The 243793-nt window shown below is 42.8% G+C and overlaps 6 protein-coding genes and 1 long non-coding RNA gene across 9 annotated transcripts; 4 read left to right on the top strand and 3 right to left on the bottom strand.

The window, feature by feature from the left end:
• Positions 1–931: 931 nt before the first annotated feature.
• Positions 932–12075, bottom strand: zgc:171775 (STKc_p38 domain-containing protein). Its single transcript, XM_061058586.1, has 12 exons — positions 11836–12075; positions 9631–9760; positions 7118–7176; positions 6692–6803; positions 4616–4645; positions 4014–4061; positions 3692–3806; positions 3494–3565; positions 2327–2406; positions 2048–2126; positions 1356–1529; positions 932–1272 (listed from the first exon to the last, which is right to left on the bottom strand). Exons 1-12 carry the CDS (start codon positions 11967–11969, stop codon positions 1211–1213), a joined length of 1095 nt encoding a protein of 364 aa, XP_060914569.1. The 5' UTR covers positions 11970–12075; the 3' UTR covers positions 932–1210.
• A 2492-nt stretch (positions 12076–14567) lies between these two features.
• On the top strand, positions 14568–81201 carry plxnb1a (plexin b1a). Of its 3 annotated transcripts, none has more exons than XM_061058569.1 (38): positions 14568–14881; positions 45179–46052; positions 46473–46715; positions 48530–48712; positions 53104–53235; positions 55378–55478; positions 55579–55711; positions 55851–56007; positions 56659–56767; positions 57421–57529; positions 59065–59907; positions 61195–61293; positions 62024–62146; positions 63313–63406; positions 63556–63725; positions 65648–65799; positions 65901–66006; positions 67468–67604; positions 67705–67878; positions 68093–68327; positions 68417–68659; positions 68755–68928; positions 69784–69932; positions 70073–70173; positions 70258–70475; positions 70686–70864; positions 70949–71015; positions 71261–71407; positions 72026–72200; positions 72295–72398; positions 72482–72566; positions 73022–73194; positions 73794–73954; positions 74909–75056; positions 75226–75290; positions 76487–76562; positions 76772–76846; positions 78222–81201. In XM_061058569.1, exons 2-38 carry the CDS (start codon positions 45189–45191, stop codon positions 78324–78326), a joined length of 6609 nt encoding a protein of 2202 aa, XP_060914552.1. In that variant the 5' UTR covers positions 14568–14881; positions 45179–45188; the 3' UTR covers positions 78327–81201. The 3 variants fall into 3 exon arrangements, with proteins under 3 accessions (XP_060914552.1, XP_060914554.1, XP_060914553.1); XM_061058570.1 differs by lacking the exon at positions 14568–14881 and adding an exon at positions 43513–43702; XM_061058571.1 differs by lacking the exon at positions 59065–59907.
• LOC132990359 (uncharacterized) lies at positions 23698–89146 on the bottom strand. Its single transcript, XR_009676053.1, has 3 exons — positions 89010–89146; positions 87981–88943; positions 23698–23841 (listed from the first exon to the last, which is right to left on the bottom strand). It is a non-coding gene; the product is annotated as an uncharacterized LOC132990359 (long non-coding RNA).
• si:ch211-220i18.4 (SRSF protein kinase 3) lies at positions 86350–93458 on the top strand. The gene is made up of 12 exons (XM_061058585.1): positions 86350–86572; positions 87355–87458; positions 89112–89220; positions 89316–89403; positions 89607–89694; positions 89881–89987; positions 90100–90276; positions 90421–90492; positions 90779–90886; positions 91941–92010; positions 92130–92222; positions 92836–93458. The coding sequence occupies exons 1-12, from the start codon at positions 86523–86525 to the stop codon at positions 93018–93020; spliced, it is 1251 nt and encodes a 416-aa protein (XP_060914568.1). The 5' UTR covers positions 86350–86522; the 3' UTR covers positions 93021–93458.
• A 10753-nt stretch (positions 93459–104211) lies between these two features.
• Positions 104212–127325, bottom strand: LOC132990357 (LHFPL tetraspan subfamily member 4 protein-like). The gene is made up of 4 exons (XM_061058587.1): positions 126031–127325; positions 108484–108720; positions 106133–106149; positions 104212–105647 (listed from the first exon to the last, which is right to left on the bottom strand). The coding sequence occupies exons 1-4, from the start codon at positions 126437–126439 to the stop codon at positions 105594–105596; spliced, it is 717 nt and encodes a 238-aa protein (XP_060914570.1). The 5' UTR covers positions 126440–127325; the 3' UTR covers positions 104212–105593.
• Positions 127326–141160: 13835 nt separating this feature from the next.
• LOC132990302 (copine-9-like) lies at positions 141161–207756 on the top strand. The gene is made up of 20 exons (XM_061058475.1): positions 141161–141533; positions 144228–144268; positions 160451–160497; positions 162922–163025; positions 166191–166230; positions 169429–169508; positions 184359–184422; positions 185677–185780; positions 187541–187645; positions 190137–190178; positions 190484–190559; positions 193019–193072; positions 193305–193366; positions 193916–193962; positions 195117–195298; positions 196486–196613; positions 199753–199855; positions 201953–202010; positions 204091–204164; positions 207512–207756. The coding sequence occupies exons 1-20, from the start codon at positions 141454–141456 to the stop codon at positions 207692–207694; spliced, it is 1674 nt and encodes a 557-aa protein (XP_060914458.1). The 5' UTR covers positions 141161–141453; the 3' UTR covers positions 207695–207756.
• A 14007-nt stretch (positions 207757–221763) lies between these two features.
• Positions 221764–234686, top strand: LOC132989575 (Krueppel-like factor 15). Its single transcript, XM_061057271.1, has 3 exons — positions 221764–222004; positions 223647–225219; positions 232583–234686. The coding sequence occupies exons 2-3, from the start codon at positions 223736–223738 to the stop codon at positions 232749–232751; spliced, it is 1653 nt and encodes a 550-aa protein (XP_060913254.1). The 5' UTR covers positions 221764–222004; positions 223647–223735; the 3' UTR covers positions 232752–234686.
• Positions 234687–243793: the final 9107 nt, after the last annotated feature.

Raw genomic sequence — 243793 nt, 5'->3', positions numbered from 1 at the left:
AAAAGTAGATATATTCATGCTTTGACAAGACTGTTGGCAAGAATACATGACAAGTACAAAACTAGTTTTCAGAATAAAGGTTGGTTGGAATATTTAAAATGCATCTTCAGGACTTCAAAAGAATGTCAACTCTTTAATGTTAAGACTTTAATGCAATCGCATCACCTGAATCACACCTCCAGACTCTGTATTCTCCACTCTTTTTTTTTGACGTCATGCATCAAATCTGTGTCTTCTTGCATATAGATTTATACTTTAATAGAATCACACCAAATCAAAACGCACCTTTAAACTCAGTTCTTGTCCTGTACAGGCCACCATACAAAGTGAAGCTGCACTAGAGTAAAATGCATTTTAACAGCAGTATATCAGAAAACATAAACTTTGGGAGGTCATCTACACCTGCAGGGATGGACCGCATGCCATAAAGACTGTGCTGGGGTGGGATGTACGGGGTCCACTGAATAGAAACAGTGCTGCATTGAATGCAAAGTTTCCTTCTGTCATGGTAAAAAAGATTTGCTGTGGACAAAATGGAAGAAATGCAACAGGACCAGTACGACCACAAGCTCACAGACAGGACTTTTGGGAAACGATCTTATGGAGTACAGAATGGTCTGTTTAATTTGGGTTTAATTTGATGTATTGTAACATTTGCCTGTTTTAATTTGTTGTTTGAATTGTTGCATCATCCTGACAGGAAGAATAAGGGGCTGGTGTGTAAGCGCCAAATTAAATGTTTCTTTGAATGCAGTTAATTGTAATGTTTCAGTACATACTGTTGGTGCAGCTGTGCACCAGTAACCAGTGTGGGCTAAACATGAGAGGAAAATCCCTGTCAAGGTCAGGTGTGTGATCCTGAAAGGGCATAATGGTTTTCGACCACAACAGCATGAAGGCTGGTTTCATCACAGGATGTTCGAAGAGAGTATGATTGCCTCTGCTGTGGACTTTTCTCTATTTTATTGCAGTGAAGATTTAATAAAGGAAGTGGTTTAATCGCAGTCCGGTCTGGCTGCAGATCATTTTGCTGATGATGACAGCAACTATGTGGAGAGTGTCAGCCAGGTCACTCCTGGACGTTACACCTCAGTAGCTCAGTTCAGGACTGATCTCCTTTAAACAGAACCCGTGAGCTCTACAGTGTCATTGACCTTTAGCGTATGTGTAAGCATTGTAACAGCGGGTGGTAGCAGCACATCATGGCGCCCTACATGGCTGTCTGACTGGGGTTGTCAGGATCGAAGGTCATGATCTCCATGTGGATGAGACCTGAATGGATAGAAAAATGTTCCATTAACACAATTGGTTTTGGTGCATTGTAAAACTCACTCACCTCCAGCCTCCATACTTACTCTTCCACTCTCCAACGTCAAGCTCCAGGCTCTCGAAGGAGTCATCGTATGGCGTTGAGTCTGGCTCGCTCTCTGGGTCGTAAAACTCAGCAAGGAAAGGGTGCGACAGTCCCTGCTTAGCTGTCAGCCTGGTCTCTGGATCCAACTGTAACATCCCCTCCAGAATGTCTACAGCTGGAAGCAAAAAGACAAGGAGAAACAAATTAAATATATCTGATTATTAGCCATGGAATAAAATAGAAGAGAACATTTCATTAATGTGCTTTACATTTAGGATAAACACTAACGGTTTCTTTCTGATGGAATGACTGTCAAATGATCAGAAAAATGTTGCGCTTGTCACACCTACACATTCACACACTGAAGGTAGAGGCTTCTATGTACAGTAAGGTGTCAATCAGTATTAAGTAATCCCATTCATACACATTCATATATGGCCGAAGAAGCAGCGGGAGCAACTTGGGGTTAAGTGTCTTGACCCCTGCAGGAGCTGGACCCCCGAAACCCCTGACCTTCCTGTTGAGAAATGGCCGACTCTACCACAAGCCACAGCCGCCCCAGGTCACGCTAAAATGGTTAAGGCTTGAAGACAAAATGTTGTAGAAACATGCAAAGAGGAAAAACTGAAAAATCAAAAGAAAATGCTATTGTTTTATCAAATTAAGATTAAACAAAGGAGAAGCAAAGAGCACCATTTTTCTCCATGGACGGGAACACCTCCCTGAAGTTTTTCTTCTTTTGTTGAGGAAGACTTTGCACGTATGACTGTGCCTGAAACAAACCACACCATGTGCTTAAAATACAGAAAATAGAACATGATGTAAGCATAGACAAAATATGATGTGTGCCGTTTCAACCGAAATTTTGATACACACTGCCTCGGCTTAAAAACCTTTATTATTAAAATATGAAGAATTAAAACTGCTAATGTTAGCTTGAATATGAACTTGCACCCATTAGACAAAACTTACATCTTTACTCTGCATCTTCTGAACCAGGGAGGAGTCGGGGGTTCCTGTCAGACGGAGGATCTTCTTCAGCTGATCAATACCTGAACACTCGGGTTAAGGAGGCCTCACAAATTGCAGCATATATAAACCGTCATCAAATACTGAAAAGGCATACGATGGCTTTCATTTTTTTCTTTCACTGTGCACATGACACGGTTATTATTTCTGTAGTGTCTATCATGAGGTCATGAGATCATAAGGTAAACGTGTGTTGGCGTAGTCCCAGGGTAAGTCTGCAGAGGGCGCGAAACGGCTTGTTCTAAAAATCTTGTGATAGTTCCTCGATATGAGACGAAGAATTTAGCGAGACAGCTTCAAGCCTGTAAGTAAGCCGGTGAAATCTCTTACATAGACTCTCTTCTCCCAACACTGTAGAGCAGCCCTCCCCTGGCAGCCCTGCAGCGTTCTGCAACCCGGATTCAGAAGAAAGTGGGCACTAGGGCTGTCATTCTTTATTCGAAGTTCGAACATTCATTTGAACCTGTGTGAGAAAGTTCAAATTCAAAATGTAATGAGCCGTTCCAATTAAAAATGTTCAATCTATCAGTACAGTAGCCCGTCTGAAGTAGTTTACAGTTTGATCCAGCAGAGGGCGCTGTGAGTGCAACCTGACCATTGCAGGCACTCTTGACTTCAGTTAGTGAAAACTGTAATGTGGCAAAAGCAACGGGCCGGGGCGCAATTCAGGAGATGGAAACGTGCAAGAGGTAGACTCTCTGCAGACAGCAGCCCACTGCTTTAGTGGAGAGGCACAGGGTCGCTATAAACCCGCAAATATTTGTGTGTACCTCTAACCTCTGCACGCTCTAAACGGGTGTCAGCAGGTAATATTGTAAATAAAAAGAGAGCTGCCCTCCGTCCCAATAAAGTTTATAGACTTGTGTTTCTGGGGAATCATTTGAAAAAATAAATCATTTTGTTCATTATGAACAGGCTGTTGGTTTTAGGCTCATTATTGCAATGGTAAAGTTAAGTAAAATGTTTTGTGTCCCCTGTGCAGTGTGCACCAGGGGGCATCTTGAAACTTTTCCATCTTGCACCATTTCTTTTAAATTTTGGATCACTCGGGAGCCTGGCTTAGATGGGATGAGCTTCTGACAGCTATAATAACACAGTTTTATTGGATACTGTCATGTCCTGGGAAAAGCACCTGTCCAGTGATCATCTCAGCCAGGATACAGGCGGCTGACCACACGTCCACTGTGAGGGGGGGCGTAAAGAAAGAATATTAATAATAGAAATTTAAATAACTTCAACTTCCTAGTTTGATTTGTTTTCAACAGTCTAAAACGGACTGTTGGTATGAAAGGAAGGAGCTCTTCTTACCTGTCTGACTGTAGTGCATCCAGTTGAAAATGATCTCAGGTGCTCTGTACCAGCGTGTCACTACATAACCCGTCATTTCACTCTCTGTTTGTCTGGCCAGGCCAAAATCCAGGATCTGAGAACAGATACAAATAAAGGTTTACTACACAGAAGCTGCCCGTGGTGTCCAGTTTGACCTTTTTTGCAGTTTCTATGTGTTGACTGTTCTGCACAATGAGAGGCGATGAACAGGGTTGGATGTTTGAATATTGACTTCCAAGTTAGAACACATTTTCATTAAGATGTAACGAATAAGAACCCCATGAATCTGGTGTGGTCTTACCTTTAATTCACAGTTCTCATTGACAGCGAGGTTACCAGGCTTCAGATCCTGAATTGAAACACAATACATCTTATTACTAATAGATGCAAAAGGAAATATCTACAGTAACAGTTTGGAACTTCTCTTAGTCGCTTCTCTCGCTCAAGGTTCAATGAAAAGATGGACTCTTACATCTCTACTCTTTTTCTGTGGCTTTTTTTTCAGTGGCATGTATTATTACTAAATCTCAGAGATTACCTCAATTGGAGAGCATTGTCAGCGGTCAAATCCTTTCCACACTTTGAGTCCCACTAATGAATATAACCCACAGTGTTATAGTGTCGTGTACGGTGGCCCACAATTCCAATACCCTAACCTAATTGTTTTGGACTTTTGCACGTTTCTAAATTTGCAGCCTGTTTCTCATAATAAGAATCAATCTGGCTATTGCAGCTCATAATATTAGTGAGCTTCAATTAGCAACCCGTTAGCTTTGCTTGGTATGACAAGTGAGCCCTAAAGGAGACGACATACAGTTTATATAAGGAAGCAAGAAAATGGAGATTGCTAATAAGTAGAGCATGTTCAGTACGTAGGGTATAAAAAAAGTTTAAGATTCTTACCCGATGGATGATCCCTGCAGAATGAATGTACTGTAAATAAGAAAACAAATCAAGCATATTAAAATAACATTAAAGGAGTAATATGTAACTCTTAAAACTCCTACTGCAGTCTAAATTCAAAACATTGTAGAGAGCTGTCTCCCCCCCCTCCTCTCTAGAGTCGATGCACACGCAGGTTGCCATGTGGTGGACACTGAAGCTTCAGTGTTTATCCAGCTCTGCATGGGTCTGTAAACCTTTCTGCGTTCTAACCTCTCTCTATTTTTCAAAAGCATCTCCAATATTGATCCTAGTTTGAGCACGTTTCTGCTCGTGGAGCTTATTAGAAACATGCAGAGGCTTTTTAGGTCGGGTACAATCACTTCTATCTGAACCAGTTCTTTTGCCCGCTTCCATCGCTGCAACACCTGTTGACCTGATAACTGCTCTCATATCTGGCAACCGAGGGGCGTCCAAAACGGCTGTGTGGGGGGTGCCTTAAAACCGCCTACCTTCTCTGGTCCAAACAAATCCAGAGCATTCAGGAGCAGAATCTAAAGTTAGAAGGAGGACATACTGGCTGCTGCATTGTTGTCAGAGAATCCAGCACTTCAACATATCATGTTTCCTTAATGTCTGATCATATAGTAAGATCACTTTATCATTTCACTCACTACACATCTCACTGACTGGTCCTTTAGTAGAGAGACTTCTGTTATGCCGCTACACAAACCCACCACTAAATTCTATCCTTGCCCCTGAGTGTGCACCACATACCCCTCAGGTGTGACATCAGCACTGACCCTGCTTCTCCTCCTACCGCTAAAGACACTGAAGTGAATCCTCCTAACGCATTATCATAACACTTCATTTACAGAAAGTTGAGCAAAGCTCTAAAGCTATTGAAGTGGCCTGACGGGAACGTTTGATTAATTAAAACACATCGCAGTCTCTCCACCCACACAGGTAATCGTCCGGCCATAAACTCTGTATTTTCCAGCCATAGAGTGAAATCCAGGCTATTCTTACAGCACAGAAACGTGCTCAGAGCAAACACAAACACAGATAAGAAAGGGGGAAACAGCTCTGGGTCAAAAGGTTTACAACTTAATTCAAAGACAAAAGGACACTTAAGAGAAGCTAGACTGCTTTTCCAGTTCAAAACGTGCTTCATTTGACTTTTCTGTTGAACACTCCTGGTTACACATTGACTAACAATAAGTGGAGCAGCAAATATTCTTTCTGTGAATGGCATTTAAAGGTACTGGTGTGATTCACAGACCTTGACTATATAAAGAGGGAGAGTGCAGAGTAAGGTCATAGGTCAACACATCGCTCTGCTGAGCTGTTTCCTTGTATTTCCATTGATACTGATTGAAAGAAATGTGAAGAAATCCATTTTGATGTTCATCACCTGAGTAATTAAATGTTAATTCAGTGTTTTAAATAAATATAAACATGTTTTTTGTCTTTGAATCATTTCAATAAAGAGTTTATTTTTTTATGTATTTCACAGATAGGGCGTATTGAGCTAATCAGCGATCAGCTCTAAATGTTTTTGTCTACATTGTATGGCGACCCTGAATGAGACACGATGGGAACATTTTTCTGGTTTGATCCCAAGAAACATTTGGGAGATCCTGACTGAAACTTTTGCAAGAACTCGCAAAGGTTTTTTATTCAGCAGAATTCTCTAAGTCACAGGGACAGATGAAGAGCACACACACTTGTAGGAGAAATAAAAAAAAATGTTCCAGAGGTATGGAAGCCCTAAGTGGCCATGCCCCCACTTCTAAACGTTTGTCTCGGTTTGGCAAAAGTTTCTCAAGTTCTTGCAAAGGTTTTTTTTTTTTCCTGTCCTTTTCTCTTCCGGGGCACAGACTGAGAAAAGTCTCTCAGGTTCTCTCAGAGGTTTACTAAGATCTCACACATGTTCTCGTTGAGATCTCGAGTTCTTGGAGAAGTTTGTCGAGATCTTGCAAACATTTTGTTTCCCTCGTTGTCTCTTCCGGGGCACAGCCTGTCTACTGACTGTTTGTCCTATTGTTTACAGAGATTGTAAGTGTACACATTAAAGAAAAAAATAAATAAACCCACCATGAGCCCCCTCAGCAGCTGGTAGAACAGGTATGTGATGATGCGATCTGTTAATCTCTTCTTCTTCATGATGTGGCTTAGATCCTGGGCTACCAACGGCATCACCATATAACTACAGGGAGAGAGAGATAGAGAGAGAGAGAGAGAGAGAGAGAGAGAGTAGAACGCTGAGTGACCAAAACATTACAGAAAGACCATCATCATCAAATATCATCAAAATTGTAAAGGGGTTGTGGAGGGGGTCTTTATGCCAAAGATGACAAGAGCTGGTTGCTATGGTGAGAAAATATAACATGCCCAAACCAACGGCCGTGAAAAAAACAGCCTGCTCTCACATCCTTGCTTGAACTTTCCGTACATGCACACACACGCACACAGGGTCTCGACAAGCTGCAACAACCAGCAGAAGAATGTGTCCTCACTCACAAGGTTTGGAATTTTTCCAGAGTGGAGTCGGGTGTGAAGACGTTGAGGAGGCAGATGACCTTTAAGGGAAAAACAGAGGGAACACATGAATTTATTTGTATGTATGTACGTTGAAACGGAAAGGTCTGGACTGCCGGTGTTCTGACGAGATGTGCTGCCTTGTCAAAAAAATGCAACCATAGCGCTAAACGATAGCAGAGGCTATCTGTATCCTCTACCAAGTAATGTTGTTGTTTTTAATTCATGACTCACTCCATGAGCATTGTCAGAGTGTGGGGAGCAAGTTCTGGTACGCCATTATTGAAGATTTCAGGGGAAGCTTGGCTCGATGGACAATAATCTGCTATCAAATAACGCACCCAGTACTTGCTGCATTTGCACTTTAAGGAAACAGGAAGCATGTTTTGACTCTGTGATAAAACCTTAATTGAAGATTTTAGAGGAAGCATCTCTCGATAGAAGAAAAACGCCCCGATCAAATAATGCTCCCTGTACTGCACAGAGCTGCATGGTAGCACATCTCGATTGGTAGTGTTATTCGAAATAACACAGGTATTGTGCATTTTTTACTGCGTATTGTATTATTCAACATTTTTCACTGCATGGCTCAGACAGTCACCTCATCTTTTATGCTTTTATTCCTGTATGTTATGTCATGATCTTAGAAAGCAATCTGTGACTTATGTCCCATGTGTTGGGACTATTTATGTAACGCCACTGTCAGATGCGAGGGCCCTTAGGGAGGTTTCCTACAGCCATTGCAAAATTTGCACATTTTGGGCCACTGCTTTGGTTTAAAGTCTGTTAGCCCTCGGGGTCCCCATACTGGTCTGGGGCCCCAAGCAGTTGCCTGCCTTGCCTGTTGACAAGCAATCATCACAATGTGACGCTGATGTGCCAAAAGCATGTGTAGTTTCATATCTGCAGACGTAAATCCCCCAACACAACTAGTCGGATATTTAGAGACTTGTCAAACTAATGCTTTAAAGAGGACATATTATCCCCCTTCTCCACCTTTTCAAACAGTCCCCCTGTGGTCTAAATGAAACATCTGTGCTGTGCTTTGGTCAAAATATGAACATGAATCAAGCACCAGAGGAGGTTTGTGACCCTGTATAAACCAGCTCTCTCAGAACGCTCCGTTTTGGTGTGTGTGTCTCTTTAAATGCAATGAACCCCCCCTGAGTTTTCCCAGTAGACATCACTCCTCTGTAGCAGGAATAAAAATGGCGGACCTGCACAAACGTTTTGCTCTAGGCTGGGGGTGGAATCAATGGGTGGAGATACCAGGGGAGGGGAGGGTATTTATTTTACCAGAATCCCACTGTGACATCACAAGGAGCAGTGCCTCTGACAGGAACGAAGCACCGAGCTAACCAACAACAGGCTTCTTCTAAACCAGCTGTCAGAGAGCGCCGTGCTGCAGACACAGGAGACCCAGGTGCAGCTCATGTTAGCTCAGCAGACCAAGGGGGAGACGCTACATCCAAACAGCCGGCATGATTTAAAACACGGCCTGCTCCACGATCTGTAAGCCGGACTGTAGAATGATGGACAGGTATGCTGTCAGCGACATGCATCATATCATCCAATCCCTGCTGCCCTGAACGGGAAAAGCATTTTAGATAATGGACGGAGGATTTAATTTCAAGACACTAGACAAATGAAATGTTCCTTCCCCATTGGCAGATTTCATTTTCTACTTAATACTCATAACACAGGCCTTCCTTTTTTTGCTAAATGTGAGTATTTGCAGAGTGTTTTTTTTGGGAATCTTGAGACTTTGAAAGACCATGGCTCGGTGTATTTGTTATGGGACAGTAGTGATAGAGTTCCCGGGGGACCTTTTTCTCCAAGCAAACAATAAATCACACTTTCATGAATGTCAGACCAGCTGTTTATACGTTCTAAATAGACCTGTAGTACAAATGTTGGTTTAGACACAATAAGGGAACTGCAGGTCGGGGACTGAGAATATGAACGGTATGTGAGGGTTAAGCTTCAGGGTCATACATGTAATGTTTCTGTACTTGGATTTAAATTGGATGTTTGTGTTTTTTTGAAGTCTGAGCCTATGATAGAACTTTAGTTCCATAATTTCTTCATAAGAACAGAAACTGATGACACACGATTTCCCCCCTCAGAGGTCTCCATAGAACGGAGACACACGGTATAAATACGTTAATTTCATGGGATTATCTCAGGAGATCGGCAGAGATAAACGCAGCCCTGTAAGTGTTTGTAGTCCCCTCACAAGTTTTCAGTGACAATACTGAACCATGAGGGCTCTGGCTGCACACAACAACACGCCCAGGCTGTCAGGAAGCACTGACAACATTTCTGCTCTTGTTGAATGATCAGTTGATTTTGCATCACTAATCGATCCTTTGTTGAGTGAGAACAAACAAACACATAACGGCGACATCAGCAGGTCATGGCACTACTATACTAGATAATATATCTTTTCAAAGTGCGTCATGTGATTGCCTCCCCCATCCATTAAGTTCTCTTACATTGTCGTGCTGTATGTGTCGCAGCAGCCTGAGCTCCCTGTAGGCTCGCTTGGCATGGATGAGCGACTGGAACGGACGGTACAGCTTCTTGATGGCCACCTTCTCCTTTGTTTTCTGGTCCATGGCAGAACTAAGAGGGAAGGAAAGGAGAACCCTCAAAGTCATTTCTCTACCAAAAAAGAGACAATTTCCTACAGGTCGGTCTGATTCTCTCTTCGGATAAGACCCAGTTTTTTACAGTTTCTTTTCAGGGTCCTGATAATCATCACAATGTGAAGCTGATGTGCTAAAGCATGTGAAGTTTCATATCTGCAGACGTAAAGCCCCAACACGACTAGTTGGATATTTAGAGACTTGTCAAACTAATGCTTTAAAGAAGACATATTACCCCCCTTCTCCACCTTTTCAAACAGTCCCCCTGTGGTCTAAATGAAACATCTGTGCTGTGCTTTGGTCAAAATATAACATGAATCAAGCACCAGAGGAGGTTTGTGAACCTGTATAAACCAGCTCTCTCAGAACGCTCCGTTTTGGTGTGTGTGTCTCTTTAAATGCAATGACCCCCCCCCGAGTTTTCCAGGTAGACATCACTCCTTTGCTAGCGAGAATAAAAATGGCGGACCTGCGCAAAAGTTTTGTTCTAGTCTGGGGGTGGAGTCCATGGGTGGAGATACTAGGGGAGGGGAGGGGATTTTTTTTTTTTTACCAGAATCCCACTGTGACATCACAAGGAGAGCACATTTGAAACAGAGCATTTTTCTCTGTGTTGTAAGACTTATGCAGACCACAAACAAAGGACTGGGTGGTTTTACTTCAAATTTTGTGGGTCAGTAGACACTCAGGTTACCAGATATATGTTTAAAAAACACTAAACAAGTGGATTTTTCATAATATGTCCCCTTTAAAGCAGGTAATACTCAGTCTGTGTTACAGACTACACAAGGAAGTATGTATTTATGTTTGAAACCTTTACTAAAGTTTAACTGCACAACATATAAATATAGACTAAAACAAACAACTGTATTCTCATACAAATGTTTGCTTATAAATGGGAGAGTTTATTCTTTTAAATGTATGACTTTAATCACAAAATTGAAAATAAAATCCCCTTAATGTGGCCCTGATACTCCTTCTCAAACCACTCCCACTTCATATGTTACTATTTGTGTTTTCGTCTCTGTACCGACTTCCACACCTCTGCTTCATTTGCACATATTAAAACATGTAAAGGTCACATCGGAGCTGTGTTGTGTTGCTGTCATCGTGGATCTGTGCCTCCGTGTTGACATTACCTGTCTGAATAAAGGTTAAAAAAAAAAAAAAGTTGCTTCATTGACAGAACATCCACCTCCACTGAAGTTTCTGTCTCCTAGATTTGCTCTGCATCAACATGAGAATCATGTATTTCTGCTGGAGTGTTTTTGGAGAAAAGTGTATCTTAGAGGTGATCTGTTGCTCATAATGAGATCTCTTTACGAACGTGAAAGATTAGAAACCCATTCTAAATATAGATCTGAAATAAAAACACTGATATCAACGATCTAATCTCTTCTTCTGCCCCCTCTCTTTTGTTCTCTTGCTGAGCTGATAAGTCATTATCAGTTAATAAGATCCTGCCTGTCAGCGTCTTATCATTCAACCGCACTATGCCTGAGATATCCTGGATTCCTGTATGCTGCTTTGGAGATTCTTGTCGTATCAGAGGACCTGCATTGACTTGCTGACTCGCCTCAGGCGGACAATAGTGCTTCTGTTGGCAGAATGTCAGAGTTATCTAGGCCTCTTGGACTGCAAGCAGCACAGTGCACAGGGAGAGGAATGCAGACTGAATGCCTACATACGTTTCGACTGCCTATAGAAAACAATTTAAGATGCAAAACACGTTGGCTATAATGTTTTTTTTATAGAGAGGAACAAGATCCATTCCTAAAACTAGAATAATGAAGCAGGTCTATGCATGCTGGATGTGTCTTAAAACATTTTAATGTCCTTATGGATTGGTGTTCAACACTAGAGTATCATTTATTTGTGGTAAAAACCTAAAAGAAAAAAAATATATATTTTAAGTCCAGAATTTCTGATTTTAGACTTCCTTAAATAAACTTAAGGATAATAGACTATCGCCAAAAGGTTTGACAGGTACCCTGCCGCGCCTCCCTCGTCACTATGCCTGTTCCTAGGTGCCCCCTCCCCGGGTCAACTCACCAAACAGTCCCGTAAGCTCCGGAGCCGATCGACCGCAGCGTCGTGTATCTCTCCGGGACGTCCCACGTCGTTTTCTGCACCTCCAACCGGTGAAATCCCGGTCTGACGGGGGAATCCTTCACCGGAGACTCCATGTTGCTGTTTCTAATTTCAGTTACCTGTTGCTCCTGTGCACATGAACCGTTTGTACAGCCGTGGAGTTTCAACCTGACAGGTGAGATCTGAGGTGTAGAGGACAGAGCGACGCAGGGAAACGCCCCCCCCCCCCCCCCCCCACACACACACACACACACACACACGCCCTCCTCCCCCTCCTCCTCCTTTACCGCCGCCTCCTCTCCCGAGCAGAGTTGTTAATAAAAGCTGTCAATCTCATGTGGACAACTTTTTGGTCTTTTGATTGTTTCATCAGTCGACCTCGGAAATCTCGGTCCTAATTTTGTTCAATATTCGCAGACACAACACACAATAACACACTCAGATAGCCTATAATCAACATTATAATTAAAGGAGACATATTATGAGAAATCCAATTCTACAGTGTTTTTGAACATATATTTGGGTAACCTGAGTGACTACTGACCCACAAAATGTCAAACAAACCCATCCAGTCCTTTGTTTGTGGTCTGCATAAGTCTTACAACACAGAGGAAAAATGCTCCGTTTCAAATTTGCTCTCCTTGTGATGTCACAGTGGGATTCTGCTAAAAAAAAAAAAAAAAAAAAAATCCCCTCCCCTCCCCTGGTATCTCCACCCATCGACTCCACCCCCAGCCTAGAACAAAACTTTTGCGCAGGTCTGCCATTTTTATTCTCGTTACAGAGAAGTGATGTCTACTGGGAAAAGTCAGGGGGGCTCATTACATTTAAAGAGACACACACACCAAAACGGAGCGTTCTGAGAGAGCTGGTTTATACAGGGTCACAAACCTCCTCTGGTGCTTGATTCATGTTATATTTTGACCAAAGCACAGCACAGATGTTTCATTTAGACCACAGGGGGACTGTTTGAAAAGGTGGAGAAGGGGGATAACATGTCCTCTTTAATAGCAGAGCAGATCAGTGTCCAACTCTGCACACCACTGTTAAGCTTTTATTGTTGTGATTTTTATTGTTCTTCCTATTTATATATTGAAAATAATACTGATGTGAACTGTGAATATAAATACATAGTTTCAGTTCACAATTTATTTTGTTGATGTCAGATTATTCATATCTTAATGGTGATGAACGCTGGTTGGAGGGGCCCCCAGGGACTTTTTACCCAGGGCCACGACAGGCTCTAGATTGCTTCTGGCTATAAAACCGCTTTTTGCTTGACTTGTTCTTTGAATCTTTAATAAGGCATGCTCAGCAAGTTAAGGCCTTGCAGCTAAAATAAGTCCCCCCTTTGGACCAGCAGAGGGCAGTCACACGTCAGTCTGGCAGGTCCAGACAAGGAGGAGACTCCTGAAGGCATTGTTCATTTTCATCTCGAAGGATTTCAAGGCTGGAGTTCAAATAAGAAATGTTTTTATCACGGTTTGCATCAACAAAATATAAAACAAAGATGTTCAAAGTAGACAGACTATAAAACATGGACCATGAAGCCACAGCAAGCGGTGAAAACCTGAAGATCAGAGATTCTGTAAAAACCGTCAGAATAAGTCTACAAACATGTTTCACTGTGTTGACTGATTTGAAAAGCACCTCACAATGTGAACTGGACCACTTTTAACCGCGTTCAGGTGCCTCTGTTATCTATATGGTCCTGTCTAAACCGGTCACACTGAAGAGCGTCAGCCCGGTGTGAAGCCAGCGCAGGTAAGAGCAATGTTTCCGGGTAGTATTTTCAAAAATAAAACCACTTATGTCCCAATTTAAGTAAGTAAGGAAATACAAGAATTAAATAGTAAGTAGGTCAGATAAACATAATTAAGAAAATAATTAAGTAAGAAAACCCTAGTTAAGATGAAAAAGACATCTTTTTTTCTTTGTGTTCAAATCGTGAGAGTATAGAGTAGATGTTCAGTAGTAAACCTACATAATCCTATTAGAAGAATTTGTTATTTTGGTATCAGCTATTTATTTTTGAATGTGTATGCATTTTTCCCCAAGTTACCACCGTTAAGAATTTGAAATAATGTAATGTAGTTTAATGTGAGCTTAAAGTGTTTATTTTTCTACTAATTGGATAAATGTTTGTTGTTGTTGTTGTTGTGTAAACAATTTAAATAACTAGATTCAAAGAAATAAATAAATGTTGACTGTACAGAGGTGCTGGTCTAACTTTTATTTTGGCATAATATATTAATCTACTCCGTCAGTGGCCTTCTTAAGCCTTTTTTAAAGATTAATTTTTGGGCTTTTTGAGCCTTTATGTATAGACAGGACAGTGGATAGAATCAGAAATCAGGGAGAGAGTCATGCTGGAAATGAACCATAGGTAGGATTCGAACCTAGGCCGTCCGCTTAGAGGATAACAGCCTCCATACATGGGGCGTGCACAGTAAAGACTAGGCTACCAGTGCCCCCGAGTGGACACATTTTAATCACAGCACACGTGGGTCTGCTATGAGAGTCACATCTTTTTCAAAACACTTTGGTGCCACTCATAATTTCCAACAGCCTTTTTCAGGTGTGACAGTTGTAGGGACTTTATTTTGAAGACTATAACATCCCACTTCCCGTCCCGCTCTGCGTCATTGTGCGTAACTTGTCTCGTCTGTTGTGTCCGCTGCTCCTACTGTTGTTGAATCCTGTCAGATGTGCAGCGCTGACCGTCCTGACTCACACCTCCGACTGTCTGTGGATCCGAGGGGAACACCTTTACGCGCTCTGTCCCGATCCGGTGTTTGTTTTTTTCCCCCTCCCTCTTAAAACAGAAACTTTACCGAAAGTCTCGAGCGGTTTTTTTAGGAGGAAAACTTAACAGTGACGTGAAGTGGAGCTGCTGGACCTCATCACAGTTAGGCTACTTGTTCTGCTTGTTCGCGTGGATGTGACTGAGGCTCTGTTCCACGCGACACCATGCTCGGCTGATTCACACACCTCACCGGACAAACAGGTGAGTTCGAGGCTATACCGCTTATAAGACATATGGACAAACAGCTGGATGTGTGCATGTGGGGCTTCTCCATTTAAACATGAGAACAGTACAGTTAAACAAACACACACTCAGAACACTGGACTGTAGGCCACACACACACAACACACACACACACACACACACACACACACACACACACACACACACACACACACACACACACACATACACCAAGCATTCACTCTTTTGTCAGCTGATGCAGGAATGTGTGTGAGCCAAATGTCAAATGCCTTGTTCACCTGCTAGCTCTCTCTCTTCTGCACACATCTACTGCCTCATTTAGACAACTGAAATGATCCGCTTTGACAAAGTTCCCTGAACCTGTCAAAAAGTTAAATGGCTTTTTAGATGTGTGATTTGTTTTCAGCAGTTTGTGAGGGAGGGATGGAGAATGTTTGTTTACTCAAAAATAAGGAGAATGACATCCTCACTTTAAAACACTACGATGACGGTCTGTTTTTATTTATTTTCTAGACATGTCATGTCAAGACAAGGCATCAATGCCAGTGTAGCCTCTCCCTAGTCTCCCCCAGAGTTTGCAGACAACAGAGAGGGTCCAGCTTATAACAATATCCATTACTTTGGGTTTTTCTTTTTAAACCGTTGTGCTTATGAAATGTCCAAATTTGTAAAAGAAATGCCTCCAGCTCAAAGAGACGCTTTCTTCCCCCATTCCTTTGTCCAACCAACAGTCCAAACCCTCACAGATCTGAAAATGTATGTCATAACAGACAAAGAAAGTAGCAAAAATCCTCTCAAATGATAGGCCGGAACCAGCAAGAAGAAGAAATGTCTGTAACAATTACTCAAGTAACAATATAGCGGTGTATTGGTTTGATTTGTCAAATAGACGGGCGGTGTTTAGGGTGAGTCATGTGCTGGGATTTCAGTCGTTCTCAGACCAGGAGAGGTCCTCAGTCTGTGTGCTGCACCTGATGGGCTCGCTGAAAGCTCCTCAGTGTGGTGTGTGTGTTCCCAAGTTTTTAGTGACAATTGGTAGTTCACCTCAACAGTAGTTGGGTTTTATATTTCAAAATGAGAGACAGCTTCATATCAAAATCGAATTGTCTATGCAAACATAATTTTCCCTCCGAAAACATTCAAGAATTCTTTGTTTCCTATTGTTCAGCAGTTTCTGAAGAAAGCCTCTTTTCGAGTATATATGAGAAAGCTCAAGTATAATGAGACAAGAACATTTTTGTAAGGATTCTCGAGGTTAAAGCCCAGCTCTGAACCTTCTTTCTTTCTTTCTTGGAGTCCCAGCATCCGCACATTTTTTGAATAGCCTGCCATCTGCTTGCTGAGGGTCTGCGCTCCAGAAGCCCGATATCACGTTACCCACACTTGACTGTGTGGGGGGTGAATGAAAGTGTGTGTGTGGTTATGGCATTATCAGAGACTGGAGTGTGTAGGGGAGTTTGATTGTTCACTAACTTCAGGCTGTAGTTTGATACTTCGGCCTCGTGGGCTGAGATAACTAAGAGGAAGACGCTCTCCACTCACAAAAATATGCCAATTAAAAATCATGAACCATGTCAAAAAGGATATTCCATCACATCCTGCAGCTTCCCTAAAACTTCAGAGTGAGAACACAGACCTCCTCCTACAAGGCCAATAGTTCAGTCCTCTATGATCTGCAAGTTTGTTAAATCCATCAGAACGCTGCAGGGCTGCCGGGGGAAGGCCTGATCTCCAGTGCTCAGTCATTACATTTTGAATGTTTGAACTTCGATTACAAAATGGCAGCCCTAGTGCCAACTTTCTTCTGATTGGCCGGCTCTCTGGAAGTTTTCTGGGTTGCAGAATGCAGCAGGGCTACCAGGGGAGGGCTGATCTCCAGTGAAGAGAGAAGAGAATCTATGTAAGAGGTTTCACCAGCTTACGGAGAGGCTTGAAGCCGTCTCTTGATGTTCTTGGTTTCACATCATGAGATTTGCAGAACAAGCCGTTTAGCGCCCTCTGGAAACAGATTTGAACACTATTTCAAAAATGCTTTTATTTTGAAAATAAATGTGCAGAACACACAGAATTCCTCATGATAGGAGGCGAGGTGGAAGTAGAATACGCACACTCAAACGCACAGGACTGAACATTTACTGCTGTAGAAGAAGCTGGGGAATAAATGAGCTAATGGAAGCTACATGCGATGCAATCCCATCTTTTATTTTTCTGAAAACATCGTAGAGCATTTATTCTGTTTCAGGCCGACACATAACGAGAATTTGTCCGCACTCAAAGTCCTGCTGAATATTGCAGGACTGGTGCCATTTCTCTTCTTCTGGGGAGCTTTTTGAAAATGAGTCTGTGGGCTGATTATTCTCATTAGGTGGCAGACAGGAAGTGGTTGGGTTACCATCCGGACCTCAAACCTCTCAGACACACAGAGGGACGGGTCGAAGGCCACTTCAGCTGCAGCTGGCCATTGAAAAGCGATGCTCCGCAGCTGAAGCCACCATTTTCCAGCACGTCCTTCTATAAACCATAAAAGTAAGACTGCTGGGCTTGTACGCGGCGAGGACGGGGTGGTTATGATTTATGGGTGTCAAGTGTCGGGCACACTGTAGGTTAAGTAGTTTGCCTTTCAACAGCGTGAGAACTGGAAATAAGAGAGAAGAATAAAGACAGAGGAGCGCTAATGCTTTAGAAATGAGACGCTCCTCAGCAGCATCTGTTCACCTCAGGTGTCACATACTGTGGCAGAGTGTTACAGATATTTTAAGACCTTACAAGCATTCAGTCATCTGGGCGGTGTACATCAAAATAAGAGGAAATAAATAAGGGATGGGAAAGGATGACCTAGGGCTGGGCGATATGGAAATCAAGAAGAAATCATATTAAACATTATGAAGTTTAAATAGCATCATGATAGCGACTTCGGTTTAAAGGAGATCTATTCTGCTGACCCATAGGTCTATTTAAATAGATAAGGTTACTGTTACCATGCTGGATGTCCATACTAAACCTTGGAGGAGTTTCTTTTCAACACAAGATACACAGTCGTTGGAGTAATCCCAGGACGTGGTTTCCTGCTGCTCTGAACGAGACGTTACATGAACTTGGTGAGACTTGGCCAGAAACTGACGTCGTAAGCATTGAGCAAAGCTGTAGGACACGCCCACCCGGCAGCTCACTCAAATTCCCCTGCGACTCCAAACGAGAGCAGGTCAATCGGTGGAAATTTGGCAAATTTGGGCCTTAAAGAGACGGCAGCTGAAATGAACCGTTTCAGGCAGAGGCTGAAATGAGGGATTGAATTGCCAGCTGAGATTTAAACAGAGACCTTCTTTTCATCTAAACAAACCTATGTAGTAATCCCAGCATTGCATCGTGCTGGCTTCACATACAAACAGGAAGCAGCAACATCTGTCAGGCTTTTCAAATTAAAAGAAAACAAATTGTACTTTTGATCACACAGAAGGAGCTGTTCTCGTCTGAACGTCGTCATGGAGACGATTTGTGGACACTTCTCACAGTTCAGTCTGAACGTCTTCAAAGTGAGACTGTGCGAGCTGAGAGTCTTTAAAATGCCAAACGATCTTTCTTGATCTGTGATGTGGACCAGCGCCTTCAGTCCAATATACAATACGTAAATTATGCCAATATCGGACCCCGATACCCATGTAAGATCGGATCGGTCCCATCTCCAAATCCAACCACAAGCTACTGTCTCTTTAAGACCGAGTCAGGTTTGAGATCGTGATATTTAGCAGCTGAATCTCTTCTAAGGACTGAAGAGTCTGACCACGTTCATAGGTGTGTGTGTGAGAGAGGCAGACTATGCAGGGTCAGATTGTGATGATAGAAGTATTTAGGGCGTTCCCCATATCACTCACTGCAACAGCTGGTGGTCCCTCATGCTGCATTCTTCAGAGAGTGTGTGCGTGTGTTTGTGTGTGTGTGTGTGTGTGTGTGTGTGTGTGTGTGTGTGTGTGTGTGTGTGTGTGTGTGTGTGTGTGTGTGTGTGTGTGTGTGTGTGTGTGTGTGTGTGTGTGTGTGTGTGTGTGTATGTGTGTGTGTGATTGAACACTTGGTGGGGCTCCACTGTGGCCACAGGCGTCCGTAAGAAGATCAGGAGAATGAGCAGCATTGTGTGCATCACATATCACCCTCCTCTGTGTACCTCTCTGTCTAATGTCAAACCTTATTTATAATTTTTGTTTTACATGCACAGTTAAAAAGCTTCACACATGTTGACCCCGGTTCAGATATCCTGCCTCTCGATTGGATTCGAGTCCTTTACAATCCCAGTGGGGAGTTTGGCTGACGGGCAGCCTAATAAAAACTTCTTTTGATTAGCAGTGAGCGTCCATCCTCTGCACTTAAACGTAAATCCTCTCCATCCTATCATCCTGTTAAGTATATACTCTGTTGAAGGGGTAGAGGATGAGGAGACTGTTGTCATGGAAACAAACAGATGGATTTTATTGCCGTTATTTGATAGGACCGTGGATAGAGTAGGAAGCCACGGACAGCGAGTGGGGAATGAACGCCGCATGTTGGTTTTTTAACCCGGGCCGCCCGCTTGGAGGATGATAGCCTCCACACATGGGGCGTGACCTAACCGCTATAGGCCATCGGTGCACCCTACGCATTAATTTAAAAGTCCTGAGGATTGCTTGCAGGTAGAAGAGGAGTTTGAACCTAGAACAGAAAGGTTGTCATTTAAACAATAAATGACAGAGGAATCATTTAATTACATCAGAAAGATTAGTCCCCGCTCTGATGTCAAAAGTAAGAATCTCGTTCATGGAAATGGTCAAGATTAACCCTCGCTGGTGTAATCCCTTTTTAAAATCTAATCTGCTTATATTGGCCCAGAGGAAGGCCTGCAGCATTAAACCCAGAGAGGGTGTGTTTTTTTTTTTTTTTTTGTGTGATTGTTCTGAAGCAGCCCCCTCAGCCACGCGGGACACTTGTGTTTGTGCCATGCCACCAGCACTTGGCCTCAGTCACAGATCCGGTCGTCTTACCCAGCTCCCTGGAGACCCTGAGCCCAGCCTCCAGACAAAAACCTTAACCCCCCCCCCCCCAGCTGCCCTTTCCCATATCGCTGCCACAGGCACTGTCCACATGAGGTTCAGAAGATGGTCAGATTTTGCTTCAGTGAAACAGGGTAATTCACTGCAACATAGAACTGGAGTATCAAGTTGATCTTGTTCATTTTGAGGCTGCGATGTTTCATTAGATATGTTTGGCTCTGGTTTCTGCTTGTGGCTTGAGCAGCATTATTGCATCACATCGAGGATGCTTCAGTTGTTGCATGCTCAAAGCGATGGCTGAACGCAGTCGGCCAGAAGGCAACCCATGAAATCATCAGCCAGACTTAAAATGTAGCTTTCCATTAATCCCTGTAAACATAATCTGCATGTGAGTACAGATATACATCCGGTCGTCCCTAAACTCCGACTCCACTCTGCTGTCTCTAGTTGTTATTTGGATTGTTGGATGTGGACGGAAGAGGAAGAACATTGAATCGCACATCATGTCTTTTTCTCATATTTTGCAGCTCAACGTCAGACTTGCACATGATACACTGGTGACCTTGACCTGAGTGATTGTGATGATTTGTTGGGTGATAACAAAATGACCAACACTTCTGTCTATGTTGAAGCCCTTCATGCCGCGACTGCTGAACAGTTACATATGTTGGCCCAGTTGCCAGAAACATAAACCCCGTCCCCTCCTCACTGTTGCCCTGACACCCAGACGCAGCCCCCCTGGACAGTTGCCTTTGGACCCTGAAGAGTTATGCGAGCGATCTGCCCGACTCACAGGTGGAGCATTCCCCTTCTTGAAGAAATGCATCCACATGTGTCTGCGGTTCTCTCTGCTGTGGGCCGTGGACTGGGACGTTCTGACAACTGTCTTAAATGCCCTGAAACATAATCCTGAAGTGACTTTCCCACTGACTATATTTATTGACATTTCTTTCCCTGTTGGCTTTCAAGTATCAGACTTGAATTAATTACTTCTGCAACACAGACTGGGAATCAGCCGTGGTCAATAAGACATCAATATCATTTGCACAATTGTCAAGATAACAGTCTGGGAATTGATTGATTAAACAAACGCAACTCAAATGCTCTATTTGTCTGCCAATCGGGTTTAGAATTTACTTGTTTGTGCTCAGAGGAAACTGCTAAGTCAGCTTTTCTCTTCTTCTTGTCTGCAGGCGCTCACTTGTAGTACAGAGGGTTAATCTGATCCTCAGGTTTATCAGCATCGAGTGAAGGGGATTGTCAGGGTGTCAGTTTAGATCCCCATAGATTGGACGGGTTAAATCCCCTCAGGCTACTCAAGAGATGAGATGGACTGAAAGGAATCCTTCTTTGCAGGGCCACATCTGTCCAGGACTGTTAATTAGCCCATCGATTATTTCCAAACCATGGTGTCTGCGTTTACTTTTGTTTGATTTAAAGGAAGAATGTCCCACATTTTACACATAAATAAACCATAAATCAAGTCTATCCTGTGTAAATGTGTCTCTGAGTCATGACTGTCTACAATGAGTGAGAAGCTCGAGTCCCGCTGGCTGTGTTGTTGTCAGAGATGTGTTTACATGGACGGGACGGCCGGCTCCTCCCCTTGTGTATAAAAGCTGTTTTAGTCAAGAACTAGAGAAGAAGAAGAACATACTCACTGATTATTTGGATGTTAGTAAGAGTTTTTAGATCACGTTCATTCTGTGTCAATTTACATGCAATATGAAGCTACGAGCTAACTAGGTAGCGCTACTATTAGCCTGCTAACACAACAATGCAGCTCGAGGCAAGGACAATTTTGTCCCCTGCTTGTGCTTAATGTTGTTTAATTATGTTGCGTTCTCATTGGTAACTCCTTCATATGAAGGCGAGTGGAGAGGGGTTGGAGGTGTGTCTCTGGAGGAGAGCGGAGGCTTCAGTATGGAGGAGGCGTGGCCGAACAGAAGTTTGTTTTGGTTTCATGCTGGTGCTCAAGGGGCGACATCTACTGGATCAAAAAGTCGCACATTCTTTCTTTAAGCACAAATTGTGATCAACTTAGAAAAAGCCGTATTTTTGCTGTTGGCTTTGTGAACGATATGCAGTGATTTATTTTAATTTCTTCTTGTGCTGAAAAAACCTTTAACGAATGTAACTCCAGCTCTATGACATTCACTACAAGACTCAGTGACTTCTATAACACGATGTCATTGATTGAATCTACTTTTGCTCATTTCTAATCAGAGGTTTTCTTCATTAAGAAAACTCTCTTCATGTTTACACTTCTGGAAAAAGCTCACTTCAATGTTTTGATGTTGGGATGTCGGTGGAAGTCAAATCCTCTCAAGCCCTCCCCCGCCGATTAATGAAAAGCTGAGTGAAAGTAATAAGGTTGAAGATTAAACCGTAATACCTCCCAGGCATGTTTGCCAGCCTCCCAGTATGAAGTCCGCTCGCTGTCCGCAGCAGATAAAGCCACTGGCTGGTTTAAAAGCATTACAAGTGAACCAACATCTGGGTTCTTTTTGTTAGGTCATTGGATGCCTATGAACTGCATTGGGCCTATCAAACTACTGGATGAAAGAACCAACATAAATCATTAACATATCTCATGGACAAACATCTTTAGAGTACCTAGAAATAAAACACTGATATTGCTCATGGGCACAAACAAATCTCCTGTTTTCAATCTATCGTTAAACAACTTCAACAACCTTCTGCTGGTCTGTTTGAGGTCGTTATAAGCTTGGTGACAAAGTGACTACCCACAGGACGAGCTGATGAAATACTGAAGCACCTGAGCAAAACATTGACAGGTCAGTCAGTAACGCTACCTCCAGAGGCGCTGCATGGGAACAGGCAAGGCCCCCGAATGGTCTGGAGCCCCAAAGCAGCGCCAAAAAATGTGAATCTTTTGCAATGATGGTTGGAAACCTCCCTAAGGGGACCCCATTTGACAGCATTCACTCTTGCTGCCCTGCTGAATGCTGGAAAAGAGAGTCTAGGGCCCCAACAGACTCTAGAATCCCCACTGCCTACATCACTGTGAGCACCGTGCATCGGTGTGTCTGCGTACAGCTCTTCAAAACTCTGCCTACAAACTCTAGTTGGCAGTCTTTTTATAAAGCGTGCTGTGTAAGATGCTTTATTTCCAAGTGAAGCTGCTAACGCTGGTCCTCCACTGACTGTTAAACAGCAGCTCGACAGGAAACGCTGATCTCACCCTGTGTGAGATTCATCCGGAAGGTCGGTATCGAACCTGAAAAGTGGCTTTAAATTACTCCGTTCTCCGGCTGGCAGGAACTGACAGATATATGCCTTTTGTGACAGACTATACCGAGCCTTCGAGAGTGGCTGCTCGCTCACTGTTTTATAGGACGAGGAGAGGAGCAGAGATGCAAACTGCTCCGTGCTCAACGGTATAATTTATTAACCTTGGCTCGTGGGCAGAGTTGAACAGAAACCTCTGATTTCTGTGTGTTTGCTCCGAATGCAGCAGCTGCAGCAGAAAGAAGAGGAAATCATTTAGATTGTTTGACCGGTTTGACCACGACGTCCAACAGTCTGCCTCCTTTCTGTAATCCAGACTGAAAACAAGGCTGCTTATTATAATGAAGCCATGATTATTGACATCAGTAACCCAGAAGCCCAGTGGAAATGCTTTTCAAGCTGGATTTCTTCATCTCTCCACTGAAGGAAAGGGCGGTAGTTAAAGACTGGCCATTTACAGTACAAGCCTTTCTAAATGGTTTTCTCAAAATAATAAGTAAAGATGTTTTTATGCAGCTTCTTGAGACTAATGGACGTTCTACAAACCCCCCAATGATGAGAAAAGTCCATCCTCTGCATCTTTTTCCTGCTCCACTTTTCAGAAAATGTGTGCTCAAACAGGCTGTTTGGAGATTTTTCCTTCATGACATCACAAAGGGCAGTAGCCCCTCCCCCAGGTGGGTGACACTCCCACAGCTAGGTGTTTGTTCTGCCCTCTGAGTCTGCCTTCTCACCGTAAACAATAGGACATGGAGCGAGAAAGCACAGAGACACCCAAGCCCTTCCAGAGAGGGGGCGTGGTCAGACACAGCTCATTTACATATTTAAAGGTACAGACACAGAAACAGCCTGTTCTGAGCAGGGCTGAAATAGAGGGGTTTATAGACATGATCAAATACAGGGTTGATCATGAGACTTATAGAAACTTGTTAGAGGAGGAGAATATGTGACCTTTTAATTATGCCTGACCCAATGGCAGATTTTGTTTTTGGACTAATTATTAGGGATGCACAGATGCATCGGTTTAACATCGGTATCGGCCGATATCGATACTGATTTCAAGAAATGCATGCCTTGTTTTTTGCCTTTTTGGACTTGTCAGCTGAAGAAGAAGAAATTGGACCAATAAACTTGGTGTATGAGTTGTATGGGTCTTTATCTCTGGAGCTACAGACTTCATTCGCTTGAAGACAGCAGACATCTTGTTTCCTGTTTCAAGAAAGTGAGCCATTAATGCACATAGAGTTAGATTGTATTGCCCCAGAGGGAGGTTTATTTCCCTTCTCTGAGGTTTTCTTCATTTTCTCCTCATCAAGGTGTTTATGAGCGAGTTTTTCCATTGTCACATCGATGGTTTAGGAGAGAGGGCGTTGCCTTTTACAGCTTCTGATTGATATTAACAAAGACTTTGTGTGACATGAAATCTTATGCATACATTCTTACATCAATCAAAACAGTGTTAGCTGGCGGTCGGGATGGAGCAGGAGGAGGGGTCGAGCAGTCTGGGGGGGGGGGGGGGGGGGGGCTAACCAAACAGAGTACAGTGTGTGTGTGGATGTAGACGGGGAAGATCGAGTTTCAGTGGTTACAGCACAGCTGACCACACAGTGAGAGAACAGGAGGAACAGACACAAACACATTAACCACATCATTACGGTCCTGAGTGTGCGACAGCCTCGTGTTGTGTGTCCTGGTGTCACTCACATCGGGTCGTTCCCTTTCACAGTCACCGTTCAACATCACCTGAAGGCATCACCTGAAGGCTGCTGGGAAAAATAACAGATTTCTCTGCTCTCTGAAGGAAATGAAACAGAATTCAGGAAGCCCTCAGGAATGCAAGCGAAACCTTTTTTTTTTGTCAGATTATTTTCACAACTTAAAAATATGATTCATATCAACACCTGCTTCAATCATAGTTCTGTGAGGACGGGTATCACAGATTCATAAAATCTCTCTAAAACTGTTCTTCTTCATCTTGCGGCTCTCGTACCTTTTAAGATAATAGGCTGCATACGAGATCAGCTTTTTAAACTCAAGTCAGAAGTCATATAAATTGATGTGTTTGCTTGTTTTAGTGTTGGAGCAAGTTCTGCTGAACAAACTTCAAAAGGTCTATACCACTTGAAAAAAACATTTTCATTGCAACACACAAACACACTTTCAAAAAATCCCTATTCAGTAGCGCTCATGTCTTTTCAAAGCTACAGGCAGCAGCCAGTTAGCTTAGCTTAGTCGGACTGCAGAAACATTCAAATACAAAACAAATCAGAGACTAAAAAAAGGGCTGAGAGTAAAATAAGGATGAAAAGAGAAAGCACAGTCAATCACAGATTTGCTTCAGTTTCAGGCATTAATTTAACGTGTCTCTGTCCACTTTTACATTTCAGATAATGTGTTTTCCACAGTTTAGTTTCTCTTGGGTCGGCTACACATTGAACAGTTTCAGGCCCAATTTGCTCCTTTACGATGTGCTTACACCGTCTTCTCAGTCAGGATTTCACCTGTGCTCTTTTTGTGTTTTGTATCGCTGCAAAACAGAATGAAAGCCAGGACAGCCAGCTGACGACGTTGATCGTCCTCCATATTTGTGTTTCTTCTGACGTCATATTTGATCACAGGAGTTTCTGTGAGCCCTCGTGTCTGCGGAGTCGCCATGTTTGTGGTCTTACAGTCTGGCTGAATGGTCCAGTGTGTGCGTTTGGAGGACGATAATGTTAAAAATCGGTTGAAGCTGTCCTTATGTCGGTGGTCTCCCACATTTTAAAAATCAGTTGAGAATGAAAATCGTCTGTTGTGTGTGTTCAGCTTTACTGCGATTGATGACTGACCAAATGTAGTATATACAAACAGCAGCTACCAGCACCTCTGAAGCTAAATGATTGACACACCCAAACAAAATGTTAGCGAGTAAGCTGCTAAGTTTTGTGACCCTTGGACAGAGCCAAGCTAGCGAAGCTGTTTCTTCCAAGTTCATTGTCATACAGACTTTCGGTTACAGACAGATGGTAGCTGCTTAAGATCTCCAGGTGTCCCCCCCTTCACACCCCCCCCCCTCCCCCGTGTTGTTCTGGGTCAACACAAATGATACCTCCCACCAGGTTCAGCCCTAAAGCTACCCGCCAGGCTTATTATTACAACTTCACATCATGAAAGTGGCCGAGAGCAATATGAGAAACAGACCAGAAGTCGTGTTGTTACTGTTTGTGAGTGTGTGTGTGTGTGTGTGTGTGTGTGTGTGTGTGTGTGTGTGTGAGCCCCAGATTTTCAGAGGACTCCATTAGCTGAACAGTAGTGGGATCAAGTCTGTTTGTCCAGCTGCCGAATCACCCCTACCAGGCTCTCACACACACACACACACATGCACACACACAAACCCTTGACTTTCCCGGCCATATTTTAGAGTTTATTTTAAAGCTTTTACTCTGCACAGAAATGATCCTTCTTTACATTTCCGACTTCTTTTCACAGAGTAGGTTATCCTCCTCCACACAGACCACGTCTTTGTGTCCCATCTAAATGGATCTTGCTCTCCCCCTCGTCTTCCAGAGGCATGTCTCGATAGCCCATGTCAGTCTGCCTCACCTCCCCTCCCCTCCCCTCCCTACGTCCCTCCCTCCTGTCATTCTCTGCATCTTTTCTTTTTCTGGGGGTCCACAGTTTGACCCCAGTTGCCCTTGACACATTCATTTCTATAGCTTCAGCCAATCAATACAGGCTCCTGTGGCCCCCGTGTCAGATGTTTGGTCCACTAATTGAAACCAACAACAACCCGGGGGTGAGTGAAAATGAGCATTTTGTGTGTGTTGGATTGATGAATGAGGAGGATGGAGGATCTGCCACATTCACATGGTGATCGCCCCGGTCGTCGGCCATTGTTGAGTGCGTTGGTTTCTGCAAGATTAGCGAGAAAAATTGCACCTCTGTCATGTCAGCTGTATGACAACAAGATGAATGTGGGTTTAGAAATTTGCATGCATGGATGCAAAAAAAAAAGTAGCAGCGTGCTACTTCAAGGTCGAGGCTGTTGTTCTGGTTTGACCAAAACCAACAATTCCTTAGTCCGTCTCAAAACGTCCTGACTGCCCTCAATCAATTAAACTCCTACTGAAAATGTAAATCTTAAAAATCAATCCAAAATATACAGTTTAATATCTATAGTGGACTTTCCCTAAAGCAGCATGTCGCTGTAGTTTTGAGCGTACAATATTCGATAGAGAACGGTCAAATATCTCTTTTTAATCCCTTCCTAAAATGTACTTTTTATTTTCTAAAATGTACTTTTCCTGATTTTGTCTCATTTTACCTGAATTTCAATTTTCACATGATGTGAGATATTAAGCATTCAGAGCACTACACACTCAGATAGTTTTGGAGGAAGCGTGCACCTTCTATAAAAGTGGCATTAACATAAATATAACTTGTTTTACATGCAGGTTCTGTTTGTTTATTTTGTCTCTGTGTTGTAGAGGACATTTCTTTAAAAGAAGGCATGAAAACTGGTCATGTCCCTCGGTCATGTTTAAAAACTGGAGTTTGAAATGAATGGCATATTAGAGGTGAAAATGTAACCTAGTGAATCCCTGGATATAACCAGTAGTTCACATTCTGTGTGTATTCATAGGCAGTCATTGTTAAGGTGGGAGGCCTAATTAAGGGTGAGTGGTTTGTGATTGCACAACGGTCCTGATTGCAGATTATTTCACTTGATTGGCTCTTTGTTGCACAGAAAGTTAAAGTCCCCGTTTCAGGTGTGACATTGATTTTAGGATATAAAAGTAATTACACATGAAGCTTCTATAACAATAAAGCTGAACAATGTGTGAAGGGGAACTGAGACTTTCATGAGCACATGATTTAGAGCATTGTGCAGTTTGACTGGTGTCCTCAAATGTCATGATATTGCTTTATAGATACAAGGGATGCAACAATTCGCAATATAATTGTATTTATCTCTAAATTGGCTCTGTTTGTGTCAGGCTGTGAGTCCATATGCTGGGGTCAGGAAACTCAAAACTTTGTGTCAGATTACACACATTACTTTAACATGGCGAGCATTGAGGAGAGGCTGCAGTGTGAGGAAACACCACCATCTTTCAAATCAGTGGTATTGGGATGTTTGAGTTTCAGCTTTGAGCTAAATGAACTGAGGTTGTGACGGGGCGATTTAGTGGGTTCTAAATCTTATTATAAATAATTGGGTTCATGTCATGATATACTGAAAAAAAGGGAACCAGTATGGTGAATACCACCATCTCTTGAATTATTAAGCTCCTCGTACGTGAACACCACTAATATCATCTTGGTTTGTCATTTTTGCCATGAGAGTAGTTCTTCTTCTTCTTCTTCGTTGGGAAGAAAGTGGTGAAGTAGTAAGGCCCGCCTTGATTTGATTGGCTGCCTGTGCCAAGTGTGACATTGACGAGCTGTGCGACTCTACTCACTCTACTAATACTTACCGAGTTTGGCAAGTAAAATTTGCCTAAAACTCCAATATGAATGGAATACCAAAAAAAAAACACTTCAAAGTCCAGACCTTCAGAATTGAACTGACCAAAAAGCGTGACCAAATAACCAAGATATATTTGGAAACGTAGGCTGACTGTGTTTGTTGCATCCCTAATAGATCCATGAAGCTCTAAACAGGAACTCATGGTCTTTTGCCCATGCTGTTCTTCTGCATTAGCCAGCTGCACTTGTAAGCGAATCCATTGACAAAAGAGGATGCAAATAGGCGAGAAAGAAGCCTTTTAGCTTTTCTCTGTGTGACCGAGCAGGTGATGACACCACAGTGCAACTGTTGCTCTGCTAAATGTGGAAAAACAGCTCAGGGCTCACTTTATAGAGTGAAGGGGTGTAAATAATTCAACCAGGCATTAATGTTTGTTTCAGTATCAGAGCTCCTGCAATCCACTCACACGGTTTAATTTGAGGCTTAAATGAAAGAAAAATAATGTCGCCTTGGGTTTGTTGGGCAAAAAGAAGAAAAAAAAATGGAGGAGGGGGGTTTGCGGGTCGGGACTGCTTTCAAAGCTACTGTAATTAATCCCAGCATCAGTCAGACTATTCTCATTAATAATGCATTTCTAAGCAGCAGTCCTGACAGAGGGAGTGGATTCAAGTCTTTATTCAAAGATTCAGCCACAATGCCAGGCAACCCTCGGAGCCAATCTGCTTCACCCAAAAGCCGGAAAACCCAAAACATGTTTCACTTTGAGCAAGGCTCAAGCGTAGAAACAAAGCAGCGAACAGGCTGGTCGGCAATAAGACGACAATTAGGTCCAAATCAATGCCAGTCAATATTCCCTCTCTTCTTTAAAAAAACGTAAACACAAGAATCAAACAAGAGTCAACTTCTTCACCAAATTTACTTTCTACATCTTTTTTTTTCTACATCCACACCCTCTCAGTTTTGTTTTTCCAATAATTTAAGGAGCAATATGTAAGATATCTACTGACTGAAATGATAAAGTGAGCTTACTATATGATCAGACATTAAGGAAACATGCTATGTTGAAGTGCTGGCTTCTCTGACAACAATGCAGCAGCCAGTATGTCCTCCTTCTAACTTTAGATTCTGCTCCTGAATGCTCTGTTAGTCTGTTTATAGCCACCCCCACATGGCCATTTTGGACACCCCTTGGATTGTACCCGACCTAAAAAGCCTCTACATGTTTCTAATAAGCTCCACGAGCAGAAACGTGCTCAAACTAACTAATAAGAATGGATGGTGGTCTAAGGTGAAGTATGGGGTCATAAAATTGCAGAAGTTTCACCCAGGAGAATCGGGTTCACAGAGCTTTTAAGCCCCCTTGTTATAGTTACAATGACCAGACCTAAATGTGATGCACACTGGCCCAATGTTTCAATCAGTGAGTCCTTAAGTGCAATACAGAGACATGCAGCATTTGAAGGTCCATAAACATGCAATTCTAATGTACTTCCTTTGGGTTGGTTGAAGGAAGGTTAATGGGGTCTTTAATTCCAAACAGTGTCTTTCTTGTCAGAAAGGAATATAAATGACACCATTGGGAACTACAGTAAGTTACAGCAAATATCTGATTTGCTGTACGAGACGCTAAAGGGGAGCATGACAAAGCATCAGTATTTGACAAACTGGGATGACAACACATCAGACATTTTGTTCGATTCTGCACCAAAAAAATGTGGTGAACTTTTTGCAAGATGTCATAGATTGGAATATGCTGTGCTGTGAGTATAATGGTGTGTGTTTATAGGAAGAATGTTCCAGCCAGTGGAGACCAGTTTAGGATTCTGTTTGTCTTTCGCTGGTGTGAGCACAGCCACGACCATGTGGGCAGGCAGCAGCAGGGTCTCCACACAGATTCAGCTTTGATCGCTCTGTTTGCTTCCACAGCTGCCTTTTGTCCAGAGATTTCATTTTGGTACATTTTGATGTTTTTCTCTGCAGTTCTCTCCCATCGGTTTTAAGAATTTGCTTTCCCCCTTTTCTACCTTTTTCTTTTTCTTACTCATTATCACACCCACCCAGACACACACACACACACATTTACACATTCACACACACTTGCACACTCCTTTGTACTTCATGCCCCCTCAGCCCCAGCCTTTTTTTTACCAGCTTTTTTTTTTTTTACCCGTCTCTCCCTCGCTTAAACCCTCGAGTTTGATCAATCATTGATGATCCCAGGTGTCCTGAGAGCTCAGGGGAAATCCCGATTGGCTACACCCCCCACCTCCCACCCTCCCAACCACACACACACACCTTCTGCAGCCCCCCTCACAGCCCCTCCTTTCTTTTTAAGATCAGAGTCCCTCGTTACCCTCTCTCCAGTCTCTCCCTCTCCTTTGCTGTTTCTTATCTCGCTCTCTTCTCTACCTCTCCGCTGGACGTTGGAGAGCCAGCTTCAATTAAAGAAACGGTGGGGTTCCCTAAGCCATTAGCCATATTAGTGTTGGGTCCGTGCCCGTGCCCCTCCTCGAACAAAGACCTCTCAAAGAGTCCTGGTGCAGTTTGGTTGGCATTTGTCTAGATGTGCTGATTTGTAGCCTCACACCCTCTTGGACACGCAGTCGGCGGTGCAGCTAGGCCAGCTTATAATAATACAGCATATTGTGTATGGAGCTCCATCGTATTTAATTGCGCTTTAACCCTTTCAACTCTGACATAAAATTGGACAACTGCCAACATGGGTACATTTACTTATTGCGATGTCCGTTCTCTGAGTATTTTCAAATGCTTCATATTCCCGGAATCTGCAAAAACCTAAATTAAACGTTAATGGATGTCAATAAAATATGATAATAAAGTATGCCACAAGAGAAAGAAAGAAATTCACACAAGGGTCGGTTCAGTTATCTGTGAATGATAACTGAGACAGTGTATTTTCAAATGAATCTTAACCCCACTTTTGGGGAAAACTTAAGACACTGTCTAAATTGCCAAAAACGTTTGGAAACATATGCGTGCAATCTTCAGTTATTAGAAAGAAGAAATCACCCAAAATATAAGATATCTATCATTGCTGACATTGAATAGAAACGGGTATCGTTAATGTTTGTTTGTTACTAGTTTTAGTTTGAAATCCTGGTATCATCACAACCACAATGCCTCTTGTACTGTTAAGCAGAATTCAAAGGTTTTCGATGGTGTCATCTGCATATGAATACAGTTGGATATATGCTTATTAACAGGCAACATGCTTTGCCTGTTGTGATGTCATTTCTTGGAGAAGTAACCCGCCTGCCCATTCATTTTCACCATGTTTACCTGGCACATAACGCAGGGTAACGACTTCAACACAATGATGCAAAAAACAGAAGCAAGAGGTATTTGTTGCAAAAAAGATTGAATGTTCTGGCATTTATGATTATAATCATAATTGAAAATGTTTATGCAAATGGTGGCCAGTTGGTGTTTTTTTTCTTCATGTTTGCCTTTATTGGATAGGACAGCTGAAGAGAGACAGGAAACATTGGGAGTAGAGAGTGGGGGGACGACATGCAGCAAAGGGCTAAGGTCGGATCCGAACCCACTGCGACAAGGACTATAGCATCCGTACATGGGATGCACGACACAACTACTAGGCTACCGGCGCCTCGTTACTCGTCAAAGTTAACAAGAAGTAACAACGTCATCAGCAACAACATGATAACAGGAACACAAGCCTGTGAAAAGAAAGTTTTAGATTTGGATATTTAAAACAGGGTAATTCAAACAATGATCTCCATTGGGCAACTTTACGGTGTTAGCGGGACCTCACTGTGGGTTTTACCACAGTTAATATTATGACAGCACGTTTCCTCTTCTGCATTGTCGGTTATTAATAGAAAGACATGACAGGGGACTGAAAAGAGCAATCTGGTGATTAATGGCATCTGGAATCCTCTCCCTGCTTTCCTGAGGGTTTTATCATATGCTTAACCTTCAGCAATGATTCCTTTGTCCCAGATCACAATCACACACCTCAGACCGTCAACACACCCAGCCTCCAATCATCAATCATCTTTGATTTTCTGCCAGACATTCAGATAACGTCTGAGAGGAGGGGATCCTGTGCGAGTGTGTGCGTGTGCTCATTGTACCAACGTCCGACTCTCACATACGTGTAGCAAGATGGAGAGAGCACAGTCTATTAAGGTTTTGACAACTGAAGACCTCCCACTCTAAAAGACCTGCTCAGATTGTCCACTCTCCCAATCCCAGGAAGCCAGAGAGTGCGTGTGTGTGTGTGTTTGTGTGGGGGGGGGGGGTTAAGGCGTGTCTCCAAGGGGCGTCCATTTTCTCTGTAATGAAGCTGTCCGTCACACAGCTTGTTGACAGAAGGCCAGGATATCCCGCCCACCTGCCCGCCCTCCACCAGTTTGGCAGCTAAATGAGCTGAAGTTTAAATGCAAGAAAAAGGAAATCAGAGCCTATCAACAGATCATGACTGGAGGATATGGTAGTGTTCAACACCTCTTTTCACTGGTTAATCACCAGTTGATCCCAGCAGTGCAGCAAACCCTGCTACAAGCTCCATGCTGATTCATCAAAGCTTGATTTACTCATCATTTCTCAGAAATGAACATGACATCAGACAGTGATTTCTTCATGAGGTTTTCCACTCCACTTGTGAACTTATATCCCCAAACGACACGTCCCCTGTTGGATGCAGTTCAAGGTGTTTAACCAGCCAGTTCTACCGTGTGTAAGGACCACACTGGGGCCAGGAAGTGCCCACCACTAGCTACCCAATGAGCTGAAACCCTGTAGAACAGTGGAGTGCAATCCAGAGTGAAATGTGAATTAGGAACGCTTGTCACAGGTCCCTTTTTGGGGATTCAGTTGGATTATGTCTGCATGGGTGCCCTGGCTGCAGATGAAACACGTCTTTGCATGCATGCACACTGAGGTGTTCAGCCGTGCTGGTAAAATAACGAAGGCCTGTGATGTTTCTGCTGTTGTTAACAGGCAGGTAGCCCCTAATAACAATGCCCACAGATGCTGACAAAAACAGCAAGAGTCATTTTGTTTCATAGTCGTCGTGGTTGATAATGAAAATGTTCCTTTATTTAAGAGCTGACACATAATCAGACACAACTTAAAAAGGTTTTACACAAGTACATTGTCATTTCAAAGCAGTTCTTGTCTTAGTAGGACTGACCCACCTAAGGCTCAGGTCATCTCTGTACTCTGTGGATTGCAAGAAGAAGTAAGCATGGCTTCAAATACATAAAACTAATTTCCTTTGCAGTATGTTACAACAGCTAAAGTTATTTCTCTACAGACTGCAGGTTCCTGACTCGATGTTCTGTATTAAGTTATGAACATGATTTCATATAATGGCAGCAGGAGTGCTGTGTTGATCCATCCGATGGGGGGTGAAATGCTGAAGTTTCCTGACTTTTAATTGGCTGGTAATAATCTTGATGTCTGTAATAGGGTAACATGTTGTGGACATTTTATTCCAGAAAACAATAGTGATGGTATTTACAAGCAATGCTGCCAGATGTATGCACTGGCTAACATTTTCTCAAGCAGGTTAAGTATGTGTTCAGAAGTAGTGAGGTGTCTTTAAAAACATCATTTTTTGATATAGAGATATTGAGTTGAATTGTATCAGGCTAGCTTGCTAGCTTAACAGCACTATGGCTCCTCCTGAGTTTTTGTTGTTGTAAACGGTCAGAAACAAGTCTGGGACCAATCTGCTGGTTCAGGTTTTCTTCGTGTGAGCTGTCCACACGGACTCAAAGTTGTTCATTTGTCAAACATTTTCAAGATACTCTGAAGTCTTAAATGATCAACCACACATCTTTTAGACCTAACAGTTCAAAGTTCATAGTTTAAAAAACTTTATAAGAACCGATATCTGAGAGTTTTTCTCCAGCAGGATGTCAACGCTCAAATGTCAGTCAACTGCTGCGTAAGGAAGTACACCTTCAAATTAAGAGGCTTGAGTATGGTTGTGTTTGTACTTTTTATATTATTTTAAGAAATGGACCGTAGCAAATGCAGTGGAGAGAGATCGTATTTCAACATAGCTCTAAAGAGATACACGATCTGCGCTAACCTCCACAGTTTATTTTCCCTGCTAAGGAAAGACGTAATGATACAAGGCTGCAGGGTTTATCACCAGCAGTCTTGCAGGGACAACAGCCGCAGAGAATCCCTGACTAAACATTTAGAATATGCGTGGCATCCACATAGGCGCCTGAGATACCAGGCGCGAGGGCCAGAGACGGAGAGACAGGCGAGAGGATTTGTTGAGAAGGGTGAGACGGAGGGAGGTCGCAGGACTGGCTCCACTTAGCATGTTATGAGTCAAAGGTTTGCAGGGGGGGGGGGGGGGGGGGTCACGAGCTGCAAACTCATTCATGAATAAAACAAATCATGTTGTCGGATCCTTGCTCCAAAGTTCCAGCAATAAGCTCCTCTGGGAATAGATGGAGGGTTTCTTGAGGCTTATTCTTGGCTTTGCAGAAGACACACTGCATTATTTCATAACCACAAAACGTATTAAAGTAGAGGATGGGCAGATACAGGCCAGATTTTCTAACCCTCAGACCAGGCATATTAGCAATAAAACCGTTTCTGGCTCATGGGTTTTGTGGCTGGATATGGCATTTTTTTCCCCTTGCATTGTCTACTCTGTAATTCAATAAAAGAGCAGAAAATCATACTTGATGTTTCCCAGGGCTCCCTGAATCATGAAATGATTTTGAAGAGAAAGAAAGAAAAAAAAAAGAAGTGAAGCAGCATCTCTGGGCGTATAAAGGACGGGACAGAGGAGAGCACAAGTTTTGTGAGACCACAGACAGTGTGACAAGCTGATTAAAATGCCCACAGTCTGCTAGAGCTAGACCTCCACTCTCTATTCACTCGACCCGGGCACGTCGTCACGACAACGGGGGACGACAAAGGGCTTTCTCAGGCTATTGAGTGCTGTGAAAGAGGAGGTGGCCGTGTGTGTGTGTGTGTGTGTGTGTGTGTGTGTGTGTGTGTGTGTGTGTGTGTGTGTGTGTGTGTGTGTGTGTGTGTGTGTGTGTGTGTGTGTGTGTGTGTGTGTGTGTGTGTGTGTGTGTGTGTGTGACTCGGAGTGGACATGTGGCTGTACAAGCAGTAGGTGGTAATGTATGCAGAACCATTCGCAAACAAATGAATACGCATGCACGTCCCACTGCCACCTCCTTAGCATTCTGCCACACAATGACCATACCAGCGCGTCCTCGATGACGTGATGCCTCGCTCTGGCATATGGCCGGGCTAAACTCAAGACCGCAAACTCGCCACAGACAAGCTTTGGGAGCTTTCTTTGTCTTTTAGACTAAATGCCAATGACTGTCAATCCTTTTTTCCTTACAACAGAAAGATTTCTTAAAATCAAAAGGATAGATTCCTTGAATTTGATGCAGCTTGAAGCCTCCACACAGTCTGCCATTAAGATTTATTTTTAGGCTTTTTCCTTTATTTCGACAGGACAATGGATAGAGTAGAAAATAAAGGATAGATGGGGAATGACATCTGCAGGGAAAGGATCTGCAGGTCGGACTTTAACCCGGGCTGCCCGCTTGTAGGACTACAGCCTCTGCACACGGGGTGCTTCTTAACTGCTGGGCCCCATTTAACATGATTTTTAACCTGCACTTCATTATCTTTACTGGTTATAATCACCAGGCCATAGATAATGTTAAAGTGTGTGTTATGCCCCACACATAGATAATGTTAAAGTGTGTGTTATGCCCCACAATGAATGTTGTTAATATTGATGCTGCCTGGTTAAGTCATTGAGTTTGATTTATTGACAGTTTATTTCTGGTGCAGAGTTTAGTTGTGCTGCCGCTCTGCCTCAGGCTGTCCGGCCTCGTGATGCATGCACTGCTTCTGTCGTCTTTTTTTCGCTCATCTTGCAGTTTGTCTTCATTTTGAGGCTCTGTTTGGAAAGTTGTACAGTCCGTCATGCTCTTCCTCCTGCATGACTGCAGTGTGTACAATGACAAGGCCAGAAAACAAAAGTGCACCACTTTCCCCGATCCACACTCCACAACAACGATAACACTGTCCATCCCAGTCCGTCCAGTTCACATCATTTTGGTACACATCGCCCAACCTTTAGTGCAAGTTATACTTTTTTTGCTTGCTCATCCATGTCTCTCGGTTTTTTCTCACGCTTTTATTCCGTGTGGCCGACCGGCTGGCTCTCATACGGGAGCCCAGAGGACTGAGGTCTGTAATTGTGGCGGGAGTTTTTTGGCTGCTTTCTGCACTGTTGTGTTCAAACTCTGTCAGCAGAGGCTCTGTCTAAAGATCTGACCACCAGCCACTTAGCATGCTTCTTTCTTACAAGCACACACTCACAGATACTAAAATAAAAGCACACAAACCACCATCCACTCACTTATTTCTCCTTGTTCTTATTTTAGTTTTGGTTCACAGTGTACTATTTGAGGTGTCTTGGGCTGTGAGGACCATATATGCCCATCAAACTATATTCAAACGTGCATTTTAGGTTTTTACAACAAACATACTTTGGCCATATTTTACTGCACTGCAGGGCCACTTGGGTCCCACAGCCGTGGAGCGAGGCGGGTTAAGAAGTTAAATTAGGCCTCAGCTGCTATTGTCAATCATTTCCATTCTCTCGCAGTCTGATTAAGCCCCGCCCCCCCCTGCTTCCTCTTGGACTGCTCTTTGATCCTCGTGCCTGTTGAATGTTAAACTGAAGAGTTACAGCTCCATCAGTTCCAGTCTGTCATATTTCAATGACAGCACCGGCCTCTCCTTTCTGTCAGCTAGTCGAGGTCAAAAGGTCAACGGCTCAGAGGAACAAGTTGAACAAGTTGTGACTGATTATTCAAATCTCTCCTCCAAATAAAACGTCCATCAAGTGTTTTACTAATCTATGGAATACCAAATGAAAGTTGAAGGAGCAGTATGGAACTCTGACACCTAGTGTTTAAAATGGGTACTGCAGTCCAAATTCAAAACATTGTAGAGAGCTGTCTCCCCCCCCCCCCCCCCCTCTCTAGAGTCGATGTTCACTCAGGTTGCCATGTGGTGGACACTGAAACTTCAGTGTTTATCCAGCTCTGCATGGGTCTGTAAACCTTTCTGTGTTCTAACCTCTCTCCATTTTTCAAAAGCATCTCCAATATTGATCCTAGTTTGAGCACGTTTCTGCTCGTGGAGCTTATTAGAAACATGCAGAGGCTTTTTAGGTCGAGTACAATCACTTCTATCTGAACCACTTCTCTTGCCTGCTTCCATCGCTGCAACACCTGTTGGTTTGACCTGATAACTGCTCTCATATCTGGCAAACCGAGGGGCGTCCAAAACGGCCGTGTGGGGGGTGCCTTTAATCCGCCTACCAAACAAATGTGATTTTTTTCTATAATGGAGCAGCCCTTCTGTTTGGTGTCTAATTGTTGAATGTTGAAGAGTTTGGGATGCCATAAAAAAAGGAATTAGCATGTTGATAAAGTTACAGTTGTATCATGTGTAGTCTTTGGCTCTTAGAGTTAATCTTTTTTGTAAAAATGAAATGGTTTGTTGAACGATGGATCATATTTGAAAAAGAGATTATGAAATATCTATAATACATTCTTATAAAGGATCAAAGTCCATCAGTCTTACAGTGGATCTCTGGTTGCGCGTGCCATGTTGTACCAATCAGCTAAGCTAACACCTGCTTTTCCCAGGGAGAGCGTTACTGTCTGCAGGCTGAAAAGATCCTGTCATAAACCAGGCTAAAGGAGTGTGTGTGTGTGTGTGTGTGTGTGTGTGTGTGTGTGTGTGTGTGGTAAAAGTGTGTTGTGTCTCCGCACTTCTGTAGATGTGTGTGTTGACTCTCTCTCTCCAAGGGAAGTGTCTTTTATCCTGTGTCCGTTCAGAGCAGCCACTCGGTCAGAGATCCGTGAAAGGGACACTATTCCCTCCATCAGCACACAGAGAGCCCCTTCAGCCCACCCGAGGGGCCCACAGAGAGACCCTCTGTGTCTGCATGTGAACTGAGGGGGGGGGGGAGATGGCTATTGACCCCAACCAAGGCGACGGAAATGGAGCCAAGCCAAGCATGTGTACATCTGCCTCTCATAATATTAGTGCTTTTACTGATCTAACCACCTAAGAAGGGACAAGCAACCAGTCACAACACTGTATGTGGATGAACTGACTGGATGTTCATGTAGATTTGAAGTGACCCCGAGGTTTCTGACCGCCTGTTTGTTGGATTTGGTCTCAACAAAAGCGGACCTTTGGTTACACATAGATCTCTTTGTGTCCAAAGTGACAGTTGGGTTTTGTAAACGTCATGATTCGACGTTCATAAAAAAAGTTTTCCCATGAGCGCCTGCCCTCTGCTGGGCCTGAAAACATTCTCGCTGACTACCTTGTTTGTGTTTCCAGTCCTATCGACATCGTTTCAACCACATCATTCAAACTGGTCAAAAGGTCAGTTTAAGGTCAGATGAGGAACTGGTTGAATTGGAGGAGCATCATTGAGTGTTTTCTTCGATATGCTGGTAGTTGAACTGTTAAAATCTAAAAGGAATATCACACGAGAGCGAGGGATGGATTGAAAGGTCACAAGGCCGCAGGTCGAGTGCCGAAGGTAATCGTAACCCGAGCAACCCAACCAACCTACTACTCTCTTGCTACTCTTGCAAGTCCAAGAAAAATGTCCCTTTGGGGACCATAAAGTATATCTTATCTTACCTTACTTTGTTGGTTTCCACAGAACAGCCACTAGTTTTGTGTATATTTATTTCCATGTTTTAATGTATCTTGCAGGGAGTTAAATGTGAGTCTGTTTGGTGTTTCAGAGGTAACAGCTACATTAATCAGGACAAACATAGGGGTACACATTGGGGAAATGTCCTTCTATATCATCACTTATGAGATGCCTCTCGATATGGACCAAAACTCATATCTTGATATTGATTAGCTGAATGGCGATACTCGATATATATCGATATGTATTTTATTAACAGTGAAAACACATGGAAAATAAACTACTTGTTTGTGAATCTAAAAAGTAATATTATAAAATAAAAATGTTCCTTAAATACAATAAAAGAGAGAGAGAGGAGGAGCAGGGTTTAGAGGGACAGACAGTCAGTCATCATCATTGAGATGAGAAAAAGGTGACCTGGCACCTCTGTAACGTTATTTTAATGCAACATAAACTATATCCATATTAACGATATTGTCTTACCCTATATCTTGTTTGAAAATATATCGATATATCTTAAAAACTCCATATGTGGTCCAGCCCTAATAGCCTCTCCACATGGGTTTGCGTCTTGACTTCTAGGCCATCAGCGCCCCATTTAACATGTTTTTTAACCCGGACTTCAACATCTAGCATCTGTCCTGGTTGTAATCACCAGGTCCTTTGGGGTTTGTTCATCTTCTGAAACCTGATGGAGAAGAAACACCAGATCAAAACGCATTCTCTTAACGCCATTGGTCTTACGAGCTTTAGTCAAACACATTTATCTGTTTCCAGCCCTGACTTTTAAATCAACCCTGAGGGTGTACTGGAAAACGCTGGTGCCTGTTCTGTGTCTCCTCGCTGGCTGCCTGACACTCGTCCTCTCTCTCTCTCTACTGTACTCTCTGGATGTGATCCACTGATGCTACTGTTGCACAGTCTGGGGGCCCACGGCGGGGGGGGGGGGGGGAGCGAGACGCCAGCCAACTCACCAGAACATAACAATACAAGGCAGTGCTCCATGGCTCCGGGCCCAAAGTCCCCCACTGTCCCTGTTGCTGCTGACCCCACATATTTTATGGGGTCTTAGGCGTTCAGTGGGCTGTCACGGCTCGTTAGGAGCTTTATAAATGAACTCGCACAGCAGACTCTGTGAGTGATTAATACACACAGACAAAGAGAGAAAGGGAGACGGATAGGAATGGTTGGGGCAAAAGTTCACTGATGAGACCACATTCTGAGAGGTTTATTGGAGTCCATAAATACACGTTAGCACGCACACACACACACATGCAGTACGGCATCCCCTGAAATGATCATTCTCACCATCAGTTGAGAAAAACCCAAGTTGGCTGGCATTGTGCTTGACATGTGTACTTATCTGTACTTTATCTATTTTCCTTTTTAACTTGATAAACTGGGTCGTTCTGAAGTCTGAAATGCAGACTTCTCCTCCTTTTTCAAAACTAACAGTCCCCATATATTAACAGCTGTTGTAAAAACACAGACTGTAAATAAACATTGACCACGCCTGAGTGACATCAACCATTGGTTACTGAAGGGGGCTTTGGAAGCCGAGCCATGGCGGGCTGCAGGTTTTTGCACTTCCGCATTGGCTTCATATTCCAACATGTGAGGTTGCCGCTTGGATAGAACTGATCAGGGAGTTTAATGTTGAAGGTAGAATATGCAATTTAATTATGGTGCACACATTTGTTTAAATATTTGCTAATATTTCTATAACATCCCTTCCTTCTTTGGGCACTGCTAGCTGAAGTGTTGCTAACTTCATTTTACTAGCTGAGTAAAATCCTTCAAATGGCAAAATTCTGAAGTTTGAAACAACATTAATGTGACTTGAAACTGGAGATGGGACCGATCCGATCTTATATCGGTATCGGGTACGATATTGATGTGATTTACACATCAGATATCGTACAGACGGCGCGTTTCCACGTCACAGATCAAGAAAAAACGTTGGGCATTTGAATCACTCTCAGCTCGCTCGGTCTCACTTTGAAGACTTTCAGACTGAGCTGTAAGAAGTGTCCACAAATCGTCTCCATGACGACGTTCAGACGAGATTGAGCAGCTCCTTCCATGAGATCAAAGTAAAACTTTTACACTTCAGTTTAAAACACTTTACTGACCGTTGTTGCTGCTTCCTGTTTGTATGTGAAGCCAGCACAATGCAATGCAACGCTGGGTTTCAGCTTCTTTGCATGTGAACATTGACTTCATAATTGCTTCTTGACCCCCCCTGCCTGTTTCGGCTGACAGTCTAATGGTCTAGCAGAGGTTATTTATAGGTTGCTGGACTGTGCCCCATGCCTGACCACGCTGCATTCCAGACGCACATCTGATGAACTCTGGAGATTGTTGCTGCAGAGCATGAGAGACACCGCCCCTCTGCTCCTCTGAAGGCCGGCGTTGCTGTTTGTTTTCACTACCAAACACTCCCACAGTAGTTCATCTTGATGTTTCACTTTCACAAGACTTGTTGGACAGACGTACTTGAAGAAGAAGAAGAATGTCTTGGATTGGTCAATGCGTAAAAGTCTTATAATCATATAAAGAGCTCTCAGTGTTTCTTTTAGTTGGTGAGAAAGGTGTAAGGTTGCATTGCCTTAATCGTTCTCACATGTCAAAATTCTGAATCTTAAACTGGACTTCCCCTCTCTCTGTGTTTCTCATGGTCTTCCCATCATTCTCCTCTCTCCGTCCCACACCGCAGTCATCCAGTCTGATCTCATGCTAGCTCTTAGGAAGACATAATTTCTGGTTGGAAAGAGGAAGTTCCCATGGCGATGGGGTCGCAGTGAGCTATAAATATATGGACTGAGTCATGTTAGCCGGTCAGAGAGCAGGCGAGGACGTCGTCTTTGAGAGTATCTGACTAGCGGGTCGTGATGCATTTCCAACTTAAACAAGATACAACCAATCACAAGACAGAAGATATGTACGTTTGTAAACACCTGGTAGTATTTAATAAATCTTTTACTTCAATTTGATGACTCAGCTAAATCAAAACTCAGTTTGGGGAAACGGTAAGGAATCATCCGTCCTACTGTAAACATAGTTTTCTGCTCAATTATTTAAATGCAAAACAAGAAATATTTAAAACCGGACATGTCGTCATACCAACGTCACCATTTCAAAAGAAGTCGCAGCTTCAGACGACTTGTGTTTGAGAGCGCTTTCAGATTGAATTCAATAAAACATGAGGCACAAAGAATTGGTTTGTTTTAGATTTATATTTCATAAAGAATATTCCTCTCCCAAAGGGGCGGGGTGGATTTTCAGCCCCGTTGAACAGACTCTAATGGCCGCTCCTGTTGACATTCACCCACATGCACAATCCTCTGACGGTGGGCGTGGGGGGGGGTTATTACTTATCATACTTCTGATTCTGCTCATGAATAAGTAAAGAGGGGGTCCGAGACTCACCCACTTACCAGACACGTTCTAAGACGCATGCACCTGCTCCTGGATGGCCCCTGGTCAAACGCAGAGACACACACACACACACACACACACACACACACACACACACACACACACACACACACACACACACACACACACTCCCGTCCTCCCTCCCTCTCATCCTCTCTTGTCTTTGTCCCGTTTGCAGCCTCAGGGCGTCTACAGTTAGGTGTGATGGCACTGCATGTCTAATGTCTTAGCAATCTATTGTCACTGCAAGGTAATGGTGCAAAATATTGGCATTTCTTAATATCACACTCCTAGAGACGAAGCTTCTCTCTACATGTTTTGTGTCTTATTACCCGGAGCATTGGTGCATGAATAATCCTTTCAAGAGCTACATTAAGCTCATATTCTCTTCTTTTCTGCAGAGAGCTCCCCTCCTAAGTTTAAAGCTTGTTCTACACACCACTGTGTTTTTATTCCTTTGTGACCTTCCTCACTGGGGTCAGGGAAAGGTCTGAGGAACCTGTTAAATAATTAAGGGGTTTTATATCTCTAATGCAAAGGCTCTCAGTGTCCACAGACCACTCTGTTGGAGGTGTTGAGTGACAGCTGTGGAAATGAGAGTTGTTTTTGCAGATCACTCCGGCTGTAAGAGATACCGGTGGAGCTGCTGGTGTTGTTTTTGGAGTAATAAAAAATTGTGGGAGTGATCGTATGAGAGAATGTTGTGAGATTTTTTGATGAATAAGTCAAGACAGGAGAGTCATCTAGAGATTTCCTTCTGTCAATCTGAGTCATGTCTCTCTTCTTGTCTCTCGCTCCTTCTGCGTTTACAGATGAATAATCCTCTTTGTCGCCAACAATCCCAGACACACATGAAAAGGAATGGGCTATGATTCCATGTGATCAGACGGAGGAAAACTTCAGCTTAACAAAGAACATAGATGGTGAGAATAAAATCCTTTAAGAGTGTTTGGAAAATACATCTCATGAACTCCAAAACCAAGCCTTAATCTATTTTTTACTTCACACAGAGACGCATAGAAATGCTTCCCCAGCAAAACCATTGTTTTCCTAAAGTAAAGCGCGCTTGCCAGTTGCTCTTCTCTCTGCTGCAGCTAGTGGTTTTTGGGCACCCATAAAAGTGCAAATATTTTCATCTTTTCAGCTCAAGACAAAGAGTCGCAGCGCTTGTTAATATCACTTTTGGCCTAAATTAAATAGGAGGACTTTCCTCGTCTTTGTATGATTCCCCCTCGTCATCTTGGAGCTAAGCAATGAGGAGAGCTATATGTTTGCACAAATCCATTTTTTCTCACTTATTTTATTATGCACACGCAGCCCCGCTCCATAGGCCGTCCCAGCTGCTCCACCAGATGTGCTCAGGCGTCCTTGTAGCGCTCTCACTGTGATTACGCCCTTAAAAGGAAAATCTTGAACTTTTTTTTAGTGTACCTTTCGATCTGCTACAAGGAGTTGATTATTGTCTAACACAGCTGTGCACTGAAGCCTTGCACATGTTGTTGGGGATGGGTTATATGGGATCTGTGAGGGATATGTGTTGATTTGATCAAAGTTAAGATTCATTTTTGGGCTTTTTGTGCCTTTAATGGAGAGATAGGACAGTGGATAGAGTCGGAAACCGGGGTGAGAGAATGGGGAACGACATGTCCGACAGGCCGGACCCGAGCCCAGGCCGCCCGCTTGGAAGACCACAGCCTCTGTACATAGGGCGCACGCACCAACCACTGCCCCACCAGCGCCCCAGATTTGATCAAAGTTAGATGATGGAGCTGTAATGGATTGTGCCACCGCCCATAGGAATTGCCAGAGAGGGACCCAGCAAAACTTCCATCAGTTTGAATGTCTGCACCCTACAGAGTTAGCCCAGTTTGGTTGATAAAAGGTGATTGGTGGGCCATTTTACAGGTCATATATGGGTTGAGTGTAGTTCACTGGGGACCCACTCAGTATCGATGTTCACTTGTTAATTATTTTTTTCCGATTACCAGCACATGCATATTTTTCCTGCGTTGCACATTCAAACCCAACAACCACCCAGGACTAATCAGAGCCCACGCATAGTTGAAGCCAGGCTAACTAACGTAAGCTGATGTTAACCGCACTTTGATGTCTTGGTACTGATTCAAGATTGATCTTTACAGCAATTTGGCTGAGTTAAGTGCAATATCCAAATCCAAGCATTATGCCAAATGATGATTATGTTATGAATAATAAGAGCCAGCGAGAGAAAATAGCATTTATTTGGTGGATATCTCAGTGGGTTTTCTCCACATTTTAACTCTTACACCTGCATAATGCTCTCGACTGTACTGAAGGAGCTTTTGTCCTAACTGAATGTTGCTGTTTAACCTTCAACATCTGCTGGTTCATCCCGCTAACTCTGCTGTTTCTTTCCTCAGAATATTTGCCATGCTACATGGGAAGACTCTGAAATCCACCCTGCTCTTACTCCTCATCCACATCGTCTATGTCACAGCCCATGGTCGCTCCTATCCTCGCTTCACCCGTAATGACACTGAATTCCAGCACCTGGTGCTCCACCCGGACCCCTCTTTGGGGACAGTGTATTTGGGCGCCAGGGACCACCTCTTCCAGCTGGACGGATCAGATGGACTCCGCCTGGTGCAGGAGCAACCGACCGGTCCTGTGAGTGACAGCAAAGAGTGCCTCCCACCAGTCACGGAGTTTAACTGTCCCCAGGCCAGGAGAACCAGTAACCACAACAAGTTACTGCTGGTGGATCCAAAGGCGCTGGAGCTGATCACCTGTGGAAGCATCCACCAGGGCACCTGTCAGAAACGCAGCCTGGCATCGATCAAGAAGGTCCTCTTCTCTACCGAAAGGCCCGTAGACACGCAGTATGTCGCTGCCAACGATCCTACTGTGTCAACTGTGGGGTTGGTGGTGGGACTGCGTGGAGGGGAGAAGACGGTGATGTACGTTGGGAGGGGCTATACCGCCAGCCATCCGCCCATCTCCACCCGCCATCTTTCATCAGAACCCGTCTTTTCCTATGAGGAGACAGCCAAGCTCGCCGTGGCCGGGCGTTTGTCGGAATACGACCACCACTTTGTGAAAGCTTTCACTCGACGCTCATATGTGTACTTCCTGTTTTACCGACGTGACATCAAGTCAGTATCCAGGGAGTACCGGACCTACGCTGCCAGAGTGTGCCTGGATGACACATCGTACTATTCCTATGTGGAAGTTCCTCTCGTCTGCAGATCCGCTTCCTCTCCCTCCAGGACTTACAATCTGCTGCAGGCTGCCCAGGTACCTTTAATATTTGGTTTCTAGAGTGGTTTTGATACCTTATATTTACAACAAGCTCTGATAAAGCCGAGAAATACGGTACTGGACATCGAGTACAACCTTAGATATGGTATTGGATATTGGCAAGTACTCCATCCAATGCACAGATTTGATAAACTGGTTCTAGATATATTAAGTATGTGACGATTACAATAACAGAAGTGTGCAGCAAATACTCAAGTCTCACATCAGAAGATCTAGTTTACCCAATCATAATCCGGATATGATTTGTAACTGCTTGACTGGTTGGGGAAAACAAAGGCTAAAGCTTCCTGGTCATCAGACTGTTTGAAATCTCTTATCGCTTTCAGAAATGGGTTAAACTGGTGCTGAATGTTGTTTGATTTTCTTTGAGATTTTCCCATGTCTTTGTTGTTACAGGTGGGCCAAGGTGTGGGCCAAGAAGGCGAGGACCTCCTGGGAGTCTTCTCCACCCGCGTGGGCTCGGCAAACAACAACCTCCCGGACGCCTCCGCTCTGTGCGTCTACCCGCTGGACGAGCTCGACAGACACATCGACTCCACCCGCGACCTCTGCTACACCCAGGATGGCCGGGTGGAGGGAAGAGGGGAGGTTGCCTACATAGAATACGAGGTCAAATCCAGCTGTGCCAACCTGCCCATGGTACGTACACACCTGATTCTGTTTTTTTGTCTTCAAACATCCGCATCAGCCTGGATCGATGCTGACCTTTTCATGATGAAAGAAAAATAAGTATTTTAGAGTTAAAGGCTTTGAAAACAATTATTTGTCTTTAACATACTCTTAGAGACTCAGATTCCTTTCTTGTGGTTGGAGAAGTATATCGTCTTGGTAAATTCACTCGGTCAGTTTCACAGAAAGACAAAACAAAGCAGAGAACAGGGGATAAGTGGATGGCTGGCATGAAGATTGAATAACAGGAAGAAGTAAAGGCAGCCTTATAATGAGGCTCACATTGAAGAGCTCCCAGATGCCCCAGGAGAAGCTTCACCCAGCTGCAGCCCTCCAGTGACCCCCTCTGCAGCCGCTCCGGTCCTGCCAGCCCTCAGAACCATTTAGTGGGATCGTTAGGGATCAATAAACCAAACTAACTCAGGATCAGCTGGACTGCTGCTTAATGAGCACTGACAAGGAGTCCTTTTGAAAACCCACTGACATAAGAGGAGAGAGAGAGAGAGAGAGGCTGGGTTGGATACATGGGAACAGAAAGACAAGCATACAAAGTGACAGGCACAAAGAATCAAATAATAATCGAGAGGAAGAAAAGGAGATGCTGATTGCCGTCGCTACTTCCCCCTTTAGTGCCAATTATCTGGAGCCATTTGGAGTGGTTGTTTGCCAAACCGAAAGAACGTCTTGGCTGTGTTCTTATGAGTCTACTTTAATCTATTGAGCAATCCTCTTATGCTGAATTAAGAGGAATTTAAAGGATTCAAAGGCTCTGAGGCAATAGTGGGAAAGAATGGAAGACTAATTGAAAGAGACGTGTAGAAGCATTTTCTTAAGTTTTGGACATTTTAAGATCCATTTTAATATCTGAGTCTTATTAGTATTCCTGCTAGCAAAGTTATCCGGATGCATTTCGTTTAGCTATAACTCAAAGTATTTACTACTAGACAGATATTTCATTCACCAGGTATCATCACTAATAAATGCCAATCACAGATATAGAAGTATCGGTGTATGTGTTTCCTGATATCTTCTAATTTGAAATATTTTTGTCCCTAAAGATTTCTGTTTGGGCGCTTGCCTTTATTGGATAGGACCGTGGATAGAGTAGGAGACCAGGGACAGAGAGTGAGGAACGACATGCGAGAAAGCAGCCACATGCTAAACTCGAACCTGGGCCGCCCGCTTGTAGCTTCTCTACATGGAGGGCGATCCCACCACTAGGCCATCTGCGCCCCTAAATTCTTGTTATTGGTGAAATGGTGTTATCTTCAAGCAGACCACGTTCCATGTTCCTAGTTAAAAATACTCCCAGCACCGTCTGCAGCACATGAAGCAGATCGTCAATGCTGGGCAAGAGGGGATCAATACTGGAAATGGTAGATGTATTGTCATATTGGTGCACAGTCATCCCAAAACTTCCGGCCATATCAGTAATGTGTATAAAATGTACCCTCTAAAATTGGTATTGGATTGCATATTAGTCCAGCTCTAAAAGTGTCGGCCATAAAATAGTTCCTTGCATTGTTCTAGTGATTGATAATCAGCACAGATGCCACATAGACAACATCTGTTTTCAATCCAGCTCAAAACTGTCATACATGAACTGCTCTATCAGTAATCAGTGAAGGTCTCCCCTCTAAAAATCAGTACTGGAATGAGCCTCAGAAACACATTTCTGTCTTTTTCTCAAAGTGAGAGCAGTAAAAATGTCTGTTTCTTATTTATATTAAGGACAAACTAACTGAACGATCTCTCTGTTGTTTTTTGTTTTTTGTTCCTCATAGAATACCCTTAAGGCATATCCCTGTGGCTCCGACCACACTCCCAGTCCAATGGCAAGCCGAGCGCCGCTGGAAGCTAAAGCGGTGTGGCAAACCTCAGCTGCCCGTCTCACTGCTGTGGCTGTCAGTGTCGGAGATGGACACAGCATAGCCTTCCTGGGAGACTCCAAAGGGACTCTGCATAAGGTAGCTGAAGTCTTCAATGCTTTCATTTTTGTAACAGATTATTCAGGCCTTCGAGCCTGCCCCAGCATGCACCAGGTGGGAAGCAGGAAGACGCCCAAAACACATCACCACTGCATCCCAGAGAACTGTGATTCATGGAAATTTTTGATTATTAAGCAATATCCTATTAGGGCAGTTTCCATAGAAGCAGGACTTTCTTAACACCATGATCCCTGCAGCCCTGCCCCTGTATCTGTTACTGCTTGCTCCTTCTAAGGATGTGTGTGAATCATTTCCCACCAAAGCAAACACACCTTACAGTACAAAAAAAAGACATCGACCTTTGAGTCTTTGCCCATTCCCATAATACTTTATTATGATTGCTTTGCGACTACATCCAGACATGCAGATTCCAGTCATTCCTGCACTCAGTTTTCCAACATACACAGACCAGCATACCAAAATGACCCCATGCCTCAAACATTAGCTTTTCGTTCTGTGGGCTTACGGTATGTGATTGTTGGAAACCGATCGCACTTTTCAGGCTAATGTTTAAAAAAATGAAATGTTTGAAAGACTCGTCAATCACAGTCCCAACAATGGACCTTTAATTTGGGCCCCATATTTTTATTTTGCAGTATTGTCCAAACCCTGCTGGGTATCGTTCCATTACAAAAACATCTACATAGATCTGATAGCTACATTTTGGGATTTAGATAAAGGAGATGTAGACATAACTCTGCTGCAAGGTCTTCATCGTCTAGCACAGGGGTGGGCAAACTTTTTGACTCGCGGGCCACAATGGGTTCTAAAATTTGACAGAGGGGCCGGGCCAGGAACAGATGGATGGAGTGTTTGTGTGAACTAATATAAATGACATGTAAAAACCATTACATGAAAGGATTTGGCCTTTAACAGGTAGCAAAGCATGAATATGCAAGGCGCATTGTACAAATTGATTTCCAAATGCATTCATTTAATTAATTTAAATTTTAATAAACACAGTAGAGAAACTCACGTTCAGTTTCAGTGGGAACAGTGTTGTTGATCTCCCTTTTTTGCCAGTGCATTAAAGTCTGGAGTTAGTTTTGTAGTGGTAATTCTCAGGATAGATCCGAGGTGTTGGTCAGTTACCTTGGATCTGTGAGGGGCTTTGTTGATGTTCATGACGCTGAATGTCTGTCACATACGTAGGTATATCGCTTAGCTCAGGAAATTTGTCGGATTTCCCCATTAACTCCAAAAATGCGCTGATCTCCTCTTTCAGCTCCCACACTCGTTGAAACACTTTGCCCAAACTTAACCAGCAGACACGAGAGTGGTACAGTAAGTCCTGATGATCCGCATCAGTTTTCTCCAGGAACGTAATAAACTGACGATGCTGAAGTCCCCTTGCTTGTATCAAGTTAACAAGTTTTACAACTGGATTCACGACATGATTAAGCTGCAATACAGACTTACACAGAGATTCCTGATGGATGATGCAGTGAAGGAAAATAACATTCTGGTCAGGGTTTTCCTCTTTCACTTTATCCTGGATTCTTTTCAGCAGCCCAACATGTTTTCCAGTTAAATTTGGCGATCCATCCGTTGTGACATTGGCAAGTTTACTCCAAGGCAGCTTCATTCTCTCGATGACAGCAGACACCTGGTTATTCAAGTCCTCTCCTCGCGTTTTTCCTTTCAGGGACTCCATGGTCAAAAACTCCTCCGTTATCTCAAAACTGTCATTAATCCCTCGGATAAAAATGAGGAGCTGAGCAGTGTCTTTTATGTCATTACTTTCATCCAGCGCTAGTGAATATAACTTAAAGGACTCAGCCTTTTTGTTTAATTCGCTGGCTATATCTTCGTCAATCAGTTCCACACGGTGAGTCACAGTCCTGTGTGATAAATAGATTTTTTCAAACTGGCCTTGGCTCTCCAGACACAAGAGACCTGCTGTCTCTACCATGCATTATTTTAAAAACTTGCCTTCGGAGAAAGGCTTGCTAGCCTTTGCTAATTTGAATGCCAGCAAAAAACTTGCCTTGGTAGTTAACTCTTGAATCGCAGTTTGTTGGTGAAAATAATGTTGCTGAATCTGTAAATTATCCTTCAATCTCTGAGCCTCAGCTGCCCGTTCTTGCGTGGACTGCTTGCTAGCGTAGTTAGCATGCTTCGTAGCAAAGTGACGGCTGATACTGTACTCTTTGAAAACTGTGACAGTTTCTTGGCATATCAGGCATACAGCCTTTGATCGGACTTCAGTGAAAAAATATTTAGTTGTCCACTCCGTATTAAACACTCGGCATTCACTGTCCACTTTTCTTTTCTTTGATCCGCTCATTTTTACAGAAGGGCTCATACGGGTTCATAGGGCAAAGCGAAACAGTGAAGAAGGCAATAATACACCACACTCTGAAGTGCACCATCTATTGGGGAAACGCGGGCATTACAGGGGAAAACGAACAAGGTTTAATTATAATAAAATTTAATTTAATAATAATATAATTTGGACAAGTTCGGCGGGCCGGATTAAAAAGCCCAATGCCCGTAGTTTGCCTGTGCCTGGTCTAGCAGGTCATTTCCACAGTGTACACACACGTGTGTGTTTTTTTTGTGTGTATGTAAAATAGAGAGAGCGCGACATGCGAGAGTCAGACATGGTGCTGTTAGGTAGCAGATCAAAGCAGCGCTCCATGTAGCCATCTGAAGTAAGCTATTGTAACAGGATTATCGTATCACAGCAGGACAAATTCCACAGAATCCAGATACACGACTATGTAAGAGTATGTGTGTGTGTGTTTGTGTGCAAGGCTTGTAAGCCCTCAATTGATGGCTCATTCTAGACCTCATACCAGTGTGTCTGGGATGGACTGTGTATGGGGTCAAAGTGTCACATACTACTGACTCCAACCTTTGTTTAATACACTTTCTTTCTGGAAGTTTCATTGCAACTCTGATACGATAATATTATCAATCTGTTAAATATGAAGGTGCAGCTTAACTTAGCATAGCTTAGTTCAAACACAAGACCTCCACAGAGTTTGATTCCGCAGCAGCGCAGTCATACTACTTTGTGCTTACACATTACATCCGCAGGAGCGTAATACTGGTGTGTGGTTGTGGCACACACAGGCATGCACACACACAGCGCTGTTCTGCCTTGTCAGCTCCAACACACGTCACTCATTGCCAACGCATTCCTGAATCTGAAGTGCCAAAAAGAGAGGATGGGGTGGAGCTGTGGGTCAGGTGCATGACTGTTTCTCAGCACCTCCTGGAGTACTGTTAACACTGCTACATGAAGGCAGAAAGTGACACTCTGGTCTTCATATTGATCATGACTGAATATGTTCATTCGTTAGCTTGATGATACACATCAGATATTTGGTATAAACTCTGTCCCTAATTTACCGGGTAAGTGATGAGCTACACCAATGGCATGTCCAGCCAGTTGGTAGTTGAATCATTGGCCATTGCCCATGCAGAAAATAAAAAATCACTCAGCTATTTTATCTCCAAATTCTCTGGGTATAGGCGCAGCCGACAAAGCTATCATCAGTTGCTTAATCCCAATAAGCTAGCCAGGGGGTTGCACATTAGCAAAGGCTAGAAACCTGTTTGCATGGCATCTACTTTGTTTTGCACATACTGTATGTGTCCCTGTTAAATAAAACAAAAGAAGAACTACACCCCTTGTGCAACCCATTAATAAGGTTAGCCCAACCTCAGTCCTCTTTCAGCTAAACATATGAAGATGAGACTGAGTTTAATGTTGCAGTAAAAAGCGAATACACTTTTTTTTAAGGTCAGTGTAAGTCTTTTAGAAGTAACAAGTCCTGCAGGTCGAGCTTAACTTCCTATACACCTGTAGAGCATATTACGCATCCTAAATACAGCATCACATCATCTGCATATTGTCAACTGCAAAAGGACAAAGAGGCGTCAGTGTGTGTAAGTCACCGAGCGTTACTGAGCTTCTTTCCATGCCATAATGTTTTGAGTGCAGCTTCTTAATAGCACAACAGATTGTCCATTCTGCTCCCAGTGATCAAGTGAGAGGCTCATGGAGAGAGACATAAAAACCTCTGCTAATCTCATTAACGGGAGGTAACATGAGAGTTTGAAGGCCTGGGAATCACTCGAGCCAGAGGTGTCTTCCTGCGCTTCGTATTGGATTTGACTGTTCCATAATCACATTCATGACCACTTCTGCTGCGATCCTGCACAGGCATGATTAGATTAGTGATGGAGTCGTAGGCTGATGATATTCTTTCTGCTTCTTTCCTTTTTTTTTTTCCTATTCTTCATTTTCATCCTGCAGTGTTGGGGATGTACCAGTTTTTCTAACTGAATACTCTAAGTATCACAAATACTCTGATGATTGATTTGTGAAGTGTTTGTTGTTTTTCTGCCGTGCTCTTCAGGTCTACTTGGGCCAGCAGGACGGCCGTGTGGAGGTCTACGCAAACATGACAATTCAGCCAAACTCACCCATCAACAGCGACCTTTTACTGGACAAGAACGGAGCAAACATCTACATCATGACCAAGACCACTGTAAGTCCAGAGAAGTGGCCACACTGTGTTTGTCATGGTACGTGTTGAAAAACCAAGAGGAGGACCCAAGTGCAATATTGAAAACTATTTACTTGGCAAAAAACAAGGCTAACTTTAAAAGTCCAACTGAAAATAAACACAAAATTTAACCACATGGAAAATCACTGCGAGGAATCACGAGGAAGACGACGTACAAAACTGACTGAAAAACTACAAAATAAATCCTGAAACACTGAAGACACACAGAATGTCACAAAACACACTAGAACATAGAGAGACACAAGAACAACAAATTACAAAATAAAACAGGAAAGACTAAAGACTAAACTAGGAAACATTTCAAGAAACACAAGGGAAACAAGCAACACTAGGGAAGAATAAGGAAAACTAAAACAAGAAAATCTAAACTCTGAAAAACAAACCCAAACCAGACCAAATCGTGACAGTGTTGATACATTGAAGGAAGCTGGTTAGATTTTTCTGCAGGCTGCTGTGAGAGAATTTAGATCACAATCAAATTGGCCTCACACTTGACTGTTTTAGGGCCAGAAGGTGGTCCTGACATTTGGGTAAATGTATGTAAAGCGTTCGGTTTTGCATTTTTTTTCAAATTTGAGGCAGAACTTTTACTCATTGTTGTGTTTTTTTGTTGTCTTGCATAATCTTTTAGCTTAATTAATTTAAAATAATTCAAGAAAAAATATCTCAAGTTGCAAAAATACCAATGAAGGACTATTCCAGCTGCAGAATTGAAATATTATCTTTAAAAAAATGATATTATTCACAGGTACGTTTTCACAGCTTTGTAATATGTTTAATCCTCAAACCAATCAGAAGTTGCACAATCAGCCGTAGCGGTTTTATCGAGTCCGACCATTCAGCCACTCACCCAGATGTCTCCAAACACGAGAGCAAACATGTCTCGTCATTCACTGTCAGGCAATTCATCGTCTGTCAGAGTGTTTCAGGCTTTCATACTTCCTCAAGCTGTGTCTCTCTCACGGATAAAGAGTGCAAGAGAAAACAGAGAGGCCAGCTGGCTGCTGAGGTCAAAGGTCACAAAGCCCACTGTGATGAGTACAACAGTCGGCAGGAGGTGTGAGGTCAGACACAACAATGGTATTGATCAGAGAAAGTGGGCTTCATTGTGTTGGCACACTCCCTACAGAGAGTGTGTGTGGGCAGCCGGAGGTGTTGATGAATGAACGTGGAAGCTGCCGGTCGCAGTCTGAATGTAGAGCTGCAGCCTGCAGGTATGTTTAACATATCAAGAATAGAGATTACACAATAACGCTTTTATCAATCAATCATTGTTTGTATAGCGCAGATTCATAACGTGAAGTGTTGTCTCGAGACGCTTTACAAAAGAGCATAATGGGAAAATTCTGCAGGTAGGATTTCTCCTTTTTATTCCTCGACTTCCTTGCAGCTGAGGTGGAGGTCGGAGCAGGCCGTGCTTTAAAGAAAGACATGTAGTTACGTCGGCTTTGCTTTAATCCATAAAACGAGAGTTACGTATGTATGACTGCCAGAGTTCTCCGTCACTCTGAATCTCGGTGAGAATATTCTGCGGGGACGTCTCACGTGATGACTTGGGCTATTTAAGCTACATCATGCGTCATCCCAGGTCACAGGTGACTTTGTCGATATTAGATACTAAATACTCGACCTGCGCGTGCACATATTGCAGACAGATATTATCCAGGGTTAGGAAAGACTTCTGGCGGTCAGGAAGTATGAAATAGAACAAACAACACCTGCACAGACTCCCCAGTGTGTGGACACACACAGCATGCCGACACATCTCAGTCAGTGTTACTTTTTGTAACAACAATAATAAGTCATTATCAGCCTTTGCATGGAGATTTATTTTTTATGGAGAGTGGAAAGCTCCTGGACCTCGTCGCCCCACTTCACAGACATTTTCAGTTGATGTAGATCATATTCTTTTTTGTTGAGTGTGCTTGTAAATGTGCTTAAAATGTTGGTTACTAAGTTTCTCAAATGAAGAAGTTCATATTTTAGAAGCCTTCTTTATAAGTCTGTTACAACTGAGGGGAACAAGTCGAGTTCTCCTCGTTTTCACTGTATTAACTTTAACACTGTGTCTCCTTACAAACCTTCTTTATCTGTAATCTTCAGGTGGAGAAGCGTCCCGTGGCAGAATGTGGAGACCACCTGGACTGTCAGTCCTGTCTGTCTGCCAGAGACCCCTACTGTGGCTGGTGTGTGCTGGAGGGACGGTGAGTTTTTAAAGCGAGAAGAAAGAAAGAACAGAAAAGAAAAGGTGTGGCTGCTGTGAATGCGTTTCTAAAATCACTCCTCTCCTCTGGGACATTCAAGGTGTGGTCAACGCTGGGAGTGCCAGCGAGGATCTGAGCAGGGTCAGTGGCTGTGGAGCTTCAACCAGACGCAGCAGTGCCTCGGCATCCAGCACCTCAGCCTCTACAACATCAGCCGCGGGGAGGAAACTGATGTAATGCAGTGGAGAGAGAGGGGAATGCACAATAATAAGAAACTGTTTTTTAGGCAAATCTCAAAAAATATGGTTGTAATTGTTAAGATGTCTACATCATTTTCTCAATGGCCCTGTGATATTCTCTCCATCTCCTCAGATCACAGTGTCTGTCGAAGGCCTCCCCAGTCTGGGTAAAGGAGAGGCCTACTCGTGCGTTTTCCACAACACAGAAACGCCCGCCTCGCTCACAAACACAGGCGTGATTTGCCCCACCCCCGATGCCGGCAGTCTGCCCCGGATTGGTCAAGGAGATGGTGAGTGTCTCTGCAATCAGTGGCTGAAGTTTTTCACATGATCAAAGATAGCATTCAACATGTCTGTCTTCATTTTGTTGCCCATACTATAAGAAAACTATGGTATATGGTGATTGCTTGTGATACTTTTTCACTAAAGGCTTGACCCAAGTGCAACACAACAAACACAGGAGCTGGTTTTAAGGAAGTTTATTGTCCAAAAAAGAGCAGTACGCCTTGAGAGGTTGTGGCAGGCAAGCGGGCGGGCAGGCATAAATACTCAGGCACTGGGGAAAACACACCAAACTTTTCAATCCAAAAGGGCTGACTGTAACTAACACTGTTAGTGAGCAGACAATCTGGTGAGGAGTGGATGAAAAGCTCAGGGTTTTAAACACTAGAGGCTCAATTGTGGATGGGAAACAGGTGTGCAGTAAAGAAGAGGAGGTGGAAAAGCTTGACCAGGTAACGAGGAGGCAGGACGGGAAAGTGATGAGCGACGCTCGTCACACAGACAGACAGCAACAGACGGGGAGGAACAGACGGGCCCAAGAAGGGATGGGAAACAGGGAAAGCTGAGGTCACGGCCTTGACTTCTTGTTTGAAATGGTCGAGATTATTTAGAGTTGATCTCTTGTGGTTTCTGTTTTTTTTTTTTTTTTTCTGATGCAGAGTTTGTGATGGTGACCCTGTCGCTGCGGTTTACAAACGTGACTGTGGCAGAAACAGAGTTCACCTTCTACAACTGCAGCCTGGTCCAGCAGCTGTCAGGACGCAGGCCGTGAGTACACACATCTACTTCTTATCAACACCCATGTTAATGTACATAAAATAAGTAATGTGTAAGCAGGTCTACTTATGTGCCTTTCACTTGTAACCCCTGAAAAATACTCATTTGCACGTTAGAAACACAATAAATAGGAGCATGATAAAATGTCAAGCTTGTGTAGGACTGTCTTTAGCAGAGATTTCAAGTTTTTAATTGATCGAGCATCTGACTGAAGAAGTCGGCTTTGCTGAATCTTGATCAAATAGTTTTTGCTCTTTTGATCCGAAGGTGTTCTGTGCGTAGTCCGCCTCATTAAGGGCTCATTGCATGGGAAGAGTCCCACAGTGGGCCTTGGAAAACTTGCATTTTAAATGTACAAGTGAGATCGCATTCAACACATCCAACAAGCTCTTTTCAAGATCCAATGTGTCAGAGAAAGCCAGCTGAAGCGATCTCCTTTTCATCTGCAGTTTAGCATCCAAAGTCCAAACCAGTGAGCAGGAGATGTGTGCAGAGACAACAATAGATAACTCAGAGTTAGATCATCTGTGAGTGCAGGGTCTGTTGTTGGAGATTTTGCAACTGCTTTTAAAAATTTAACGCGTTCCTTTTTTGTGTTTTGTTTTGTTGTTGCTCTCGTTCTCCCCGTGTGTGTGCTCTGCCAGATGCCAAGGGTGTGTGAGCAGTCGCTGGGGGTGTAACTGGTGCATCCATCAGCACGTCTGCACACACAAACAAACCTGCAGCCAAGGAGTCACAATCTACAACCAAAATGTGAGTCATCTTTAAATCTGAATAGGTTGGATTTTTATTTAGGTAGTTATTTAAAGGAGCAGTATGTAGGATATGTACTGAGTGAAATGATAAAGTGAGCTTACTATATGATCAGACATTAAGGAAACATGCTATGTTGAAGTGCTGGCTTCTCTGACAACAATGCAGCAGCCAGTATGTCCTCCTTCTAACTTTAGATTCTGCTCCTGAATGATCTGGATTTGTTTGGACCAGAGAAGGTAGGCGGTTTTAAGGCGTCCCCCCACACGGCCGTTTTAGACGCCCCTCGGTTTGCCAGATATGAAAGCAGTTATCAGGTCAAACCAACAGGTGTTGCAGCGATGGAAGCGGGCAAGAGAAGTGGTTCAGATAGAAGTGATTGTACCCGACCTAAAAAGCCTCTGCATGTTTCTAATAAGCTCCACGAGCAGAAACGTGCTCAAACTAGGATCAATATTGGAGATGCTTTTGAAAAATGGAGAGAGGTTAGAACACAGAAAGGTTTACAGACCCATGCAGAGCTGGATAAACACTGAAGCTTCAGTGTCCACCACATGGTGACCTGAGTGAGCATCGACTCTAGGGGGGGTGGGGGGGAGACAGCTCTCTACAATGTTTAGAATTTGGACTGCAGTACCCATTTTAAACACTAGGTGTCAGAGATACATACCGGTACTGCTCATTTAAATGCAAATATATATCAGGGGAAGGTGAACTCATTAAAAAGTCATTAGCAGCCCTGCTGGACATCGTGCCTGCATGAAGGTTATAATGTCCATAAAAGATGATTTAGGAGGATGTCGTTAATTCTTCTGCTAAACTCGAGTGCGTTTTATTACGAGGCCTTGTCCATTTACATTCAATAGTGCTGGTATTTTTAAATTTTGTGCATCTTGCACATCAATTGTCTGATCCTCTTTGAAACTTTTACAGTTGTCAAACAGTCCGTCATGTTTACATTCATAAGGTCTTTGTCTACAACGAGCTTCACAAATGAAATCTTCTTGACCAAAGATTCTCATGCTGAATCAAAAATTGAGTTTTTGTCAATCAGCCAAAAAGGGATGTTTCCTATATCGGTATCTACGTAAAAGCTATTCACGTCTCTTTTAAAAGCATAAACAGCAGCTTCCACTCCGACCATAATGGAGAATCAGAGACATTTATTACATTACAGCCTTCATGGAGGGAGAGTTTGATGCAGAGCTGTTTGTATCAGACTGCATTAGCTTTAGTCTTTACATTGAACTGAAGCTAAAAACTGAACTGAGTTTGTTCTGCAGAGCTTTTTCCATGCAGCAATTTGCATCGAGCTTTTCATGTTGGTCTGTGCATGCACTGCATATTCAATTTAAGTTTTGTTTGTCTTTTTTCAGTCCAGTTCTGTTTTTTTTGTTTAATCACTCATATGTTGCCGTTTAATGTTTCTGCACGCCCTTTTTATTTGATTTTAAAAATGTCCTCCCTTTCCTCCCCCTGCCTTTTTTTTCTCGTCTTCCCCATCCCTCCATGTTTGTGCCTTTTTCATTGTCAAGTTCAAACCGCCAACACCCACCATCCCTCCACCCACCAGAAAACCGACCCCCTTACCTCCCACTGTCCAAGCTGCTACAGCAACATCAACAACATCAACATCAACAGCAGCAGCAGCAGCAGCAGCAGCAGCAGCAGCAACAACAACAACAACAACAACAACAACAACAACAACACAGCCCCCTCCCACAGAGAGGGGGCTCCCCACCACAACAGCTGTCCCTCCAACAACCACCATCACCACAGCGACTACACCCACCTCCCCTAATGCTGAACCCACCTCACTCCTTACGCTCGCCACCACCTCCCCCCTTGTCCAGCTCCTCGGCCAGTCCACCACCATCCACCCTGACGTCACCACCAATGGCGGATCCCCCTTCTATGTGGAGGAGACGACAGAGGGAAACAATGGCACTACGAGGGGTCTTTTGAAGGAGAACTTGACTGAGACCTGGGATATCTCTGACAAAGTTCCCCACACTACATTACCCAGCAGCACTAGAGGCCAGGTAGACCCTGAGCTGAGATTCATAGAGCCCTCCGGAGAAGCAGCGGGCTCCTCCTCTGATGTCAGCTCCACCACCTCCAGCAGAGTCTCCCTCCTGATGGACCTGTCCGTCAGCGATGGGGAGGAGGGGGACCAAGCTGAAGAGAAGGACTCGCCTCTGTGGCTGAATGAGGGCGACAACCCGGAGGAGGAGACACGTGTGGACTCTGCTACAGGTTCAGCTAGTGTCAGTGAAAAGTCAATCACCTACACACCATCCCCTGAAACAGTTATCGAGCCCATCTCTGAATCCGCAGCAGACTACCAATCAGATCCTTCGACTGACTCGTATGTCCGGGTGAGTGCAGAAGCAGCGTGCGCAGTCGAGTTCTGCTGACCATGAAAAAAAGACTTAAGGGTTAAACCATCTTGTGTATTTAAAAAAAAAAAAAATCCTAAAGCAAAGCAGAGTATTTCCAAAAAGGTTTGTCTTGAATTGTAAAGCTTTAACCTCTTAATGGCAGGGTCGGTCATTTTCAAAAACTAGCCTGATTTTGAAAGCCGCATTCCCTCAGTGCGCCGTCTGCACCCCCTCCCCTCTGTGCTCCCTCTAAAGCCACGCCCCCTCACTTACATGCACGAGCGCCGTTCCTCCAGAAGCAGACCTCAGCTCATCGCTTTGAGTGTGGGCTCGTGCATGCAAGAGGTAGAGAACGAGCAGGGAGACAGGGAGGCGTCTGATTGGTTCATCAGATTGGTACCTCGTGGCAGACATTGGTTAAAGTTTTTACAGACTTACAAACTGCTACAGATGATGGATTTTCTCCGTTCCCTTTTCAGAGAACATGAGTTATTAATTTCAAACTTCAAATTACCAAACCCTGTCTTTAAATCAGACATCCATGCAGAGCTACATGGTCCTCTATCCACAGCAGTCAGAAATACTGAACACTTATTTTCTTTATTGGCTCTCCTGTCAACAACAACAACAAATGACCGACATCAAATCAATGTAGTCAAAGATGCGAGGATGAAACTGAGAAATCCAATGCACCGACCTGACAGCTCTTATTGACCCAGCTCTTCATACCATTACCGTCCGCCTCGTTCAGATAATAATGTTTCACTCATGCAGAACACACACTCTCTATTACAAGCTCAGGAGAGTTAATGCCCCTCATCATGGCATGGTTTCTTTTTTCTAGTCTGCTCCCTCAATGTCTTTTTTTTGTTTTTACATCCTATGCCTCATTCTGTTGTGTGTTTTTGATTTAGTGGGCACAATTTCATACTTTTTGCAGTTCTTTATGTCCTCAGTTTCTGGCAGTTTTGCTGGACTATGTACAGGATTGGATAGCTTCTTTCATCTTGATGTTTATTTATTGATGCATTTGGACTAGTTTAATACAAAAATCACTTTCTTTAGTTTGTGTAAAATACGACCTTCAGTCTACAGACCACCTAAGTGTACTCCCTGTACAACATGTGAACGTCTGAAACTGTGAAATAAGTTCTTCACAGAGCAGATTTTCACATTGTGTCGTCCGTAGGCACTTAAGGGTTAATTTGATCTCTTGCTCCATCCTCTTTCCCCCTTTGTGTGTAGTTATCTGTCTTTAAATAATGGTTCATGATGTGCCATCAGGAATGTCCGTGTGTGGAGAACATCCAGGATTCTTCTCTGCTCCCTGTGAATGTGGAGAGAAAGATCACTCTGGTGGGACAACACCTGCACCTGTTTCAGGTAACAAAACCGTCCAATAGCCTCATGTTTGAAGGAAGAATGGGCGACATGTTACACATAAATTTAGCAGTAGAAGTCTCTCCTGTCTAAATGTGTCTCTGAGTCATGACTCTCTACAATGAGAGAGAAGCTCGAGTCCCGCTGGCTGTGTTGTTGTCAGAGCCGTGTTTACATGGACGGGACGGCCGGCTCCTCCCCTTGTGTATAAAAGCTGTTTTAGTCAAGAACTAGAGAGAAGAAGAAGAACATACTCACTGATTATTTGAATGTTAGTAAGAGTTTTTAGATCACGCTCATTCTGTGTCATTTCATGTGCAATGTGAAGCTACAAGCTAACTATAGAGCGCTAACATTAGCATGCTAACACAACAATGCAGGACACAGGCAGCTGCAGCTTGAGCCGAGGACAAATTTATCTGCTGCGCTAAACTTCTATGAGTGAATTTGATTGAAGGGGGGGGTTGGAGGTCTGACGCTGGCGGAGGCTTCAGTATGGCGGAGGTGTCTTCTTCTTCTTCTTCTTCTTCTTCTTCTTCTTCTTCTTTTATGCTAATGATGTTCCAGCAGGATGTACACTGTATAGGGTAATGCTGCCCTCCACAGTCCAGGAGTTTGTTGTTGTAATGTTTGTAGAGACACTGATGACTAAAGACTCGTCTCGTACCATCTTCTGTTTCCCTTCTCGAGTCCGAATGAGTTGATGTACCGTGTGTTTCTGTGTCTGCTTCAGGATGAGAGTTTGGACTATGAGTGTGTGTTGGACGTGGAGAACGAGTCGGTGGTGGTGGACGCCTCCGTGGAGCTGGATGCTACACAACCATCAGTCTACTTGATCACCTGCCAGCCGCACCAGGTCAGAAACAAATCACCCTGCGACCATTTTTATCATATCTGTTGAACCACCTGGCTCAGGCATGGTATCAAAAGGAGGAGGCCACACAAAGTTACTTATTCAAAGTTATATTAAATTAACTGAAATAATCATACATACATGAACTTCATTAAGAAAACATCAAACCACACAGGAATGAACTGAGGTTGTTGCAGCAGGCCCAGCTGAGAGAGAGAGAGAGAGAGAGAGAGAGAGAATTTCTCTCAGACCAAAATGCCTTTTCTGAAGGCCGTACTCAGCTGAGCAGGCACCAGCTGACGACCCTCCAAGCTCCACCCACATGCCACCTCCAAACAGCCATACAGAGCACAACAAGACTGAGAGGCGTGCAGTAGAAAACAGGCAGGAAGAGGGAGGGGGCGTCACATCTGGAAACAAACATATCTGTTTCTTTTAAACGCTCTTCAAGTTTGAGTTTTTTTTGTCTACAACAGTAATAAATAATTAAAGTTTGTGGAGGGTCTTGCTTGGTGTCAACTCCGCCTACTGTAACTTCAGTAAAACTTTAAAAATAACTCTGTTTCTATCGCACTTTTCTTAAATAATAAAAAACAGACACGGCAACAGGATAGGATAGGATAATACTTTATTGATCCCCAGAGGGGAAATCCGGGCATTGCAGCAGCAAGACAGAGAAGGAAGCAATACAAAATTCACAGGATAGATAAGATAAATACAGATAGAAACAACAATACGATGTACATACAAAAGAATATAAATAGTTAAACAATACAGGACAATTACGAATTATGTGTAGTGGATGGCTTCCTGAGAAATAGAAAGTGTAAGACAAGAGCAGAGAGGAAGTAAAGTGTATAAAAAAGGATCTGATAATGTGAGTAAAAGCATCAAAATCCATCTGGCTTCATTCATAATGACACTAAGTCAGAGTAAATCAATAAACAGAAAGCCATAACCAACAGCAATAAAGCCGAGGCATGCTGTATTTACAGAAATCTATCATCTGCCTCTTCTCATGATGTGCTGCGTGTTTCCTTGCTGTATCTTGTATGAGCTTAGTTTGACACTATTTGCACCAGCTGGGCATGTGAGTGTGCATATCATCAGCTCATAACGTCTGTCACTATCAGTGCTTTAACTGTTTATCTGACCGTGCTGTTTTTCAGTACGCTTATTCTGTTTTCATGGAGGAATATCCAGCCAAGATCAACGTGAGGAGGAAGAACTTCTTCCTCATCGACAGCCCCGAGGATCTCTATGGTGAGACCTTTTTATACTTATTGGGGATCGAACCCTTGACCTTCCGTTAGGGAGACGGCCGACTCTAGCAACTGAGCCACAGCCGTCCCCATGAACTTATTTTATGTTAAACTGATGTCACTGACTCTCCTCTCTCTCTTCTGTCTCAGTGACTCTGTTTAACTGCTCAGTGGGTCGCTCAGACTGCAGCCGGTGTCGCACTGCCGACCCGAAGTACGGCTGTGTTTGGTGCGGGGGTTCTGCCAGCTCCCACTGTGTGTACCAGGACTCCTGCAGCGATAAGATCCAGCACACCTGCCCTGCACCTGTCATCCACTTTGTAAGAATCCTTTAACCTTTATTTAAACTCTTTCCAGGAGGAGGAGGAGAGGAGGGGAGAAAAGAAAAGAGTAGGAGGAGAGGAGAGGAGAAGGAGGGAGAGGAGAGGAGAGGAGAGGAGAAAGAGGAAGACTTTAACTCCTCATGATTTAAATTGTGTATCTGGTCTTTTGTTCTGGAAAACATCCCTGTCAGAAAACAAGACATAATATGAACTGTCATCTTCGTTTTATTAGTTTAAAGTCAGGGGAAGTTTGTATCGCACGATCAGATACAAGACAAAGTGCTTTAGAAGAATAAAGATGAATGTATGGATGTCTTGAATGTGCTGTAGTCACGCATGTTGGCGCTTCTTTGTGTGTCTGGAAGAAATGGTGAAATTGTTGCGTTACAGTGGCAGGTTATCTGAGCAGATAAAACACAGACATGACATGTGCTGTGGGTAGAGACCGAGAGAATAAGATCGCGGATACAAGCGACTGAAATTAGTTTCCTCCAGAGGGTGTCTGGGCTCATCCTTAGAGAGAAAGGGGGAGGAGCTTGCTGCTCCTTCCACATCAAAAGGAGCCAGCTGAGGTGGTTCGGGCATCTGATTAGGATTCCTCCTGGTCGCCTCCCTCGGGCACGTCCAACTGGGAGGAGACCCAGGGGTAGACCAAGTGCTCGTGTTAGGGATTATATAAACCTTTTGGCCCCTCAGAATCCCCCAGGAGGAGCTGGAAAATGTTACTTGGGAGAGGGACCTTGTTTACTTTTTGTCCTTGAAACTCTTATTAAACCTGACAAAGATAATCTGAGGTTGCTGGAGGCTTCATATCTCAAAAGTAATTCCTATATGTGCATAGACCTGAAACCATTTAGTGTTTTATAGACAAGTAATAAGATTTAACCGTCAGTCGAGCAGACAGGAAGCCAGTGCAGAGATTTACAGACTGCTTGTTAATGTGCTTCACTTTCTTAGTGTAGTGAGAACATGAGCTGCAGCTGTCTGATTGATTTTTCCTTAAGACGTATAAAGACACCCTTATGATCGTCTCATCTGCTGAAAATAACCACACTGACACGTTTTCTGTACGTATTTTGGACTTCAATTATGACATATATTTACGTCTTATGTTGGTATTAGGGTGTTTTTTTCTGTAAATATTTAGATCAGACACCAGGGTTTCCACAAAACTCCCGAAAAAAAAATAAACTCCTGAAGTTTTCAGGGCGGGCTGCAGGTGTGAACGCAAACAGAAGTTTTCACTCTGACTTTCTCTGGAGTTTCTCTTCCTGCCTCCTCGACATATTTTATCTGCAGACAGTCTTTGTGAGCTGATGTGAGAATACAGCAGGATGTAATCAGGTGAATTCACCACCAGTGAGTGATAGAGGGGGGTGACATTTAGTCCCTGCAAAACGTGCGCGACCATAGACTGTCTGCACGCCACCTGTATGATCGTGCACAACATGAACCTGCTGCATCAAGTTTCCTGTTCTCCAGTATATTTAGTTCATATTATGATTCTGCAAAACTACACGTAGCATTGATAGAAATGCAAATTTTCTCATTATAGCGTCTTTTAGCGGGCTCTGTTGCTTCGTACATCACTTGTGTTTTTTTCTTTTTACATCATTTCTAGCTTTAGGAGACCGCCTGCTTCCCACAGGAAGTGTCTCCTGCTGTGAGGCGCTTATATGAACGACCAGATCAGCAGGATTTCTGGGGCAGTCCTCCAGAAATTCTCTAAACATTTCCAGGAGTGCATATGCAAAAATGGCTACAGATTGATAAATTCACTTTTAGTTTGAAAAACGTGTCAGATTTGAATTCCTCCATCTGACAAACATGACGCTTTCATCAACAGCAGCTCTGCACAGCCGCATTTTGGCCGATATTCAAACTTAAGTATGTTAAATTTATGTTCTCTTGTGGTACAGTTGGACCCTGTTTCAGGTCCTGTGGAGGGCGGGACAGTGGTGACCATTTCCGGCTCTAACCTGGGTCAGAGAGCTGAAGACATCCAGAACTCGGTGACAGTGGCGGGAGTCCCCTGCAGCGTCATCCACAGCAGATATGAAGTCTCCTCAAGGCAAGTCATCGTTCCAACGGGTCATGAACTGCTTTTAAAAAATAACTGTTTTTTTTACCAACATTTTCTTATTTTGACAACCTCATGTCTTCGTCTTGCAGGATCGTTTGTGAGACTACGAGCAGTGGCGGCGAGAAGAACGGTCAGGCCTCGGTCAAAGTGAGGGGAGGAGGGCTCGGACTGTCAGCTCAGGTCTTCAGCTTCCAGGTAAATTAATTTGACCTTTTTTTAGGCTGCACTCAAGAAACCAGTATACTGAGAGAATTAAGCAAACACATGAACGATTAAAATAAAAACAGCCCTCCTGCTCGTACATCTGTAGTAGTGACCATTTTCTCAGACTCTTACTTCCTGCTCGTACAATATTTGCATTAAGCTGTTAAAATGGATAAAAAAAACACAAACACTTAATTCTTTTTGTAACAGGCGTTCTCTTTCTTGCTGTGAGTTTGTTGATGTCATCGCAGCGCGATACCAGAGCAGATTTTAACAGCTGAAATCTGTCTCCTATAGATCATCGTTCAGAAAACCTTCTTCAAATTACTGTTAAAAACACAACAGCTAGAGAGTAACTACACTGCAGCAGCCTGAGGGTTGATGTTGGTTTGTGTGTACCTGCTGAAGATCAGTCATCAGAGTTCTCCTCTCCCCTCGAGCTTTATTTCAGGAGCTTTATTTCTGCAGTGAGAACGCGGCTCGTCTGAATTTTACATGACGGTTTTAAAAATTTAAAGACCGTACTCTGAGACTCTTTTGCAGACCAAACCCTTCACTAAATCAATTCGGCGACTGAACTCAAAGTTAATCAGATAACATTGGGGGGAGTTTTTATTTTTTTTAAAAACTGCAGAAAGCCGAGTGTAACCTGCTGTTTTTGTAAAAACCCCCGCTGCTACATCTGCTACACCCTTGAAGCAAGTCCTCTCATGCTCAAGTGAGTAAACAAGCATTTAGAAAACAAAGATATCTCCTGGGCATTTTCACACCCGGATCACAAGCAGCACTTACTTTGAATTTGTGCATGTTTCCTTCTCTGAGTTTGGTTCAGCTGCAGATATGAGAGCGCGGTAATGGCTGCTGGGTGTGGACCAAAACGGACCGCACAGAGACCTCGCTGGAGGGGGGGGGGTCCCTCTGGAATCATTCTCAAACTAATCCTGTAATGCCTCATTAGGAGAAAGTGATACACATGTGACCTGTCAGCAATCTCATACAACATCAGGAACACCGACTGGCATTGTGTGTAACCATGCAGTGGCTGTGTGAGGTCTGAGTAATCAAGGTGACGTCAGCTCCCAGCGTCCAGCGTCGATTAATCAGGCTTCACTTGAGATTGTTCCTCGTTAAATATAAGTGAAGCAGCGCAATGCAATGAAGTAACATGCCTCCTTATTTACGCTGCAGTAAAAGGATTGTAGGTTTTGACGACGGCCTTTAATTAATTGGCCCGAGTGACACGTTAATGAATTGCTTTACGACAGGCTGGCTGTGAGGCAGCCCCTCCAGCCTTTCCCAGAATGCCCTGCCGTCTCTTTTATCTTCCCAATAAATCACACGCTCTGTATCGGATTATTGATTTCACTTTCAGTCATTCATCTTTCACCCCTCTCCTTCTTCTTCTTCTTCTTCTTCTTCTTCTCCTTCTTTTCCTCGTCTCTCCACCACCAGGATCCTGTACTGAGCAGCATCTTCCCCCAGAGAGGGCCCAAGGCGGGGGGCTCGGCCCTCACCATCAGAGGCCGCAGGCTGAGGACGGGGCACCCGAGTGAGGTCAGCGTCCTCATCGGGGGAGTGCTCTGTATGGTGTAAGTGACGACTGATTTTTAACAGTAGAAGTTGTAATGGTATCAGTTTGTTGAAATATCTTTAAACCAAATGGTTTTAAAAAAAACGTCTTCTGCTCAGGCTGAACATCCAGGAGGATCAGATCCGCTGTCTGACCAGAGGCAGCAACAGGACGGGAGAGCACGGCATCACTGTGCGGTTTGGAGGGGCAGAGCGCCATCTACATGGTTTGGTGTATCATTACACCCCAAACCCCAACATCACAATGGCTGCTCCCTCCAAAAGCTTTCTCAGGTAGTTATCTCATCTAGTTTCAGTCTGTCAGTGAGCCGATCTTTTTTTAATATTTAGAGCTAATTCAGCCTGAAATCTACTTGAGAATTTTTTTGTTAAGTTTCTCTGTTCAGATCTTTCTCCAGAGAAAATGTGAAAAGAGGAGACAGGTTGTCTTTCATTATTTTTATATGAACCATAAACATGAAAACAATGACTCTGATTTCTTCTTCAGTGGGGGCCGGATCATCAGAGTCTCTGGTAAGAACCTGGATGTGGTCCAAGAGCCCAAAATGAGAGTGACCCTCAGTCCCCCTGATACCCTCCCTCCAAGGAGGAGGAGGAGCATCTTAAGGAGGAGAGAGGGGAGCCTGAACAGAGGACAGAGTCTTCTGGGTTCAGTGAAGAGGTGGAGGAGGATCGTACCCGAGGCGGACTGCCCCGAGGGAACCCTCTGTCATGTCAAACAGGTGAGTGTGTATGGTCTTACAAGAAAACCTTTTATCTATGCGAGTCTATAAATATCTTTGATAAACCTGATGTGCCCGTGCTCCTCCAGTACGAGTCTCTCTGCACGGTGAACAGCTCCTCCCTCATCTCATGTCCGACCCCGGCTGTGGGCCAAGAGGCCAGGAGGGCCAGGGTCAAAGTCCACTTCCTGTTGGACAGCCTCCATTTTGACTTCGGCAGCGTGGGGAACGAGGCCTTCAGCTACGAGCCCAACCCTGAGCTTTACTCGCTGAACCGGAACGACCCCAACACGGCGTACCACCACAAACCTGGAAGCATCATCTCTGTGGAGGTGGGACGAAAACACATGAAACACCATCCAAGAAGAGTGTTTCACTACCCAGGCTTTCACACATTCCTTTTTTTTTTTTTTTTTTTTAAACGTAGGGCGAGAACCTGGATCTAGCCATCTACAAACATGAGGTGGAGGCTCGGATAGGGGAGGGGGTGTGTTCGGTGAAGACCCTGACCCACAACCACTTGTACTGTGAACCTCCGGCTCAGCAGCCATCGGTGACCGGCAAGAAGCAGGACGGCATGGACAGTCTGCCTGAGTTCACGGTGAGACATGAGAGCAGCCTCGACAGTGCTCAGGAAGTGATTTAGTCCCCACAGGGATTTGAACTGGTGGCCTCCTAGTTTCTAACCCGTGTCTCAACAGACTGAGCTGCTAAGTGTTTTCAGAATCAGAATCAGAATCAGAATCGGGTTTTATTGCCAAGTACATTTACACATACAAGGAATTTGGCTTGGTGTATTGGTGCTAAACAATTAACAAGGAAATAAAGCAGAACTAGCAACAACTTAAATAATACAGTATAAGCATCTATTATAATATATAAAATAGAATTTAAAAAATGTAAAATATAAGATATAGAAAATAAAGATAAACACAAAATGTACAAAATGTGCAACGTAGAAGCTGTGCAGTGGACTATAAGTAAAACTCTTAATGTGTGTAACTACTCACAGAGTACATTATGAGTTATTTTTTAAATTTGGCCTGACTTAAAAATTAGTCTTACAACTCAAAAGTCTCAGTATAAATCAGGCTGAATTGGACAGTAGTTACCCTGTGGCAGCTGTAGGACGGCTGTGGCTCGGTTGGTAGAGTCGGTCGTCTCTCTCTGGAAGGTTTGGCTTGTTCCCTAGCTTCTGTGGCAACATGTCCGATGTGTCCTTGGGCAAGACTCCTAACCTTGAATTGCTCCGGCTGACTTATGAATGTGTATTAATGGATTAGTTACTTCTGATGGTCACAGCTGCCTCTACCATCAGTGTGTGAATGTGTAGGTGTGACCTGCGGTGTAAAAGCACTTTGAGTAGTCAGAAGACTAGAAAAGAAATATACAAGCTCAAGTCCGTTTACCATTCAGCCTCCTTCTCTGTGTAAAACTCTACATTTGTGTTTCCCAGGTGAAAATGGGGAATCTGAACTTCTCCCTGGGCAGAGTCCAGTACGACACTCAGGCTCAGTCCACGTTCCCGCTGGAGGCTCAGGTCGGAGTCGGCGTGGGAGCCTCCATAGTGGCTCTGATCGTGCTCATCATAGTGCTCATATACAGGTAAACAAACATGTGCTGCAATGTTGAGAGAAATGAGCTTCAATGATACATACTTCTTGTTTTTTTTGTTATCAGATGAAAGCCTTTTCTTCTTTCTTGACCTAAATGTTTTTTTTTACAAATCAAATTGAAATGATCAGGAGGAAGAGCAAACAGGCCATGAGGGACTATAAGAAGGTTCAGATCCAGCTGGAGAATCTGGAGACCAGTGTGAGGGATCGCTGTAAGAAGGAGTTCACAGGTACAAAGCTTAAAAACAAAAAACTACATTAATTTAAAAAAATAAAAATAGGGCACTCAAATCTCTAAACCCCTCCTCCTTCAGATCTGATGACCGAGATGATGGACATGTCCAGTGATCTGGTGGGTTCAGGGATTCCCTTCCTGGATTACCGGGCCTACGCCGAGCGCATTTTCTTCCCGGGCCACCAGGAGTCGCCACTGAGACGAGATCTGGATGTCCCAGAGAGCAGAAGGCAGACTGTGGAGCAAGGCCTGGTTCAGCTGTCCAACCTGCTCAACAGCAAACTCTTTCTCACAAAGGTCAGACAACGGGCAGGAAGTCTAAAATCACATGTTTAATTAAGGATGAAATTAAATATTTTTATAACCACACTTCACCCCAGCAACAGATCGTTAACGATGACCTTCAAACCCGTATTCTCGTCTTTTTATCTGACTCAGTTTTTACAGTAACTTGCTCTTAAAATTTGTCAAATGAGTCAAACTTTCTTATCCCCGTTGTCTCTGTAGTTTATTCACACTCTGGAGGTGCAGCGGACGTTCTCGCCCCGGGACCGGGCCTACGTGGCGTCCCTGCTGACTGTGGCGCTGCACGGCAAACTGGAGTACTTCACAGACATCCTGAAGACTCTGCTCAACGATCTGGTGGAGCAGTACGTGGCCAAGAACCCCAAACTGATGCTCAGGAGGTGAGAGGCGGAGTCAGTCAGCGGTTTATACCCACAAATGTTCCTCATGTTGTTTGCTTACATGTGCACGTTTCTCTTCTCCAGAACGGAGTCGGTGGTCGAGAAGCTCCTGACCAACTGGATGTCCATCTGTCTCTTTACCTTCCTGAGGGTATGTTTAGTGGTCTCTCTCTCTCTATCCACTGTCCTATCTCTCCAAGAAAGGCACAAAAAGCCCCAAAATAAATCTTAAAAAGAAAAAAAAAAAGAATACCTCATCCTCCCCCACAAGCGGTCATTCTGCTCAGAAGTCAAGGTGACCGCTCGTTTCAAATCGATCAGGGAAACACTCTTAAATTGAATTCTGTTGTTAATGACACTTTGATGAGCGTCCCCCGTCTTCATGTCCTCGTCCAGGAATCAGCGGGGGAGTCGTTCTACATGCTGTTCAGAGCCATTAAGCACCAGGTGGATAAAGGACCCGTGGACGCTGTGACCGGGAAAGCAAAGTACACGCTGAACGACAACCGGCTGCTGCGCGAGGACGTGGAGTACCGCACGCTGGTGAGAACACACACAGTCACACACACACACACACACACACACACACACACACACACACACAGAATACAGGATGTTAGCCAAGGAAAGGTTTCATATATCACCTGTTTTAGAGGTGTGACAAAACAGTCAAGAAAACTCAATGTGTACACAAGAGTAACTTTTTTCTTGGCTTTATCCTCCTTTTGTTGTGTGGAGGGAACCTCAAAGTTCATTTTTTGGGGGGTTATCTTTTGTTTGCATTGTCACTGCCCATAAGAGCTCTGACATGAGGTCAGCCAGCCCGGTTGTTTTGGGTTTCATGCTGATTGCACGGTTGAAAAGAAGACGCTGTTTTGCTCCTGTCGACTCCACTGTCGCTCCATTCGTTTGTGTTTTGGTCCATTTTGTTGCGTTTTGTAAAGCTGCATCGGCTTATGTGTTCAACCACTTGGTGTATGGTCACATCACTAAAGATTCATCTTGTGCCTGCAGAGGATTTATTTTTAGTTTGGTGCTTTAAAAAGAGGCGGGACCTCGTGATGACATCATAACTGACACACTCCCCCACCTCTAAAAAACTCTGCAACGTAGCATCATAACATTTCCACACATAGTGAGCGCTCCTTCTCATCTGTCCAGACCCTGAATGTCGTGATGCCAGCTGCAGCCGCCACTGGAGGCGCTATAAACCAGACCGTACCCGCCAAAGTCCTGGACTGTGACACCATCACCCAGGTGAAGGAGAAACTTCTGGAACAAGCGTGGAAGGGAACCTCCTTTTCCCAGAGGCCGCACATCGACTCCTTGCACCTCGGTGAGATCGGTTTATTTGCACGATTTCAGTTTCACTATTTCCACAAACGTCTGCAGCAGCTTACATGAGGTTGCCCAATCATTTCTCCCTGCAGAGTGGCGTGCAGGTGTAGCCGGTCACCTGATCCTATCAGACGAGGACCTGACGTCGGTGGTACAAGGCTCATGGAAGCGCCTGAATACACTGCAACACTACAAGGTCTGCACAAGTCCTACAAAGAACCATTAGTGCACACACAAAGTGAAGCTGTTTTGAAACGGTCTTGTTTAACCTCGCTGCAGGTCCCCGACGGAGCGACGGTCGCCCTCGTCCCCAGGAACACCAAACATCTCCTCCATGACAGCCACGACTACATGCCGGGAGAGAGTGAGTCTTGTTGTGCTCAACCAATAAAATGTTTCCTAAATAGATTTTCTGTTCAGTATTTTGACATCAAACTTTCCACCAGTACAACAGGTCATATATATATATATATATATATATATATATATATATATTTTTTGCATGTGTTATAACAGAATTGGAAAAGTGCAGTTGTAGTTGTAAAGGTGCGCAGAGTCTGAATGACCAGCGGGGGGCGCTGTTGGGCTGTGTACGTGTTCAGGATGATCTGTGCTTCTGGATGGCAGGAAGTGGAAAAATTTAAATAAAAGTCAGATTGTTTGTAAAAAGCGGAGAGAGATAATCCAAACTGCTGAATGACGAGTGTTTCTGTCATAGATTCAAAACTTAGAGTTTCTATTGCAGTCAGATCATTAACCACGGTCATGACGAGTGTCCATCAGAACCAAACTAATAAATCCATACTTTTTTCCTTTCAGAGACCCCCATGCTGGACGACGGGGAGGATGGGGGAGTGAGACTTTGGCACCTCGTCAAAGCCAACGAGGAGTCGGAGTTGCCCAAGCACAGGAGGGGCAGCGTGAGGGAGAGGGGGGGCGAGAGGGCCAAGGCCATCCCCGAGATCTACCTCACTCGCCTGCTCTCCATGAAGGTAAGAAGAAAGGCCTGCCAATCTGTCATGCTTACATTGTCTTAATGATTTTTTACTAAGAGTCGAGTCTGCAGTGTTAAAGTTGATGTTTCCATCAGTGTCAACATGTGAAGCTGCTCCATTAGAAATGTTTCTAAAGGCCACGCCCAGCGTATATCTTGACCTAATTCTTAGAACATTTTGCTGATATTTTTACTTCAGGCCAACCTCCGGATCAAACAGCTGTTAACATGGCTGCTGGTGCATTTTCATAAAGAATCCATAATATCAGACTTATTCCATCATGAACCTACATAATTCAAAACATATCAAATATTCATCTTTAATATTTCTGTTGACCTAACACACCGCATCGCCTCATTTTTCTCTCAGCTTAAAGTGGTTAAGTGTAAATGTACCAAAATGTTTGAGTGTTAAGATGCAGGATGCAGAATGTGAGCTGGATTAAGATTTGATAATCAATCATGTGTATTTGTCTCTCTCCCTCTCTCTCTCTCTCTCGCCCTCCCTCTCTTCTCTCTCCCTCTTTCTCTCTCTCTCTCTCACCCTCTCTCCCTCCCTCTCTTCTCTCTCTCTCCTCCTTCTCTCCTCGCTCTCAGGGAACGCTGCAGAAGTTTGTGGACGATTTATTCACCGCCATCCTCAGCACCAGTCGTCCCGTTCCTCTGGCCGTCAAATACTTCTTTGACTTGTTGGACGAGCAGGCTCTGCAGCACGGCATCGCAGACCCTGAGACCATCCACATCTGGAAAACCAACAGGTACACTGACCAGCAGCAGCAGCAGCTTAAGAACACAGAGCTGAAAGCTTAGTGACGGGTAGCAGGCCAACATCCAGTGGGTCGCCATGTGAGAGAGGTTATAAACATGATTCATGGGGACTAACAAGGTTTCCCCGTGCACAGCCAACCCACATCCTCAGGTGCCGGTCGGTTGCAGGAACATACAATGAAAAAAATCAATGAAACCTTGGCACGCTGAAAATGACTTTACTGTCACATTATTGAGAGCGAACAACCTGATTGTTGAGCATGACTCATGGGGAGTTTAATCTGAAGGTTCCTCCTGCAGAGACACCACACACACAACATCTGGACAACAGGTGACTTGATCTGAAGACATGTACTACAGGGTTTTCTTTTAGTATCTGATGCCATGTCTGCATGAGCACAGGTACCAGGGCTACTTATAGATCTATGTATGTGTGGAGAAGGTTTGGAAGATTAAAGAAAAAATCCTACTCAGGACTTCTTCAGCTTTTTTAGATTTTAAAGCACTCTCTTTTAAGAATGTCCAAATGTTAGCTACATTGACTCTTTTCCATACCGTGTTTTAAAACAATACAATCTCAGTTATTTGGAAGCTTGATAGTATCAAAGAGATCCAAAGGTTTTAAAAACTCTAAGGTCTCCAGGAATATTTTCACCCAAAGCTGCCAAGAACTAAAGACTGTCTTAGACCCCGTGTCCAGCTAGTGTTTTTTTCTGGGCAGAGAAGCCCGGGTCATTTGGGAAGATGTTTTGACTCTGCACCAGATTTCAAATCTAAACTAAACTGAACTCAACAAAACGCTGCACCAAAAGTGATTTGACTGAAACCAGGATGTTTGACGCAGACTCAAACATCTGTTGTTAGCTCATGGCTGCCCTGTGAATTGCATCAGTGGGTGATTTCTAACAAGTTTCCATCCTCCGTCTCGTCTTTTGTAAAAACAGTCTGCCTCTGCGATTCTGGATCAACATCCTGAAGAACCCTCAGTTCATCTTCGATGTGCAGACCTCAGACCACGTGGACGCCGTGCTGTCCGTCATCGCTCAGACCTTCATGGATTCCTGCACCATCGCTGACCACAAACTGGGACGGGTGAGCTCAGCACTCTGAGGCACTGACAGATTGTCCTGGCTGCTAACAACAACACATATATCTTATTCTGTCCTCTAGCTGGGTTTTGCACTTCATGCATGGGTAAAATGGGGTCCTATGACCTTTGTGTTATTCAGGACATGTTTCTCCATTTGTCTTCCATGCACAGGACTCTCCCATCAACAAGTTGCTGTATGCCAGAGACATCCCGCGCTACAAACAGATGGTGGAGAGGTAAGAATATGGCAGCCAGTTGCTCCACTGACCCCGGGCATGAAAAACATTGGGGGGGGGGGGGGAGTGAGGCCTAGGACAATCTGTCAGTGCCAGACAGGGTAGACTGAGCCCGCGGGGTTTCCATGCATGGATGGTCGGTGAGCAGACGCTACACTTACTGCTGTCTGCTGCACGCTGGAGCCTGCAGATTACACCGGTGATGTATTAAAACGTTAAACACAACGTCTTGTCTGTTTTAAAGAGGATAATGGCTGCAGAAAACTGGGATCTAAATCTTTCTCTGCACACATTCTCCCTCACTGATATGAGAATAGACCACAATTTAAGGTTCAGGGCCACAGAAGGAAAGTTTACATGTAGTCAAAATTTTAAACACAAAAGCTAAAGCATGTTTTTTCCTTTTGCATAATCATGTTGCATGTTAGGCGAAGACGCCATTCTGTTAAGTTACCTTCGGTGTTAAATGCAACAACATTGTGCGTTCAGACTTTAGGGAAACAGCTTTTTACTTCCAGCAGGGGGCAGCAGACTTCAACTGACAGCTAATGTTTCTAATGTGATTCAAATAAGTTACTGTATAACCACATGTACACCTAACACACACCTAACACATACACACACCTAACACACTTTATCTGATAATGATTTTATACTTCTGTATTTACATCTTGTTCTAAACACTGGGTAGGAAACTGAACACAGTTTTTATTTGGGCATTTAAAGTGGAAATCTGATATGAATAAAGCAGCTTTAAGCGCAAGTCTTTGCATACACATTTCATAAGAAACTTTTCATCAGCTTTCAAACATACCAGGATTTTGACTCAGGTTATTTTTGCTCTCTTTATAAAAAGGTGAATCCCCAAAATTAAACTCATGTGTATGATCCTAAGTAGGACGACAGTGCAGCGATGAGGAACGCAAAAGGGAAGTTTGAGAGAGAGCGTAGCACCGAGGCAGCCATCAGCAGCTCGTGTATGTCCAGGATGAATGTGATTCAGTTTGCGTTACTGCAGTGTCACAATCAAGTTTAAGGAAACGCTGCTGCTGCTTTCGATGCACGATGTTCAAAAGACAAGTGTCAGTGATTTGTATTGCTCCAGATTCAAGTTGTGGAATACCTTCAGTAAAGTTTAAATAACAATAGAGTGTTTTTATATTTGTGTTTTTCTGCCCTGGCTCGTCTCCCTGCAGGTACTACGCAGACATCCGTCAGACCATCTCAGCCAGTGACCAGGAGATGAACTCGGCTCTTGCAGAACTCTCTCGCGTACGTTACCCGCTCTTGTATTCCAATTTTGCAAAAACTAACTTTTTTTTTTTTTTGGAGGCGCAGGGTTGAAAGCATAAATCATTTCAGGCCCTTCTGGGTGCGTGCTTTAACAAGCTACATGTGGAGTCTGAAATGAAATATGTATGGAAAACCAATGCAGTTTTGAACACCCCCCCTGACGCTCTATTTTTACTCTCTTAAAACAGAATTATACCGCCGAGGTCAACTGCCTTGTGGCTTTACACGAGCTGTACAAGTACATCAACAAATACTACGATCAAGTGAGTATAGCCCAAGAACATGAGTGGTGGGTTTGACGGCGTGCCCGTCTGTGGTACGGCTGCATTTCAACATCATTTACCATCTCTGTGTCTCTTCAAGTGTTCACAGTGAGACAGGAGTTAAATATTCAAACCTCCTTGCACAGCACTTATCACTTTATTATGACTGTGTATCTTTAGCCTTCTGTGTTCTGAAGCCAGGTTTACACTGTACCGTTCTAGCTAACACTGTGCTCACCCTGTACGACCCGATTTTGGAGTCCGACCCGAGAGCTCACTCTATGACGAGTTAAATCGAGACAAGCTTCCTTTGAAGTCTCCCACGGATGGAGTCTGAAGTCAGCTGCCTGATATGTATCGTTTAAGTACAAACACTGGCAAGAACAATCCCTCATTTACACACACGCGTCACCAATAAAAACAAGCTAACTAGGGGCGCTGGTGGCGCAGTCCATGTATGGAGGCTGTAGTCCTCCAAGCAGGCGGCCCAGGTTCAAATCCGACCTGTGGCTCCTTTCCCACATGTCATTCCCCTCTCTCTCTCTCTCTCTCTCTCTCCCTGATTTCTGACTCTATCCGCCGTCCTATCTCTCCAATAAAGGCCCAAAAAGCCCCCAAAAAATCCTTAAAAAACATGCTAACTAGCAGCAAAATCATAACAAATAAGACTTTCAAATGCCGTCTGCAAGTTTTATGAAGGTGCAATCAGGAAAGAAGCCCTGGAGTCGGGGAATCGGCTCGTGGCTCTGCTCCTACTGTATGAGTGTGTGAAGTCGTACGACACACAGAGAACCATCTGACCGGTCTCGAACAGCTGACCTGGCCGTGGTTGACACGAGATCGGGCTTCAAAATGAGTCGTATGATTTAAAAATCGGGCCTAAAGCATGTTGAAGTCGTACAGGGCTTCACTTTGGGGGAGCAGTCATGTCCATATGTTTATACAGTCTGAGTCTGTTTAGAGCAGGGATGGGAAACTTTGGTCACAGCAAGGGCCACGTTCATTTAATTCTCACTGCCAGGGGGCCAAATTATAGAATACAAAAACGATTACAGTGAATTATTTCTCAAATTTAAGTCAACATATACCAGTGATCAAATATTATTATGGACATATTTCTGGTTTTCATGATTTCATGGCAGATTTTGTCATGTTTTCTTCATGTTTCAAATTAATTGATGTGTAAAAATTGACCTGAGGGCCACGTTGAGGGTTAATGGGGGCAGCATGTGGCCCACCCCTGGTTTAGAGTGTAATCTATTGCAAAAATGTCTCCCTCATTCCCTCAGCTTTTCCCTTCCACAAAGAATGACACCGTTTGAAATGTCTGTTAAAAACGTCATGATAATCTCATTGATTTTTCCGTCTGTCTCAGATCATCACCGCGCTGGAAGAGGACCCCACAGCGCAGAAGATGCAGCTCGGTTATCGGCTCCAACAGATCGCTGCTGCCGTAGAAAACAAAGTCACAGACCTATGACCCGGACGGGGTCAGGATAGATTCTTTCCTTAAACCCTTGGAGCAGAGGACAAAGACAGGAGGAGCTCCTGTCTCCAGGAGAAAAAAAGACAACTCTTCTTTTTAAGACAGGCCGAGGACGAAGGGACTTCTCGGTACACACTGTGCTTGTGCTGTAATTTTTGGCAGACGGATTTTAAGTGAAGCGAGAATAACCCCGAGAGGTTCACTGGCCGTGTTTCCTGTCCTGAAGTCTCCCTTGAAGTTTCCTCAGCTCCTAAAACTGGAAGTAAAAGGAGCTCTGAGGGCGACAAAGAGAGAGAAAATGTGAAGTGAAGCACATCAAACTAAAGACCTGACATCTCTCTTCAGGGTTTCCCAGGTTTGATTCAAACTAAAGGGAGACGTCAAATGAAAAGACACTTTGTTGTTTCCTCTTGTCTCTATATGCTCGATTTCCAAACTGCACCGATCATTCCTGCAAGTTTCCGCTTCCGCTTACCGCAGGCTGTACGTCTTCTTCAAAAGGGAAGGATGCTGTGGGGGAAATAAGGAGGCAAAGGGAAAGAGATCGGACCGCTTTGGACTTTTTCCACCGGGTGTGTCAAAGTCTTACATGAGGAGGAATAAAAAAAGAAACTGTGGAGGGAGGCTCTTTCATTCTGCTTTTAGCTTCCTCAAACTATTCTCCCAAGTCTTACTTTATGATCTTTCCTCAGCCGGTGTTGGACATTTTCTTGCTCATTGTAAACATGATTTATTTTTTATTTTTTTAAAGCTTCAAATTATCGCTGATTTTCTGCGGTTTATAGATGCTGTCTTGTGTAGATTGAGCAGTGTTCTGTAAAGGTGTTGTTGTGTTGAACATGCAGCACACAGAAGCCCCGTTTCCACCAAGCGGTCCGGTTTGGTTTAGTACAGTTTGGTACGGTAAACCCTTGAGTTTCCACAGGCCACAGCGGCAGGCCAAAAGTGCAGACAGCCAATAAATCCAACAAAGAAGAAGAAGGTGATGCAATAATCAAAGATCAATGATTCCTAGGAAGGTCTTTGCAAAAGAAGCAAAAACAGCCTTTAATTTACTCTCTCCAAATCCACAAGATATTTACACATGGTGTGTTTTCTCCTTTATTACGGCTGTCTCACAAAAAGTGATGATTCTTTCGACCAATCAAAGGACTGCAGTGTGTCTAGCTCCAACCTTTAGGGTCAGATCGGTACGCTTGGTACCCCAACAGAAGGGTACCAAAAAAATAGGAGGGTGCGGATCAGATATTTTGGTATCCTTCCCTCAGTACTGTACTGAACAGAACTGAACCGGACCACGTGGTGGAGGCGGGGCTTAATACTCTCAGCTTGCTCTCTTCACACTTTCACTTTCTGCTGCCGTGAATGTTCCTCTTTTTTTTTTTTTATGCAACGTTTTGCAAATATAATTTTTTTTCTAAGATACGCCCCGGACACTGAGATAAAAGGTTCTCTAAGCTCACTCCTGAACTGATCCGTCCTTAACAAAAGCATCAAAGTTAAACTTTCTGCACAACTTAAACTACATTGTTTATCGGACATTTTAGTTCCCCCTGTAGGAGCGTTTTCTACCGTTGGCCATGTTTTATTCCACAGGATGTTTTTTATATCTATGATTGCAGCATTTTTCTTCTTCTGTAGAAACAACCCCCACATCTCAATCCTCAGGATTCCGTAAATTAAATAAATTAAATTGTATTTTTCACGTTTCATTCGGACGGTTCTGCGTGTTGAAAATAGTCATTGCATCAGCTGATCATAGTTTGAGTTTTCCGTCTAGACTCTGACCTCGTCACTCCTCGTAGATTTATTTACCATGCAGAAATTGAGGAGTGATGACATCAAATCTTAAACCCCCTCTGCTCTGAGCCTGCAGGAGGGTGCTGGGGTGGAGGTGGGGCCTTAAGTGCAGCACCTGGGGACTCCACATACGGAGTCCTCCAAGCAGGATGCCCGGGTTCAAATCCGACCTGTGGCTCCTTTCCTGCACGTCTGTCCCCTCTCTCTCTCTCTCTCTCTCTCTCTCTCTCTCTCTCTCTCCCCCCCCCCCAATTTACAACTCTATCCATTGTCCTGTCTCTAAAGGCATAAATAGACCGCTCAGTCAGGAGGATGTGTGTGATTGGAGGTTGTGAGAATGGCGCCTGTGCAGCCTCAGTTGTCTGCCTGAACGAGCTCATCACATGGACAGGTTTCATTTGCCTTCAGGTTTATCATCAATCCTTTTTAACATTTTTCATCTTCTACATTTGTAAGATGTTTTGGTAGCAGTCATTATTACCTTCTCTCTTTCTTCCCCTCCTCCTGTAAATGTTTCTGAAAGGAGTTTTTCCTTTAGATGGTCGTTACAGCTGATTTGATGTGACTTAAAAAAAGTGACCAGAGAGCTGCTGGGAAAGTCTTTATCTAGTTTTATCCAATTTAATTTATTTTTTTATTTATTTTATTGCATATTTGTTTCATGTTATTTTTCAAACATGTAAAAACTAATTGTTGCTGAACTCGTTTTCCTGTCAGATCTCCATCACCTGGTGACGTCAGGAAAAAGGCTTGAAGCCGTGCCACATTTCCCCTCTCTTCTTTTTACACGTTTCTTCTACTTTCAGAAGCCGTTGAGAACCATGATTTTGACTGAGGTTTTATTCTGTACATGAACAAGTTGTTTTTCATCAGTTTGTTTTATCCACGCTCGTGTTTTGCCTGTGGATTTCTTTGGGAATACAAAAATCCCTCTCTGATGTTCGGCCCTGATTCTGTAGATAATTACTGTTCTGAAGTAACTCTGACTTTAGTGTTCTCCAACTAATCAATAGGACAAACCTAACAGCAGCTTAATGTGATGCAATAAAGTGGTCCCAGTGTTCAACAATGTCTCGTTTGTGGATTTCTGTTTTGCAGTTCAAGGCGAGAAAAAAACTGTGTGTAAACAAACCTTTGTGCTGTTTGTGAGTTCACTTTGAATTTCTTTTCACAAATCTGACGCTGCTGATCCACACTCACTATCAATCTTCCCAAGCTGCTTTTGGTTTTTATTTTGATCATGTTAAACCAAGCGGCAAATGAAGCCAATGCTGAAGTGCAAAAATCCTGCAGTTCCTCAAGTGTCCACTAGAGGCTGGCTCCAGGAACACTGGAAGTCACATATACACAACAGGCAAAAGAAATCAGTTTTTACAGCATGAATAAACATGTTTACAGCCTGGTACAAACATCAGCTTACTCAGGCTTGCTGCAGAATAAATACTAGGAGGCTGGCAGGAGACACTCTGGATCAAATCTGAGTGAACGTTCAGCTGTTTGCGTTCATCCAATGAAAACTTCAGGATGTTTTCAGGAGTTTTGTGCAAGTGTGACAGCACTGTAACTTGGTGTTTTAATACAAGATGTTGCAGTTTGGAGTTTGCACCCTCACTTAAGAGTGAACTTTGTTGCAGTTTGAACTTCCAAACTCCATTGGATCTGCAGAGTCCCTCTGCACCTTTAAGAAAAAGCTAAAGACCCAGCTCTGTCATGAATACCTACTAACTTAATGATGATGGTCTCCATATTATTGATGATGATGATGGTAGTGACGATGGTTTTTGTTTGATAACGACGACTTATAAGATGTTTTCTATACTGATTAGAGCTCTCAAGAACTGCAGTCAGTGTTGTGCTTTGCCTCTGGTCACTTCCTGTCAGCACCTGTTTGTCCAATCGGACTCAAAGCTGATCGTTTGCTATTACTGAAATTGTTCCCTTTTTTCTAGATCCTTGCTTGTGTTGTACTTACTCTCTGATGTACGTCGCTGTTTGGATAAAAGCGTCTGCTAAGTGAATTGTAGAACTTAAATACAGCTGATGCAACAGGCTGAAGATTTGTGTCTAACATTGTTGAATGCTCAGGACATCGTTGATGTTAAAGGGGCCATATTATGCTTTTTCTGGTTTTATATGCTCTTTAGTGTGTTTTCCAAGTGTCCTGTGCATGTTTAGGCACATCTATGTGCAAAAATTCCACGGAAACGCAGCTTCTCCTACCTCCTCCTGTTAGCTGCAGCATTAGCCGCATGTAACGCTCGGTTCTAGCCCCCCTCAAAAAAAAATTGCCAGTGTGACGTCTTGTCAGTGTGATATCACTGATCTAAGTCCATTGGCTCGTTGTGGCAAGCCCAGCAGCTCATGTTGCACGCCCGTTAACTTCTGTAGCACGCCCACGATATGCCGTAGCCTGCGGTAGCACAGTAGTGCTAAGGTGCTAATGTTTATGCTCCCCTCGGACGGAGCCAGTGGCTGCATTCCCAATATGGTAAAAGGGGCGGGACATTTCCGAGAACCGTGCTGAGCGACTGACCAATTACGGTAGAGCCGACAAGCCGACCAATCAGATCAGACTTGGCACACGTGGGGACTCTGAACGTGGGCACTTCAGAGCCTTAGAGAGAGAGTCAGAAGCGAGCCGGTGCATGGAGCAGCAGTACATGAAAACAGACACTTTTTTCGGACTTTAGCTATTGTGAACATACTTTAGTAGGTACATAGATTAAATATACGAACCCCAAAAATGGCATAATATGGGCTCTTTAAATCAGCAATGACTGTGAGCAAGCATGCACAACACGACGACACCTTTCCCTCTCCGACCTGAAAAAGCCCCCATCAAACAGAGGCCAGCCTACGACGCCTTTTAGAGCAAAACTTTCAGTGTTTTCATGAGTAAGTAACATATTCAGTCTGATGAGTGCACTTAGCATAGCCACTTTAGCACGCAGACTACATCCTGTCATCGGTGCACGAGGCTGGGAACTATATTTGGACGTCCTCTCTCTCTCTCTCTCAGCGTCCTATAAATGAGAAAGTATGAACACCTGTCACACACAGCTGGGGATGCTAAAGCATGCATGAGCCTCAAGCTGGACTCGAATAGTTTAATCTGCAAGTCCTGTTGAGTCCACAGACAAACTTTGGGATTTGCCCGAGTGACGTCCTTTTGTTGAGTCTTTATTTGGATACTTCCCTCTAAGTCTACTCGGTGTAGTTCACTCTGTTCTCTGTTGTGTTGTAAACGAGTGGCCGCTCTCACTGTAAGGCGGTTGTGCACAGGAAAATGGCGATCACAACGTTTGACTGTTTTTCTTTTTAATGCCAATTTGCAACCAGATGCATCAATATCCCAAATGTTTGTCAGAGATGTGAATCCAAAAAAACGAAATCTGTTTAAATTATGAATGTGCTTCTGCTTTAACTTGCTCTTTATGTGTCCAGCATGTGTGGAAAAGCTCACATGAATGCAGGTTGCAAGATTACAACTTAAACCAAAATACAAAATACTTAGTTTACTGTTTTCTTCAAACATTTCTTGCTACAAATTACAAATCCACTTACTTTCCCATGATCCTGTATAATATGTCCTCAGTTTCTCAATCTAGCTCCTAATATAGAAAAGTGTTCTTTGACTTTCTGTGTTACTATGATGTCATTAGATGCATTTCTTCTGAACTTTTGCACAAACCTGAACGGCCCTGACATCTACTTCCCTATCATTCCAAAAAACTAAGGCGGAAATTGATCGTTAGAGGTGTCCAGCGCTCTTCACTCAAATGTTCTGATCACAGTCCAGCTACTCCACAGTGGATTACATTTTGACATGCAGTAATTATCAGTGCAATGATTCACTCAAAGAAACAAGTGCAAGTAAGGGAGAATGTGAATTGGAAAAAATGAAGGTTGCAAATATTAATCAGCCGTCCAGCGTGAGAAACAGGTGACAACCATGTGTGATTTTGTTTTTTCTTACAGCTGGAGGGTGATGACATCTCTGTGAGCTACGCTGAACTGTCTCGTGTATGTGTGTGTGTTAGACAGTTAAACTATAGACCAGCTGGATCTGTGTGTGTGTGTGTGTGTGTGTGTGTCTTAAATTAGAAGCATGATAGCAACTGAATGCAGGTCACGTTTCACTGTATGGTACTGTAGAGAGCGGAGGGGGTCAGTGAGGCCAAACTGAAGGTCATGTAGAGCGAGAGAGAGAGAGAGAGAGTTTGTGTGTGTGTGTGTGTGTGTGTACTCCTGGTTGGTTTGAGGCTCCTCTGTAACACAAACAACAGGATTTTCCTCCCCAGATAATATAAATGATGTAAATACAGTAACAACAACATGAATTTGTCTGGTTATTTAAGAAATCTAAATTATATTTTAAGGATTAAAGTGGAACAAATGTGCGTTGTGATATAATCCACTCACCACCTGATATTTATTCCCTACTAACCCAGTGATCTAGATCTGTGCAGGTGCAGTTATAATGTCTCTCAACACACACACACACACACACACACACACACACACACACACACACACACACACACACACATGCTTCCTTCCCCCTGAGGGAGGTCTCTTATTACAGCTCTTTGAAATTGAAAACAGTAACAGCCTGCACAAGCTTTTCAGCTTATGACTGGACCAACATTAGACGGTAATAGCCAAACACAGGAGGATAGACCACCTGCACGCACTAAAGCCAAATACTGCTTTGTTAATTCTTAACACATCGCTCTTTTTTTAAAGATTTTATCACAGAGAATCACCAACAACAGTTCAAACGCCCTGTGATCTCACAATTTAGAATAAAACTGGAGTTAAACTCAAAACTCTTTCACACAGTGCAAACAAAGTCTGAACAATAAGACGCTCACATCTTTGCTGCAAGGCTGCGTTCTTTCAAATGTTTGTGTCATCACGTCCCACGAGTGTGTGCTCAAACATTCCAGCACATCGCTGATACATATTTTACAAAGATTTTAATTGTTCAAAATGCTGCTTCTGGTATTCTCCTGTGCTCAAAATAAGAGGTTTGTCTTTTAGGCGGCCGTTGTGGCATGGAAGAGATTTGAAGTCTCACTAATTGTACTTAAAGGATTGGTCTCATTGTTTTTAAAATAAAGCATTTCCAATTACCTTCCAAGAGTTGAATTCTAAAAAGTAATGCCATTGTTATGTCAGAATCAAGCAGCAACCTCTGGTGTTGAAAAATGAAGCCAATGCAGAAGTGCAAAATCCTGCAGTTCGTGAAGTGTCCACTAGGGGGCTTGTTGGAAACACGGGAAGTCACATACACACCCATTCAAAAAAGCCTGTTTTTACAGCAGAGATGTAATGGCTGTAATCTGTCTGTTGGGGGCGCCCTCTGAAGGATGCAGCCCCTGAAATGAGGCGTAGTTATTGTGTAACACTATTTAATTAGTAGTGTTAAGAAAAAGTTTAATTCAAATGTGATTCTTCAAATAGATAGATGGTTATCAAACCATTGTTTGAACTGCTGTCCCGCCCAGATTTCTACTACCAATTGACTTTTCAGTGGCCGACTTGGATGAATACGATTATAATTTAGAAGATTCTGTATGCTTATAGAGCAACATGCAACCTGAAACACATCAGTACACCGTAAACAAGCCTTTAAGTTTCCCACTGTGAGAGTTACAATGAAGGGACATGTCTGCTATATGATTGTGATTAACAGTTGCCCAATATAAAGACAAAAATCCTCTCCTCAGGTAACCTTTATTGTGACACTTAATATCATGTTGGAGGTTGTAGATCCCGTTCTCGAGCCTGGTTTAGCTCTCGGTGATCCCTTCAGCTCAAAGGTCAAACACCTCCAGAGCAAAAAACATCAGCAGCTGTCACTCTCCCCTCCCTGAGTGTGTTTGGACTCAAGCGACACTCCTCTTATCTTCAGCCGCTCTGCTCTCTGTTGTGGCAGACGTATAGATATCGAGGAATAGAGATCGTGCTCCAGGTTGACTCAGAGTTGGAGTGAGTGGAGGATATCAATCTGACAGTGAAGCAGGTAAATTCCTGTCAAGTAGAGAGTTGGAGGCTGCTGAGGATTTCCATGTTTGGACCCTGCTGACCTGACTGCTGCTGGCTCTCCCAGTCCCCTGAGAGATCTACAAGACCCCAGCACCCCCCCCCCCCCCCCCCCCCCCCCCCCCCCCTCCTCCTCCTCCTCTGCCTCTCAGCTGCTCAACAGTTTGTAACATTAAAGGAGCTGCAGTGTCACTTGCCTTTGCTACTGTATCTGAATCTGTCCTTACATTATGCAAAGGATTTGACCTCTGCAGACTGAAGGTATTTGCCATTTTTTTTATTCCAACACACCTTGCTCCACTGGCTGCTGTGTCTGCAGGCTGCAACTGCTGAAACACAAACATGCAGAGGAGTCCCTACACAGCATGTAAAGCTACGCAGCAAGATCATATGTAAGTATATTTATTCTTCCTTTTACTCATGGCAAGTGAAACACTTGAAGCAACGTAGTCCTTTAACTTTTTATGAAACATGAAACACACCATGCCGTTACATTTTTTATTCATGTTTTTGATGCAACCTTGAAGAAATGCTTGTTTTTATTTGCAGCTGGTCTTGTTAGATTTTTTTCCATGGCCTCAGCAACTCTAGTCTAGAGCAGTTAAGTTTAGCTGAGTGATGGTGCCAATTAAACATGCCAGGCATCGGGGAGAGGAGTTGAAGGGCAGTTCAGAGTTCAGAAAGCACGTCAAAGTCTGATGTGACAAATACGGCAGGAGTCAAAGATTAACCATCGGACTATCAGAGAAACTAGAATTCCTCCACATGTTTCCTTGATTCTAAAAACAAAGGTGGCATATCTCCCATCACACTCTACTGTAAGTCATTCCAGCTCAACAGAAATGAAATCAATATTTTCAGACATGACGACACTAAAACTTCTCCAACAACCGCAACAGTAGATGTCCAAAGCAGCTGGGATTCACACTTATATCAGGTTGCGTGAGCATGCCCGCAAAATGATTTACAGCTGAGTCAGAAATAGTGCAACTTCCGATGCCGCTCGCTCTATCTTTGCATGGCAGCGTGACAAGTTTCCACGGCGGGACGAGTCTGTGGGAAACTCCAAAAGTAGTTCCAGTATCCCAGCTGCCCCAAATGACACACATGCATGAACATGATGTATGCCAAGGATGCATCCACAGTAATCACTTTTGTGTATGTGTGTCTGCAGGAATGGAAATGTGTCGTCTTGCAGTATCAAGGCCCTGGAGAGCCACGAGCAGCTAAATCCGAAGGACAGCCAGGACTCTGAAGACCCCAGAGAATACTGTTATGGTACGGCAGAGACTCTTTACTCACTCCTTCATCTGCACACGTTCTCATTAACTGACTGCTAATGTTACCACACTTTAGGGATAACAACAGCAATTAAAATTATATATAAAAAAATGAACTCCCCATGTCTTTGACTTGTAATTACATGGAGACTCACATGTAATCAAATGTTGCAACATTTGGAGCCCAAAGGGATAATTGGAATCTAAAGGGCTTAACACATCACAAAACAAAATAATGCTCCAAAACAGCAACTTTCCCATGTTTTCACACATTTTAAAGAGGTTAAAGGTCACATATTATGCAAAATCCACTTCACCATGTTCCTTTGACTCTAATATGTGTCTCTAGTCTGTCTGCAAACCCCCCAATGATGAGAAAAGTCCATCCTTTCCCTGTTCCACTTTTCAGAAAATGTGTGCTCAAACAGGCCGTTTGGAGATTTTCCCTTCATGACATCACAAAGGGCAGTAACCCCTCCCCCAGGTGGGTGACACTCCCACAGCTAGGTGTTTGTTCTACCCTCTGAGTCTGCCTTCTCACCGTAAACAATAGAACATGGAGCGAGAAAGCACCGAGTACACCCAAGCCCTTCCAGAGAGGGGGCGTGGTCAGACACAGCTCATTTACATATTTAAAGGTACAGACACAGAAACAGCCTGTTCTGAGCAGGGCTGAAATAGAGGGGTTTATAGACATGATCAAATACAGGATCAGAGTGGTTTTAGAACAAGAAACTTCACACACATGTTTTGGGGACCTCTGAGACTTATTTACACTGGTTGAAAAGGAGAATAATATGTGACCTTTAAACTATTCAAAAAAAATTCCTTTCCATTTTGATCACCTACATACTTGAATATTACCTCTTAGATGATACAGTGTAAATCCTTTGATAAACTCCCTTTTGAGGCAACATTCAAACATTCAGATCTTGAACTTTCCGCTCCATAAATCACATTTTCAATTTGTTGTGATCTTAAAGTACTTCTCATGGCTGTCTTCGCCTCACCCAGCCTTGTTCCCCTCTTCGTATAAATCTCTTGAACCTGCAGTATCTTGTCGCCCACTCTGACCTTGGTCCCCTCTGTTCCTCCTTTCTCTCCCTGCCAGCTGTGCGGGACTCTGCGAGTACCTCTCTGAGGCAGATAAGCTGCTGAGTATGTGATACCACAGATACCTGACACAGTAATAAATCATAAACCAGCTCATATCATGTTCATTTTTAATAGAAAAAGAGATTCAATTTCCAGATCTCTGACAATGTCCAAGAAGTGTGTGTCACGCGGGCTGTAAGAGAGCTGATACAGGCTTATGCATCATCATTTTTCAGTGTCCCGCTGGCAGATTTGAATGTATTACTCACTACAGACATGTTACGGCTCAGAGGAAGTCGTAATACCAGAAATAGCTTTAGTGTCACATTTTAGCCCTCCATCTCTAAAGCTCTCAGAACAGCAGATGAAAATTATAATGTGTCACAAACTGTACACACACACACACACACACACACACACACACACACACACACACACACACACACACACACACACACACACACACACACACATATCAAACCCAAGAAAGATAGCAAATAAAAAAAGATAATGATTACTTTGTGTATTCTGACTTTCCCCCTTTTTTCTCCTATAGGTGGGTACCACCCTGTGCAGATAGGTGACATCCTGAACAGAAGGTACCAGGTGGTTTCCAAGCTTGGTTGGGGCTATTTCTCCACTGTCTGGCTGTGTCTGGATCACACGTAGGTTTAATAGAAGCTGTATAAAAATGATCAGTATGAGGAAGGGGGTAGAGTCTCTTGTCAATGATCATCTGATGTGGTGTCTGTGTTTGCAGACTCGGTCTGCGCGTTGCTGTGAAGGTGCTGAAGAGCGGAGCTGACTTCACTCAGGCCGGACAGGATGAACTCGCGCTCCTACGATGTGTTGGTGACCTTTTGCTTGTCCTTCTCTCTTTTGACCTCTCTCTACCTTATTATCCACTCGGACCTCCCTACCCGCTTTAAGTACAGTCTATCGCTATTGACATACAAAATGTTTCCCCTGAAGATTTTTCTCTGGAGGCATTTTTTTTATTGCCTTCCTTCTCCACTTCTTACTCGTCCACCTCTTCTCTCTCCTCAAACAGGCCAGTGGTCCCGCTAGCCGTCACCCCTCAAGTCGAAGAATTGTCCAACTGCTGGACGAGTTCAAGCTGGCCGGAGTCAACGGGATCCGTATCCTTCAGCGGACTGTCGCTATCTTTATCTGACACCAAAATCAAAAGGATACAATTCACTGATCATAATCCTTTTTGCAAACTCAGAAAATGTTTCCAGGGATAACAATATTGCATTGCATCAAACGGTAAGAACTGCTCAGCCAATAGTTTGTCAAAACTGACCTTGATACCTGGTGATCAGATATATGCCTGGTGCTGGAGCTGCTGGGGCCTGACCTGAGGAGCTGGCAGCTTTGTTTTGGGAACCCAGGACTGTCGCAACCTTCGGTCAAACAAATACTCACTCAGGTAGAGAGCTGCTAAAAAACTTAAGAAATGAAGAACACTTGTTCCACATGTTTGAGTTGATGGTCAGGAAAAAGTTAACAACATCAGCCTTCCTGTTCTGTGGTCTCTCTAGGTCCTGCAGGGTCTGGACTACCTCCACACTCAGTGTAAAATCATCCACACGGATATCAAGCCTGAGAACATCCTGCTGTTTCATCAAGAACTGTCCCACATAGAACCATCAGGGGGCAGCAGCTCCTCCTCTTCCTCCTCTGTACTGACCGGGAAAGATGCCAACTCAGCAGGCACAGTGTTTTTAGACATACAGGGGTTTATCTTGTTGGCTCCAGTATTGCAAATGTCAGGGGTCAAGACATTTGCTGGGCTGACATTTTTTCTCTGAATGAGTAAAATGTTTTAATGAATGATTTTATTGTTGTCTCTTTCAGTGAAGGAGCAGTTGAGCCCGTACAGTTTAAAGAACGTTATGGTGAAGATCGCTGACCTGGGCAGCTCCTGCTGGGTGGTCAGTACTCGCTCTATACTTTACATACAAAGCGCTTATACACTCATCCATTGGTCTATCTCTATAAGAGACTATGTCCCATCAAAGTATGTCCCTAGAAACTTAACTTAAAGGCATCAATTCAAGACTTAAGTTTCATTTCAGGAGTATAAAGAGGCTGCAATAAATCTCTGGCTGTGTAGTAATAATGAAGCTTAATTTTGGGTGGTGCACATCTTTTTTTTCTCACCTGACAAAAACTAAGTACTTTCTGCCATGTTTTTCTCTTTCTTTCCGTCTGAACCAGTACAAACATTTCTGTGAGGAGATTCAGACTCGTCAGTATCGCTCACTGGAGGTCTTACTGGGATCTGAGTACGGCCCGCCTGCGGACATCTGGAGCGTCGCCTGCATGGTGAGGGGTGATCGTCTTACTGTGTGGAATATTGAGATCCTTGTTATTAATGTAAATCACAGTTGGACCTGACTATGTCAAGAACCAGATTTTGTTTCATATGTGACTAACCAGAAAAGAGTCCAAAGCCACATATACACAATAAGCGTGTCAAAGTAAGAGGTGTGTTATTGAAGAGGATCTTAATTGAAATGTACTCTTTGGTGAGGACAAATGATGCACCAGCTTGTTTCTAAAAGCCTAAAATGAACAAACCAAACACTTTCTCTAAAGTCCATCTTTCACAAGTTTTGCAGCCAGCGTGGGTTCTCCTACACTAAAGGAAGGGAAGGGGTTGGATGCTTTTGATGAGAGCAAATGTTACATCACAACATTTCAACAGAAGCATAAAACAGACAAACTAAAAACACAAGCTCTACAGTTGGTCTTTTATGAAGTTTGCAGCCTGCGTAGGCTCTCCTACACGCTTGGAAGAGGTGTGTAATGATACGGGCCGAGTGCAATCTGCTCTCAGTTAGTTGCCACAAAAATGAACAAACCGGTCAGTGAGGAATTTTGTTTTACAATTTATATTTGTGTCAAAGGTGTAGGGATTACAAAACCAATAAAGGGTTATTTTAGAAGTATAAAGTGTAAAGTAAAGCTTGATTTATGAAGATCAATATCAAAGATGATTCCCTTTAGGTTTAAGACACTCTCTGTTTGATGCTGGATCTTGTTAAAAACATCCACTCGCTTTGTCTCAACATTTTAATTGAACAATTCTATATTGAATCATTTTGTAATTATATGAATTTGACTTTGTGTTGACAGTAGATTGTTTTGCGCAAAATAAACTTTCATGGGCCCAAAACTGAGCTTTGAGGAACCCCACATTTATTCTTAAAACTATCAAACACCCTACCTGTATATTGCATTTGCTTTTGAGTTATTTTTGTAAGACCTACTGGAGTGGGAGATATCTTTTCCGCTTGTTGGGATTGTTGTACTCTATGCGCACTCGGCCACTCATCTCATCTTTATTCATGCGTTTGTTTATTTTGCGTTCCCTCAGGCCTTCGAGTTGGTCACCGGAGACTCCCTGTTTGAACCCAAAGCAAACGAGTCCGTTTCCCTGGAGGAAGGTACGTTAAGTACAGTGTGCTGACACTGGCAAAGATAAAGGAGATTACACTGTGGTTGCATTGTAATTGCTGTAAGTGCTGTATGCTAATGTGTACTATCTGTGTGTAATCTATCACAGACCATATAGCCCAGATCATGAAGCTGCTGGGTAAAATCCCACCAGCTCTCGCCTTTTCGGGCAGATATTCTGCAGACTACTTCAGCCGCAGAGGTAAGTCCATAGCGTCCCTTACATTGTGGATGCTGTATGGTTGCATAACTTTACTTTTAATTGATATCTGCCTAGAAATGCTGGTGATACTAAACAGTGGTAAGGAGAAAGTTGGAGGTCAAATTTAGATTTTCCACTTGTGTACCCAGTTTAATTTTTGGTCATGAGCTTTAGTTAGTGACAGAAAGAACAAGCTTGAGGAAGCGCCTGAAGTTAGTTTCCATCACAGGGTGGTTTGGCTCTACCAGATTGACAAGGAGCTCAGATATCTGATGGGTGCTGGCAGAAAAAGAGCTGCTTCTTCACATTCTCTCTTAGTTAATGTGGTTCAAGCATCTGATTAGGATGCATCCTCAGGTTCTTCTTTTTGAAGATTTCCAGGCAGGACTAACTGGTGGGAGACCGCAGAGTAGATCCAGAAAATGCCAGATGCATGATATAGCTCATTCAAAATGAGAACATGTCAGGATCTCTCAGGAGGGAATGGATATGTTGCTGGAGAGAAGAAGGTCTGGATTGACTCGCTTTGCCTGCTGCAACCTCAAAGTGGATGTATGAATGTGTGGATGAATGCATGGAAACCATTGTTGTAACCCTGTTGTTTGTCCCCCAGGTGACCTACGTCGTGTTGGTCCACTGAGGCTCTGGAGCCTCTACGATGTTCTGGTGGAGAAATACCACTTCCTGTTGGAGGAGGCCTCTGAATTCTCAGACTTTCTACTCCACATGTTGGATTTTTATCCAGAGAGGAGAGCCACTGCTGCGCAGTGCCTCCGCCATCCTTGGCTGACCTCATGATGGTTTCCTAAATGCCTCGCAGGCCTCATCTTCATCCCCATGTGCCTGTCATCACAGCTGGGTGCTTTTAGCAAAAAATGTATCAGCTCAGATTGTCCAGCCACAAACTCTCTCTGTAAGATGTTAGAAATGCACAGAGCTGACAGAAGTATTTGGAGGATTGTTTGTTTTTCACTCACATTGATTTGTGAATTACTGTAAAAAGTTGTCCCTCAACAGAGAATATTAATATTGCACTTTATGCTGATTAGGCATCTTTCCACATAGATCCCTGCTTGTGAAGCTTATGAGACCTTTGAGTCCAATAAGTAGGAGCTCATTTGATGATTCTTTATTATTTGTTGCTACACTACCAAGTATTACAGGTCTTGCCAGTTTAAAGTTGTTAATTTGAAGCTAAAATAAAGTGCAGCTTTTCAAATTGAATGTTAAAGGTCACATATTCTGCAAAATACACTTCACCATGTTCCTCTAACACTAATATGTGTCTCTAGTCTGTCTACAAACCCCCCAATGATTAGAAAAGTCCATCCTTTTCGTCTTTTACCTGCTCCACTTTTCAGAAAATGTGTGCTCAAACAGGCTGTTTGGAGATTTTCCCTTCATGACATCACAAAGGGCAGTAGCCCCTCCCCCAGGTGTGTGATACTCCCACAACTAGGCGTTTGTTCTGCCCTCTGAGTCTGCCTTCTCACCATCGACAATAGGACATGGAGCGAGAAAGCCCGAGTACACCCAAGACCTTCCAGAGAGGGGGCATGGTCAGACACAGCTCATTTACATATTTAAAGGTACAGACACAGAAACAGCCTGTTCTGAGCAGGGCTGAAATAGAGGGGTTTATAGACATGATCAAATACAGGATCAGAGTGTTTAGAACAAGAAACTTCACACACATGTTTTGTGGAGCTCTGAGACTTATTTACACTGGTTGAAGAGGAGGAGAATATGTGACCTTTAAAGGTGAAATTGGTGAGTGAATACTGCATGGCCATGTAGGCACTTAGATAAATGTATTTTCTTTTTATTAACTGTTGGTTCATTTTAATGAACAGCTTATTCAAATCAACAAGACCAGTTAAACTGCAGTGCAATGACTTTAATATGCACAAAGAACAACACACACAGTGATACTACCAAGACTAAGCTTTACAAAAACAAAAAGTGACATTGATATAAACAGAGCCACATTCACATGCATTTCATCTCCACATTTTAAAACAGCTTTGTACGGTGTAGTGTGTCATCCGATCCAGCTGTAGGCTTTGCACTGCTTCAGTGGGTCTTCTTTATAAACAACTGTGTAGCCACACTCTGTTCGGACCCGACGACACTTCCTGGGCCAGGAGGTGGGCTTCATTGGTCTGGAAAGTGACATAAATGAGTTAAAGAGCATGAAATGATTCCAATGATTCCAAAAAGAAATTAAATGATATGACCCAAAAGAAGACATCTACTCACGGAAAGCAATAGGCTCCAAAGTCATGACAGAAACATTTGTCACAGCCTCTCCGGAAAGACTCTCCGGGTTTGTAGGACTTGTCTTTGTATGAACAAATACCTGCGAGAAAAAGACAATAAATATATATAAATGTATTGTGTTTAAGAAGCAGAGAGCTTTCATTTAAACTTGACTGATGTGATTACTGTTTGAGAATCTTAAGAACACCAGTCCAAGAAGAAAAAATGCCTGATAGGCCGAATCAAGTGTTTTTCTGAGCCTGGATGAAAACAAACATTAGTGGATCGTGCACATATTTATGCACCGATATAAAAGCAAATGCACTTCTAGTGTGGTCAGATGTTGTGCTCTCTTCTATGACATGTTGGTGCAGACCATTTTAAACTGTCCAGGTATCCTCTGCTGGGCTAAAGACATTAACACCATTTGAAAGGCAGTCACAGCATTGTCTCTGCTTCTTATGATATGTATGAAAAGCTTTCAAAATTAACTAATCTGTAAATAAGTATGCCTATGCCTATGTAGTTGAAGAAGCTCTATGCCAAAGAAAAAATGTCAGATAACTGATTTCTTAGTGGGACTCTTTCCTGTCTTTCTATTCCCAGTTATGGGAAAGACAAGGCTGGTTGAAAAAAAAATTTTTTTTGCAAGAGGCAGATTTCTACGAGTGTACGTCTTTATGAGACGACACATAAAGCCGAGCTGCAAGAGGTCAGGCTAAATCTAGCGTCCACAATGATTTATCCTCCCCTTCCTGCAGGCTATCCTCATGGGGGTTTGTCAGTCACCTTGCAGAGGGGATCAATAGGAACACACTGATCTGCAGTGAGGAGCCCTGTGAGGCTGAATACAAGGTCAGGGTATAGAGGACAAAGTCCATGGTCTGCCAGTTGGAGTTTGGCTAGAGGTCCCAAAAGTCACAAAGCAAGCGCTCAGTTATGCTTCCCCAGGCAGGAAGTGAGCACCCCAGGGGGCCCAGCTGGTGCAAAGAAATACAGACGTTCTTACCTTTTATGTGGTATACAGACGCTTCTGAGTATCCAGTGCTCAAAATAAGGATGAGGGACATGCAGACGGCGAACACCATCGAGAGAGAGCATCCATGAACGCTACTCAATGAGGCAGACATTGTAAAAAATACATAAAAGAATAACTCCTTCAACCTGTTTTCTTAGCTGTTAAACTAAAAGTCCAACTCTAGGTTTAAAACTTGGTCGGTTCCACTGGTTTGAATCTGGTGCATCTGTCCGGTAAAGTCTTGTGATGCCCCAGGACGCACTGGCTAACATTTATAGTCTCACATCTTTACTTGGTAAAGCAAAAGAAAGAAAGAAAAAAGTCCAGTTTCCTGGTTTCTCCCCTTATTCCCACATTGTTTCAGAGCCAGTTTGGCTGTGTACCCATGCATCCCTAAGTATTACCTTTGGGCCTCGCTGGCTACACAAGCTGCGTGGGTGAAAGGATCGCTGGGATGGTCGATTAGCCCTTGTGGCTTTTAACCAGCTAGCCTCTTTCAGGTTGTCTTTTGTCTCCCATCTCATCTCTTCAACATACACCCCCCCCCCCCCCCCCCCCCTTCTTGTTATCGCCAACAAAACCTCCCAGATGCTGACTATAAAGCCATTTTCATGACTGCTGACGGAGTCAAAAAAAGCCATCCTTTATGCTGACATTGTCCCTTGTGTGACAGAAATTGAATCAAGCCAAATGATCATAAAACTGCATTAAAAACAATGACGATGTGGCAGCATTTTCTCCTGTGTGAGCACCTCAAAATGTAGAGATACAAAGAGGAAGAACAGGGTGCCAATGTTTTCACAGCACAATGTGTGCTTTGAACTGTGTGCATATATGCTGCACTTCATATAGCATAAAGTAAAGACCACAGTATGTCAGGAAAGAATTTAGGATATTTTTAGCAACGTACTTTTTGGATGACGTCCGACATTTTGTGGAATGACTCAAGCAATTTAGGCCAAGGTCAGGAGGTCACTTGTGTGTTAGAAATATAAAGAAAGGGGGAGATTGTTTTATCTCTACAGGCAAGATTTTTAACAGGATGTATGATGGACCGCAGGACACTCTGTGGTCAGCAGCTTCCTTCCTCCCAGCCCGCCTCTGGCCAGAGACCCGTCCGCACACCATGCTCTGACTAAAGAGAAAAACAAACAGGACTCAGAGGGACTGGATTGGAAGGAAGCTGTGGTGGCCGAGGGGCTCCAGCCTGAGAACACCACTGTCTTCACATCAACACTGTAGTCACACGGGAACGCTTTCAAGATCTTCAGTGGCTCGGTGGTTGGTGGAGGCTTCGGTTTTTATACACAAGCATAATGCTGGAGAAAACTGCTGGAAGGCCTTCGTCTGTCTCTGGTTCTCACCAACAAATGCTCATTTATGGCAAATGTAGATTCTATAACCTTCTGCAGCCTAAGCATGACTGGTGTAAAATTTGTGAGTTAAAGGCTTTATATGCAATTTTTACACTTAAATATAATAGAAATCAAGTATATCCTCTGAAAATAACTCTGTGAGTCATGACTGTCTACAATGGGTGTAACACCCGAGTCCCACTGTCTGTGATGCTTTCAGAGTTTTCAGAGTCCTATCTTCAGTTTGTTTACATCGCCCGGACAACCGGCCAGCTCATCCCCTCACGAATAAAAAAATAAATACAATTGTTTAATTGAGGGACTAGAGAAAAGAAGAATAACATACTGTACTCACTGCTTAACTGTGTTTCTAGATCACGCTCATTTCAGGTAAATTTACATGCAGTGTGAAGATACGAGCATAATAAAGATCGCTAGCATTAGCATGCTAACACAACAATGCAGCGTTGTTTTGGTTTCATGCTGGTGCTCAAGGGCGACATCTGCTGGATCAAAAAATTGCATATAAAGCCTTTAACATGGACTTGAGTATCCCAGTTATGAGCCTTATCTCAGTTTTAATCAACTTTAGGATGTGTGTTTACATGCAGAGAAACCTGGTTATTGATATCCCTGTAAACATGATAAATACTAGTATAATGGTTTTGTTCAGATGTTTTTCCCCTGTAGTAATGTTCCAACATGACCTGACTTGCTCCAACGTGCATATTGGGAAACCGGCGTCCTGTAGCCGGTTCACCACAGACTTGAACAGGTCAGCAATTCGATGCTTTCTTCTATCTAAACTTCCAATTATATTTCATTCATTCAATACAGAAAGATAACACTAATTTCTTTGTCGCTCTTTGTTGTCGTCGCCATGTTTGTTTTGCCGATACGTCAGCTGGCTGAGACCCCGCCTGCGTAGTCAGCTGCTTTTAGAAACCAGGGGTAGGAAGAACACATGCAACAGTATCCCGTTCTCAGGGTAGCAAAATTGGGTTGCTGGCTTATCTGGGTTTCTGAAATCTGGATATGGTGTTCTCATGCAAAACACAAAAACACGATACTGAAAAATGAAAGCTCTGAACCCCCGGTTTCTTTAAATCACATCCTGCACAAAACACCTGCAGAGAGTGTGTTGGAATTATAAGTCAAATATCTTGACTACTGAATGGCATACAGTGCGGTGGGTCTGAGGCAGAGTGTCTGACTGTGGTAGGTTGGCAGCAAACAGGTGAAAGGAGGTTTGCCTGTTCAGTGCACCAGTGTGGTAGGTAGAGCGTCGACTCTGCTTCAGGCAGCAGAAGAAAGGACCACACATGCATACACACAAAGCACTTAAAATCACAATGTTGAAACAAAATGTGGATCCATCAATCAAAGATTTATGTAGGCAGCATCTCCTACAACCACCAGGAACCTGGGACTAGATCACTTCAACACCCGCTTTCCTTCTGTATCTCCATTAGGAATGAGTCAATTGCCACTAAATTTACAATGGTAATATTTTGAGGGATCGTGCCAGCAGCTAAGCTCTTTAGTCAGTGCCAAATGGTACACCCACTTGATCCAGACTGATATTTTTCGACTTCTAGAAAGATGTTGTTATATCCATTTCCCCTAAATGATGAATGAAGTGTTCCCCTGACTTCTCCTCTCAAACCACAGTGAGCGACCTGAGATTACCAAGTAGTTTGAGTAAAATACCTTGAGACTTTGAGACTCTGCTGGCACAGGTAAACACACAACTGTCGTACTATTACTGCATTATATGGCAATACATTGGAGATCATTGGTTCAAACCAGTGTTGTGGTCAAGAGCTGGAAGAGATTTCCTTCTGTTGGCCACTTTCCATTCCCATTTATTCTGTTGTCTCGCCTTTCAAGTGACTTCCACTTCATCAGTGGGTGGCCGTGAGGAGCTAAACCCTGTGGGCCCACTTTGTCTTTGACCCCTTTTTTAACATGCAGAGTTTTGTTAATTTCCCCCAACTTGCGCCCCCTGTCACCCAGGTTTAATTTCAGGGGAAACGTAACACAAAAACCTGAACTGTGTTGACAACTTGAAGGGTTTATAATAGCTTTGAACTGAAGAAGAGACACACTTGTGGTATCCTGTTTCAGAGCCCTTAACAGCCTCAGGATTCAATAAATAAATAACCCTACTGGGAGACCAGTAGTTTCAAAAAGAGGACCACACAGAGGATGAACCCACGGATGAGTTACAGGGTACTTCCTGTTACTTTGTGGGATTCTCAGGACACAGGCGGTCTCCGGCTATGCCGCCCTCTCAGTGTGTGTATGTGTGCAGTGGCCCCGTGGGATATTTTTGGTTTTTGTGACTAACCCTCAACACTAGCAGCAGAACTGGACGCTCTGGCTCGGTTGTTAATTACATAAATACTCCTCGTTTCTACCACAAATGATATGCTGCGTGTAAAAGCTTTATGTAACGGAACAAATCTGCACACTTTATTGATTCATGGACTCAGGCAGGGATGCACAGTGGTGCAGTGGTTAGCGCTGTTTCGAGGAGGTTCCTGGTTTGAATCCCCGTCTGACAGGAGCCTCTCTGTGTGGAGTTTGCATGTTCTCCCTGTGCATGTGTGGGTTCTCTCCAGCTTCCTCCCACAGTCCAAAGACATGCTCGTTAGGTTAACTGGAGACTCTGAATTGCCTGTAAGTTGGTTGTCTGTCTTGATATGTCAACGCTGTGATTGACAGGCGAACAGCCCAGTGTGTTACCCCACCTCTCAACCAGTGAAAGTTGGGATCGGCACCAGCCCCCCCACGACCCCGAATGGGAGATAATTGATGGATAGGCTAGATCACATTTTGAATGTAAAATATCTTTATTCGACCTTCTCAAAATGTGTGTCAATAACAGAAACGTTCATCATGGTGAGTTGGAATACTATTCACAAAAAAGGAATTAATCAGACAGAATTTTTCAAATAAAAAAAAAAACTCAGCATGTCGTCATAATTCATGAAAAGCAACAAGCCTCTCGGCCCCCACTTGTCCACAAATCAAGCAACTTTATAAATAAGACGTTTTTTTTTTTATACATTGTTGGGCTGTTTGAGGTTTTTTAACAAGCAGTCATCCATTGGTGAGTCAAGGTTTGAATCTGCGATGTAAAAGTCTGATGTGACAGAACAACAATCATCATACATCATCATCGTACCAAAAGATACAGAGAAAGTAAAGCAGAACAGAAAGGAAAGATTCTGTATTCAACACAAAAACAAAGAGCTCATCAGAAGTACTTGACAATATCAGTATATCATTCTTTTCTTATACAAAACCAAACTGAATATTTCTTTTTTTTTTTCATGGTTATACATGATAGTTGATGATAATTTGGCAACATCTGCATTTCAGGAGATAACAGAAAATCAAATATTAACATAACATAATTCACTGGACGTTATTCCTCTTTGCCCCGACCTGTCCTCCCCCCCTCCACCCCCCAAACATGATGCCTTTATACATGATATTGCATGATAAAAACTATGATAAAATCATTGACAGATCAATGACAGTTTACACTGTCAGCAAACACTTTGTTTGCTGCAGGAGATGACCTCCCGTCATCTCTGTGTCCTTTTTTATTCATTTTCAGTCTTTTCTTTTTATGATTCTTTAAGTTAAGACTGAGGTGAATTCAGCTCCGGAGTCCAATCACAAACTGGAAATTAAGGGAAAACCAATTCTACTCCCACATATCAAAATGTTTTTTTAGGAATCAAGCGTAGTATTTGGGAACAAAAAAAAAAAAGTCCTTCTGATTGGATTTGAAACTGAATTGACCTCAAATCTGCAGAAAAAAAAACACCTTGCTTCAGAGCTCAGTCAGAGTATGTAGTCTTCGGTAGAAAAAACTACTGTGTCACTACTTGTTTTGCTGGTTCTGCACCACATCTGAAATAAATCAAGAGTTCTTAGAGGCACCTGGAGTGGTACAAATATGTGCTCATCAGGGTTTTAAGGTATATCGTCAGTTCCTTTGTTAAGGTATTTTTCAGTTCATCGTCAAGTCCTCAGGAAACCCGGAGACGGAGACCAGACCGGTGGTCAGGTTATGATCCTCGATGGCCTGGTGGGACCACTTATGTGGGTGTCAGGGCTGTTTTTATTCTTTTTCTAGATTTGACATGAAACACGTCCTGGGCCCGTGATAGTATCCCAAAATGAGAGATGCAAGCTATAGATGTCTAAATCACAATATATGAGAGACATAACCGCCATCTTTACCATTTCATACTTAAAAAAATCTCTGTGCCCATGTCCCAGCCAGTGCGCTTATTTTCTCGAATGATCATGTACATATCAAAGCAAGACTTGCTTTACCAAATGGATGTGGACTGTAGATTGTGTTTCAATCGTTTTGTGACATATTCTTCATATGCTTGCACAGTTAGTTCAAGGTTAAAGTAAAATAAGCGTTTCCTAATGAGGGCCCAGCACTCCTGCTCTAAGATGGTTGATAGATGTAGGCCAAGGTTTGTGCACAGCCTGCATGGACAGCATCGTTTGATTCAGCATAAGGGCTGTTTTTTCATATTGTCTTAAAGGCCCAGCTTGGAAAACCAGAGTCGTTCTACTCAACCCAAAGGTGTCAAACTGATTCTTCACTTGCAGGCGATGCTGTGGACTCGTGAGCCATGACCACGTCACAGGAGCATCGGCTTTTAAGTTCACTTGCAGGTTCCGACTCTTTTGTGTTTGTTGATCGTCATTTCCAACGTGAGCCTTTAATACAGTACTGTGTACACAGCTTCCTGAGAGTTAGCTAGCTACCAATCTGAAAAAAAAACCACACAGCACATCTAGCTATCTGCTCATTAGATGTATATTATGTCATAGGGATGCACTGCTACCCAATACACAATCCCAACTGAGCCGATATCAGGCTAAAAACCAGGGATCCGTATAAAGTCATCATAGACTGTTTATTGGAAGTGGACAGCACTGCTTGGTTTTTAAATATAAAGAAGTTGCAGCGTTGCCTCCAACCACTACTTTTAATCAAAATCTTCCCAATGCATTGATGGTCTCAATCACCAGTTTTAAGATCCTCATCCGCACCAATTTAGAGTATAATAGATGACAAAGCTTAAGGCTAGCCTTCCATGTGCCTGACATGTCGTAACCATAGCAACCTGAAAGGGTCTTGTTCGAGGTTTGGGTTGTTCTAAAAACACACTCAGGAGGAGTTGCCTGTCCGATTGGCCAAATTAAGCAAACAAGTTCATCTCAGTTACAATGAATCACCATTGCTAGCTCGCTTACGAAGCTTGGACTGAAACCAAGCAACATGGCAATAGCCAAAATGGTGATCAAACTAATGGATGCTGTAGTGGTGGTTGAGTCCACTTTTCATATACAGTCTATAATACTTTACACATGTGAGCCATTCTCTTATTTTAAAAATTTTGTAAACAGCTGTTTGTTTTGTACAAAAGACGCCGCTGTCTGATATTTTTCAGGTGAAATCTTGAATACGTCCTACATAGAATGCATCTAACAAAGTATGTCATGGATTGTAGGTACATTTAAGAGCGTACACTCGCTTCCTCACAGGATTGTAGTTTTGTAATGTTTCCTGTTGGGTAAACTGCCGTCTCACAAAGGGGCAGATCCCCCTGCCTGGTTTCATTGCTCAGGTAAATGGCTCCAGTCACTTCTCAATTAGCTGTGTGCATCTTTAAAACACAAGATTATTCTCTTGTGACAAATCAACACAACTTTGGTTTATTTTTGGGAGGATCTGTTAGAGTGTGTCAGCCCTGATGTGCTGCTCTGAGAGGGATAAGAGCCCCATGGTGCAAACACAGGTTGTCACATGTTCGATTCCGACTTGGAGCCAACGGCACATCATACTCATGATACCATTGATGCCAACATGTCATGTAACTTTATAGAGGCCATAGCTGTGTTCATGGGGTACAATGGTGAGTCACAGTCACTTAGTGGAAAAGGTAATCCAGGTGATTATGGATCAGGTACCAACGTTTTGCTTAAAGTCGCAAACAATCGTGTGACTGAAAGTAAGGAAACCTGCAGTGTCTCCCTTTAAGTTTTCAAAGCAACCTATTCTGTGAGTTGACCTAATGACCTCTAAGTTTGAAATTACCTCTAGGTTTGAAAGGTAAAAGTAACGTATACATTGCCAGTGAAGAATCGGTCAAAAAGTGTCAGCTTTGATTAATGCCAAAGGTGACACAACGGGTTATTGCCTCAATTGTTAAAGGAGATCTATTATACTCACGTTCACATTTAATGATGTCAGTCTGGGAGGAGTCTATTGAGGAGTGTTGCAAGATGTTTCGCTCAAAAACCTCCTTATTTATCTGATACTGGTGTCAGTAAAATCCCTCATTTCAGCCTCTGCCTGAAGCGGTTAATTTTAGCTACTGTCTCTTTAAGACCCGCCTCCCCATGTGCCCACTCCCCTCTGATTGGCCAGCTCAGTTTGCATTCACAGGGAATTTTAAGAGAGCTTCTGGATGGGCATTTCCTTGCAAGAGCTGCAGGATGGCCGTGTCCTTCAACTTCCTATCCGTAGAACATGACGTCAGGTTATGGCCAAGTCTTGCAGAGTTCTCGTTAAGTCTCGTTCAGATCAGCAGGAAACCACGTCCGGGGATTACGCTGACAACTTTTTATTGTGTGTTTGAAAAAATGGTCACAGAGGTTTAGTATGAACGTCCAACATCATACCATTATATGTATGGATTCAAATATGGATCAGCAGAATAGATCTCCTTTAAGTCAAGCAACATTGTTGGAGCTACAGTGGATTCCCAGACACACAGAGAAAGTTAGTAAGAACCAGTTTCAGGGACAAATTAACGCTAAGTCTGGTGGTCGCTTGTTCGCATGAGTTCAGATTTGGAGTCGGTGTCAGACTTTAGTTTGACTTAATAGATTTCACAAATATTCCTAATGCGGAAATTTAATAATAATTTCAAAATAATGGCGAGCCAGTTTTTAAAGAGGATAGATACGTTTGGTATTTTTCATGATTTATGATTCTATTGAGATATTTTTTGCATGTGATGTCAAATTTCCGTCATGTGCCAGTTTGCTATCGCTGTCTCTTCAATATGATTATTTTCCTGTGCGGCACTTTGAGGACGCAGCGGATTCTCAGGATCCAAATCCTCATTCACCACCCGCCTCATCTTGGACAGGTGGTAGGAACAAGCAGTCTACATCGAGAATCTTTTTTGACGAGCCTCACAAAGACGTATGATTTCATTTTGTTGACTGGTGGCCAAGTCGCAGTTTATCACGCTGACTAAGACTTGTGTGAGGCAAAATCTGAAGGTGTGTCAGTATTCTTAAAAGGACTTTTGTCTTCCTTTTTTTGGGTTTGGGGGGGATTATCTGTTCCTAATGTCCCATGTATGATTCTACTCTTACGAGCAGCATTGCTAATTTAAGGAGGCGTTTAAGTGACATCACCTGAAGACAATGCAGCACTTGGGGCTTCCCTCTGAGAGAAGGCTGACGCGTGCAGCCATATTCACACGGTCTTAAGACATCTGTAGAGTAAACTGATCTCTGCATGCTGGAACCATAACCTGGAGTAAACAGCACACTTAAAAAAAAAGAAAAAAAAAGGCATGGACTCTGAGAAAAATAAAAACATGGTTTCTAAGTCTGACCTGGACAGCTGAACTTAAAATCAGCAGCTTAAAGTTTGACTAATCTACTGTTTGGGGTGAAATACTATGGTAAGGACCTCGTTTTGAAGCCACATGGAGGCAGGGGAAGCATCTCGTTTTCATCTTGCCTTTTGCTTTTGTGTGGAATATTCCACCTAAGATATCCTTTATATTCCCATATATTTCCTATCACTCCAAATGAGCAGTGAGGATTTAGTAGAAACGCGATGCATTCTGCTCGTACTCTGACGCTCTTGTGGCACAAGGAACCATGGGTAGAAAATACTCGAATGCATTTTAAGAGTCAGATGAGGTTTTGTTGTCGGCTGTTTTCTGTCAGCTATTTCTGTTATGCTATTTACACGGTTAAGTATGTACAGTAGAGAATCTCCCAGAGATGTTAGGTTCTGTAAAGCTGCAGTGGGATGCTCCTTTAAGTTCCTCGCATTAGAAAGTCCTCAGATGAAGAGCCATACAAGTCCCCATTGAAGTGTGTTAAATGTTTAATCATGTACTTGCTGCTGTATTGCCAGTCTCGACTCTTAACACGGTATAAGGAGTATCTCTCTCTCTCTCTCTCTCTCTCTCTCTCTCTCTCTCTGAGGCTATGAATGTACGCATCACACAAATTCAAAGTCATTAAAATAGCGTTGGTTTTCAAATAAAGCATCCTAAAATCATGGATGGACATTATGGTTCTTCATCTTGAGGATTACATTTCTCACACAAATCAAGACTTTAAAATACACTACATCTTTTTTTCTCCCTCCATCATAAAGGTATTCTTTGAGAAAGTCGAGTGGTAAATGCACTGTACAACCTTTGTATAACTTCTTTTTTTCCAAAATATAGTTTACCCCAGTGTGTTCTGTTGTTTTTTTTTTTTATCTTACAGAATCCTGTACACTTGGTGTCTGCATTAAGTTTGGGTGATATCCTGATCATTGGAGAGAAAAGAAGAGAAGACGAAGAAGATAGGACAGGGAGGAAAAGATATGCATGAGAGAGAAAGAAGAGAAAAGAAAAAAAGGAGGAGAGTTGTCCGGGGTCGTCGGTGCCCTCAGTGAAGACGCTGAACGCCGTACCTCGGCTCTCGTCTGTCCCGCACCTCGATCTGAAGAAGAAAAAAAAACACAACGTCTTACAAAAAATCTATCATTTCACAAAAGGAAGAACCAGACACTTGTCTCTCAGCAACATTCTGGTCATAGCCATTTAATATATATGGCTCTGCATCTTTCTGCTTAAGGAAATAACCAGAGTAATTTCATAACGATGTCATCATGTTGAACTCAGCCTGCAAACTACTTTCTTTTTGTCCATGAAAACCTGAGAAATGCTGACACATTTACCCCTGAACAGAATGTTAGAAATGTTTTAAATCAGTTAGTGTAACTGGGCTTTCATCCATGTTTAGTTTAAAGGACAGATGGAAAAAAAAAATCACTTCTTCATTGGCATGAAGAAGCATGAAAGAGTTAACTAAAGAAGCCGGGGACTTTACTGTGCTGGGAAATTAATGAGGCTTCAACAAACGTGCACATGTTGCTTGGATACAGAATGCACATCAAACATTAGAAATGAAAAAGGTCGACTCACCCTTGACACAGCAAAATCTGCAAGGACAAAAAAAAAAGAACAAGCGTTGGCATTAAAAACTGAGGCAACAGCAAGAAAAGTGCATCCATGTGCAGAAACATGATTTTGCTTATCTTAACGTGAGTTTTCAACTTAAGAAGATTCACTTGGTTACATATTTTATGTACATCATTTGTTTCTTTATTCTCTTTTTTACTTTTGTTCCTCTTTATAGATTTCTCATACTATAAAGAATGCATCACGTTTTCCATAAGGTATGTTCAAATAAACCCACTGATATTTTCCATCTTGAACTGAATGCTGCAAACTTTTCTCTTCTTTTATGAGAATATTTATATTATGAGAAATCCACTTCTACAGTGTTTTTGAACATATGTTTGGGTAGCCTGAGTGTCTACTGACCCACAAAATGTGAAGTAAACCCACCCAGTCCTTTGTTTGTGGTCTGCATAAGTCTTACAACACAGAGAAAAATGCTCTGTTTCAAATTTGCTCTCCTTGTGATGTCACAGTGGGATTCTGGTAAACAAATCCCCGCCCCTCCCCTGGTATCTCCACCCATCGACTCCACCTCAGCCTAGAACAAAACTTTTGCCCAGGTCCACCATTTTTATTCTCTCTACAGAGGAGTGATGTCTACTGGGAAAACTCTGGGGGGGCTTATTACTTTTAAAGAGACACACACACCAAAACAGAGCATTCGGAGAGAGCTGGTTTACACAGGGTCACAAACCTCCTCTGGTGCTTGATTCATGTTATATTTTGACCAAAGCACAGCACAGATGTTTCATTTAGACCACAAGGGGACTGTTTGAAAAGGTGGAGAAGGCGGGTATATGTCCTATTTAAATAGTCAGAAACTGCAACCAGTCACACAGATTGTTTGTATCTCTACAAGCTAAAGCTACAAAGCTAACAAAGAACCAAACAACAATAACAAAAGAAAAGAGAGAAACTTCACACAGGACCGAGGAGACGTCGGATACATAACGTGTGTAAAAATCTCTCTGAGACTGTCGGTGAGGTTAATCAGATAAGAAGAGAAAGACACGCCCACGCTTCTGGAATATCTCCAGTTACCATGGAAACCATCATGGAGATAGACCGTCGGAGAAGCGAGACATCTTATGTCACTTTGCTCTCTCTCTCTCTTTATCTCTCACTCCTCCTCCTCCTCCCTCCTTTACTCCATGGTGCTCTCTGTCTGTCTTTATCTCACAGTCTATTATTATCTCATATCATAGATCTCTCTCGCTCTCCCTCTCCCCCTCTCTCTCTTTCTTTTGTTGATGTACATTTGGTTAAGAAGTCAAATCAAACATATAATCTTCAGCTACAGAGACTTTTTCTTTTTCTGCGTTGTATCATCTTCTCCTGCCACTCCACAGCCTTCCTCTTCCCCTCTTCCTCCTCCTCCCTACTCTCTCTCTCTCTCTCCCTCCCTCTCTCTCTCTCCTTCTCTCTCCCTCTCTCTCCCTCCCTCTCTCTCTCTCTCTCTATGCAGCTGAAACAATGCAGTTCAAGTGTCCTGATGCAATATCATGCAAACAGTCAGGAACCCTCGGGAGGACTCGCTCCCACTCCTGAAAACAGCACTGAAAGCAATTTGGCTGGAGTTACTGAGGTCAGGTTGCCGTGTTGTCATTTCTGAACCGGGCACAGTTTTCTTCGTGTTAGAAGCCACACAGTTGGTGGGTTAAAGAAATGGTTTTCAACCGACTACAAACTCATGAACCCAAATTTCTGTTATTTTTCAACCTATCAGATTTATTTAATGGAGGAATGTGCGACTTTTTGATCCAGTAGATGTCGCCCTTGAGCACCAGCTTGGCAACCACCAAACAGAAGACGTCTATAGTGGTGCCATCCTCTCCTATCCTCGCTGCCTGTGCTAATGTTTCAAACTGATGCGGCTCTGGACCGCCATGGTCGTGGTCATGGCCTACAGGAGACTCTGGAGGAGAGAAGTCATCGCTAATGGCTAAATAACCTAGCTAAACTTAAATGTCAGAGTAGATGCAAATCTGAGGTTTAGTCACCATTTCAAATATTAGAGATGGAGGATGAGGTCACTGTTTTAAACACAACATTCTCGTTTTCTTTTTCGATTTTATTGAATAGGTTGTATCTTCTCTGTTTACAATGTAGAGGCAGCTCAATGTGTGCAGCACGGGAGGCTAAGACAAATCTCCTGAAGAGGACGGTAAAGTGTCACATCATATCATATTTAGTGTACGTTTAAGGGGTTTTTAAAGCAGATCATGTTGATATAAATTGGATAAAGCAAAGTTTACCACCTCCAGCTGTTCATACTTTTTAAACAATGTTTTTTAAATTCTTCCTCTACTGACCTTTGTTGTCCGTCTGCAAGTCATCAAGGTAGAAGTCTGTCTGCCTGTTACCCAGGACGAAGGCCAGAAAGGAGAGGATGAGGGCGTCCAGGATGCCCATGATGGCCAGCATATAGGCCCAGCGGACGGAGCAATCGCCCAGGGAGTATTTCCCTGCGTGCTCCCCGCACATGTCCCGGATCACCTCGGCGTCCCATCCGTCGGGGAAGATCATGCAACCCAGCACCAGGCACACTCCTGCAGGAGGACACAGAGGAGGAGGAGAGAGAGGATGACATTAGAGCTTCAAACATGTACTTTTCTGATAAGTGCTGCCCTCTAGTGGATGTAATAAATACTGCCCTATTCAGATTGCAGATTCAGGGTGCAATATTTATGCCCCTGTGATGTTTTGCCTCCACTATGAAGTGATCCCACCGTCTGTGCCGACTTTGCAGGTCATAACAGAGGAGCGAGACAGGAGACAGCGGGAGGAGAGCAGTGGTGTGTGTGTGCATGTCTGATTGTGTGTGTATGTGGAGCTCCCGCTGTGTGTTAACAGAGCTTAGACACTTTGTGTGTGTTGTATGCCAACAGCTCCCCAGACATCGAGGGGTTAACGGTAAGACAGCAGAAAGATTGAATAGATGCAGCGTTAGATTATTCACCTCTGGAGACAGTTTTCTATGTGATGGAATTTAAAACATATTGATCAAACAAACCTGCATACGCTCACACCCACAAACTAAAATAAAAACACACGCAGGTCAAAGTTCAGCGGGGAAATGCATACATGCAATTTCAACACTCTGGTAATCTATACTTTACACCTCTGCTCATTCATCAAAGTGAGCATCGCTGGGTAGCTGATGGGGCCATATTCCTGCTCTGTTTAAACAGCGGTCTGTCCCTGCCTGAGGGGGGCTGCGAGTAAAGCAGTGAGGGCTCCAGTGGGAGAAGTGGAAAATACATGGCAGACATCACACCCAATCTTCATTTCAGACCAGACGTATCTTTTCCACAGGCAACAGCGTGTGTGATACACGTGAAAAGTCAGACACATTTGCCCGAGTTGTGGATTATTACGCTTCAGTGCAATAAATGTTCAAAAGATTATCGCCTGGAACTCAATATGTGAGTTTTTTTTTTGAATGCTTCCAAACATCCTTTTAGCATTTGGCGGTTAATATCTTCTGCTGATCTGTTGTTAAACGTTCGAGGCTACATTTTTCTGTTAGCATCAAAGCCTTGAAGGTCAACAACAAGTTCAGACACAGTTCTGATGGATCCATTTCCCCAGAGCCTTTCACTCCATAAGAAAGATTTTTTTAAAATAAATATCCTTTAGTTAATGCAGCCACTAGAGTCCAACTGAAAGGACATTTGATCTCAGAATCATGATCTTCGGCCTCTGCGTGGTTAAGACTCTGTTTGATTGATTGATTGAAGCCGAGCCTGCAGAAACATTGAGACAACGTTTTTTAAACTCGCCCTGAATACTAGAGCGGAGAATCACAAGCATTATTTTGTCTGACATAAAACGCTAGCCAGCCTGCAAACGCATGGTCGCAGCTCACTGTATTGATTTATGAATGTTTTACCTGGTAGCCCGTTTAGCAAATATGTTGAGATTTGCAGCCATGCAGCACCTTCCCATCTTTTGTTCCTTTTGAACCGGGGTCTCCAGTCCCTTTTTGTTTTCCTTGGTTTATTGTTAGAGTGATGAGTATTTGCGGGGAATTATCTTAGAGAGGACATATTACCCCCCTTCTCCACCTTTTCAAACAGTCCCTTGTGGTCTAAATGAAACATCTGTGCTGTGCTTTGGTCAAAATATAACATGAATCAAGCACCAGAGGAGGTTTGTGAACCTATATAAACCAGCTCTCTCAGAACGCTCCGTTTTGGTGTGTGTGTCTCTTTAAATGTAATGAGCTCCCCCCTGAGTTTTCCCGGTAGACATCACTCCTCTGTAGTGAGAATAAAAATGGTGGACCTGCGCTAAAGTTTTGTTCTAGGCTGGGGGTGGAGTCCATCGGTGGCGATACCATGGGCGGGGAGAGGATTTTTTTTTTACCAGAATCCCACTGTGACATCACAAGGAGAGCACATTTGAAACGGAGCATTTTTCTCTGTGTTGTAAGACTTATGCAGACCACAAACAAAGGACTGGATGGGTTTATTTCACATTTTGTGGGTCAGTAGACACTCAGGTTACCCAAACATATGTTCAAAAACACTGTAGAAGAGGATTTTTCATAATATGTCTCCTTTAAATAAAGCTCTAGGTTTAAACATTTGAATCAGTGAGACGTCCCTATATACATTCAATTCTACAATTCACTTAGCAGACGCTTTTATCCAAAGCAACGTACATCAGAGAGTAAGTACAACACAAGGATCTAGAATAAAGGGAACAATGTCAGTAAGAGCAAACGATCAGCTTTGAGTCTGATTGGACAAACAGGTGCTGACAGGAAGTGACCAAAGGCAAAGCACAACATTGACGGCAGTTCTTGAGAGCTCTAATCAGTATAGAAACCATCTTATAAGTCGTCGTTATCAAACAAAAACCATCGTCATTACCATCATCATCATCAATAATATGGAGACCATCATCATTAAGTTAGTAGGTATTCATGAAAGAGCTGGGTCTTTAGCTTTTTCTTAAAGGTGCAGAGGGACTCTGCAGATCCAATGGAGTTTGGAAGTTCATTCCACCACTGGGGGGCGACAGAGGAGAAGAGTCTAGTCAGCATCAAACATGGAGTGTTCAATCTCCATGTTTTCAGGCTTGGGTTAATTATTTTGGTTAAGAGAAGCGAAACACAACATGTGATGAAAGATGTTTTCAGGTAAGCGTCAGTAATTAAGACACTATTAGACTCCTTATTCTTCTTCTCTGAAATGAAAACACGACTTCACAGACCAGCCCTGCAAACTGTAAAAGAACAACAACAACCATGCATTAAATGTGAGGCCCATGACTGTGGGAGGACGTCCTGCTTGGAGGGTCTGAATTGATCAATCAGATTGAATTAAAGTGACGTCCATTAGTCATTTGGTTGAACCCCGTCACATTAGCGAGTCCCTCTGAGGAGCCCATGTTTCAGCCATCAGCCATCCATCATGAGGAAAGCAGTGGGTGGTGAACTCACAGGAAACAGACGAGGGAGGATATCCGATTAGTCACCGCCTCTCAGCGCGAAGCCGAACACCGTGGCGTGCACATATGAGGAGTCTTATTTCACCGTTTGAAAATTGTGACCCCCCCCCTCCTCTGACAAAATGATTGCAGGCGTAATGAGAGAGCGTAATGAGGGAGACTTTAATGACGATCATGCGGTAAGTAATGAGAGAATAGGAGAGCAATGGAAGTCACCGTCAGGGGAAATCATTGTGTTATTAGCTTCTTTTTATGACCTGTTCAAGATATTAACATAGATGAGAGGTGATAAAATCATTAACTGAGTAATGAGCGTCAGGTAACATGCTTTATGGGGACTTTGATGGATGCTTCCCCATCCGGCAGGAAGACGGTTATTTGGTTTGTGCATTTTGAAAATGTTGAAGCAAGGCAACACCGAGAATCCTGATGGAGACAAAAAGCCTCGAAGCATTTTCTGTTGTCGCAAATATTCTCAATTTTTTATTTCATTTAAACGGGAAACTATGCGGTGTGTTCAGACATTGTTTTTATGATGTGCTTATGAGCATTAAGGATCCCATTATCTAAACCAAAGCATGTGTTGTCACAGATTTAATGTGGTACCTCGTCGATCACAACTCAGATTCCCTTTGTAAATCGTAATGCTAAATGGTTAATGTCTTGCCCAAGGACACATCAGACATGTTGCTGCAGCAGCTTGGGATCGAACCCCCCGACCTTCCGGTTGCAAGACGACCGACTCTACCAACTGAGCCACAGCCTACGGCGGCTAGTTTGGTCGGATTTATGGGCTAAAAAATGGGTCAGAAAGTGCAATGAACCGAGACTTTGGACTGGTTCTGAACATCGCTAAAGGTTATTCTAAATTTATTTGGAGAGGAAAATGAAGGCGAACAAGAAGATCTCTGCCTTTACTGTCATTTGGGAACATGGGTGAGTCTGTGATTCATTTTTTATCTATCTTTACTTAAAGAGAAACTACATGTTCTCACCTCAAACCTGTATTTACTTTTTGTTTTTGTACCTTAAATGTTTTTTGGACACTTTATTGTTGTTGCACCATGGCAGTGCTCAGACCAAAGATCCCATGGGTGCATCTGTTTCTGCTTTTTGAAGCACTTTAATTTTTGTCATTTTCAGCGCACGTCTGATGCATTTGTTTTGCACTTTGCCACAGATTTTTCCTAGTGTTTATAGTTTTGGCTTTTGCAGGTTGGTTGCCCTTGCTGGCCACCGTAGTTATGCTACCAGTATTGAATTTGCCAGCTACTTAAACGCACAGTATGTAATGTCCGCCACAAGGGGTGCTCTCAATCAAAACAATAACAAAAGATGATGTGGAGGCTTGCGGGGAACCATGGGAGTGATTCTTGCTGCTACTCCCTCCGGTCCCCGGGTGAAAACGGATTCCGTGTTGATCGCAGTGAAGACAACCGGGTGAAACCGACCTGAGGTAGTGAATATGTTCACAGCTAAAGCTTCCAAGTTTAATTTTCATGAAGTTTTTATCTCAGCAGCACAAACAGCAACAGTTCGGCAGCTTTGAGTAGCAGCTCACGCTTCCTTATATGCAGTGGTCCATGACTTAACATCTGGTGTTTCCATGGCACCGGTTAACATTTCGTGTCTGTCATGGCGGCTCATCGTGGTGGCCGCCCGACAAGGCACGTCCCATTACAACTATAAAATTACGGATTTCTCCGGCTTTGATAACTGTTGGAAATATTTGAGGTAATGTAAATACTCAACAAAAAAATATATATAACAGGTTTAGTATATTTTTAATTAATTTAGATATTTGAATGTAAACATTGTCATAAGATTTTACATTTATACCTTTAAAGGTTTTATATGTGATTTTTTGATCCAGCAGATGTCGCCCTTGAGCACCAGCATGAAACCAAAACAACACGCGCTGCATTGTTGTGTTAGCATGCTAATGCTAGCGATCTTAATTATGCTCGTATCTTCACACTGCATGTAAATTTACCTGAAATGAGCGTGATCTAGAAACACAGTTAAGCAGTGAGTACAGTATGTTATTCTTCTTTTCTCTAGTCCCTCAATTAAACAACTTTTATACTCGAGGGGAGGAGTCAGCCGCCGTCCAGGCGATGTAAACAAACTGAAGATAGGACTCTGAAAACTCGGAAAACATCACAGACAGTGGGACTCGGGTGTTACACCCATTGTAGACAGTCATGACTCACAGAGTTATTTTCAGAGGATATACTTGATTTCTATTACATTTAAGTGTGAAAAATCACATATAAAGCCTTTAATGTCTCAACACAATATGAGCAGGACTCTCTAAAGTGTAGCTCGTTGTTTAAGAAACTGTTTCTTTGTGTACTGCAGTGTGACAGTAATGGCCGTCAGACGTGATCTCTCTGTGCCCTCTTCTTTCTCCTCCATCCCTCAACCCGAGCATTTTAAGTGGACACCAGAGGACTAAAAATAGCCCCCACCTTCCCACAACCCAAGGAAAGCCCTTTGAAGCTGTCGGGGGGGTGTTTCCTCTTCCTTCCTCCCCTGCACGCTCTCGAGACACACTGCGTTCTGCACATTGAGGGGAGGAACTTCAAAGGAGGCGAGCAGAAGGATGGAGGGAGGGAGCGAGCAAGCGAGCTGAAGAATGAAAGAGGAAAAAAAAACAAGAAGCAGAAAAAGGCTGCTGCTGCTCCGTTATGCCGTCTTTCTCATCTCAGTTCATCACTTTCTGTCTTTTCTTTTTACTGAAGCGTTCACAGCCAATCAGCCGTTTGAAACTAGCAAGACCAAACTCATGAAAACACTCAAGTCGCACGCTGCCAGGACACGTTTGTGTTCCAACTAGTTCAAATTAATGAGAACCAATTTATTTATAGCACCCAGAGGATATTTTTAGATGTATTACATAACAATTTTGTCAGACTTTCTTTTTTTTTTTTTTTTTTAACAACACGTCCACACAGATCCTCTTTTTCATTCTAGACAAACATCCAAAAAAGATTGCATAACAGCTCCAAAAATACCACCACTGTGCTATATATAGAGTGAGTGTGAATGAGTGTGTGTGTGTGTGTGTGTGTGTGTGTGTGTGTGTGAGAAGTGTTTTTTATGGGAGCAGCTCATTGCTCCAGTGTTCCTCCTGAGCAGCTGTCATGATGCCATCCAGCACAGAGTCATGTGCTGTGACTGAGGTTCTTAATGACTTGATGGGAGCGTGCAGCCGACACAACGAGATGTGTGTATAAAACCATTTAAACTGTCTCAAAAGAGCAAATAATTAAGATAGATTACCTCACTCCCCCCTCTGGATTAATAAAGTATATAGTTGAGGATGGCCTGTTCCTATGGATGTCGTCCCTCAACCACCGCCCGACGGCCAGCCGCACCACCATTGGATTGTGTCGCCCCCTAAACCACCGCCGTCCTCATTCATGCACGGCCTGTTCCGACCTCCACCTCAGCCGCAAGAAAGTGCGGAACGGAGAAATCCTTCCTGCACATTATCCCATCTGCTCTTTTGTAAAGCATCTCGAGATTAAACTTGTTATGAATTATCGCTTTACAAATAACGATTGATCAATTGATTTCTGACTCTGATTCCCAGATAGATCGATAACCACTTTATCATCGTAGATACGATACTGCTTCCTTTTGCAAAGTCTAACCAAGCACATTAACACACCGATAGCTCTGCCTTTTGGGAGCACTGGGGTTCAACACTTGGACATGTAGACTGGAGGATGCAAAGGATAAATCACCAAACTTGTGATTGAGAGACGATCCACTCTACCACTGAGACGGGGCGGCGCTGGTCTAGAGGTTACTTTACACGACCCATGTACAGAGGCTATAGCCCTTAATACAGGCCGGGTTCAAAGCCGACCTGTGGCTCCTTTTCTGCACGTTGTTCCCCCACATTCTCTCTCTCTCTCTCTCTCTCTCTCAACACTATAAACTCTCCAGTCTCCAAGGCATGAAATTCCTTGCTCTTCCAGTGTTTTTTTGGGATACACCATCATATATAATTAATAACTATTGTATAGCGTCTTCTCCTCTCTAGCATCTGTAATGAAGTTTGTACCGTCCCGGAGAAGCGCTGACCTTCTCCTGTAAGCGGGCTCATGCATTTTAAAGTCCAGCAGAGGGTGAAAAGGTGTGAACACGAGTGCATTAAGAGATCACTCAGTCAAGTCTATAATTTAATAAAGCTGCCTGAGCTCTGCCCCCCCCCCCCCCCCCCCCCCCGCTACTGTGTCTAGACCTTGGCCTGCCGCCCTCCATCTATCTAATGGACAGCGTTTCTCGCTGATGTACAGCGCTTTTATTGGACTTCAGATCACGCCGGTTGTGTGTGTGTGTGTGTGTGTGCATTTGAAGAGTGTGTATACTGCTGAGGGGGCATTTTCCAAGATGATGCTGTAGCCGGGGTTCACTGGCACACTTGGCATGCAGCTTTTCCCTCTTTTATCCTGTCTTTAAATTCATCCTCTCGCAACGCTATACTCTTAGGTTTATGTATTTATCAATTATATCTGGTTAAGGTCAAACGAGCACCATACTTTCGCCTAACATCATAAATGTTCACGTTTTTACAAATGATTGCCGTTGCAAAGAACGTAAAATATGGTTCACTTGTTCTCTAATCGAAACTTTTTTCTCATCTTCAGTCTTTCCCTTACTCATCACTGCGTCCCTCACTGGCTGCCGAGTAAGTTACTGGCACGAGTCCTGAATCTGGAGCGAGGATTGGCAGGCGAACAGAGGCTTGCACATAACCAAATAATGTGTCATCACACGCATCATTTCTCTTTGAGCCAACAGAAGCAGTTTTGTGAAACTCTGAGCCGTCTTATTTGAAATTAAAGGGAGAGAATCTCTATAGAGCAGCTTTGATATAGAAACTACACTTCACTAAACCTAAAAGGAAGAATGTCCCACTCCCACATTTTACACATAAAAACAGCAGTAATGAAGTAAATGTGTCTCTGAGTCATGACTGTCCACAATGAGGGAGAAGCTCGAGTCCCGCTGGCTGTGTTGTTGTCAGAGCTGTGTTTACATGGATGGGACGGCCGGCTCCTCCCCTTGTGTATAAAGCTGTTTTAGTCAAGAACTAGAGAGAAGAAGAAGAACATACTCACTGATTATTTGGATGTCACATTAACCTTTTTATAATCACGGTCATGCTGCGTCAATTTATATTCAATGTGAAGCTACAAGCTAACTAAAGAGCGCTAACATTAGCATGCTAACAAAACAATGCAGGACACAGGTGATTACAGCTCGAGCAAAGGACAATTTTATCCGCCCTTTCCGCTTAAAGGTGCTTAATTCTAGTGTGTTCTAATTCATTACTTCCTCGTGTGAACCTGAGTCGAGGGGGGTTGGGGTTGGCTAATTTTATTGCAGATATGCTTATATTAGATATTTCTAGATTTATTAACCAGTGAAATAATATCTCATTTGAGTTTCTTTGTCTTAAACTAGCGATATCAGTCGGGCCTTAATCATGTTTGGTTACTACTTCAATACTAGTATAAGTAATAATAGACCACATCTCATGTAAATGGTTGACCAGAAAGCTTCAGTTGGAAAGAAATCAATGAACAGAAAAATGCATTTGAATGAGACCTCGTCTAACTGGACAAGAGAATAAACGGCCAGCTGAATGAGCAACTCTATGCAGGACATGCGCGAGTGAAAAACAACTGATTTAGATGATAACTCATAGCTTTAACAAAGCCAAATATAACGTCTGATTCACAGAAAGAGAATAAACATCCTCATGGTAACAAATCTGTTCTGTGAGATTATTCATCGATGAGAAGCCGGCAGGATGTAAAGCGGTGGAATTTCCATGTTTTTCCTCTTACATATACATCTTATCAACAAGCTGCAGGGGCTTCCTCCCTCTTTCTACTGCTTTACACACACGCAGCATCACACACACACACACACACACACACACACACACACAGAACAAGCAGAGTGACAATGCTGAGAAGGGTCAAAGGAATCCATTATTCAGCTGTCAGGATATTTTTAGAAACAGCCCGGTGACTTTGGAATTATTTATTAAGCGCCTGATAATTAAAACATGTACGTTTGGTCGGGAAACGCCGGCCAGAAATCTTAGTGAGGGGGGAGAGAGGGGGAAGGGGAGAGAGAGAGAGAGCGAGGGGCAGGGATATCCCCCGGGGAAACTCTTTCTTTTTCCCCCCGCTCTCTCTCTCTCTCTCTCTCTCTCTCTCTCTCTCTCTCTCTCTCTCTCTCTCTCTGTGTGTACTTCTATATTTAACTCGACCACTGCAGCATCTATTTATCTCTGCTGGAAACACATGAAGGTGGGTGCATTCATCTACATATGTGCATCATGTGCATCACCACAGATATGAATCTACACACACACACACACACACACACACACACACACACACACACACACACACACACACACACACACACACACACACACACACACACACTTGCATGAAATTATCAATAAGTAAAACACCAGAGGAGGGGAAGAAAACACTCATTAATTATTCAACCCTCACACCATCATATGCACATTTAACCGCTGTTACACACGCTCACGTGAACAGACGCATGTGAGGCCACGCACACACTAGCACACACTCACAACCACATACACACAGAGGAGGAGGAGCCTGGAGGACGAGCGCACAGATTCATTCACTTGATGTGTTGCGCTCTTTCATTCTGTTTCTCTTCTCTCACACACAAACACACACACACGCACAAACACACACGCACACTCTCTTTGGATGCCTGAGTCGCTTCCATGTTGCGGTAAGACCCGATTCACATAAAATCAGCTGCTGAGGCAAAACTCTAGATATGTGTGTACTTTTGCAAATGAGTGGAAGAGCAAAATAAAGCAACAAAAATGCAGTTTTGGTAATTGGTTAGAGATAGTTTTTTTTAACCTTTACAGCAATGTGGTCCACTGAGGGTGGTTTAAATGTGCAATATAAATAAACTTTGACTTGGCTTAAAGGCTGAATCGCTTTGCAAATATTAAAACAAACCTATGGAGGCTGATGTCCGATATCATGAACCCACCTAAAAGCCTCCTAACCAGGCAGGGGCGTGTCCAGATTTTTTGGACTGAGGGTTACCTGAAGAGCATTTTTTTTACCCCTTCTGTCTGCACAAATCACATCAACGCTAAGTAACACAAGATAATGGGAACATCTACATCTTCTTAGCGTAAGTCTTCAAGGACTCAAAACAATATGTGTGTCCAAAGTCACAATTTAAAGTATTTAAAAGATTGAAAACAAACATCTGCAGACTGAACACTGTGAGCTGACTGTTGTAACACAGCCTGAATAGTGGATTCCAACATAAGTCCCGCCTCTGGCAAGGCAAAAAAGCCAATAACAGTTAAGGATTTTAGGGTGGCACCTGGGGTGGCCATGCCATTCCCCTGGTCCCCTCCTCTAGACACGCCCCTGTAACTAGTGCAAAAATGATTGAGGTGAAACATGGGGCTGCCTTTTGCGAGTCGCTTACTTCATAAAAATTGAAAAACCGAGCTGCTCTGAGGTCATCTCGTCTGGCTGAGTTAGCTAATAGTGGAACATATGGATGTGAATATTAATGAAAATGTGCTCCACATATAACAGTGTTTGCATGCCGTCCTGAGTCTCTCCCTTATTTTCTCTTTGATACACTGTTCAGCCCTTGGCTGCTGCAGCAGAACCAGAGGATGCATTATTTTTAGGAAACACCCACACCAGGACCGTCCCAGCCCTGAGTGTTACTCACCATTACTACACTGCTCAGGTTAACACGGGGACACTGGAGGATTACCGCAGGGGGGGTGTTGGCTTGTTTCCATCATTCGTTTTTTATCATGCTGGAGACTGTGTTCTCAGGAACTCTTTATTCTCTCTGTCACAAACGCTCGGGCAGAAATTGGGAAAAGGGATTTTTGGGTGTTCTCAACCCTCAGCCTCGAATCTGTTGCAGAACGACTTGAAACTGAAGGAGCTGGTGTCCTTAAATGTTTTTAAATCTAAACTGAAAGACCTGGAAGCAGATTCTACAGGATGTCGATGTTTTTAGCTCGACAGCTTAAACTACTGACTCCCAGATTTTACTCATAGATGGTTCTCTACTGCTCACTGTTTTGTAAATCATACTTTCTCTCTTTTTGTGTTTCCGTCTGTGACTTTGTGTTTTTGTTGCTGCTGCCTGTCTCGTCCAGGTCTCCCTTGAAAAAGTGGTTCTTAATCTCAATGGGACCAACCTGGTTAAATAAAGGTTAAATAAAAAAAAATTAAAATCCATCCATCCGTCCATTTTCTACACTGCTATTCCTGCCCGGGGGGGGGGGGGGGGGGGGGGGGGGGGGGGAGCCAATCCCAGCTGTTATTGGGCGAGAGGCGGGATTACACCCTGGACTGTTTGCCAGCCAATCACAGGGCATGTTTGCTCTCCAAACAGCTGATATCAGTTAGTAATAAGGGGGAGGGAGGACACCACAAATAGTATGGATGTACTCAAAGTATTGCAGGATATCCCCCTTACACCACTAATTCAAATAGATTAGCTAAAATTCAAGCTGCGCTCTGTTCGATGACAGTCCAGGGAGCGGTTCAGGCAACAATCAGAATAAGGGGTTCATGGATCTGCTTGTTCGATACTGAACCACTAGTTTGTACTCAAAGCATTACTACAGGTGTGTGAATGTGTGCAAATACGCACAAGGTCAAATTGTACAGAAAGGGCCCGTTGTGTTTAGACCTCCGTATCCTGTGTATGAACGTGAGTTACAGGGTGAGTGTTGACAGTCAGAGTAAAGTGCTACGAGCGGTTAGAGGAGTGGAAAGAAGCCGTATAAGTTCAGTCCATTTACCACTCACACACACACACACACACACACACACACACACACACACACACACACACACACACACACACACACAGTGAGACGGTGCAGTCGCTGACAGGTCGTCTCTCCCAGGACGGCTCCTTCCCCTGAGCCACGGCCCATGTCCTGCTTAGTTCTGTTTAATATTGCAGCAGACAGCGAAAGACTTGGAGGAGGGCTGGAGAGACATGAGCTGATGTAGGAGCGGAGGGAAAGAGAAGTCATCAAGCTGCAAATGGCATTACTGAAAAAACCACTACGGTACCTACATTTTGCTGCAGGGGTGGAGGGAAATGAGATGAAGTGGAGAAAGATAGCAAGAACGGCAGTCATCTCAGGTTGGAAAAACTCAAACCTTGGCTGAATGTCCTCAGAGCTTAAAGCAGTAATTTCATTTTGGTTGGAAAAAAGGGTGAATTAAAACTAAAACACTATTGGTTTTCCCCGGAGCGCTTTTTTCGCTGAATTAATCTAAATCCGAGCGAAAGGCCCGAGCAGCGTGCTCCTCGCAGACCTTGGGTGCTTTTTGGGAAAACTCGCCCTCCTCTTCTTCTTTTCACAGGAGAGAAATACTGCTTAGTCTAATTTTTCTAACTGTAAAATGACCCCATTATTCACAGAGGTGTGATGTAACTGGGGGATTACGGGAAGAAAGCTCCCCATTAGCATGCAGCTGTTGCCCAAACTTATCCCACTTCCAGTCACGTTTGGTTTCTTTCTTACCCCACTGACCTCATTAGTGTTTCCAGCCTTCCACATTACGTGTTAACATTCCTTTGACCGCTTTTAAACAATGCTGTGTGTGGTTAAATGCTGGGCCAGCATCGCAATGTTTATTCAGCTTAGTCTATCTTCAATGAGCCAAACATCAACCATCATGGATTATTGGTCGTATCAAGCTGATTATCATCTGTGAATGAGGTCTGACATTACATGAAACACTATCCAAAACACCTCATCGTCTTCTCACTCCCAACTCAACGATTTGAGAGGTTTGTTGGTGGCCTAACACGTGAACCATGACGATCTAGGCTCCCTCTTTTTCAGTTTTTTTGTGGCCATATTTGTTTTTAATAGATAGCTGAAGAGAGACAGGTTTGGAGGAGAGAGCGGGGAGCAAAAGGGCAGAGGTCAGATTCGAGCCGAGCGGCAACCTCAGGTGTTGAAAAATGAAGCCGATGCTGAAGTGCAAAATCCTGCAGTTCCTCGAGTGTCCACTAGAGGCTGGCTCCAGGAACACCGGAAATCACATAGTATTTAGTATAATAGATTAGTTATTGTCATCATTTTTTTAAACGGCTCTCTTTTGATTTCATGAACGATACTTGTCATTCATAGTTAGGAGCGTAGTTGACATGATTGACAGGTGGGCGTTATGTAACGGCTTAAAACCCGCCTCAGCTCCAGCTCTCAGTCTGTCATTAGGTTGACTGAAAGTTAGGCAGAGACAGGATTTCCAACATGGCGGCTGCTGCTGATGAGCCTCCAGAGCCCCCTGCAGGAACAGATGGCTGACGTCACTCAGGCTTCAAACATTAATATTTACAGTGTATGATTCGAGCACATGGGCGCTGTGATCACTGCAGTCAGACATTTGCAATGGATGGGTAAAACTAACTAGTAAACTACTTCTGTCCTGGGTTGCTTCCCATTTGAAACCTAAAATCATGTAAACCCCTTTTTTAAAGTAATGTAACACATATAACCTTCCTAACTCACGCTGACTGTTTCTCAACAATAACTGGCCTGTGATGTCACTGCTCCCTAGCTGACACATTTGGCCCGACTCTAGGCCCCCAGCGGTTCAAATTGGCGCTTACTGTATCTGCTGTGGTACACTAACTGTCACTGTGCTGTGCCAAGAGAGCTACGCCCAGCAGGGCAGAGTGGATGATTAAATGATCATCTCCAAGGTGGTGGAGAGCATTAGGCTGTCCGCCAAGCCTATTAGACAACTAACCCCTCCGCCACGCTGCACACACACACACACACACACACACACACACACACACACACACACACACACACACACACACACACACACACACACACACACATCCGCGGGAAGGACAGCGAAACCTTGTGAAGTTTCACAAACTCTGACAAGTGCTCTGAAATGAGAGGGAACACGGATATGAAGGGTGGAAACCCTTCTAGATTTCAACAAGAGGGTAAACGTCTTTTGTTACACCTCCATCCATGTTGCCATGGAAATGGTTTACCAAACAACAGGTGGTCACTCCTTAAAGCATAAACTGATTTATCCTAGTTTTAACTCAAAACGGGACGATAGGACTGACATTTACTGAACAAGACTTGAAACTAGCAGTCGAGACATTAACTTTTTTTTTTAAATGTTTAAACTGATGGAGAAGTGGACTCGTTCTCTGATACATTTGATTTCTGTGTTTCTGTGTTCGCCCCCTAATGCCCGTTAGAAAGAATGCATGCTCAAGGTACTTCTGCTTTAGCATGTTCCTAAAACTAAAGCCCCTTTCAGACTGCTTTTTTCTCAAAAGTGCCATAACTAAGCTCAGCCATCATCACATTTTTTGTATGTTCATTTTGATTCTGCAACACTGAATATTGGTGTGTCCCATTCTGTGAATTCACACAGCATTCACAGCAGGAGCTCCACATACACACACAGTCAGACATGCACACACACACACACACACACACACACACACACACACACACACACACACACAGCGTTGTGCTCCCCCGCTGAAACCATCTTGCCTTACTGGTGATTTGAAGTTGATTATCATCTGTGTTTGAGGTCTGAGATTGCAAGAAAGACTGTCCAAAACTTCACAGCACCTTCTCACTCCCAACTCGATGATTTGACAGGTTGGTTAGGGGCCTAGGAAAGGTTAGGAGGAGAGAGCGGGGTGCAAAGGGCTGAGGAGAGATCCAACCCACGACCACTGGGATGAGGACCTGAAACGGTACGGAGTGGGGGGGGTCACTTTGTGCCACTGAAACGGCAGTCTGAGGGCTTACGAGGCTCCACCCACTTCCTGTAAACAGCCTTTTAAGCTTGTGTCCTCCTGCTGCGGTCTTGTTGTCACATTTCATTTCAAATATCTATGAAGTTTTACTAAGAGGTGGAGCCCTAAGATTTATCTAGTGACCCTCTGGAGGAGACCTGGAACCAATGGACTAGACTACAGAGCTGTATTTAAGAGAAGCACTGTCACATGCACTCATGCAGCTGCTTCATGCTTTATGAAATGTTATATCTGAGAACCTTTACACTTCAGTTCATTTCAGGAGTAATACTTCACTAAAGTAAAATCTTTGTCCTGTAATGGAGATTCTTTTAAATTGCAGAACTTTAACTGAAGTGAAAGATGAGAAACTTCTTCCTCCACTGTTTTTTTTTTTTTTTTTACCACTTGATTAATGGCTCGTGCAGAGACCCAGGTTGAGTTCCTGTTTAGTCATGAAGATTTCTAAAAAAAAATCTGTACCTCTGCTATTCTGTCCGATTCGTGCTGATTGTAGAGCGCCGACCGTTTTTCCAACACAGTCGGCAGAACAGAGGACGGAGTGGGCAGATGAGGATGAAGGAAAGAACAATACAGAAGGGAAATAAAGTGCTGATCTCTCTCTCTCTCTATCTCTCTCTCTCTCTCTCTCTCTCTCAGGATCCTGACTGTTTCTGTACAGAAAACCGACCTCCCACGCTATTCTTGCCTGGCCTATTTATCACATTGATCAGCTTATGAAGAAGTGGGATGTACACAGGAGGCACGCTGGTAATGTGAGTAAGAGAGAGAGATCATGATTTTAGCTGCATCTTCTGACAGAAGCGTTTTGAAAAGGTTGATGTCTTGCTGACATGGTCGTTTTATTCACTTGGCCTTATGTCATCCGATTACCATAGATTAACATAGAACAGACATTTTTCCCTCTCTTTTCTTACACAATGATTTTAACATCTAGTAGCAAAAGTAAAATCTGCAGATATTGAAAGAGATGGAAGCAAAACCGCAGACTGATAACATTCGTTTCTAAATGTTTTTTTGGACTGTTGTTTGGACAAAATGAAGTTTGAATGATGTGACCGGTGGCTCTGGGAGGTTGCTCTGGGCTTACTTTGCTTTTTGACGACTCTTTGTAAATTCTCTTTAAATCTAAATGAATGATCTGAATCCTAATCATAAATAATGAAAAAAAACATGTTAGTTGTTTGCTTTCCGGGTGGTTTCAGATTTTGAAAATCAGATTTTTGTCATCCATCTTTATAAATCTGCTTCTTTTCGATTTAAAGCATCACCTTTAACCTCCTACTTGGTGCATTAAACGAGTTCCCAAAATCATTTTGTTTTTATGCAACGACATCTCTAAAAGAGTTCCAGCCCGGGCATTAACACAGAAAACATTTGTTAAAGTTAAAGACTCTTTTATCTCAGCTGTCCCATGGAGTAAGCATGATTCCAGTTATGTCTTGGATGTGTTGGGGGAACCACACACACACACATACACACTTACAAACTGTGACTACCTACAGCAGCAAGAGACAAACAACAGCATCCTGGAAACAGTAATCCAATCGACCTGGAATCATCCCTCAAAATAGCCTGATGTAAGCCCCCAGTCACAGGAGAGTGAATTCACACCACAGCACTCTGCTCAGAGTCTATACGAGGAGCTGAAATGGATGAATGAAGGATATTTGCATTTCATCAGCATAACGCTGTGATCCTGCTGCTTCTGCTGCGTTCCTTACAGATGCTCTGGTGTATCCTCAGAATATCAACTATAACGGGGGGGAGCTCCGGCCCTCTTATTGGTTTTCTGTGGTGTGAATAAATCAGCAGAATGTGTTCCTATACTGTCTCCGACCCTGTTTTGTTGGCAGGCATGGACAATCTGTGCAAGACTCCTCCACATTTAACTGCAGCGTGACACGGCCGTGGCGTTTTTGACTATTTGATTTCAGTGAAGAAAACAGACAATGATAAAAAATAAAAAACGCTGCACAAACACCATGTCACCTTATTTCTACCCGGGGCATAGGAGGTCACGTGGTACTCCTGTGATGTTTCTATAGGAACGTGAGCCATGCAGGGATATTCAATGCACTGACCTCAGGAGTCCATGACGAGGTGTGATAGCCCACTAAAAGCCTTTATGTGGGGGTTTCTATTGTTGTGCTTCATGCATGCAGCACAGCAAATTTTTTTGTCAAACATTTAAACAATTATTTTTGATTCATTTTTGTACCATATATCAAATTTAAGACAATTTAGGGACAGATTTGGAGGTAAAAACCTTAATCTGAAAGGTGTCACAACTGCAGCAGTGGATGTAGAGGTGACTAAACTGGAGGGCTGATCATTAAAAATGTGCATACTGCAAGGTGGCTTAACGTGAAAACACAACCCGCTGGTCAGTTGAGTTGTTTCTTGTGTTTTGCTTGTGAGTGTCTGCATCTTTGAGGCTGATTAAAAAAAAAAAAAAAAAAGAAAGCTCAGTAATTCAAAGAGTGCCCTACCGCACAGCAGCTGCATCCAGGCGCAGGTCTTGTAAACGGTGGAGGTGTTGCAGAAGAAGAAGAGCGCCATGCAGGCGATGCAGCTGAGGGTCAGCACCATGGACAGCAGCACGAACACCGAGGCCGCCTTGAAGGCTCCGGACGGGATGGAGCTGAAGTCGGAGAAGCTGCCCACGCAGGTGAGCTCCCGGCTGGGCGACGGCCCCGTGCCCACGCAGTAGTGGAAGAGACCGAAGTAGCCGGCCTGCGGCGTGTTGACGCTGTCGCCGATCCAGTAGGGCTGGATGAACACCACCACGTTGACGATGGCGAAGCAGATGGTGAAGATGGCCCAGAGCACCCCGATGGCCCGGGAGTTGCGCATGTAATTGTCATGGTAGATCTTGGAGGCTTCTTGGGAAGGCAACATGTTTGGTGTTTTTTTTGTTTGTTTTTTAAATCCGTGTTTCTCTCTTTCCACCCCCGTACTTTTCCTTTTTTTTCTTTTTTCTTTTAGATCTTAACAAGAAAAGAAAATCTATTAAAACCCCTCACTGAACAGATGTGTTTTCGTTGTTCTATATCAAAGCTCCTTTTTTTTCCAGCTTTTGGCTGTTTCTTATTAAAGGCTAATAAAAGGCCCTACATAACCACACGGTAAAAAAAATGTAACCTGCAAATATGTGTGTGGTATTACAAGACTACACATTGTAAAAATTAATGAGAGAAAATGCTACATTGAAGCAAATACAAAAAAGAAATCATAGCCTACCTATACCACTAATGAATTATTTACCAAGACCAGTGATTCAACATTGCTGTCTAAGGCGCGTTTCCTTGGGGGCTACACCATGAATGATGTAAAAAAAAAAAAAAAAAAATCCATCAAAATAGGGGTTTCTTTATTTCACAGTGGAGGTGGGTTAAAGCTGTTTTTCATCCTCATCCCTCAGTCCACAGCCTGCCTTCAGGATGTCCTTTATTAGCATCCGTGAGATGAGATGCTTCTTGTTGCCTGTAGCGCCAGCGGTGGACCCCGTTTTTACCTTCCGAGGCATCCGTGGGGTGCTCCCCTTCTCCCCTTCTCCCCCCTCTGCTCTTCTTCAGAGTCCACGCAGCATGTGGGGGACCAAAATGAACGAGGAAAAAAAAGAGGAAAAAAAAACCCGAGGATAATGTCTGAACACGAACCCCCTCTTGTCAAATTTCAACAGTCCTCTCTCGTAAATCCGACATCCTCCACCGCCTCGCCTCCATTATCATCACGGTTTTTTTTTTTTTGTCGTAGCCTTTATCCTGTGTGTCTCCTCTCCCTCTCCCCCTCTCTCTCTCTTTCTCCTTCCTCCACCTCCCGTTTCTCTGCGCGCGCCCCCCGGAAGATGCTGATGTTGTACTGATGACAGCGATGGAGCGCGTCCACGTGTGCGCGGCCACAGCAGATACAGGAGTAGGAAATTTGCGCCCCCGCCTCTTTTCACCTTGAATTAGAAATCAGACCAAGACACACGTTAGACCATGGCCTCCTGTTTGACCAATGATTGACCTAATGCTAAAGGGTGTGTTGTACTGTGTGATGAAACAAACACACCAGCTAATTTACAGTCTCCAGTCAATCCTTAGGGATCTGTTTAATCAGTTTAGAGGAGCATGTGTGATGTACATCATGTGAAAATATATCTATCTATGAGAGCACAACTGCATATTATTTAAGGTTTTTTTTGTGGTACTTTCTTTTCATTGATATTTTCAGAGTAAAACAAGGCAAAGGAAAAGAAGGTAATAAAGGTAACATGTGTCTTACATTAGTGAAAAAACACAAAGACAAATCAGAGTTTTTCACTTAAAGTCTTAATATGTGATTTCTCACACTTAAATGTAATATAAATCAAGTTTATCCTCTGAAAATAACTCTGAGTCATGACTGTCTACAATGGGTGTAACACCTGAGTCCCACTGTCTGTGATGTTTTCAGAGTTTTCAGAGTCCTATCTTCAGTTTGTTTACATCGCCTGGACGGCCGGCTGACTCCTCCCCTCGAGTATAAAAGTTGTTTAATTGAGGGACTAGAGAAAAGAAGAATAACATACTGTACTCACTGCTTAACTGTGTTTCTAGATCACGCTCATTTCAGGTAAATTTACATGCAGCGTGAAGATACGAGCATAATAAAGATTGCTAGCATTAGCATGCTAACACAACAATGCAGGGCGAGTTGTTTTGGTTTCATCCTGGTGCTCAAGGGCGACATCTGCTGGATCAAAAAATCACATAAAGCCTTTAAGGTGGATTACATTTCGTACAGTAGTCCATTTCTTCCAGACCTTTATATATTAGTCAAATGTAAACCTTAATGAGAAGGTCAGTCTCTCCATGCAGGGTATTTCGTTGACTATTGCTAACCAATCAGCAGTGGCGTTTCTAGAGTCTGTTGGGGCCTCAGGCAAGAAGTAATTGTGGGCCCTACAACCCGCATTTTATCCCCATTATGTCTGCCATTGTCCCGACGCTTACTACTCTTTCTCTGTTTTACCTGCTTCTGTTTTCTCTCCATCACTTTTATGATGCTTTCCAATTGATGACTCCTCTGTGCGAGTGGAGGGGAGAGGGGTTGGAGGTGTGTCTCTGGAGGAGAGCGGAGGCTTCAGTATGGAGGAGGTGTGGCCAAACAGAAGTTTGTTTTGGTTTCATGCTGGAACTCAAGGGGTGACATCTACTGGATCAACAAGTCGAACATTCATCCTTCCATGTCTTTATCGGCACACACTGTACAGGTGGGCGAATTTTCTTATAACACACCCTGTTTTGCGTGTATCGGTTTGTCAGGAGGTTTAAAGCTCGACTCAGCTCCGGCTCTTTCATTGAGTGGAGGTCGGATCGATCATCTCAGATGCATTTCATGTACAGCAGGGAATCAAAACGCAGAATGACTGATAGGTTTGATCTATAACGGATTGTCAGCTGCACTTTCATGCAGGTATTTATTCCTGGAGACAAATAAACCATCATCAGAATACTGCAGACGGGAGCCTGGATGTCATTGTGGGCTGAACTCCAAAGAGACTATATTTCCTGCAAACATCAAAACCTCCTGATGAGAAATTGGTCACTAAAGCTCAGGCTACAAATGTGCTAAAAAACAGAAACTAGAACCCTGCCCATGTTGAAAATCCAGACCCCCTAAGTACAGATTATCACCTGACTTCTGCCACCAGTAAAAGTCCCTGCACACAACTATAAAAGTATACAAGGCTCATGATGAGCTGCTGCTAAGATGACCTACAGTTAAATTTTTACAGAGAGTCTAAAAATGTCTGCCTCTTCCTTTAAGGTCGAGTGATCATGAGGATGAAGTGGTTATTAGATAACGTGTGAACAAGAATATCTGCAGATTTTTAAAAAAGGATAAAATTAGTGCTACCGCTGAGTGCATCCCAGTTCTCGCTTCTCTTTGTGTTTTTTGTATTCAGCGCTCTCATATTCTTCAGGGCCAGATGTTGCTGCGTTAACTATTGAAGCCTTCGTTCTCTGTCCATTAAAAGCTCTGTTACTCACTCTGGGGAGACACCCATCTGCCCTCCAGCTAGCACATTCATGGGAAAAAGTAGGCCAAGACAGTATAGTGTGTGTGTGTGAGAGAGAGTGTGTGTTTTAGAGGTGGAACATACACAGACTGTTGTGTAAGACGATTACATACAGAGCTGAAGTTTGGTGTTCAAGCAGGTTGTGTTTGAGTTTGACAGAATAAACAGGAAAAAGAGCAAAATCCCTTCATGTTTCCTGCATCTTTAAAGCTCCTAGACGTGTTAAATTATGCACAGGCTTCACTTTTCTGTCATATCTTTCGGCCGTGGTGTACATCCAGAACACACGTAGCACATCTGCTGTCTAAACAAACATGTTATTTTGCCCTCCACTTCTGCAGCACTCAGACTTTCTTTTCCCCTCATCCCAAGGCCTCCTGTCGTCAGTTAGCTGCAGCATGGGAGTTGACAAGCTGTGTGTGTGTGTGTGTGTGTGTGTGTGTGTGTGTGTGTGTGTGTGCAGACGTGTGAGCATGTGGGGGTTTATGTGCGTTTGTGCTCTAAAATCAGCCGGGTGAGAGATAAAGGAAGAGGAAGGTGAGGAAGTGAGGACATGTCAGTGGAATAAACTTGTACACAGCTAGGGAAGCCCTCTGAGAAATAAAAGGTGTTCTGAGAGAGAGAGAGGGAGGGGGAGAGAGAGAGAGAGAGAGAGAGAGAAAGAGGGGGAAAAATGGAGAGAGAGGGAGAGAGAGAGAGACAGAGAGAGAGAGAGAGAGAGAGAGAGGGAGAGAGAGGGGAAAAGGGAGAGAGGGAGAGAGAGAGAGAGAGGGAGAAAGAGAGAGAGAGAGAGGAGAGAGAGAGAGGGAGAGATTTTTTGATAGAATTTAAAAAAACCTTTATTAGTCAGATCACTTTCTCACCAACAGCAAACAGACGAAAATCAACAACAGCAAAAATAAAAAAAATACAACTAGCTGTCCGGTTTGTGAATCAGTTTGTAAAGGTTGACACCTAAAAAATATAAAATATTTAGCAGTAAATCCTGTTAAAGACGGATGAGGGCTTCACTTTATTTAAGAGCCTAAAAACACGAAACCATGAAGCAACATAAAGTTCATCATAACTGCAACAACATCTAGAAATCAACAGAAAACACTATTTACACATTTTGTATATCCTTAATAACTCAGATATGATGATAGTGATATAAAGCACTGTTGATACATGCATGAGCTACTTTGAATTCTTGTTCAGTCCTGCTAGATCATGAAGTACAACATGAACGACTTCCTGCTTCTTCATGCATGAAGTCATGTATGAATTCAAGATAATTCATGTAACCTTACTTTAAAGTGTTATCGTATCAATTATGGATGATGACACACTTTTAGACCTTGCTAAGTGTGTGTGTGTGTGTGTGTGTGTGTGTGTGTGTGTGTGTGTGTGTGTGTGTGTGTGTGTCTCTATCTCAGCACACAGTGCTTTATCTTTGCGCATGTGATCCTGTCTTAGGCCGCCATCTGCTGGACAACAAGTGAACTCCATGTTTGTAAAAGTCTGTTTACAAAATATGAATTATTTATCCATGTGTGTGTGTGTGTGTGTCTGTGTGTGTGTGTGTGTGTGTGTGTGTGTGTGTGTGTGTGTGTGTGTGTGTGTGTGTGTGTGTGTGTGTGTGTGTGTGTGTGTGTGTGTGTATGTCAGGTATAACATCATCACCAAATTAAAATCCCTAAACCAGATGTTCATGTGTTTTTTTTCTGTCCCTCAATACTTTATGACTTCCTCTCCCTCTCTAGATCTCAGCCCAAAGTCCATCACATAATTTAAAATCCTCAGCGGGTTCTTTAAATAACTATGCACTGACCAGAAGTAACAGTGTTTTATATGGGGACTATTTTAAGCAGCGGATTGATACACACCTGTGAGTATTTACCGGTGTTTATAAGACACACAAACTTCTCCTTCAGTGTTCATCACCCATATATCCTCACCATCCATCTTTCCCTCTCTGTTACTGTAAGTAACTTCACCAAAGGTTCACACTGTGGAGCATTATTTTAATACATTTCAGCAGCTTTATTGCCACTAACCTGCTGAAGGTGCGTTGCATATTCACGCCGCCTTCTCCCGTGTGTTGTGAAACGGAGGCGTCTCATTTCTGGGCAGTGATAAATCCTGTAGTCTGGTGCGCGTTCATGACGTGAACAGCATATCATTACACCTTTTTTTTTTTTTTTGCAAGAATATTTACAGAAATTTGTTGTAGTGGTTCGGGGTTAATTGTTAGGCTCATTAAAATTGCACAGGTTGCTTTTTACATAATAGGAAAATCATTGTTGGCAAAAGTTGTGTAGTTTAACGCCCAGTGGGAGGGGCTACAGATTTTTTTTAAAAAGGACTTCCTTGAACCCCTGAAGCAAGAATGAAGATGAGTTTGAAATTGGCAGCAACAGGAAGATGTCAGAGGGAATAGAAGGAAAGAGATCACATTTTAAGTTAGAGTGAAGACAGGAAATCATGGAGAAAGGACACCATTGTTGATGCTAGCTGCAAGAACGTTCTAAGGATTTAGTGGGAAGAACTGGAGAGGAGCCTGCAGAGAGAGGCCTGCAGGTTCAGAGCCTAGACCAGGCATGGGCAAACTACGGCCCGCGGGCCATATACAACCCGTTGGGCTTTTTAATCCGACCCGCCGAACTTGTCCAAATTATATTATTATTAAATCAAATTTTATTATAATTAAACCTTGTTCGTTTTCCCCTGTAATGCCCGCGTTTCCCCAATAGATGGCGCACTTCAGAGTGTGGTGTATTATTGCCTTCTTCACTTTTTCACTTTGCCCTATGAACCTGTATGAGCCCTTCTGTAAAAATGAGCGGATCAAAGAAAAGAAAAGTGGACAGTGAATGCCGAGTGTTTAATACAGAGTGGACAACTAAATATTTTTTCACTGAAGTCCGATCAAAGGCTGTATGCCTGATATGCCAAGAAACTGTCGCAGTTTTCAAAGAGTACAGTATCAGCCGTCACTTTGCTACGAAGCATGCTAACTACGCTAGCAAGCAGTCCACGCAAGAACGGGCGGCTGCGGCTCAGAGGTTGAAGGCTAATTTACAGACTCAGCAACATTTTTTTCACCAACAAACTGCGATTCAATAGTCAACTACCAAGGCAAGTTTTTAGCTGGCATTCAAATTAGCAAAGGCTAGCAAGCCTTTCTCCGAAGGCGAGTTTTTAAAATAATGCATGGTAGAGACAGCAGGTCTCTTGTGTCCGGAGAGCCAAGGCCAGTTTGAAAAAATCAGTTTATCACGCAGGACTGTGACTCGCCGTGTGGAACTGATTGACGAAGATATAGCCAGCGAATTAAACAAAAAGGCTGAGTCCTTTAAGTTATATTCACTAGCGCTGGATGAAAGTAATGACGTAAAAGACACTGCTCAGCTCCTCATTTTTATCCGAGGGATTAATGACAGTTTTGAGATAACGGAGGAGTTTTTGACCATGGAGTCCCTGAAAGGAAAAACGCGAGGAGAGGACTTGAATAACCAGGTGTCTGCTGTCATCGAGAGAATGAAGCTGCCTTGGAGTAAACTTGCCAATGTCACAACGGATGGATCGCCAAATTTAACTGGAAAACATGTTGGGCTGCTGAAAAGAATCCAGGATAAAGTGAAAGAGGAAAACCCTGACCAGGATGTTATTTTCCTTCACTGCATCATCCATCAGGAATCTCTGTGTAAGTCTGTATTGCAGCTTAATCATGTCGTGAATCCAGTTGTAAAACTTGTTAACTTTATACGAGCAAGGGGACTTCAGCATCGTCACTTTATTATGTTCCTGGAGAAAACTGATGCGGATCATCAGGACTTACTGTACCACTCTCGTGTCTGCTGGTTAAGTTTGGGCAAAGTGTTTCAACGAGTGTGGGAGCTGAAAGAGGAGATCAGCGCATTTTTGGAGTTAATGGGGAAATCCGACAAATTACCTGAGCTAAGCGACAAGAACTGGCTTTGTGACTTTGCATTTGCTGTGGACATATTTTCACACATGAATGAGTGTAATTAAATGAATGCATTTGGAAATCAATTTGTACAATGAGCCTTGCAGATTCATGCTTTGCTACCTGTTAAAGGCCAAATCCTTTCATGTAATGGCTTTTACATGTCATTTATATTAGTTCACACAAACACTCCATCCATCTGTTCCTGGCCCGGCCCCTCTGTCAAATTTTAGAACCCATTGTGGCCCGCGAGTCAAAAAGTTTGCCCACCCCTGGCCTAGACTGAGTAAGGGTCAGCCTTATAAGAGGAGGGGATGAAACCTGTTACATTCAATACAGAGCAGAGTAAATATATCAAGAAACAGGGAAAGAAAATAAAAGAGCAAGTGAATAATAAACTCTACACTTTTTCCAACAATCCAACAGGATTGTGTGATAATTGTCAACAGGCAGTAGAGCACAGCCTCATATCATGCAGGACGTTCATACAGGAGAGACGTGTAAGGATGTCATGTTTGCAGAAAATAGGAAAGCCAGTGGAAGTTAATGTGAGGAGCATCTAGGAGTGTGAAGAATGTGCACAAGGGAGGAAAGGCCTCTATAGTGGATTTGAGACATTTTCATAATGAAGGAGAATGGATCCTGGAGGTGCAGCAATGTGGATGTATGCTGCTGTAAAACACCAAAGAAGAAGAAGAAAGAAGTAGGGAAGGATTATTGTGCGTATATGATTTTTTTTCTTACATTTTTAAGTGAAAGTTGTGAGAAGATACATTTCAAATCAAGCTGTACGTGATAATGTCAATCACCTCTTAAAATCACCTCAGAGGTCAGTCCGGATTATATTACAGAGCAGTTTGTGAACTATTTATTGCATTGTTGTCATTTTTCTGTGTTGTTTTGGTACATTTGGCAAATAATAATAATAATATTTTGGAGTGCACCTGATGAGATCTGCAAAAATCTAGCACACCATGAATCTATTTTACAACCAAATCTGTGCTTTTCTGAATATTTGAGTAGTTTGAAAGCGAGTCCGTCTACAACCTGCTTACATCACTTCATGTCCCACCTTACAGCTCTGTTGATAAAGTCAGGTATAAGAACATTTCCCTTTCTGTCTTATAATGGAGCAGCTGTTTGTTTCATCCTGTGGCTAAAGCGATTTAAGAAAATATTCAAATGGATATTTTCCTGTATGAACATGCACTGTGAACGTGTTGACAAATTCCCTCCAACGCAAATATTACAGATGATATTTAAGTTGCAATGCCACTCACTGACCACCAGAGGGAAGCATTACACCAAATCTGTTGCTGTTAGAGCGCAGACTCTTTAGTTCAGTGGACCCTCTACCTTTAATACATTTACAAATACTGAGTTATTGCATGGACATGTTGCTCTTTATAAACCCCTATCAGTCATTTTCTCGACTTCGATTTAAAAATGAAGGAAAAACATGATTTTTAAAGACTCAGGTTGTATTTTCTAGTGAGTGTTCAGAGGTCTGCTGCATGGTCGCTTTGACTTCTCTTTGTTCTCATGTTCTCTTGTGTGGTGGAGGTAGTGTTCTATAGTCAAGACCACACTAACGAGACCAAGACATACCCGAGACCAGAGTGCTCCGAGACCGAGACAAGACCATAAATATGTCTTCAAAATCCTAATCTTGTGTTCAGGGGGCGTGTCACTCACTCAGACCGTAACACCAGGAAGGTTGCGGCCGTAACCGGGGGATAAAAATCAAACTACAAATGAATTGTGTGTTGTTTAGAAAAGTGTTTTTTTTTCCTTCTAATCACAGTAATGATGTAGAAAAATATCCTGTCAGTGGTGGTCTTGACTGGTCTTGATTTAAAATCAAGAGTCCAACAGACTGAGTCAAAATGCGTTCGATTCAGAGACGAGACCGAGAACTTCAAAAAGTCTCGAGACCAAGATTGATTTCGAGTACTACACTACAGAGACCCTAGAGGTAGAGTCATCAAAAAGTCACATCACAGTCTGATCCTTGACCCTGCGACGATAACTGAGAGTCAGTCATGAGTCATCTTTTTGTGTCTGGACCTTCAACATGTCCTCCTTCCTCTCTCTCTGTTTCAGATGGACTCGGTGTGTTTGTTGTTCCACTTGTCCAGCCGATCACAGGCTGCATGTTGGCCGAGGTTTGTGCTGACTTTCAGGCAATCAGACACAAGGCTTTCAAATCAGAAAAAGCTGTCACATCATCAAAGGTTTTTCAGACTGTGTGGCTCGAGATGGAAATTGAAAAATGGAAACCGGACTCTCTCAGAAACACACAAAGCAAAGCAGCTCTCCTTTGGCACTCGAGCACTTCTTTTGACTGTCGTTACTTTTTATGTTTTTTTTTTTTTACATCTATACCTGCGTCGCTTCCTCACACCTTTAGACGTACACTCATACTTTATGTGTAACCGCACGCCTCTCTATAATCATCATGTGCTTGTTTGTATATTTGCATCTCGTTTAAAAACCGACTGAATCATCACATCCTAATCAGAGAGACTTGTGAACGCTGCCAAAAAAAATGTGACGCGCTACTCTTCACAGTTGTCCCATAATCAGCCCTTCATAGTTTGTTAAGAAAAAGTACTGAGGGAAGTTTGGAAGTGCTCGTTTTAATGAAAAGAGATGTCGCTGCACATTCATGAAAAGAAGCTAAAGAAATGGCCTCATCATGCAAGACGAGGGAAAATCTGCAGAGACGTTTAAAGACATGCACGGTGCAGATTTTTTTTATTTTTAATAATTAAAGAAGATATTAAGAATCATTTTTTATTTAACCTTTATTTGAGCAGGTCATTAACCCATTGAGATCAGGATCTCTTTCATGAGGGTGACCTGGCCAAGAGAGTTGCGCTTTTGGAGTCTGTTGGGGCCCAAGGCAAGAAAACTCCCATGGGGCCCCTCCAAACAGCGTCCATCCCCATTATGTCATAAAAGATCTGACAACAACAAAACATTTTGCAGAACTTATGCATTAGTGTCTCTCATCCATACTGAGGGCTAGACGAGCACCCCTTTAGGGAGGTTTCATACTGTCACTGCAAACGTTGGACATTTTGAGCTACTGCTGCGTTTTACTGTTTGTCAGCCCTCGGGGCCCTTCATTTACCTGGGGCCCAAAGCAGTTGCCTCTGAGCACATGCCATTAGAAATATGTCATGATTAAGAAACAATTTCCAAACAATAAGTGAAGAGAAAGCAACAGTTAAAATGTGCTAATGGGTTCACAGATAAAGTGCAGAGTCGTGATCACAGACAGATAATTCAGAAACACACCAGGCGCTGTCCAATGGTCTCACGTCTTTTTGTCTTTTGAGATCGAGTGAGAGGCTTGAAGTGAAATGAGATCTGCCAGTTTCAGGTCATTCTGGAGAAAGTTCTCTGCAGAGGGAGCAGCAAAACTAAATGCTCTTTTCCCCGAGCTCAGAGCGGAGACGAGGAACTGACAGTTTGAAAAAAACACATCACAGAGTGGCTCCTGGTTCTTTGGAGGTAATACAGCTGAACAACTATTACTTAAAGAATAAGAGACTTTTAAAAAAAATCTTTTGGCATTTTGAAAATGTCGTCAATAAAATGAGAGAAAGGGTTGATTTTTTTTTTTTCCCCTTTTCAGGAATAATTTCACAGTGTCTAGGAATAAGCTGAAAAAAGTTATTTAATTAAAAATAATAATAATAAAGAGAGATGTTTTTTTTTCTATCATTTTGCATTTTTAAAACTCAAACTTTATTCTCACAATGGAATCTTAACTGGACTCAAAGTTATTCTCATCATTTTTAACTTTATTCTTCATATATTGAAAATACAAATAACACGATTTGCTTCGAGATGAAATGCTCCTCTGATTTATTTTTGTGCCTCATTGCAGTTTTATTTTGTTACCAGTATTTATAGTTTTCAGTAAATATGTAGAATACATTCTTTACTCATTTATTCTCCACAAAAAATTGTGTTCTTTTTTTTCAGAAAAGTCAAAAGTGGAAGAAAACTGAAGACCAAAAAAACAAAGGTATAAATAATCCAGCTGCAGACACTCAGGATGTTTAGAAAAATACAAAAGGCAGAGAAGTATTAAAATACCCCAACGCGTCTTAAGGTCTTAAGTTTCCTCCACTTTTCTGAAGTCTTCCCTCCCATGAGCACCGGTGGTTTGGTTAGGGGGATACCGGAAGCGTTCCTGTTGTCTCTCAAACTCTTCACTGACTTTTCTCTCTCTCTGTGATGGTGTCTTTTAAACATGTTTGGGGCCGTCCATATTGTTTATGCATGACACAAATATCAAATCACTCATCACTTACATGTATCAGTAGCCACCAGATCAAACCATCCATGCATTATATTTACCGCTTATCCTGTTGGGGGTCACAGGGCTTTGGAGTCGATCCCAGCTGTGATTGGACGAGAGGTGGGGTCACAAGTCAATCATACATACACAGGCGAACAACCAGTCACACTCGGGTAATTTAGAGTCACCAGTTCACCTTGTGAGCATGTCTTTGGACTGTGGGAGCCCAGGCAGAACATACAGGAGGACCCTGTCCAACAGGGATCTGAGCCAGGATCCTTCCTGTTCTGAGGCAGCAGCACTAACCGCTGCACTGACACCGTGCAGCCCCGAGTCAAAGCAGCAAAACTGAGAAATGGCTTAATTTCAATCTGAAGTCCCTACACACCTGACTCAACCTGCTTAGTGTTAAAGGGTTGAACGAGATAGTGACACTTATTTTATTGAAACACTGAGGATGGAAGTCTCTGAGCTCTCCTGAAGTCTCAGTTTGATGATTACTCAGTGAACTTTATGCAACAACAAAGCTGTTTCTCTTATTGAAGGATAGTCTTTGCTTATGCTGGACTAATAAAGAGAACTCAGATGTTGTTTAAACTCTGCATCAGTATCCATCTCCACCTCTCTCTGAACTCAGAGTGAGTCTTAGATGTTTGAAGAAATGGGAAAAAAAAAAGGCAAACGGGCTAAAAAAAAAAACACCTGCAGAAAAACAGCAAATTAGTTTTTTTTTCTTTTCTTAGTTTAAATAATTGCTGGAGGCTTCAGGTGTTTGTCAGCCTCCTGCTTGGCTCTGCAGTGAAATGGAAACCAAACAGGACTTCTCCTTGAGTAATTAGCTGCCACTCCACACACACACACACACACAAATTAACACAGAAACACACACACACACACACACACCTCCGTCCACTTTATCGTCCGTTCGCTTTATTTATAGATCACCCGCAGACAGGAGAGTGAAAACGGTTCACACTCTCTTCCATCCTCTCTCTCTCTTCCTTCTACTCTCTTTCATTTCATCCTTATTTTTTTCTGTCTCTCATTTATATTTTTCATCTTCAGAACATCCGCCATTTATCCTCCGTCCATTTGTGGCCCACTCTCCCCTCGCTGTTTTCTTCAGTCCATGAAAAAAATTTGAATTTCTGCCTGATCAGCTGCAAAATTGAGTGAATCTGCTCGCAACCACACACACAAACACACACACACGGCTGGGAGTATGACTTTTTGTGACGCTCGCTCTCTTATTTCCTCTGAAGCGGTCCATAAATGAGTCTATTTGTGACACAAAATGATTTAACCTGAATGTTTTACAGGAGCTTCTGCCGCAGCATCCCCGTCAGCCTTCTCCTCGAAGTAACCTTCCAACTTCTCCTTTGTCTTTTACATATTTTTACAGGCTCCTCGTGTCTGATTCTGAAGGCTGTTTGTAGCTTTTTTCATCCCAAAATACAGTATGTCAAGAGCGAGCTATTTTCTGCCAGAGTTTGATGTCCCTCAGGTGATGAGGCCGCGGTGGGAGGCTTTGAGGAGTGTGTCATGTAGCTTTTCAGGAGAGCTGATTAATGGGAAATTACAGAGTAGCCTGTCACAGATTTAGCATCGCAGACGTCTCGTTGGAAGACGACAGCTTGTTTCCTCCTGTGCGGCTAATTGAGCATAGGTGTTGAAAAAAAACGACTGTTTGATTACCTGCTCCAGTGGATATGTGCAGGAATATGATGTAACAAACCTCTCTGTTATTACCAGGTGAGCGGTCGAGTGTTAGAAGTCAGGAGGGAAGAGGAGGGAGGACTAAATATAGACGGGAGGGTGTTTCCTGCTCAGAGTCTCCACAGGTGAATCACTCTCGGGTGTTTTTTTTCTGTTTCTTCATGTGCAAGAAGGTTTTTCTTCTCATTTTATAATTTTTACTTAAGACAATGGAGCTGATGCTTCACTGTCAGGGTCAGATTAAACTGTGGGAGAGCCAGGCAGTAAAATAAAGCAACAGTTAGGATCCTGGTCCTCCACGTGCCTCTTTTTATGTACTGCCCGATGTGTACTCGGATACCATCAAGGTTCCCGTTATAGACGGAGCACAAAGCAGTGTGTGCAGAGATCCAGAGACCAACCTAAGAAAGTTAATTTCTATAACTTAAACCCCGACGTCGACACTTTGGCAAGAAGACTCTTAAAACGTCTCTATAGCTCCTAATGGGAACTCCAGCAGTCAGTCTGATCAGTTTTAAACATCAAATATTCAGTTTCACCCATTCGTATTGACTACGGTCAACACGGAGCTAGTTTTCACCGAATCACTCCCATGATTCCCCACAAGCCACTACATCATCTTTTGTTATTGTTTTGATTGAGAGCCCCCTGGCGGCGGATTTTACATATACTGTGCGATTAATTGACGCATTGAGGAACAGGGAGACAGCTTTAAGTCGAGATATTTTTACTCTGTTAAGTTTCTTTTTTCTTCACAGAGTTGAATTCAGCTTTTCACATTTATGTTCAGTTTAGACAGAAAGTAGGCTATCACTGTTTTCAAGGGGTCAGCCCTATGGTCCTACATTTCCTTTTTCATAAATTTGTATCGGTAACCCTAACTGATACAAATTTATGAAAAAGGAAATGTGGGAACATAGGCACGCTTCCGTTTTCAAAGTAGGGGGGGCCTCCAAGGGAAAAGGTTGGAAACAGCTGATGTAGACTCATGCATCTGGTTGAGGTGAAGCATTTTTAGGTATATTTTATATTTAGTTAGTTAGCTGTTTGGTAGTTGATGTGGCCTCTGTTGTTCTTACATACATTTTTATTATCTCTCAACATTCATAGAGCACAAGGCAGACAAATGCACACAGTAACAAATACATCAACTTCTCGGTGGAGGAAATTGTTAATCTAAAAACATGAAAACATGAATTTATACCTTACAGTTTGTTCACATTCAAAACACTGAGACCCTGAAAGTTAAAAAAAAGTGATGCTTTCTGTGTGCACAAGAAGTTATCTTCTGCACATAATATAATTATCGTGTGCACACAAGATATTATTTTTACGTTTTTGGGACTCTAGGAAAAAAATGTTACCCGAGGTGAAAGGTAATTTCCATCTTCTTCAATTTAACTCTGAAGGCACGAGTAACAGGTGACTTACGGGGAAAATGACAACACAATCACAGAGGTGGGTGTGGGAGAGAGCAGGAGAGAGGGGGGGGGGGGGGGCACCGTGTTGTTTTTCGGAGCCTCCGGTTGGCTGCACCCCCCCCTCCTCCTCCTCCTCTTCCTCCTCCTCTTCCTCCTCCTCAGCTCCGGACAGACTCATGGAGCGCACCGAGCCCGAACGCGTGAAGGATGCATAAACTTTAAAATCTGCCTCACAACTTTCACCGTCTCTCTCTCTCTCTCCCTCTATCTCCCCCCCTTTCTCTCCATCCTCTACAGTCTCCCTCCTCCGCTGCTCTCCGCTCCACAAACCCGGCACAAGAAGATCTCCACTATGGATTTACTGCGCGCTCACTCTATCTATTAAATGATCACATCTTCTCCGTCGGGTGTCTTTTTTTTTTCTCTTTCTCTGTCGGATGCTCGTTAAGGACGCGAGTCGAGATGATGGCATCAATAGGAGAATTCGACCCTCTCAACACCAGAGTCCCTGCAACTAAAATAGAAGTTACCGTGTCCTGCCGGTAAGAACGAACTCTCACAGCCTGCGTAAATCCTACCTGTGGAAAGAATCCGGATTAAAGCAGATTTTAAAAAGTCTGTTATCTCACATGCATAGTGTAGAATCTGCTGATATCACAGGGAAATTATTTTAAATAATATCTATCTATCTATCTATCTATCTATCTATCTGCCCTTTGCTTTATGGTAAATAGTTCATCCCATTAGCCAATTAGAGTCTGACTAATTAAAAATGCTGGAGACTCTCTTGATGCTGTCTGATGAAATCCAGTCAATGACCCATGACATTGCTATTGATATTTGATTTTAAGACAGTGGACGGCTGTCGCTCAGTCTGTAGGGACTTGGGTTGGGAACCGGAGGGTCACCGGTTCAAGTCCCGGTGCGGACCAAACACCGGAAATTGGTCTGGTAGCTGGAGAGGTGCAAGTTCACTTCCTGAGCACAGTGCCAAGGTGCCCTTGAGCAAGGCACTGAACCCCCCTCTCTCCACCAGCAATGGAGCGCTCGCTGTGGGCGGCCCCCCCTCACTCTGACATCTCTCCATTAGTCTATAGGATCCTGTTTGTGCATGTGTGTGTTTCAGTGTGTGTGTAAAACTGAATTTCACCTTCTCGGTATTAATAAAGTAAATCTTCTTCTTCTGCTAAAAAAATCAAGTCTGTGCATCGTGCAGCTTCATAATGACACAATTTTAAAAACACTGTGTGCAAATACAGGAATAATACTAATCATCAAAAACACATGATTAATATTGATTTAATAAACCAGCATCTACATGCACCTGCATTGCCTCTGTGGTGGCAGGCTGCCTTCTAGCTGAACGGTTTGCTGCCCTCCTTCTCACCAACTGGCCGGCTGACTGACTAACTGACGGAGCAGTGAGACTCAGTGAGGGGGGGGGGGGTTCTCGCAGACTGTCAGCCTGCCTGGAGGTGCGCTGACTGTCTCAGCAATCCACTCCTGAATAATGAATGTCCGGTGCTGCTGTGTGGTTACCTCCTGAGATGAGGCAGACTTGAAGTGGCCAGACACCTGAGTTAGACAGCCCACACCTGGGGGAGAGAGAGAGAGAGAGAGAGAGGGAGAGAGAGAGGTGGGGCGGAGGCTTTGAGTTTTTATCTCCCCCGTAAATGCTACAATTTCATTTTGAGACATTTTTAGCCTTGTTTTTTTCATGATATTTATTGTTTAAATGCTGTTTTTCCATCATTTACCTTCATTTATTGAGGCTTTGAACGGTTGTCATAGCTCAATAAATACTCACAAAACAGGAAAACAGTAAGCTCGGGGGTGTGTCCATAGAAACAAGGTGCAGGGACTAATTAACTGATGCATTTACTGTGGATAATGTGCAGGACTTAATTTATGTCATTATCAGGGGGAGATAGAATTAAGGTCCCAGAGGATGACTTATAGAGGTTAAGGAACAGAAACAAGGAAACACTCCAAGGTGGCAAAGCAGTCGAGGTGGATTTTAATTTACAGTGAGGCTAACTATCCTGTACAGCAGGATCGTATCATACAGACCTGCTGAAGAGAAACATAAAAGATGCAGCGACAAAAAAAAAAGGAAGGACATTGGAAAAGCCAGACGGTGCTCGACTCAAGGCGATGCCACTCTGACCTTTGCAGCTCTGCACAACAATCTCGACTGCCTCCAAGGACGTCCGACCTCCTCTGATATATTAGCTGGGTCGTACCACATCACAACGACGAGACATGCGTGTTATCAATTACCCAACCTGACCAGTGTTTCCCCTAACATCCATTTGGGGTCAAGGCCCACCCTCCTAACGTGACCTCACCCTAAGAGAAAGAACGGCACAAAATACTTTTTTTATGGAAATGATGGAATACATGTGCACTCGTTGAATCTCACAAGAGCATGGATACCTTTCACGTCTTTTATGTGACCGATTCCTCCCTTAATTTACAACAAACAAAAAACATGGGTGGGGGTAGGGGTAATATTGTCCCCCCCACACACCCCCATCAGGGAACCAGGCCACCACTCCTAAACTCACAAATAAACTCTGTGCACAGTATTCCAACATTTAAAAAAAATACTTTACAAGACATATTCAACACATTTAAAGGTGAGAAATGTCATTCAAATAGCATGTAGCATGTAGCGTCTTCGAACACCCCTCCACACCTGCCATACTTGACTCATTCCACTCACCTCTGTTTAAGCCAACGGCATGCTTTGGTTCCGTCTTATGATCTCAGTGAGTGACACGCTTGATGCACACAAGTTGATGATTGCTCAGTGATATTTATGGTCTTGGTCTTGACTCTGTCTCGATCCCTAAATGTCTTTGTCTTGTCTCGGTCTCAGAGCACTCTGGTCTCGTTTAGTTTGGTCTTGACTACAACACTAGAAACTGGCTCTAGAGGGGGGATGCTCTGTAGAAACAAAATTCCCTTTTATTTATTACTCTGATTCACTTACCAAAAAACTTTTTCTGTCTAGGCTCTGAGTAATTCCACTTAAAAATAACTGTTTAACAATGTTTAAATGTGATCTTATCCTTTACTAAATTTGGTCCATAACAGACTTTTTACCAGGAAAAAAAAGGATCATGTGAACTGTTAATACTGCACAACTTTTCATCACTACATTCCAGTTGTGCAACATGTGGAGCTGTTTGGATCCATTTGAACTCACACTTGTTTGTTTGTTGTTTCCTCAGGAGTCTGCTGGACGTGGATACATTCTCCAAGTCTGATCCCGGTATGTTGTTCACAGTTTCCTAAGAGAATTTGATATTGAACTGAATATCTGCTCTGCATTGAAGACCCTGCACTCTAAACTCAAGAAGCCTGTCGCTTTGTTTCTTTATGTTTTCTGAACATGCAGCATACTTCCTCATACCTAGACAGAATGATTGTACTCTCCCTCTGCCTCTTACTGTGTTAAAGAACCCAAAAGGTCAGAGCTCTCGATGGGTGAAGGATAAAACAGCGGAGCGAGGAGGGTAAACTAGGAAACAAAGACAGACTTGGAGTGAGTGAAAAGTCAGTGTTGAGGAAAGGTCAGGTCACGAGGCTGGCTGAGCTTCAGCGTGTCGGCAGAGAAATGACAGAAGAAGAGGAATTTAAGAGGGGGAAGATGATGCCTGCCTTTAAACTGCAGATACACATCCAAGAGGAGGAATGAATTCCAACAAGCTGTGGCCATGAAATCTTCATTTATTGTCTCAAACCAGGGGTGGTGGACTGTTCTGACTGTAGAGCTGTAGTTGGTACTCAGGCAGGAACTGTATCTCAGTTCTTTATGATCCCACATGAACACACATCCTGCCAATTTCTTTAAAGGAGCAATATGTAACTCTGACACCTAGTGGTTAAAATGGGTACTGCGGTCTAAATTCTGAATATTGTAGAGAGCCCCCCCCCCCTCCTCTCTTGAGTTGATGCTCACTCAGGTCACCATGTGGTGGACTCTGAAGCTTCAGTGTTTATCCAGCTCTGCATGGGTCTGTAAACCTTTCTGTGTTCTAACCTCTCTCCATTTTTCAAAAGCATCTCCAATATTGATCCTAGTTTGAGCACGTTTCTGCTCGTGGAGCTTATTAGAAACATGCAGAGGCTTTTTAGGTCGAGTACAATCACTTCTATCTGAACCACTTCTCTTGCCCGCTTCCATCGCTGCAACACCTGTTGGTTTGACCTGATAACTGCTCTCATATCTGACAAACCGAGGGGCGTCCAAAACGGCCGTGTGGGGGTCGCCTTAAAACCGCCTACCTTCTCTGGTCCAAACAAATCCAGAGCATTCAGGAGCAGAATCTAAAGTTAGAAGGAGGACATACTGGCTGCTGCATATGTTTGGATTTGTATCTTTAAACATTTTGAAAGTTTTGGTTTAACAAAGAAGCTATATGAAGACACCGTGGGCTCTCTAAATTGTGGTCAACAAATTGTCACAACCATCTCATATTTTCATGACTAAAGCAGTAGATTCATCTTAAGTTTGGTTAATAATGAAAATAATCACGAGTTTAAAGCCTCACTGTTTATAAACAATCCCCGTGACCACAAGAGGGCGTTGAGTAGTATTCAGGGTTTCCATTCAATGTGGTCAATCATGGTCACACGGCAGCCCAATGATCCAGGACCAATCACATGAGGTGTGTGGAGGTCCACTGTCAAAGGCCTTTGGTACACATACTATGATTGAAAAGCGGAAAGATTTTAAACCAGAGTCTCCACTCTTAGAACATCTGGCAACATCATCTTTGGAACCATCAGATCATCAGGCCTTTGGTGACTTTGGTCTGAAGGGGGGAATCAGCCCGATTATCTTGTAGTTAGTACCCCGCTTTGTAAGAGCATTCAGGAGCAGAATCTAAAGTTAGAAGGAGGACATACTTGCTGCTGCATTGTTGTCAGAGAAGCCAGCACTTCAACATAGCATGTTTCCTTAATGTCTGATCATACAGTAAGGTCACTTTATCATTTCACTCACTACACATCTCACTGACTGGTCCTGAAGGTAAACAGCGTGATGTGCCTGTGGGACTCGGTGAAAGCTGATAGAGTTTCAGAGTGATGCTTTGGATGGAAAATGCATCACGTTATCAAACAAAACCAAACAGGTGTGACTGCTTTCAGGTTTCTGTTTCTGCTGATAACATACTTACTGTTTTTTCATGTTTTGTCACAGTTTTTTAATGTGTGTGTGTGTGAAGCTCTGCCTGTAGACACAGCAGTCATCCAATATGTACTTTTACACTCATGAAACCTCTGGTGTATACTGAGGGTGTGGTGTATTGTTAGGTAACAGGAGGATTTAAATACGCTGGTTTAATGAACAGTGAAAAACCTGCACGAGTTATAGTCATGACATGGATGTGTCCTCACCTCTCCTGCTCTGTGCATGTCCTGAATTTAACTCCCCGTTTATAAATAGAGAAGAAGACAAATATAACTCGAGATTTCTTTATCAGTTTTTGAATCTCGACTGCATGAAGTGAATTTCAGACTGATGCTGGGGAGGCTTCACGGCCAATCGTCTCCCCTGCAGTAGGAAGTCTGTGTTGTCACTCCATTTGAAAAACTCACAAGAAAGACAAACTCTTGAATATTTATTTCATCTTTAAAGCGTTAAATCTTCCCCATTGCAAAGAAAATAAAGGGAATAAAACATGCAAACAGACGAGCAAAGCAGCCAGAAGAGGAAGAGCGGGACAACATTCGATGAACACTGACCATGCAGCGGGCTGTGAGCGCAGTAGTTAGAAAGTGGAATAGAAGATGTTGCATTGTTTCAGTATCTGATCAAAAGAACCAAATAAAGAGAGGGAGAGCATCTTTTCTGCACCCGGCATCAAAACTGCTCTGTTAAAACTTTTGTTCTACCTTCTACCTGAAGCAACCAAAACAAGTCCACTACCCCTTGAAGAAAAAAGAAAAAAATCAGTGTGTTGCCTTTTGAGAGCCTAAAGGGCGGGTTAGACTTTCTCAGACATAGTCACCCCAAATCAGCCAGACACACGTCACAGCTGGAGAGCACATCTGTCCCTAAACCTCACACAGGCTGCTCCTGAGGCTGAAGTGATGATGGCTGAGACTGGAAACACGGATGTGTGTGTGGAGCTGCTGGGCTCAAACCAGTACAGACACATGCAGTGGGACATGCCTTTCAGTTATAAGCAGATGTGGTGAACAGGGGTCCGAGCCGGCTGTTGCTGGGAGATGGGATTTGCGGAGATGTTATTGCCAGTTGTAACCCTGGTAACACAGACGGAAAAAAGGAAAGGGAGAGATTCAAACCTTTATCTGTCTGACTACAAATGAAAATATTTTCTTTGTGGCACATTAACATTTAACAAGTAACAAATACTAATACTAATACTAAATTACAATTATACAATGCAATATAGAGTTTGCAAAGTTGGAGATGAAAAGGTGTGCAGCTTTAATACAGTATGTGTATAGTATAACTGGTGTTCAGTGGTTACAGCTTTTTGGATTTGTAATCATTGAAGGTAAATTGAATTATGTAGAAGAAAGAAGAGAGGTAATAACATTTTGTTAACTGTAAGATAATTCATCTTGCTTTGTTTCTTACAGAAGTTTGAAAGTGGCAATAATGCAGATAAGTATACACATTTGGTTCAGGGATTAAGACGATACTATTGTTCAGCATTTCAGCAGTTGTTGCATCCTAACGTAAGGCCTGCATCCTCCAGAGTGTGCATTTTTAAAGATTCATTTTTGTGCTTTTTGTGCCTTTAATGGAGAGATATGACAGTGGATAGAGACGAAAACCAGGGAGAGAGAGAGGGGGGAATGACATGCAGGAAAGGAGCCACAGGTGGGATTCAAACCTGGGCGTCCGCTTGGAAGACTATAGCCTCCATACATGGGGCGCGCACTAACCACTGTGCCACCAGCGCCCCAGAGTGTGCATTTTTAAAGTTGTATTTTTAGGGCAAAAGAATTAGTGTAAAAAGTCCTGACAAAAAGCTCGTACTCTTGGTGTAAGTAGGCAGCAAAAGTGGTAAAGAGGTCCATAAAGAGCGCCTCTTAAACCCATTTATACCTCAGATGGACTGTGATTGGCTAAAAGGCCTTACTGTAGGTTTAGCAGCCAATAGCACAAGAGAGGATGAATACCTAAACACACTGCACATATAAACACATTCACCCGTGTGTTGGGGTGGTAATATGTAACGCAGAAGAATGTGTGGTGTTCATGTGTCTCAGACTATCATGAAAATTGAAAATAGTTTTTTAACAGAGTCTCATATCGTGTCTTCCCTCGTTACACTCAGTTTTCTTAGCAGGTGTCAGGTGGAACTATTTATTTAAGACAGGAGGATAGAAGGCCATCCATCAGCACACACATCACATCGTGCTGTCGGGGTCTATTACAGCGCCCAGATTGCTAAACACAAGTCAAGTCGTGATGGATGACTCGTTTTCCACAATTTGATAAATATGACCCATTATAGGAGGTCACCTGAACGCACCTCAGATGGGATTTTGAGATCGTGTTTCGTGAAACATCCATCGATTCATAGATTAATTAAGAAGGTGACAAAAAAATTAATACGTCAGAGTTTTGACTTTTTGTCAAATCAAATCAAATCATCTGTTTTTCAATCACAGAGCACCTTTCTAAGATGGTGTTACAGAGTGATTTACAAGATTAAAAGAAAGCACAAAGCAAATAAAACAGATAAAAAACAATCAGAGTTAAGCTGAGTCATACAGCTTATTTTAGTGTCAGGCCAGATTTCAGTTTGATTGCCTGTCCTTGCTCGTGCGTCATACACTGAGGCACGACGGCTGATCACAGATCGATCAGCTTCTCCCGAGCGGTCACATGATTTTCCTGCGTGTTTGAGTTTTTGTTTCGTGTAACTACACACACTCTCACAATGAGAGCAGAGCCACATGCCGACTCCCTGACTCCAGAACTTTTGTTTATTTATTTATTTTCCCCCTAATTGTGTCTGCACAAACTGTAAGACAGTGTCCGAAGTTACCATGGCAACAGCAGGGCTGAGCCATGGGCAGACTGAGCAGACACTTTTATCCAAAGCGATGTACATCAGAGCCGTTTAAATCTGTCTTCTCCCTCCTAAAAGAAAGAAACGTTGGCAGGAAATATCTGCAGCTTGTGTTTATCGATGATGCTGAGCGTGTGAGTGTTTTTGCCGGTGTGTGTATTTTGAGCATTGCAACTGTGAATGCTCTCTCCCCTCGTACAGTGTGAGATCTCAGGTCGTGCCCTACAATCGGGTCGTGCAGTGTGAGCACATTCATCTTGAGCTGTGGTCGTAGCGGCAGTAAAAGATTCTTACAGTGTCAGCTAACGTTGCGCCACTAATTGTGTACAATCGTACAGTGTACGCCAAGCTTTAGCAACAATAGAAGGGTCGGTTAACTCGAGGGAAAACAGGGAAAACTCTCAGATAAAAGTATGTTTGAAGAAGAGATCCCTCAGTCTGATGTGAACCAGTAACTAATAGACTGCTTTAATGCAAATGTTGAAACTTGGGCTGCAGATATAAACAGGTGTTTGGAGGAAAATTGTCCATTCTGGTGTGACTAAACCAACGCAGATCAAGATGATTAGTCAGTGAGTTTGATATTGCACCGGTTCAACCTCAACCTCAACCAGCCCTGGGTTTGTACCAAACTCTGCGTTAGGCTTAATAAGACTAAGTTGTCTGTTTTGAAGTGCTTGCATCATGTGTTCCTCTTTTTTTTCAGTTCTGTGCAAGAAACAGCAGAAAGATGATGCAGGCTTTTTAAAAACAGTGTCTCACTGGTTTTAATCTACAGGTAGGTTGGTTGTTGAGGGGGAGAAACTCATAGATGACTCAGACTAAAAACATGATAAAAGGTATACACTTAAGGTCATCATAAAAAAAAACTCATTTTGAAGGTTTTCAGCCTGTACTGTTTGTGCTCTTGCATGGCTCTGTTTACAGCGATGCAGCTAAAAAGACAAACATGCCACTCATAGAAAGTGTTGTCGGTTGGTTTGATTTCTCCCTGATTGGTTCGGGCTGCTCACCTGCTCAGTCAGTGAAAGTGAAAGCAGGTGTCCATCACTGGGTCTTCTTAGCAGTGAGTGGGCACCGTCAAGATGTGTGAGGAAGAGTATATGACAAGAAAACAGAGGGTTATATAAGTATACTGCACGTACAAAGAGACTCAGTCAAAAATCCTGCAGGGGGATGAGATAATAAAAGTGCATAATATCACTTGTTTTTCACAGATAAGTTAGCGATCAATGACACACACACACACACACACACACACACACACACAGAGGCATACTGTAGCACATGGAGGCACTCTCAGAGAAATAAACCACCTAACCTGTTTGGATCTGTTAAAACGAACTTGAGTCCCTTTGCCAAGTTAGTGCGGTTACAATTCCTTTGCGCTGATATGAAAGCTGTCAATCGAACCCTGGTGTGGACCAAAGAACTGTACCGAGACCACTTGAGAAGGTGGGTCTTGGTCTGCTATTTTTTCAGACACTGGTGGGGTCCGTGTGCCCTCGCTATTTATAATTACTGAGCACACATGTTAAAGACCACAGGCCGGGATGAGACCTGACGGAGCATCAGACGCAGTTTGGGTGGATGAGCAGGTCCTAGTTCAGGAGGATCAACGTGTTCCGTCTCCTGAACTGTCTTGATGAAGACCTTTGACGACTCCAGTACATTCACATATCATGCTCAAGCTGCATGTTGAGCCTCATTTTCAAACTGTATCGTTTCCCTACAGTGATAAATGCAAACAAAATAAAAACCAATGAGCAGAGTCGACATCAATCCTTGTAGTTGTCTGTCCATTTACAAATTTTAAAGCGTCTTTGGAGCAGCCACAGCCAATCAGGAGTCGACTTGTCTTTGTTTACTTCCTGGATTTTGTCCTGCAAGAAATTCTGACCAATCACAGAGCATTTTCCTCGTGCATCACACATTTTGGGTCCGCCTTTAAATGCCCCCAGGTGAACACAGACCAAGTTTGAGGTAATTATGCAACAATGGAACTAATTAGTCCATGATTCAGACCAGAGCAAACGATCTAGAGGTGTGAAAACCCCCTTTAAGTACTTGATGTCAGATGATACTGTGCAGAGATCCTATCAGTTATATTCTCTCTTTTTTTTACTGAGGATTGAATTAATGCTTTGTTTTTTATACACATCAAATTGTCCTCAGGAATGCATAAATGAGATATGAAATAGAGGTTTTCTCTCCTCTTTCCCTCTTCAGAGTTTTAGTCATCAGCCCTCGTTAACAGTTTTTGAAGGTAAACTTTGTGTTCTCACTTCTGCTGCAGTTTGTTGTGCCGTGGTTTTAATACAAGAATGTGCCAAGATGTCAAAGCAGGACCTTAAAGCACATCTCCTTATCTAATATAGTGATGACTCAGAGTTTGTCCTTGCGGATATTGTATCACGAAGGCCCCCGGTCATTGTGTAAATTTAATTTGAGTTTCTTTGACTCAACCATCAAATTACCTGAAGCCTCTTAGCGTCCGCCCACACATGGAGGGAGATGTATACCTTTGAAATCAATACGTCTCGTCCATGTGAAGTGGAAAAAACTTGAAAGCTGGCTTGAAAAGAGTTGTGATGTTATTGATGTATTTGATGGACGTGAGGACAATAAAGCACAGAAAACAGCGAGAGCACATATTTCCATCTCAGAGCTCTTTTTTTTTCTTTGCAAAGAACAAAGCGACTATTCTTTTCTTTGTATTACTTACTCACTTACATTCATACATTCTTTCCTCACTTCTCTTTTTCATTATTTCTTACAAAGTTGATAAACCTTCCAGCAGCATGACTTGATAAATGTGTTGATACATGGAAGCTTAAATAATAACTATTTTCTCTCAATATTTAGGATGGATGATTGGCTGTGACTGATTTGAGTACTGATATATTTCCGAGGTTTTAAATTTCCTCTCAGCTGATCAAAGGCGCTGTGGCTCAGTGGTAGAGTTGGATGTCTCTCAACCAGAAGGTTGGAAGTTCAATCCCCAGCTCCTGAATTCTGATGTGTCCTTGGGCAAGACACTTAACCCCAAGTTTCTCTCGCTGCTTAATCAGCGGCGTACAACTGTGTATGAAAAGATTTGGTTTCTAGGGCTGTCATTTTTTATCTGTAGTTCGACCATTTGTTTGTCAGCAGTTAGATCCAGCAGAGGGCGCTCTAAGTGTAACTTGACCATTGCATGCACTATTCACCTCAGTAAAGAAGACAGTAATTTTGTGGCAAATTTTGTATTTAGAGTGTTTTGCACTTGTCTGCACTTTACATAGAAGCCTCTACCATCAGGGTGTGAATGTGTTGGTGTTGTTAGATGTTGCTGCGTCAACAACAACGGCAGAGGAGAATCTAACCTGACTCATCTTTTCAAGGGAACAATTTCCAGGTTAGAGCGGCTGCTGATGCTAACGGACAGGAATCACTTACATTGTTTTCACGATTTTGTTGTGATATATTGTGGAAAACAGTTTTGGGGCAGATGGCTCAGTCTGTAGGGACTTGGGTCACCGGTTCAAGTCTGGGTGAGGACCACAATATGCTGTAGAGGTGCCAGGTCACATCCCGAGTACCCCTTGAGCAAGGCACCAAACCTCTAGCAGATCTGGCACGCTCCCTGTGTAGCAGCCTCACTCTGACATCCCTCCACTAGTGCATGTCCACACGTCATGTTTGTGCATGTGTGTATATCTGGCCGAAGTGTGTGAGAAGCATGTTTCTTAATAACAGAGAGTAAAACCAGAATTTGTCAAAATGTCAAATAAAAAAAAATAATAAAAAAAATAAATTAAAAGGAAAATATGAAGAAGACAGAGCTTTCTAAAGCACACCTAACGGTCATTACCAAGGGGAAGTGGAGGTTGACTGTGGTAACCATAGCAACAAACGGGTGTCAGTGTGAAGCGATCTTTGAAATTAAGGTTGTGAGCGATGTCAGCGCGAAAAACAGCGTTAGTGAAGACAGGTCAGGTTCGTGCCTGTCTCCTTTTTCTGCTCCGTCTTAACCAAATGGCTCAGGAGCTCATCGTCAACCTTTTTATTTTTTCTCGTATCATATCAAACTTTTTCCAATCGGACGTGATTGTGTCTTCTCAGTGTAGAGATCCATGAACCACGGTCGACTTTCTGTTGACAGTACAACAACAGTTTGAAGTTGTTCATTGTTTTCTCAGGTTTTGTCTTTGACAATAGCCTTGATATCAACACATAATGAAATAATCACAGTGATATCACCATCATATTGTGTTGAGCTTATGTAACTCTGTTTGGAACGTCTTCACACACGCTGTATGCTAATGTGTGCTGTCAGTCCGGGTTCTTAGACGAGGTGTCAGTTCTTTTTTAATGAGGGGTGTTTCATTTCTAAGCAGAGATAATGCTCTGCCTTGTCGTTATGTAGTTGGATGCTCATGCCGACCCTTTGCACAGTCTCATTTAGTCGTGTCTCGAACTGGGCTCTAACACATTCCAGGCATCTGTGACCTTAACCACATTGACGTTGCCCTTGAAGAGACATAAAAAGCCCTCGTGCATTTCCCCCGACCGGGAAATATTCCTCTCCATTTGAACCTTAGTAATGAGAAGAAGAGAAATCTGTGAAAAGATTATAGGATGGAAATAAGAAAAAAAAAAGAAGTTCTGTCATTTTGTCAGGGACAAATGCATCTGTATGATACATTTCTTTGAGCCCAGATGGATATAATGGAATTCATGAGATTCTTCTTCTCATTCCAGTAGCTGTGACTGTTCTGCTTTGTGCTCAGCAGACGCTCCTCTCTCACTGGAGTGACCCCTTCTGCACTTCAAAAAAAGCGTAATTTCCGGCTCTACATCGTAGATATCGTTTCAGATCAATAGTAATAGGAGAATCACAGATGACATTGGCTCATCAAAACACTTGAGAGTTGAAGAGAGAAAACTTGCAACAGACTCCTGCATGCTGAAAATCTTGCTTTCATTTATTTCTTTGCAAACATTCAACGCTAGACCTCCACTTGACAATTAAGACCGGGTTAAATAAGGACTGGCTCTGCATCTGCACTAAGTGGTAACCTCCAAAGTGTAAAAGCCTGCAGTTCCTCGAGTGTCCACTAGATGCTGGCTGCAGAAGCTCAGGAAGTCACATACACACCCATTCTAAAAAGCCTGTTTTTACAGCAGAGATTAACATGTTTACAGCCTGGTTCAAAAAAACAAATAGGTCTGATTAGCTCATGTCTCGATCGACACACACTGTACGGGGGGTGAATGTTTTGATGACTCATCAGTTTTGATTTGATGAAGGATAAGAGTTATTCACAATAAGGCGTGTAGCTGACCTGATTGACAGGCGGGCGCGGTGTAATGGTTTGTCAGGTTTAAAACCCACCTCAGCTCCAGCTCTCAGTCTGTCGTTAGGTTGACTGAAAGTTAGGCTGAGACAGCATTTCCAGCATGGAGACCGCCATCGATGGGACTCCAGCGCCCCCTGCAGGAACAGATGGGTGACATCACTCACGCTTCGTCCATTCATATTTACAGTCTAAGGTCTGCAACAAGTAATTATTATATTGATGCCCTCTTTCACTTGCATTCACATATCCCTACAAAGATTCATACAAATTAAATGTAAAGCCTCTTATCAGAGCTGTAGGCATTTGTTTCAAAGATAATCTGCCAATTTATTTTGAACACCTTTGGAAACATTTATGAATTATAACCAACTATGCAATCTTTTTCATTTCTAGCTCTGTGATGAAGATTTGAGATATTGAGATTGATATTTGATGGAAGTCTTGCCTTTCTTTTGCTAGCAGAGAATGTGTTTGGGTGCAGACCTTCTGCTACTTTGTGTTCAAGTTGGCATCCCCTTTGTCCACAAACAGTTTGCCTAATGAATGTCTAGAACTGAGATGTTGCAAAAAATGTTTGAACGCAAGTTGCAAGAGTCTTTTTGCAAACTTTTGGGTCCTTTCTTTCCTCTCATATACGCACCTTTCTTGCAGAGTCTGTGCGCATATATTCTCTTTAGTTGAAGGAGAAACCTTGAGGAAAACTTTCCTGTGACGCTCCTGAAGCTTCTGCTTACATGATTTATGTGGCTCTATTATTTCTATCTCCCATCATCTAAACATCTATCTATCAGACTCACATATGAAGCATCCCACTGCTCTTATGTAACACCATTTGCCGTTGGAGTGCTGACAGTTTTCCATCCACTAGCAGGGAGGTTTCACTCCGTTAAACGTCTGCAGGAGAGACGGCCTCCCACCAGTCCAGAGTATTTCAAATTAAATACAATTATGTGTATCAAATCAATTTTCTCATTGCCAAGTTAAAGTGAGTCATGTTTATTTAATTTTGTGGTGCTTCCTGTACGTTCCTTTTGTTGTATCGGCTCGAGGATTGTGACTCACGAGCAGGTAGGAGGGAAGGTTTTGTTTTAGCTCTGCAGGTGTGGTTTTAGTGCTGAGGGTTTGTTCTAAAGCTCTCTTTTAGTGCCTCATCTGAAAATGACTCATCTGAATGATTGGACTCTGGTATATAAAGTATATGATTAAGGCTGTTTTGCATGTTTCTTTTTCCTGTTTGTGTTACTTTCCTGGCAACTTGTGAAAATTGCTTTTTGACAGAAGGCAGGGCTGCTTTTAACGGCTCTTATAATATGACAGATATATGATGTATTGGAAGGCAGGGGATTTCATTTTATGACATTTCCCTGGTCCCCTGTATACACATAATTTCGACAAATTCCGGGTTCTTCCTGAAAGTGAATGAAGGCTCAGTGGTGGAGGGGAATAAAGGCAAGGCCTGAATCATACCTTCAAAATAAAGGTCACTGGTCTCTAATTACCCTCATGGTCCCCTAATGAGATCTGAGGAACGAGTGAGTATCCCCCATTGCTTCAGACGATCACAGTCGTCCATCCACCACGCATGGCCTTTAATGGCCAGCTTCTTTTAGAAGAGTGATGAAAAAAAATCAAGAAATCTCTTCCGGGACAGAAATGTGTCGATACATGTGGGATACAATAAAATGATTCAGCTATTACAAGCATGAGTAGAATTTAAATACAATAGCAATGAAAACACTTTTTCTTTTAGGTACTGCTTTTAAAAATGCTCACACACTATACAAAATGACGATATAATAGGATAATAAAATGTGTTAAAGGTCACATATTCTCCTCCTCTTCAACCAGTTTAAATAAGTCTCAGAGCTCCTCAAAACATGTGTGTGAAGTTTCCTGCTCTAAATCCACTCTGGTCCTGTATTTGATCATGTATATAAACCCCTCTATTTCAGCCCTGCTCAGAACAGGCTGTTTCTGTGTCTGTACCTTTAAATGTAAATGATCTGTGTCTGACCACGCCCCCTCTCTGGAAGGGCTTGGGTGTCTCAGGCTTTCTCGCTCCATGTCCTATTGTTTACGGTGAGAAGGCAGACTCAGAGGGCAGAACAAACAACTAGCTGTGGGAGTGTCACCCACCTGGGGGAGGGGCTACTGCCCTTTGTGATGTCATGAAGGGAAAATCTCCAAACGGCCTGTTTGAGCACACATTTTCTGAAAAGTGGAGCAGGCAAAAGACGGAGAGGATGGACTTTTCTCATCATTGGGGGGTTTGTAGACAGACTAGGGACACATGTTAGTGTTAGAAAAAGATGCTAGTTTATGTAATATGAGATTGCTTGAAACTATCCCAAGTTGGACAACAATGAATGCAGGTTTTAAAAACATACACTCCTTTTATAAAACTTGTTTTTGAGGATGAGGAGGAACCTGTGCCATCTCAGTGTAAAGGAAAAAGGGGTTCTCTCTCCGTCTGGATTCTCATCAAAGAAACCTCGCCTGTTGCAGGGTATCTCCCTGTTTAGACTCCCAGCTGTGCAGCTTTGTCAGAGCTGCTCCACCAAGGTTCAAGAATTGGCCTCCAGAGGATCAAGGCTCTTTTGCCTCATCCCTTTTCTTGGCAGCAGATGAAGAGATTATCTGCCCACCCTGCTTTACCTAAATTGCTGTGTTAGAGGTGTATCAGCGAGGGATTTCTCACAGTAAAACCTTCAAATCCTGCCTCATTGTGAGTCTGCCAGCGCCTTACTGTGCAAGACTGGGATTTCTTTTCAGCTTGACTTCATGTCCCCCTTGTCAATTCTCCACCTTGACTTAAGTCATCTATTTCCCTCTGCTTTGTCCCTTCACATTTCTCTTTTATTCTCCCTACAGCTTCCAGTCCTTCTCTTTAACATTCAGCCGTGTCCTCCTACCGCCCTCCCTCCCTCACCTCGCATTGAGAAGCTTGTGCCCTTGGCCTGGAAGTAAAGCCTGTTGCATACCGTCTATGTGTGCCCATTCTCTGATTATATTTCCCTGCAGCGCAAATCCAAGAGGCAGGCTGTAAGAAATCCCCAGTCCTCACACAGGTGACTCTTACTGTCAGCTCCCGTGGCATTTGCAGGATGAGATTTGAAGAACACTCTGCCATTTTCAATTACACTCAACCCCTCTGATAGGGGTTTTTATACTGAGAAGACTTCTGGGATGTGTCTTGGTGTGCTATGCACACAGATCACACGTACTTTAAGTCCTGCTGGAATCTTTTAAATGATTGATGAGACGCCCTTTCCCCTTTGTTGTCTTCTTCAGCTTCAGTGCCCAGCTTGAGTACATTTTATTATTAGATGATTAGAATGTCATTTTTACTCATTCAAAAATGTTTGTTTCTCTTTATCGTTTTCAGATCAAGAGTGATTGACTCTTTGTCCCACATTTACATAAATGGAGAAGACAGCTCCTTGGACTCCTGCATGTCACACCAAAGTTGAGCTGCTCTCCTTTACTATTCGTACTTATTCCTGCATTCAAGTATATTTCACTGGTGTCTGTAAATCCAGTTTAATTATGAGCCGATTTGGAGGAGTACCTGAGGCGGAGGGAGGCTGATGTGCCAGGTTCTGCACTGCCGACAGATTGATCGTTTTCATTGTTAGACACTCCAGCCCGTTCCAAAGTCTTCAAATGAGATGCAATTTAAGCTCTCAGATTTACTGCTCTTCCTTTCACGCATGTTTAAAGGCAGCTGGAGTAGAAGAAAGACCAGGAATTATTTAAACTGGTGAGTGCTTGGGGGGGGGGGGGGGGGGGGGGGGGCAGAATTGGCACACAGTGGTGTTCAAGGGGAGATGGATCTGTATATGAAATACAGTGTTTGCACATACAGGATAGAAGACCAGAGTCTGAGTCAGGTGTCAAATGAATAGCACGTTTTGAGGTATGATTTAAGACGAGATGCGTTTTCAAAAACTTGCCAAGCTGATTGTTTTGCTGTCACAAAGTGCTATTGGTGATTTTATGTTTCTCTCTGTTAAGGTATGTATAAAGGTAGTTATAAGTTGGACAACAGGTGAATATTTGAAACAAAAAGGGGGAAGGATGAGGGAAAAAAACGACACAATGAGGGGTCTCATTCATACCAAAAAAATTGACCACTACCCTTTGGAATGCATTGCACGTCCCTGATTGGAGGATATTTGTCTCTTTCTCTGTGCAGCACTTTCGTTACTCTGTACTGTTAAGCTGTGATCCATCGAGAACTTGATACGACTCGTGCTCTGATTTATTCATATTCATTCGTCTGGGGTACCTGTCCTGCCGCCAGACTACTGTCAGGAGTTGTAGCTGGTGTACGGGTTCAGGCTGTAAAAGAATTGCCTTTTGCTTCATGATTTAGTCTCTCTGCGGCGCCCCCAGATGGGCCCTTTCCTTTCTCCGTCAGTTTCCATAAAGCAGACAATCAGCCAGGCTCTCCGGACACTGATGCAGCCTCCGCACGGACGAGTCTAAATCCAGCGTGGAGCCGTGCCGCTGATACTCTGCAGCCTTGGGGATACATTAACATCCTCTGGCTTTTCATCTCAAATACAGACACATATACTCCGTGCTTCTTGAACACCATTATTTCAGGTTAAGGGACGCACAGAGCATGTGGGGTATGACTTTGATAAGAACAAATGTTAACCCCTGCAGTGTGTGTTTTACCTTCTATGCTCTCTTTTCTATTCACTCGTTAATTAAAGACTAACATGGCATTTCACAAACTGATTAACTTGTAATACTCAGATTTTAAAACATCCCTCAAAGCAGCAGATATGATTCATGCACGGCTAACAATCTGACACAGGGAGGATGTTTTATTCCAAAGACGCATTGCCCGACAGATTTAGCCGCCTGCTGCCCCTTCTCTGTTATCTGCCTCCTGGTAATTGCTCATTAGGAGGAAAATGTGGTTTTAATTGTCTGACAGTCGAGACAGTCTGAAGTTCATTAGGGCTAATGTCCAAACTTCACACAGGCCGTCTAGACACAAACGGCAACGCTTGGCCAATTATGAATTCATCCAATAATAGCCTTTATCAAATGTTGTTTATTTTCTCGATGCATGGACATGACGTGTGTTTGATCCCAGCGTAACAACACGATAAATCAATGGAACATAATTGGGTTGCTCCTGCCTTATTGCACATAATAATTGCTCCTCATGAGACCTTTTTTTTTACTCAAACAATCCACCGACGAGTTGTATGAACACTTGAGCACCGATTATAACGAGGAGGTCTTTAACCCAATGAGGCTACTTTTATTGTAATTTCACATCTTGGATTGCTCGGAGACTTATTTAAACTGAGTTGAAAAGGAGGAGAATATGTGACCTTTAACAAAACATCAGGAGAGGACTTTGTCAGCTAATCAGCACCCTTGCAGACTCAATTTCCAAGTTTTTTCCTCATGAATTTAGATTCAGAGTATCAAAGAATATTCATTTTTTAAACTCCATTTTAAATTGTTGTAAATTGTGACTTCTTTCTCAGAAATGTCACCCCATCGACCCTAGCTCCATAACATGCTTTCTGACCCGGGCATGTATGCCACCTTAGGTTCTTCTAATAATACCTCTTACACTGAAATACTTGTTTTTTTAGTAATATCCAGGGACAGACCGGGCGGTAAGAAGCATATGAAATCATTTATGCCGGGAAAACTAAGTACAAATCTCTCACTTTTTCATTGTGTAAAAAAACCTGATACAAAAGTGATTTTCCATTTTGTCTAATAGGATACATTTGGAATGGAATCATGGAATCCCTTAATTGTGCCCAGTATGTCAGTTTAAGAGCGGTGTAATTTCTTTAATGACGCAGTTATTGACTTTGCTGCGAGCCGAACTGGATCTAATGAAAATAGATGGGTCGCATTGATTTTCCAACCTGAGCGTTTTGATATCTGTGCTGCAGGTGTCAACATGGAATAAACCATCAGACTCATCAACAGAATGAAATAAGCTCTTCTTCTTCTTTTCTTCTTCCTCATGCTTCCCCTTCGGCGTCCTCGTCTCCTCTCTCCTCCCAGTGGTCGTGTTGTATTTACAGGCTGTGGGAACCAAAGAATGGAGGGAGGTAAGTTAAGGCACCTTTTTTCTAAATTAAATCTCAAACTTACACCAGAGTTTATCTTTTACATGACGTGCTAGTTTCTTCAGTCAGGAGCGAAAATGGATTTATAAGGATGAAGTTTGGAGGCAACTGTCTGCAAACCCAGAGAACATTTTGCACTAGAACAGTGCAAAGAATAAATAAAGAAAGTTACTCTTAATATATTAGGTTTCTATTGGCAGGAGAGAAAAAAATCACATAATGGAAAATGGTCTGGGTGAGATTACTTTTTCACTCATATTAAATATGCACCGTCTGCTCCCCTTGCCGTCTTGCTGTCTCACCCGCTGTCACTCTTTTTTTAAGGAGGGGGTCACATGACCCTCTATTCATTACTGTCATTTTAAATTCCTCCTCCTCCTCTTCAGGTTTTTTTAGTTTCAGTCTCCCTGCCACACCGACACATTCCGCTGTAATCTCATATTCCTTGTTTTACCTCATCTAATTTGCCCATGACATTCTGTTCCCTGTCTTGCGTATTTACAAATGCAAAGTCAACATTAATGTGACACTCAGGGCTTTGCCAAACACTGATCCCTTCTCTCCAAGACGCCTCACACCTTCTCATTCCATGTGGCAGGGCTTAATCAAAAACGCTGCATGAACTGCTCGAGTAAACATCTCGCTGTCAGCCGAACACATATTGACATCGGGAGCGACATGTGGGCTTGAATGTAAACCTGAATAAATGCTTTGTTTGCTTTTTACATAATCTTTTTTCATTTTTTTTATGAATTATAGATAAAGATATTAAAAGTTAATGGTCGTGCATGGAAGGACGAGTCGTGCATTTTAATTCATTATTAAAGCAGTCTGTGCAATTAGCATCTGTGTCGACCTGTTGCTCTGTTATCTGCATATCAATTTAACTTGCATGAACATAATGAATGCAAACCACACACAACTGTGCACATAAGAATGGTACAACTTTAAAGGTAGAAAAAATTAAATACAGACTTATACATGAGGAATGCTGCTTAATCATCCCTTCTCCGTACATGTGTGGTGGTGACTGTGTCTACAGACACCCTGTACCTCTACCTGGATTTTCATGTTCTGGTTTGTTTTTGTTCACTCGAGACGTTTCTGGGCGGGGAGCTGGTGTGTTTTTCCGCCATGGAAATGACAGTGCGCAGGTGATTTAAGGAGCGGATACAATTCAGCGATTGGACGTGATTTGAACGGGCAAATATGACGGACATGGACGTAGCTGAAAAGACGAGAAAATGTAATCATAGTGAGGAGAAAAGCAGAGCGGATAAAGCTAGTTCTAAAACGAGGGTGAACGTTTGGTTGGCTTTTACATGCGGACGTGGAGTTGGTCTACTTCCTGTTGGACAGGAAGGTGCCAAACACTTGCGGTTAGCTTGTGCTAGCATGCAGTTAGCTTGTGCTAGCATGCGGTAGCTTGCAGTGAAGAAAGCAGGAAACGTACACACTACGTCCTGCAGTGAGTGTACGCTTCTGGGGGTGATGGACCCAGTTTGCATTTTCAAAAAATGCTACTGACTATCCCTTTAAGCTCGAATCCCTCTTTTGGGTTAGACTTTTGTAAGCACTGGAATGCCAACTCTTAAATGTTTAATCTTATTTATTTATTCCAGTAAATGCTTTTCTGCTCTGTTGATTCTAGGACAACAACAAAAAAACATCTCACCTCTAACAAAGCAATTCCTTAACCTTCACCCACAAATGCTCACACACTTATTAACCTATCACCCCTAAGTGAGGTTTTTAAACCCAAGGCCTCCAAGTCCCAAAAATAGAAACACTACAAGGAAATATCATGGGATTTTTCCCTTTAGATCGATACGACAGGTAGCTTCTGAGGACCACCAGTCTGCCCTGCGAGGACGTGGTAATGGATAGGCTAGGGGCTCGGTTGATAGCGCGGATTATGTGCACCGGGCACTAAAGACACGAGTAGAGGTATTGAGGCTGAGGTGAGGCAGTGCCAAGATCAATAGCTCATTACACGGTGCTCTTGGGCCGGGCCCCGGAGGTGAGGCTGGCAGTCCAATCTGGGGGATTACTGAAGTGATTGTCAGGGAGATGGAGAGACGGCCTGGCCCAGGTGGGAGGGTGGGACTGGGACTCTGGGGGGCTCACAGAGGTGGAGGGCTGGCTCTAATGTAGCGGTATGATTTCTCTGGGGACACAGCTTAAGCACCAACATGATGAAGCTCAGTTTGATTCAGAGATATGCAGATATATGAGTATTTATAGATTCTAATCTTGTCTCAAATGTGGGCATCTTAATATTAACTTCTGCTGGATCTCGTTTCTTTTGCTTGGATTGTTTTCTTCATGATTTGACTCCCGAGATATATCGACCCTAAAGAATGTTTGCCTCTTTTACCACCAGTCATATCTTTCTTGTGTTTATAGTTTGGCAGAACGGAGGTAATCGATAACACGCGGAATCCAGATTTTGTCAGGAAATTCGTCCTGGATTTCTTCTTTGAAGAGAAACAGAATCTAAGGTTTGATGTGTGAGTAGCTGCTGGTATTTCTTTTCACTTTGTCTAAAAAAAAAAATCCCTGAATTGTTTGAATTCTGACCATGGATATGTTAAGCTGGAAACACCACGATGTGAATTCAGAGCAACCAAGCCAATGTTGCTTTGTTGTTTCTCCCCGCTCTCTTTGGGTTCTTGGTAAAAAACGATTATTTCGCTCAATTAGGATTAATGAACAGGTCAATCGGCAATGGAATTGGATGTCCAATCATGGCAGGAGATTTAAAAAAATGGACCCTCTCCAGGCCCAGTTGAGAGCCCCGCTGATTGAATTAGTGTCTGTTTACCCACTTGGTTATTCTGCTCAGCTCACCTAGCTGCTCTCCTTGATCAATGCAGAGGAAGATCCCTTACATGCCTCAGTAGCTTTAATCAAGGCACAGAAATGTGCTTTTATTACTCAATGGAGTGTGTAGGACAGTTGCTCGTATATAATGTGAACACAAAAATGGAACAAAAACAATGTTTGTGATGATGCCTTTATGTTGCCGTTATGCATAATTTCACCTCAAAGCGTTCCCTTCTACTCTGCAAGGTCATTTTCTACGCTCAATCCACAAATAATAAGCTTATTATGAAACAGGCCACATACTTCAGGAGTCAGAGGTTGGAGGTATCTCATAACAGATAACACAAAGGCAACAACACTTTCAGATATGATTTATTTTTTTAGCTTTCCAGATGGATTTTCCACCAATTTACAACCTTTCTTTCCGATTCAGTTGCATAGTTTGGAAATGCCTTTAGCTGCCAGTGAGCTATTTTTCTCTGAGTGCTTCAGCTCCGACCAGCTGTAGAGTCCCTTGTTTATGAAGCCACCAGCACCATTATTTGACAAAGATAGCCTCTAGGATCCAGTGGCTATTTTTTGCTGGCATTTCTAGCCTCCAACTCGGCGGATATTCTAAACCACTTCACTTTCCAACAGTGAAAAAACAGCATCCCAATATATGAGTGCAAAGACTTTTATGGACAGGGATACAGTTTACAGCGTACATCTTGGCAAATGCAAAGATATCAAACCTAAACGGCTAAGTGGTATTTGTGAAAGGCCACAAATGAGCTAGTTAACCATCTTATTTCCCAGAGAATTGGGTTGTATTTGTGGAAGCTGACTGATGCTGTTTAATTAACACAACCTGCTTGCTGAATGCCACTGACTCACTGCTTGCTCATCCATTTCCCGTGAAGATAAGAAGCAGGTGAATGAAACTAGCAGGGTAACTTAAAACTTAAAGTTAGCAGTGTTTTCATCTCAACAGCCAGCTGTATTCTCTATCGGGGAAAATCCAACAACCATCCTGACCAGCATCTCTTTATGGGGCGCCGATTGTAAAGTTGCGCACACTACAAATAACAACAACATTTCTCCACATTTAGCCCTAAAAAATCACTTTTTATTCTTTAGCTAAGATTGTAAATATTTATAATCAAAGCTAAATATATAGATTCTATATATTTAGCTTTGATTATAAATATTTACAATCTTAGCTAAATATATAGGATCAAAGCTAAATATTTAGAATGTAAACTAAATGTTTAGAAACGTAGCTAAATATTTAGAATCAGGACATGTATTTTTAACATTTATATATAACATTTAACATTTATATTTGACAATGAAATTATCTTACATTTTTATTCACACAAGTAAATATGACAAAGTTCACAAATATTTCTCTAAATGTGAATAAAAAATGATTTTTTTTAGGGCTAAATGTGGAGAAATGTTGTTGTTATTTGTAGTGTGCGCAACTTTACAATCGGCGCCCCATAAACAGATGCTGGTCAGGATGGTTGTTGGATTTTCCCCGATAGAGAATACAGCTGGCTGTTGAGATGAAAACACTGCTTTAAGTTTTAAGTTACCCTGCTAGTTTCATTCACCTGCTTCTTATCTTCACGGGAAATGGATGAGCAAGCAGTGAGTCAGTGGCATTCAGCAAGCAGGTTGTGTTAATTAAACAGCATCAGTCAGCTTCCACAAATACAACCCAATTCTCTGGGAAATAAGATGGTTAACTAGCTCATTTGCGGCCTTTCACAAAAGTAAATATGACAAAGATCACAAATACTTCTCTAAATGTGAATAAAAAGTGATTTTTTAGGGCTAAATGTGGAGAAATGTTGTTGTTATTTGTAGTGTGCGCAACTTTACAATCGATGCCCCATATCTCTTGGCCACCTCAATAAATCACTGTAACTAGTCCTCATAGGTATGGTGTAGGAAGACACCCTTAGCTACTAATGGTTGGTAACTTTTCATTAAAACCAATACACAGATTTAACTCTTAGATATTCAGCTCATACTCAGACCTCAGCGATAAATTATTTGTTTGATATTTGCGAGAAAAGATCGCCAAAAGGCAAAACATCAGACACATGATCAAGAGGTTAAATTCAGGGATTGGATTAGCCAAAGGGGGACCCTAGCAGATCCCTTAAAGTGACCAAGAATGCAAAACTTCAAGGCTCAAAAAATTACAGTCCAGATGTTATACACAGGGGAATGAGCTAAGGAGTCCTAAATCCTTATTTTACAGTAAGTATATGTATTTTACCACAGGGACTAATGGGGATTGACTCGCTCTTGGAGAAAGCCTCAAGTGGCCGTTTGAGGAACTGCATTTCTTATTGTGCGCCTCAGAGTCTGCTTGGATTGTCAGCCGGGGAGGTTTCCGCTTGGACAGTCATTGCTGAGAGCTTAACAACTTGTGAAGGTGTCCTTAATGTGTCATATTCAGAGGATATTGAGGTGGGGGGATATTGGACTGTAGGAACATCTCCCCCCCCCCCCCCCCCCTTTGGATTCATAACTGCTGTATATTTCCTACATTTCAAATTACTTTCCCTTGGGGTATGTTACGGCCTCCTTAACCAAAATTAAATCAACCAAGGCTGAAGACATGGAGATCGAAAACATATAAGGAGATGACACAGATTAAAAAATGAACCCTGAGTTTTATTTGATTTAAATATTCCCCCCTAAAGTAATCAAAGACAAACTTGTAACACAGGGGAGTACATTTTCCAACAATCGTGCATGTGGAAGTGAACATCTCCATGGTTACAGAATGTTTTGCCTTTACGGTGATGCCACCAGTTCCTCCAATCTTATCACATATTTCTTCCTCACAGGTACAATGTGGACTCCAGGAGCTGTAACATCTCCAAACACGTAAGTACAGTATGTCAAACACACAATGACAGCTTTGACTCAGCGCTGACGACTTCCATCGGTCCTCCAATGTGACACATATATTTATCGTTAGTCACGCTGCTAAAGCTCATTTACAGTGAATGAGTGAAGACGCTGATGGTGCATTCAGTCTATTATTTAGCTCAGTCTAATAGCACTCTGTGAATTCCCTTTAATGGCAGACTTTTCTCTCTTTCTTTCTTTCTAAAATCAAATCATGTGGAGAGCAGAAGGTGAGTGCTGTGTATGCAGATTGTATTATCCTCACGGGTCCTGCTATTATAAAGTCCTCCATTCATTCCACGTTTCATTTTCCAGAATATTTCACGGCCTCCTGAAGAGATTTTTTTTTCACGTGTGTGTTTCATCCGCTTTAATTTAATTGTGTTTTTTTTTTTTTTTCTCTCATCTCATTTCATCAAGGACAAACACCTTCAGCTCCCCGCCTGCGGAAAGCTTCTCCTGTAATGTTGCTCCTCATTTTGTCTGTCTGCATTTCATCCCTCGCTCAGGTAAAGCCATTCTCACAACTTCAAGGTGCAGACAGATGTTGTTGTTGTTTGAGACGGTGTAGTACAGCAGATTGTGCATGTCAGGACATTTAAAGGAGTTACACACACACACACACACACACACACACACACACACACACACACACACACACACAGTTTATGAGGACTCACACCTACACCTGCTCGCACTCACGCACAACAAATATGTACACATAGTGCTCTGCTCTACGGTGGCTGGGAAGTGCAAACCAAAATTTTGGAACAATTTTGCAAAGCTTGACATTTACATTTTGGTAAATATTTTTAAAAAACAAAACACTTTTACCAAGGACAAAGCAAATTTACATTTTCAAGCCCTGACACACCAAGGAGATCGTCGCCCTAGTTTTTGTCGTTGTGTCCAGCTCCGTCCCTACCTGTTGCCCCCCACCTGACCTTTGTGACCTTTTTTCAGCCGATTCGACATGTTGAATCAGCCTCGGTCGACGTCAGCACGGCTGGTGAGAGGAAACTCTCTGATTGGCTGTTCCGAGGTTTCTTTATCTCCATTTATCTCGCCACTAGTTTTTGCACACTTTGCCGTCTGCTTGGTGTGTCAGGGCCTGAAGAAAACAAATTTACAAGATGTGAAACACTTTCATGAGCAGTGAGACAAATTTACAAACGACAGAATCAAGGCGGAAAGGGAACGTACCAAATGCGGAAGTGACCGGGAAGTGGTTGAGTGACCCGTCAATTAGTTTGATTTTGGAGTAAAGACGGTAAGAAATGTGTTATACAGAGTTTATGATGATTGAATGATGTTTTGTCCATTTTGTGGAATCCACCGGTGACAGTTAAGACACAGTCTTTCTGTGAAAACAAAGTAATCGACGGCTCAACCACTTCCCAGTCACTTCCAGTATTTGGTAAATTCCCTTTTCGGCGAGATTCTGTGGTTTGTAAATTTCTCTCTGCACTGGTCAAAGTGTTTCACATCTTGTCCATTTGTTTTATAAAATTTAAAATTATTCACCAAAATGTAAATTTCTCGTTGCTGTGCAGAAAGGTTTATTGTGTCATTTCATCGCTCCGCTTTTTATCTTCCATATGTTTCTCTCTGTAGAACGGGGACTCTTTGCAAACTTTCAAGTCTATTGTTCAATGAAAATGCTGCTTTAATGAGAGCATGTACTTTAATCCCGGTGTGTTTCTTTTAAAGATTAGACGGTAAATCAGTAAAACTTCCCCCGGGTCACCAGTCCTGGGACTTGACCTATTTAAGTTCATGCACGCTCGTAAAGAAGAAGAAAGAAAGTGGGAATTAAACCCTAAATTCCAAGTTTAATTTCAAATGACACTTCAATCACATGAGACTGAACTTTAATAGGAGTGTAATAACCTTTATATCTCTCCTTCTATCCTTTTTGATTTGATAGTCTTTCATAATTGCTATTGAGTCTTAAATGTTTATTAAAGAACAGGAGGTCCAGACGTCTGTGGAGTATTGAGGGTTCATATCATTTAATGGGCAGGTTCCCCACCTCGGACCTATAAACTAATAGCTTAAAAAAAAACCCACATGAATCCACCAATGAAGAGCATGGCGGCTAAGGCTGAGTTCTTTAGGTGACTTCCAGGTTTATGTCCTTTTTTATGTAAAAATGACATCTACATCATCAGTCTGCAACAGTTCAGCATGAAAACTCTGTCCAGAGAACCAGACGGGGGTCATTTTAAAGGACTGATATTCTCATAATTTGTCTCATGCAGGCCGCTGAAACTTCATATTAGCTTCTGAAAATCATCAGATTGCATTATTATTTCATTGGAAGGACTTTAGGTTTTGTCCTTCAGATGAGAGATGTCTACAGCCAGGTACACACTCAAAGATTTTTAACATATTTGAAAACGCGAGGGAGCCCGCACATGACGACCAATAATGACAGATTGAACAGACTTGTTTTTATAGTTTGACTGACTCAGGAAACCACACACTAACAGATTCATATCCCAACATCCAGAGTCTCCACGCTCAAAACCCCCAATCTTTAAGAGTAAACAAACATGACCGACATCCTGTCCTTGTCAGTTTGGTTGTGGTTTGTTTTACACAACATGATGTAGAAACACTCTCAATAAATCCACCATTTCTGTTGTCCATCAAACTCACAGGTTTCTTGAGTTCGCTTCTTGTTTTCTGTCGTAACCGTGGTCGTGTTTGTTGCGCTTCCTGTTTCAGTCATCTTGTTTCCTGATTGCCAATTGTTTAGCTCCACTCGGCTGTCTTCGGCGTTCTCCCCACACAACAGGGTTTCTATATTACAAACAATTTCATATCGGGGGCGGCCCCCGATCGTTTTCAGAGCAGATCAGGGGCGGGTAGAATCAATTTTAACACACCTCACACCACTGGAACATCATCTTTGGAACCATCAGATGATCCAGCCTTTGCTGACTTTTGGTTGGGCCTAAAATCGTCCCAATTATCTTGTAGTGTGAACCCCGCTTCACCTGCTTCATTGTACATAAATGTTGGTGGATATAGTTTTAAGGAGGACTTGAGAAAATGTGAATCTATCCTTATAGTTATCTACAGATTAGTACTTTGAGAGTCCTGTTTGAAACCTGGACTATCCCTGGGTCCTGTCATGCAATTATTCCTCTCTTCTATCCATTTCTCCTGAAGGACTTCCTGGGACAGACCTTCTGCACCCTCGGAGAAATCATCGGCTCTCCAGGAGGACGTCTGGAGAAAACCCTCTCGTGAGTGTCTTTCCAACATCCTTTACATCCTGCTTCTCGTATCACAGAGATGTTGTGTCTCTCTTCATTTGTTCAGGGGGTTGAGTCATTTAAAGACAGAATTTATGCACATGAATAATTCTTGAGAAGTGAGAAAAGAGATGAATCCTTGTCTTGTCTCTCGTTCCATATTTATTGATGGCTGCTGTGGACGACAGCCGTCTCACTAATGTAATGTGTACAGACTGACCAAGTTTAAATAGCCTCATCTATTACAGTGCTAGATCAGAGTGTGAGAGGCGAGATGAGCTGGCTGCATCACTGCACACTGAGCTGTTGTTGTTGAAGTTTTACAGTTGAGTGTTACACAAAAGGAGCTGAAGCCTGCAGACGTTATTTTGTTGTGAAGAGGTAAATACGTCTTTGGATATTGACCGATTTTTTTCTCTCTTGCTTGGTTTTATTGCTCGTAGATGTTTTGTTCACAAGGTAAAAAATATGGTGCATTCATCGAAATAAAAAAAACCACACAATACCCCCTGATGTATCTGTAGCATTAGGTAACACATTTTATTCTAAGGAGTGAAAGGAATGCTGGGAGATAAAAAGAAAGATGTCAAAGTTTGATTTAAATTCTGCAAGGATTACGTTTCTGGAAAAGTCCGTACAATAGTGAGAAAGTGAGGGCATTTTTTTTTTACCGGAATCCCACTGTGACATCACAAGGAGAGCACATTTGAAACGGAGCATTTTTCTCTGTGTTGTAAGACTTATGCAGACTACAAACAAAGGACTGGATGGGTTTATTTCACATTTTTTGGGTCAGTAGACACTCAGGTTACCCAAATATATGTTCAAAAACACTGTAGAAGTGGATTTTTCATAATATGTCCCCTTTAAAGAAACTAAATGTGATTGTAGACATAGTCATTAAACTTAACACCTAACTCACAGGACATCATTCAGGGAGACATCCAGGCCGCAGTTCAGCCATCTTTTTATTTCTGCAGACACACACACACACACACACACACACACACACACACACACACACACACACATAAATGTTGGCAAAAAAGATGAGACTTATAGATTTATGTCCCCGTTTTTTAATTAGAAGGCCTCTTTAAGACAGGGGACAATTACTCACACTCATCAGAAATGTGCCATAAGCTCCATGTGATTAATCATGTCTCCACTGTAATGAGGCTCACCTTGAGGGAGAGAAATGAGGAAAGCGACATGAGTGAAAGGTTACATACAATAAGACATAAGAGCCTCTGTCTGAGGATATTGAGGTGGGGGGATATTGGACTGTAGGAACATCTCTCCCCCTCTTTGGATTCATAACTGAGGTATATTTCTTACATTTCAAATGACTTTCCCTTGGGTTATGTTACGGCCTCCTTAACCAAAATGAAATCAACCAAAGCTCAAGACATGGAGCGTCTTAATGATTCATGGAGGACAAGGCAGCGTAAAGACACCCGCATTAAAAAGTACGAAGGTCTAAAGTCATGTTTCACCTCTTAAGTCTTGTACTTGACGTCACAAGTCTGCTGCTCTCTTAGCTGGTGTTTTATTGCAGATATCATTTGCGGATCTGACTCGTAATGATGTCTCGAGGAGACAGCAAAGAGGTCTGAAGTCTGTGACTTTGCCAGCCCATCTGCCTGCTGATTTGAGAAATAGCCATAAAAATATGACTGTAAACATGAACAATTGTACTCTTTTTTCAAAACAATTTTTTTTCTTATTTTTTTAATTTATTTTTGGGCTTTTTGTGCCTTTAATGGAGAGATAGGACGGTGGATAGAGTCAAAACCAGGGAGAGAGAGAGAGTGGGGAATAAGATGCGGGAAAGGAGCCACAGGTGGGATTTGAATCTGGGCCGCCCGCTTGGAGGACCATGGCCTCCATGCATGGGACACGCGCACTAACCACTGCACCACTGCACCACCAGCGCCCCAAAACAATTTATTTTTGTGGTCTTGGCATGAATAATGTTTCCCAGCAACCTTTGGTGTAAGTGAAGCACTTTGTAACTGGTTTGTAATTATTTTCCGACTGAAAGCTCAACATTTTTCACCCTGACAGCCGCTGCTGGTCTCTCCTCTGAATCTAGAACTAAACATTAAATCTTATTTAGACCTAAGTAAGAGCTGGTTCTTAACATTAACCAAATCTTTTAGGTGCCTAAGCCTACTAAAAAGTTTCAGAGGTTATAACTATCATAATTTAAAGTCTGTCAGCCTAGGGCGCCAACCGTGATGTGGTCAAAGTCCAGAATTAAAATCCTATTCATTGCTATTTTGTTCCTTTGGTAAGCCAGCCCTCGCTGCACCTTTCAATTGTTCATTTCCACAGTACTTATTTTCCAGTTTCCATAGGGTATACCAACTAAATCTCCTCTAATTCACACCATTGATTGACTCACTATGTTCAGTAGTATGCTCTCTCTCATTTGCAGGTACACACAGACTAAATATATAAGGAGTCTTACTGTACATGTTATTGTTTATAACAGAGGCCATTTATCCTCTGCTGGAAAGGACACTTAAGGAAATACATTTGGGGTAAAAATTAAGAGTATACACACTTCTTCAGGCAGCACTACACTGAGGTTAATTTCACTTTATAAGAAAAAACTCAGTTGAAGAGTCAAAACTAATATGCACCATGTAACAAGAAAATTATCACTTTTTTACCATCGTCTTTAGCTGTTTTCATTTTCTTATAAATAACAAATCAAGTTCTGTTTCCCATAAACTTCTATCTACCAAAAGTTACTTAATTTATTTCAAAATAAAAGCAGCTTTATATTCAAATAGTAAATACATTTCCCTTAGCTTAAGTCAGTCGCAAAAATTCAAAATAAAAGCACAACAAAAAATGTTTTGAAATGCAAAATAACGGATATTCAGACATGCAATAAAAAACATTAAATCAATTTATGTATTGAATTTATGTATTTAGTATTGAAATTTAAAGATTAATGATACATTTGAAACAATCATTTGACAGTCCTGTTTTATTTTATATAAATTGCAGAGCTTTTAAACAATACCTGCATTCCAGCAAAAGCAAGGAAACCTTGAATACACCACAACACATTCTGTTTCATGGTTGTTCTGTTCCTGAAAAAAATTAAATATTAAACTGAAGCTGACATTTTATTTCCCATAATCCCAACATAATGCTTTTTTTTTTCACTGTGTTTCGATTGTTCTCTGCCACGCCTAAAAAAAATCCTAAAATACCTGAGACAAAAATACCCGGTGGCCTCGATTCCCTTAAAAGACAAGATTTGAATTTAAAACACAGCAAAAAGGATGCAGCAAAGACGCACCGCTGTCACATTATTCCCTAATGATCTATGCATACACCTCGTGTCCGCAGCTTTGTAACTAAAATACCTAACTCTCCTCCTCCCCGGGCCGAGCTGTTTTGCTTTTTCACGACTTGAGAGAAGCAGAATAAAAGAAAACGCAGAGTTGAACGATGCCAGAATTGTAAGGGAGAAGGCTGCAATTGAAAAAGGAAACTACACAATAAAAGACCAGCAGAGCACGATCACTATTCCTCCCTTATGGTCAGTGTCTCTGATGGCTGCCTGCAGGGAATAGACAGCTGTCTGGAGCCGCTGTTAGATCAGACGCAGTGAAGCCCAGGGGGGGAAACACGGGGGGGGGGGGGGGGGGGGGGGGGGGGGGGGAGGTAAAGGAGAGACGGAGAGTGAAAGAGAGGTATGTGAAGGGTAACAAGAAGGAGGATGGGGACAGGGGGGGGAGGTAACTCATCAGAGTAAAGACAAAGTGTGATGGAAAAAAAGGAAGTAGAGAAGAAAGGAGAGGATGATGAAGTTTTGAGTGAGGGAGTCGGTGCAGCAGAAAAAAAAAGAAAGATGGATGCAAAGACAAGGACAAGTTTCCTGAGAGAGACAGATTTGTGTTTACTTTCCGAACAACACCGTCCCTTCTTCATGTTCCGTCATTTAGAGGAATCTATGCACTGGTGGAGTGAGCACACACACACACACACACACACACACACACACACACACACACACACACACACACACACACACACACACACACACTCAACTAAAAGAGCTGAGACAAAGACATCACAGAGACCCTCTATATATAAAACTTGTGTTATTGATTTTTTTCGCATTCCCTGCCATCAAACACACACACTCACATACACACACACACACATACACACACACACACACACACACACACACACACACACACACACACACACACACACACACACACACACACACTCTCTCTCTCACACTCACACACAGAAGAGTCCAAAACGTATACATGGCTGTGGTAGCCTCCACATGTCGGTGGGTGTATGTTTTTATAGGTCAACACTTTTAGAAACGGGCTTCATGCAGCCTGGCAAACCAAGCACTCCTTTCCACTTACCTGTGTGTTGCTATGGTAACCGAGAGGGGGGGGGGAGGTGGCTATTAGCCGAGGCGGTTAAGGTATAACAACGATCCAAAATGGATCATTTGAAGAAAAAAAAATCTAAATGGGGGAGCCCAGAGGCGTGCATTATGTGGATACTCATGGAGTACTTACTGGAGGTATTTTTAAACTAAACTGACGATTTTATTTCCAGAGAAAACTTTGATGCACTTATTCTCAAATATAAAAAAACACAAATTAAACTTACCAGAAGTAACTCAGCCTGAGTATTAACTTTCCCACATCATCACTTCCTGTTTGACAGGCAGGCAGAAAGCAGACAGAGCCCCTCATTTTGTTGGTTAATCTGAAGAAATGAGGCTGATCTGTGCACAATCCCACACGCTGCCAGTCGCCCAGATGTAGATTGATGAGCTGGAGCGCAGTCTACACAAGCCGCCCGCGTGCACCGCTATGTTTGCCGGGTGTATGACGGCACACCAGTCTGTGTGTCATTAAATTATACCTGACTTGGATTTGGCTGCGAGGCATCGGTCAGCCTGTCGGAGCAGAGGGGTGTAAAGTTGGTTGATGATGTCGTAGAGGCAAAGAGCAACACACAAGTAACAGATGAGAGAGGTGGGAAACAGCTTCAGACTGCTGGCACGGCTTGAGTCTGTTTCTGTTACTGAGCTGCTGATTGGACGATGCGTCTGCAGATGTTGGGGGTTCGTGCCTTGCTTATGGGCACCTATAAAAAGTACATCCGTTATGTCGTCAATGTGAGATGAAGACATGTTGAAACTACAGGTCTGAGGTCAACGATATTTCTGAAACGGTGAATAATTTTAGCTGTTTTAACGTGGCTGTCAAATGTTGATCGATCCAGTCCGTCCTAAAATATGCAGGTTGGAGCCAGCAGCAGAGGGAAGAAGCTCGGTCTCACTTCCAACTTGTCAAATAGAGCAGCTGTCCTCTTCTTGTGTGTGCTGATGTGCTCTGTAAGTCATGATGTGTCGTATCAGGGCATAAAAAATTCACAGCCAGAAGAACATTATGTATCAAAATGATGTGTAAATAAGGACATATTGCTTCGGTAAGAGTTAGGGCTCGTGTTCTCCTAGCATTTTTTCCCGGGCAGAAAAGCACTGGATGTGCGGTTAGGAGCGCTTTCATGAAGCGCTCTATGACAACAGTCTGTTGACAACGGCCGCTGTATGCTTGCTCTGTTACTTGTTTTTTATTTGAGGTCGTTTATTTCCCAGTCAGACATGGAGCAAAGAGGATGTGGGTACAAGAAACGATTCATAGGCGGCAAAACTACGGGGAATATCATACATTAAGAAAAGAGCGCCGGTGACGTCAACAGCGCCTTTCTGTAAAGTTGAACGATTTTCAACAGGAGCGCTCGGAGCGGCCGCACAAAAAAGGGAAAAAGAAACTGGGTGCTGAGCTTTTTCCCCAGGTGGCTGCGTTCTGCTGTGAACGCTCTCCACTCACTGAAAAACAATTGAAAAAAGTCGCTCAGAAAAAAAAGCCAGGCGGACAGGAGGCCTGAATTGATTTCAGGAGTAGCTTAGTCCACTGCTTAGGTCCAAGTTCAAAAATTTCAAAAACTACTTTAGTGATCGCCATGATACTTTGGTCATATATCATTTTTTGCCCCGTTGGTACAGCGGTGCCACTTATCTCTGTTCTGATCTAGTCCTGTACATGTGTTTGTCATGAAAAAAATCTCTTCCTGCTTCCTCTAAGCTGTCAAACACATCACTATGAATGTTTTCTGTAAAAAAAAGTAAACAAAGGCAGATTTGGCAGCGTGCAGTTAAACACCTCATCTGACCTGGTAGCAGTGGTGACGGGCATAAAAAACTGTATAGAAAAAAGCTGTGTTTTTCCAGATGGTCTGGTTTGCTTTTGTAGGACATGTAGTGGCATCAGTGTTTATTTCTGCCGTTCTATTAAAAGTGAAAACTCCCCTTGATAGGTTTCAGGTTTGAATCATGTCTCCAATAACTTCAAATATCTTTAGTCAATTTAGTTGATAGATCTGAACGAGATGTGTTAAAAAGACAGACACACAAAGCTGCAGTCTGTCCCCTCTGGTCCATGTCTGTGTCCCTGAACTGACCATCTGCTGCATCAGTGTGGATGTCACCTGGCCTAATGTGCTATGCAGGTACCAGCACATCAGCTGCTCTTATTTTGTATGGAAATTTAAACACCTATCAGCGACATCATTTTATGCAGTCTGCATAAATCTTTCCCCCCGTCCCCATGTGACTTTAAATCACTGACTGTCAACTTACCAGACCTCCAGATATATATATATATATATAAGTAAACACATATATGCTAATTTCACCCAGCTGTCATCTGTGGCTGGTGCATGCTGCAGCCCCACACGACAGAGGTGGACCCACACAGTTTTGCATTTTTAATCGTCACATACTACCATGTCGTCCCTGCTCTCTGGCCCACGACAAAGACACCACAACGTCTCAGCTCTTTCCTTCTTTTCTCCCTTCTTTGGCATGTGTTGGTGTCTTCTCTGCTCATTTCCTGATGCAGCAGAAATGTCTCTAAAGCCCTGTTTCCACCAAGCGGTCCGGTTCAGTTCGGTTCGCTGAGGTAACCATTTATTGTTGTTTCCACCTTCAAAAGTTGGGAATGGTACTAAAATAAGGGATCTGTACCATCCTACTTTTTTAGTACCCTTCTGTTAGGGTACCAGGGGTACTGATCAGACCCTAAAGAGTCCCTTTTGTTTACTGTGTCCCTGTTCTTCTTCTTCTTCGTTGAGCTTAATTAAAAGCGGGCTACACTGTGCTGCTGTGATGTCACACTATTTCATAGCTGACGCGGCTATCTCCATCTGGCTTACACTCCGCTTACCAAATAAGGGTACGGTTGGCTGTGGAAACGCCATCGAAACAATACCTCCAAAGTGGCGCTGAACTGACGTCACCAACTACACGATCACGTGTCTGACAAAGACAATTTATATCCGTGGCGCTCTTTCTCGGTCTGTAAATGTATGAAGAAATATCTTTGTGTAGTCAATTCTAAAGCCCCATTGTGAAAATCATCCTTCATTGAACAGCAGATGCAGTTACACAAAAACTGTTGAACTTCCAACTGGCAACACGTATCTACGACTTCCTCTTGAAAACCAAAAACATGTTTGTAGTTGGCTCTGCAGGAATGATCTGAGGATTTGTGTTGTGCTTGCCAGCTTTGAGCATCTTGAGTATTAAAATGTGATAAAGTTACAGAGTCAGGCAACGCTAACCTCATCCGTGACCAACAGCACTTGTTGGAATAACAGTCGGAAAATACAAACCATAAGTGACCAGAACGCTGTGCCATTAAACATACCAGACCGTATAAAAAACCAAGCGGCAACCTCTTCCTCTAAACATCTGCCATTAAATCAAACAGCACAAAGACGGGCTAACTGACTTCTTTTAATAACTGAACGCTTCTGTGTGAACTAAGGCCGTAAAGTTGTACGCACTTCCCACTTGAAGCCCACTGAAAGTCCCGCTGCCAAAGTTAAAACCTGCAGGAAACAGACGATCAGGCTTCACTGTGGACATGGAAGAGACGCCATTATCCATGTTGAAGGTTATTATGCTTTTAAATCCACCTTTGAAGCTACTATATAAATGTTCAAAAGTGAAAACTGAAACTTTAAAAGGTAACATTTAAAGCTCCTGGGAGGGACGTTCCGGTTGTGTTGATTATCTCGACCTCTTTGGATTTAACGGGACATTTTTTTTTATCTCTTTGTCTTTTCTTGTCCTGTTCTGTATATGTGTAGGAAGTCAATAACCTCATCCCTCTCTATTTTAAATGTCGCTCACAATGAACCATGTTCTGCTATTTTTTTTCAGCAGCATAGCCTACTTTTAATTGCCTTTCTTGACATCGACCGCTCTGCAGAGGTGACAGGCATGAAAAGAAGCTCTGGAGAATAACCAGTTTGTTTGTGATGCTCTCGATTTCTTCTGTAGCTCATATGGAGGTTTTTAATTTCATTAAGTTTCATAACCACACGGGAGCCATGTGTGTGTGAGGACTGTGCTGTTTTTGTGTGATGGAGTGGGGGATCATTGCAGAACACTAAAAGACAACAACATGATGATGGAGATAAAGTGTTTATACTCTCCCAATGAGCTACACTTTAATTGTTTTAGTGTGGCCCTGAAATAAAAGGACACCCAACAGATAGGATAACTGAGTCAGGACTAATTCGCGATGAAGAGGGACATGCGCTGACTGAATAAGAAATGAGTTCAGTGGTTAGGGGGTTAGCACAGGGAGAACGTGGAGTAACTGATTTAAAGGAGAAATTAGACTTTTAAAGGTTCACCGCCTCACCGTGCATCACCGGTCTATGTGGAGCTGTCTCTGCTGGATGTTGCTGAGAGGGAATGCGCGGTGAAAATCCCCTCACTTTGACACAATCTGCCTGTTCAGCTTTGTCAGGGATCTCTTCCAATGTTCTCACCTTTTCCCTGTGAAGCACTTTGTTACTCTTATCTAATACGGCTGAGGGACCGATTTTGCGTTACGCAGCAAGCAAGAATAGTACAAACAAACAAGTCATAACAAAAAAGGAAGCAGAGACAGAATCATAGAGGGTTTTTAACCTGTTCATCAATGCAGAATAACACACACTTTATCAGTGAAATCACTTTCTGCACAACAGAAACATACAATTAAAGGAGCTGTATCTCTGACACCTAGTGTTTAAAATGGGTACTGCAGTCCAAATTCAAACATTGTAGAGAGCTGTCTCCTCCCGCCCTCTCCTCTCTAGAGTCGATGCTCACGCAGGTTGCCATGTGGTGAACACTGAAGCTTCAGTGTTTATCCAGCTCTGCATGGGTCTGTAAACCTTTCTGTGTTCTAACCTCTCTCCATTTTTCAAAAGCATCTCCAATATTGATTCTAGTTTGAGCACGTTTCTGCTCGTGGAGCTTATTAGAAACATGCAGAGGCTTTTTAGGTCGGGTACAATCACTTCTATCTGAACCACTTCTCTTGCCCGCTTCCATCGCTGCAACACCTGTTGGTTTGACCTGATAACTGCTCTCATATCTGACAAACCAAGGGGTGTCCAAAACGGTTGTGTGTGGGGGGGGCCCACATGTCTGATCATATAGTAAGATCACTTTATCATTTCATTCAGTAGATATCTTACTATTGCTCCTTTAAAGACGAGATACAAACATACACACAACAAAGATTTTAAACTCCAAACACAGGATTTCAAGGCTCTTCAATGAACTTTTGATCCTCGATTATACACGATTGACTTTTGTAAAATACAAAAGTGCTTCAGTCTGACCCTCTAAATCTGGAGCCCTGTAACTCATATTTGATGATTTATATTCACTATTCAGAGCGTGGTTGAGGACAGACACAGTGTTGTTGACCAACCTTCCCATGTTTGGATCTTCACATCATCATTTTATTCTGCTTTGTTTGATCAGAAATCAAAGAAAATGAACGCTGAAAATTCAATGTTTGATAATGCATGTTAGTAAATGTGCACATTCCCAGAAAAAGAATACGGGCCAGACATGCTCATGATTTGCGCTCTGTGAACTTTTCAAATGACGGCTATGATCCCGAGCTTTACCAGTGTCCTGCGGAGGGATGCTTCTTCATGTCACTTCATTCATAGCAGATGGCAGCTTAGCCTTGTTGTGTTTCCCACGAGCTGTTTGCAGAAACACAAAATGGCTCACAGCTGCCTCACTGAGACGATGTTTTAAGTGGCTGTTTGGGGTTGCACAAATTCAAAATCAGAACACATAAGCTGTCTTTTTTTTTTTTTTTTAAATAAATTGCTGTAAGCTTGAATTCTAAGATGCCAACACATCTTGAAAACAGAGCTCTAACAAGTCTCTGTGGCCTGGAACGTGTCTCAGGCTAAATACTTGTAATTTTTAACAGACGATATGTCATTAATATTCTGTAGTCAGCGAGCGGTAAGGGCTCGGACAGATACTCCAGATTCCAGGCCTTTCTTTCGCTGGCGGGTTGGACTCACTGAGTGCATAAATTCATGAATAATTCTCTTATTGGAGCTGCCTTTCACAGCTGGTGGGCAGCAGGAGCGAGAGAATCCATCCAATGTGAAACTACCTCAAGAAGATATCTGAGGGGAGAATTTGCACGCTGTGTTTGGATTTTACTTTGTTTTAGTCAATTTTTCTTCCCTCTTTGCACTAAAAAGCTCCCTTTTTCTTTTTCCGTTCCCTCTCCCTCCGTTGGATGTCACGCTCCTTCTCTCGTTCTACAGTATCACAGAGGATAATAAGTCTGTGGTGCTTTGATGGGGCTGTTATCATGCAGTCTGTCTTTTTGTTGTGACACTGAGCTGGAGCACAGATGAATGATTCAGGGTCAGCGGACGGCAGCTCTGCCTCCTGGCCTCGCCTCAGGCGCTGTGTTTCCAAAAGCTTGGATGTTTGCATCACAAGGACAGAAATGAAAATGACTCTGAAAACATGTTCACACTCTTCAAATTCAGAGTGAGGGCACTGCACATGGAAGGGTGGCCTAGCAGTTTGGGGTTCGGCTGTGCTCAGGAAGTGACCTGGCACCTATTAGGGTTCCAGTCCAATTTCTAGACTTGGTCCGCACTGGAACTTGAACCTGCAACCCTCCTGTTCCCAACCCATGTCCCAGCAGACTGTGTGTGTGGCCTCAGGCAGAGGTTTCCAACTTTTGGTACGGTTAAAATTCAAAGTTAAAATTGTTGAGTGTACAGTGGTTTCATTGAGGATCTAGGCCATGGAGGATTGTATCGGTACATTAGGCTGGTCCCACATCGATAAATAACAAGTTAGAGACAGAAGAAAAAGAAAACCTCAAAGACAGTATAATTGAGGATGTAAAAAAGAAATGTGTCTGCAAATCAAAATCCAGACGTGATTGTGACAGAGCCAAACAGTTTGACTTGTTCGTCTGTGGAGCTGTCAGCTGTGAATACAATGAACACGCCTTGGTTTTCTTTTTACTTTGTCTCTGTTCTGTTCCAGTCTGAAGTTTGATGACGGATGAATCCGCTAAATAGAAACGTGTTTGATGCTAACGATGTGCCACAGAGTTTAGAATCAACTTTATCAATTAGCTGATGATAAGGACGCGTCTGGCTGAATAATTCAACAGACTTCATTGTTAAATGAAATGTTTTTAATCAGTGTTTGAATGCTTCATAACCCAATCAGTGACTCGGCGAGTTAGCTTACTCAGTGTAAGCTAACCAATGCTAATGTTAGCAAGTTCTGCAGTTATAGTAAGAACAACACAAGCAAGGATCTAGAGGAGGAAAAAGTTCAGATTTATCATCACTGTGAAAGAATCATTAAGAAGGTTTAAGACGGTAGAGAGCAAAACAAATGTTTCTGAATGACTGTCTGGCTTCAGAGGTTTGCATGAATTGACGATTCATGGAACTGAACAGGGAACTAAAGGTAAAACTTTAGATCGGGGGTTCCCAAACTTTTTAGCCTGCGACCCCAAAATAACAGTGGTTCACTTTGACAAAAAACATTATTACTTATAGAACTCAATAGATAAGAAAATACCTTATTCTGAGTTTCTCTATTGAACATTCAGATCACCTTAGATCACTCTCTGATAATGAATATGTCCAGCTGGACGTCTGACTGAAGTTCCAGTTGATGTTCTTGACACCAAAATCACAAAAGTACATTCGACAATGAAGTAAAGTGGGTTGGGGAAAGTCTGCGTGGAGAGGCTGTTGTCCTCGGAGCGAGCAGTCCGGGTTGGAATCCGTCCTGTGGCTCCTTTCCTGCATGTCATTCCCCAATCCGTCTCTCTATAATTTCCAACTCTATCTGTTTTGTCTCTCTAATAAAATGCTCCAAAAAATCTTTTAAAGTTCACATATTATAGAAAATCCTCTTCATCATGTTCCTCTAACTCTAACATGTGTCTCTAGTCTGTCTACGAACTCCACAATGATGAGAAAAGTCCATCCTCTCCGTCTTTTACCTGCTCCACTTTTCAGAAAATGTGTGCTCAAACAGGCCGTTTGGAGATTTTTCCTTCATGACATCACAAAGGGCAGTAACCCCTCCCCCAGGTGGGTGACACTCCCACAGCTAGGTGTTAGTTCTGCCCTCTGAGTCTGCCTTCTCACCGTAAACAATAGGACATGGAGCGAGAAAGACCGAGTACACCCAAGTCCTTCCAGAGAGGGGGACTTGGGTGTCTTTCTCTCCCCTCATCCCGATGTCATTATTTGAATTTCTCCCTGAGGATTTATAAAATATTTCTGATTCTGATCCATCTAATCACTCCTTTTTCATCCTCATGCGTCATTTCTTCCTCTCTTATCTTTCTCCTCCTCCATCTCCCTGAGCCCTATCATGTGATTCTGGAAAGCATCACGAAGCAGCAGCCAAGCATTTCATACATGTCATGAAGTTACCCTCCTCACCCCCCCCCCCCCCCCCCCCCCCGCCTCATTCACAATCTTCTTCATGCTTTCCTTTTCCTCTGAGTCGACTCCACACACATTCAAATGTTCAATTTCTCCCTCTTTTGTGAAGGCTCAGTGAGCTGTTCTTTCACCACCCTCACTTCAGTCTCACAAACTCAAATCAAAGTTTAAATAAGAAAAAAAAAGGAAAAAACTCTTCACAGACATTGACCTTGAATGAAAGGAAGAATAGAAAAGAATGACGCCGTGTCTGAGGGTAGGCGCTCAGTGAATCCCCAACAAACCAACACACGCAGTCAGAAGTTTAAACCCACTGATGCTTTGAAGGTTATTCTAGTTAAACTTAATTACATATGTGACTGTGTTTAGTGCTCAGTGAGGTCAGTTGTTTATATGGTGCTTTATATATCAAGTGCTTTTTTATTGTCGTTCATGTGACCTCCGTTAGAGATGAAACTCGATCCAAGTCAGGAAAGATTAACATGACATCATCAAAAGTGATTTTTGTTTGAGTCTTCCGCCTAAGGATGCCCAATCCTGCAGAAACACTGTGCTGCAAAAGCATTAATGCAGCAGCGCCCCGTGTAGACGAAGCACGCCTCCTTTCAATTCTTGGGGCGTGGGTCCACTGACGGTGCTTTTTGTGCTGGCCCCGCCCACTTTGGCTCATTGTTTTTAGCGCTCAGCGAGTCCTCGGCGTCAGGTGTTTTATTTTGCAGTGCTCGCGGCGCTCTGAGTTGAAAGCAGTTCAACATTCAGGGCGATGCCTCAATGTCACTTAGACCAACTCACTGACCAATAGCAATCAAGAAGGGGCGGGACTTCTGATATCAGCTTTGTCAACAGCAATGGCGGAGAAGACGCTAGTCTGACTCGTCTTTTCAAATGAACAGTTTCCAGATGTAGAGCTTCTACTGATGTCAGGACGGCTTCATTAACATTGTTCTGGTGTTTTCTCACTGAAATGTGCCTTTAATAAAAGTCAATACAAATCACACACAGCCATTAAAAACACACCGAGGGAAGTGGAGGTTAACTTTTGTAACCTAGCAACAATAAGCGCTGTTGAGAAGCGCTCTGAAATTGAGGTTGTGAGTGCCGGCAGGAGAAGAAACGTGTCCTTCCATTGTAGTCACATCTGTGATGCCTTCAAGCTCGATACTTCAAACTGTGGTCAAATTGAGTTGCAGAGCTGCAGGCTTCTCGAGACCCATTTGATTTAATAACTTCATTTTTTTAATGTTGTTGTGGTCGAGGAGAATAGCTCAATGAAACGCTAACTCTTTCAGAAGAGAACACGAGCTTCCTGTGGGAGTAAATAAAATGAAAGAGCCGATGTGCACGAGAGAAGTGCTACCAAGATGTTTTTAATGTCCACAAAAGTAATCTTCCTCAATCGGACAACGGTGACTTTGTTTCCTGGATCGAGTTACTGAAGTTTATGCAGGACTGAAAATGTGAACTTCTTCCTGTAACTATGACGATCTGCAGCCTGCACGAGCTGTCACCTCACAACAACAACAGCTCAGAGCTTTGAACGACATCTGCTTAACAGTTGCATTATTTATGGCCTTCTTCTCAATCTCTCTCTGTCTCTCTCTCTCTCTCTCTGTCTCTCTCTCTCCCTTTCAATCTCTCTCTCTCTCCCTTTCGATCTCTCTCTCTCTCTCTCTGTCTCTCTCTCTCTCTCTTTCTCTTTCTCTTTCTCTCTCTCTCTCTCTCTCTCTATCTATCTATTTCTCTCTGTCTCTCTCTCTCTCTCTCTCCCTTTCGATCTCTCTCTCTCTCTCTCTCTCTCTTTCTCTCTCTTTCTCTTTCTCTGTCTGTCTGTCTCTCGCTCTCTCCCTCTCTTTCTCTATCTCTATCTCTCTCTCTCCCTTTCTCTCTCTCTCTCTCTCTGTCTCTCTTTCTCTCTCTCTCTGTCTCTCTTTCTCTCTCTCTCTCTCTCTCTCTCAGTGGGATCCCGGGGAAGAAGTGTGGAGTCATTATCTTTGCTGCGGAGGAGCTCAGTAACTGCAGGGTCAGTACACACACACACACACACACACACACACACAACCAGACATGCAAACAATATAGGTTTTGCTATTTGTTGTTTTTCGGGAAGCATTTTGTTGATGGCACAAAAGCTCCATATTTATGAACATTTGAATGAACAAATAGTCATATTCGCTGGTTTGAATCGTTACAAACCACTCCTAAACTCACCTGCTGCGCTGTCATTGGCTGGAGGAAACACACCAGCTCCCCGCCCAGAAACGTCCCAAGATGACCAAAACAAACCAGACCATGAAGATCCAATGAGAGGCACAGTCACCACCACACATGTACGGAGGCCCAGAAGGGACGATGGAGCAGCTTTAATATAAGTCTATCTTTTATCTTTCGATGGGTTTAAATTGAGTTTCAAGTTTTCCAGACCTGAATCTAGGTGACTTTTCTCTTCCTGTATCGCCGTTCCCCCTGCCACAATAATATGTAAATGCCAACCTGGCAGTCAGATACTAACAGAACTTCCTATGCTTGTGATTATGTGTGTGTGTGTGTGAGAGTGTGTGTGTGAGAGTGTGTGTGTGTGTGTGTGTGTGTGTGTGTGTGTGTGTGTGTGTGTGTGTGTGTGTGTGTGTGTGTGAGTGTGTGAGGTTGTCGGCTCCAGAGACCAAAACATTAACACGCTTATCTCGGTTGTGTTTACCATCGTTACTCTGGGAGGTTTTTCCTCCTGACAAGTACCAAATGCTCTTTAGATATTTTGATAGGTGTGTGTGTCGGTGTGTGTGTGTGTGTGTGTGTGTGTGTAGGTTGACAACCTCTATCAGTCAATAACAAGATTAGGATTCCCATGATTCCTTCCTACTGGAGGCGCTGACTAAAAGGCCTCATTAGGGGCAATTTGTCTATCTATCCATCCCTCCTTATATCCATCCAGGCATGTCAACACCGGAGCAGGAATCACATCGTTAACTGCTGAAACACTTCATTCATATGTATGAAGCCGTTCCCTCTTCCTCTCTGCCCGTATTAAAATCACTTTCTCCCACGTGTAATGTCTATCATTTAAATAAAACACTCACTGTAATCAATGGATGCGTCGCTCATTACGTTGTTCCGATTCCTGTAGAGTCTGATCCACGTTTACATTGAATTTTAAAAACCACCTTTATTTCCAAAAAGAGTCCCAGTTGTTCTGCAGAAACATGAGCACATGAGTTACTGACATGGACATGAAGTTGCATCACAATGTTTGTATCGATGTCTCTCCTCTCTCTCTCAGGACATCGCCACCATGCAGCTGTGCGCCAACAAGCTGGACAAGAAGGACTTCTTCGGGAAGTCGGACCCCTTCCTGGTTTTCTATCGGAGTAATGAGGATGGAACGTGAGTTGGAGCTCACATGGTGAACTTATATGTTCACTGATAACTTTTACAGCAAACTGTTGTTCCTGGAATTATAATAAAAATAATCTGAATTTTTCAGATGTGTAGAGATAATGTTCCACTCATGCTGTTTCCCCTAACTTATTGTAAATTATACAAGAGTTAGTTTGACCAAGCAATCTGATTGGACAGGAGGCATTCCTTGATTGACAAGATGATATGGGAGAACATCACTGGGACTTTTCACGCTGTGTATCACTCCTCCTGAACCACAATTTCTGACTACTTTAAATTTGCATTCACAGCTGACTGTTCTCTCTAAATAACACCTGAAGTTAGGGACATTCTCTGTCATGACTGTCTACAATGGGTCTAACACCCGAGTCCCACTGTCTGTGATGTTTTCAGAGTTTTCCGAGTCCTGTCTTCAGTTTGTTTACATTGGTGGGACGGTCGGCTGACTCCTCCCCTCGTGTATAAAAGTTGTTTAATTGAGGGACTAGAGAAAAGAAGAATAACATACTGTACTCACTGCTTAACTGTGTTTCTAGATCACGCTCATTTCAGGTAAATTTACATGCAGTGTGAAGATACGAGCATGATAGAGATCGCTAGCATTAGCATGCTAACACAACAATGCACCAGTTGTTTTGGTTTCGTGCTGGTGCTCAAGGGTCGACATCTGCTGGATCAAAAAATCACATATAAAGCCTTTAAAGATTTGATATGTTTGACAAAAGTTTTCTCTTTCCATACGTCAAACTGGCAGGCAGAGGCACACATTCTGTATAAGAAAAGAAACAAATAAATATAATTTATATCAGGGGATGAAGCAGGGGGACATTTTTCTGGCACAACTTCACCAACGATGCAAGAAGAGAGAAAGTCTTGAAGAGGTCATGAAGCTCCAGCAACACTTGTAGTATGAAGATCGATGTCATTAACAAATGAGACCGACGCGTTTCAGCTTGTGCCCTTCATCGGGTGACATTTTGACTCTATTTTTCAAATGCAAAAAGAAAAAGATCTACCTGTTATTTTATATGTTTTAAAATCCCTGTAGAGTCAACTTAATTATCAGTTATTTATTTCATTATTTTTTTTTTATCCCAAAAAAAGACCTGCTGCTCTACGGTGACTTAGGGACTGCAGAGGGTAGTTATCGCTTCGGGCCATTTCTGAGTGGATCAAATGTCCCCGCAATGCAGCCTGTGTGGATTCTGTGGCACCGCTGAGTGGATACCATCTGCAGCAGCTGTGCTCGCACTGGGCGTCCCGATGAGTGTGAAGTGGGATGCTGATAAAAATCAACAACAGATTGCATCACATTGTCGCTGAACATCCGTCTGCAGAGCAATGTGTTTGTTTCCTGCTGCACGTTTTCGATGGGTAGAGCGATCATTTGCAATTTTTTTTTTAATCATCTGATCTTCCCGTTTTTTCTTCTACATATCACTTTTTTTTGGGGGGGGGGGGGATGATATGAAACCACACTTTGAAGGCTTATCTCAGAGTTTAACATTCTAACCTTATTTCACTGCTCTGCCTTGAAGAGATCTGTGGCAATAAAAGTTGATGTGCAATCCTGCCGTGCCTCCCAGATATACCTGAGCGTTTAGAAAAACCTGTGAAGCATTTTGTAGCATTGCAGAGGAAGCTCCAGCTAAGTGACACGGGGTAATATTCACAGGAACAATGTGAGCCATATAAAATGTGCCGTCCCTCTATTAACTTCACGTCTGTGCTTTTTTTGCCGGCAGGTTCACCATCTGCCACAAGACAGAGGTGATCAAGAACACGCTGAACCCGGTGTGGCAGCCCTTCACCATCCCTGTTAGAGCGCTCTGCAACGGAGACTATGACAGGTCAGGAAACAAATTTGCAAATCTATGTTGTGTGTCCAAAGTGAGAGCAAGTACAATGTCATTGTGCGGTATAGAGAGAGAAGCTGTGTAGACGTTAGACAAAGCTACATGCGTCTCTGCTCCTGGATAAGCAAACACATTTTCTATAATTAAGTGAAGTAGGGGAACAGTTAAGCAGGCTCTTTAGTGGATGACATCACCTGTTGCTGGGGCGGTCAGAATAATGCCAGCAGTCGGTCATGCTGTCCCAGGGACCAGCACTGGTGTTATTGAGACTGACTCAGTGTTAAACAGCATTTTTTTTTTTTAAACACTCAAATCCAGGTTGGAATGAGCTGAGTGCACGGTGATACCCACTGTGTCTGTTAGTGTACACAACCATCCCCACAACCACCGCCGTACTCATTCATGCACGGCCTGCTCCGACCTCCACCTCAGCCGCAAGGAAGTGTGGACAAAAGGAAGGCGAGGAATACAAAGGAGTAATCCTTCCTGCATCTTATCCCATACATGTATGCTCTTTTGTAATGCGTCTCGAGATAACACTTGTTATGAATTATGGCTACGATCATATACGTCATATACAGAGGCGCTGGTTGTCAACAGACAACTACTTGAGACCTCAGACCAGCAGGGGGCCCCTGAGGGCTGACAAACTTAGAATAGAATAGAAGTTTATCTATAAAGCACATTTCATTACAGGTAAGCTCAATGTGCTTTATATTGAAGATTAAAAAAAACATAGGAATACAAGAGACAAAGTAGCTGTTTCAACAATCATGAATATGATACAAAAATCAGATTAGGGACAAAACAGTAAAAAAAAACAAAAAACAAAAAAAAAACACTTACACATACCCACATATACCCAAAGAATAATTATTGGTATGCTTGAGAGAATAGATAGGTTTTGAGTTTGGCTTTAAAAGTAGAGACAGTTGTGATGGACCTCAGGTCAGCAGGTAGTTTGTTCCAGAGAGAAGGGCCACAGTGACCAAAGGACCCCCTCTCCAGACTTTGATTTGATTCTTGGAATGAATAACAGACCTTCACCTGATGACCTGAGAGCCCTGGTAGGGTTGTAGTGTGTGAGCAGGTCAGAAATATACTTGGGAGCAGAACCATTGAGTGCTTTATGGACTAATAAAAGGATTAAACCAACTTAAACCAAAGCAATCGCCCAAAATGTGCATGTTTTGCAACGACAGTAGGAAACCTCCCTTAGGGTGCCCCATCTGACAGCACTCACTCTCTTTCCCTGCTAAACGTTTCATGCATTATTGCTGTGAAGACCAAAGTTTGACAATGAAGTTAACATATAACAGTGAAGAGGAATTATCGGTCTATAGGAGAGAAAAAAAAGAAACAGGAAAAGAGAGGAAGAGGAGAAATCGTTGTGAGACTCCAGACATGATGGTGATGGACGCTGGTTGGAGGGCCCCCCAATTAATTTTTGCCTAACAGACTCTAGAATCGCCACTGGTCATATACTTTAATTAGCATGCAGAGAGCATGTACAGAAATATTTCCCGTCTACGGTTCACACAGAAATGTTTTCTCTTAGGGTACAAATCAATGTCCAAGTTTTCTATTTCTTACCTGCAAGTTCTTGTCACAGTTACTAAAAGTGTTGAAGTTTGCTGTGGGGTGGCTGTGGCTGTGGCTCAGTGGTAGAGTTGGTCGTCTCAGGTTGGAGGTTTGTTCCCCAGCTCCTGCAGACACACGTTGAAAAAGTCCTCGGGCAAGACACTGGACCTCAAATTGCTCCTGAGGGGATAAAGCCTGCTGTGTGTGAATGAGATAAGATAATACTGATGGACACTTTACACATCAGCATGGCGTTTACAAGTTTGTTTAAAAGCGCTCAGAAGACTGCAAAAGCGCGACACAAGTTCAGGTCCGTTCACCATTTACTTAAACTTTTTTTTTTTAAATTGCCGACAGTAAAAGACCGCAGAATAATTTTCTATTAAAGACAGAAAATAATAGCTTTTGGGTTTTTCTCTGAGAAGCACGATTGCAAATCCCCCCACTATCTATGCTAATGACTTTGCATAAACCTAGCTGTGACATTTAAACCAAATGAAGATTCATGTAGCCCAAACAACAAATACAATACACATCCTGTTGCTGCTGCATTAGAGATGTAAATGCTCGTGTTCCTATTTTTTTCTCTAACTCTTGAGTTATAATGAGATTCACAGTCTGGTAACCATCCGAGCATGCATCATGGAGCTCGTAAATTCAGAGTTCATAATATCGGCCCGTACCTGCTGCGCAAATAATCCTCTTCAGAGCAACTCTATTGTATCAGTGAATGTGCAATTACTCTGTTCCCAGTGTGATGGAGTGGAAAGAGTTTTTTTTTTTTATTTGGATAAATGAAATAGAACTTCAAGGTCTTGTTGAAATTGAAGAGGGTTGTTCTGGTATTTGAAAAAAAAAGAAAAAGAAGTAAATCTCGGTGATAAGATGTCCTTGTCTGTTGCAGGACGGTGAAGGTAGACGTCTACGACTGGGATCGAGATGGAAGGTACGAGGATCTCACTTTCACCAGTTTCACACATCGATGTTTCACATTTCAGAAGGATGTTAAATGTGCACTCTGTGGAGAATGACTTGGAAGAGTTTGAATGTGCCAGAAAACAACTCGATATGCAGCGAGGAGGGAGAGAGAGAGAGAGAGAGAGAGAGAGAGAGCTCAGGCAGGAAAAACAAAGATAGAGAAAGTGATGTGGAAAGAAAAAACAGTCAGAGACGTGACCATTCATCTCAGATTATAAAACGTGTGTTTCACTACCTGCTCCTCTCCTCTGCGGGGGCGTTGTGTGTCTGCAGCCATGACTTCATCGGCGAGTTCACCACCAGCTACAGAGAGCTGTCTCGGGGGCAGAACCAGTTCAACGTGTACGAGGTGAGCCATGACACCGGGGGCGGTTCTGTTGTTTCTCGCTGCTTCTGTCGTATGACACATTGTGTAACTCCGTTTTAGGAAATTCTGGATGTTCACCTGCTGGTTTCTCAAAGGCTGAGAAACGTCTAACACGCCTGCAGAGGCTTACACTAACTTACTCTAAGTAATGAAATACAACTGAGCGTACATGTCAGAGGGGATGACTGATACTGTAAAGCTGCTGCATTCAAATGTGAATGCACATTATAATTATGACATCATACACAAGGACAGATTAACAAACAGGGACACCGATGTACTAAGAAAAAGAATCTCCTGTTTTGTTTTTTGTGATTTTGGTACTTTAATTTGACACAGAATAAGAAATGTGTTTGTTTAATCAGATTGAATCTAAATCCAATCTATGGAGCCCCTTAAAGAAGGGGTTCTCAAACTTTTTTAGACCATGGACCCCTTTCAGGTGAGACATTTTTCCAAGGACCCCCTCATTATCATAACTTTGATAAGCATATATTAATACCATGTAATAATGTACTATGTTGGACTTTGCAACGATAGAATTAGGCTACATTTATTCTTTTCAAGTAATTCATTTTATAAACTTTGAGAAAATGTTGGCTCCGAGGTGTTTTTTGTTTTGAGTTTTTTTTGTTTGTTATCGTTGCGCACTATGAAGTGACAGAAATGTCACGATCATATCAGAATTGATCTAATGGCACAAAACTAAAGTGGGCGGGAGTATTGGACAAAATAGCGGATTTTATTGGTGCAAGAGGTCCCAGTTTGTAGATACGCTTTTTCAATGATATAACACACTTTTACAATTGTTTGTAAACTATTCCGCGGACCCCCAAGCTATGGTTCGCGGACCCCGCTTTGAGAATCACTCCCTTAAAGGACATGGGTAGAACAAAAACGTCTTCTAAGAGTGCACAGAAAACTTTGTTGTGAGCACGAGACAGTTCCCCTTAATGACGAGAAGGTATTATGTACTTATGTGAAAGGTTCTTGGAGTCACTATAAAGTTTGCACCAGAGAGTTTCTGCCACTCTACCTATAGGATGAGCGTAATGACCTTTAGCCTGAGATTTTACAGTTTCATGTGCACAAACTGTCTCGTAAGAATGGAAAAAAACCTTCTTGTGAGGACAAAATATGTTAGCTGTTAGAAAGCAAAACTGTACCCTGAGCATGCAAAACCCTTTTTGTGATGATGCAAAACATTCTTGGGAGAATGCAATGAGTTCATGAGCGCACTTAAAACCTTCTTGGGAAACTCACGACGTTCTTGTGAGCATGTAAATCCTCATCTTGAGCTCCAAAAACTTTCTTTTGAGGACGCACAAATTTCTCATGACAAAGTAAAACCTTCTTTTGAGGACCAAAGTTGTCATTGTTAGAATGCAAAACTGTCTCGTGAGCAATCGAAACCCTTTTTGTGAGGATGGAAAAACCTTCTTCTAAGCATGTAAAGCCAGTTTGTAGTCAAGAAAAACCTTCATGTGAGGACGCAATACTGTCTTGTGAGCATTAAAAACCTTCTTGAGAAACTCAAAATGTTCTTGTGAGTTTACTTAAATCCTTATTGTGAGCTCGAAGTACATTCCTGTGAGCACAAGACATTTCCTTGTGAGCATGGTTTTAGTCCTTTCCTTGTGTGAACACAAACATAGCTTTTTAGTCCGTGTCCCTTTAGAGACTTTTTTTGTCGTCAAAAGGTGTAAAACTGGACTGCTTGAAAGGATGCCATTCATGTTTTAAAGATGCACTGAAATAGGATTCTCCCTTTTTATAGAAGGCTTTATTTACTCTAATGATACTTCCCTGTAGTGCACATGTAACCATTTCTCTAAAGGAAGTAGCCCTGCATAAACGTCCTCGTATGGTCCGGTTTTCTGAATTTAGAAGTTTACATTCAAACGTTGTTGTGTTTGTGAGCAGGTTTTCTGAGCCTCAGTGAAGCTACAGAGAGAATGTGCATGTGTGTTTAAAGTTTACTGTAAAGTTCACAGGTCGACCAATAATGTGTAAATCTAAAAAAAAGGTTCATGTACACAATGTCATTTAAAGTACGTTCAATTTTAAATTATTATCTCCGGGGAGAAGCAATTAATAATCCTTTTTCCAGAAATCATCAAAGTCTCCTAATAATCATCTTTTCTCAAAGAGAGGGGAATGTTTAATTATCAGCTTGGTAATGACAGTGGATGGATGGACGGATGGATGAACAGTTTAATCTCTTAACCTCTCAGATTCCATTTTTATCCTCTCTGTCATCTTTGTTCACACAGTTAAACATCATATCAGTCTCAATTCATGAAGAGGGCAGAACTATCAGGAATGTACTGAATTATTCATGTTCATTATTAAACATCATTTCAGGGTATGAAGTGGTTTAACAAGAGCGCTCTCAGTGCCTAACTTACTCCCCCCCCCCCCCCCCCCCCGATCACCGGCAGGTTTTAAATCCAAAGAAGAAAGGCAAGAAGAAGAAATATGTGAATTCTGGAACTGTGAGTACACCCACCTCTGCAATGTCATTGCTTATGTGATATATTTATTTTATATATGAAGGTGTCGTCACCTCTTACATCTGCTTCTCTCTCACCGACTCCTTTGTCGGCTGGTCGCCTGCTTGTCTTTTTCCTTCTCATCTACCTGGCCCTGGTCCTTTTTCTTTTCTCACTCTCCTCTTCTGTTTATCACTCTGGATGTGTGTGTGTTTGTGTGTGTTGTGTTTGCCAGGTAACTCTGCTGTCCTTCAAAGTGGAGTCCGAGTATACCTTTGTGGATTTCATCCGAGGAGGGTGAGTGGAATAATAATGAGCCTGCCCTCAGAGTCAGTGTCAACAGCCTCCATTTTGGTTGTTTGTCTCTTTGTGGGGCTGTGTGTGTGTGTGTGTGTGTGTGTGTGTGTGTGTGTGTGTGTGTGTGTGTGTGTGTGTGTGTGTGTGTGTGTGTGTGTGTGTGTGTGTGTGTGTGTGTGTGTGTGTGTGTGTTTGTTGTGTTTGTGTGTCGATGTATCTGAAGATACTAGATTGAATTTCCCCTTTTTTCTGCACCACACAGAATTCATATGAGCAACATTTAGCAGGAGGTTTTGCATGGGCAAATCGTATTTGTTGATAGCTCATTTATTCAGTTTATTCACGTTTCATTACTGGCTCCATTTGTTTGTCTAATTAAACCTTCAAGATGTTGGAGGGAGCAATGCACACTGCCATGCTAATTAGACCAGTAGACAGATTTTCTTGAAGTTCATTGTGTGTGTGTGTGTGTGTGTGTTGGAGATACAGTAAAGTGAAGTTTGTGATCTTTGTTGTTTTCCTCTTGGTTTCCAATCTGCTGTGCAACAGAACACAACTGAACTTCACTGTCGCTATCGACTTCACAGCCTCCAATGGTAAGTCATTTTGCACATATTGCCGTTTTCACATATGCACTCTGGAAAAGCCTTTGAGAATTTCAGGAGGGCGGCCCCCTGAAATCCTCCCGATCTGGTTGTTCACACATGCACCTCACAGCTGGGGGATTCTTCCCCAGGAGGGGTGGGCGGGTTCTCCAAAGGCAAAACGGACAATAATATCATGAGACTGTTTGCCTTTATATCAATGCTTTGTGCAGTTTGACATAATCACAATATCAACAAAGGTGCATGGAAGAACATACTGGAGAACAGAAAATATACAAATTTTTATTTTATTATTTTAATTAAATGCACAGAGCTCGTACCAGTGCAAACAGTCTATGGTCGTGCACCGATCACAATAAAGAAGGTTATTTATCCAATTGAATATTGTTGTTTTTTTGGAGTGTTGCATTTTAAAACATGACCGGTTATTCTTGTTCAAGAAATGAGGACTTTGAATAAGATTGCTAGACGGCACATGATGCAACTTAACGAAGCTCAAGATGTGATGTATCACTAATTTTCATATTTTTCTCAGAGATTTAAATTGACTCTAGCGTTAGTTTTGCATCATCTAGGAGAGTGTTTACTTTCACAACATTAAACTTCAGTGTGAGAAGCACTTTCAAGGTCTTTCCCCCCTCTGTGTGGTGTTACATGACCTTTTGTCCCATTCCATGACAGTAACACTTGGCACCTGGCAGCGGTCTCGAATAGATTGTTACGCCAGACTCTTATTTTGACATGTTGAAAAGCGCAGTGAAGCGTGCAAGGCAAGAAGGGTGTGGTGAATGTGTTTTTTGTATTTCCATGGCCAGAGGAGAGTACACCTGAGGCAGTTGGAAAGCTTGATGGGATTAGGATGAATACATTACCAGTGGGTGAGTTAGGAGCAGGCAGCCATTGTGGATAATTGAATTAGCCCCCTCCTGTCGTTTCCTTTAAAGCAGGGCACTTTAGTTCATACTGAAGGAGAGAGTCAAGAGCTGCTCCTTCCAAAGGGAGAGTTAGGACTATGTTTACATGTCTCTATTATTAATAATAATCTTGTAAAACCTCTCAAATGTTTCACTGATGACTCACTGCACTTAGACCAGAGATGATAAAAAAGACATATTATCATTGTGTTGTATCTGTCTGCATCCAAGGTAACCCCTCTCAGCCCACCTCCCTCCACTATATGAGCCCCTACCAGATGAATGCATATGCCATGGCGCTGAAAGCTGTAGGAGAGATAATCCAGGACTACGACAGTGACAAGCTCTTCCCTGCCTACGGATTCGGAGCTAAGCTGCCCCCTGATGGCAAAATATCCCACGCCTTCCCACTGGTAATACACACACACACACACACACACACACACACACACACACACACACACACACACACAAACACACAAACATTAATTCACACATATAGCACACACACTCACAGTCCACCTGCAGCCAGGTGGGGTTTGGTCCAGGAGTAGTTGCTGCGACAGCAGCTGGTCACAGAAGTTGAGAAGTTGGCTCATCTGCCGACCAGCGGGAAGCTCCCAGCATCCTTCACTTCCTCCTCGCTTCCTCCTGAGGGATCAGGGCAACCAGTCAGAAACCACTGGATGCTAAGCTGAAATTAAGCCAACTCTCCCCTTGGGCTGTCCAAATGAATCTATTTTGCTTATATGAAACATCTACGATAATGAAGCCTTACTTTAGAGAGAAAATAGAGTTCATTTGAGAAATTAAATGTTCAAAGATTTTAGTTTTATGTTGTGAAGTTAAGACTGAAATTACTCAGTGCAATTGATGCAAAAACATGTTTATTTATCTCACTTCATGATTTGATTTAGCATATGGATGGTTGGATGGATGGATGGATGGATGGATGGATTGATGGATGATGGATGGATGGATGGATGGATGGATGGGTGGATGGATGGATGGATGGGTGGATGGATTGATGGATGATGGATGGATGGATGGATGGATGGATGGATGGATGGATGGTTGGCTGGGTGGATGGATGGATGGTTGGATTGATTGATGGATGGTTAGCTGGATGGATGGATGGTTAGATGGATGGATGGATAGATGGTTGGCTGGGTGGATGGTTGGATGGTTAGATGGATGGTCAATCAGATGACAGAAACAGTCCAATGAATGTTGCTGTCAAGTTCAATTTTTTATGTTGTCATGTTTATTTGAGCTTTTCTTGTTTTTTCCTCTTACGACTTATTAACTTATTTCAGTCACTGTGACTCATGAAGTGCAACACAAACTAATTCAGTAACTTTAAAACCTCTTTTAACTCTTTCATCTCTGTCGCTGACTATATTTTAATCTAAACTTCCTGAAGCACAGCACTAATGAACTTGCTGCATAAACTCACCAGTTACATTATAAAGTATTGCCCAGTATTGCCAACTGCAGAGTTGCAAGCTAACAGACAAATACCCAGATAATGTAAACCCATATTCTTCATACCTTGGCTTTCCTTGGTGTTAACCTTTCATTTATGTGCTGTGTGTTTCAGGCTGGAGAAAATGAGAATGCAAACTGTGTGGGCATTGAAGGAGTTCTGGAGGCGTATTTTCAGAGTCTGAGGACGGTGCAGCTGTATGGACCCACAAACTTTGCTCCAGTTATCAACAAAGTGGCCAAGTAAGTGTCACCAATGGCACCAATTTATAGTCTTCCATTCCATTCCATACTGCTGAACTAAGCACATTTAATCAGGCCTTTCTATAGACGCGATGCTCTTAAATGTTAACTCACAAAATATGAAACTGTTGTTTAGCAGAAAGAGATGACAGGTGCTGCACAGCTGAAATTAAACACCTGTAGTTTGTTTTCATCTGAGAAATCCTCTCATTGCTAACTGGCCATCAAACTGGGTAACTGTGGTCAACCTCCCAGATGCTGGAGGCGGCAGTTACCCACCTGCACCTCATGGTGATTTTATGAACACAGACAGGCTGGAATATGAATCCTGGACGAGGGACTGGAGAAAGGGAAAAAAAATATTTTTTTTTGGGTCTGAACACACCGAAAGACCAACATAAGATGACAGGTTGAAAGGTTAATAATAAGAAAAATTCTGCTTCCATATCATGATTGTGTTGGTTGTTGGACCAGATGAGTGTTTGACATGTTAACCTACAAGTCACATCACTGGATTCTCAGTATTGTTTATCCCTCTCTGTGTTTCACACTCATGTCTCAAGCTGAAGGAGGAAGTAGGTTGCATAGAGGTGAAAGACTGAGAAAGAAAAAAAAACAAGTATCCATGCATCCACTCATGTGGCTTAAAATATATACTGCAAAGACAAATATACTCCGAGATCAATGTGGTGTTTGGCTGTCAAGAACATAGTCCCAGGTATTAAGGTCTGTTTGCAATAAACCCACAAACAGGAGGTGAAGGACACACACCTACACGTTGAAACACTCCTCCTAACTCATCCAACATCATCATCAAAACCTGAGCTCATATTTTCTTAATGTGGATGTTATGTTTTTGTTTTTCTCATTGAACCCACGCGGGAAACAAGGGAATGAAGAGCGGAAGGAAAACAACAAGAATTGTGGTCACATCTCCTCTTCATGAGATGTTTTTCTCTGCTTGTTATTTTATTGAAGGGTCTCTGTGTTGCTCAAGGTCGGAGTTTCAGGTGCAAACAACAAACAACTCTCTGGCATGGAAAAGCATCCTTGAACAAAGAGGTTGCCAAGATGTGTAGGAGGAGATTGATTTTTTTAGTGTATGCTGCACCTGAGAGGTGATTAACCCCAGATACATTTAATGATTGTTTATTATGAATAATACATCCAAATAAGGATGAACATAGTCCAACCTGATTCTTCAGATTTTGCTCATCATCGACTGATTGTTGAATGTTTGTATTTTTGTGCTCATTTCTTATTCTCATTTACAAAATATGAGATAAACCATGCATTAAACTATTGGACTCCTAGACTTCAAATAGCACATAATTCAAAGACAGGACTTGATCCATTCTTTTTCCTCACTCACTAAGTCTTCATCACGGTGACCTTATAATGGTATTACTCATGCCCATTTACAATACAGTCAGCCGACCCATTTGTGTGTGTTCAGCCACCACAGTAGCCACAATCTATGCATCTGTCAGACCACCAACAAAGACACAACAATTTTAAATACCTTTTGACTTACCATTTGGAGATTTACTGTACTCTCTTGTTTATAATATTCCAACAAAAACAGATCTAATGCATTGGCAAGGATCCCTACGATCCAAATCCAGTGAAGAATTTGATCTAAACACATCACATCCATAAAGATCCACAGGTTGCTTCAAATTTGCCAATGCTGTATTTGCCAACACTGTACCGCTGAATGGGATAGATCAAAATGCTGTCCGCACTCTAAACCTTTCATATAACACCTCAATGGCCAATTACAACTTTCCATTCACTCATCCCAGCCTTTAATATCCAATGAGAGCCTGAATTGAAAGGAAATGCCTGCCCCCTGTTATGTCCTGACCAATTGCACGCATCTGTGCTGATGGTTGATGTAACTGTGTGTTTTATATAAATCAAGTTTATGAGATACTGCTGAAAATGAGTACATTTCCCACCTAAAAGTAAACATGGTTAGAGTTTTGCAGGACTGCTCTCCAAACTTTTTGCACACTTTATTTGGACCAGTAGCAGCATACTGCTCCAGTGATATCAGTAACACAACAATATGTATGATATGTTTGCTTATTTAAACGTTTGTCCTAATAAGAAGGATGAGCGCTCAGTGAGTTACCCCCTCTGAAAAACACACACAAAATGCTTCCGCCTACTGATACCTTCCTAGCCTGACGGCCGTCAGTGACCTCCTACACCTAAACAGCATTACCAGCTTCAAGATACCCAGGCTCTGTTCATGCAACTTCCACGTATTGACAACGCTGATACTATATATCCTCCAAATGGCCCCCACAGGTCAACGGTGGAACTTGATAGGCAGCAAGAGCCAACACATCAACAAGGTTATCAAGTACTCCCTTTAACCAGTGGTTGGTCAAGTTAGGCTCAAACAGTTAGCTCATGCGGGTTAGGGTTAGAGCCGCCTCCCCCCTCCATGCTAGCTCTCAGCTCTCATAATATCCACCAAGCAGAACCTCTTTGTGCGATTGCATTCTTATGCATAACGGCAAGAAACAAAACTATTCCTGGCACCATAAAAGAGAAGGCAAAAACTGAGTCTGTAGAAAGATGTGAGGAACAAAAGGAGGGAGGCAGCATCTGGAAATGTAACCTAGTTCAGTTTGCATGTTCAGCTGCTCAGTTTAAACATGTCTTGGATGGGTGAATTATACTGTTAGATGGAATTATACATGAAAGCAACATCTAATAATGGCAGTGTTAGCTTTCATGCGGCTTCTTGGTGGGGTACCAACACAGCGTGAGCTCCATACAAAAGTAAAGAGGTTTGTATGTTTCGTCAGGGAGAGAGAAAAATGAATGTTTTTGAGGTCATGGAAGTGACTCGGTGTGACAGCATCATTTTTTTTGAAGCTCAAAGGGTTACAACAAAAAGCTTCTCTATGTTACGCTGTCAACATTTGATTCAGCTGTTTGTAGAAGCCCTAGCAGACTTTGGGGATAAGAAGGTAGGACTCCAACAGACAGGTGCGTTTCATGTCTTTGTTTGCAGTGTGTTATTTAGGTTCACAGGCAGAATGCTAGCTCTAACCTGGGTTCATTTATGCGTGTGTGTGTTTGTTTGTGTGTGTATCTGTGTGTGTTCGTGCACGTTCCACAGCTGTGCAGCAGAGATTACGGACGGCTCTCAGTACTTTGTCCTGCTGATGATCACAGATGGAGTGATATCTGACATGGTCCAGACCAAAGAGGCTGTGGTCAATGTGAGTAAACAAACACGCCGACAACACAACAAACACGAACACAAAATACACACAAACACACACACACAAAGACTGATTGATAGCTCTGCTTTTCCCTCACTTTCTGCGGCTGCTCGTGTTCATCTCAGCACCTCGTTTTCTTTGTGCGTGGGTGTCTAAAGCTCCATTATATTTCTCTGATGTTTGGATGAAAACAGCTCGGCTTGTCTCGGCAATCATCCGCCTGTGATGAGTAATGCATCTGAAGTAAAAGTAGAAATACAGAAATAACGCTCAAAACTTCTCTTCAAGATCAATATGAGGAAGAGGACAGATATTTTAGTCCTCAGTGGGACTTATCTGAGGTTTGTGAAGAGGTCAACTGATGTTTCAATAACCTGTTAAGTGAGTGTCTGATGCTTTTGATTGTTTTTGATCCAATCAAAATCAAAGCAGATCATTTGAATGTTTCTCCCTTCTTATTATCTAACAGCCATCTGTTAGCTGTACCATTTATCCTTGAACTATGAAACCGGGCTCGAGCCAGTCCTAGAAGATAATCAGCAAGAAGAAAGAATCCCCCTCTAAGTCACAAGTTAAGCCTGGTTCATACTTTTACTGTTTCAAATCTACAGCTACCCCACAGTGGCCTACGTCGTTGTGAGCACTGCATACTTGTGCTCTGCGTACTTTCTGCAATACTCCGCCCACAAACGCTAGTTGGCAAATTTACGATTACAATGCTTTAAATCGCCAGTTTAAGGTTCTGCCACAAAGCTGGTTTACAGGAAACCATGACGACTGAAACCGAGCTTATTACGTCGGAGTTGGAGATGATAAATATGGAGCCTGAAGCTTCCTCTGGTACGACTATCCCCGGTGCTGGGCGGGACACATTTATCTTGTAGTCATAATAGACACAGTTGGTATCCTGATGTTTTACATGCTGTGCAAGCCAGGAGAGGAGACATATGTCGTCCAATCACATGGCTTGCGGGCTGCGTCTTTTTGAGACGGAGTTACATTTTTGAGGAGGTGCACTTCAGCGTATGTAGGCTTCTGCATACTGTAGGTACAGGGCTGCATGAATCTACATAGACTACAGTATAGATTTGATGCAGAAGTTATCGGCCTTGTTCAGACTGCAAGGCCTAGAATGATTAATGGCATATTCATATTATACACACATTGGTTTTAGATTGAAGTCTGGAAGGTAAATACAACTATATCCAAGACATTTTTTGTTTTTTTAAGATTTATTTTTGGGCATTTTGGGCTTTTAATGGAGAGATATGACAGTGGATAGAGTCAGAAATCAGGGAGAGAGAGAGAGTGGGGAATAACATGCGGGAAAGGAGCCACAGGTGGGATTTGAACCTGGGCCGCCCGCTTTGAGGACGATAGCCTCCATACATGGGGCGCGCCCACTAACCACAGCGCCACCAGCGCCACCAAGACTTTTTTTAAAGCTGATATGAAATGTGACACTGGAACAACATTAAAACTTTGCTACTTTGATAGCAGTATGGGTTAACTCCTGTGTTGGAGGTGTTCAGTGAGATTTGCGTGGCTGGCGAGATGATTTCACATAACAAGCATCTGATGCCAAGTCACTGGCGTATATTTTAGGGATGCTGACTCTGACGGATGTCTTTGTTTGTCATGTGTGGAAACGTAAATCTGCTCGTATCATTTACAATAGTTAGTGCGGCCATCTGGTTGGAGAAACAAATATGAATTGCCTGCAGTCTGAAGAACACCATAGAGACATTAATGCTCATATCCACAGACAGTTTGGACTAATCAATTAGCATAAACCTCGACTGCAGGTATGTGAGAACGTGAGTGTTCTCTGAGTATCTACGTAACCAACAGACCCGAAGATGACAGTGCTAACCACAGCCACACACCTTTAGTTTTTAGGCTGTTGATCCTTTGGCCGTTAGCTGGTAGAACAGGATGTTGAATCAGGTTCACAGCCCAACCTTTCAAAGTAAAAGTAATTACAAGTGTGGATAAGTTTATTTTTGCAAGACAATCTTAGCTATGGCAAAATAACTGAGCTCTCTTGAAATCTTAAGTGATTGTTCATAGTTTTTCCGTCTGTGTTCTGTGCAGGCTGCATCACTTCCTCTGTCCATCATTATCGTGGGTGTTGGACCGGCTGAGTTTGATGGTGAGTTTTACACTTTATTTTTGTGTCTATAAAACTATAAAATGTGTTCTTCTTTCAACCTGAGCAAACATGACAGAGAATAGGGTCACTCCTGAGGTTTTGTAGGTTCTTCTGGATCATTGGGGACGGCCTGCTGCCATGTACCCCCCCCCCCCCTTCTGTTTGTCCCTATCCATCTTCCTGCATCTCCCTCTAACCTGGTGCAGTTTTGGCAGCTGGCTGTTCAGTATGAGTCTGGTTCTGCCAAAGATTTCTGCCACTTAAAAGGACGTTTTTCCCTGCCCTGGAACTTTTGCTAAATGTTGTCATGATGAATTGATGCTGGGTTTTTGTAACATAACGATGAGGAAGGTCTTTGACCTGCTCTTTTGTAAAGTGACCTCAGATAATGTTTGTTATGAAGTGGCGCCAAACAAATAAAGATTGATTGATTGGTTGATAACCACTAGGCTGTCGGCGCCCCAACACAAGACAACCTGTACGGTAATTGTTGAAATCATGCAGGGCCAATGCCTTTTACATAAGATGCAACATGTTTACATCAACAAGCAACACTTTAACTGTCTAATTACAACATGCAGAAGTATTTGTCACATTAGAAAACACAATATTTAACCACGTCAAAGTTTATTTTAGCCCCAAAATGTCTTTCAGTGAGGAAAGGTATTTTGACAAACTCAATAGTGTTGGTCTTTCACTGAGTTCTTGTCTCCTTACCTTCATTTCTTGGAGAATAAATCCCAATGAATGGCTTAAAGATGACTTATTTGTTAGTAAGATAATAATTTACCTCAACAGAGATCTAATCTAGGACTTTACTTTCAAACTTCACACTTTGTTTGAGCCAATAACTGAGAGCAGGGTCCCACAATTTCCCCCCTTATTCCTCCTGCTGATGTTCTGATGCCTCACATTTATTACAAGCATTCATTGAAGTCGTCTTAAAGTTAAAGTTTTTTTTTTCAAGCAAGGACAAGTGAAGGTGGCGTTTTCAAACAATACAAAGGTAATGCGAGAATGAATCCTTTCCAGCTCCCGAGTGGGTGTCACTTAATTGTGCTCTTTCCGGAAAGTAATGCACACCGACTGACTTTGAAGCATTTGAAATGTAATTCAACAAGCTTCACGCTGACACAAAGACAAAAACATGTGATGTTTTATATCAAAAGCTAGTGTCAGACTCTTTAGTCGCGACTTTTACCTGACTTGATGGAAACCCTTGTGAGCGAAAAGGAAACCATGACAACAGCTGTGTCATAAATGTTCTTTCTATACAACAGAGTGCGGTTCCCCTGCAGACAAGTCAGTGGAGTGACGTCCATCGGTCAATGACTTTACAGTGGGGAGAGCGTGTGTGTGTGTGTGTGTGTGTGTGTGTGTGTGTGTGTGTGTGTGTGTGTGTGTGTGTGTGTGTGTGTGTGTGTGTTTGTGCAGTCTGATGTCTTAAAGCCTCATCATGGTGGTGGATGGTCCATCATTTTTAGCTTGTTTAAGAAATCCAGTGGTTGGATTGGTAGTGAAAGCACTCAGGCATGTCTGGAGGTCACAAGGTCAAACTGAATTGATAGCACCTCAGTGTGTTTTTGTTGGTGTGTGTGTGTGTGTGTACACCTACTGTAATAGCTCGCCATAATTGGCTCTGTTTGTATTGCTCTGTGTAGAGTCTGTTCACTGTAAGTATGTGAGCATTTTTTCTTCATGTCTTAGCTTCCAGTACCTCGCTGTCAGTTCTACTATTTGTCCTGCAGTTCTAATCCAATATTTCTGTTTCTATTTTTGTCCATCAATTATTTGACCTCAAGTTGTGTTCAGCCAATTTTTCCATGTCCGTCCCCCACATCCGACAGCTCTGTGTCTTTGCCAGAGAGACTACAGATGTACGCTGTTGTTCAGGATGACTCAACATGTCCATCAGAGCAGAACGTAGCCGTAGTTAAATACTATGTTTTTCCTGAACCAAGCTGTGTTCCACCTCAGTACAAACATTATGAAATGATCATCCTCTCTTAATTCCTGATGACAATGTCAGTGGTCCCAGGATTGACCCCCTCCTACTCCTTGTCTGATTATTTTTTTTTAGCGATGGAGGAGCTGGATGGAGACGAGGTGCGAGTGTCCTCCAGAGGACGTTTTGCTGAGAGGGACATCGTTCAGGTACTCATCATCACTCTATTTAATTTGTGTGTTTCTGTCAACAACAGTAGCAGCAGCAGCATGGGGGAGTTATTCCCATAGGACGATGCTTCCATCCTTAAAGGGATACTTCACCGGTTGAAACATGAATCTGTATTGACATTGGGTCATATATGTAGTAGAAATGTGAAATAAAATTTGAAGTTGGTGCCTTCTTGAGCGAGAAAAGACAGAAAGTGTCTTTTTGGCTCATGTGGGTGAAAGACAACAACTCCCAGAATGCACAGCAGGTCTTGTGTCTTCTGTTCCTCCATCAGCCACAACTGCTTGTCGCTATATTGCGGCTCGTAGAGATCGCATAATCATCCAATTCGAGCACAAGACCTTCAAAATCCTCTTCGTCCATCTCAGTTTGAAGTTGAAACATACTGTCCTCCATTGTCGGTTCTTCTCAGCTTTCTCCACAGAGCCTGTTAGCATAGCTTCCAAGCAAGATGGCGGACGATGATTTTATATTCCTTGGAGTGAGGTCCCACCCATTGATCTGTGATAGGTTTGTAGCTTCAGTGGGTCCCACCCCCATGGGTTGGTTGAAAACATGAGGACTAGCGTCTCAGGGGAAAATGAGGGCGGGATGCACGACCATTCAAAAATACTACCAGGTTTCTAATGATACAAAGCTTAATGCAAATGGGTGAAGTATCCCTTTAAGACATGCTCACCCACACAAAGCCTCTCTAAGTTTTTGGATCTTTCTCACTTCAAAGTGAACCCAGGACGTCTGCAGGTGTGTTCCTTTTTAAACGTTTGTATTCAAAAAGCGGCGCTACAGTACAGGCTGATAATATTTTAAGAAACTGAACTCACTAACACTAAGAGGCATAAATTTACTGCTCGACCCGTCCTTAATGGTCTCAATAAAGAAACTATCTGAACAGAGCAGAGACATTCCCTCTCACCTACTCTGCCCTCGGGGGACGCTTTGTTCATTATCATTTCTCAACTCAACTACAGAGGCCAGCTTTTTCTTTAAAAAGTTTTGCGGTGAGTTTTTTTTGAAGGAACGAGCTGTAACCCCGGGAGGCGCTGAGGAAAACAGATCTGGCAACGGCAAACAGCAATTTTAGAAACTCTTTTAGAGATAGGGCAAACACAAATAGGAAGCAAAATCCCTCCGCTTCTGATAACAATGTTTGTACAGTGTGTTGAAGACGGGCCAGTCAGCGAAAGTAACAATGATAAATGAGTGTTTACAGTGATAAATGTAAAGTGAGCAGAAGCTGAGAGAAGATAGTGTAACTCCAGCAAAGAGGCCGTGGCTTTTATTGCAGATTGATAAATATTCATCCAGGGGTTTAATTGAACGTCTTTGTCTTGCTTTAATCAGTGAACACATTGTTAACATTTTGCAGGTCGACTTCACAGCAGGTTAAGAACTGAATGATGAACGCTTTTCTGAGTAAAGATGGATTCCTCTTGTGACCGTGTGTACAGTCGTGTTCCTCTTTGTTTGTTTCACTGGCAGCAGTAATCACATTTGCATGCTCGCAGTCCTCCTTTGATTGCCTTTAATCGTATTATGACAATAATGTGATCAGGTTGTTTACACTTGTTGCAGTAGTTTGGTATGTTTATATTTTCCTGGTAATATATAGTGACTGATTGATTATTTTCTCCTGACCTTGATGTGGGTCACATGGTCACATCTTAGACTTTAACTTATGTCCCATAAGCTGATGGACAGTTATTTCTGAATAGTATTTCCCCTGTGTTCAGTGACTTCCTGTCTGTACCAAATAGAAAGTGTTAAAAGCCTTACATCCTCACATTAGTGGTTTGACCAGTCAGACGCCATAGACTGTAAAGAAGACTCTTAATCTGAAAATCCAAAGCAGAAGAGCATCAAACCTCCAATATTTCTCATTCTAATAATAAGCTCCTTTCCAACAGGGATTTAAACGTACAATATGTAGAATTTCATGACAATGTTTACATTCAAATATCTAAATTAATTAAAAATTTACTAAACCATGTTATATATATTTTTATTTTTTTGAGTACTTGCATTACCTCAAATATTTCCAACAGTTACTGAAGCCATAGAAATCCTTCATTTTATAGTTGTAACGGGACGTGTCTTGTCGCGAAATGTTTATCGTTGCCGTGGAAACAGCGGATGCTATATTAGGAAGCGGGAGCTGTTACTGTGCTGCTGTGTCAATTATACTCGGATACATTAGCTCATCGGTAAACATATTCTATTCCTCAGGTCGGTTTCACCCGTTCGACTTTACTATATTAATGCAGAGTTCGTTTTTGCTGGGGGGGTGGGAGTAGTAGAGGGAACTCCCATGATTCCCCGCTAGCCTCGACGTCATCTTTTGTTATTGTAGTTTTCATTGAGAGCCCCCTGGTGGCGTGATCTTCATATTGTATCTTTAAACCAGGAACCTTCTCGCTGTGAGGCAACACAGCGCTAACCGTTGCACCACGGTGCAGCCCGTGGACCTTTTTTTATTTAACCATAATCCCAATTACTTATCCATCTCAAGTCTGGACACGTGCCCTAGCTCATTTTATTTAGAAGTCATGACAGCACTCTCACTAGGTAAGACATATTAATATTCTAACAACACTACCAACACAGCCTAAATGAAATGGTGTCGTCAGATTATCGGCAGGCCAACGGAGGACAAGGTCAAATTCAAACAGACATGAGAGATTAAATGCAGGTCTCATTCTGCCTCCTTAAGAATGGTAACGTTGGTAGAAGGAGAAGTTACACTTCCAACAATGTGAAAGTGTCCTTGGACAGGATACCAAAGCCCAAAGTGTGTGTGTGTGTGTGTATATGTGTGTGTGTGTGTGTGTGTGTGTGTGTGTGTGTGTGTGTGTGTGTGTGTGTGTGTGTGTGTGTGTGTGTGTGTGTGTGTGTGTGTGTGTGTGTGTGTGTGTGTGTGTGAATGGGATTAATGGTATGCAGCAGTGTGAAGCACCTCGAGTGTTCAGGAAACTCTGACGGCTGTTTTAGTGCACTCCATTTAATGTTGAAGAGGAGCGTTGCAAAGGTAGCACTGAATCAACGACCTCTAAATAAAATAAAAACGGAATAAAAACCGAGGTAATAAACCTTGAAGCAGATCTGAGTACACAAACATTAATCACATCCAATCAGAAGAGTTCCAACACAAGGTCCTGTCACTTTGTGGGAAATGATGAGGACAACACAAATCGACAGTTTATAGAAGATGACACTGATGAGAGAAAACGGGGTCATAACCACCACAAAGTGTTTAAAAATCCATCCCTGAGGAACTTCAGAAAACACAGTTCAGCCTAAATGATTCTTTCTTTTTTCCTGCTTTCAGTTTGTTCCATTCAGAGACTACATCGACAGATCCGGTAACCAGGTCCTCAGCATGGCCCGGCTGGCTAAGGACGTCCTCGCCGAGATCCCCGACCAGCTGCTGTCTTTTATGAAGAGCCGAGGAGTTGAACCGAGACCGGCCCTCTCCTCCTCGCCGCTGCCGGAACTACACCGACACATCTGACCCCCTGACAGACACCTCAATTCACAGCATCTCATCACTCTCTCTCTCTCTCTCTCTCTCTCTCTCTCTCTCTCTCTCTCTCTCTCGCCCTCCTCTCCTACAGTTATCTGTCGCTTTAAAGGGAGCCGAAGGATTGACCCGAGACTCGCCCCTCTTCCTCTCTTATCGCCGTTAAAGTTAAACAGGCACATCGCACCGACACAGCGGGCGCTCATCCCTGACTCACCTGCTGCTCTCCCTCATCTTTTTCTCCTCGTGAACTCGCCCTGTTGCACTTCACATTCACTGCCTTGAAAGAGCAGTGAGACCGAACCATGACCGTCCCTCTCCCTTTGACTTTTTGAATTCCACCCTCCTTGCGCATTTTGTCCTCGTCCCGACCAAAGTGTTGACACGAGTCACATTTGGCAGGAGTCCCAGGATGTGCCAGACACTGGATTAAATTGAAGCTAAGTCCCCACATAAACCCTGGATGAGCAGTATACAGCAGCTTGTGTTCAGGCGCTTTGGGGCTGTTTTGGACCAAGTTGGAACTGTTGTGGAGTAATTGGTCACCGTGGTGGACAGGTGTTTAGTGATTTATACTTTACCGCCGTCATTATCCTCGGGGCTGTGCCAAATCTCTTGAAACTGAAATAGACACTGCCAAACAATTAGTTTGATTCCTAAAGCGAGCGACTCCCCGAGAGGATGGAGAGGTGTGCAGAGGGAGAGATATTGCCCGAGGTGAAAGGGACAGGTGCATGCTGGGATTTTTAAAAAAGCAATGAAAGTAAGTTTTTGTAGTTTGATTCGCTCATCAATACAGTCAACAGTTAAAGCTGCAGCAGTGAGTGTGACAGCTCAAAAAGGCACATTTAAAGTTTTAAAACTTAGCCGTCTCAAGCTGGGAGACAAAGTGATTGTGTCATCAGCTGAGAGTAAACCCTCTTAATGTTGTTGTCACTTTTAGTAAACTATTATTTCTGTGTCTGTTTGTCAGCCAAAATCGAAGTTAATGGAGGGAAATAAAAACTAAAGACAGGACGAGGTCAAATCCAAACAGAGAGATTAAACAGAACGGTAACATCGATCAAATGGGTCGTCCATTAATTAGAGATTACATTCCTAATAATGTCTAAACATCCTTGGACAAGATACTGAATCTCAAATCTTGTGTGTGGATGTGGTGAATGGTATGCAGTGTAGAGTGAAGCACCTGAGTGTTCAGGTTCTCATCAGCACAGTAACCTTAAGAACATTTCTCATTAAGTGAGAGCTCATTTCTGGGATTAAAACCCAGCAGCAACAACATTTATACGGTTACTAATACCCTTAAAACATGGTGTCCATTGAAGACAACAGATGTGCTACTTCTTCAAAGTACACTCTTCTTTTTTTATTGAAGCAAAAACCTTTTGGTCAGCATCTATTCTTTAAAAAGTTCTGATATGATTCATGCATGACAGGAAACATACTTATTATGTCCTGTTGCTGCGGCTCCCTCCTGGAAAATCACACGTTTTTATTCTGAGTTACATCTGAGTCATAACTCAGTCAATTCTAAAGAAGAAACATATACATATTTTTAGATTCAGTGCGACCCGGTTACTGATGATTTAATTATTTCCGACTCCTTAAATGTCCATAAATCGACTCATTAATCAACAAAGCAGGCAGATGAATTAGTAATGAAGGCAATAATATTCAGAGAGACTTTATGTGTTTGTGATGTGGACGTCATGCAGAGAGTAGCGGGCAAGATGTTGGCAGATCTATCGGGGGGTTCCGTTCATCATTACCATTTACACACCTTCACACACACACACACACACACACACACACACACACACACACACACATGCATTTCTTCAAACACACACCTCTCTGCTATGACACACCCACCCTCTCTTTTCCCAGCGGGAGCTAAGGCCGGGTGCCGATTCCCCTCCTGCTGTCAGAGAAATGCCAGTCTCTCTCTCTCTCTCTCCGGCTGCCCTGCAGAGAGGAGGAGGAGGAGGAGGAGGAAGGAAGGAAGGAAGGAAGGAGGGAGGGAGGGAGGGGAGAGTAAATGAAAGAGGCGAAGGTGGAAGAAACGGAGGAGGGGGAGGAAGAAAACAATCAAAGACGAGGCCAGGAGAGAGTGAAGGAAACAGATGGAGATGGACAAGGACATGAAGAAGATGAGGAATGTCAGAAGGAAAGACTGATGAGTGACAGCTGCAGATGAGAGCAACAGAGAGGAAGACTACACCTCCAAATCTTTAGTTTCTATGTCTGAGAAGTCGTTGTTAGTGTGTTTTTTTGGGGGGGGCAAATAAAGAAGGATACATGCACATTCTCCGAAAAAGCAATATACCTGACTCCCAGTGTAATGTTTGCCCTATGCATGCCCCTCCTCCTCCTCCTCCTCCTCCTCTTCCCTCCCCCTGCCCCCCTGCCATGACTTGACATTTTAGTCCCGTGCAGACAGGAGCTGTGTAAAAGTGGGCAAAATCTGCCACCTAGTGCTCAACATGTGTACAGCAGGGTACCTTTTATTATGCATGACAACTGTACATTCCTACTCTATATCTCACGCAGTACAGATGCATGAACTGATGCAACTGTCCTTAAGTGGATTCAAGCGTCTAAAAATGAAATAATGTGTCATTCACACAGAAAAAAAAAATCCTCTACGTTCTCGTGTGAAATGTGATTTTTTTTTTTGTTAACGTCAGTGTGTTGATGCTGTTGTGTGTGTTGTGTGTGTGTGTGTGTGTGTGTATTTTTTTATACTCTTGTTTTTTGCATGTTGAAGAATAAATGCGTTGCAGTGTTCAAGTTGGATGTTGTTATTGTAACCGTCCAAAAAAACCAGATACTGTACTTTCTGGATATCTTAAAGTAATATGCATTTTCCTTGTGTATCCCTGAACAGTTCATCTGTAGATTTTCTGCCGTGTTTGTTCATGCAGTCGCTGTGTTCAGTTCAGAATTTATCAACCAAGAGACGTGTATTTTTGATAATTTGCATCGATACGGCCTGTTCTGGGTCTGAAGAAGAAATAGACATGTGAGGTCGTGAGAGAGACAAGTGGTATGAAAAATGATTGCGACGACATTTAAAGATTGTAGTGGGGTTTTTGTACAATAAGAGTTTTCTCTCTCTCTCTGTGTTTTCTTTGTCTGTCTCTGATCTTCGTTGTAAGGCTGTTTCAGTGTGTGTCAAAGTGTTTAGTTCATGAGAATGGATTAGTATTAACTGTATATACAGTAAAGAAGTGATTAAACATGTTTCCCACTCAGTGTGGTCTCACAGATGTGTGAAACGAGCATGACTGTGGATGTGGTGATGGCACAAAATACACAAGAAACAAGGCATCCTTTTTCATGGTAGACTTGTGCATCCTGATTTTAACCCCATTAGTTCCTTTTTTAAATAGAAGAAGAAACAGGATTTGTTTCTGCATTAGAAAGGTTAACAATCTGATTGGACGGTCAGGAGGAAGGGTCTTACAAACACAGACCAAAGTTTAAGACTCAAAGTCATCGCTGATTTCTTTGCTTTCTGTCAAATCACTAAATATGCATGAACGATCTTCACCCAAACAATAATCTTTTTTTTTTTTTTTTTTTAACAACAAAGCACTTTTTGTTGTTTTCCAGGCACACATTGGCGACCCACCTCTGGGTTTCGCCCCACCAGTTGAGAACCACTGCACTGGACAATTTTCAAATCTTAGACCCAGGGGGAGACCACAGACATGAAGACAGTTTCAACTGACATTTTCAAGTTACTGTTGTGAAAAAGTGTCTTCCTTGTATTATAGCAGATGCATAATGCTTTACTACTACAGATGATTGAATCAGAGCCAAAACATCTGAACTAAATTCTCTGCTAATGAGATGCTGTTACTTTCTTCTTCAATGTGTAAAAATATCTTCAGATCAAAAACTCCGGCTGCACATTTATTTAGTTCATTCTTGAGCTTTTTCTTTGTTTGTTTTAAATCTTTTGAAGTGAGGAATAGTTGCTCAGCCATGACATCAGGCACATTGACCATGTGATGTTATATGTGCTCTGTCCTTCTTCTCACAGTAGGTGTTATTCTTGTAAAAAAAATGCTGATTTAGTAACATTACTGCTCTTACTGAATGAGTGACAAGCCAGGCATGTGGGCTTTGAGTGAATTGGAGAGTTATTCAGATCACCTGGTGCACATGAGGTTTGGACTGACTGAAGTGATCACTGAGATCATTCCTGTCTGGACCAATCAGGGTGCAGATTTTGTTTCTTCACATTCTAGAGCTGATTAGACCAGTGAGGGTGAACTGGAGTAGTTAATGTTTATTGTCACAGTGAGTTGAAATGCACAGATAGAACTATGGTGCAAAGAGGGGAGATGCTGGGTAAGGGTGATGAAGCTCTGTGACTTTGTCCCCAGGTGAACAAATGAAAATATGAGAGCTTGTAAATCTTTACAGTAATGACTCTAACATGCAAAATGTCCCACTGGCTTTAGATTATCCACAGACTGCATGAAAAAGGTTTTGGGGAACAACTAAAACTTTACAACAATGAAGTCTGTCGGTGCTTAATAACAACAAAAAGGAGTTTACAAAAACATCTCTCCTCTACGGTGGCTGACAGTGGAAATATAATGTGAAAGGCAAATGAGCTTCCAACTTAGAAATACATTCAAAAAGTCCAAAACAAATGCAAAGGCACAGATGTGCTGCTTCAACGGGTTAAAGGGTAAGAGGTACACAAAAATGGCCGCAATCCAGCCATCACAAAGGAAGTGCTTGTATCATGATTGTATGTATAGTCAGTGCCGATGCATTGTTGCATTCGTTTTAAGCTTTTTCATATGCTTTTGAGTTTGCAGCCAGTCTCTCGTAATGGAAATTGTCAAGTTGTGTTACCATACCTGGATTACCACAACAACAACCAGATTTGAAATCAAGACCACCACTGAAAGGCTAATTTTTCAAGTCATTACTCGTTTTTATCCCCCGGTTACGGCCCCAACCTTCTGTACCTGTACACAAGATGATGATTGTTATGGTCTTGGTCTTGTCTCGGTCTCGGAGCCTTCTGGTCTCGGGTGAGTCTTGGTCTTGGTGAGTGTGGTCTTGACTAAAACACTATAGGTTTAACCGATGGACTCCGACCATTTGTTGACATTTTCCATTCAAACTGACTAAAAATAGCAACTCGTTGAAAGGATGTTGGTTATGTTGGTAATGCTTAGTAACAGCATTTAAATATGAATGTACTTTAAGATAAGAACACGTCTGTCCACAGAGAATCAACAAACAGAGCTGTGTGTGTTATTTAGGTTTGCTGTTCGACGCTAAAGGGGGAGAAATGGTGACTAAACAGATCATTGCATTTTCACAGAGGAACAGTCAGTTCCGGACGTGCTGTGACAGCCTATTAAGGCTAATGACTGAAAGAGGCAGAGGAGGAGGAGGAGGTGAGCCGGGGTGTAAACATGCTGCTAAAGGAGCTGTTTTGAAGCAGGCAGCGAAACAGGAAGAGGGATCATCCAGAGAGACCGAGCGGCAGCTCAGAAAGTGAAGAAACTATAAACACGGCGTCATAGTGACAGATCCGTTCACTCAGCAGAGATGAATTCATTTTCATTTAAGCATCCAGCACATCAGTCTCCTGCAGCTCTGGACAACAACAAGCAGATCCTGAGGTCATTATGTTCCCCCTTTTTTTTTTTCTTTCTAAACATTATTTTTTACGAGTATGTGGAAAGAAACAGGGAACAACATCTGGCAAAAACGTGTGTTTTTTAAAGGGACTTGAACAAACCGGGTTTTGTGGGACTTTGGGTAATAGGTCAGAGAGGCTTAGCTCAGGGAAACTTTGGGCAAATATAAGTGAAGCCTTCAAGCATGAAAAAAAGAAAAAGAAAACTGAGGCACCCTTTAAATTTCAGCTTGAGGGCTGCTGGAGCTGAACAGGCTACTGTAAGATCCTACAGAACAGTTTGGAAGAAAATGGATTTAACTAGTGGTTTCTAACAAAGGCCAATGTGGTTTCCTCCAACATGTACTGGACCAAAGTGTAAACACAGAACCAGAGAGCTCCGTGACCCACTAGAAAGGAACAGAAATGACTGTACATAATTGAATATGACAGATTTCCGTTGTACGCGTTCGCAACATAAAGCAGAGTAAATAATCAAGAAGACGTAATGGTGTCAAATTTAAAAGACTCACTAAAAGCTGCAGTAGTGCCTTTCTGTTTTTTCCACTGACCTCACCGCTGAGCTGCTTTACAAAACAGCTTTTTGTTGTTGTTATGCTGTCACGGCTGAGAGGTGCTGTGGACGCAGGGAAACAACCAAAGAGAAGCGGGGCCAAAGTGGAACAATCACACGCTTTGTTAATCCTTAATGTCTCTCTAGGGACGAAGTATTTTTAAAGGTTTAGTTAAAACTTTAATATAGAGCTCTGTGTGCTCACCTGCAGAGATTAAACTGAGAAGATGCTGCATACAGTAAAGCTACAATTACAACCAGCAACCAGTTAGCTTAGCTTAGCATACAGACTGAAAGTATCGGCTAGCCTGACTCCATCTACCACCTATGAGTGTTTTTTACTCACGCCTCATGCTCTGTTTCAAATGTGCTCTCCTTGTGATGTCACAGTGGGATTATGGTAAAAAAAAAAAAAAAAAAAACCCTGGTATCTCCATCCCATGGACTCCACCTCCAGCCTAGAGCAAAACTTTTTCACAGGTCCACCATTTTTATTCTCGCTACAGAGGAGTGATGTCTACTGGGAAAACTCAGGGGGGACTCATTACATTTAAAGAGACACACACACCAAAACGGAGTGTTCTGAGAGAGCTGGTTTACACAGGGTCACAAACCTCCTCTGGTGCTTGAGAAACAGTTTTTAGTCTTTATGCTTTAAGCTTAACTAAGAGAATCTTGGCCATAGCTTTATATTTAGCATAGAGCAAAGAGAGTCAGATCAATCTTCTTATGGAACTTTCTAAGCACATATCCAAAAAAGTGGAACTATTTTTTTGAAATGTCTACTTCTTATGACAAATATTGTTTACACTGGAACCTCAAAATATGATAAGAGTTTGTGGTTTGATGCTGGAGGACAACTTCCTCTCCTGCTGCACTTCTTACTGGAGGAGTTCTTCACTGTTTGAAACGTGGACTGACAGCTTGGCTCAAATCGTCCTCTTTAATGGCAGCTTGTTGTGCCACCAGTGCAGCGGCCGCTATGTTAACAGGATACTTGGATGACTTTTCTCATCTTACATATTGTCCTTCTCTGGTGTCTGTTGATTCGCTTTAACCCGCTCACTACTTTTATCTCACAGAGAACAGGGCAGTCTGTCAGACGATGCATACAGTATCTTCCCCATCACAGAAACTCTCCTTCCCGTCACTGCTACTCTGTGAATCCACTGACAGAACTTAAATCCATTAAAGAAGAAGCTGGCCACCATCGCGTCTCTAAAACCATTTTTAGATCAGAACACACAGAGGAGGAGGAGGAGGAGGAGGAGGAGGATATATAATCCCCCTGTTTTGGAATTTTGAATGAAGGCAAAGCTTTGTTCTGTGTGTCTGTAAACGCTTTGGATCAGGACTACGGATCCAGGACTTGGAGCGCCTTATGCTCTCTGAGGAGCATAGAGGTAGCCATGACAGCACCTCTAAACACTGCAGCCTCTGTCCTGGAAAAAAAAAAAGAAACAGCCGTATCTGGGACCTGAGGAGGTTTTGGAAAACAATCGCGTTGATTACCGACTTTAGTATTACTCTTACGAAGCAGATCCCAGCTGCGAAAGGTCAAACCATTAAACGATCCATGAAGTCAAATGAATCCTCTTGTGGAAAATATTAAAATTCTGATTATTGCTCTGTTTCATTTCCTCTCAGAGGAGCTCCTCTTTGTCATTTTAAAGGACACACTGAGATCTCTGTTATTGAAAACACATCAACCAATACTACAAGTAACAGAATCTATCTGAGAAAAAAACCTAGATCAACATCTTCAGGATTAAAGCTGTGAGAGACATTCAGACTTAATTTACACACATGCACAAACAGGATCTGCTGTGGACTTGCATGAATAGAGAGATGTGAGAGTCGGGCTGCTACACAGGGAGTGAGCCAGAGCCATGCAGGGTTCGATGCTTTGCTCAAGGGCTACTTGGCAGTACTTGTGAAGTGACCTGGCACCTCCCTCACCACCAGACCAACTTCTGTACATTGGTCCACATCGGGACTTAAACCGGCGACCGTCTGATTTCCAAACCCAAGTCCCTACAGACTAACCTACTACTATCTAAACCAGCATCTGCAAATTTAACCCAAAATTTTCATGATGGTCAAGCGAGACGTGACTGATTGGTACTCATGAGCACAGCACCTGAGAGAGGATACTCGATCTTGTAGAGGCCAAACACTTCCTTTCTTTACCCCGTCATTAAAGGCTTTATATGCGATTTTTCACACTTAAATGTAATAGAAATCAAGTATATCCTCTGAAAATAACTCTGTGAGTCATGACTGTCTACAATGGGTGTAACACCCGAGTCCCACTGTCTGTGATGCTTTCCAAGTTTTCCGAGTCCTATCTTCAGTTTGTTTACATCGCCCGGACAGCAGCAGACTCCTCCCCTCGTGTATAAAAGTTGTTTAATTGAGGGACTAGAGAAAAGAAGAATAACATACTGTACTCACTGCTTAACTGTGTTTCTAGATCACGCTCATTTCAGGTAAATTTACATGCAGTGTGAAGATACGAGCATAATTAAGATCGCTAGCATTAGCATGCTAACACAACAATGCAGCGCGTGTTGTTTTGGTTTCATGCTGGTGCTCAAGGGCGACATCTGCTGGATCAAAAAATCACATATAAAGCCTTTAAACCCTGTTTATGTAACGAGGTCGCATGTCCATGTTCCACTTATCATAACTGTCCTTTCAGAAATTAATCTTTCTGTGTTGTTGTGTTTGTGAAGGGTTTGAAACCTCAACGCTATCAAGTTACCCTTTACATAGGACAATATTAACATTATCAGAAACATGCTGGAACACTGCCTCACTCAAACAAGTGTGTGTGTGTGTGTGTGTTCCCCAACAAAAGTCTGATGTTTCTTGATGACGGTCCACGGCCTTGAACGAAAAGTGATGAACTCTCACCTGTGTTTTTTGAAGGTTAATCAAACACAAAGGGAAGAGGAGTAAACAGGTGCAGGATGTGGACTCAGGTCGATCAGTCAGTCTGTTTTTTTTTCTCCCAGTCCCAGAACAGAAAGAGCTTTGATGACAAAAACACTAAACAGCCTCAAATGTGGTGTTGACATGCGGACTCTGTTACAGACTGTGTGCGTCATCGTGTCTGAAGTCATAGGTCATTAACCTAAATCTCTCTCTCTCTCTCTCTGTCTGTTACCTTGAAACGTACCTGGACTCACTTCTGAACAAACTGTCATCTGTTGCTTCACTCAAAAAATCCATCCGAATAAAAGCCATCTTACACCAAGAGCCTCATACTGTATTACCGTAACACACACATTGCACTCAGTGTATGACCCAATCCGCTCAAATGGGGAGATGTCATGGAAAACCAACATCGGAATATAGACATAAGAACATGACATCATCAGGAATGTTTAACGGTGTTATTAAAGAGTTTGACATAAAGCAAATGCGGGATACTAGGGGGGTATCAGGAAAAACTCTGGATAAAGTCTGAGTGAAAAATCCTGCAGTTTGCGTTCACACATGCAACTCACCCCGAAAACTAAAGGGGGTTTTTAGTACTTTTGTGAAAGCATGAAAGCACTAATGAAAACCATTTTTAACACACTCACAGACAGAAACTGAAAAGAACAAATTACATAACTCTGCTTCCAACAGTTGTAATTTTAACCTGAAAGATCCACACCTGCTGAATGGACAGTCTTCTCTCCTCTACCTATGTCAGAAATCAAAACCTATTTTGGTTCATGCATCTATTTGGGGATGTCTCCTGGAGGCCTCCCTGTGTAGATACAAGCAAGGATCCCACAGGAGAAGCCAGAGGTTGGCTGTCCTCCACTGAAATACTGATAGATATTATTTTGCATGTCAGTGCTGCATCTTTTTGACTACTCGTCTTCTGTGTGCTCCTGCTGCTGCTGCAAAAAAAATTGCTCCTTCTGGGACAATGAAGAATCTGAATCTGCTTCCTTATAATGATATGTACCCTAACATGCTCTACCGGAGTTTAAAGTGAGCAGATTCATTTAGACAAATTTTAATCCATGCACAAACATCATCCTGTTAGAACAAGATTCACAGTCTGTTTGCTAACTGCACAGAGTCTACAAAGGTTTAAAGCTGCAGTGCGGCTCGGTGTGAGAGATTCCATACCTTTAAATGCAAGTCAGTAGCTATGTAGGGAAAAGGCTAGGACGTCTTAATCCATCAAATAGGATGAGACTTGCCAGTGTAACTAAAAGCCAACTAAGCTGTCTAAGAAGAGCATTAAACTCAGGGGGGTGTCTGTGCGAGTGTTTGTGTTGGTGTCAGCGGGTTGTGGTAGCGGTTGGCTGGTGGGTTTGGACGGGTTGAAGTTCTGCTTATTAAGAACTCATTGTGCAATTCTCTGAAGGGAATACTTGTTCCAAACAAGCTTGGGCTTTTTGAAAAAGCATTTTACTTCGCCGTTGGTGCCTTCAGCGTCTCTGGAGATTATCTGGAAAAAAAAAAAGAAAATAGTCTGAGAGAAACAACATCTTTAGGCAAAGGGTGAAGGATCCTGCAAAACAAATGAAATCCCCCACTGACGTCATTTTCAACACGATTTCAGCATCTAAGAGGCGAAAAAAACAAAAAAAAAAACAGAACAAAACGAGGTCATTATCGCAATAATATCTGATCATTTCACAACCATCAGCTCGTAAAAAATTTGTTGTGTAAGTTTTATTAGCTGTCAAGTATCATATCAGACGAGGGGAAATTGTCAGAGCAGTGACACAACGCTGTAAATTGATGCACACACTTGCTCCAATCACCCGGTGAGGTGCTGCAGCTTCCTGTTTCCATGGCGGGGGGGGGTTAAGAGCTCCAGGGGTCTGGGGTCAGCTCGGGAGGCTGAAGCCGGTTAAAGGCTGACCACACTAGACTCAAGGTTACAAATAGACGTGGTAAACAACGCTGTGTGTGAGCGAGAAGCCCCATGCAGGGATCACAACTGCAACTTTTCACATTATGTTTGTTTTTGTGTTTGATAACCAGCATGTCCAAAATGGCCAACCCACCCCCCACCCGACCTCTGGTGCTTCTTAATGAGGGTGCCTGCTTTTTCCAAAAAAAAGTGTTACAACCTCGAGAAGCTCATCCAACAAGCACAACATTTTCCCCCATTTCACTGTTGGCACGTCACACACATTACCGAAGGAAATAGATCCATTTTTATTCATCGGGTCCATCTGGGTGCTGACGTCATATGCGTTTGTAAGTGTTTGTGAGTTTGAATAGAGCAGCCGAAACCAATTAGTAGGGGGAACCGAAAAAAAAGGACCTTGATGGACTTCACACGGCTCTGTTTAGTGAGTCTGCGAGGTTGGACTTGTATTTATTGTGCGGTTTTTTGCTTTTAAGTGGTGGATTTCTTTTTTTTGTCTATCTGCCCAGGACTAACACTTGTAAATTACCTGCTGGTAAACTCTGGTGCAATGTGTCTTTCCCTGCAGAAATAAACAACAAATACATGTTTTTGAAAATGTATTTATGTAATTTTCTTTGTTTATCTGATGCAGACACGACATCAGGATCTGCACAGGTATACTAACTTACACCTGTAGTCCATGTGAAGGTGACAAAAAATCAGTGTGAGCATTAAATCTACTCAAATAAATCATCAAATAACGCTTAGGGACTTAAAGAGGACATGTTATCCCCCTTCTCCACCTTTTCAAACAGTCCCCCTGTGGTCTAAATGAAACATCTGACCTGTGCTCTGGTCAAAATATAACATGAATCAAGCACCAGAGGAGGTTTGTGACTCTGTATAAACCAGCTCTCTCAGAACGCTCCGTTTTGGTGTGTGTGTCTCTTTAAATGTAATGACACCCCCCTGAGTTTTCCCTGTAGACATCACTCCTCTGTAGCGAGAATAAAAATGGCGGACCTGCACAAAAGGAGAGCATTTTTCTCTGTGTTGTAAGACTTATGCAGACCACAAACAAAGGACTGGATGGGTTTGTTTCACATTTTGTGGGTCAGTAGACACTCAGGTTACCCAAATATATGTTGAGAAACACTGTACAAGTGGATTTTTCATAATATGTCCCCTTTAAAACGGCTCATAGAGATAACACTCCTCCCAGCCTAACGAGGTACCGGGACTTGCTAATGTATCTAACAAGCTGATTACAGATAAGAGAAGAGATGTAATCAGTGAGGGGAAACACAAGTGTTGACTGGAAGTTGTGAGCTAGATCCGCCCTGTTTCCAAAAAAAACTTCAGGACCCGGTCACACTTCAGGTCAGTATAAGATGAGGCTGACAGTTTGGTCAATGAGCATTAGCAGTATCACTGTTAGCAGGATAATATATTTGTAGTCCTCTGTAAAACAAACATCTTTGATATGATACAGTGTTTCATATCACTCAACATGACAGCTCTAAGGACTCTTTACTGTAAAGTACATCATGAAACACTTGTCATGTTTACAAGTAGGCTGTGAGTGGATCATTTATCCAAACCCCTCTGAGAGCTAGTCTAACCTACGCAGGAAAATCAAATTAAGTCGGAGCTGGTGAAGTTACTTCAGCCCAGTGTGGGTGTTTAATACGAGGTCTTTTCAGCTGCAGTGAAAGCGAAACTTCTGTTGCTGATGTTTTTAGGAAGCCTGTAAACACACTTACTTACCTACTCAATGGCCCCCTCATTCACGTCGTCACTCCCCACCCTTTCAGCCGGCGTCATCTGTAAAAAAAGAAAAAAAAAAGCTCAGTGTGCTTTCTAAGCAGCATGAGAGGACTAAGAAAAACACAACATGCTAAAAATGCACGCAGATTTTTCTCTTTCAGGGGCATTTTATCCTGTTGCAGGATGTCAGTAGCTAAACGAGGATGCAAACAGGTCCATTTAAATGTGCAGATATTTCAAGTCTGTCGTGCCCTGTTTTGAACCGTCTAGCGTCCTGTTTCTGTCATGCATCTTGTTCTCTATTTTTTCATGCATGTAGCTCTGTATTTAAATGAGCATGATATGAGGCCCCCATGAATGCTGAGAGTACATTATTTGATGAAAGTGGCAATAAATTGATGATCAGGATCAAATCTAAAAAAGGTCAATTTCAGCTCAGAGTTCTTCCTGAACTGGTCAAGTGGTTAGTTCGCGTGTCATGTGTACAAAGGCTGTAGTCTTTGAAGCAGACAGCCCGGGTTCAAATCCTACCCGCGGCTCCTTTCTCTCTCTGTCCCTAATGTCCCGGCACTATCCACTGTCCTGTCTCTCTAGTAAAGGCTCAAAAAGCCAAAAAATAAATCTTAAAGTCATAATAACGACTTTACAGTCAGAGTTGTGAGACTACAGAGAAATAGAGGCAAAAATTAATCCCAAAAGAATTTAAGGTTGAGTGAAAACTAAGTAAAATGTCTTAATTTAAAAGTCAGATTTCAAAGTGATTAGTTTGTAAACTCACAGTATACATTTTCACACGTTTTTAAGCACCTTCCACACTGTAAAGATTCAATATTATGAAGCAATGAGTCAAACAAACATGTGACACAAACAAACAGACCAGAAGCTCTAAAGGTTATTTTAAACAAGTGGAAAAAAACAGGTTGATATATAGACATCAAAACACGCTGTCATATCCTGCATGGCATATGACACACACACACACACACACACACACACACACACACACACACACACACACACACATCTCCACTGACGCCAGACCCTGAGGCCGGCCTCTTTGTAACGAGAGCCAATTGCTGCGCGCCGAGCAGGCGAGCCTTCATGAGCCAACCCCCCTAATTTGCCTGCTATAACAAACCGGGCTCTGATCATGTGATGGGTTAAGCGAGCCTTCAGCCCTCTGGAGAGAGAGTGAGTGTATGTGTGTGTGTGTGTGTGTGTGTGTGTGTGTGGATGTGTGTGTGGAAGAGAGAGAGAGAGAGAGAGAGAGAGAGAGAGAGAGAGAGAGAGTGTGTGTTTGGAGGCGTACAACTATGCAAGAACCGTGTCGTGGAGGTACATTGCCATTACGCACTATTACGCACTGACAGCTACTTTTAAGAAACGAGCGCTCAGCGCAGCCGAGCGGAATTTTGGATTCTTCACCAAGTACAGGTGAGTGCACGAGGAGCAGGGATTTGATTACGGACTGGAAAGTGTTTATTTGTACCTGTGTGTTTTCTGTTTGTCCGAGTGGAGTGCAATAGGAAGCGTGGCTCTGCTTATGCGAGTTTTTAGCGACACTGTGCATTTTGCAGCTGCTCTCCCAATAAAGAGCCATTTAAATGTCTTACAAACACGCCTGACATGTTCGGCTTTTTTGATTTGATAATAAATCGCTTTGGAAATGCCATATTTGTCTGCCATCGGATCAGCTTTCACAGCCCCCACATGTCGGAAAACAAGTCAAATGAACGGATTCTCGATCATTAATGCAGCATGTGGCACACCAGGAGCGCACCGCACCACGCTGTCATATAGCCTTTTGATGTTTTACTGCGGAGGGGGTTACCCTCGGGCAAATGACTTGAGAATTGGCCAGGACGTTCCTAAACTGTTTCCCCCTAACTTTTCCATGAGGTATCTATCGCCTGGGCACCGCAGCTGCAGACCCCCCTAGTGACTCCATGTCATGTGATGATGTCACATCAGGAACCCAATCTGGGTTGAATCTTGGCGTTGGGTCCGAAATTACATAACTGCATAGCAGCCATTCCTGTTATTTTGTAAGCCTAACGCAAAATGTCAATAAAGTGTTAACGACATTTAATCTGTTGATTTCCCCTGTAATCACCTGATATCTCTGCGTGGACCTGGCTCAAAACAGCAGCTTTTTATCTTCACAGAAAGAGGGCGCACCGTCATTTGGTTTTCACTCTCTTTTTGAAGCCCTCTATGGATCCCAATGGAGGTTTATCAGCATGTTTATGCATCATAAATCACTGTGTTTAGAGCTTTTCAGGCTGTTTGATGATGACTCACATCTTCTAAACCAGTTAAATTAAGACGTCCTTTTTTTTGTTTGCAGTTGATGAAAATAGATACTTTATCCTTTACTCATCATCACATTGAAATCTGCTGATCTTATGTGATGAAAAATCCCTGTTATCTTATCCACTGCCATTAGTATCTGTGCATCCTGGTAAGGTGGAGGATTCACATTTCTAACAGTGTATCTCCATATAAGTCATAATGCATTGCAATTGTTTAAGCAGATGGACTAAGATTTTTAAAGACCACTTCAGGGAAATAAACAGAAACTCATTAAATGACAGCAGAAGCAGACAAGTGGCTTTGATGATAGACATGGTGTGAAATGGGAACCCTGATTCCACATGGTCAGCTTGAAGTCTGAACCGGCAGCTGCAGCAGCGTCTACACACACTCACATGCACATGCACACACACAGTCTTCAAATTCCACTGACTTCACACTTGGATAACTTTCCTTCTGAAGCGCCATCATCTGCTTGCAGACCTCTTAAACAGGCAGCAATGAGACCAAATCATAAGAGTCCTTTTTTTAACACCACTTGTTGGTTGACTTATTTTTGCAAAAGGTAAACCTGTGGTATCTGTTGTAAAACATTAACTCCAAGTCCGACTGACCACAGAGAGTTGTACTGTGTTGTCGTGCTTTGAAAAGGTGACTTTTTTGTAAGTTAGATTAATGGAAATTGTATTCCAAGCATTGTATTTGTATTTGTAAGCATTATGTGTAAAAACACTCATTTCCTTTCCTCATTTTTCTTCAGCAGGTAGAATTTTTTCATTCACACTCTGCCCGTCATCAGCAGAACAACTTGATCTTCAGAGCCGAGCCCAGCGTCCACTCATCCGCACAGGAATGGTGGATCACTTGCCACTTGGTGAGGAGACCTTCCTGTGTTATGCCCACTCACCAGGGTCCGACTACAACTCCCTCTGTCGCCACACCAATGGTGGTGTGTCGCCGGGAATCATGGTGACTGACGCGGGCATCTACCACCACCACCACCACCACCACCACCACCACCATCCCTATGAAGGGCTGATGCTGTCCTCTTCCCCTCGCCTCTCTGAGGACGATCTTAGCGACTCCTCCAGCCCTCGTTCGTCCCTCTGCTCCAGCCCCGAGTCATCGTCACCGACGTTACACCATGCTCTCAGCTCCAGCTACGAAAGCAGGAGCAGCCGGAGCAGTGAAAGCAGCAGTTCCTCGGGAGGAGAGAGTCAGGACAGTCTGCTTGACCTCCTTCTCTCGCAGGCGTCCCTCAGCAACAACTCCTATTCTTCTTCCTCTCTGTCCCTGTCCTCCACAACCTCTTCGTCCTCCTCATCTGCCCCACTTCTACCGATGGGGCTGGCGTGGGACTCGAAGAGGGAGCAGCGGCTGAGTCTCCTTCAGCAGCAGTCCAAGGAGGACTGTTACGAGTTCCCTGTGTTCCTGGATGAGCTTCAGGACCCTGCAGCGCTTCTGTTCCAGCCAACCCTGGAGGAGATCGAGGAGTTCCTGGAGGAGAACATGGTTGTGGCGATGGAGAAAGACGAGGAGGGGAGTGATGAGGCGATGTCGCAAACATCGGAGGATGCTGAGGCAGACAGTTCTGGAGAATTCATATCGGTGCCTCAGAACTCAGATCAGACTGTGCCTGTGGCTCATTCTTCTCTTTCCTCCTTCACAGAGACCAAACATACACCGAGTGCATCCGACATGGACAGCTCACCCTTAACATTGGATGCTAGTTGTATAGCTAGCGCTAGCTCCACAAGTAGTGGAGTTGATGGGATCAAACAGGAGGACTGTGGTTCAATGTCAGCCTCTTCAGAAGGTACCAGTGCTGCTTCCAATGTGCCTGTCATCCTACAAATCCAGCCAATACAGATCAAACAGGAACCCAACCCTAGTGCCATTTCAGATTCTGTCGCCCAGAATACAGAATTCCAGCCAACGCCGGCCCAGCCGGATATCAAAATCGCCCAGCTCCTGGTCAACATCCAGGGGCAAACATTTGCCTTGGTGCCTCAGCTGCTCTCCCCGGCAAACGTTGCCAGCGCCAGCAAAACTGGAATCACCGCTTCGTCCAAATTTGTGCGGATCGCTCCGGTTCCCATCGCCGCCAAGCCGATTGGACTTGGGGAAGGCGGGTTGAACGGGGTTTCCTCTTCAGGGATCCTCGCAGGAGGTCAGAGGTACCAAAAGAGCGCAGTGGCAGACCTTATCAAAATGCACAAGTGCTCTTTTCCCGGCTGCAATAAAATGTACACCAAGAGCAGCCACCTCAAAGCCCACCTGAGGAGGCACACTGGAGAGAAACCCTTCGCCTGCACATGGCCTGGCTGTGGATGGAGGTGAGCAAAACAACGAGTTTGTGTATAAGATGAGATGGTTAATATAGATATAGATGCATTTGCTAATAGAAGGCGCTTTGCACGCCAAAAAGTGTTTACAACTGGGCTGCATTTAACGAGGACCTTTAACAGACTGTGCCTGCCAGCCTCCCACTATCAAGTTCATTTAAAAGAGGCAATGTGTGAACACAGCAGGGGATTACCGTTTAGAGAGTGGATGTGTTGATGACGCCATTCTTTTGTTCATGCCTCTGTTGCCTGTTTTGTGTTTACCACTCTTGGGGTTGTATTATTGCATGTTGTAGTAAAATCAATGCAAAAGCAGTCCTCGTTTCATATCCTCTTACCCAGGGCCGACCCTCGCTGCAGTTGTTGTTGTTGAAAATATTTTCCACATCATTGTGTGCCACATGTGTGAAAAGTCAAGTCTGGACCACATCATTGTCTGGAGATTCATTTGTGAAAGCAGCTTTGTATACATTGCACCATAGACCGGCCAAAGGTTGGATGAGTGAGTGAATGGAGATGAATTAATTTGTTGACGGTGCAGCTAAACACACTTGCAGGGTGAAGTATTATATGTTTATCTGCACTCTAAAAAGATTACAGTTATCAGGGATATAAACTTCCGCTATGGTCTGATATATATCGACACTGTTGATAAATGTGCGACTTTGACGAGCTGTGCAGAGTTGTTCTTGATTGTCGGGTTGTTACCGATAAGGAAATACTTGGGACACCATCAAGTGCAAAATGACGGAGCGCTTTTATTGTTTGTGTGTTTAATTTCAGAGTTCTGAGGGCTAACACCTGCTGGAAGTTTTTTTTTTTTTTTAAATCTTGCAGAATGTTTTTTGTGAGGACGGAGGGAGGGAGGTGTAATGGGAACGTGTTAAAACGACAATGAGAGGATCCAGAAGGCTCAGCTTTGGTGCACATCGCACTTCAGTCAAGCCTGCTCAAGAATGATCGAATTTGTCCTGTTCTGCATGCTGGCCGTGTCCCCCCCCCCCCCCCCCCCCCCCAGACAATCTGTGTGTTTTTGTACCGCGGTGGAGTTGTAGATTAGATAGAGGAGCGTTTGAAGTTTTCTGGCAGGCAGACTTTGCCCCCCTTCTAGTTATTCCACTTGTTTGCTCACAGCCTGCAACCATTAATGCAGAACAGATACACTGGATCCAATCAAGTTCAAAGTTTTCACTTCGCACAAGCCTGAGGGGATATGCAGAATTAATCTTCAATCCATGACATATTTATAAAGAATCGTCTTGGCTGCAGACGTGTCTTAGAACATTTTTTCTCCTGCTGTTTTAATCACAGCTTCCATCCATCTTCGACTGTCCTTGTTTAAACTTTAGGATCCAAAGTTCAAGTGGCAGCTTTTGACCTGTTGGCCAACAGATTCCATCCTTATACATACAGTTATTGCTCAACAGTGCACATAAAGTCTCGCATGTGTGTGTGTGTGTGTATTTACACACATGGATGAAGGCAGTGTTGAGTTAAAACAGCGGTAAGCAAAATGTTGAAGGTTAAATTGTGGTAATGATTTGAGTCTAAAGGTGAGGCAGGATTTGTTTAAGGCTTTGGCAGGACAAGGCGAGTTTATTTATGTTGTAACTTTCAGACACAATGTACCATAACATGCTTTACAGAGGCACCAAAACTCATTAAAACCAAAATCACATAAAGCAGAAGAAGTTTACTTTAGTTGGAGATGAAAAAGAAGAGTTGCACACTTTGGAAAAATTGCAGTGCATTGTGCACTGATCACTATTTCTGAGCCTTGGTTTGAATGAGCATACAAATTTTGCATAGAATGTAAAGTGCACATGTGCGCAACATTTTTGACCCAACTGATCAGACATATTAGGCCCATGATTTGTCGGCCTCCTCGCTGTGAGCTGACTTTATTGGATTTATGTTTGGCAATACAGGGACATTATGTAATATTGAGTTATCATTCTGGAGGTTTTGCATGTTTTTATGCTGTTTGAGTTTCCATATTGATTCCACACATTAGATAAGGATGCATCGTGTGCAAAGGATTTGCCTATTTCTGTCAGAATATGTGTTATGGCATCAAGCTGATGATAATGGTACGTTTAATGAATAATAGTAATATGCAAGAAATATGTCTGCAAACTATGTTTCTACGATATCTCTGTGTGTGGAGCGCCCTGCTAGGTGAGTCGTTCCAGCTCATGCTAAATAACCAGAGCAGAGTATCATCAGTTCTGAGCAGTGATCCTTGATACCCGCAGTAGAGGAAGACTTTTTTTTTTAGACTTTTTCAGCTTAATATTTAAAATGCAAAATGAAAAGAATCCTCCTGTTTCATGTCTGGCAACTTTCCTTTCAACCTTTTTTTTTGCTGCGTTTCAATTTTATCTTGGAGATAATGACTCCAATCTCAAGATGCAAAATAAAGAAAAGCACTTCCCTTTCTCTTCCTATGTATGGCTCTTATAGTCTTTCATACATTGAGAACCATTCATGTCTTTAACAGAACTAATAAGACGATCCCCCCTGTCGTCCCTAACATACCCCTCTTCAGTCTTTATATGACAGCAGTATACTGTAGCATACAGTTGCCCTTTCCCTGCTCCTCTCCCTCTGAGCCAGGAAATGGAGTTGATCTGCGAGTCAGGCATCTCTTACCCTCTGTAACCTTAGAGCAGACGCATGTGTTGGCCTCCTCTGAAGTTAGAGACTTGTGGTATTTCAGCGGCTCAACTCCTACATATAACTCAGTGAAAGTCATATCTCTTCCTTTGCCAAACTCTTTTTTTTTTTTTTTTTTGAAAGCTTTTTGGACTGTCATCACTCTCCCTCTCCCTGGCTGTAGTTTATGTTTACGATCATGTACAGATCTCAATGTACACACACACACACACAAAGTCACATGTAGACACTTAAAGGTACACATGCAGGCAGCACACACACCCTCACACACACACACACACACATGGGCATGAAGTGTTTTTTTTTAGCTCAGACCTGCATGGTGACTCTGAGTGTTTGATGGCTGGGCTCAAACCCAAACAGTTTGCTGTAATAACACTGTGACGTGTGTGTACTCGACATCTGTCACCGGGACAGCGGCTTGTTGTCCTTGTCAGCTGATGCATTCATCGTTATGACAAAGCTATGTTGTCGGGTGATGACAGAGCTGTGGAAGGTAGATTCAGCTCTACTGACAGGCTAGGAGAGAGTGCTTACCTACGATCAATCAACTACGTTATAAGGGATGGGCAGAGGACAACTTTAATGAAGAAATGATGTAGGAAAATAACTTTACAATCTGTGTTACTTGATATGGAAAGACCTTCCAGTCTGAAGTGTTTGGTTTGCACATTGGACATTTAAGCCTTTTATGATTCACTTACTTACTCTGTCACTTGTTAGACTCTGGTAGTTATATCATCTAAACACATTAGGTTTTTATAGCATGATTTGTAGCTCAATAATCTCTTTATTTATCTGATGCTGGCGTCAGTAAAAACCCTCATTTCAGCCTCTGCCTGAAACGCTTCATTTCAGCTACTGTCTCTTTAAGCCCCCCCCCCCCACGTGCCAACTTTCTTCTGATTAGCCAGCTCTCTGTAAGCCTTTCGAGGGGCAGAACGCTGCAGGGCTGCCAGGAGAGGGCTGCTCTCCAGCACTGGGAGAAGAGAGTCTATGTGAGAGGGTTTCACTGGCCTACATAGAGGCTTAAAGCTGTCTTGTGAAATTCTTGGTTTCGGGAACTTTTTTGTGATTTGCACATCATGCCGTTTAGCGCTCTCTGCAGACTGCAAGGACTAGAAAATACAGATGTTATTGTTTAAGGAGTTTGTCAGTCAAGTAAAGTACAGATACCTAAAAACCATTTGGAGTGTATTCCTCACTTTTTGATCAGTGTAGAACAAAATGATTCTGCACATATTTTTTGCTGAGTCACCTTTCACCATTTGCTGTGTTATTCGTTCTCCTTTGGGACTTGCCTTCTTCGTATCCTTTGGCCTCTGCAGAGAGGTCAGCAAGTTTGCAGTCATCCATAAAAATGCCTCCGTGCAGCCAGAAAAGGATTCAATGTCTTGTCAAACAACAAATTCAGGAATTAAATCCAGCTCTTCCTGCTTGAAGAGAAAATCTTAAACCAGTCAAAAGAAGCTTTCATTGGCAGTTCCATGTAGCTTTGCATGTAAGCCCTGTCACTGATTATAGTGCGGTCATGCATCAATGTGATAATCCTTTCATCTCAGAGTTGTTGAAATTGAGCAGCTCATAAAAACAGTGACGGGAGACGCAGAGGGCTTTGAGCTGACATGATAAACAAAACAAAAACAAAGATGACAGATAAAATGCCTTACAGTACGAGTCCTTGCCAATATCTCTGATACTGTAATTTTCCAGGTGTGCAACCAACCTGACTGCCCCACCTTCCTCGCCTGTTTTCGCTGTATCCTATTGGCTGCAGAACAGAGTTCAGCGACAAGCTAGAACAAAGCCTGTGTATGTGTTTCCCACAGCATTCACACTGATATGTATACTATGTGTGGAGCTGAAGCCGCGCCAAGCCGCCCTGGGGATTTGAGGCTCGAAAAAAAACCACACTCCTAGAGTTAAAAAACACTCTAAATTGATTAACAGAAGTGCCCTCCACCCTTGCAGTTATGAACTCGGTGACCCGAGATAGAAAAATGTACAAGAGGAAGAGATAGAGAACGAGAGGGGGCATGAGTTTGAGACAGATATGGAGAGGCTGTGAAAAAGAGAAACTGCACGTGATCAGTCTTCCAAGAAAAAGTCGATTTAAAGAACAATCAGGCTGTCTAGTCTTTAATGCATTGTACTGCTAAAAGATCCCTCCTGTTGCGGTTTTTGTTATATTTGGCCCTGTTTGAGCTGTACATGGTTTTCTCTCATGTCCCAACTTGAAGCTACGATAGCACGGCTTCAGGGTGTACTGTGTGCATGTGTACCAAACACAGATTACCAGCAACAAGCAACGAATGTACAGGCACATAAAGTACAGAACATGCACAGACTAATGGCTTCTGATTTTTATCTCATTATGTACTTTGGCATTGTAGATGGAAAACCTGCCCAAGCTCTTTAATGCAGCAGACAAAGACAACACTCATTTTGGCCTCAAGTCCTTCAATTCCTGCTCAAGAGGAAATATTTGTTATGTTAAATGTGCACCGGTCTACTGGACTGTGTGCGCCTATTATGTCAGGATTGTGTTTTAGAAAACATTTACAATTGATGTTACTGTTTGGCAGCATTGTATCACTTTTATAAGGTGGGTCCTGAGGGGTCTCAGCCTTTCCGGGATACTGTGTGAGTTGGGGGGGCTCCAAGGAAAAAAGATTGGGCACAAGATTGCAGTAGGCTAGCTTCTCAGCAGACAACGTTTAAAGCTAGCTGATGTACGGGGCGGGGAATGAGCAGTTTTAAAGTATTTGTTTTTGGCAGGTGAAGACCTAACCAGAGCCAACAGCGCAAGTAACTAATACTTTTTCCACTTCCCCAAATGTGCATGATCTTACTGTGTATGTGCACTGTTTTATTTCCAGAGCTTTACATACAGTATATTTAAATTTAGCTCCAGTAAACAAACTGTCAGGTATAAGATCTTTATAAACAGTTTTTGTCATTCAGTTGATTTGCAGAACCAATTAAACAAATGCAAAGCAGGAAACAATTCTAGCAAATTTATAAAAGGTTGCATTGGTGCATTGTGTTTCTCCAAGTCTTTGCACTCTGACACCAGTTTGGGGTGGGCTGTGGCTCAGTGGTAGAGTTGTGTGTCTCATGTCTAGAAGGTTAGCGGTTTCGATCCTCAGCTCCAGCAGGTCATATGTAAGAGCGTCCTCGGGGAAAGACACTGAAGCTGACATTACTCCTCATGGCATATTGGAATGAGTAGATACTGATGTGCACTTCACGAAGCAGCATCTGCCAAGGGTGTGTGAATGTGGAGTGAATGTTTCTGTCAGCTTTTTGTTGAGCATTGGAGATTCACTTCTCTGCAAGTCTTAGAACTTACGAACTCACCTCAGCTGTACTGTAAACCAGGAATCAGTAAATGCCAGCACACCTAGAGTGTCTGAGTGCTGCCCTCGTATTTTTTCAGGTGTGTTTTTTGGAGTAGAGAGTGACAAAAACCACGGCATGGATTGCCATGAGACGTGGTGCAGAATGAATCAACTTCATGTTCTTGACGTATTAATTAGGTCGAACATGATCAACCTTTTCTCTGGCACCAGCCGGTTGTACATTTCTTCAATACTTGCTTGCTTTTTGACTTTTTACCGCCTCAGGTGAACTTAGTTTGGAGCTACTCTGCAAACGGTTGAACGGCTAACAGACATAAACAAAGATGAGGAAGATATCTCTCCCTGAGTGTGAGAATGCTGTGAACATGACTGTAGACTCTTTGGATTCTCTCCTAAAACTTGAGAAGGAAAATAGATGCAGCGCCGCACCGGTAGTCGAAGCAGACATTCACTGACTGTCTTACATCAAGTCCCTCTTCACTGCAGGTTAAAAATGATCTCAGTGATAAACAAGACAACCCGATGATTCTTCCAGAGGTCGTGTTTGTTTTCAGGTCCTTGGCTCTACATATTCCACGGCTTAACTTTATAAGCTCCGTCAGTTATCTTCTCTTTATTATTGGCCCATTAAAATGATGAATGAGGCCCTGTTGTGTCATCCACTTGTAGAGTGGAAATGGTTTGAAATAACTGTGAGTGACATTTTTACATCATTGTGGATTATCGCCTTCATACTTTGAGTGTGCTGCCGCTGCAAGCTACTGGAAATCAATCTGTGTTACAGATTAATTTGAACTTTACAGCCTTACTGATATATACAGATACACCGCCCCGCACACACTCACACACACACAACTCTATCAGTCACTTAACCCTTCGCTGTCCTGGTATCCAAGCTGGTTGCAGCCCATAGAGACCAAACCAGGAATAGACCGAGCTTGGATTTTCACTCCTCATGTGCTGAGCTAAATTTGGGACGGCTCTTTAACTTCACAGAGGAGACACAAGGCAATATACATGTACATCACACCTCTCAGATTAACCTCATATAAAACAGCTTGGCATGGCTCGTCTGTTATTTAGTTATTTTGATATTGGAAGTGTTGCACATAAACAGAAAGTTTAGTTTGTGCACAGAAGTGGAAGTGTTTCAAAAATTATAGAGTCTTTGTCCATTTCTTCTTTGTGTGATTTCAGGACTTTGACGGCTGTGATTTGGGAATTAAACACCAACAATTTTGGGAATGACACTTGAAATGGAGAGCTACATATGAAGTAAAGTTTGATAAATCTAATCAGGGTTTTTCTTCTGGCAGGTTCTCCCGGTCCGACGAGCTGTCCCGACACCGGCGCTCCCACTCTGGAGTGAAACCATACCAGTGCATCGTCTGCGAGAAGAAGTTTGCCCGCAGCGATCACCTGTCGAAACACCTCAAAGTCCATCGCTTTCCCCGAAGCAGCAGGACAGGACGCTCTGCAAACTGACTCCTGTGACCCCGCTCTGACAGACTGACGCTAAGCGGAGAGAGAGCGACGGGGGAAAGGGGGGGTTTGCTGTGATCGTGTATGTGCTTGTGACGAAGGACAGAGGAGGTGAAAGTCCAAACACCTTTGAAAGGAGTCTGTGCAGGACATATGTGTGTTTATGTTGGAATAAGTGCGCCTGACGTACGTTCATGGTACTGTGATAATTTATTGGGTGGTGAGGAAAAAAAAGACTGTAAAAACTGAAACAGAAATCTGTTACTTGACTCAACACCCTCACAGGTGGAATAAGCTTCATGTATATTTTTGTTTCACTCAAATCTTTTTTTTTTTTTTTTTGAGGGAAGATTTGCTATCAGAGTATTTTTACATTTTGAGATGTGCATTGTTGTTGTTGTTGTCGGAGTACAAAGCCTTACCAATACGAGCTGATCCATCACGAGGGGACGGCCCTGTTTCAATCTTTCAGGTGATTTAAGGGAAATTGTATCACAAAGACTTCATCTTTTAATGGATTGAACTGAATACGTTAGGGCCTTGGTTTAATTCTTTCTCAAAGGACGGTGGAGTAACGAGGAACATTCCTTTAGCTTTGTCTTTGTTGCCTTTGAGTGTCATAGCAGGGGGAAAACACACTCTGGTAACCTCAGACACATTTCACAAAGAAAACAGGAAATCTTCTGCTGTTTGTCCATCTTAAAGCCTGGTTTGTAGTTCTACGCTTCTACCAATCTGCGCCGTTGTGAGCACTACTTTGTGTTCATTGGCGTGTCTGCATACTCTCTGCAATACTCCGGCGACAAACGCTAGTTAGCATTGGTATTTCTATGCTAGTTATATCGTCACATCCTCTGCTTGGTTGTGTGCAGGAAACCATGGCAACTGAGACGGAGCGTATTTTGTTGGCGTTTGAGATAATAAATGTTTGAGTACACTTGCAAAGTAGAAGAGCGAGGACACATCGGACGAGATGAATGTACAACATGTTAGCATTGTTAGCTCGGGCTACTTGTTAGCCTACATTAAACACACAGAGGTTGCATGATTCAAAGAACATGTATTTATCTTCTCATCATAGTTAGACTCTGTATCCTGATGTTTTACATGTGGTGCAAACCGGGAGAGGAGAATGTAGACCAATCACAGGATCCTAGGGCGTAGATTGGACGCAGAAGTATAAATCAGACTCGAGTCATTAGCATACCCAACATCACCTTTTTATCGCTGTTTATCGGAATATTTGTCATTTTTATTCCCTCGGTTTTAATCAAATACATTTTGAGGGATCAGCTGTTTCCTTTGATTATCAACAAAATATTTCAAGCCTTGATAGAAAACAAGTATTTACAAAAGTGTGAATGTCGTGATCGTCGCTTTGTGTCACTTTATCTTCTTCTGCTGTGAAAAATTATACAAGATGCTAAATTGGAAACGCACAATGGAAGGCTTGGGAACCAGTCCAAACATGCACACTGGTTCACACTGGTTAATTACAGGTCAAATCTCTTGCTGCCACTCGTGCCAAACTAAGAGTGAATATTTTTGTAAAGTTTTAAAAAATTTTGGAGTTCATCCTAAGGTCACCATGTAGACACATATCAACACATAAACGACAGCTTTGGTCACTTTTTCTAATTACGAGGGGGTAAGAAAAAACCAAACACCAACAAAACCGATTGTTCCTTTATGGTTTATTTTCAGATGTTGTGCCGTCTTTGAACCCCCCGCAGCTAGAGGGCAGTGCTCTGATTCTCCTTCAGCTATTTGACTTTTCTGTTCTATCATAACATCGAACATGAAGACAGGAAGTCGTTAGCACATGAAACAAAGCTTTAACCCAAAGAACAAAGGCACACTGTGAGGTATGAAGGGTGCAATGTTTCCCTGCTGATATTGCAATATGTTGAATTTTAACCCCTTGCATTGCAATAAGTAGGTAAACAAGCACGCCGCTCTGTTGAACAAAAGGCACTTTAGCCCTGAACACAAAAATAACAGGATTGTAGGAAACATGTGCAGACTGGAAACAGAGTCTACTGCTAGCTAACAGCTACTGATCCTCTACTCGACCAAGTTAGACGGCGTGTCCACCTGGCGTTTTTTCTGGGCAGAAAAGCGCTGGCTGTATGCTCAGGAGCGCTTGGATAAAGCGTTTGTGCGCTGAGAAAAAAAGCGCTGCACATCGATCCTGTCTCTATGACAACAGTCTGTTGACGACGGCCGCTGTATGACCGACACTGCTCCGTGTTGTTTTATATTTAAGATCATTTATTTCCTGATCAGACACGGAGCGAGGAGGATGTGGATACAAGACACGATGAGGGGAATATCATACATTTGGGAAGGAGTGTCGGTGACGTCAACAGTGCCTTTCTGAAAAGTTGAAAGATTTTCAACTTGAGCGCTCGGAGCGGCCGCACAAAAAAAGCGGAGTGCTGCACTTTTTCTCCAGGTGGCTGCTTGCTGCTGTGAACCCTTTCTACACATTGGAAACAATTGAAAAAAGATGCTGGCGCTCAGAAAAAAAACGTTAGGTGGACACGGGGCCTTTCGCTGTAAATTCAAACGCCTTTCGACTTTGGAAGGGGTGTATGTTATGCTTATGAATTCATCTTTTCATTTGCAAAACAATGAATTAGCTAAACGTCTTTCAAACGCTACAGACTCTTTTGTATACCTTTACTCTCTCAAGTCTTCGCTGTTTTCCTCCTCCTTTAAAAAAAAAGCAACGCAATGTTTGCAGATCAAATCTAACTGGAATTGTATGAGCTCGTTTCCCAATCTGTAGAAACTTGAATTTTAAGTTGTTTGCTTTAAGAGCAAGTTTTTTGGAATCTCTTGAATTGATTTAATTAAAAAGTTCAACTGGAAATCAGAGCAGAATTAAAAAAGCACATGACGGGTCACTTGTCTTGGAACATATCAACACTTTCATGTCATAGCATAGCGTCAGTGTGCATCATTCTGAATTTAGTTGAGTTAAGCCAAATAGGTCGCACAAAATGCAAACTGCAAACTGCACCGAGTCCAAAGATGGTTTCCGTTGCCAAAAAAAAAAAGCCAAGGCTCAGCTGACAACACTCAGTCCTGAAATGGTTTGAAGAAAGGGATGTTGATGTTTGAACTGGAATCGAGTTGTTTTTTGTAAATGTTTGATTCGCTGAAACGTACAATGATTGACAGACCCTGATAGTGTTTGTGGCAGCACCTGAATGAGACGCCGTATGGAGGACACGTGTTCCTGCCATACAGTCAGCACAGAGACTTTGTCTGAATGAGTGTCGCACACGAGCCAATGAATGTATGTAAATACTGTAAATATGCATATTGAGAGGAGACGTGAAATATTCTTGTAGTGATTTCTTTTGATTGTGAGAGATTTGTTTTTTGTAAAGAAAGTGTACATAACGTGATCATTTGAAAAATGTGGTAACTTTCTTCTCGTCAATTGTTTTTACACATCTCGTTGATATGCTAATGAGAAGCTTTTCGTCAGTCTTTAATTTGAATTCATTAGTGCGTTTCTGCAACATCAGTCAGTTTTTCAGGTGCTATAGTTACAATAATGTAAAAAATGAGACGAGTGATGAGTGTGCCGTGTGCTGTGTAAACTTTGAGGAAGGCGAGAGTTTTCTTAAAAATGTTATATTTTCACTTTTGTTCTTTCATAAAACACATTTAAAATAAAAATGTCTAAAGATACAGAATGGTTTCATTACTTTCCAAAAGGCCCGTTGTCATTCTCTGCTATAAATATTTAAATCAGGAGAGACTGAAGTAAGAATTTATTAATTTAACATTTTAGGAAAAGATAAATGTGCAAAGTCTTTGGGGATTAGACTCCATCATGACGATTTCCTACACATAGGGGTAATGAGGCCAACAGCAGGATAGGATACCCCCCTATGGAGTCTAGACCCTGGTGGTGGTGATACCCCCCTGATGGAGTCTAGACCCTGGTGGTGGTGATACCCCCCTATGGAGTCTAGACCCTAGTGGTGGTGGTGATACCCCCCTATGGAGTCTAGACCCTAGTGGTGGTGGTGATACCCCCCTATGGAGTCTAGACCCTGGTGGTGGTGATAGAAGAATGCAGGATGTGATGAGGAGTGGGTTTTCTGAGGCTGGATCTGAACTCTGCTGAGCTGGACTGGAGGTGACCGGGGCGGAGGAGGAGGGTCGCAGGGATCGCACTGAAAAGACAGACTGACTGTGGAGGAGAGAGGAAAAAAGAAACTGCCGTCAAAATGAGTCCAAATTCTGCAGAATGTAACTCCAGGATGCTTCACATTTAAAATTATACGTTTGTAATTTCTTCACACGGATAACCAAAATCAGTTCATGCAAAAAGTCTCTGAAGCACAGTGGAGTTGCTTGCTTCCAGTCTTTGAGAATGATTTTTATTTCCGTCTATAACAGTGTTTGAAGGTACGTGTCGTAAAAGTAAAAATAAAAAGAACATTGCAGGGACTCATGCATATCATGTATAAAATCCTTATGTGTTTGACCACATGTAGCTGCAGGAAGAAAAAGACTGTTTCCCGTAAAGTTGCATAAGAAACGTGCAGCTGGGAAACAGGAGAAACGTCAATGTTAGATCTGTACCACATGGCACATTTGCATGGAAATTACACCCCTGTTCTCTTCTCCTTCATCCAGACTTTCTTTTTTCTCACCACCACTTCTCCCCCTCCGTCTTCACAACATTAAAGAATGCCTTTGGATGTTTTCTGTTTCGCAGAGTGTTGCTGAGTCATGCTGAGAAAAACACACACGAGTAGTCTGCTAAGAAAGAGGTAGCAGCGAGCAGCAGAAAAGAGGCTAGCTTTGTGTGTGTGTGTGTGTGTGTGTGTGTGTGTGTGTGTGTGTGTGTGTGTGTGTGTGTGTGTGTGTGTGTGTGTGTGTGTGTGTGTGTGTGTGTGTGTGTGTGTGTTCTGGGGTGTATATCATGGTGATTTATGAGCCGGCCCGGTCTCAGAGGCATTCTGGGATGCAGCAGGAGGATTTAATTCAACACATCTGGGTTCTAAACTGCGCTGTGCCGGCTGCTCAAGCTCCGGTTTAACTCTGACACTTCCCCTTTTGGTGATGTCTGCGAACTAAGACTTTCTGAAGACTCCAGGACCTGTTGAATCTGAAACCAACTCCGTCTAAAATGATCTGAAAGAAGAGAAAAAAAACAACAAGTTGATAAAGACACATTATCTGACACAAAATACAGTACAAGGCAAACCTGAACTCTGGTTTCTTAGCAGTACATTTGAGGGCATGAGGATGAGACCGTGCAGTTTACGTCACCTTTTGTCTTGGCCAAAAAGTTGCACTTGAACACACCGCAAAGACTACAGCCGACGGCCAACCACCACGTACGTCCTGCTCATGTTTCATAGGAAATAACTGTCCATGCCAGCAGGGGGCGGTGGTCCGTTGTTATGATACGAGAAGACCATTTTCACACGTATTATAGGTAGCCTACTAATGGAGAATGATGTCTGATAGAAAGTTCAAAATGGCGCTGGCGTTGTCAGCCCTTGGTCTTTTAGTGGAAAAAAGAAAAGAAGAGGCGGAGGAGACAGATAAGGAGAAACCGCACTAATGGGTGAAAGCATGGATACTACAGCGACATGCTCAAGGGGCTTTCCTGAACCTGTGAGGAGAGCTGGAGAGAAATGAAACCTCCCAACAGCCAATCAGAGAGATTCCTCTCACCGACGCTGATTCAACATGTGGAATCGGCCAAAAAAAGGCAGATGGGGGCCAACGGGTAGCGACAGAGCTGGACACACCGCAAAAACTAGGCGCGACGACCGCTCATCGACGGTCCATCTAGGAACGAAGGCCAACGATCTCCTTGGTGTATCAGGGCCTTTAAATGCAGAAAACTCAATGGCGTAAAGGTCTAAAAGTCTTGAATGGAGAAGTGTTTCAATATGTGAAAACAACAGGCTGTGTCTGTGACAGTCTTAATTTCCCTGATGTTGAAATGCAAATAGCTACATGTGTTTTCTTTTGTTCTCTCATTACAATTTAACCGCTTTCTCTCTTTCTAAAACACACGAGTGATAATAATACACACACTGGGTCCGAGCTTGGCAGAGAGTTGTACACAGTTGCATAACAGTCATCATCTGATCCCTGCTGTTGAATCAGCACATGGTCCGTCGTAGTTTGCCACTTGGTAACTTGCCTCTGACCTTCAGATCTGTGTACAGTATCTGGTTCTCTCTAAACATATTGACACACAGTGTGAAGAGTACATGCAGCTGGTGGACACTCAGTAACTTTTCAGGAACTTAAATGACCTGGCTGTGGTGCTGTAGTACCCGAGACCGGTCTGAACTCCACTTTTTGAACGTCTCGGTCACAACAAAGATTTTAAGAACAAAATAATGTAACACGTGGAATTTTAGAGGCATCAGGAAAAAGTGTTTTACACATCCCCTAATCTATTGCACATTACCCATCATGCACCAGATTATGCAGGTCGTGTACGAAATGGGTAATGTGCAATGTTTTTTTGGGTTCCACTGGTAGGTGCTTTTTGTTTACATGTGGATTGTGTTTGTTTTTATTTCTTGATTCTCATCTGGAAGCAGCTGAAAGTGTGCAGCACGTTTGAGTCCAAGACAAATTTCCCCAAGGGGACAATAAAGTCTATCATATCGTGTCGTATTGTACTATTTCAAGGTAAAGTAGATGTTAAAGCTGCATTATACAACTTTTGGCCACTAGGGGGCAGAACATAAAAAGATCAGGCTGACAGTTTCAAAGCTTTTATAAAACACAGAGTCATACAGAGTCACCATTTTATGTTTATAAAACCAGCAGTTTTAAAATTTCAGTACTCAACATAATCAAAAGAGTCTGCCGTTTCTTGTCGCTGCACTCACAACGCTTTCACTTTTAGAACACAGCTCGCTTGTCAATGTCACTTTTCCCTAAACGACTAATCAGAATAGTAGTATTAGTAATTAATTTTGGTCAACATATACAGTTTTCCATTAGGAAGTGCATATAAATGCTAGAATAAAAATACAAAAATGTACAAAGGCATATGCATTCAAGAAGAACATTTTGACCGAAAAGGTGTAGGCTGAAGCTTTAGCTTATTTGACCTACCCTTCGTACAACTCTTATTATTTAAGGCACTACTAGTTTGGTTATAAAAAAACATATCAGAACAAAAATTGTTCCAAACATTTCAATCAAAAAGGGGCGGGACTTCTGATACAACAGGCAGAGGTAAACCTAATCCTTCAAACCATGACAGGGTTTTTCTTATGCACCCAGACTCCTTTACTATTTCTAAGTCTGGAGCTAATGGAGCTAATGCCGGGACACGGTCCCTTCAGATTGGTTTCCTTGAATGAAAGCAGATCAGGGAAGCAGAAGCACCAAAAGACAGCTTTAATTAACCAAACTGCTACTCCTGACCCAAAAAGTGGGGACCCTTTGAGGGCCAAAATAAAGTCCCTTCATGTAGACCCTGGTCTCTGCAGTGGAAACTCAACTTTTGATGCTAACCAGCTACTTCATCACCTTTTGTGTCGTCCGGGTCACAGTCTAAATCGTCCGAAGTAGAGGCATAAATCAAAGCAAAAAGAATAAGTGTGCTACAAATGGTGGCCGGGGTTCAGGCACAAAGTGTTCTTCACCTCTGCTCGGTTAGGGAGCGAAATCATGCTCCGAACTGGGCTTAAAGAAAACACACATAACCATAAAATGTGCCGAGATGGGTCACTGGGGTGCAATGAAATGCCAGCATAAAGTTCACTTCATTAGACTGCAACAATGGGATTTTTAAAAAGTACTTATTCAAACACAGGGGGGTAGGCCTACGTGTTTGCATGCAGGAGAAGCTTACTCACAAACACATGCATGAACAGATACAATCAGGAGTAACCAAAGCCAACCTCCCTGACCACACCAGGCCTCAGAAATGGATGGAAATGTACTTAATGTACACGAATGAGGAATGCTGCTATATGTCTACGATTGGACGCTGACCAGCCAACAGAGAGCCAGTTTTTCTGACAGAGGAGTGGATACAGTCCACTCACTGGCAATTCTTTCTATTCATGTGTTTCACAGAGCCCACATGTGTTACATAAATCCCACAGGAAGACACACAACTGCTGGACACCATTGTAGCTGTCACAAATCTAGCTGTGGCATTTTCACGACTCGACCGACTTGAAGTCTGCAGTTCCAGTTTCCATGCAGACTATAGGCCCTACTCGTCTAACCTGCCACAGCTGCCTCTCCCTCGTCTGAGAAGGTTAAACGCTGTGGCCATGCAGCATTCAAAGGCGTCACTCAGCTCATCATCTAGCACCAAAGAGAAGCAGCTCATTTAAGGTTTGCCATTACTCTTTTATTGTATAGGCTCTGATCCCACGTCAGGCTATTTAACCTGCTTCAACCTGCTCACAGCTTATCATGAATTATGTGCTTGTTTATGCAAACAATGATGTGAATCAGAAGCATAACGGCATAACCCCTTGTGCTGTTAGAACATGGAAAGACGCCTGAGGGGACGCTTGTGGAAGTCATTGTCAGGAACCACATCAGACATTCTGGAGAAGTTTGAGCTTGCTTGTTTGGTAAACACATTTACAATTGGTACCAGTAGCAATCATACCACAAAGAAAAAAAAGATGAAAGATTGATGATAAGGTTTTTGGATTAACCACGAGACACCGTGATGGCAGAACCTGAACAATTCATCGAAGAGCAAAGCTTCAATGGTACAGTCGTATTGTCAGCGAAAAATACCAATAGTGTCAGAAGCTAGAGTCCTGTTTGTAGAGCAGAATCCTCCATGACAATCAACATAACTGGAAGGTTGGGGTTTGATCCCCAGATCCTGCAGCAACATGTCTGATATGTCCTTGGGCAACACACTTAACCCCAAATCTACCATCTACCATCAGTGTGTGAATGTGTAGGTGTGACCTGCAGTGTAAAAGTGCTTGAGTAGTCAGAAGACTAGAAAAGAGCTAAACAAGCTCAAGTCCTTTTACCATTTACTATACTTTCTGATCTATTGGACTTTTGTTATGGATGCATAGGTTTCTAAATATGACAGTCAAGCTTCCCCTCTGGCATCACTTTTGCACATTCAGAATTTACCCAAAGCAACAATACTGTATGTAACTTTTCCACCTTAAAACAGGAGCTTCAAATAGCACAATGACTTTAATCTGGGAGAATGGCATCCCTCCCATGTCCACCGATACATAGCATACAAATAAATGTATGATTAAATCCATGTTAAGCCAAAAAGTTATCACTTCCCTTGTCAATCTTCAAATTAGCTTCATAATATATTTATGGAATCTTACAAATCTGACTCAACTGGCATGTAATAAATTGCCCTCTCCACTTTACAACACTCTGTGACCTTCAGTGGGGGCCAGCATGACGCGTGCTCGCAGCAGGCTCCATCAGCTATACACTCTGTGCGTATTTAGAACGAGCGTAATGTCGCTGCTGGCACGCTCCGCAGATGGCTGCAATGCGTGCTGTGGAAACTCATGCATTGCATTGACCTGAGTGGGAGTCAACAGCGCCGCGGTGCTCAAGGACTATGTGGAAATTGGGGGTCAAAGTTCCCTTAATGGAGACTCTAAGTATATTCAATGAAAAGCATTAATAATTGCCACAGTTCTTATTGCATTAAAAGGAAGGGATTGTTGAAAACATGTTTTCCATTTTGCCTCACTTTCATCCCTGTGTTTAACTTTTGACTGCTTTTCTTAGAAGTAAACAGACGAGCGGAATATAAAAGAACTGAGTATTTAAGAACTGTGCGAATGCCTGTTTGTCACTCAGTGATCCAACAAAAACTCCACATGAAGCTTGGCAACAATTAGTTTGTGAAATGATTGACACCCGCCTGCTGGGAGGGAAGGGAAGTCGATAAAAACCTGTAGTTCAAAGTCAAAGGACCAACAAAGCCGTGTGGTATGCAAAGCAGCGCGCTGTCATTTTAAACATTCATCTCCCTCGAGGCGACACGCCGAGCACTCACACTCACGCTCACCTTGTAGACTAGCTCTCCTCCCCCTCTCTCCTTTTGTTTCATTCAGATAGAATCTCTCTAAAATGGTACTTAGACCCTCATGTCACAGACTGAATATATAATGAGCTGCTCTTTTAGAGGCACTGGGGACCCCAAACACCCACCTACTGAATGTTAAACTCTTCATCACTGCCTCTATGCATTATGCAACCTTTCCAGGACCAAACATGTGTCATCATTTTCTCGTCTCGTCTTTTTTTTTTTTTTTTTTTTTAATGCAGTTCTTCTTGTCCTTCTCTCAACATTAACATGTGTTTTACATTTTAAGCATTTAGCAAGGGAAGGCAGAGTATTGAGGAGAAATCAATCACTTCTCCTATTTCTGTCTCTCTCTGTGCCAGTTTGTTCTGCTTCATTAAAATCCCCTCTGGCTGACTGAGAGTGAGCAGGAAGGAGGCCATGGAGGCCAGGCAACTCATGAGGTTGGGATTGGAGCGTGACCACCATGACTGCAGCTTTCAAAGCAACTTTAACTGGTGTGACATCCAATGTGGCATCGCCCGGGGAGCATAAACCGGAGTGTTACCTCAAACAAGTCAAAGCTAAAACCAAAGCTAGTTACCTGCTTGTCAGCTGTTCATGAGAAATAACGCACAGTTTTATAACTTGAACCTGGACTGTGTCACGACCCGACTCTTAAAGGCAGGGTTGGTAATTTTCCAAAAACTAGCATGATTTTGAAAGTAGCATTCCCTCAGTGCTCCGTCTGCACCCAACCCCTCCCCTCCCCTCTGTGCTCCCTCAAAAGCCACGCCCCTCATGCGTGACGTGCTCTCAATGTGGGCTAGTGCACGCAAGAGGTAGAGAGCGAGCAGGGACACAGGGAGGCATGTGATTGGTTCATCAGATTGGTACCTCGTGGCAGACATTGGTTAAAGTTTTTACAGGCTTTCAACTGCTACACATGATGGATTTTCTTTGTTCCTTTTTCAGAGAACATGAGTTATTAATTTCTGTC

This window comes from Labrus mixtus, chromosome 15 (assembly GCF_963584025.1).
Source record: "Labrus mixtus chromosome 15, fLabMix1.1, whole genome shotgun sequence".
Lineage (NCBI taxonomy): Eukaryota > Metazoa > Chordata > Actinopteri > Labriformes > Labridae > Labrus > Labrus mixtus.
The sequence above is the reverse complement of the archived record's forward strand: the minus strand, read 5'-3'. Positions and strand labels throughout refer to the sequence as shown.

Coding starts and splice junctions, on each gene's coding strand:
- zgc:171775 (XM_061058586.1), bottom strand. CDS start 11,969: ATGGAGTCTCCGGTGAAGGATTCCCCCGTCAGACCGGGATTTCACCGG. Junction 3,566..3,691: donor GATGCACTACAGTCAGACAG/GTAAGAAGAGCT, acceptor CCCCCCTCACAG/TGGACGTGTGGTCAGCCGCC. Junction 1,530..2,047: donor CCCGTCCATGGAGAAAAATG/GTGCTCTTTGCT, acceptor TTTTGCTTCCAG/CTGTAGACATTCTGGAGGGG.
- plxnb1a (XM_061058569.1), top strand. CDS start 45,189: ATGCTACATGGGAAGACTCTGAAATCCACCCTGCTCTTACTCCTCATC. Junction 59,908..61,194: donor CGACTGACTCGTATGTCCGG/GTGAGTGCAGAA, acceptor ATGTGCCATCAG/GAATGTCCGTGTGTGGAGAA. Junction 76,563..76,771: donor CTCTTGCAGAACTCTCTCGC/GTACGTTACCCG, acceptor CTCTTAAAACAG/AATTATACCGCCGAGGTCAA.
- si:ch211-220i18.4 (XM_061058585.1), top strand. CDS start 86,523: ATGCAGAGGAGTCCCTACACAGCATGTAAAGCTACGCAGCAAGATCAT. Junction 86,573..87,354: donor GCTACGCAGCAAGATCATAT/GTAAGTATATTT, acceptor GTGTGTCTGCAG/GAATGGAAATGTGTCGTCTT. Junction 90,277..90,420: donor ATGCCAACTCAGCAGGCACA/GTGTTTTTAGAC, acceptor CTTTCAGTGAAG/GAGCAGTTGAGCCCGTACAG.
- LOC132990357 (XM_061058587.1), bottom strand. CDS start 126,439: ATGTTGCCTTCCCAAGAAGCCTCCAAGATCTACCATGACAATTACATG. Junction 108,721..126,030: donor CTGGATGCAGCTGCTGTGCG/GTAGGGCACTCT, acceptor GTCCTCCTGCAG/GAGTGTGCCTGGTGCTGGGT.
- LOC132990302 (XM_061058475.1), top strand. CDS start 141,454: ATGATGGCATCAATAGGAGAATTCGACCCTCTCAACACCAGAGTCCCT. Junction 202,011..204,090: donor TGGACCGGCTGAGTTTGATG/GTGAGTTTTACA, acceptor ATTTTTTTTTAG/CGATGGAGGAGCTGGATGGA. Junction 204,165..207,511: donor CTGAGAGGGACATCGTTCAG/GTACTCATCATC, acceptor TCCTGCTTTCAG/TTTGTTCCATTCAGAGACTA.
- LOC132989575 (XM_061057271.1), top strand. CDS start 223,736: ATGGTGGATCACTTGCCACTTGGTGAGGAGACCTTCCTGTGTTATGCC. Junction 225,220..232,582: donor TGGCCTGGCTGTGGATGGAG/GTGAGCAAAACA, acceptor TTCTTCTGGCAG/GTTCTCCCGGTCCGACGAGC.